This window comes from Thamnophis sirtalis, unplaced genomic scaffold (genome assembly GCF_051295495.1).
Source record: "Thamnophis sirtalis isolate CommonGarterSnake01/CBP01778 unplaced genomic scaffold, rThaSir2_p1.2 scaffold_13, whole genome shotgun sequence".
NCBI lineage: Eukaryota > Metazoa > Chordata > Lepidosauria > Squamata > Natricidae > Thamnophis > Thamnophis sirtalis.
In genome coordinates, this window is record NW_028261393.1 from 10,487,833 (window position 1) to 10,757,431 (window position 269,599).

General features: G+C 42.8%; 9 protein-coding genes and 1 long non-coding RNA gene across 15 annotated transcripts; 8 read left to right on the forward strand and 2 right to left on the reverse strand.

Moving 5' to 3' along the window:
- The first annotated feature begins 2,517 nt into the window (after positions 1–2,517).
- FXYD1 (FXYD domain containing ion transport regulator 1) lies at positions 2,518–20,168 on the forward strand. The gene is made up of 7 exons (XM_087727792.1): positions 2,518–2,572; positions 3,928–3,966; positions 6,207–6,281; positions 7,087–7,123; positions 9,952–10,001; positions 12,926–12,963; positions 15,272–20,168. Exons 1-6 carry the CDS (start codon positions 2,521–2,523, stop codon positions 12,946–12,948), a joined length of 276 nt encoding a protein of 91 aa, XP_087583918.1. The 5' UTR covers positions 2,518–2,520; the 3' UTR covers positions 12,949–12,963; positions 15,272–20,168.
- A 14,594-nt stretch (positions 20,169–34,762) lies between these two features.
- LOC148043044 (FXYD domain-containing ion transport regulator 7-like) lies at positions 34,763–64,384 on the forward strand. The gene is made up of 6 exons (XM_087727795.1): positions 34,763–34,989; positions 55,379–55,411; positions 56,482–56,556; positions 57,012–57,045; positions 57,902–57,936; positions 62,509–64,384. The coding sequence occupies exons 1-6, from the start codon at positions 34,965–34,967 to the stop codon at positions 62,526–62,528; spliced, it is 222 nt and encodes a 73-aa protein (XP_087583921.1). The 5' UTR covers positions 34,763–34,964; the 3' UTR covers positions 62,529–64,384.
- A 12,160-nt stretch (positions 64,385–76,544) lies between these two features.
- On the forward strand, positions 76,545–88,229 carry LOC106554019 (uncharacterized). 2 transcript variants are annotated; one of them, XM_087727780.1, is made up of 10 exons: positions 76,545–76,701; positions 78,719–78,776; positions 82,525–82,608; positions 83,999–84,067; positions 84,750–84,827; positions 84,987–85,034; positions 85,264–85,302; positions 86,762–86,836; positions 87,616–87,664; positions 87,801–88,229. In XM_087727780.1, exons 1-10 carry the CDS (start codon positions 76,654–76,656, stop codon positions 87,823–87,825), a joined length of 573 nt encoding a protein of 190 aa, XP_087583906.1. In that variant the 5' UTR covers positions 76,545–76,653; the 3' UTR covers positions 87,826–88,229. The 2 variants fall into 2 exon arrangements, with proteins under 2 accessions (XP_087583906.1, XP_087583905.1); XM_087727779.1 differs by lacking the exon at positions 76,545–76,701 and adding an exon at positions 76,878–77,015.
- Positions 88,230–91,599: 3,370 nt separating this feature from the next.
- Positions 91,600–104,026, forward strand: LOC148043045 (membrane-spanning 4-domains subfamily A member 4A-like). Of its 3 annotated transcripts, XM_087727781.1 has the most exons (7): positions 91,600–91,745; positions 92,516–92,684; positions 94,708–94,824; positions 96,230–96,286; positions 97,251–97,409; positions 98,988–99,107; positions 101,055–104,026. In XM_087727781.1, the coding sequence occupies exons 2-7, from the start codon at positions 92,577–92,579 to the stop codon at positions 101,139–101,141; spliced, it is 648 nt and encodes a 215-aa protein (XP_087583907.1). In that variant the 5' UTR covers positions 91,600–91,745; positions 92,516–92,576; the 3' UTR covers positions 101,142–104,026. The 3 variants fall into 3 exon arrangements, with proteins under 3 accessions (XP_087583907.1, XP_087583909.1, XP_087583908.1); XM_087727783.1 differs by lacking the exon at positions 94,708–94,824; XM_087727782.1 differs by lacking the exons at positions 98,988–99,107; positions 101,055–104,026 and adding an exon at positions 98,857–98,977 and having other exon boundaries at positions 97,251–97,408.
- A 2,222-nt stretch (positions 104,027–106,248) lies between these two features.
- Positions 106,249–137,033, forward strand: LOC106551915 (uncharacterized). Its single transcript, XM_087728012.1, has 13 exons — positions 106,249–106,361; positions 107,848–108,018; positions 110,213–110,329; positions 111,458–111,514; positions 115,301–115,456; positions 117,517–117,636; positions 118,648–118,721; positions 127,435–127,570; positions 127,891–128,007; positions 128,700–128,756; positions 129,924–130,082; positions 131,553–131,672; positions 133,280–137,033. Exons 2-13 carry the CDS (start codon positions 107,911–107,913, stop codon positions 133,364–133,366), a joined length of 1,308 nt encoding a protein of 435 aa, XP_087584138.1. The 5' UTR covers positions 106,249–106,361; positions 107,848–107,910; the 3' UTR covers positions 133,367–137,033.
- Positions 134,958–146,438, reverse strand: LOC106551914 (sushi, nidogen and EGF-like domain-containing protein 1). The gene is made up of 7 exons (XM_087727778.1): positions 146,281–146,438; positions 144,417–144,452; positions 142,224–142,354; positions 139,952–140,233; positions 136,895–137,032; positions 135,754–135,930; positions 134,958–135,167 (listed from the first exon to the last, which is right to left on the reverse strand). Exons 1-6 carry the CDS (start codon positions 146,315–146,317, stop codon positions 135,754–135,756), a joined length of 801 nt encoding a protein of 266 aa, XP_087583904.1. The 5' UTR covers positions 146,318–146,438; the 3' UTR covers positions 134,958–135,167.
- Positions 146,439–148,852: 2,414 nt separating this feature from the next.
- Positions 148,853–152,309, reverse strand: LOC148043046 (uncharacterized). Of its 3 annotated transcripts, none has more exons than XR_015698360.1 (4): positions 151,934–152,309; positions 150,280–150,326; positions 149,950–149,999; positions 148,853–149,086 (listed from the first exon to the last, which is right to left on the reverse strand). It is a non-coding gene; the product is annotated as an uncharacterized LOC148043046 (long non-coding RNA). The 3 variants fall into 3 exon arrangements; XR_015698359.1 differs by lacking the exon at positions 148,853–149,086 and adding an exon at positions 149,195–149,743; XR_015698358.1 differs by lacking the exons at positions 148,853–149,086; positions 150,280–150,326 and adding an exon at positions 149,195–149,743.
- Positions 152,310–156,637: 4,328 nt separating this feature from the next.
- Positions 156,638–181,589, forward strand: LOC106555751 (IgGFc-binding protein-like). Its single transcript, XM_087727776.1, has 10 exons — positions 156,638–156,805; positions 159,049–160,287; positions 162,976–163,601; positions 165,839–166,403; positions 170,102–170,697; positions 172,328–172,892; positions 174,611–174,810; positions 175,779–176,162; positions 177,703–177,985; positions 181,041–181,589. The coding sequence occupies exons 1-9, from the start codon at positions 156,703–156,705 to the stop codon at positions 177,979–177,981; spliced, it is 4,557 nt and encodes a 1,518-aa protein (XP_087583902.1). The 5' UTR covers positions 156,638–156,702; the 3' UTR covers positions 177,982–177,985; positions 181,041–181,589.
- A 29,303-nt stretch (positions 181,590–210,892) lies between these two features.
- Positions 210,893–234,885, forward strand: LOC106550099 (IgGFc-binding protein). Its single transcript, XM_087728013.1, has 13 exons — positions 210,893–211,874; positions 214,685–214,884; positions 216,066–216,207; positions 217,437–218,699; positions 219,830–220,029; positions 221,031–221,169; positions 226,143–226,744; positions 228,032–228,596; positions 229,897–230,492; positions 230,983–231,553; positions 232,408–232,607; positions 233,214–233,594; positions 234,539–234,885. Exons 1-13 carry the CDS (start codon positions 210,893–210,895, stop codon positions 234,830–234,832), a joined length of 6,135 nt encoding a protein of 2,044 aa, XP_087584139.1. The 3' UTR covers positions 234,833–234,885.
- A 3,629-nt stretch (positions 234,886–238,514) lies between these two features.
- LOC148043047 (IgGFc-binding protein-like) lies at positions 238,515–265,238 on the forward strand. Its single transcript, XM_087728014.1, has 11 exons — positions 238,515–238,518; positions 249,234–250,436; positions 251,128–251,327; positions 252,291–252,429; positions 256,107–256,708; positions 257,332–257,896; positions 259,369–259,964; positions 260,450–261,020; positions 262,170–262,369; positions 262,845–263,225; positions 264,171–265,238. The coding sequence occupies exons 1-11, from the start codon at positions 238,515–238,517 to the stop codon at positions 264,462–264,464; spliced, it is 4,755 nt and encodes a 1,584-aa protein (XP_087584140.1). The 3' UTR covers positions 264,465–265,238.
- The last annotated feature ends 4,361 nt before the right edge of the window (positions 265,239–269,599 follow it).

The window sequence follows — 269,599 nt, forward strand, 5'->3', positions numbered from 1 at the left end:
TAGACTTCAATTCCCAGATGTGCAGACTTCAATTCCCAGGATTCCCTGCTAACATGCTTGTTGCTAAGAATTCTGGGAACCGAGAAACACACATTTAGAACCAATGGGAAAGAATATCTATAGCTCAAGGTTGAGCTGTGAAGCTCTCTGTGCTCTGTAAGTTTGGTTGTATAAATATACTGCTTCACAGTGCTTTACAGCCCTCTCTAAGCAGTTTACAGAGTCAGCCTCTTGCCCCCAACAATCTGGCTCCTCATTTTACCCATCTCGGAAGGATGGAAGGCGGAGTCAACCTTGAGCCTGGTGGGATCTGAACTGCCAAATTGCAGGCAGCCGGCAGTCAGCAGAAGTAACCTGCAGTACTGCACTCTAACCACTGCGCCACCATGGCAGTGACTGGATGTAACTCAAGGATTACCTTATTGATTGCAGTGGTTGGGAATATGCAAGAAAAGAGCCACTTTGCATGCCATGGGGCTAGTACAGGAGTCCTCAACCTACGACCACAATTGAGCCCAATATTTCTGTTAGCAAGTGAGACAGTTGTTAAGTGAATTTTACTCCATTTTACGACCTTTCCTGGTGCGGTTGCTAAGTGAATCGCTGCACTGGTTACATTAGCAACAGGGTTGTTGAGTGAATCTGGCTCCTCCATTGATTTGGCTGGTCAGAAGATCGCAAAAGAGAGTCGCATGACCCCAATACAACCGTCATAAATGTGAGTCAGGGGCAGAACATCTGAATGTTGATCACGTGACTACGGGGAGGCCGCAAATGGTCATAAGAATGAAAAATGGTCATAAGTCACTTTTGTTATTAAATATTATGGACGTTTAACTAGAACAGGACATAAGGATTCAGTGTTATTGGAGGATTTTAGAAATATTAAATGAAATGCCAGTATGTGGTTATGTATTACATTTCGGTATGTTTTATGATGAAGGATGGTTAAATGATTATAGTCAAATATAAATGGAGGTACAAGGGTTACAAGTAACATGTATAAATATTTGAGTTAAAATACTTGAGTTAATATGAATTATGTTTGATGACTGTGGAAGAGATGCACAAAAATCTTTTGTAACCAACTGATACACTTTCCACAGTATGTAAGGAAGGAAGATTTTATGTGTTGTGTTTGTTTTGGAAAAAATATATTAAAAAATAAGTCACTTTTTTCACTGACATAACTTTGAACAGTCACTAAATGAACTGTTGTAAGTTGAGGACTACCTGCATAGTCTATTGATTGAGGCGTCAAGCTAGAAATCAGGACAGTTCAAGTCCTAGAAATATTCAACCTGGAAATCAGGAGAAATTTCCTGACAGTGAGAACAATCAACCCATGGAACAGAAGATGCCTTCGGAAGTTGTGGGAGCTTCATCACTGGAGGCTTTCAAGAAGTGACTGGACAGAAATGGTATAGGGTTTCCTGCTTGAGCAGAGGGTTGGACTAGATGACCTACAAGGTCCCTTCCAACTCTGTTCATCTGTTATAAGGATCCTGCCTTAGCCATGAAAGCCAGCTGGGTGACCTTGGGCCAGTCCCTCTCTCTTAGTCCAAGCCACCTCACAGGCGTGTTGTGGGGGAAAATAGGACAGGGAAGGTCTGGGATATGTTATTATTTGTAAAAATAATAAAGGAGGGATACCAATAAATAAGAAAAAGGAGGGGGCTAAATGAAGAGTGGAAGTGCTCCTGAAGAGGTCCATCCCAGCAGGAACATTGGCGGGAGAATTAGGGGTCGAAAGGAAAGATTTTTGACTTGCTTTTTAGAAAGGATGTTTCATGTGTCATATCTTTCATCCCCTTATCGTAGGCGTGGGTGAGATGTGAGGAACAGCTTCCCAGATGTCTTAGCCAAATATGACCAGATGGGAACTGTAGTTCAGCAACATCTGGCTCTCCACCCAGCCATAAGGATGGAACAATTTGCTATTTCCAAAGTGGGAATTTCCATTTCCTGGAAAGCAAAACCAAAAGCACAGAATGTCAGCGTTCCAAGTATCATGCAGAATAAAATCAAGGCAAAATGATCCTTTTTGTTCCAATTTAATAAGACAGACATCTTAGGCACATCTGTGTTAATCCCAATACTGGAAATGACATCAGAATTCCACCCAGTTAAACATTCATGATCTTGTCCCCATAGCCACAATCCATCACATGATCCAATCTTCTTCTTCCACGCTGGCATCCACACCCAGCTTCTTCCGGTCAGGTGTACTGGTGCGGAGACAAAGGATGACCTTGGCTTCTAGTAAAGAATGAAAATAATACATTCCACAATCCTACTCCTTCTATTCCCCCCTCCCATCGACTATACTAAAGAAACAGCATAATGAAATAAGAGAAAGTGTGGCAGGCCAAAATTCTAAAAGGAATATAGTTGCAGGCCTGACCCAGAAAATGGATTCAGTGTTTCACTGTTGGGTTACATGCTCCAACTTGACTGCTTTGTTCCATCCAGGAACCTGATTGTCCTTTTTGTATTTTTTTCTCCTCTCATCTTGCAGACATGTGGCTCCTCCTTCCTCTTTGTGGGATCTTCATAGCAAACTCAGCAGCAGGTAAGTTCAAGTCCAGCCTTCAAGGACCTATGACAGAAAGTAAGGACGCTGCCCTTCAGAAACACACATTTTTGTTGTTGTTGTTAGTTGCGAAGTTGTGTCTGACCCATCACGACCCCATGGACAACATTCCTCCAGGCCTTCCTGTCCTCTACCATCCTCTGGAGTCCATTTAAGTTCATGCCTACTGCTTCAGTGACTCCATTCAGCCACCTCATTCTCTGTCGTCCCTTTCTTCTTTTGCCCTCCATCGTTCCCAGCATTAAGCTCTTCTCCAGGGAGTCCTTCCTTCTCATTAGGTGGCCAAAGTACTTGAGTTTCCTCTTCAGTATCTGGCCTTCTAAAGAGCAGTCAGGGTTGAACTCCTCTAGGACTGACTGGTTTGATCACCTTGCGGTCCAAGGGACTCGCAGGAGCCTTCTCCAGCACCACAGCTCAAAGGCCTCCCTTCTTTGGTGCTCGGCCTTCCTTATGGTCCAACTTTCACAGCCATCCATTGCAACTGGGAAAGCCATAGCATCGACTATACGCCCTAGTTTTCCCATTGCTTTCCTCCCCAGGAGCGAGCATCTTTTAATTTTAATTTCTTGGCTGCACATATATACACACAAACAAGCTCAGCCCACTGTATCCTGCACAAAAACATTGAGGTATAAAATTGCCACAATCTAAGTCCTGGCTGAGGTCATGTCGGCCACATGACCACGGAGACGTCTTTGCACAGCGCTGGCTCTTTGGCTTTGAAACGGAGATGAGCACCACCCCCTGGAGTCGGGAATGACTAGTATGCATGCGTGAGGGGAACCTTTACCTTTATAGCTATACAACACTTTAAAACAGTGTTTCCCAATCTTGGCATCTTTAAGTTACCAGTAAGTGGACTTCAACTCCCAGAATACCCCAGCCACCCGGGATGGCTAGGGAATGCTAGGAGTTATAGTCCACATACCTTAAAGTTGCCAAGGGTTGGGAAACACTGATTTAAGAGATGAGGCATGCAAGGTCAACTCTCCTAGACTGGCAGTAGGAAAAGTTGAAGAACATAATCATTGGGTGGGTTTGTGTAGAAAAAAAAAAGTTTTAGTTCTTATAATAGTTGCACATGGTGGAAGCCTTAATACGTCCTGCTGGGTTTCAAAGGAGCTAAAACAAATAAACTTCTTACTCTTTCCCCCCCCCCTCTAATCAAGATTAGAGAAACCGATAAGATTACTGTCAATGTTTTTTTTTTGCTGGTTATTTTTCTCATCTTGATGACAGCTCCCTCGCCTTAACTGGTTAGGGAGCACAGTTAAGGCTACCTGGAGGGGGGAGGTCTTTCATAATTCACCTCCTGCTCTCTGTTCATCTTTCAGAGCCCCCCAAGGAGCAGCCCCATGACCCCTTCACTTACGGTAAGTTAATCATTCCTGAAAGCTTGTCTGGGGCCTTGGGAGCCAATGCAAATTGCTACAACCCTCAGAGTTAGGAAACAAAGCACAGGATGAAGAAAAAGAACAACACGGAAGGATTCCTCTGTTTTTATTTAATTTGGAAACAAACAGATCAGGGGTGGGTTTCAGCCGGTACAGCCCGGTACGGCTGTACTGGTAATAGTCGGGAACAGCAGCCACCGTATCGGTACGGTGGCTCATTTGGCCCACCCGCCCGCTTGCATTCCATACCTGTTTTTGAAGCAACCGGGCCAATCGCGCACACATGTACAGTGTGCGACACCAACGAGCAGCTGGGTGTCGCAGGGGCGGTGGAGTGCACATGCGTGCACAGCGCACATCCGGGGCATGCACAGCGCACATCCGGCGTGTGCATGAACAGACCACGAACAGCGTACCGGTAGCGATGGTAGGAGCAACCCGCTACTGAATCAGATGATTCTTTAGCCCCAATAATGCTTTAGAGAAGGATCCCTTTTCTTCAGGCTTTCTAGTATTATTTCCAAAGTATTTCTAGTATTAGCCAGTATTAGACCTTTGGATGCTAATGTAAGGAAATGCCTTTGTTGTCCTTTCCTCCCCAACTCACTGCTTTGCGAAGTTAATAGGGCAACAATCTAGATCAGTGTTTCTCAATCTTGGCAACTTGAAGATGTCCGGACTTCAATTTCCAGAATTCCCCAGCCAGCGAACGCTGGCTGGGGAATTCTGGGAGTTGAAGTCCGGACATCTTCAAGTTGCCAAGGTTGAGAAACACTGATCTAGAGGAAGATAAGTGGGGAAAGATGTCCAGAATAATTTGCTGATTTGGAACTGAAGAAGAACACCTCTGGCGTTCAGTTTTTTTAAAAAATTATCTCACCTTTGTTATTTTATAAATAATTCAAGGCAATGAACACACTCCTTGATACTCCTTCCTCCTCCTCCTATTTTTCACAAGGCAACAACCCTGCGAAGTGGGTTGGGTTGAGGGAGAGGGACCGTGCCCATCTGCCTTTCATGCCTAAGGTGGGACTGGAATTCTCAGCTTCCCGGTGATTGGCTCAAACTCACCCAGCTAGCTTTCATGCTGAAGATGGGACTAGAATACACTATGAATTCATTGGCGACATCCATTTCCTTCTACGAATTCATGGGGAATGAATCGTAACCCTAAGTAGATTCTCACCCCACCCCCAATGGGATTTCCCCAGGGGTGAAATGTTACCGGTTTGGACTGGTTCGCCGGAACCAGTAGTAAAAAAAATGCTACCTGTTCAGGTGAACCAGTAGTTCCAACAATCAGCTGTGCAACAATCAGCTGTGCCATGCAATTAGATTCACTAGAAAGCAGGGTTTCCTGCTTTCAAATATAAATAGCGTGCCACAGCTGATTTCACACAGCTGATTGTTGGAACTACCCATTTGCCTGAGCTGGTAGCATCTTTTAGTACCGGTTTGGGTGAACCTGGAGTTCTGACGATCATCTGTGCAACAATCAGCTGTGCCACAAGATTTAGATTTGCTAGAAAGCAGGAAATCCTGCTTTCTAGTGAATCTAAATCGCGCAGCACAGCTGTTCCCCCCCTTGCCGTTCTACTTACATTTGCAGACTCAGAAAAGGCTTCTTAATCCCCCCTTTTCAGCACTGCATGCATGAAGCAAACCGGTAGCAGAGCATTTCACCCCTGGATTTCCCCATGTATTTTACTATGAAATGTAGGTAGAGCAGCCTCAAAATGTAATCACTCTCCTAAGCATACCAATGTGCTATGGATCCAATGGCAACGTCCATTTTGCTCTCTGAATTCATGGAAACCTAACCGTAATCCTAAGGCTAAGGGCAGAGGGGGTATTCAGCCGGTTCGGACCGGTTTGCCTGAACCGGTGGTGGAAATTGTGGGTTTGCCCACACTCCCTGGCTCTATACCTTTGCGTGCAAGTGAAGTGAGCACACATACATGCATGCTCACATTTGCGAATCGGGAAGGAAAGTAAGTGATTACGACCCCTGGCCAAGGGTTTGGGCAAGAGCTCATAAAGCATGAAGGAGAGGGATCATTGATGGAGATGAAATCATTTTCTTCTGGCCCAGGGATGGGTGGACCGCACTTCTCTCCCTTCCGTGGGTGTTTAGGCCTATAGAAATAGGGCTCTTTGTTCTAATTCCAACCTACTTTCTATTCCTCGCATGACCAAGTCGTTTTTCTCCCCCACACCAGATTACTATTCGCTGAGAGTTGGAGGCTTGGTGTTTGCCGTTGTCCTTTTTCTGATGGGCATCATCATTATCTTTAGTGAGTAGCTACCATCCAGTAGTTGCCCGGGAAGGGGGCTTAGTGGGTTGGGATCAGGACACCCTTGAAGTATTGCCAAGTGTGTTCATACATCGTGGGAAGCACCGGTGTGGTTTGGTTGAGTCCGACTTCTCTCTTGTGTCTGAACCCAACTATCAGACTGTGGGATCCAAGACTTATGCCTGGGAAATAAAATGTGTCATAGATCAGGGGTCTCCAACCTTGGCAACTTTAAGACTTGTGGACTTCAACTCTCGGAGTTCCTCAGCCAGCAAGCAAGCGGCCAGCAAGCAAGCGAGCGAGAGAGAGAGAGAGAGAGAGAGAGGGAGAGAGATGTTGATTGTAAGCTCCTTGGGGCTGAGAAGAATTGCTGAAGTGGACTACTAAACAACTTAAAAAATGATCTAGTAAAAAGAAAAGTCAGCCAAAAGAGCAACATGGAAACAAAAGCAAATAAAACATTCCCAGGAGCAAAACAAACGAGAGTTTAATTTGTGTGCATTGTTTAATGGACTGCTAAATTGGCCACACCCACCCAGTCACATGCCCACCTAACCACACCCACCCAGCTGGTCCAGCTCCCCAACAGTCTGAGGGACCATGAATTGGCTCATTTTTTAAAAGTTTGAGGATCCCCGGTATAAGATCTCCTGCTTGAGCAGAGGGTTGGACTAGAAGACCTCCAAGGTCCCTTACAACTCTGTTATTCTGTGAAATAGTGCTTCTCACAAAAAAACCCTACTCATCCCTGCTCAGATTCTTTTGGGGTCCTTGCTCAACTCATCTTCCTCTCTTTCTCTCCTAGGCCGGCACTGTCGTTGCAAATTCAACCAGCAGCAAAGGTAAAAATCCTAGCATAAAGTTAATTTGGAGGGAAAGTGGAATGGCGGTTATCCGAGTTGTTTCAAATGGACAAAGAAGGACAGTATGAAAAAAAAGTGGGGGAAGCCAAATAGGATGTTTTGCGATATGGTTCAAATATCTTAATTATTTGGAGAGTTGAAACACCCTGCTTCTTCTTCTTTATTCTCTTTAATTTCCATTTTCTTTTATTATCTCCCTGCTGGGGAAGATTCTGGCCAGCACAATGATTCATTCTCTGAATTAGTCCATCTGCTGATAATTGCTTTCTTTCTGGAATGCCGAGATTGGGAGATGGGAGAGACCGGGCATTAAAAGGTTAACTTGTAAGCATGATGTTGATAATTACCCAATAAATGAGCTTTTAATTTTGACCTTTGTAGAAATATTCAGATGATTCACCATAACTTGGAGATTTGGAAGCTGGTGGGGTGCTACCAGCAAATAAGAGTTGTGAAAATTGGGAAGCAAAGAGTATCACAGATTGTTTAAAGAGAAAGACTGGTTAATCAACTCCCTATTAACTTCAGGAAACACGGTGGCTCAGTGGCTAAGATGCTGAGCTTGTCGATCAGAAAGGTCGGCAGTTCAGCAGTTTGAGTCCCTAACCGAGTGAGCTCCCGTTACTTGTCCCAGCTTCTGCCAACCTAGCAGTTCAAAAACACGTAAGAAATGCAAGTAGAAAAATAGGAACCACCTTTGGTGGGAAGCGTTCTGTGCGCCTTCAGCATTTAGTCATGCCGGCCACATGACCACGGAGATGTCTTCGGACAGCTCTGGCTCTTCGGCTTTGAAACGGAGATGAGCACTGCCCTCTGCATAGCATGATTTAATCTTCTGCAAAATGGGATGGCCAGTTTGCAGTTCTCCAATGGACGTTTCTCTTGTATGAATGAAGCACAAGAACAACCCGGAGGGAGGGAAGGCAAGAATTCCCACTGCGGCTTATTGTTGTACCCATGTGCACATTCATCTATCTATCTATCTATCTATCTATCTATCTATCTATCTATCTATCTATCTATCTATCTATCTATCTATCTATCTATCTAATCATCTATCTATCTATCTATCTATCTTTCTTTCTTTCTTTCTTTCTATCTTTCTATCTTTCTATCTTTATCTTTCTATCTTTCTATATCTATCTTTCTTCCTTTCTTCCTTTCTTCCTTTCTTCCTTTCTTCCTTTCTTCCTTTCTTCCTTTCTTCCTTTCTTCCTTTCTTTCTATCTATCTTTCTATCTTTATCTATCTATCTATCTATCTATCTATCTATCTATCTATCTATCTATCTATCTATCTATCTATCTATCTATCATCTATCTTTCTTTCTTTCTTTCTATCTTTCTATCTTTCTATCTTTCTATCTTTCTATCTTTCTATCTTTCTATCTTTCTATCTTTCTATCTTTCTATCTTTCTATCTTTCTATCTTTCTATCTTTCTATCTTTCTATCTTTCTATCTTTCTATCTTTCTATCTTTCTCTTTCTATCTTTCTATATCTATCTTTCTTCCTTCCTTCCTTCCTTCCTTCCTTCCTTCCTTCCTTCCTTCCTTCCTTCCTTCCTTCCTTCCTTCCTTCCTTCCTTCCTTTCTATCTATATCTATCTATCTATCTATCTATCTATCTATCTATCTATCTATCTATCTATCTATCTATCTATCTATCATCTATGTTTATCATTATCTTTTAGTAGGCTAAATCGGTATTCCTTTTGGATGTCAGCAGGGGGTGCTGTAGCATAGCTTTTATACAAAAAAAAATCCCCGCTTTCTTTCCCTGTGCAAGTCCCGCACCCAATGACATCATCCCTGAGCCGCCTGCATTGATAACTCTGCCTCTGGTTTCAGCCAGTACAATTCCCAGCACATTGCATTCCGATGATTTAGCAAGGCAATATTTTCAGCCTTACTCTGGCTGAATACATGGCACAACAGAACGCAGCACAAGAGAGGAAGAAATAAAGAACGCAACGTGCCCATTTCTAAAACTTTGATGATCCAAAGGTGCTTTTTTTTTTTTTTTCAAGAGGCAACTGGACTTACTGGCTTTTCTTTGAAGATGTTTCGCTTCTCAACCCAGAAGCTTTCAGAATTCTGCAATGGTTTACAACAGGGGGAGCCAATCTTGGCAACTTTTAAGACTGGTAGACTTCGACTACCAGTTGTGGTGGCTCAGTGGTTACGACTCTGAGCTTGTCAATCAGAGGGGTTGGCAGTTCGGTGGTTCGAACCCCTAGTGCCATGTAACAGAGTGAGCACCCATTACTTGTCCCAGCTTCTACCAACCTAGCAGTTCGAAAACACATAAAAAATGCAAGCAGAAAAATAGGAACCACCTTTGGTGGGAAGGTAACAGTGTTCCATGTGCCTTTAGTATTTAATCATGCTGGCTACATGACCACGGAGACATCTTCAGACAGCGCTGGCTCTTGGGCTTTGAAATGGAGATGAGCACTGCCCCCACTAGACTCGGGAACGACTAGCACATATGTGTGAGGGGAAACTTTACCATTACCTTTTAGACTTCAACACCCAGAATTCCTATCATACTGGCAGGGGAATTCTGGGAGTTGAAGTCCACAAATCTTACAGTTGCCAAGCTTGGACACCCGCCATTTTGCAATCAGCTGAAACAGTTCCTTAAAAGGGAAAAAAAAAATACTGTAAAATGTAGGAGCTACGGAGCTTGTAGGGGTTTGTGGCTTATGGGATATTTAGTGAATGCTCTAAACTTGTTCTGCATGGAAAGAATTTTCACTGGCTGCTATGATGAAGCTCCCGTGTGACGGTTTGGTTTTGTCCCCAGGACCGGAGAACCAGATGAAGAGGAAGGAACTCTGCGCAACTCAATCCGGCGTAAGAGCCAACCTGTGCCCGCATCCACCCTCTGTTTCCCTTTTCTTCTCGGGAGAACTTTTTCTAGGCCAGGGAACTTATTAAAAATAATTACTTTTTATATATTTATTTCAAAGGATTATAGCTGCGCAACTCTAACTTAAGCAAAGGGAACAAGAGAAAGAAAACTGAGCTTGCTTTTAGAAAAGAACAGAACAGGATATGTACGAAATAAGATGTGTAAAATATGGATATAAATATGGATATAGTTATATAAGATATATATGTAGTGATAAAGGAAACACAATGGAAATGTAAAAGATGTAAAATGTGCTGCAAGGTGATATTATTGTATAAATTGTGTGTGTGTGTGTGTGTGTGTGTGTTTTCGTAGATTTTCATGGGTGTAGGTATGCTGGTCTTGTTGTATTCAGGTCTTTTCCCATGTAAGATTGAGACTGTCTTGGCAACGTTTCGGCGAGGTCTCACTCGCCATCTTCAGGCTGCTGTTTTCAGCTTAAAGCGTGGTCGGAGCTGCCGTCTTTCTATACATTTTGGTGTGCATGTGTGTGTGTGGAGTACTGGCTTTGTTTCAGTAAGTGGATTGATTGGCTGTGTGGTTGCTTCATGATTGGTAGATTGGTGCTGGCTGTGGGTCCGTTGTTGTTTTGTGTTGTAACGGCCTGGAGCCCCACCCACCACCCAATCATGATACAACCACACAGCCAATCAATCCACTTACTGAAACAAAGCAAACCCTCCCCCCAAGATTTATAGAAAGACGGCAGCTCCGACCACGCTTTAAGCCAAAAACAGCAGCCTGAAGATGGTGAGTGAGACCTCGCCAAAATGTTGCCAAGACAATCTCAATCTTACAAGGGAAAAGACCCGAATACAACAAGACCAGCATAGATAGGTAGATAGGTAGGTAGGTAGGTAGGTAGGTAGGTAGGTAGGTAGGTGATAGATAGATAGATAGATAGATAGATAGATAGATAGATAGATAGATAGATAGATAGATAGATAGAGGTAGGTAGGTAGGTAGGTAGGTAGGTAGGTGATAGATAGATAGATAGATAGATAGATAGATAGATAGATAGATAGATAGATAGATAGATAGATAGAGGTAGGTAGGTAGGTAGGTAGGTGATAGATAGATAGATAGATAGATAGATAGATAGATAGATAGATAGATAGATAGATAGATAGATAGATAGATAGAGGTAGGTAGGTAGGTAGGTAGGTAGGTAGGTAGGTAGGTAGGTAGGTGATAGATAGATAGATAGATAGATAGATAGATAGATAGATGTAGGTAGGTAGGTAGGTAGGTAGGTAGGTAGGTAGGTGATAGATAGATAGATAGATAGATAGATAGATAGATAGATAGATAGATAGATAGATAGATAGATAGATAGATAGATAGATAGAGGTAGGTAGGTAGGTAGGTAGGTGATAGATAGATAGATAGATAGATAGAGGTAGGTAGGTAGGTAGGTAGGTAGGTAGGTAGGTAGGTGATAGATAGATAGATAGATAGATAGATAGATAGATAGATAGATAGATAGATGTAGGTAGGTAGGTAGGTAGGTAGGTAGGTAGGTGATAGATAGATAGATAGATAGATAGATAGATAGATAGATAGATAGAGGTAGGTAGGTAGGTAGGTAGGTAGGTAGGTAGGTGATAGATAGATAGATAGATAGATAGATAGATAGATAGATAGATAGATAGATAGAGGTAGGTAGGTAGGTAGGTAGGTAGGTAGGTAGGTAGGTAGGTAGGTAGATGATAGATAGATAGATAGATAGATAGATAGATAGATAGATAGATAGATAGATAGATAGATAGATAGAAATAATAGAAAGGAATAGAATAGAATGAGGAATAGAATAGAATAGAATAGATTAGAATAGAATAGAATAACAGAATTGGAAGGGACCTTGGAGGTCTTCTAGTCCAACCCCTTGATAAGCAGGAAACCCTATACCAGTGATTGCGAACCTTTTAGACACCGAGTGCCCAAACTCTGTGTGTGCACATACCCAAACGGAAAGGTGCACGGACATGCAAATGCACATGTGCGCTGACATGTGCACACGCATGCGCAACAAAGACCTGAAGGCCAGCTAGTTAGCGGCATCCCAACACCGGCAAGATCTATTTCTTTCGTGAGCTTCTCTTTCGTTGTTTGCAAGGAAACAAAAGCTCACGAAAGAAATGCCACTAAAATCTTGACCTGGGGCAATGGCACGCATGCCAGCAGAGAGCGCTGAGGTGGCGCAGTGGTTAGAGTGCAGTACTGCGGGCCACTTCAGCTGACTGCTATTTGCAGTTCAGCGGTTCTAATATCACCGGCTCAAGGTTGACTCAGCCTTCCATCCTTCCGAGGTGGGTAAAGTGAGGACCCGGATTGTTGTTGGGGGCGATATGCTGACTCTGTAAACCGCTTAGAGAGGGCTGAAAGCCCTATGAAGCGGTATATAAGTCTAACTGCTATTGCTATTGCTATAGAGGGCTCTGCCACAGGTTCGCCATCACAACCCTATGCCATTTCAGACAAATGGTTATCCAGTTCTCTTCTTAATATCATCATAGACCGGCATTAAGTTTGGTAAGATGTAAGGAAATATCTTAGATGTCCTTTAAAAGGATGATTAATTTGTGCAGTGCGCAGTTTCCAAACTAGGGGTACTTTTGGGGCAGCACAGAGCGGGGCAGTGAAAATTAGGAATCTTCTCCAGGGGATGAAATGGTCACTTCTCTATATTTGTTGCATCTGGCATTCTGAACCAAGATCCTTTTAAAAACTCTTTGTGTATATCATGCCATAGACACCGGAGGAAACTTAGCTTAAAGTGTGTTTGTTGAAGGAGAGAAAAAATCGCTTCAGGGAAAGGCCTTTTTTTAAAAAAAAACCTGAGTTTTTCTTTTTGAATTCTCACTAGGTTTATCTACAAGGATGAGATAGAAGACATGGGAACTGGTGAGTTGCTTGCAGATGAAATGAAAAATGACCCTTCTGATCTAACTTCAGTTTGATTCTCCCCACTCTTGTGGTTTTACCATCAATTGCCGCCTTCGTTGCTCTGTGCAAAATGCAACATTTAGTTCCCCTTTCTCTTCTGTAAGATCTAAACGGTCTCAAGAACGGAGAACTTGTTCATGTAGGTACTATAGCTATCTATCTATCTATATAAAAATGGCTGTGTGTGTGTGTATGTGTGCGTGTTCCAGCATAACTCTGGAAGGCCTCGAGCAATTTCAACCAAAACCTGGTACACAGATGACTTACTCTCTGGAGACAAATACGGTGGGGGTAAGACACCACTAACACCCCTCAGGGTGTGTGTTCTGTTACGATACAGCCTGTTGTGACTTCTACTGTACTGCGGTAAAATGGCGTCTACTGTACAGTGCAGTGGAGTTGCCGTGGTAACGGCTTCACAGTACTCCACAAGGGGGCTCCCTCTGGTAAGGGGGAAAATCCAACATTAGAAATTACATTGGTCCGGACATTTTCCCCCCTATAAATAAATATCAGGGCAAAGCCGGGTTATCAGCACTAGTTGATTCTAAAAGGAAAACTAACTTTGTTTGGGTTTAGTTTGTTATAAATAACTCATCTGTTTAAAAAAAGGAGGGGCATCTTGCTTTCTTGATAACATGGCATTTGGAGGTAGGCAAGACAGGTTTTTCTACCCCTGTCTAGACTTCCTATTTTGGGGGTAGAAAAGATTGTCTTGTCTTAATTTTCAAGATTATTTTCTTTTGGACCTCTGTGGTAGGTATGCCATTTGGTGATCTCAGCAATAATCAAGAAGAAATTAAGCATGCAATGGGATTGAAAGTCCAAGCCAGTGGTGGGATTCAATTTTTTTTACTATCGCTTCTATGGGTGTATCTTGGTGGGCGTGGCAGGAGAAGAATACTGCAAAATCCCCATTTCCTTCCAATCAGCTGGGACTTGGGAGCCAGCGAATAGATGGGGGCGGGGCCAGCCAGAGGTGGTATTTACCGGTTCTCCCAACTACTCATAATTTCCATTACCAGTTCTCCAGAACTGGTCAGAACCTGCTGAATGCCAACTCTGGTCAAAACCCCTCCGTTGACATTTGTGCCAAGGATTTAAACATGAAACACAATTGTGCCAAGGATTTAAACATGAAAAAACCCAGGATCCCGCTGCAACTGCTTGATTGCAGCAGCGATTCTCATTTTCAAAACTGGATGAGGAATGGTACAAAAGGATCTGTGTGAGATTTGGAGAACCAAGCCATCGTTTACCCGGTGGAGAACTGGCTCGTGTAGGTGACTCCATCTGGGGTCGCCTTTTTCAGCTGCAAACCACCAAACTTTAAATGGTGTGCGTGCACATCAGTGGTGGGTTTCAAAAACTGTTCGAACCTACTCCGTGGGTGTGGCGTACATTGTGGGAGTGGCTTGCTGCCCATGTGACCAGATGGGAGTGGCTTGCCGCCCATGTGACCGGATATGAAGATGCCGACGACACTTGTCAGAACCACCTTAAATTACCTCATGCACAGCACTGGCATGCATATGAATATGACTTGTTTTTTAAAAGGAATCTTTGGTTTGCGTTAAAACAACTTCAATACAGGCAATGTTCTGATTGCACCACAAACGCAGTAGTCATCCTTACCTTTCACACTGAGTTTTATAAATATGAGCATGATAGTGTATTATAATCATATCCAAGGACCAGTGGTGGGTTTCAAAAATTTTTGGAACCTCTTCTGTAGGTGTGGCCTGCTTTCCGGGTCCACTGGTGGAACCTCTTCTAACCGGTTTGGTAGATTTGACGAACCAGTTCTACTGAATAGGTGCGAACTGGTAGGAACCCACTCTGGTGCACATGCAAACCTGTGCAAAGTGACATTGTTTTTGTTCCACGTGGGTCGTGCAATGGAGGCCTCTTGTCGAAGAGCCAGCCAGTGGAGAGGGTTAAAAATAAATAAAAGCAGGTTTAAGGATGGATCGCAGCACTAAGCTATGCGTTGTTCTGGGTCTGAATTGTAACAGAGCCAAAGTTGAAGCAATATTCGGATCAGGAGTTTTAAGCTGAAAAAGGACCAGCAGCTGAGCTGTTTGGTGTTTTGAATAAATCTGGAAAACAAGTGAGGATAACTCCAACACAAGATGCATTCGTTGTCTGGCTGGAACGGGGGTCTCATCCTATATCACTTCGGGTCCTGAGATTCTTCCTTTTTTATTTGAATGTCAACTTTCTCTCCACTGTGCCTCATTTCTTTCCTTTTCTCTCCTCCTCCCAGGTAGCTGTATGTCATCCTCCTGGATCTGGAACGCCCCTTCCTTCGTTCTTCCTGGCCTTAGTTCTCCCAGCAAGGCCCCGTTGCTTGCCACCACTCCAGTGAATTCCAGAACTGGTTGCCTCCGGGGTCATCCCAACCCAATTGAGCCCCCTTACCAAGACCTTCCCCTCCTGTTTTGGCTTGCTTGCTTGAAGTCCACTGCTGCTTCTCGGAGAGGGAGGGCAGCCTCCTAACAGTTGGCCTTCAGCAGCGTTCGAGTGACCATGAAGGATTCCAACTCCTGAGCTCAGCTCAAGCTGCTTTTTACAGTAGGGCCCTGTCTGAGCTCTTCCCCTTTAAAAAAAAAAATCTCTCCTCGGGCTTCTGGATAAATAAATAATTCCTTGAGTCAAGTTCTTCTCCTGGTGGCTGCATCCGTGCAGTTCTCTCTGCAGCTTTAGAGCAGGGGTGAAATGCTACCAGTTCAGGCTGGTGTGCCCAAAACGGTCGTAAAAAATGCTACCGGTTCGCCTGAATCAGTAGTAAAAAAACTTTAGAAATTGTGCGGCACAGCTGATTGTGACACAGCTGGTCATCAGAACTTTTAAAAAACCTTTTTAAAGCATTTTCTTTTACTACCGGTTCGGGGAAATCCTGCTTTCTAGTGAATCCAAACTGTGCAGCACAGCTGTTTCCTCCCCCCTTGCTGTTCCACTTACTTTTGCCAGCTCAGAACCTTTCTTAATCCGGTGTGCATGTGCGCAAAACACGTGTTTGGTGCGCATGAGCGCACACAGCAAACCGTTAGCAGACTTCAGAGCATTTCACCTCTGCTTTAGAGAAACAGTTTACTTGTTGCTCAAGTTTTCAATCCACCATCCTCGGTTTCGCAGATGGTCCCCTCCCCGTTCAGAACTAACCAGAATTGCTACCACGAGATCAATTTGGGGCCCCCACCAAGGCAATCGTTCTAAAAACAACAGAGTTGAGAAATCCTGAATTCCCCCCCCCCTTATCGCCAAAGAAAAGCCCGCCTTGAGGTTGATCCGGCATAAGGCGCTATTTCATTGGTGTTCTCTATGGTTCGTAGTGGTGCCATTGAGATCGCACAGCCAATCTGGATTGCAATCCGAGAAGGGGATGAGAAACTTTCCAAAACCATATTTTTTGCCCTCTGTGTCTTTCCATAAAACTGTGTTTGACACCCCTAGGTCGGAGGCTGTATTCTGCCGGTTTGCCCCGGCTCAGGTGAACCAGTAGAGGTGGCAGGAGGCTCCACCCACCCACCCAGATGTCATCAAAGGCACACTGCATGCACAGAAGGTTATATGCATGCGCAGAAGCACCACTCGTGCGCGCTCCCTGTTCCGAACCATTAGCGAACATTATAGCATTTCGTGCCTGCCCTAGGTCAACTTCTAAATGGGTAGTTAGCAATATATATATCTGTGTGTGTTGCATTTGTGCTGATAAATAAATAAAAAGAGACTAGTATAGATCTATTTCAAGCTATTTAGCTCTCATCAGCTAGCCATACCCTTACTGGGAATTGAACCTGGGCTGTATTACATATCAGGCAGTTATATTACCCACTAAGCCACAGGCTCGCCTCCTTTATCAGCTAAGCCAGGGAAATAGGTATGTATTATGTCACAACCCCTGGTATGCCCAAATATGGGAGGGAGCATACTGCTTCCCTTTTCTGACTATCGGCTCACTCTGGGAGCCATCCAGGCAGAAAACCATTCTTTAATGTTTTTTTAATGTTATTTGTATTGCAATTGTGCTGATAAATAAATAAGAGACTAGTATAGATCTATTTCAAGCTATTTAGCTCTCATCAGCTAGCCATACCCATACTGGGAATTGAACTTGGGCTGTATTACATATCAGACAGTTATATTAGCCACAAAGCCACAGGCTCTCCTCCTTTATATATATCCATGTATAGAATCTTTTAAAGCCAGGATTGTCTGCAGCTCACCCTCTCAGACAGTTAATTTGCCTTTCCCATTTGCTGCTGCTGGAGAGCGACCCTGCCATCTTCGGCAGATCCTTTCTTGCGGGGATGGTGATCTCATCCACCGATTCACCCAGCTGATGAGCTCTAGGGATGAAGCTTTGCAATGTAAGAGGTTAAAAAGGCTGCTTTTTTGGGAGGGGGGGTTTAGAAATCTGCTGAGGAAGGGCAACTTCCCTCTGGGTCTCTTCCCCCCTCGCCGCCTCCGGTGGCCAGTTGAGGACAACAGTGTTTCCCACTGAGCGGAGACGAAAGGGAGGAAAGGTTCAAAGAGAAGAAGAGGTGGGGAGACAGAGGGAGGCTGGTCTCTTGGAAGTGATGATAAATAATGCAGTCTTAATAGGCTGACAGTGATTTTCAGAGTTCCCCAGGGGCCTGTGGTTTTTAATAGCTGGGACCAGGGTTGCAGTCAGAAATCTTCGTGTTCTGGTTGGATGCCGGATTGGAGAGTTTCTAGCATCCTCAAATGTATCCGAGGTATATAATGCAGAAGGATAACGGGGGCTTCTTAGAAGTAAGCAATATTCTTAACTGATGCAAGGGTCAGCTTGGGGGGGGGGGAAAGAATGTGAGCTTGGATTTGGGAGGTTTTTCTGGCTGCCTTTTTTCAACCATGCATTTGGTTCTGCCGTCTAAGAGGTATTACATTTGGGTGATCTACATGGGGCAGCCCTTGAAGAGCATTCGGAGACTTCAGCTTGTCCAGAATGCAGCCGCGCGAGCGATTGTGGGTGCACCCCGGTACACTCACGTCACACCTATCCTCCGCGAGCTACACTGGCTGCCTATTGGTCTTCGGATACGCTTCAAGGTGCTAGTCGTCACTTATAAAGCCCTTCATGGTATTGGACCTGGGTACTTGAGAGACCGCCTGCTGCCAATTACCTCCAATAGACCGATTAGATCCCACAGATTAGGCCTCCTCCGAATTCCATCTACTGGCCAATGCCGATTGGCGACTACCCGGAGGAGGGCCTTCTTTGTGGCTGCTCCGGCCCTCTGGAACGAGCTCCCTGTGGAGATTTGGACCCTCGCCACCCTTCAGGCTTTCCGCAAAGCCCTTAAAACCTGGCTGTTCCGACAGGCCTGGGGCTGACGGGTTCCCCGCCCCCGCTCGAATTGTGTGGTTGTTGAGTGTTTTTTGAATTGTTTGTAGTTGTTGTCCGTTGTTTTTCCTCCTGTTTGTATTCCCCCCCCCCTTACTTTGGTTTGTGAGCCGCCCTGAGTCCCTCTGGGAATAGGGCGGCATAGAAATGCAATAAATCAAATCAAATCAAGATCAACCAAACTGGAGCCCTCGCCATGGGGGAAGCTGGTGTACGCTGCTGCCCACGTATGCATTTGTGTATTGCACGGATGGGGAACCTGATTTGGCCCATGAAGGCCCCACCTTGATTACGGCACCCAGGCAGGTACTGGCTTCCTGGTTTCCTGAAGCTGTGACACCTCCTCTGACTTCAGTGGGTGGAGCTTCTGAGAAAGGGTGGAGCTTCAAAGGGCCTTTAGCCCTGACATCGTACCAAGGGGTGCCTTTCAACATCCTGACGAGTATCACTGTGCTACAAGCTCCACCCTTTTGGAACATGCTGGCGATGTCACGATGCATCGCAAAAGGGGTGGGGCTTAGGTTACGTTGCTTTCTCGCTCCCTTCACGGGTTGGATTCAAAAATTATAGTGACCAGTTCTCTACCCAGTGGCTGGGTGGGCATGGCCTACTTGGGCTCCTGCACCGGGGGGGGGGGGCGTTTTCACCCTCCCCAGGCTCTGGAGGCTTTTCTCAAGACTCTGGGAGGGTGAAAACGGCCTCCCCCAGGGTCTGGAGGCCCTCTGAAGGCTGGAAATGGGCCCGTTTTCAGACTCCCCGAACTTCCCGCGGGCCCTGCACTTACCTGGCATCCAAAATGGGCCAAGTAGAGATTCTTGAGAGGAGCTGAGCAGGGTCCAGGCCTTACAACTACCAGTTGGGTGAACCAGATGTAAAGTGAGTATTCAGTTCGCTCGAACCGGTCCAAAACGGCTGAATCCTACCCCTTTCCCCCCTCCAGAGATGCTACTGTAGCATACAAAAGTTAACCAAGCATATTTGGCTGGCTGAGTCAGGTGAGGAAATTATATCTTGATGGACCCCAGACTGAAAAAAATGGTTTTAATAGAGCTACGTAGAGGAATCTGGCCAGTTTTTTTTAAAAAAAATCCCCTTCTCCGCTTGCAATCCACTCCAGTCAAGAAGGCAGCTAATCAGTGAGGACAGCTCCAAGAGATTTCTGCTTGTGACGTGGACTCAAAATCGTTTACCTCTGCTTATAGCTCTTCTAAATCTGGCTAGGTTTAATTTAACAGCGATGACAGTGGAGCGAAAGGTTGAATGACTCACTCTGAGGAATCCTTGGTGATATTAAATCTTGGATCAGGGTTTCTCAACCTTGTGGCCGCTTGAAGATGTGTGGACTTGCAACTCCCAGAATTCCCCGGCTGGGGATCTCAAGATCATTAAATGGAATTTTTTTTCCCCATGGACAGTTTGTCTTCTCTCCAGTAGAGGGCAGCACCAACTAACATTCACCTGCCAAAATCCAGGAGGTTTAAGACTGTAGAACCATGTCAACCCAAGTACATCTATTAACATCCTTCATGCCAAAAAAAAGAAGCTTTTCTTGAATGAATCCTCATGGTTTATATGTTTGTACCTTAGATCTTTGGGGCAAGAGTGTTTTGTAAAATGAAAATGCTCTGTCGCAGGCTGATTTTGATCCGGTGTGACTCCCCAATCATAGTGCGCCAAGGAGGTATATGGTTGGACAAGGACACCTCATTTCAGCCATGTTTCCTCTCTGGGAGTCACCCCTGTTCTCTCTTACTCATTAAAAGATCAGTGAAATTAACTGATGTAAGGGGAAGGGTGTGTTTGTGTGTTGATGTTTCACCTCTGCTTTCATTCATGGTTTTCATCAGGTTCTGCGGATCATTTATTGGTAAATGTGAAATTTTGAGTGGTAGAGTGGCCTAGAGGTAGGGCTCCCACGTCAAAATCAGGAGGCTGTGAGTTTGATCCTAGGTAGAGACAGTTATTTCTTTGCACACTGTGAATAGCAATAGCAATAGCAGTTAGACTTATATACCGCTTCATAGGGCTTTCAGCCCTCTCTAAGCGGTTTACAGAGTCAGCATATTGCCCCCAACAACAATCTGGGTCCTCATTTTACCCACCTCGGAAGGATGGAAGGCTGAGTCAACCCTGAGCCGGTGAGATTTGAACAGCCGAACTGCAGAACTGCAGTCAGCTGAAGTGACCTGCAGTGCTGCATTTAACCACTGCGCCACCTCGGCTCTATAATAGATCTGCTGAACAAAACTCCGCATTGGCGACAGGAAGGGCATTGGGCCAGTAAATACTCAATGCTCCATTCAGTTGCCCAGACTCCACCCAGCAAGTAATTATGTGATCGTTAGAAGAGGATGACGACTTACTGTATTTTTCAGAGTATAAGATGCACCTTTCCCCCCCTAAAAGAGGGTGAAAATTTTGATGTGTCTTACACACTGAATGTAGCCCCCCCCCCGCCCCCACCCTTTGGCCTCTGCCTCACCAACAATTTACCTCCTTGCAGCAAATGGGGAAAATGGGACTTACGGAGCCGGCAATGGGCTATGGCAATCCCTGCAGCCTGAAACAGCTGATGATCGGGAAGTTGAAAGTGAAACTTGCTATTTGCTGCATGGAGGCAAATTGCTGGGAGGCAGAAGCAGATTGCCCCCCCTTGTTCCCCCCCCAAAAGCTAGGTGCGTCTTATACTTTGGACCGTCTTATACTCTGAAAAATACGGTAAATGTGAAATTTGGGGTTGTCCTTTGCATGGAAAAAAAGACCGTGCTTAGGAGGAATCTTTCTAGATTTCACTGTCCTCCTGACCAATTAAAGATCTTTCGTAATGTCACTTTTTCCCATGCCTGCAGTGTTATGACTAAACCAGTGGTAGTCAACCTGGTCCCTACCGCCCACTAGTGGGCGTTCTAGCTTTCATGGTGGGCGGTAGGGGTTTGCTGCAACTCTGCTTTATAAATTTTATAAAGTAAAGTTACTTCCCTACTTTATAAATCACCATTACTGTGGAACCGGTGGGCGGTAAGAAAATTTTACTAATAACAGAGGTACAAAAGTGGGCGGTAGGTATAAAAAGGTTGACTACCCCTGGACTAAACCATTAGCATTGTGGGCAGTTGCTACAATAAGAACAAATGCCTTGGAATTGCAAAGATGAACCACAATGATTGAATGGGAACTAATAAAACAACATGGAAAATGGGTGCAACCCCATAATAAATAAGACTTTTTAATCAGAAAGGGCATTGGGGACTCACTGAAGGAGCAGAAGATATTAGAAAGGGATTTTTTTTTGTTTTTATGCAGTCTGCTGTGTCATGCTTTCTAATTGCCCTTTTCAATCAATGAACTAATTTTCTTTAGCTCTGAATTATCTCTTAAAACAAGCGGGGGACATTAAAATAAGAGAGAACATTTGTGACATTCTTCATTATCTGTGGGCCTTTCCTTATGGGCTTTGAAATGGGGAATGCAGAGGTATTTTATAGCTTGTGGAGCACAGGGCGTTAGAAATTCTCTGTCTGGGTGATATTTCTCATTTCATTTTTTTAAAAGAGCGTATCATGTTTCGTTTGATAACTCCACCCCAAAGCTGCTTTCAGAAAGATAACCTCAAGAACATTAATCACAGAGTAAATACAGTACAGTGGCATCCATGTGAAGCTGCTAGGGCAGAATTAAAACGGGTTAAGAGTCTCTGGCAATTTAAATTGCCAAAGGAATTGGGGAAATATTTGATGGATGCTTTTAAGTGAGCATGAAACGCTCCCCAAAGAGAGGTTCACCCAAGGAATATACAAAGACCGCCCTCTTTCTCAATATCAGCAACTTTAAGATCCCCAGAATTACCCAGGCACATACTGGCTGGAGAATTCTGGGAGTTGGGAATCCAACCATTGTAACTTTCTCCAAACCTTGGAATGTGGCTGTCACTTTTAGCTTCCATTTGAAATGTGGAAATTGCATTTTGAATCTCGTTCCAAACTTTGGTTTGCTCAAGAAGCACTGTAAGAGGAGGGGGGCCCTTTTAATCTCTTCACTGCTGCATTTCAGATAAGCTGCAAGGGTCTCTTTTCAAATGCCTGTAGAGCGAATTTAGGTAGCTCAAATTTTGACTCACAACACATAGAATAACGGGGTTTGGAAGGGACCTTGAAGGTCTTCTAGTCCAACCTGAACCGTTGGGTTTCTTGGTGTTTGCTAAATTTGTTTGACTGGGGAATTCTGGGAATTGAAGTCCAGACATTTTCATATTGCCAAGGTAGAGAAACGCTGCTTTAGAGGTTCCATTCCCAGGCCAGGTAACATAATCAGTGCTGGGGAGAGTGGTCTTTGCAGACCTACCCAAGCAATGTCTGAAATGGTATAGGTCAAGAGTGTGAAACTCAAGGCTGGATCAGTAGTGGGTTTTGGCTCCCATTGCAACTGGCCCTCTGCAACGGGAGTTGGAGGTGCACCATGGACATGCACGTTGCGCACGCATGCGCATCCATGGCCTGTGATGCGCCAGCTGCTCGGCAGAGCATCGCGCAGGCGCTATACGCTGCACATGCATGCGCAGAGGACCCATTTCTTTCAAATACAGGTAAGGAACGAGGGCGGGTGGGCCCTCAATCACCGTTCCTGTATAATGGCTCTCCTAATCACCGTTCCTGTATGGCTGCTGCTTCTGGCAGGCACCGGTACATGTGTACCGGGGCGTACTGGCTGAAACCCACCACTGAACTGGATCCAGCCCACATGGTACTTAGATCTGGCCTGCAGGGCTGCTCTGGAAACAGCAAAGGACCGGCTCGTGGTGCCTCTGCCAGCAAAACTGGAGCTCCGTTTTTGCTGCCAGGAAGGAAGGAAGGAAGGAAGGAAGGAAGGAAGGAAGGAAGGAAGGAAGGAAGGAAGGAAGGAAAGAAGGAAGGAAGGAAGGAAGGAAGGAAGGAAGGAAGGAAGGATGGATATAATGAGAGCGAGGGAGGTTCTGAAGGGAGTCCTGCCTTAGCAGTTGGCCACCACAGGTGCTCCCGACACAAGTGACATTGAGGTGGCCATATCCACCCTGGCCATGCCCCAGCATGGATATCGCCTGTCGGCATTACTACTGGTTCGGCACGCAAACAATGTGCACCTTAAAAGGTCTGCACATGCGCACAAAATAAGAAAAGGGAAAAAAATACATTTTTCCAATGAAGTTTGTTCTGCACATTTGCAGAACAGAAAATCAAGATGGCGCCCATGAGTATAGAACCGGTTCGGATGCATGTCCGGCTGAGTTACTACCTACTCAGCTGAACCAGTCTGAACTGGTAGGAACCCACCTCTGCCATGCCTCCCCCCCCCCCCCAGGTCAAACACAACCCTGATGAAATTGAGTTTGACACCTTTTGTATAGGGTCTCCTGCTTGAGCAGGGGGTTGGATTAGAAGACCTCCAAGGTCCCTTCCAGCTCTATTCTGATTGATTGATTGATTGACTGATTGAATAAAACATTTGTAGGAAAACTTCAAACCCAGCAAACACCATGAACTACTTTCAAATTGGAGTCATCCTGCTGTAGGTATACCAAATTCTCTCCTTGGTATCTTTGCAGCTGAGATCACGTGGTGAAGAAGAGCACTCTGCAAAGATCACACTTTGCCAACAAATTCCACACTCCTGCGGTCCCAGATTTGCACACAGCTTAATTATCCCTGCAATTAACACTATTCGTTATAATAATCCTGTGAGTTTATTTTAAGCCCATTCCCTCCTGTTCATTGGCTGGTCTTCTTGGAACAGTTCCCGAAAGGGACGAATAAGCTCGGGCAACATATCATAAAGCAGGATATTTTAAAATCCCTCTTGATCGATATGAAAGCTGAAAAGTTGATAGGTATTAAAATCAGGGATAATGAAATGTTTCTGAAGTGCTTTCAAGTTATCTGCTCAGTGCTTATCTTTAGATAGATGTCTCACTTCTGGTTGGCTGTTCCTACCACTGAAGAATCGCTTTAAAAATAACTCTCTGGATTTATGTCATCTGGTAGTTTACTAAAAAGATACTTCAAAGTAATTCAAGGTAAAAGTTCCCCTTGCACATATGTGCTAGTCATTCCTGAGTCTAGGGGGCGGTGCTCATCTCCATTACAAAGCCGAAGAGCCAGCGCTGTCCGGAGACGTCTCCGTGGTCATGTGGCTGGCATGACTCAATGCTGAAGGCGCATGGAACGCTGCTACCTTCCCACCAAAGTGGTCCCTATCTTTCTACTTGCATTTTTACGTGCTTTCGAACTGCTAGGTTGGCAGAAGCTGAGACAAGTAATGGGAGCTCACTCCATTATGCAGGACTAGGGATTCGAACCGCTGAACTGCCGACCTTTCCGATCAACAAGGTTCAGTGTCTTAGCCACTGAGCCACCGCCTCCCATCAAAGCATTTACAACCCCCTAAAAACTGAATTCTGCTTTGCATCCCTCAGAGAATGTTTCTCTTAAAGGCATGTACACTAATGGTGTTTTTTAAAAAAATACTTTTTAATATGCATTTTTCCTTTATTCTATATCACATTTCCAGTTTTGCAACGACAATGTACTGGCTGTATCAAATCCTTTTTAAATATACATAGTGTTATACACCCTGATCATACCCATTATTCTCATGGTCATACAGCATAATCTCTTTTAAATACATAATTATTGTATGTCATAGTAATATATCCCATATTGTCATAGTTGTACAATAACACTATATATTTCACATTCTATACATTTTAATCAATAGTCATGTACAGTCCAATATTAACACTGCTTACAATACACACACACACACATATACACATACATACATACATACATACATACATATATATATATATATATATATATACATACATACATATGCATATACATATACATATAATACATATACATACACACACACACACACACATATATATGTTTTTTATTTGTGCTGATATATATTATATATATATATATAATTTCTGTATTTCTTGTTTGTTGATCTTCTTTCATTATTAAGTTTCTAATCTCTGCATCTGTTATTTAACCATTTATACCATAATTCCCATGTTGAATACTCTGTTTCCCCTTTATCTTTTAAGTTCCATTGTTAACCTGTCCACATTGGCACCTTTGAATAGAATAGAATAGAATAGAATAGAGTTAGGGTTAGGGTTAGGGTTAGGGTTAGGGCTAGGCTTGGGTTAGGGTTAGTCAGAGCTGACTTTTCGTAATATTTCTTATCCTCACAAATGGTTCCTTAACCTCAAGTTCAATCAGACAAACACACAGTCACATTCAGAATAGAATAGTATAAAGAATAGAATAGAAGAAGAGAAAAGAAGAGAAGAAGAGAAAAGAAAAGAATAGAAGAATAGAATAGAATATAAAATAAGGAATGGAATAGAATAGAATAGAATAGAATAGAATAGAATTCTTTATTGGCCAAGTGTGGTTGGACACCCAAGGAATTTTTCTTTGGTGCTTATGCTCTCAGTGGACATAAGGAGAATAAAATACATTCATCAAGAACAATAGAATAGAATGGAATGGAATGGAATAGGATAGGATAGGATAGAATTGAATTGAATTCTTTATTAGCCAAGTGTGATTAGACATGCAAGGAATTTGTCTTTGGTGCTTATGCTCTCAGTGTACATGAGAATAAAAATACATTCATCAAGAATAAAAAGATACAACAGTGATAGTCAAGGTTACTAATAAGCTATCAAATTGTATTAGGAAACAGGAAAAACAATATAAGTGAAAGATACAAGTAACATGGCTATAGTAATAAATTGAAAGAGATAAGTAAGAGAAGAATAATAGTAATACAGTCTTAGTAAATTATGTGACAGTTGTGGGGATTAGTTGTTTAGCAGAGTGAAGGGATTGGGGAAAAAACACTGTCCTTGTGTCTAGTTGTTCTGGTGTGCAGTACCATTTCATCTGTTTTTTTTTTAATTTTCCTTTTCCTTTTTTAAATATTGCGCTTTGCGTCTTGCACTTGGGCTCAGAGGACTCAGGCATTGCGTAGCTTCCTAAAGTTTTAAATAAATAGTCCCTCTGGGCTTTCTCGTTCAGCCCTCTCAAGCTGCGCCACGCAACTCTGGCTTGGATGGAAACATTGCGAAGACGTCAAAGGGGAGAGGGAAGGCCATTTTGTGCACCTTAAGTCCTGCACACTGGGACCGCCAACCTTGGATGTTGACTTCCTGTTATCTCTTGGCAGCCAAACAACGGGGCTGTGTGGAATGGAATCAGAGGGTGATGAAATGTGAAAAAAGATGAAAGGAGATTGTACTGTGTAGAGCTGAAGAGATAGCTTGGCAGGAGTCCTCCGCTGCCGGGTTTGTCATCAACATTGGTATTGGGGGTCAAGCTATTCTCTCCAAAGCACCTGAGGGCAGGACAAGAAGCAGTGGATGGAAATTAATCAAAGGAGAGAAGCAACCTAGAACTAAGGAGGCATTTCCTGACAGTTGGAACAATTCATCAGTGGAGCAGAAGTCGCCTCCAGAAGTTGTGAATGCCCCAACACTGCAAGTCTTTAAGAAGATGTTGGATAGCCAATTGTCTGAAACAGTATAGGGTTTCCAGTTACCTCCACTAGACCGATTAGATCCCACAGATTAGGCCTCCTCCGAATTCCATCCGCCGGCCAGTGTCGACTGGCGACTACCCGGAGGAGAGCCTTCTCTGTGGCTGCTCCGACCCTCTGGAACGAGCTCCCCGTGGAGATTCGAACCCTCACCACCCTCCAGGCCTTCCGCAAAGCCCTTAAAACCTGGCTGTTCCAACAGGCCTGGGGCTAAAGAACCGTTGCCCCCGTCTCGAATGGTATGACTGTTGTGTGTTTTAAACCATGCATTGTTTTGTGTCGTTTTTTAATTTTGTCTGTATCCCCCTTTCCCTGGTTTGAATTGTGAGCCGCCCTGAGTCCCCTTCGGGGGAAAAGGGCGGCATATAAATAAAATCAACATTCAACATTCAACATTCCTGCCTAGGCAGGGGGTTGGACTAGAAGACCTCCAAAGTCCCTTCTAACTCAGTTATTTTGTTTTGTTCTATCAACCAGCCATGAAACAGGACTTTTATTCTGTGGGAGCGTTGGAGGGCTTCACAGCTCTCCAATATCTCTTGACCTACTTAGGTGAAGATAAAGGTTCCCCTCGCACATATGTGCTAGTCGTTCCTGACTCTAGGGGGACGACGACGCTCATCTCCGTTTCAAAGTTGAAAAGCCAGCGTGGTCCAAAGACGTCTCCGTGGTCATGTGACTGGCTAATAAGTAGGTGGTCATTAGGGCCGCTCGGCTTAGTCCAACTTTCCCTTGGCTTCCTCAGCAGTGCTGAGAAATCTGGGAGTTGAAGTCCATCTCTCTGCAGGTTGCCAAGCAGGAGTGGGTTATTATTGCCAGTTCACTTGTGTGCGTGATGTGTGCATGCTTAATGCGTGCTGCACATGCTTGATGAGTGCTGCGCATGCTTGATGAGTGCTGCGCATGCTTGATGCGTGTTGCCTCAGCATGCACAATGGTTAAATGATTAAAATTGTTCTGCGAATGCACAGAAGCAAAAAACAAGATGGCAGCACTTACACTGCTGCTGGGAGGCCTAGGTCACTGCTGATTCCAGCAATAGCAATAGCAATAGCAGTTAGACTTATATACCGCTTCATAGGGCTTTCAGCCCTCTCTAAGCGGTTTACAGAGTCAGCGTATCGCCCCCACAGTCTGGGTCCTCATTTCACCCACCTCGGAAGGATGGAAGGCTGAGTCAACCTTGAGCCGGTGAGATTTGAACCGCTGAACTGCAGATAACAGTCAGCTGAAGTGGCCTTCAGTACTGCACCCCAACCACTGCGCCACCTCGGCAACCTAGGGCGCCAAACCACTACCAGTTTGGCCAAACTGGTAGGAAACCATCACTGGTGCCAAGGTTTGAGAAGGCCGGGGTAGGCCTCTGAATTTTCTCATGTCCTTGTCTGCATTGTGCACAAATGGGGAGAAGTAAAAATATCAAGAGAACAGCCATGATTAGTGGACAGCCAATTAAATATGAGTCAACAGTTTGCGGCGGCAGCCAAAAAAGCCAACGCAGTACTAAGTTGAATTAACGTAGGGATACAATCAAGATCAAGTACTAATAGCACTCTATAAAGCCCGAGTAAGACCACATCTAGAGTACTGCATTCAGTTTTAGTCACCAGTCTCTAAAAAAGATGTTGAACTCTAGACAGAGTGCAGAGAAGAGCAATCAAGATGATTAGGGGACTGGAGGCTAAAAAAATGTGAAGAACAGTTATAGGAACTAGGCAAGGCTAGTCTAATGAAGAAAAGGACCAGGGGAGACATGATAGCAGTCTTCCAATAATTTGAGGGGCTGCCACAGAGAGGAGGAAGGGGTCAAGCTATTTTCCAAAGCACCCGAAGGCCAGACAAGGAATAATGGTTAGAAAGGGAGAAATTTTCTGACAGGGAGAACAATCGACCAATGGAACAGAAGTTGTTGTCAGTGTTCCAAGTATCATGTAGAATTAAATCAGAGTCCAAGGCAAAACGATCCTTAAAGTTCCAATTTAATAAAGAAGACATCTTAGCACATCTGGGTTAATCCCAATTCTGGAAATGACATCAGAATTCCACCCAGTTAAAAGTTCACGATCTTGTCCCCACACCCACAATCCATCACATGGTCCAATCTTCTTCCACACTGGCATCCACACCCAGCTGCTTCTGGTCAGGTGTGAAAGTACGGAGACAAAAGATGACCTTGAGCTTATAGAAAAGAATGATAATAATACATTCCACAATCCTACTCCTGTCTATTCCCCCCTCCCATCAACTATACTAAAAAGAAAGCATAATGAAGTAAGAGAAAGTGTGGCAGGCCAAAATTCTAAAAGGAATATAATTGCAGGCCTGACAGTTGTCTTCAGAAGTTGTGGCAGCTTCATCACTGCAAGTTTTCAAGAGACCCAACTGCCAACTGTCAAAAATGGTGTAGGTTCTCCTGGGTGGGGGGTTTGGAATAGATGACCTAAAAGGTCCCTTCCAACTCTGTTAATCTGTAATGATTGGGGTCCTGAGACGTGCCCATTTTTTTTACCTGCAAAGTTGAGGCCTTGACTGCCCTGTTGTGGCTGCCACCTGGATCCCTCCCTCAATAACCACCTCCAGCCTTGTCTCTTGCTCCAGAGAATGCCAAGAATGGGCAGTTCAGTCTAGTGGTTAAGGCTAGTACAGCCAGAGGACGTGAGTTCACGTTTCATGCCTTAGTCATGAAAGTCAGCTGGTGACCTTGAATCCAGTCATTCCCTCTCCGCTTAATTTACCTTGGATTCTTGTGAGAAAATCAGAGGAGGAAAGTGTGTTGGATATGTTTGCCACCTTAAGTTATTTGTAAAATAATAATAATAAAGGGATATAAATAAACAAATAGACAAACAAAATATCCATCCCAAGGACAGAGAGGAAGCTTCCCCATTATTGGACAATTCCCCAAAATTGTCTGCTACAACGTCCTACCTGTCAATGACTTCTTCAGCTTCAACCTCAATAATACAATCGATACAAACTCAAGGTAAACTGCTCCAAACTCGATTGCAGAAAGTACGACTTCAGCAACAGAGGTCAATTCCTGGACTGCTCTACCTGACTCCGTTGTTACATCCTCAAACCCCCCACAGCTTCAACCTTAAACTGTCTACGTGGACCTCACCCCTTTCCTGAGAGGTCCGTAAAGGGGGCGTGCATAAGCGCAGAAAAAGCATCCCTACCATCCCTGTCCTACTGTCCCCATTTATTTGTACCCATTTCCTGTGTTTGTGTCCATGTTTATACTTACACCTGTTATCTCGTACATGTTTGACAAACTAACTAACTAAAAATGAATAAATAAATAAATTCGGAATGGCTGCACAGCCCAGATACTATCGGTTAGAAGAAATAATTCAGCTAAGGTAACCTCCGGCTGGGTCTTTTCATTGAGTCCATTGTTTGTTTGTTTTCCACCGATAACATGACTACGACTTTACTTGAACGATATAACCTCTGTTCCTGATCTTCTTGATCACCACATGGATTTTGGATAGCAAACAAGTTCTTGGCATGACTTTCAGCCACCGGCATGAGTTTAACATGAGAGGAGACCATTTCCCCTTATGTAACATTTGCCTCTGAAAATCAAAGGCAGGCTATAAAGCAATAGGGAAGTCCTGAAAATTTGGGGTTAACTTCTGAGATTACTTCAGAGGTGGGTTCCTACCAGTTCGCCACCTATTCGGTAGAACCGGTTCACCAAATCTACCGAACCGGTTAGAAGAGGTTCCACCAGTGGACCCGGAAAGCAGGCCACACCTACAGAAGAGGTTCAAAAATTTTTTGAAACCCACCACTGGATTACTTCATGATGTGTAATGTTCTTCTTAGTTCCCTTCTACTTTTAATTTATGTTGGAAGACAATGCCCATCACCCAGGGGTGAAATGCTACTGGTTTGGGCCGATCCACCCGAACTGGTAGTAAAAAAATGCCAGCGGTTCAGGCGAAGTGGTATTTCCGACGATCAGCTGTGACGTGTGATTTATATTAGGAAATCCTGCTTTCTAGCTAATCTAAATTGCGTGCCACAGTTGATTCCCCCCCCTCGCGCTATTCTACTTGATCTGACCCAGTCAGATCAAGGCGCGCGGGTTGCAGGCTCCGCCCACCCACCCGGATGTCATCACGTCCATTTTTGATGCTCTGTGCACGCGCGGAGGTGGTGCATGCGCTCACATTTACGAACCGGTAGCTAAGGTAAGTAGATTTCACCCCTCCATCACCCCTACTTCAGGTGACTAATGAATGATGGAGCTTGTAGTTCCACCCACCTGGAGAAGGCTGTGATGGAGAATAAAGGCTCCGTAGGACAATGTTTCTTAACCTTTAAGCATGGCTGAATGGGGAATTCTGGGAGTTGGAAATCTGCACCTCTTAAAATTGCCACGGTTGGGGAACATGGGATATAGGTTTAAACCTATTAATGGTTAGAAAAACATTCTGAAGGTATACAGGTACTCCTCGACGTACAATCACAAGGCAGCCCAGCGTTTCTGTTGTTAAGTGAGGCATTTGTTAAAGTGAGCTTCGCCGCATTTTACAACCTTTCTTGCCTTAGTTGTTAAGTGAATAACTGCAGGTGATAAGTTAGTAATCCAGTTGTTAAGAGAATCTGGCTTCCCCATTGAGTTTGCTCATCAAAGGGTCACAAAATGGGACCTTGTGATATAGCAACGACGCAACGTCGTAGGTATAAACCAGTGGCCAAGCCTCTGAATTCCGATCATGTGATGGCGGGAAATGCTACAAAGGTTGTAACTATGGAAAAATGGTCCTAAATCCCCTTTTTCAGTTGCCGTTGTAACTTGGAATGGTTGCTAAATAAACTGTTGCAAGTTGAGGACTACCTATAAACAGCAGCTTCCCAAATTGGGGAGGGGGGGGAAAATGCAACCCTCAGCTGCAGCTGTTTAGGTCGGAAGCGTAAAGATTCCATTGCGGAGCCCTGTGGCTCTAGTGCAGTGTTTCTCAACCTTGGCAACTTGAAGATGTCCGGACTTCAACTCCCAGAATTCCCCAGCCAGCGAATGCTGGCTGGGGAATTCTGGGAGTTGAAGTCCGGACATCTTCAAGTTGCCAAGGTTGAGAAACACTGCTCTAGTGGATTCGGGATCACCTGCATTATTAGCAAGGTGCCCAGGATTAAAAAGCAAAGGAGCCATTCATTTAGCACAGAGCCCTGTGTGTGTGTGTGTGTGTGTGTTTGTATGTGTGTGTGTGTGTGTGTGAGTGACACATCCCCACATTCAATTGCGGTTTAGTTCTTCCATCAAGCTGGAACAAAGGGTTTCTAAATCAGCCATTGTCTTTAGGATGAAAGGGTGAGTTTAAATTAACTTGACGCTCCAATAAATAGGCCTTTCGTTTCCACAGGAGATGAACGGCTAGGGAGGATTTCACGTTGTCTAGTGACAAGGACGGCTCATCTTTTTGTCATTGCATGCCAAAAGCACCCACAATGCAATGCACGTACGACCCCCTTCATGCCCCGTTTTAGGACTGGGAGGCCACTTGTACCAACCTGGAAGTTAAAATGGGGCGTGGGGGGTGTTTGATATTGCATTTCGGAGACTCACACAGCACTCGCGCGCCCCCCCGTTTTGGCTTCCAGGTTGGTGCGGGAGGCTTTCCAGGGGGTCCAGAACATCCCACCCCCTGTGCATGCGCGGAGAGACCCGAAGACCAGCTGGCTGGCGGGAGGCGTGTGCACATGGGAGGGGGAGCTAGGCTGGGGCAACGGCTGACATGCCCGCAGAGAGGGCTCTGTGTGCCACCTGTGGCATGCGTGCCATGGGTTCGCCATCACGGATCTAGGACATGTTGGCGGGTAGGTTATAAGGATTCAATAGAGTGTCCGGAAAGAGTAATGACCATTTTTCACACTTACGACTGTCGCAGATCCCCATGGCATGTGATTGGGATGCTTGGCAAGTGACTCATATTTATGACCGTTGCAATGTCCTGGGCTCATGGGATCCCCTTTTGCGACCTTCGGGCAAGCAGTCAACGAGGAAACAAGATTCGCTTAACAACCGTGTTACTTACTTAACAACTGCAGTGATTCACTGAACAACTGTGGCAAGAAAGGTGGTAAAATGGGCCAAAATTCACTTAGCCAATGTTTCACTTAACGGCATAAACTTTGGGCTCCCTTGTGATCGTAAGTCGAGGACAGCCTGTAAAATGTGCTTCATACAGGTGTTTTTCAACATCCGGAAAAAACTTTTAAGATGTATGGACTTCAACTCCCAGAATTCTGTAGCCAGCTGATAGGATACTGTATAGAATAGGGGTCTCCAACAGTGGCAAGTTTAAGACTTGTGGACTTCAACTCCCAGAGTTCCACTGGCTGAGGAATTCTGGGAGTTGAAGTCCACAAGTCTTAAACTTGCCACTGTTGGAGACCTCAGACATAGAATACTATATTTTATTGCTTGTGTTTTCCTGGCAATAAATGTTGGCTTACTAGGGTTGGGGGCAAATGGCTGTGTTCACACACCACAGTTTTACCGGGTCAGATCAAGACTCAGCAACTGTGAAGCCCACCAAATTCAGCTTAACCTTGTCTAGAGGATTGGTATGTGGTGAGAGTCCACCTCTTTTATCGCTCAGTGTATTGTGTGAAGCCAGAAAACCATTCAATGGTGGTCAGCTTACATCTGTCTGTTGTGCTCGGCAGCCGCTGAAGTTTTTGCAATTCCTTTGCGCACCATGGGTGCTCCTGAATGGCCCTGCCATTGTTTAGAATAGCATAGAATAACAGTGTTGGAAGGGACCTTAGAGGTCTTCTAGTCCAACCCCCTGCCTAGGCAGGAAACCCTACACCACTTCAGACAAATGATTATCCAATCTCTTCTTAAAAACTTCTGGTGTTGGAGCATTCACAACCTCTGGAGGCAAGTTGTTCCACTGATTAATTGTTCTTACTGTCAGGAAATTTCTCTTTAGTTTCAAGTTGCTTCTCTCCCTGATTAGTTTCCACCCGTTGTTTTTTGCCCTGTCCTCAAGTGCTTTGGAGAACAGCTTGACTCCCTCTTCTTTGTGGCAACCCGTGAGATATCGGAACTCCGCTATCATGTCTCCCCTAGTCCTTCTTTCTATTAAACTAGACATACCCAGTTCCTGCAACTGTTCTTCATATGTTTTAGCCTCCAATCCCCTAATCATCTTTGTTGCTCTTCTCTGCACTCTTTCTAGAGTCTCAACATCTTTAGTTGAGGACTAAAGCCATCCCATTGTTGGCAGATATTGCATAGGTAGGTGCAAGGAAGTGAAAAATGTACCCACTAAGTTTTGGGCATTGACAATGTTGCGAGCAAAAGCCCCCCCCCACGCCCCCCACCTCGATCTTCTGGCTGTCGTAACCCCAATACACCAAGATGGCTTTATTGGTTGGGTAAGGGGTGAGGGTGGGGTTCCATCCAGAATGACAAACGTCAGCCGCGGCCGCAAGTAGCCTAAGCAGAGGTAGACTGCTCCTGTGCCGGGAGGCTCCCCCCGAGATTTTCGGCCAAAGGAGAAAGCCAACCGCTGCGGATAGGTTCCCATCCTGATTTACTGCGGAGGGAGCGGTGTCCGATTCGGGGTGGGGGTGGGGGGCTGGACACACCAGAAGGGGGCCTTGGGAAGCAAGACCCCTCCCCGGGTGCCTTCTTAGCCAAGGGGGTCGCTTTGAGTTCTTGAGAAGCGGAGAGATCGGAAGCCAAAAGGTCTGAGATTGGCTGCTGCCCCCATCCCCCAAACTCCCCCACCCCGTGGAGACGATCCCTTTCCACTGGTCCTTCCTTTCCCACGTGAAGCGGAGAGAGAGAGAGACTGAGAGACGCGAGCGGCGGAGGAGAAGGGGGGCGAGCGACGGACGCGCTGGGAAAGGAAAGCCACCCCCACCCAATCCCGCATCTTCGCTCCCATCTTATTTCTCACCCGCCCAGCCTGGCCGTGCCGCAGTCGCTCTTTCGCTCCGGATCAAACCTCCTCGGGAGTTGCAGCATCCCCCCACCATGATCACCCCACCGCCGCATCAGGGTGAGCCGCCTCCCTCCCAGCCCCGCTCCCCGGGGAGGCAGACAAGGGATGTGGAAGGGGGGGGGCACACCGGGATTCCCTGGAGGGGGCATCCCCCACCACGCTCCGCCAGGCCAGTCATTCCTTGCGGAGGGGGGCTAGTGGGGGGGGGGGCTAGTGGGGAGAAAAGGGGGGCTGAAGCCTCATTTTTTGGGGTGGGGGGATTGGGATCACTCAACACCCGCGTTATAGGCGTCTTCCTCCCCAGAAACGAGGTGGGAAAAGAGAAGTGGCGTTTAGGCATCTCTGCGCGGTTAATCCGGAGGAAGGCTGGCGCTTTTCCCCCCGAACCGCCGGGATACTACTCCGAAGCCACTCCGGAATAGCGGAGCCGGCGAACAGCGCGGTTTTCCATTTGGGTGGGTGGTGGGTGGTATTGGGTTTGTTTGTTTGAAGACTGCCCCCCCCTGTGGTTTTTTCCCCCTTCAAATTCCTTCATTTCTTTTGGGTGAGGGCATTGGGGTGGGGGTTTCCTTCTCTTTTCCCGCAACTTTGCAGGATTTTTTTTAAAAAAAATAAAATCACTGCAACTTTCCCTTGGGTCCCCTTGGAATGGTGGGAAGGGTCTCTAGGGACCAGAGGGGCGGCTGTTGCAAAACTGGCTTAGGTTAGGCGTGGTTTGCCGACTAAGGCTCCCTGAATTGCCTCGGGGTATGTAGGGGGTCCGCTGTGGTGCAATGACCCATAACTGGGATTCCCCCCCCCCCAATTGGTTTGGGTGTGCTGGGCACAGGTCTGCTGCGGATTGGGGTGGGAGAAAGTGGTGCCTTCCCAGCGAAAAAAAAGCATCCCCCAGGAATGCAGTTCACACGACACATTTAACCAAGTCAGTTTAAAGACTTAACAGCTTTGTTCGTTTGTTTGTTTTGCTCACTGGTCTAAACTGGGTTAATTCCTTGGCGGCTTAGCTTCTGGCTTGTCAGAGGAATGGTTCCATGTTTTATGTAGGAAACAGACCAGGGGGTTCATTCAAAAACTGGGTGAGGGATGTTGTGGGCATGCAGACAAGTTGTGTGCAGAGAAGCAGGGCTTATGCAGTGGACACTGGCAGGTGTGGCTCAGTGTGTGTGTGTGTGCATGTGAGAATACATATAACTACTTGCTTAAATATATATATATCTGAGGATGGTAAGCTGTTTGTTTGCTCACAGGTAGCTGCAGTGGAGAGGAGGCAGGTGCTCAGTGGTAGCCTTCACTCTCCTCTGGCACCCTCCGGGGAATTGCTGCAGGGGCTGAGTTTGCTGGATGGGTTTGCAGGCACAAGCCGGTTCACTGCAGAACTGAACAGCCTGAAGTCATTTCTTCTGCAGCTGCTGTTTGACTGACAGGCCCAGGGATGCTGCCAAGAGAGGAGGCTGGAAGTGGGAGGGAGGGAGGGAGGTAGACACCTTGATGGCCCTTGGTTTGCAAAAAGAGGAGATGCCCCCCGCCTGCTTGGGCCAAGGATTTGGGCAGAGCCAGGGATATGGAGCTCAGCCTTCGTCTGTGTGGCCTGCTCACAAGCGCCATAGTTGTGGTTATGGCTTTTGCTGTGTGTGTGTGTGTGGGTGGGTGGGTGGGGGAGGTGGATGAGGGTTGAGGAGACCAGAGGCAGTTGCAAGCTGATGTGGTACAGAGATGAGCTATGCGCCTACGAGGAATGTACATAGGGCAGTAGGCACAGAGATGGGTTTCCAGCAGATCTCTTAGGAATCTGGCACGAGGGGCTGAACTGATCGGCTGAAGGATAAGATCAGATGAAGGCAAAGTCATGAAGGCAAGCCGCAAACAGAGGTTGCTGAGACATGTCTCTACCACATTTAGGTAAGGAAAGGCTTTGTGATAGTTAGCAATAGCAATAGCAGTTAGACTTATATACCGCTTCATAGGGATTTCAGCCCTCTCTAAGCGGTTTACAGAGTCAGATATCGCCCCCCACAGTCTGGGTCCTCATTTCACCCACCTCGGAAGGATGGAAGGCTGAGTCAATCTTGAGCCGGTGAGATTTGAACCGCTGAACTGCAGATAGCAATCAGCTGAAGTGGCCTGCAGTACTGCACTCTAACCACTGCACCACCTTGGCTCTTCTTGATGAGCTGTGGTGGCGCTGTGGTTAGAATGCAGCATTGCAGGCTAATTCTGCCAGCCGCCGACAGTTCGATCCTGACTGGCTCAACTTTGACTCAGCCTTCCATCCTTGTAAAACGAGATGGTTGTGGACAATCGGTTGACTCTACAAACCACTTAAGAGAGTTGCTGCAAAGCACTGTGAAGCGATATATAAGTCTAAGGGCTTCATCATGTTGAAGAGGGTTCTTTCAATAAAAATAAAGACATTCAGTTCACACACACACACAAAAAAGTCTAAGGGCTCTTGCTATCTTTTGCACTGACCAATGCACTGCAGAATTTCAGGGCAAAGAGGAAACTAAGTCCTGAGTGAGGGAGTTGGAAGCTGCCATGCTGTGACATCCAAATCAATAGCAATAGCAATAGCAGTTAGACTTATATACCGCTTCATAGGGCTCAAGGAATCCTCTTTTGCAAGCTAGGAGGCCACCCACAAAATGGGCTTGGAAACCTGGGCTGCCTGCAGTTGTGGTGCCTGCATCGATGAATGGAAGTCATTATTATTTTTGTCACTCTTCCTACTGGGGGGGAGCTGAACAGGGCCAGAAAAACCAAAGCTGTTAAATGGCTCTGAATCGCAGATGGGGTGGGTGGGTGGGTAGGTGGGACCCTAGGTGAGGAAAACTGTGATTGGCTGCATCTCCCACGTTTCACCCAACCAAACTCTTCCCCGTTCCTGTTCGGCTTTGGTGCAGTTGTCTCTGTGTGCACATATCCTGCTGTTTGTATGCGTCTGTGAATGGTCTTCCTGCTGGCTTGTCTTTTTTTCGTTGAGTGGGTGTTTGTGAAAGAATGAAGTCTGTGCTTCTCTCTGTGTATGTGTGTCAGTTTATAATACGACTTGCTGCGTATTTGGGGGCTGATCCAGCAGCTTCCCCAGGTTCTCTGGAGGGTTAGAGGGATACCCGTCAATCATCTAAATTCGTGGTTTAGCCCATAAGTTAAGACATTGCAGGGGAACATAAAGACAATTTCCCTCCTGCGCTTGCTTCTGTCCTGAAGGCACCGCACATCTCTTGAATGAGCCTCGGTGAGATGGCTGAACGCTTGATACCCCTGGGAGAAGATTTAATTCTCAAGGTTTGATTCTCTGGTCTGAGATGGAAAACATCAGAGATTGCTTTCTCACAATAGGCTATCCTATGACAACGATCTGCTTGCTTTTATTTCTTTCTTTATTTATTAATCGAATTGCTTACTTCCCACCATTGGGCACACAATAAACAAAACAGCCAATATATAACAGCTAAAAAAACAACAACAACCCTAAACCCCACAATTGTTTGTTGTTTGCTGCACAAATCTACCTCTTCTGCTTTGCAAACTGTAGTTAAGGCAGTGGTGGGTTGCTATCGGTTCGGAATGGTTCGGCCGAACCGGTAGCAGCTTTGTGGCCTGAGTCGCTGCCAGTTCCTGCCATGCTCCTGAATCGGTTTGGCACCTTGGCTTTTTTTGCCTTCTGCACATGTGTAGAACAATTTCCGTTGTACTGCCCGTGCGTGCAAAGTGTGCATGCGCACGGGCCGCATCCCTGAGCGAACCAGCAGTAGCGGCTGCCGGAACCCACCACTGAGTTAAGGGCATAGTTTGCTGTAGGAATCCAGTTAGTTGTGGTCTGTTCCCGAATCTGTGGGTTACAAAATTAGGGGCTTCATATGTGACCATTAAAGCCGGCGCTTTAATGAATGTCTGTTTTTCCTCAATTTTAGCCAAATCATGTATTCCCTCCCCCTCCCTCCAGTCTTTAAAAATAAGTTATGGTTGCATCCACATAACGTGTGGATCAGTTACAGACTAACAGTTACATACAAAGCAAGTAAAATGGATTAGAGTTGACATTCATTTCTTTCATGGCAGTTTAGGGTTGATATGGTATATAAACCATTTCATTAGTTTGTACTGCACAAACAGGGACAATGAACTAATTCAGGAACCAGGAAAATTGTTTTGGGGGAACAAGGTCTATCAGAAGAGTGAATGGCATCTTCTTCTTTTTTATCCCCATAATTAATATTTCAGGCATTATCTGTGAGCATTGATGTATACATTTTTCCCAAGTGATGCATGATTATGGAGGATATTGGGATTGTGCAAAGGCCATCCATTTTCACACTCACAAATTCACTAATTATTTGTTGGTGGGGCCATTGAGTTTATCAAACTTTAAAGCAATAGCACTAAAGATTTATATACCACTTCACAGTGCTTTTACAGCCCTCTTCTAAGCGGTTTACAGAGTCTGCCTATTGCCCTCAACACTCTGGGTCCTCCTTTTACTGATCTCGGAAGGATGGAAGGCTGAGTCAACCTTGAGCTGGCCAGGATCGAACCCGTGGCAGTGAGCAGTGAGTTAGCCTGCAATACTGCATTCTAACCACTATGCCACCATGGCTCTCTATGAAAGGATATGTTGTCTTTGACCTGTGTGATTCACAGTGGAAGGTCTTTGGAGTACATCTCTTCTGCTATAGGAGCCACTCAGCATGGCCCCCAGTTGTATCAGAAGACTTATTTCATTTATTCATGGAATTTTCATGCTGCCCTCCTCATTAAAGGGTTTAGTGGCCTACTAGGATACTAGTCACAGAGTGGATAAGTTGCAAGGGGACATATCTATTCGTGATAGAAGAATGGCTACATTTGCAAGTCACCCATAACTTGACTCCACCTGTTAACTTGCTTGCTGGCTTTGTTTACTACAATCCATAACCTAGCCAAGTTGACTGGTGTCATATAGCAAGCCCAGCCATAGAAATGTCTTCCTAGGACAAACTAACCAAGCTTGCTATGGTTGCAAGATGGTACCCACTAGTTCTTAACTATCCTGGCTAAAACATGACCAGTAAGGCAATGTTTCTCAATGTTTGGCATCTTGAAGATGTGTGGACTTCAATTCCCAGAATTCTGGGAGTCAACGGTCATGTGCAAACAGGATGTGAGAACTTCTTAAGCCAGCCTCCCTCAGCAACCAAGAAAGAAACCACTTAACTCCATTTCGCAGAATTAAGGGTACTTTTACTGGTTATGAAAAGATAGCAGCTAAGCAAAGCAAGATCTGAGGCAACAACGCGCAAAATCATAGATATCAATATGTGACCCAACCCCACTCCCCCTGGTAACCCCATCCCATAGTCCAATCTGCAAATCCCTCAGGTGTCACGTGAGTTCCATCTTCAAAAAGCATCATCAGGTTGGTATGCAGGACAGTTGGCCTTGGCGGGCCTATCCACTGTCCCAGCATGCGCAGTAGAAGGTGAGAACAAAACTCCCTTTTCACAATCTCTGCTGTACTTAAAACTTCCCTTCCCAAATACCATGCCTCCCCCTCCCCGTTTCAATGGCAGCCGAAAGCAAGAAGGGAAACAGAGGCTGACAGAACTAATATAAGATGTCAAACTAGGTACTCAAATCCTCCAGGTCAGGGGTGTCAAACTCAAGGCCCAGATTCGGCCTGCGGGGTACTTAGATCTGGCCCACATGGGTGCCCTGGAAACAGCAAAGGACCGGCCCGCAATGCTTCTGGCAGCGAAAATGGGCTCCTGAGCTCCGTTTTCAGCTGCCACAGCCTCCTGCAACCCTCTGCCAGTAAAAACTGAACTCTGGAGCCCATTTTCAGTGGCAGAGCGCTTGGGCTACCACAGATGCCCCCAACAGGAGTGATGTTTGTTTGTTTGTTTGTTTGTTTATTTATTAGACTTATATACCGCTTCATAGGGCTTTCAGCCCTCTCTAAGCGGTTTACAATTTTTTTAGCAAATTGAGTCAGCAACTTGCCCCCACAGTCCGGGTCCTCATTTCACCCACCTCAGAAGGATGGAAGGCTGAGTTGACCTTGAGCCGGTGAGATTTGAACCGCTGAACTGCAGATCACAGTCAGCTAAAGTGGCCTGCAGTACTGCACCCTCAAAGCTGGCCATGCCCCCACCCCGGTCAAACACAATTCTGATGCAGCCCTCAATGAAATCGAGTTTGACACCCTGCTCTACGTTAGCAATAGCAATAGCAATAGCAGTTAGACTTATATACCGCTTCATAGGGCTTTCAGCCCTCTCTAAGCGGTTTACAGAGTCAGCATATCGCCTCCACAGTCTGGGTCCTCATTTCACCCACCTCGGAAGGATGGAAGGCTGAGTCAACCTTGAGCCGGTGAGATTAGAACCGCTGAAGTGCAGATAACAGTCAGCTGAAGTGGCCTGCAGTACTGCACCCTAACCACTGCGCCACCTCGGCTCTTCTACGTTGATCTCAGTCATAGAGAACTGCTTCTTTTTGGCATCATGTCATTTCATACATTATGGGTCGAGGGGAACCTGGCTTGGTATCAAACCACAGGACTGCAGAACCTGGTTTCTGAAGTAACCCATTTTCGAGGCAGGGATGTTCATGAAATCATCGCCTAAGCAAAAGCTGAGATCTGAAGAAGCCTACCAAGCTAACCAAACTTCATATAATGTGTGAACGCATTGGCAGTCCAGTAACAGTTGTACAGCTTGGAGCATCACATCAAATAGTTTGACTCTTTTACCAAGACCGATAAATAATATATTTTAGATTTTTTTTCTCATTTTACCAGACCTGATCAACTAAAAAAAAATTCTAGCTACAATTATAAACGCTACAGTGAAATATCTCAAAATGATAAAAACAATAGCTAAAGTAACTCACAATTGTCAATCAAACCTCCTTGAAGATAGATGTCAGTAAAGTTTGATTAGGGTTTTACTAATCAAATAGCCAGCCAAGTAATTTAGAGCAGCATATTTCCCAGGGCTATAATCAAATTAACACAGATGCATAAAAATAAATGATCTAAAATGCAGTCAATGAGTCTGATTTTCTCTGCTTTGGCACCCATTGAATAATAGATGGAATTCCCCACAAAGAATGGGGGAAGTTTAAACTGCTTAATTTCTAGAATTTGCTATCTGCTGCACAGTTTTAAAGGTGGAGAGGAATAGAGTAGCTCCATTAGTATCCCCAGAATTAACTCTTTGCAAAGGATGAGCCCCATTTGAGAGGGGCCAAGGTGGCGCAGTGGTTAAATGCAGCACTGCAGGCTACTGCTAGATCAGCAGGTCAGCGGTTCAAATCTCACCGGCTCAGGGTTGACTCAGCCTTCCATCCTTCCGAGGTGGGTAAAATGAGGACCCAGATTGTTGGGGGCAATATGCTGACTCTCTGTAAACCGCTTAGAGAGGCCTGAAAGGCCTATGAAGCGGTATATAAGTCTACTGCTATTGCCATTTCAGAAAACAAAAAGGAATATTCAGCCTCTCCTTCAAGTGGTGCTTAAATTGAAATGCTAAATGCTTCTTTTAAAACAAAAATAAATCAGGAAAAAAAAAAGGTGAAGCTGTTTTCTTCCAACCTTATGGTGGGAGGAAGAAGCTCATTTCCGCGTCTTGATTGACAGGTTCTCCAAAGTTTCAGACAAGCCATTCCTCCTAGCGAGCAATCTTGTGATGTTCATTCTGCGGTGTTCCTAGGCATGGTGGCCCCGAAGACAGTTTGAGAAACGTATGTCCCTGCTGTGCGGGTTTGATGTGATAGACGCAGAGGCCTGGAGGGCACAGTCAAAAAAATGTCAAAGTGACAACTGCAGTGGTGTGATCAAAACCCTGCCTGCTTTTTCCTTTTTTTAAAAAAGAGAGAGTTTTGATTGCACCATCCGTTGACACTTGATTACCATATTCTGTGAACAGCTCTGGATATGAGAATTAGCGCTCACCTCACACCCTTTTCACGCATCCATGGAACATAGTTTCTTGCGGTATAAGGCGCTTGGCTTTTGTGTTTAGGAAATTTCCTTTCCTTTACTCCTTTTATGAAGCTGTGGTGGTGCAGTGGTGAGGATGCAGTACTGCAGGCTAATTCTGCTGGCTGCCGGCAGTTTGGCAGTTCGAGTCTCACCGGCTCAAGGTTGAGTCAGCCTTCCCTCCTTTCTGAAGTTGTTCATATGTGAGCCCAGATTGTTGGGGGCAAGAGGCTGACTCTGTAAACCGCTTAGAGAGGGCTGTAAAAGCACTGTGAAGCGGTATATAAGTCTAGGTGCTATTGCTATTGCAGTCTGACTCTGCCCACTGCTAGGAGTTCGATCCTGACCAGCTCAAGGTTGACTCAGCCTTCCATCCTTCTGAGGTGGGAAAAATGAGGACCCAGATTGTTGGGGGCAAGAGGCAGACTCTGTAAACCGCATAGAGAGGGCTGCAAAGTGGTATCTCTAAGTCTAAATGCTATGGCTATGAGTTGCAATACCTGGTGCTGATGTAGCAATAGCCATAACACTTAGGCTTATATACCACTTTACAGCCCTCTCTGAGTGGTTTACAGAGTCAGCCTTTTGCCCCCAACAATCTGGGTCCTCATTTTACCCACCTCGGAAAGATAGAAGTCAATCTTGACTTCTGGTGAGATTTGAACTGCTAAATTGCAGTCAGCCGGCAGTCAGCAGAAGTAGCCTGCAGTACTGCACTCTGACCACTGCACCACAGTGGCTCCTGTATGCCCATTGCCAGGGGTGCTGTAGAGTCACAAAAATTAAGGTGGCCATGCTGGTGTGACAGATATTATGCCCAGACACACCTATGTATTATCTTTCTCAAACAGATTCCTATAGACGCAATGGATCAATTTCTGTAATTCCTTATTAGCTAAAATAAACCCTAAATACAAGTTTACAAGAGCTCATTGTTCAAAGTTACAATGGCACTGAGAAAAAGTAACTTATGACTGTTTTCCACACTTGTGGCCACTGCAGCATTCAGAAGCTTGCAGTGAAGGTGGAAGTGTGTGTTTGATACCAATGCCAAAGTTTAGTACCTATACATTTGTGTATACCATAACAAATGGTCCTGTTTTTTCTTTTCTGACAAAAGAATTTTTATGATCATGGACCAGTCACATTCCTAATAATTTTCCAGCCTGCTCCAAAGTTTCCTGTAATGCTGTTGTAAGGAATAATATTAATTGCTTACAATATCTATCTTTAACGTCGTTGATAATCTTCATGGTATTTCTGAAATCATTTCGGAAGCCTAAATATCGCCAGAACTCTGGGTGATGTTTTGAACTATTTTTGACAGTCAAGGATTCAAATTTATTTATTTATTAGACTTATATACCGCTTCATAGGGCTTTCAGCCCTAAGCGGTTTACAATTTTTTTAGCAAATTGAGTCAGCAACTTGCCCTCACAGTCCGGGTCCTCAAATGTGTTTGTTGTGAAGTTCAAACTGATCCGTTCTTTTGCTTCTGATATGGCAGGACAATTCTCATTTGTCAGCGTGAAGATATTAAACATTCTTATCAAATCAATCTATTATTTGTATATTTTTTCCCCTCTTTTTCTTCCGTTCAGTGATGTCCGATTCTTAGAGGCTGCCTAGAAAAGTCCCTGCAGGTTTTTTTTTTTTTGGCAAGCTTTTTCAGAAGCGATTTGCCATTGCCTCCTTCCTAAGGCTAGAGAATGTGAGTGGCCCAGGTTTACACAGCTGGCGTCTTGTCTAAAGTAGGACTAGAACTCACAGACTCCCAGTTTTTAGCTTGGTGCCTTAACCATTAGCTCAGAAATTGGCTCTCATTTGTACCTTAAAAAAAAACTTCAAACCCTCACCTATTGGCAAAAAAAAATCAGATTAGGGAGTTTTGTGATGAAGAAGATGTGGGAATGATTCAACAAAAGTCCCTTTAGCACACTAATTTCTTTTAATCCTAATCTGGACTCAGCGCATCCTGAGGCCAATCCTGTCTCTAAGCAATTCATCACAGGGGCTAAATTTGAATATGAACTAATGGACTTTCAATGACAAAAAGTAAAGGGGATTATCAAGGAAATTAATAGGGAATTAATTTTTGTTAAAAAGGTAAAGGTTCTCCCGCACATGCGTGCTAGTCGTTTCCGGCTCTAGGGGGCGGTGCTCATATCTGTTTTTAAGCCAAAGAGCCAGCACTGTCTGAAGACGTCTCCGTGGTCATATGGCCGGCATGACTAAATGATGAAGGCGCATGGAGCGCTGTTACCTTCCCACCAAAGTTGGTTTCTATGTTTCTACTTGCATTTTTGACATATTTTCGAACTGCTAGGTTGGCAGAAGCTGGGACAGGTAACAGGAGCTCACTCCATTATGCGGTGGAAGGGTTTCGAACCGCTGAACTGCCGACCTTTCGATCGACAAGGTCAGCGTCTTAGCCACTGAGCCACCGCGTCCCCATAAGTTTTCTTAGGTGAAGCCAAATTATTTCAAGTGCTACACAGGTACTCCTTGACTTATAACCATTCATTTAGTGATTGCCTGAAGTTGAAGGGGCTGTTTTTCACACTTACGACTGCTGATAAAAATTCAGCTGCTTGGCAACTAGTTCATGCTTAAGGGCAGTTGTAGTGACGCAGGGTCATGTGATTATTTTTTTGTGACTTTCCCGCAAGCGAAGCCAATGGGAAAGCCGGATTCACTTAACGGTCGTGTTACTAACTTAACAACTTCAGGGTTTCATTTAACTGTGGCAAGGAAGGTCGTAAAATGGAGCTGAACTCACTTAACAACTGTCTGGCTTAGCATCAGAAATTTGGGGCTCAATAGCGGCCATCCATCAAGGATTACCTGTTCCATTATACCCTGTTTCCCTGAAAATAAGATCTTTCCGGATAACAAACCCAATTGGGCTTTTGAGCACATGTGCTAAAATAAGCCCTCCCCTGAAAATAAGCCCTCCCCTAAAATATTTACCTGCATGTGCAGCCGGTCCCAACCATTTCCTGGGGGGGGGGAGGAGGGAACATGCCCCTTGCACTTGCCATCCATGTTGAACAGCCTTGTAGAGTCCACTCCCGCAAACCCTAGCTACCGCATTGAAGAGCCGAGGTGGCGCAGTGGTTAGGGTGCAGTACTGCAGGCCACTTCAGCTGACTGTTATCTGCAGTTCGGCGGTTCAAATCTCACCGACTCAAGGTTGACTCAGCCTTCCATCCTTCCGAGGTGGGTGAAATGAGGACCCTGATTGTTGGGGGCAATATGTGACTCTATAAACCGCTTAGAGAGTGCTGAAAGCTCTATGAAGCGGTATATAAGTCTAACTGCTATTGCTATTGCTATTGCTATTATCTTAGTGGCGGATGCAAAAAGAGCAACGGGCCCAGTGACGCTAGGGCTGGCAAGAGTATGCCAGAAACAGAGGCAGAACTTTGCAGGCCGAGGTTAAGGGGCCTCCTGCACCTCAAAAATAATAAACGCCCTTGTATGATATACAAGGACAATAATGAACATAAGCATACTTGATGGTTGATGGGTGGAATTATACATAATTGAAAACAGTGGTATACAAATATGAATGGTTGGTAAATCTCTTTCACATTGGGATCTGTGATTATATAAAGGTATATTGTTATTGAACAGACAATCAACAATGTAAGGGAATTAGGTTTATTGGGAAAATAATATTAATATTAATTGTAATTGAATATACACTGTGCAATGCAAGTGAGGTATTTAGTTATATTAGATGAAAAATCTGTGATTGTAAATGTAATTGAGAATATGGATGCAAAAAGACTTGTAACCAAACGACATGCTGTATGTAATGGATGAAATCAGTTTTTTTAAAATATTGTTTTTTTATTTTATTTTTATGTTTAAAAAATAAAAAACAGTAAATAATGATGATGATGATGATGATGATGATGATGATGATGATGATGATGATGATGATGCATAATACACCAGACATCACACTGGTTGAGAAAAACAAGGTTACAATCATAGATATTGCAATACCAGGTGATAGCAGGGTCGATAAGAAGGAATATGAAAAAATCACAAAATACCAGGACTTAAAAATAGAAATTCAATGACTATGGCACAAACCAGCAGTGGTAATTCCAGTGGTAATCGGCCCACTGGGTGCTATTCCAAAAGCACTGGAATTACATTTAAAACAGTTAAAAATTGACAAAATCACCATCAGTCAAATGCAAAAAGCCGCACTGCTTGGATCTGCACGCATATTATGAAAATACGTTACGACGTCCTAGGCCCCTGGGTGGGGCCCGACTAGTAATCAATGCCAAATCCGGTGAAACAACTGGCCGCTGTGATACAATTGTATAATACCTAATAATAATAATAATAATAATAATAATAATAATAATAATAATAATAATAATAATAATAAGCACCCTGAAAATAAGGCCAAGCGCTTATTTCAGGGGTCAAAAGAAAATCAGACTCTGTCTTATTTTCGGGAAAATACGGTAGTATATAAGTGGCAGCCACATCTCTCTTGGTACCTATAAGCAGGTGTTACCCCTGAGAGTTGTTTTACCCCCAAGAGAAACTATCTTAAGTTGTTGTCAGATTCAAGATGCACATTTTCTGATTCCAAACATCTCCTGCTGCCTCGTGTTTGACCAGTCAGCATGCCAATCACAAAAAACAACCCCCAACCCATCAACAACTTTTCATTTTAAGGTCTTGGGATGGGCTGGGCTGGAGCCACCTCTGCCACATCCAGACTTCTGAACCTGGTTCACACCTAGCAAAAGGTGTGAAGCGTGTTGCAGCATTGCAGAGTATCCGGGTGTTTTTTTCCCCCCCTTGAGAGGCAGAGACGATCGAATGACGGTGTGTCACGATGTGGCATGGTGGAGAAATGAAATCCAGGGGGCAGATAATGCCACCGGGCTTTCCCTGGCCAGGCTTTTAACAGCAAAAATAAATAAATCTAATACTCTGCTCTGGGAAATGCCACTCCCTTTTCCCCTCTCTCTCTCTCTGCTGCATCAGACTGTCTGCAGAGTATTTCTCTGGCTGCCTTCCAGATCTTTCTTGTTTGGAAAGCTCAGCTGCTGAGTCTCTTAGGGAGAACTTGTCCCGCACCAAAATCCCAGCTGATGCCTGGATTTCTTGGAGACCGCAGATGACAGGAAGGAAGAAAAATCCCAGAAGGGTCTCTAAATGTTCCAGAGCACATCTCAAGACAACAGCGGGAGATTTTTTTGTGGGGGGAGAGGAGCAGGCTGAACCAAGGGCCAAGGTGGAATAAAACTGAGAGGGAATTGATGGATGGTGATTAGAAGGAGTAGGTGGCTCAGTGGCTAAGACACTAGGCTTGTCGATCAGAAAGGTCGGCAGTTTGGCGGTTCGAATCCCTAGGACAGGCCTCCTGCGTGAGCAAGGGGTTGGACTAGATGACCTCCAAGGCACCTTCCAACTCTGCTACTGTTTAGGACCCTAGATTTGGGGGTGAAGTTTTCTGCCAACAGTTTGCCTTGGAGGCAGCCCTGGGAAGAACTTCAGCATCCTGCTTTCTCCTGACTTTGCCTGTTCCTAACTCTGGCAGCGGATTTCAGGCGCTGCGCCGGCTTTATGCAGTATCCCGTCTCCATGGCAACTCCCCCCTCCCCACCATCCTCTGCATTGGAGTTTGCATTATTCAACCGCAGTCCCAAGCAGCTGCAGCTTGCCCTCAATCTTGTCTTTAGCACTTGGAGGTTTCTCCCGACTTTCTTATTTATTAATTATTCATTAATCAAATTCACAGAGCCGGCCCCTCTCATGAAAAGTGGGTGGAGTGCAATAATTATCTAGGCTGCAGTTAGTTTTGGAGACGGGACAGTGTCTCTGTCTCTCTCTGTCTCTGTCTCTGTCTCTGTCTCTGTCTCTGTCTCTGTCTCTCTCTGTCTCTCTGTCTCTGTCTCTGTCTCTCTCTCTCTTGAATGAAGCAAAGGCAGTGAAGCTCGGGTAGGGTTGAGAGGTTCTGGAAGGGGGTTGAGGGCAACTTTCTCTGCAAGAACAGTAAACCAGCATTGGTTAGTTGCGAAATCGTGTCCAACCCATCGTGACCCCATGGACAATGTTCCTCCAGGCCTTCCTGTCCTCTGCCATCCTCTGGAGTCCATTTAAACTCATGCCGACTGCTTTGGTGACTCCATCCAGCCACCTCATTCTCTGTCATCCCCTTCTTCTTTTGCCCTCCATCATTCCCAGCATCAGGCTCTTCTCCAGGGAGTCCTTCCTTCTCATTAGGTGGCCAAAGTCTTTGAGGTAGGGGGAGGGAAGTAAATATTTGTAAAAGGTTTTTTTTTTCAAAATTTTCAATTTTAAAAAAAAAAGATATCCCCAAAGAAAATAAGGCCCTGTTTTATTTTCGGGAAAACATAGTAGTAACATGGTTGTTAAGTGAATCTGGGTTCCCCATTGACTTGCTTGTCAGAAGATAGCAAAAGGGAATCACATAATCCTGGGACACACCAGTGGTCATTTTGTTGTTTATAATCATGGCTAAGGTGAAGATTTCCCCTAGTTTGGGTGAAAGGCCGGGGAGGGAAGCTGCCTTTGCTGCGAGATGCAAGAATTCTAAATGGGAGAAGAATTTTCATGGTTTAGCCTGAAATTAGGATTATGCCTGAGATGTTATGAATGGGGCAAGGGCAGCCCTGGTGGTGAGAAGACAGACGGGAAGCCCTTGGAGGCAAAGGCTGGATGCCTGGAGGGTGTTTTGGCCAAGGAGCTTTCTATTAAATGTCAAGAATGTTCTTTTCTATGCCCTTATATAGGGATGCAAGAAGAAATGTTGGCAAAAATAGGAATTCAGAGGAAAGAGGTGGCCGATGAAACTCCTTTGCCTGGGAAAAAAATTGGCTACAAGGAATAGGATGGATTGGGAGAACAGGGGAATCAGAGGAGGGCTGCTGATGTGTTGAAATGAATTCTGGGATTCCCCCCCCCCCCAACTTCCCCATTGGAAGGACATTCAGCCAAGGAAGAATAGCAATAGCAATAGCAGTTAGACTTATATACCGCTTCATAGGGCTTTCAGCCCTCTCTAAGCGGTTTACAGAGTCAGCATATTGTCCCCAACAACAATCCGGGTCCTCATTTTACCCACCTCGGAAGGATGGAAGGCTGAGTCAACCCTGAGCCGGTGAGATTTGAACAGCCGAACTGCAGAACTGCAGTCAGCTGAAGTAGCCTGCAGTGCTGCATTTAACCACTGTGCCACCTCGGCTCTTCCTGACTTTCCCATTAACAGGCAGGCGTGTAGAAAACAAGCTGTCCAAACAAGTAAGATTACAGATGGATGACAGATACCTTGGTTACGTCTGTGCAACCCACCAAGAGGGAACAATTAAAGACGTAGTAGCTGCATGGGACATAGCAAGCTATGTTTGGGTAGTTAGAAGAGGGGCCAGCATAGAATTCACTGAGATTATGGTGTAATCTCAGAAAAATGAGTTAATTCAAAAAATAGGCTAATTGCATGGTGAGGGTGCAAGGCACGTTATCTCCTCCCAACAGATACAGATGTCAGAATATGACTTTTAGATTAGAAATATTTATAGAAACCTCTGGTTTCCTTTCCTCAGTTTGGGTGCTTTGAAATGCATTACATAAAGATTGTGGGAAGTTGATTTGGGTGAAAAGGGCACCAAAAGGAGATTCTTGCATTTTGAGATAGATGGATGATAGATAGATAGATAGATATAAATGGATAGAGATAGATAGATAGATAGATAGATAGATAGATAGATAGATAGATAGGCAGACAGACAGACAGACAGACAGAGATGGATGGATGGATAGATAGATGGATGGATGGAGATAGATAGATAGATAGATAGATAGATAGATAGGGATAGAGATAAATAGATAAATGGATAGAGATAGAAAGATAGATAGATGGATAGATATAAATGGATAGAGATAGACAGACAGACAGACAGACGTAGACAGATAGATAGACAGAGATGGGTGGATGGATGGATGGATAGATAGAGATAAATGGATAGAGATAGATAGATAGATAGATAGACAGACAGACAGACAGACAGACAGACAGACAGACAGACAGACAGATACATACATACATACATACATACATACATACATACATACATACATACCATACATACATACATACATACATACATACAGTGGATACATAGATAGATGGATGGATGGATGGATGGATGGATGGATGGATAGATAGATAGATAGATATAAATGGATAGAGATAGATAGATAGATAGATAGATAGATAGATAGATAGATAGATAGATAGATAGATAGATAGATAGATACAGTAGATAGATGGATGGATGGATATATAGATATAAATGGATAGAGATAGATAGATAGACAGACAGACAGAGATAGACAGACAGACAGAGATGGATGGATGGATGGATAGATGGATGGATGGAGATAGATAGATATAGATGGTGATAGATAGATAGATAGATAGATAGATAGATAGATAGATAGATAGATAGATAGATAGATAGATAGATTTGGTTCTTCGTAGCAATAGCTGAAGCTGGATATTCCACTCAACAAATGATTTTAAATCCAGGACTGTCTGTACTGCTTCCATCAAAGCTCCCAGTCCTTCCAATTTAATTTTGTTCTCGTTTTAAGTTCAGTTCCATGATGTCCTAATTGGGTTTTCAGATGCCAGTCCTTGGGAGCCAGGCTGGCAGCGTTCATGCAAAGAACGGCCATCTTGGGAGAACCCCAAGGAGGGGGATGTCTATGTAAATGCCGCCCCCTCCCCTCTCCCACAACCACCGGCAATACAAAAAAAGATCATTTTGTTCTTTGATTGCCTGGTGCAAATAGGGTTAAAACTGCAGGAAATCTCAAGTGTAAAGATAGCTGAAGTGGGATGTCTAGAGTTAAGCAGAAATATTCTGCACTGTAACATTTTCTCAAAAGTCCCATTTCTCTAGGATGTTGGCCAACTGGTTCCTAACTTCATTGCAGATTTCCAAAAGCGGATTTTATTGGCTGGCCTCATCCAGCAAGTCATGTGCAAATGACATTTTAAGACTATACTAAGGGGAGGGGGGGGGGAACAACCTTCAACAAGATGAAAAATATCTACTGTAAGCTTACCAGCAGCCGCTAGATGTTTTAACTCACTTAATAGGAATAGCACTTAGATTTATATGCCCCTCCATTGTGCTTTAGAGCAATCTCTGAGCAGTTTATAGAGTCAGCCTATTGCCCCCCAACAATCTGGGTCCTTGTTTTACTGATCTGGGAAGGACGGAAGGCTGAGTCAACCTTGAGTGAACTTGTCAGGATCAAACTCGAGGTTGTGGGCAGTGTTAGCCTGCGATACTGCATTCTAACCACTGTACCACCATGGATCTTTTAAAATATATTGTGAGCAAAGTTTGATGTTAATGGTTTAAGGCAGTGTTTCTCAACCTTGTCAACTTGAAGATGTTTGGACTTCAACTCCCAGAATTCCCCAGCCAGCATTCGCTGGCTGGGGAATTCTGGGAGTTGAAGTCCAGACATCTTCAAGTTGACAAGGTTGAGAAACATTGGTTTAAGGCATCAAAGGAGAAACCAGGAAACCATGAATTCGAGTCCTGCATTAAGCATGAAGCTAGCTGGGTAACCTTGGGTTAGTTAGTCTCTCTTAGCCGTAGCAGTGATGGATTTCAAATTTTTTTAGAACCTCTTCTGTAGGTGTGGCCTGCTTTGTGGGAGTGGCTTGCCGGCCATGTGACTGGGTGGGAGTGGCTTGCCAGCCGCAATTGGATGGGTGTGGCCAACTTGTAAAATGTGGTGAAACTCACTTAACAATGCTCTTGCTTAGCAACCAAAATGTTGGCTCAGAAACTCTGGCATTGAAATGTGCAAGTCTTAAAACTGTCAAGTTATAAGACCCTTGCACCCCTAACTCTTTAGAAAAAAACCCAGGGGTGTTCAAAGTTGACAGCTTTAAGACTTGTGGACTTCAACTCCCAGAATTCCTCCTCTCGCTCTTCATCTTGATGATGTGCAGACAGGCGGGGGGAGGGAGCTGGAACCTGTTCTAAACGGCACTGTAGATTTGTGGAATCTCTTCTATAGAAGAGGTTAGAACTGGCAGGAACCCATCCCTGAGCCTTAGGAAGGAGGCAATGGCAGACCATTTCTGAAACTTTATCAAGGAAACTGTCTGGGCAGTCATCAGGAATTAAGACTGACTGGCAGGTATACACAAACATACACAAAAGTTAAATCTATTAGGTAAATGAAGCCATTGTATTTCAGTAACTGATCTTACATCCAGTCAAGAAAGCATTGCCAATATCAAGCCAAAGTAGAGAGCTACCAGCAGCTTTAGATCTTTTAAAGATAATTGTATATCTTTTGACTGGGGTGGTGCAGTGGCCTAGAGGCGGAGCTCTCGCCTCACAATCAGGAGACTGTGGGTTCGATTCTAGGTAGAGCCAGGTATTTCTCTCTCTGGACACACTGAGAATATATCCATTGAACAAAACTCCTCATTGGTGACAGGAAGAGTGTCCGGCCATTAAAATACTCTACTAGCACCATTCAGTTGCCCAGACTAGTGGGGTCATTTAAAAAAGATGATGACATATCTTTTGACTAGATATTGACTGGATCCTTGTATGGACGCGACAACAGCTATTAAAACAGAGAATAGCAAGACTGTGTTTTCTTAATGTAAGCTTGGGATTTGAAACAAAATTTCTCAACCTTGGCCACTTGAAGATGTGCAGACTTCAGCTCCTCGAATTCCCCAGCCAGTTTAATGTATTGTGTGAATCTACCCTGGTGAAATGAGAGAACTTAATTTTGAAACGTTGTACAGTAGTTCATATTTGGATGGATAACCAACATACCTGGGCTTCAACAGGTCGGTTGAAAAGCTAGGATTGATTTGCATGGTTTGCAAATCTTGATTAATTTGAACCTTGGGAAGATTTTACAGTGCCAGCCCAGTGTTCTTAATTAGCTTTTAATTCAATGATCAGCATGAATCTAGCAGAGGGGCCAATTCAGTAAATTAGTCAAAATTGTTATATGAACGCATTCATTAAATAGCCTTAATATTCTCGGGAAACGGAGAACTGCAGCAAGCAGCTCTGCCTTTATTTATTTATTAAACACATTTATTTTAACTCATGCACAGTGACACACACATCTCATACACACATGAGGTTAAACCTATTTTGGGATCTTATAGTTCGGCCTTTTATGCTCCCACTTTGGTGGGTGGTGAGAAAAACAGCTGTCGGTTTTTGACAATCACAGTCAGAAGCTTAGCCCGTGAGCTTCCTAAATTCAACAATACCATGGACCCAGCTCAGAGACTCCACCGTGAAAGCTCATTCAGCGCTTTTGATCAAGTGGGACTAACTTAAGGGGCATGGCAGAAGTGTTAAAAGAATTTGTTGCATTGTTTTATGCATTGCTTTTAGAAATTTATTTATTTATCGAATGGCCACCCATCCTATGAGAATGACTATCGTATATGTAAGACCAGTTTTGGGGACATGGCTGCTTTTGTATTTGCTCATTCTTTTTGTGTAGTGATTGTCCAGATTGTCCAGTTGAGAGGGAATTTTAGAACAGAATAACTTGGAGGTCTTCTAGTCCAACCCCCTGCTTAGGCAGGAAACCCTACACCACTTCAGACAAATGGTTATCCAATCTCTTCTTAAAAACCTCCAGTGTTGGAGCATTCACAACTTCTGCAAGCAAGTTGTTCCACTAATTAATTGTTCTCATTGTCAGGAAATTTCTCCTTGGTTCAAAGTTGCTTCTCTCCTTGATTATTTTCCACCCATTGCTTCTTGTCCTGCCTTCAAGTGCTTTGGAAAATATCTTGACCTCCTCTCTGTGGCAGCCCCTCAAATATTGGAACACTGCTATCATCTCTCCCCTGGTCCTTCTCTTCACTAAACTAGTCATACCCAGTTGCTGCAACCGTTCTTCATATATTTTAGCCTCCAGTCCCCTAATCCTCTTTGTTGCTCTTCTCTGAACTCTTTCTGGAGTCTCAACATCTTTTTTTACCTTGTGGCAATGGAGTAATGGAGCACTGCTGATAGATGAATGGATTGAATGATGAATGAGGTTAAACATTGCAATAGTGTTGCCCTAAGGGCAGAGCTGCGATTTGGATCTGTCGGCAGGTTAGGATTACGTGCTTTTGTTTACTTCTGGGAATCAAGAAAATTGAAGAGATGCGAGAAACTAATGAATCCAACCAGATATGATTAACTCCAGTGCCACCTAGCTTCCAAACGATGGTATGGCGTTATCCATGCAAAGCAGGTGAATGAACCCAGAAGAATGGTGTTTAAGCCAAAGTTTGTGGGATAAATACAAGGAACGACTTCACCCAATTGATACTCAACCCAAACAAAGTTATTGAAATAAAATATTCAGCGGCTTTGCTTGGTCACTGTATTTTGACTCTCTGCTCTCTTTACTCCCCAGAGACCAGCCAGCCTGTCGACCCCTTCAGTTATGGTGAGTGGTGTTAATTGAAAGGTTGCAGATATTGGTCCACATGGGTGAAAGGAGATTTGGAGCTTCTTTCTTCAAGAAATGAAGAAATATGGTATGGCTTGCGGTGATGGATGGACAATCCAAGATGTTCCTGATGGGAATACGCTGGAAGGGTCACGAACATCTGACTTTTTTTTTTAAAAAAAAGTTTTATTGGTTTTCTATTGTTTACATTTTGTTAGTGCTTAATAAACCTTGTGTTGTCTGGGTTATTTTATATGCTTTGACAAACAGATGACATTCTTATTCTCCACCTCCTTTTTCCCAAACTCTGGTAGAATAAGTTCCAGGTTTGATAATATTCTGCATCTTCTTCCTGTTCAATGTGAGTCTGCCCATTTCTGCACAATCCAGTATCTTGCTAATTATCTTTTCGTCTCGTGCTATTTCTTCATGTTTCTAGTATTGTGCAAGCATAATCCTCACTGCTATTAATACATGCAATATTAAATATATACAATATTTTGTTTATTGCATTTTTCTGGGGTAATACCAGTGGTGGGTTTCAAATTTTTTTAGAACCTCTTCTGTAGGTGTGGCCTGCTTTGTGGGAGTGGCTTGCTGGTCATGTGACTGGGTGGGCGTGGCCAACTTGTAAAATGTGGTGAAACTCACTTAACAATGCTCTTGCTTAGCAACCAAAATGTTGGCTCAGAAACTCTGGCATTTGAAGCATGCAAGTCTTAAAGCTGTCAAGTTACAAGCCCTTGCACCCCTAACCCTTTAGGAAAAAAACCCCAGAGGAGTTCAAACTTGACAGCTTTAAGACTTGTGGACTTCAACTCCCAGAATTCCTCCTCTCGCTCTTCATCTTGATGATGTGCGGACTGGCGGGGGGAGGGAGCTGGAACCGGTTCTAAACGGCACTGTAGATTTGTGGAACCTCTTCTATAGAAGAGGTTAGAACTGGCAGGAACCCACCCCTGTGTTATACCCCAATAGAAAAAAGTTCAGATTTAAAATCTACCTGTTTGTCCTAGCATCTTTTCACAAACACCTGACTTTTGAATCTCCCTATTATCCCCTTACAGACTACGATACATTGCGCTTGGTGGGGATGATCTTGGCCAGCATCCTGTTTGTGCTGGGAATCTTGATAGCACTGAGTGAGTCACCTTTTTTATTGATGCCTGCATTTTTTAATGCATGCTTGGATCTGACTTTGATTGGCCCCTGGAAATCCCATCCTAAGTTCTTCTCTTACTCCTAATTCCCGAATTCCTTGGGAAAAAAAAGGTCCTTTGTATATGTACGTATGGGTGTGTTCATGAGTAACGTTTGCAGGCTTGTTACTGAAATACAAAAATGTTCCCCATTGCAGAGTCCCTTTTTTGTGTTTCTTGTTAAAAGAATGCAAATGGGAAAAACAAATTTCTCAAAAATATATATTTTTTGCATTCTAAATCTTCTGGGGCCCCTCTCTTCCTCCCTGAATTCTGAAGATATGAGTGCACATGCTCCTGTCCACACACCCTATTTATATCCCCCATCCTGGACCTCCTGATTGCATTACCTGAGCCTTGTTTCTTCCTGTCTTACTTTACCCCTTTCTCTTTTGCAGGTAAAAAATTCAAATGCAATAAATCGGACCCTGGGTAAGTACTCCTTCCTTCCTTTTCCCTTTTCCTTCCTTCCTTCCTTCCTTCCTTCCTTCCTTCCTTCCTTCCTTCCTTCCTTCCTTCCTCCCTTCCTTCCTTCCTTTGTCCCCTTTTGCCTTCTTCCATCCTTCCTTTCCCCTTTTCCTTCTTCCTACATTCTTTTCCCTTTTCCTTCTTCCCTCCCTTCTTTTTTCCTTCCTTTCTTTTCCCTTTTCCCTTTTCCTTCCTTCCTTCCTTTTTCCCCTTTTTCCTTCTTCCATCCGTCCTTTTCCCTTTTACTTCTTCCTACCTTCTTTTCCCTTTTCCTTCTTCCCTCCCTTCTTTTTTCCTTCCTTTCTTTTCCCTTTTCCCTTTTCCTTCCTTCCTTCCTTTTTCCCCTTTTTCCTTCTTCCATCCGTCCTTTTCCCTTTTACTTCTTCCTACCTTCTTTTCCCTTTTCCTTCTTCCCTCCCTTCTTTTTTCCTTCCTTTCTTTTCCCTTTTCCCTTTTCCTTCCTTCTTTCCTTCCTTTTTCCCCTTTTTTCCTTCTTCCTTCCTTCCTTCCTTTTCCCTATTACTTCTTCCTCCCTTCTTTTCCCTTTTCCTTCTTCCCTCCCTTCTTTTTTCCTTCCTCTTCCTTCCTTCCTTCCTTCTTTTCCCTTTTCCTCCCTCCCTTTTCCCTCCCTTCCTTCTCTCTTCCTTCTTTTCCTTCTCCCTCCCTCCCCCTCCCTCCCTCCCTCCCTTCTTTTCCCTTTTCCTCCTTCCCTCCCTTCTTTTTTCCTCCCTCCCTCCCTCGACCCAATTCTGTTACCCCTGAAATGTTCTTCCCTTGGCCTATCTTCACTGATTTCCTTCATGTTTCTTCTCTTCTGCAGACTGTCAGATCCCAGGGCGACAGGGAAAACTACCAGTAAGTGTTGCAACACTGGAAGAGAGGAAGGCTCTGGAAAAGGCCCCCCTCACTGGCATGCTTGTATAACTCTGCATAGTTTTACCTGGGGGGGTGTTAACATTGCACGTTTAGCCTGGATTTGGACTTGGTGCAGAACTAACCACAGGGGAAGCATTCACACAGCATACCAGTTTAGCATCATGTAGAAATGGTAAAGCTGCAACCTGATTAAATGTGTTGAGTGGACATAGGAAGTAAGTAAGTGTTGTTATTGTTGCAAAGTTATTGTTGCAACCATAGGTCGTAACAGTGCAATACAGAATAAATAAGAGGGAAGTAATAAAGGGTTTTAGATACAAAGGGGTCAAAACGTGGTGAAACCAGGACTATGAATGAGGAATGGGAAATAAAATTCTGAATTTAAATGGCAACAAAAAGTGGCAAACTGATTGCTAACCTTTGGAAACATTCCTGCAAGAAGATGACGCAACTATTTGAAATCAGAACTGCTTAGTTCATTTCTCATCAATAATGTCATCCTAATCTCTTTATAAATGGAGAGGGGGGGGGGGGATGTAGTGAATAATGTTCTCCACTGGATTGGCACCACAAGGACCAAACGACCTTCCAACAGGATGCTCACAAAAAACCCCATTCAAGATATGCCGAAGCCGAAGGGAGGAGTAGAGGGATAGAAGAAAGAGGGGTAGAGAGGCTGGGAGAGAGGATGGGAGGGAGGGTGAGAAGGAAGGGAGGGAGTGTACTGGGAGAGAGGAGTGGTAGAGGGGGAGGGGAAGTAGGGTAGAGGGGAATGAAGGAGGGAAGATGGAAAGTTGGAGGGGGGGCGAAAGAAAGGGTGTATGGAGGGTCGAAGAGGTACATTGGGTTTCTATTTTGGGGGGTATTGTTGACAAGAGGAATGGCTGTGTTTATTGTTTATTGTTATATGGCCCCGGTTATGCACAGTATATATGTGACTGTACGAAATGAAAATGGAAAATAAAAACACATTTATTAAAAAAAAAAAAAAAGATATGCCGAAGCCACGGCCTTCAAGTAATTCTCAACTTATGGCCATGATCGTGCCCCAAATTTCTGTTGCTAAGCAAAGTAGTGGTTAAACGAATTATACCCCAATTTATTACCTTTTTTGGGGGGGGACGTGCTAAGCAAATTGTTCCTGTTAAATGAATCACAGTCCTTAAGCAATTCAGCATTCTCCCATTGTTGCAAGCAAATAGCAGTTACAAGAAACTACAACGTTTGTAAATACATGCCAGCTGCTGTGATAGCTGTACATGCGAGGAACAGCCCTCAGCCACATTTTCGGGTGCTATTCTAACTTTGAATGGTCACTAAGCGATTGGTTATAAGTTGAGGACTACCTGTAGGGCACTGGGTAATAGTAGCCAGTTACTGGGAGAGGTTTCCATGTCTTGTGGTGATGAAACCAAGGTGAACATTTGGGTGTTTGAGTGTATTAGCACTGTAGGAAGTAAGCACCCACGCCACCCCTCCTAGAAGAATGAAATATTCTGGGAAATATTAAAAAGGCAGGTTATTATATTTTCCTGGATAAGAAAAGGAGAAACATGTTTCTAAAGACAAAGTAGCTTCCTGCAGCTCCCTGCCTCTCATCTTCAGCTCCAGGGTGACGGGATTAAGACATGGCCCTCAGGCAGTGGTGGGATTCAAATAATTTAACAACCAGTTCTCTGCCCTAATGACTAGCTGGGTAGGCGGAGCTCGGTGGTCATGTGATCATGTGGGCATGGCCAAGTCAATGTCACTCAGGTCGATGGGCGCTTCGGTTAACTGGAGAGGCAGTTTCTGTAAGCAGGGCAATAAAGATCAGGCTAGAAACAACACCAGAATGTTTCCTTCCTGCCTTCCTTACATTAGCCCTGGAAAGTGGGAAAAAAACAAAAGATTTCTTCCAACAACCGGTTCTCCGAACTGCTTAGAAAGTTACCAACCGGTTCTCCCGAATAGGTGCGAACTGGCTGAATCCCACCACTGCCCTCAGGGCATGAGAGAATTAGCGCTTTTCCCATCTCACCACATGGCACCTGGAAAGATTACATCACCCAGCAAGGCTCAACCAAGCCTGGGACTCAGGACAGCCTATGGGGTTGTTCCTGCATGGCCCCGGGGGAGTCTGATAACCAATCAGAATACAAGCTCAAATTCAAAAGCCCAGACAGGGCATAAAACCCAGCGACTCTCAGCATCTCTGTCCTTTTTTTCCTTCACCCAACATCTTCAAGGCGTATGATCCTGTCCACCATTAAAACCTTCTTTCCAAGCAACTTCGTCTTTCCCCTACACTTTTCACTGAAACCAAATGGACCTTTGTTCAAACAGCACCATTATATATGACATCCCTTTAAAAAAATAAATGAATTCTGGTACTTTCTCAATTCCAAAAGCTGAGTTGCCCAAAACAGAGACTATGGAACAAATATTCACTTTTTACTCCTTAATAATTTTTGCTTAAAAGTAACCCAGGGATCCTACCTTAAACCAGCCTTTCTATTCCACAGAGATTAGGTTGGGTGTTCATGTTAATGTAAGGTTACCTGTTTATCATTCACTAAACTTTCTCCTTGCGGAGAAAGTCAGCCGTCGCCTGCGGCTCCCACACCTGAAGTCACCTCCCACCTACCCACCTGGGGTTACCATGGAGCTTCTTGACGTTGCCAGGAGAGCTGAAGGCTCTATGGTGATGATGATGTCGTGGCAACAAATAGCTCTCTTCCTTGGGGAGCTGAGAAGCCCTTGGGGAAGAGTTGTTTGCAAAGGCTTCCGAAGGGCAGGGCATCATTGTTCCTGCTTAAAAGATGAGAGGTTTTGGGGAGCAGGAAAGGTGGCATGGTAAAAGGTACAGAAAAGAATGGACTTTCACCCTGTACCCCAAGTCTAAATCATATGCATGAGATGGGCAGCTGCATAAAATTCAATACTGTATTTTTTGGAGTATAAGACGCACCCCTTTTCTTTCAAAAAAAGAGGCTGAAAATCTGGGTGCGTCTTATACACTGAATACAGCATTTATTTTGCCTCCAGAAACCCCGCCCTCTTCACCAAAATGGCCATGCATAGCCTCTAGGAGGCTTTCAGAGTGTTCCTGGGGGCTGGGGAGGACAGAAATGAGCAAAAAATGGACCGTTTTTTGCTTAATTTTGCCCCCCCAGCCCCCAGGAGCATTCTATAAGCCTCCTAAACGCTATGCATGCCATTTTTTTGAAAAAAAAAATAGGCCCATTTTGGTGAAAAATGGACCATTTTTTGCTCATTTTGGGGGGGGCACTCCCCAGGAGCACTCTACAAGCCTCCTAAAGGCTATTCATGCCCTTTTTTGGGGAAAAAAATGGGCCAGTTTTTGTGAAAAACGAGTCGTTTTGGGGAGGTCTGCAGAGTGCAAAACCTTTTTTTAAATTTGCCTCTTCAAAATCTTGGTGTGTCTTATACTCTGGTGCATCTTATACTCCAAAAAATATGGCCATTAAAGTTACATGCATGACCTTGAGTTGCATGTATGACCGGGGTGTGTGTGTGTATTACCTTCCCTACCAGTTTGCAGATGTAAGCATGCACACAGAGGTTTCTGTGCATGTGCTTTTGGTGAGAAATTGGCCTAAAGGGAGGCCCTAGAGGCAGATTGGGTGGGCAGGGCCACCCAGAATTTCCGCTACTAGTTCGGGCGGACTGGTCAGAACTGGTAGAATACCACCCCTGATGTATGAGTCGGCAATCATGCAGTACTGCAGGCTAATTCTGCTGACTGCCGTCTGCCATCAATTTGGGAGTTCAAATCCCACAAGGCTCAAGGTTGACTCAACCTTCTGAGGTGAAATGAGGCCTCAGATGGTTGGGGGTAATAGGCTGACTCTGTAAACCGCATAGAGAGAGCTGTAAAGCACTGTGAAGCAGTATAGAAGCCTAAGTGCTATTGCTATGAGATGAGCAGCTATGAATACAAATAATTAAAAAAGAAAGGAAAGAAAATGGAACCTGATTGGGAGAATTAAAACAAAAATCTTTTTTTCCCCTCTGTGGGTTTTCTCACAATTGAGCCTAGAATTTCTGTCGTTGAGCGGGGAGGTCATTAAGTAAGTCACACTGAGTTTCAGGAACCAAATTTTGATCTCATGACCATGGGGAAATGCTGCCACGGTTGTTAGTACGAGGACTGGTTGTCAGGCATTTTTTCCCAGTAATGTTGTGACCTCAAATGGCAAGTAAATGAAGGCTTGTAAGTTAAGGACTGCCTGTATTATACTAAGAGCCAAGGTGGTGGAGTGGTTAAAGTGCTGTACTGCAGCCACTTCAGCTGACTGTTATGTGCAGTTCGGCGGTTCAAATCTCACCGGCTCAGGGTTGACTCAGCCTTCCATCCTTCCGAGGTGGGTGAAATGAGGACCCAGACTGTGGGGGCGATATGCTGACTTTGTAAACCGCTTAGAGAGGGCTGAAAACCCTATGAAGCGGTATATAAGTCTAACTGCTATTGCTATTGCTATTACTATACCTTAAATGCTCATATTCCTCATTTTTTTCCCTTCCCTCCCTCTCTTTTCTCTTCCCCAGCTCCAGCTGGCACCGTGTAGGCTCCGTCCTGAAGATGTCCTGCTCCCGAGTGGCTGGCGATGAACCGCGCCCGGGACCTTTCTCCAGAGACCTTGGCACTGACTGCCCGGGTGGGGGAGGGTCTCTCCTGTCTAACCTCAAGGAGGGAGGGGCACTTTTATAACCAGTTAGCTCTTGCGCTTCCATTGCATGATGGGAGCAGGCCACCCGGGTAGGGTTGGGGGCATGGCACAGGCCACGGGGTGATGCAGCCCATCTGCCAGTCAGTGTCAGCTGATCCCCGACTCTACTGGGGGCTGGTCCTTATAATTCCCCCCCTCTCCTACACAGGGTCCCATTAAAATGCAATAATGCTGCCTGCTGCTGCTACTGCTGCTCTCTGGGAAAACAAATCACCAAAATGCTTCCTCGCCGCTGGGCATAATATAAACCTCCATTGCTATTGCTGCTGCTGCTTTGCTGTCTGAGCCTCTTGCTGTGCTGTGAACGCCATTAGCCACAAAGTGAAGTGGCGTAGTCCAAAGAGCCCCACCCCCCCTTGCCTTGTGGGAAACTAGCCCTTTCTTGGAGTGTGGGGGAGGGCACTGTAACGTATTCCAATCCCTTCTAATGGATCGGACTCCTAGAACTAGGATATAATATTACCGCTGACCACTAGAGGGCGGCAAAGCGAAGAATTTTTTTCTATAGCTTGTTGCTGCCATCTAGTGGTACAGTAAGGGTTTGCAGGCCTGATCTAGTACCGTAGTCGGAGTGATGGGCAAGCAAGCTAGGGAAGAATTGTTAGAAAGGGAAGGGTTGCTTTCTTGTCATACGGTCCTCTTCTGCCAAGGGACGCTGACCCCCAGCTTCTCCATGCAGTACCATCCACATCTCCATGTCGCACATGGAGAAAAAAATTGACCAATCAATAAAAATCATGGTGGTTTTTTTTTTAAAAAAAGGAATCTCATGACTTGGTGATTTATTTATTTTGACTCTGAAGAGTTTTCCCTATTCCTTAAATCCATAAGGTCGTAATTCTGTTAACATTTAGATATTTGCAAACCTGGTTTTTAATGGGAGGGAAGACATGGAGCAATGTAGCTCATACTACTGTTGTGCGGAGTAATTGGAGCTCTTAAAAGGCAGAAACCTTCTTCAGATATTTCCTCCCTGTAGGGATTGCACAGCCAACTTTGTGGCTGTAAAATTATGGACAGTTAGCTTTCTTCGTTACTCACCATAGCCTCTGTTACCCATTTTGGCCAATTCCCCCTCCTCCCCTACCAGTGGTGGGTTGCTCATCCCGTTCCAACCGGTATGGTTGGAACGGGGCCGGCGGCGTCCTCGTGCATGCGCGCAGTTCACGTGTGCGTCTTAGCACCTGCGCGATACTCCAGCTGCTCGTGGAGAATCGTGCAGGCGCTGTATGTTCCATGCACCTATGTGGGAGCGCAGAAGCCTTCAAAGACCGGTAAGGAGTGCGGGCGGGCGGGTACTTCGGCGTTCCCGGAAGTTACTTACCTCCGGGTTCGCCGACCAACCGGTCCGCGCGGACCGCTGCGGACCAGTTGAAACCCACCCCTGCCCCCTGCTCTCAAAAGTACCCATGAATACTGATTTATTTAGAATATTTTTTTTCTAACATTTAGCTATAAGAAGCCTGAACAAATGTCAGATAAATCAAATCGAAATACAACGCTTGAACACTTCATAAAATGGTGATGGGATGCTTCAAATAGCACATCACATTATAAACTCAGATCTAATGTGCTGTGAAAAACAGCTTTCTTCATTCAGCTTGTCTTTTTTAAAAAAAAAAATTCCTTCCTGCATTTGCCTGGTTTTTATTTGTGCCCCAATCGCACTATGGAAAATAAAGAACAAGGAGTGGGTAATATACAGTCAATTGTCTGTGTAATTTTCGGTGACGATAAAAGGGGGGGTGGGAAAGATGAAAGTCCCCAATAATGCGTGACATATTTTTCAACCAGATTGCGTGTTTCTCTGAAATATATGTTGCAATGCAAGCATAGTGCTTTGTCCTAGGGTGGGCCTCACCTTTTATAGTACCTTCAGGGGGGAGGGGGAGTCATGATTTATAGCAATAGCAATAGCAGTTAGACTTATATACTGCTTCACAGTGCTTTTATAGCCTTCTCTAAACGGTTTACGGAGTCAGCATATTGCCCCCAACAATCTGGGTCCTCATTTTACCCACCTCGGAAGGATGGAAGGCTGAGTCAACCTTGAGCCGGTGAGATTTGAACAGCCGAACTGCAGAACTGCAGTCAGCTGAAGTAGCCTGCAGTGCTGCACTCTAACCACTGCGCCACCTCGGCTTTATTTATATATTTATATATTGGATTTTTATCCCAGCTTTATTACTGTATAAGTAACTCGAGACGATCAATATACAGAAAGAATGAATGGGGCCATGTATCATGAGATTTTGAGTGCAAACCTCCTTCCATCAGCAAGGGCATTGAAGATGAAACGTGGCTGGGTCTTTCAGCATGACAATGATCCCAAAAACACCGCCTGGGCAATGAAGGCATGGCTTCGTAAGAAGCATTTCAAGGTCCTGGAGTGGCCTAGCCAGTCTCCAGATCTCAACCCCATAGAAAACCTTTGGAGGGAGTTGAAAGTCCATGTTGCCCAGCGACAGCCCCAAAACATCACTGCTCTAGAGGAGATCTGCATGGAGGAATGGGCCAACATACCAGCAACAGTGTGTGCCAACCTTGTGAAGACTTACAGACGTTTGACCTCTGTCATTGCCAACAAAGGATATATAACAAAGTACTGGGATGTACTTTTGATATTGACCAAATACTTATTTTCCACCATAATTCGCCAAAAAAAATTCTTTCCAAATCAGACAATGTGATTGTCTGGATTTGTTTTCTCATTTTGTCTCTCATAGTTGAGGTCTACTTATGATGTCAATTACAGGCCTCTCTCTCATCTTTTTAAGTGGGAGAACTTGCACAATTGGTGGCTGACTAAATACTTTTTTGCCCCACTGTACATAATACTTGCTTCCTCCTATTTTCCCCACAACGATCCTGTGGAGTAGTTTGGGCTGAGAGAGTAAGTAGCTGAAAAGTCACTTAACTTGCTTTCGCTTCTAAGGCAGAACTAGAACTCACTGTCTTCTGGTGATTGGCTCAAGGTCACCCAATCAACTTTCCTGCCCAACGAGGGGGGGGGGCTTGAACTCAGAGTCTCCTGGTTATCTAGGCCAGTGTTTCCCAACCTTGGCAACTTGAAGATGTCTGGACCTCAACTCCCAGAATTCCCCAGCCAGCATTCGCTGGCTGGGGAATTCTGGGAGTTGAAGTCCAGACATCTTCAAGTTGCCAAGGTTGGGAAACACTGATCTAGGCATCTTAACCACCGTACCAAACTTGCTGTACAGGTTGGTGCCATGCCATCTTGGATGGAAGGGGGTCAAGGTTTGAAAATGGGGAGTTTGGCTATGTTTTAAAAGAATATGATGGGACCCCTGGGGTACATTATTGTTTTGGTGTTTTTGTTTTAAAATGGAAGGGAACTACTGACAAATCATACTACAGTTTTATGAAGGATATTGACCAGACATCTGGAATAATAAATTAAACCTAATCAAATACAATAGGCAAACATCAGAAAACCTTTAATTTAAAATGTAAAAGTGAAGTCTTCACACCGAGGCACATTTAAAAGTCTACTTCTTGGTTTGGACATGGGTGACATGGATTTCAATGAGTTACTTAAGGCAAATCTAAGGATTTTCATGCCGTTTTCTTTCTTTCCTTGTTATGTATCTTTTCTCCTTAAATGGTACCTGTTAGGTAAGCTCCCCGTTGGGAGAGCGAGTACATTGAGCGAAGCGTTGTGAGAGTTGTGTTGGAGTACACACAAATCAGCATACAGAGACACTGCAGTGTAAATAGGCTTTTACTTACATGGAAATAGAGGTATCAGAGTCCATCAAACAGTCCAAGTCATACATGGATAAGACAGTCAGTCATCAATGTCTTTCAGTTAAGGGATAATCCAAATAACATAGTCCAGTATCATATAATCAGTTCAGAACCCAAAGTTTGCTAGCAGTTGCAAAACTTACAATAGCTCACGGCACTTTCTAACAGCCAGCTTCCAAAACACTCAGATCAGATCAGCCCAGCATCTAACGAACAGAGAACTAACAGTCTTTCTGGCTCCCTCTTATGGCTGATTGAGGAAAACAGCAACCAATCACATTTTACAGTATGATTTAAAGAAACAGGTACAACATTGTTACATGATTTATATATTGCCAACCCAACCATTATAATTATATTCCTAACAGTACCCAATAGATCATTAAAGTAGGAAATCATTTAGCTTAAGTTAGTACTCGGGCTTTCTTGTTCCTTCTTTCCTCCCATCCTTTTTCTCTTTTTGTGTTGTGTCTTTTAGATTTTAAGCTTTTAAATAAGGATTATCTCACTTCCCTGACTCATTGTGGAATATAAAGTTTTGGGAATAAGGTGCTCAGAATAAATTAACTAACTTTCCTCAAGCAGATGCCCTTCAGGTGTATAGAACTACAAATGTTATAACATCTGCAGCAAGACCAGTGGGAATGACATCACAACACATCTGCCAGATTTTAAAAAGCTGCCGAATTTAGTGAAATGACCATTAGAATTGGATACAGTGAAGGGAGGCTGAGGAATCCATAAACCCTTGTCACTCAAAATTTAATGCTTCTACATTTAGTGAATTATTATTCCAAGCTATTTTTTTTACTACAGTACTGCAAAATAAAATCTACAATTAAGTTCCAAAGGTAGATAAGGTTGAGGCTCCTTTGTGAAGCTCAAGTTACAATTAGGAGATTTATTGCTAGTTTTACTTACTTGTATCTCGCCTTTATTATTTTTACAAATGACTCAAGGTGGCAAACATATCCAGCACACCTTCCTGCTCCTATTTCCCCCCACAACAATGATAACCCCTGTGAGGTGGGTTGGGCTGAGAGAGAGAGTGACTTGCCCCAAAGTCTGACTTTCATGGCTAAGGCAGGACTTGAACTCACGGCCTCCAGCTTTCTAGCCTGGTGCCTTAACTACTAGAGCAAACTGGCCTCTGGATGACGGAGGAGGAGGAGGGACAGATCACAGGCCACACTAAGGACTTCACTTGAAATTTGTATGTGAAATGATCAGCTAAATAATTTCTCCTGGACCATATAGCAGTCCTTGACTTCCGACCAACGTTTCCATTTCTAAGCAAGGTGGTTGTTCAGTGAGCCATGTCTGATTTTTAAACTCTTTTTTTTTTTAACCGCAGTTCTTAAGTGAATCATTGCCACTGATAAATGAATTATGTGGTTAAGCAAATCTGCTTCTCAGAAGCCAGCTGGAAAGATTTCAGTTGACCACAGGAAGCTGCAATTATCTTAAATACATGCTGGTTGCCAAACTCCCTGAATTTCAATCAGGTGACTGTGAATGCTGTGACAGTTGTAAGTGTGAGCATGTTTTTATTTATTTTTATTTTTAATTTTCAAACATACAAAATATACAAAAACAAAACTTAGACATAAACTACACTTACACAATACATTGGGACTTCATGTTCCTTCTTATAGCAATTTCAAATCGATATAATTCTCTTTATGTTTATTTCACCTTCTAATATATTTCATTTGAGTTTCATCATTAAAACATATGACAACATATGAAGAACGGTTGCAGGAACTGGGTATGTCTAGTTTAATAGAAAGAAAGACTAGAGGAGACATGATAGCAGTCTTCCAATATCTCAGGGGTTGCCACAAAGAAGAGGGAGTCAAACTATTTTCCAAGACACCTGAGGGTAGAACAAGAAGCAATGGGTGGAAGCAACTTAAAACCGAGGAGAAATTTCCTGACAGTTAGAACAATTAATCAGTGGAACAACTTGCCTCCAGAAGTTGTGAATGCCCCAACACTGGAAGTCTTTAAGAAGATGTTGGATAGCCATTTGTCTGAAATGTTATAGGGTTTCCTGCCTAGGCAGGGGGTTGGACTAGAAGACCCTTCAAGGTCCCTTCCAACTCCGCTATTGTATTGTATTGTATTGTATTTTTAACCCTCTTATTTTACTTATCTATCTGATATATTGGGTGATTACCTCTAATAGGTTTAAACTCTCTTGAGTGCATGTATACATGGTAATCTTCTTTAACTTCTACTTTTGTAAGCATCAGTTTTATGTCATTTTTTTTAATGCTGTTGTAACTTCAGTTACTAAACAAATGATTATAAGTCAAAGGTTACCTGTATCATTCATACCTCGCTCTTTTGAAGTCTTAATGTACAGATTCAAACTCTTTTTTAAAACCGCAGTTCTTAAGTGAATCATTGCCACTGATAAATGAATTATGTGGTTAAGCAAATCTGCTTCTCAGAAGCCAGCTGGAAAGATTGCAATTGACCACAGGATGCTCCAATTATCTTAAATACATGCTGATTGCCAAACTCCCTGAATTTCAATCAGGTGACTGTGAATGCTGTGACTGTTATAAGTGTGAGGATCAGTCACTAAAAAAATGGTTATACGTATGTCAAAGATTACCTGTGTCATCATATTCATACCTCGCAAAAGCCCTTTTCAGGACTTAATGTACAGATTCAAGCTCTCCAGTTTGGCCTGCAAACCTGTGGATGGCCTCTAAATGGAATAGGGAAAAGCAAATATAGACTGCAAGTTACAGCCACAATTCAGCCCCAAATTTATGTTGCTAAGTGAGACATTTGCTGAGTAAGTTTTGTCCCATTTTATGACATTTCTTACCACATTTATGAAGTGAATCGCTATCATTGTTACATTAGTGTTGTGGCCCAGCAGGAGCTGTTGGAGCTGCAAACAGACTCCAACAACGAGGGGCCCTATGAGTCGGCTCTGGAAGATGTGGAGGACCCTGGACAGGGTTCCGACTCCGAGCAGGGATCAGAGAGGCTGGTTGGCCACCAGGAGGCGCCTGAGGCATGGAGCAGCGGTGAAAGCCAATGGGAATTTTCATCCTGATGTCAGGCCTTGGAGCAGTGGGAAGGAGACAAGGGACTTGGTCCTGGATGCCCGGCAACGGAGGGCAGATAGACGCAGAGAACAACTACGCAGATACAGAAGATAATTGGACCCAGGTGGTTGTAATTAGGCTCCTCTCAAGATAGTATATAAGGAGAGACTTTGTGAGGAGGCTGGTTGCAGGATTCAACTTAATTATCAATGCTGGAGAAGCTGTTATCTGTATCTGTCGGAGTCTGAGTTGCTGCCAAGGTTCTTTATCTGTTCATTCGTGTTTGGGCTTTCAGCCACCAAGATTTATAGTCCTGCTAATAAAGTGTTGTGGCCTTCCAGCTAAGCTTGTCTTGGCATTCGTTACTGGACGGAGGAGGGGGTCAGAACAGATTAGTAACCCAGTTGTTCAGTGAATCTGGCTTCCCCATTGACTTTGCAAGTCAATGCAAAGGGACTTTGCACTGGGAAACTGCAACCGTCATAAATATGAAGCAGTTGTCGTGCACCCAAATGTAAATCACATAAGTGTAAAAAATGGTCACGTCCTTTTTTTTCAGTGTTTAACTTTGAACAGTCACTAAGTGAGTCTTCTCTCCTGGTCGGCTTTGCAGACCGCTGGTCCTTTGCAGCCCAGATGATAGCTCAAATGCAACAGGCAGTGATTTTGCACACTTGAGTGCTGCTTGGATGCATTTTAGGAAACGTTTGCAGAGAGCTTGACCCATCCCTTCCACTGTACTCTCCCGAGGTAGTTTTTTTTCAAATTGCAACACTCTCTCCTGGCCATTTAATGTGATGCCAGCTTGCTGACTTTATTCCTTACTCATCAGAATGCGGACTTCCAATCTGAGTTGCTATTTGGCCACCTGGCTAAAATATTTAAAAGTAGAAAGAAACGATGCAAGGGAGTACTCTCCCTTACTAGAGTATATGCTAAACAAAGTAACCTTGTTGATAATAGGGCCATAAGCACAAACAGGGCATGTTCTGATCTGGAATTCTTTTCTTAAAAGGAAAGTGGGAAAAAATAACACATTCAATATTTGCACAATAAAATAAAGGGTTGCTTGGCAAGATTATATATAACATGGTGGGCAAGCAATACACAAAAGCACAGCAAAAGGGGCTTGACTTTTAGGTGGTGAGGACCCAACAACTACAGGGGCAATATGCTGCAAGAGAGGTGATCCCCACAAGCCCCCACCCTGTAAAGCCGGCTAATGGGACCTGTAGTCCAAACAAAGCATCTCCTATCCTCTGTGTGTGTGTGTGTGTGTGTGTGTGTGTAATTTATTTATTTATTAAAGTATCAGATTTAACCTGTTCAACTTCTTGCTCTCCGTTGCAAGTAGGGATGATCCCTAATAACATGCCCACTCTGGAGGTGGCTGATGGGACTTGCGATCCCTGGAGGTGGCTGATGGGACTTGTAATCCAAAGCATCGCGTTAAATATAAGACCAAGTCTCCCCCCACATCTCTCAGTCCTCAAAGCACTTCTACAAAGATTCAGATTAACAAAGTTTGACCTTACAGGCCATCTAGTCTAACCCCCGCTGAAGCAGGAGATCCCACACCGTTTCTGACAAATGGTGGTCCAATCTCTTCTTGAAGGTCTCAACTGATGAAGCTCCCACAACTTCCAAAGGCAACTTCTGTTCCATTGGTTGATTGTTCTCACTGTCAGAAAGTTCAGGCCAGTTGGAAATTTTGTTCGAAACAAATGAATCAAAGCCACTAGGGTATCCCCCGTTTGTGACATGCATTGGTCCAGTAGTGGGTTTCAAAAATTTTTGGAATCTCTTCTGTAGGTGTGGCCTGCTTTCCGGGTCCACTGGTGGAACCTCTTCTAACCGGTTTGGTAGATTTGATGAACCGGTTCTATCAAACCGGTGCGAACCGGTAGGAACCCACCTCTGCATTGGTCCCACCCAACCAACATGAGAAAATGAACAAGGGCTACCGGTTCTGGAGCAGGACCATTAAAGAACTTGCTCCAAACAAGCCAATAGCACTGTGCATTGGCACTCTCAATGTAGGATCACTGACTGGATGCTTCTGCAAATTATCTTCAAGTTTTCCTGCACTGAGTTGGGAGGTATTTCACAGTTCATGTAAAGTGTAGGGCGGTTGTAGCCGTTTTCCCACAGATGTTTTCAGACCCCATTGCTCTGTCCCACACCTTCCCAGTACCCGAGGCTGCTGCAATCCATTAAGGTAAGAGGCCCATCCCTTAGCGAGGGTACTGGCTGGCATTCAGTTGTCCCGCAGTGTGACTCAGCCAGGATTAAGTCTCCCTGGTTGAATTGGCCATGATCATATGGCCTGGGGTGGATGGGACCAGTGGCATGGGTGGAGCCCTGGCAGAGGGCCATCTGAGAATGAATATCCAAGCTAGGTTGGTTGCAATTGGGATGGGGTTGAAGTGGATGCGAAAATATTGCCATGATCAATTGTCCCATTCTTTTATTTACATTTACTTGCAGGTTGAACGACCAGCAGAGGGCGCAGTAGCACAACAAGATGTGTGAAGTGCCTTGTGCAGGGAAATGGATGAGAGTTCCTATTAAATCATCCTTTCTACGCGAGGAAAGCATTTGGCCTCATAATCCATTACTGTGCCGCCAGTGGATATTGTACTGATATCTATAAATAGACATGTTTTGCCAGTCACAGATACATCAGGAAGTTGGAGGCATTGGAGGCATTTCTGTGTATGCCGTTTTGTTTTAAAATGATGGATTTAAAAACATCATGTTTTCCATTCCTGTTTTTTTTCCCTTTCTACCAAGCAATCTTATTAAGAGCTTGGAAGGTCTTGTGACATGCAGGTAGTCTTGGTAAAGATATTATCCAATTGTTGATTCATTCTAGACTTGCTGCTGTAGAAGCATTTTTGATTATTTGCTGATAGCTGTGCCCTATGGGCAGTGGTGGGATTCAGCCGGTTCGCACCTATTCGGGAGAACTGGTTATTAACTTTCTAAGCAGTTTGTAGAACTGGTTGTTGGAAGAAATCTCCTTTTGTTTTTTCCCCCCACTTTACAGGGCTAATCCTGTAAGGAAGGCAGGCAGGAAACATTCTGGTGTTGTTTCTAGCCTAATATTTATTGCCCTGCTTACAAAAACTGTCTCTCTGGTTAACCCTCATTACATTGTAACAGCTAAGACAAAGCGCCCATCGACCTAAGTGATGTTGAGTTGGCTACGCCCACCCAGTCACATGACCACCGAGCCCCACCTACCTAAGTGGTCATTAGGGCAGAGAACCGGTTGTTAAATTATTTAAATCCCACCACTGCCTATGGGATATCTGATACCACCAGCACATCTGAGACAGATTCAAAAACATTGTATTGAATTGAATTGAATTGAATTTATTATATTTCTATGCCGCCCTTTTCCCCGAAGGGGACTCAGGGCGGCTCACAACCCAAGTCAAAGGGGAAGGGTACAAATAAGAAATAAAAAGACAGACAAAACAATACCATAGTTTAAAAGCACACAACAACCATACCATTCGAGGGGGGGACAAAACTCATTAGCCCCAGGCCTGTCGGAACAGCCAGGTTTTAAGGGCTTTGCGGAAGGCCTGGAGAGTGGTGAGGGTTCGAATCTCCACGGGGAGCTCATTCCAGAGGGTCGGAGCAGCCACAGAGAAGGCTCTCCTCCACGTAGTCGCCAGTCGGCATTGGCCAGCAGATGGAATTCGGAGGAGGCCTAATCTGTGGGATCTAATCGGTCTATTGGAGGTGATCGGCAGCAGGCGGTCTCTCAAGTACCCAGGTCCAATACCATGAAGGGCTTTATAAGTGACGACTAGCACCTTGAAGCGTATCCGAAGACCAATAGGCAGCCAGTGCAGCTCGCGGAGGATAGGTGTAACGTGGGTGAACCGAGGTGCACCCACAATCGCTCGCGCGGCTGCATTCTGGACAAGCTGAAGTCTCCGAATGCTCTTCAAGGGCTGCATGTTGTCATCCACAACACACAAGCAATTAATGACAAGTGCTGCCACGTTGCAGTTGCCACCAACCATGGGATGGTTTCAAAGAACTCTTAAAAGAATACTGTATTAGTGGCCAAAAGCCATGGTATTTAAATACAAACTAGGTCTGCAGGAGATAAATAACCTCTCGTTATTTTTTTTCCACATTTTAAAAAAAATTGCTGAGTGGTCTTGCTTTCTTTACCTCTTGTTCTTGCCCACTTTCAGTGCACAGTCAACTCATTCTGTGTGATGGATCCCACGTAAGTTATATACCCTTGAGATAGCCAATACTTGATCAGGGGAATCACCATGCGCCATAACTTTTAAATAAGCCATTGTCACCCGAATCACATATAATTCTATTCTCAAATGGATGATTCGTGGTTCTGAGCCTTATCACAGCTTAGCAGAATGGACAACAAACAACTGTAGGAAGTTATCACCCAGCCCTATCCCAGAAAAATGAAATATCCTAGGAAATATTGAAAAGGCAGAATATTTCTCTGGATGTGAAAAGAAAGAAACATGTTTTAAAAGAAATATAGCTGCCTGTAGCTTCCTGCCCATCTTGGTCAATGGGGCATTAAGAAGGCCAAGCTAGTCCCTTTACATAATAAAGACTTCTCCACTGCAGCTCCAAGGGGATGGGGTTAAAGTATGATAATATTGGCCCCAACTCACCACATGGCATCTGAGAACTCAACCAAACCTGGATTCAAAACACAGCCTAGAGAGTTGCCCCTGCATGGCCCCATGGGAGTCTGACAACCAATCAGAATACATTTCTTACACAGGAACAGGAAACAGAGAGGTGGGACTGAACAGGTTATAAAAAGCCTAGCAAGCCCCTCCCTCAGCCCTTCTCTTCTTCTCCACCAACATTGAAGCATGTGATCACCTTTTCTGTTCAGGGCTCAAGCCATGTGGTCCTGTCCAACAATAAACCATCTTTCCAAGCAGCCTCCGTGTCTCCAGTGTCTTTTTCCCCACTTGGAGCTAAACCCAGAAGGACATTTCTTTCATCACAACCATATTATCTAACTAACTCAGATATTTCCTTCACAAAAGCCATTTCTTAAGACAATAAAATTCGGGGCCTTTTTTTGAGCTGGTAGGAAAGAAAACACAATATTGGTTTCCTATAGCAAGACTCCATTTCTAAGTTCAGCCAGAAGCAAAGTGAACAGTGCCCAACAGTTTGGGGATGAAAGGAAGAAAGAAAAGACTCCAGCAACTTCCTTTCTACAGCCACAGAAGGAAAAACCGTATCAAACACAGAAAATTAAACTGAGATCTGCTTTTGTTTTTTTGGCCCTGTAATCTAAAATTTCTTACCTGAGGCAGTTCCTTCACTTTGCCTAATGGGAGGTTTTGGTCTGATCTGGTTTTTGCAAAACATTTGCAAATAGGATATGCAAAAATACATGCACCATTTGTTTCAGGTTGAAGGTTACACCGGCCAGGACAAGGGCATAGATAATTTTTTAAGACCAAACTAAACTCGATTAAATTTATATTAATGAAATATAGTTCTGATCATTATTTCTGGTATGTAGTCCTGGGGCCAGAATTTGAATGCCCTTGATTAAAATGTCTTAAAGCTCTCCTTTGGTGAGTCTGGACCCACCTGCCTTGAAACACTACACCTGTGAATTGGACCCTGCAGTATTACACTTTCCGACTCCTTCCGAGGTGGTGCAGTGGTTAAATGCAGCACTGCAGGCTACTTCAGCTGACTGCTAGTTCGGCAGTTCGGCGGTTCAAATCTCACCGGCTCAGGGTTGACTCAGCCTTCCATCCTTCCGAGGTGGGTAAAATGAGGACCCGGATTGTTGTTGGGGGCAATATGCTGACTCTGTAAACCGCTTAGAGAGGGCTGAAAGCCCTATGAAGCTGTATATAAGTCTAACTGCTATTGCTATTGCTATTACTTTCCAACAAAGCTTTCTATGCCCATTTTGGAAAAAAATCAAGAATTGACCAGTGGTGGGTTTCAAAAATTGTTCGAACCTACTCTGTGGGTGTGGCCTCCTTTGTGGGAGTGGCTTGCCACCCATGTGACCGGATGGGAGTGGCTTGCCGCCCATGTGACCGGATATGAAGATGCCGACGATACTTGTCAGAACCACCTTAAATTACCTCACACGCAGCACTGGCATGCAGAAGAATATGATGTAAACTTGTTTTTTAAAAGGCATCTTTGGTTTGCGTTAAAACAACTTCAACACACGCAATGTTCTTATTGCACCACAAATGCAGTAGTCATCCTTACCTTTCCCAGAGGCACTGAGTTTTATAAATATGAGCATGATAGTGTAGAATAATCATATCCAAGGACCAGTGGTGGGTTTCAAAATTTTTTGGAACCTCTTCTGTAGGTGTGGCCTGCTTTCCGGGTCCACTGGTGGAACCTCTTCTAACCGGTTCGGTAGATTTGACGAACCGAATAGGTGCGAACTGGTAGGATCCCACCTCTGGAATTGACGTTATAACACTGTCTTGAAGTCATAGATTTCTCTGTGTGCTTCAGACCGGATCAAGCGACTTGTCTGATTATTTTGTCACTGACATGGGGGGGTGGAGTTTTAAACGGTAGATTTTTTTTAACTGTGGATTTTTAATGTTATACCCTACCCCGAAGTCACTGCATGTGAGTTGGGAGGCTGTTAAAATTTGTTAAGTCCCACTTGGTTGTTCTGATCATCGGTTTAGTTAGTTCAGTTTGCCCTGCCAACTTGAAAAGAGTTTTCTCAATGTTCTTTCTCGGCGGCACAGTGCCCAACATTTGTAAGCCATCAATGTTGGGGAAGAGCCACGCCACTTTTCTGCCTCTCGCTCAGCCTTGCAGAGAAAGAGTGAAGCAAAACCCGGCTGCTGTTGTTCTCCTCTGATGAACAGCCTTAGATTGGGTTACTGTGAATTGTCCTGAACAGAGAATGCTTGTATTTCCGGCCAATGCACTGGTCCTTTCTGAAAGGCACATACTGTACATGTATGCTGCTGGTCTTTGTGTATACATACCCCACACACTTAGAAATGTTGGAGCACGTGTCTTGTGACTCACACACCCACTCTCTGGGGCCAGGAAGTGGCAAGAAGAGGAAATGATTGGTGCGGCCTTTCGTTCCCTTCCAGATGCTCGGCATGCCACACTCCAAGGGCTGTGAAGCAGCCGCCATGAAGGTGAGTGACCCCTATTCCCAGTTTCCTTTCTAACAATAACTACCAGTCCCCGTCTCTCAGTTTCCTGTCTCTGGGACAATGTGTTAGCTGGGGAATTCCTGGCTGGAAGTTAACCCTTTGGGTCGAAGGACCTGACTCTGGGTAAAAAGAGGTGGGGTGGGGTGGGGGTAGTGGCAGCGAATGAAAACCACATGTTCCACCAAGAAAGGCATGGGAAGAGATGGAAAATCAGCGGCAAGCAGAAAAGCAGGGTTGGAAACCAGAAGGCAGACGGAAAAACACCGAGAGATGCATTTCTCCCCACTTCTTTTTTGGTGAGCCCTGAAATGCTTTTTTTTAAACTATTTTCGGCTTGCTCACAGGAAGTTTTTTCATGGTACAAGAGACGAGAACTTTGTGTTATAGTTAATGATGGGTGGAGAGAGCATAATAGTTCAGCCGTAACGGCTGATTCCAAAAATTTTAGGCTTCAGAGTTAGAGCAGAACTTAGAACTTTAGAACCGGTGCTGCTGTTGTTGCTCTTGTGTGTGTATTTGTGTGCGTGTTTTGTGTATATGCAATTGAGGAAGCAAATATGAGCAGGGAAAAGTCATTTGCCTTCTCAGTTACAAAGCTAAAAAGCCAGGAAAGGGGATAGTTAATTTCAGGGATGTGTAGGCTACAGTAGATTGGCAGGAATCCCGTAGGAGAGGGTTAGCAAATCCACCCAGCCTTATGATGCAGAAGTGAGAGGCCACACTAGTTTTCTGTCAACCCAAACGGCCTTTGGTGATGAGGACTTTGGCTGGCTGACAACTTCAAACGGCCTTTGCAGATAGCAGCATTTTGGCACGCACGTTTCTAGGAGTTTTTCTCCAACAAACTGCAAAATCCTCAGCTGTCTCAGTGAAAGGAGGATCTGTTCCACCGGGTGGATATGACAGTATTTTTCCAGCTCGGGAGGCTTGGATCTACATGGAACGATGTACTTCGTCAGAGCTTTGGAACAAACCAGAAATGCCCGTTACGCTGTGAAGCGGTCACTTAAGACAGAACAACGGAACATGTAGGGTAGGAATTTTGTGAGTGTGTGTGAGCATAAGTGTATAAATGACATGCCCCCAAACCTGTTCTATTACTTGCTTTCCAAATGTCAGATTTATGTGATCAGGCATTAGGAAGTTTTTTCTCTTTGAATTAGCGAACTGCAACACAGTGCTAAAAAGGAGGGAGGAAATATTTGAATTCTCTGTATTCTGATGGGAAAATATTTTCTCTCATCCATGCGAGTCTATGTATTTATGGGTTTTGATAAACTTCTCGATTAAGATGTTTTTGTTAAGAAACCAAGGGTTTCTTCCTTTTTTTTCGTTGATGAGTGCCACGCTGGTGAGCATTCAGAAAGTTTTTTTTAAAATTTGTTGCTTAAAGTATGAATTTGAGTTTTGAAAAGACTGCTATTTAACTAGATAAGTTGAGACTTCGATTCTGTTGGTTCATTTACAGAAATGATACACAATCCAATTTTTGATTTCAGTTCTTCATATTGAAATTAGCAAATGTGAACAGAGAAAATAGGTTGGATTGCACATGGTTTAATAAAAGCTAATTTTAAAAATGACCGGTACGCTAATGGAATATGGGCCCATTTTGAAAATCTGGGAAACTTTCATAATGAAAAAAAAAAAGCTGTAACTTGCTTTAAACACAGAAATATCTGCAAATGTGGAACAAGACAGTGCTTTTCCACCACTCTAAAACCAATTAACATTCTGCATCTCTGCATCTGCTATTCTGAATTTGGACAAGCTAAAATGTATGAGTCCCATAAATTATCTCTAGTGAATCCTGTACTAAGGTAATTCCCTATTCTGTGGTATAGGTGGAATCTGCATTTGGTTTATAACTTTAACATGTTCCATGTTGGTTTTGATGATAAATCTATCTGGGTTGATTATGTTGTGATTCAGGGGTGGAATCATGGGACAGAGTTAGAAAGTACATCACAGTTGATTCATAATTCTGTTTTTTCTCCAGTTCATTTTTTTTGTCCTACTCGCCTTCCCATGTTTCACAGATCCCGTGGTAGGCCAAGGTAAGAGGCTAGCTATTTTTTTTGACATGATATGTATGTCCCCCAATGGTGGTTTCAAAATTTTTTAGAACCTCTTCTGTAGGTGTGGCAAGCTTTGTGGGAGTGGCGTGCTGGCCATGTGACCAGGTGGGAGTGGCTCACCAGCCATGTGACTGGGTGGGAGTGGTTTGGCAGTCATGTGACTGGGTGGGCATGGTCAACTTGTAAAATGTGGTGAAACTCACTTAACAACGCTCTTGCTTAGCAACCAAAATGTTGGCTCAGAAACTCTGGCATTTGAAGCACGCAAGTCTTAAAGCTGTCAAGTTACAAGACCCTTGCACCCCTAGCCCTTTAGAAAAAAACTCAGGGGTGTTCAAACTTGACAGCTTTAAGACTTGTGGACTTCAACTCCCAGAATTCCTCCTCTTGCTCTTCATCTTGATGATGGGCGGACGGGCAGGGGGAGGGAGCTGGAACCGATTATAAATGGCACTGTAGATTTGTGGAACCTCTTCTATAGAAGAGGTTAGAACTGGCAGGAACTCACCCCTGATGTCCCCTCATCTCCACAGTAGTAACAAGCAATGGGTTTGTTCATTTATTTCACTCAGTAATGAGATGAGTGGCATATAAATGTAATAAATAACGTTTCCCATGACTGTCAATCTTTCATGCTGTCTGATGCATGGGGATCTTTCAGGTTTACAGGAAAAACCTAGCAGCTTAAAACTTAGAACTTGAGAGGTGGATCACCTGGGAGATCCAAAGATCAGTTACTAATACTTTCTAAAGCCATTTTGTCTACACCCTGGCCTGGCAGGATTGACAAAATATCAAGCAGAGTATGGCTCTCCCGTCCCCCACAATGTAAGAAAAAGGTCTTATAGTATATTTTTCAAGAGTTCCCCGCCATCCAGTCAGAGCTGAAGAAGCTTCTTGGATGAGAAGCAAAACGTCTTCAAAGAAAAAACGAGAAGATCCAGTTGCCTCTTGAAAAAAAAAGCAACTTTGGGACAACTATGACTTGAAAAACTGAGAATCTCCATAGACATCCCATAGTATAATTGTGCATCTCTTATTTGGAATATTTGCTTACTAGCCTGACAACAATTAAATCCATATCTGTTCAGCTGTCTTATCTATATCAGAGATTCTAAAAGATCTTTTTTTAATTTATAGCAATAGCAATAGCAGTTAGACTTATATACCGCTTCATAGGGCTTTCAGCCCTCTCTAAGCGGTTTACAGAATCAGCATATTGCCCCCAACAATCTGGGTCCTCATTTTACCCACCTCGGAAGGATGGAAGGCTGAGTCAACCTTGAGCCGGTGAGATTTGAACAGCCGACTGCAGAACTGCAGTCAGCTGAAGTAGCCTGCAGTGCTGCATTTAACCACTGCGCCACCTCGGCTCTTTAATTGTAGTACTGGGCTTTTTTGTTGTGCTTTTCTTAAATTCATAGAGAAACGCTTACCTTGAAGTTACCGATTGATTTATGCTTGTTCTTAGTCAATGTAATTTGCAACCAGCATGGGAAATTTTTTGATGAAGGTGTCTTTAATTTATAAAGATGCATCCAGATAAATCAAGACGGGAGAGGAACAAGAAAGAAAACTATGCAGGGGACCCCCTTTAATCACCCCCCCCTTTTTCCTTTAATGCCCACAAGAGGTGGGAAGGAAGACATTTGGAGAACTGAGATAAAAAAAATATTATGATTAATTTTACCCTTAGGATGAAAATTAATTCTCTTTAAATAAGCCAAAACATATGCTGGCATTTTCCACATTTCTTTTTTTCAAAAGAATCTGTAGTGACAATTTCACATTTTTTTTCTGCCTGTGTTGCAAAGTCGAGAACCAGATTGTCTTTTTAAAAATTATTTTTAAATATTTACAAAAGGGCTGGCAGAAAGAAAGGTGAGGAAATGTAGCTAATTGGGATCTTAAACGTACTACAAAGGAGAAGAAAGAAGGAGAAGGAGTTTAGGACATGATATGGAGGAAGGATGACCATCCTGGCATCAAATAATTGTACAGGTAGTCCTTGACTTACAACCGAAATTGAGCCCAAAATTGTCTGTTACTAAGCAAGATAGTTGTTAAGTAAGTTTGCCCCATTTTACAGCAGTTTTTCTTGCCACAGTTGTTAAGTGAATCACTGCAGTTGATAAGTTAGTAACATGGTTATTAAGTGAAATTGGCTTCCCCGTTAACTTTGCTTGTCGGAAAGTCGCAAAGGGGATTACGTAACACTGGGACACTGCAACTGTCATAAATATGAGTCAGTTGTGAAGCATCTGAATTTTGATCACCCGACCATGGGGGGGACCATGGGGATGCTGCAATGGTCTGGTGAAAAATGGTCATGTCAGTTTGTTCAGTGCCTTTGTAACTTTGAACAGCACTAAATGAATCGTTGTAAGTCGAGGACTACCTATATACTTTCTTCTACTTTTGGAGTTCAGACCTGAATGCAATTATCTCTGTAGTGAAGTAGCTCACTCAACAGCAGCATTGTGGAGAAATCCAACATCTGCAAAATTACAGCTTCTGAAACCATTATGGGAGAGGGGACACAGCTTTGTGGGGGACCTCCCAAAAATGACCGAACATGACCCCTGGCCACAGAATGGTATCTGAGTGGAAAACTGGGAAGAGCCGAGGTGGTGCAGTGGTTAAATGCAGCACTGCAGGCTACTTCAGCTGACTGCAGTTCTGCAGTTCGGCTGTTCAAATCTCACCGGCTCAGGGTTGACTCAGCCTTCCATCCTTCCGAGGTGGGTAAAATGAGGACCCAGACTGTGGGGGCAATATGCTGACTCTGTAAACCGCTTAGAGAGGGCTGAAAGCTCTATGAAGCGGTATATAAGTCTAACTGCTATTGCTATTGCTACTGGAATGCTATGTGGAATTCTAATCCCTACACCAGTGGCAGTCAACCTGGTCCCTACCGCCCACTAGTGGGCGTTCCAGCTTTCATGGTGGGCGGTGGGGGTTTGCTGTAACTCTGCTTTGTAAATTTTATAAAATAAAGTTACTTCCCTACTTTATAAATCACCATTACTGTGGAACTGGTGGGCAGTTAGAAACTTTTACTACAAACAGAGATACAAAAGTGGGCAGTAGCAAGAGCAATAGCAACAGCAGTTAGACTTATATACCGCTTCATAGGGCTTTCAGCCCTCTCTAAGCGGTTTACAGAGTCAGCATATCGCCCCCACAGTCTGGGTCCTCATTTCACCCACCTCGGAAGGACGGAAGGCTCCGTCAACCTTGAGCCGGTGAGATTTGAACAGCCGAATGCAGAACTGCAGTCAGCTGAAGTAGCCCGCAGTGCTGCATTTAACCACTGCGCCACCTCGGCTCTCTCACTAGGTATAAAAAGGTTGACTACTCCTGCACTAAACTCTATACCTTCAATCTTACTTGTCACTCTTCCCTTTCCAGATGTGGTCCAAAATTTGAGACCTGCTACTCAGGTTGACCTCCAGCTTTGTTTATACACACTGATTTTCTGTTTGTAGTTTCCACTACTTGGCTTTGAACTACAGCAGGAGTGGTCCAACCTTGGCAACTTTAAGACTTGTGGACTGGAGTTGAAGACTATGTGTCTTAAAGTTGACAAAGTTTGAGAAACATTGCTCAAGGGTGTGGTAAGAATAAAATGGGAAGTTGCACTGTTCTGAGCAATTTGGGGAAAAGATGAAGATGAACACAAAAGAGACAGAAAAAAGGATATTAAGCCGTCTCCATTTTGATTCAGTTTCAGAAAGTTCAACTTCGACTGTTCAGAAGGAAGATTCCGAAGGCTTTCAAACCACAGCAGAATCTTTTGTCAGTACTGTCGGTGAGTCTCTTGCCAAAATAGTTGGCAATAGCCAATCTTATTCAACTCAGCTAGCATTCGTGTACTAATTAAGCATATATTTCCCATCCGTGGATTGTTTTGCTTCCCTGAAGATGTATTTTGAGAAGAGAACTAATTGGTTGGACAAAAGGGCTGATTTCCCTAGGATGCTGCTTCACTCCTTCAAAATTTTGCTAAAGTTAAATGAGCATTTAGTTTTTGCCATATAATGGACTCTGGAGTGGAGTTTGGAGTTGTTATTTAACCCTTTTTGAAAGGGTTAAGATTCTAGAGATAGAGAATTAACTTTAAACAGAAATGAATCTGATGTAAGGTGGTTCATCCTCTCCCCCTTTGTTTGTGACACAATTATTAAAGTCTCCAAACCATCTGAGTTGGTAAATGGATATACACATTGTCAACGGGACAATGCGGGCTGGCGACGCCTCAGAGTAGGGCCTTCTCTGTTGCCGCTCCGGCCCTATGGAATGAGCTGCCTCCAGAGATCCAGGCCCTACCCACTCTCTTGGCCTTCCGTAAAGCTATTAAAACCTGGCTTTTCTGGCAGGCCTGGGGCTGTTGACCTCTTGATTGAGGTCCAGCCCCCTTTGATTGGGTGTATGTTGTGCTTCTTTTTAACTTTGTTGTATCTTATTGTTTTAATTCTTTTTAATATTTTTCATTTCTGTAAGCCGCCCGGAGTCCTTCGGGATTGGGCGGCCTAGAAATTCAATAAATGAAATGAAATGTGGGATGGGGGAACTGTCTGGTTCTTGTGTGTGGAGAGGACATATTCCACTTTATTATTTAATACAATCTTTTCATAATTTAATAAAATACTTGGTGTTCTCTGAGTTTGGCTCTTTCCTGCAGATGTCTCACTATCGGGCTAGGTAATATCATGATAGAGAGCCAGTTTAGTATAGTGGTTAAGGCAGCAGACTAGAATCTGGGAGACTGTGAGTTCTAGGCCTATTTTAGGCATGAAGCTAGTTGGGTGCCATGGGCCAATCCCTCCTTCTCATCCCTAAGAAGCAAGCAATGGCAAACCAATTCCAGCAAATACATTTTCCCCATTGCACTGATGATGTTATCTAGCCTACTAATAAAATGTCTGCGGTAAGAGGAAAAAAAAGTCTTAGAGAACACCATGAACTGAACATTTCAATCCAGAGCTATAGTCTTTACTAGTCAGTGTTTAAAATGGTCACCTGTATTCATTCAAAACCCCTCCCTTTTTATGAACCTGTAATCTCAACTAAATGTAGCGTTGGGGTAACTGGATGAAGCTGCTGTTTAACTATCAGTTGAAAATGTAACCTTAGAGTGGGAGAGAGATTCACCTACTTAGTACCTTTTTCCTTCTCCATGCTTTGTTTTTCTATGACAGCGGTGTTAACAAATGAAATTCACAGTCCAGAAAGTATAACCTCTCTGGAAGAGAATGTATCAACAAGCGGTATGTAACTGTGGACATTGTTGGATGTTTAATGCATATAGTTCATTTGTTCCTATGGGCAGTTGTCCTCCAATTAAACCAGTCAAAGATAACAGTTTTGACTGATGTCCAAACTCAGCATAATAACACTTAACCCACAATTTGTGAGTTGACATAAAAATGTATTTGAATGTTGGAATTACGGTTAAGGATTTCCTTTTTCTGCTTAATGCTTAGTTGAAGAATCTGTGGAGGTTGATTTAAAAAAAAATCTATTTTCTATTCTTCGCTCTTTCTCCTTAGAGATAGGTGACATTATAATACTTTAAAGACTCATTGTTATTTGATAGATAATTATGGATTTAAGGAAATAAGGATTGTTACAAATGAAAGAATATTAATGGTAATTTGAACACATAATGCTCAATGACAGCGAAATATTCAGTTATGTTTAACGTAAACCAGTGATGTTAATCCTGAGCTTAAGAATTGATGCACAAAAACTTGTAACCAAATGACATGCTTGATGAAACGGAGGAAAGTTATTCTTTTTTTCTTCTCTTGCTTTGTTTTGTATGTGTTGTTTTGCTTAAAAAGAATAAAAATATATTTAAAAAAATAAAAAGAAATCAAATGGATAGGGAAAATCCACAAAGTAACATTTTTTTTTCTAAGGGCACACTCTTTTCTTGACTTGTTATAGAAGTGACAACAGTGACAACACCAGCTGAAGTGACAGCGGCTCTCAGCACAAGCATTGTGCAATTCAAGAACAAGCCAGGTGAGTCCAAAAAACACAAAGAATTTTGGAATGAATTCTGAAACACCCTGAAAATCAGACCAAAAACAATCCACAAAGCCTCTTTCACAGGGGAACAGAACTTTTAAGGATGTTTTTCTTGGCATAGTAAAATTTTCCCTCTGGCATTATCTTTTCCAGAAGATTCCACACCTCAACTACCGCCTGTTGACCCCCCCAAAAAATCAGGTATTTATTTAATTTATTTATGAAAGATTTAAAGATTTCTAAATTGTTTGCTATGCTGGGCAAAATTTTCCCAAGATGACACTTATCAACGTTAATGAATATCTGAGATAATATATTAACATCTACTGAACAATAAAATCTACAATCTTAACTCGAGTAAATTACTGACAAAATACGATTTTCAGTTCTGACATTTTCCCATCAATATGCTTTCTTCCTCTTTCCATAGATGCTCTGTTGAAAGAATATCATGATATTTTTGTTTATGGTGAGTTTCAAACTGGGTTAAACAAAGGAGAAATCTTGAAGGGAGATTTCCAAACGCCTGTAATCCTGTAAAAAGAAAAAAAATGGTTTGAGGGAGAAAATACTAACATAAAATATGGGTGTTGTTATCAATGTGTGAAATTAAGCATTTTATAGAATGTCTAGGAAATCTATTGAATGCCAAAAATGGGACATCAAAGTATGAAACACTTTATATTTCACACATTTCCTAGGCATTCTTTGTGATGCCAAATGGCAAACGGGCAAAGTATAAAATACTCCCACTAAAATGCCATTCTAGCCTTTCTTGTTGCAACAAGTAGGCCTATACTGGTCTTTTTCTCTTCTTTCTTTCAGTAAAAAAGTCCTGGACTTTGTTTTGCATTTCTTCTTTTATTTTCATATGGTTTTTTTCAGTAAAGAATTTAGGATAGGGTTAGTGTTGGGATTTTCATAACTCTTTTCATACTTTACTTAAATAGTTCTTGTCATTCAGCATCATGCCAGATACTCTATACAATGCCGAGGGAAAGTATATAGCATATTAAAAACAACAGACATTTCATACTTTGCCTAAAGATGTCACACATTTTATAGATTTTTCTAGGCATTCTATACATTCTGCCACCTTTTCAACACATTACTGGTAATATATACATGTGTTGGGATGAGGCACCTGAAGTCCTCCAAATATTGATGGCCAACAAAGAGATAGATTCTGGCACTTGTTTGACAACACTGGAAGGCTCACAAGTTCTGTGATGCCCATGTGCCAATGGTTGGATTCAAATAATTTAACAACCTGTTCTCTGATCTAATGACCATCTGGGTAGGTGGAGCTTGGTGGTCATGTGACTGGGTGGGCATGGCCAACTCAATGTCACTCAGGTCAATGGACACTTGGCCTTAGCTGTTACAATGCACTAAGGGTTAACCGGAGAGGCAGTTTCTGTAAGCAGGGCAATAAAGATTAGGCTAGAAACAACACTAGAATGTTTCCTTCCTGCTTTCCTTACAGGATCAGCCCTATAAAGTGGGGAAAAAAACAAAAGGAGATTTCTTCCAACAACAGGTTCTCCGAACTGCTTAGAAAGTTAACAACCGGTTCTCTCAAATAGGTGCGAACTGGCTGAATCCCACCACTGCCATGTGCCCAATGGTTATACCACTTGATATGCTGGAAACCTAGTGGCTATATCCACACAATATGTTAAGCTTTGGTCAGTGGGTTGTTTTTTAAAATTCATTTGAGGGCATTTTGGTAGCTTTGCGTGTTGTGCAAACCCAGTTTATTGGGTTTGTTCATGATTGAAAATATTAAAGTCAGGAAACATGAATGATTTGGGAAGCAGGTTAGATGCAGTGCCTTCCATCAAACATCAACAGATGCTCTTGAAACTGTCATCGCTTTTCAGTTCCAGATGTCCCAAATTAATGACTTCTCTCCGTTTGCCTTGCAGATTATTGGTCCTTGCGCAAGTGGGGTTTAGTAGCTGCTGCCATCCTTTTCATCTTGGGCATTCTCATTCTTACCTGTAAGCCTGAGAGACTGGAATGAATGAATGAATGAATGAATGAATGAATGAAGGAAGGAAGGAAGGAAGGAAGGAAGGAAGGAAGGAAATGTATCTTATTAACTGAGGGTGAAAAGAGAATGATGGAATAAAAGAACAGAACCATGTTTCGTATCATTGCCTTACAGTCCTAATTTAGTTTTAACAATTATAGTTAACATTAATCAGTTCATTATACTGGCTTTGCATGAGCTTTTTCAGCAATATTGTCTGCATCACTGAAAATGCTAGAATATAATATCACACCATTAACATCACCATTTGAAATCGGAAGTACTTCATCAAAAAAAAAGGCAATGTTTAGGTGGGAACACTTAACTTTGCTATCAGTTTGTACGGCTGCCTATCCATTCCAAAGAAAATCTGGATGGTGGATTTGAAATCAAAAGAGTTACATATTATTTAATGTTCAGGAAAGGCCCCTGGGAAGCACATGATTTAGGACATTGTTTTTTCCACCATGATTCCAGGAATGATACTTGGTGATCCAATACCTTGGTGGGTTTAAAGATGCTGCGTAGGCTGGCATTTTTTTTTAAACCATAAGACAAACTCTAGGGCAAAGTGATGGTGGTGGGGAGGTTCTGGCATTCCAGATGTGCTCAACCACAATACAAGCACCTTCGTGCACCCAAACCATTAGTGTAAGAAGCAGCTGGCATGCCATCTCTTCCCGTTCTGTTGTGAACTTTAGGAAAGAGCATTCCTCAAATACTTCGTTTGCTTCCTTTTCTCTTCAGGTGGCAAAAATGGGAAATTTCCACGATGCCGAGGGAAAAAGCAGGCAAGGTAAGTCTTCCAACTGTGTTGCCCGCTCTGTCCCCTTATCTTTGTGCATTTGATCGCGTGAAAATTGTGCTTGAGAAACATGTCTGATTCTCACTCATGACCAACCCTGATCCTGATTTTTATTTTATTTTTACAGAACATACGATGTGTCTCGGGCTTGAAGCCTCTTTGCCAGAAGCCTCTGAAGACTGCACTGGGAATGCTTTGGCACCACCAGGGGGCATCCTTATGGTGAAAAAAAATGTTTGGTGTTCTCCCAGAACCATCTTTCTTCTATCTGACCTTTCCATTTGTGCTTATTATGATCCTGCAACACAAGTCCATTTGTATTGCCCTCTCCCTAAATTATCTTTTTGTTACATTGGACTAGTTCCTTGGCACAATCACAAGGCCTGGAAATCCATTGTTCCTTTCTTTGCCTGCCTGAGGTCAGGGCAATGTGTATAGTGACTATTGTTCTTAGTTGCTTAGCAAAACTTGTCTATCCAAATTCTCTGCCAAGAAATCTCAAGTTCTGTTCTCTCAATAAATTTTTGGCGTGGTTTGTTGCTTCTAAATTTCCTGACATTGACTCTGTGCTGTTTTTGGCCTGGTGTGGGGTGTGGGTTATATTTACATATCCTCGTTCTGAAAGAAGCTATGATAGCAGAGCTATTATCCATTGGGATCTGGAAGTTGTCAGATTGGATGACAAGGTAGAAAGATTCAGAAAAGAAGGGAGGAGGTAGTTTTATTAAAAAAAAAACACATTCTGTGGGTTAACACCAGGGGTGGGTTCCTGCCAGTTCTAACCTCTTCTATAGAAGTGGTTCCACAAATCTACAGTGCCATTTAGAACCGGTTACAGCTGCCTTCCCCTGCCTATCTGCACATCATCAAGATGAAGAGCGAGAGGAGGAATTCTGGGAGTTGAAGTCCACAAGTCTTAAAGCTGTCAAGTTTGAACACCCCTGGGATTTTTTTCCCTAAAGGGTTAGGTAACTTGACAGCTTTAAGGGTTAGGGATACAAGGGTCTTGTAACTTGAAAGCTTTAAGACTTGCACACTTCAATGCCAGATTACCAACATTTTGATTGCTAAACAAGAGTGTTGTTAAGTGAGTTTCACCACATTTTACAAGTTGGCCACGCCCACCCGATCACATGGCCGGCAAGCCACTACCACAAAGCAGGCTACTCCTACCGAAGAGGTTCTAAAAGATTTTGAAACCCACCACTGGTTAACACATATTAAACCGTAATCTGGTCTATTTGATTTTGGTTCCTCATAATGGGTAAACTCAACCTTCCTACTTTGTAATCCATCTTGAATGACCCCAACTAATATTCCTTCCCGTAATATCAACAGACATTCAGCTTATCGCATTACAGCCTTCGGGAGTAAAGTTGGCCGTCGAATAACATAACTCCCATAATCAGTGACAAAGTGTTTGCTCCACGATGTTGAAGGACCAAATAATTTACATTGCATAAAAATGGAGAAGAAGCTGCAACAAATAAAACAAATGTTGTATTTCTGGTGGATGCAGTTTGTATTTAATGTTATTTGCTGTTGACAGAATCCAGACCTTATCTAGTCTGGCTTACATCTTTAAGTTATTTTTTGTTTCTATCCTAGCCTTTCCTCCAGCAGGCCTCCATCTCCTTCAGCTTCTGTCCAGATCAACCCTGGTTTTCAGATAATGACTAACACAAAGTCACCCAGTAAGATTTTGGAAATTTGTACTTGCCTCTCACAGTACTAGGGAGGTAGTTTGGTTTAGTGGCTCAGGCATCAGAGTAGAAACAGGAGACTCTGTGAGTTCTAGTCCCATTTTAGGCACAAAGCTGTATGAGTGACCTGGGGTCTGTCTCTCTCTCTCTTTCTCTCTCTCTCTCTGTCTCTCTCTCTGTCTCTCCCTCCCTCCCTCCCTCCCTCTCTCTCTTTCTCTCAAGCACACACAGAGTGTCCCAGGACTAATACTTTGTTAAAACTAATTTTTATTGTTGGGTGCATATATTTTATTTCATGTTACTTTGAGGGTTAGTCTGTCAAGTGGTTAGCACCATAACTGTGGTGCAAAACCTTTTCTAGATTTGTACTCAGTTTGTACCCAGCTTCACTTAAAAAAAAAAAATGAAAACAAAAACCTCCAAAACTTCAAGCAAAGTATCACCCTACAGATTGATCATATGTTCTAGGCCACTGTTTTTCAACCTTGGTAACTTTAAGACCTGTGGACTTCAACTCCCAGAATTCCCCAGTCATCCATATCGAAGTCTACACATCTTAAAATTGCCAAGGTTGAAAAACATTAATGTCGGTCCTACAACTATCCTTAAAAAAATAAAAACCTGAATTGCCAAAGCCCAACATTTTTCAACATTGTTGCCCCTGAACTGTTGAGATAAACTGAAGTTTTTGTTGTTGTTTTTTGAGGTGGAAATTACAGAAGTGATCCTGGTTAACCAAAGCAACAGGAAATGAAAATTCTAGATGATTTTGTATCCAATACACACACTATATGATTGGGCCTGTGTGTTTTTAAAATATTTGTGCAAGGGTTGAACTGAAAATATCCATCCATTTCAAGCACAAAACAAAACCAGCTGAAGCCTGCCCTCACATATGTCTTAAAAAATGTGCAGGAAAGTATAAACCAGAACTTGACTTTTCAAAATGAAAAGTTCTCTCTTAAAAGCAATAGCAATAGTTTCAGAGCCAGATTTAACATTCTTCCTTCAGCACTCCTCCAGGGCAGGTATAAGAGAACACCTATAGCAGAACAGGTTTGTATATGTGGTAAAGGAGAAGTGGAAGATAATTCACGTGTTCTATTACACTGCGAGCTATTACAGAGCTTCTAGGTCTGCACATATTCTCCCTTTATTAGAGAGATTGCCAGGGAGGGCAGACCATTTTTATCTAGGCTTTCTTTTCCAGGACACGAACCCGGTTACCACGTGTGCAGTGGCAAAGTTCTGTGCTGCTGCAATGTCCATAAGAAAAAAATTGGCTACAGAAGTATAGTACCATCTTGTACCAATTATCTGGACATACCTCTAACAATCTTTGGACCATTATGTTATTATCCACTTTTAATATCAATACTTTTTAATTATATTTTAATGTTAGTATTTTTTGACATAGTGAGGGGACTAATGTGTATTGCTGTCTTTGACCGTAATAAAGATTTTACTTACTTACTTACTTCTGTTAAAAGCAAGGGAACAAAAAGAAAGAAAGAAAGAAGTAAAACCATAGTTATGAGAAAAAAAGACCTTGGAAGATTTCAACCAGAAGGTGGCAGAAGAAAGTTTCTTTTTTGAGTTCCTATATTAAAAAGATGTCCAACCAGGCTGCTTTTAGAATTTGGGCTTTTTAAGTTAGAGTTCTATTCTTTCTTGAATTGTCTTTTTTAAAAAAAAAAACAGGTCGACCTCTACAAAGAAAGCATGCCAAATAGAGGCATATTGTGTTTTTACATACTAATGTTCCCCCCATTTCTCCCATCCATGCATCAAAAAATTTCAGTGGAGCGATCCTTAATTTTGCATTTAATAACTGCAGCAAGACTTTTGGTGGCGCAATACTGGAAGAAGGAAGATTTGCCTACTATTCAAGAATGGACAGATTGATAGATAGATTGATAGATAGATAGATAGAGATAGAGATAGAGATAGAGATAGAGATAGAGATAGAGAGATAGAGAGATAGAGAGAGAGAGAGAGAGAGAGAGAGAGAGAGAGAGAGAGAGAGAGAGAGAGATTGATATTCATTCATTCATTCATTCATTCATTCATTCATTCATTCATTCATTCATTCATTCATTCATTCATTCATTCATTCATTCTTAGGGTCTCCTTGATCCCACCCACCTTATCCATTGCCTTCCTGCTTCTTCCATCCACCTTGCAAAGTTTTTCTAGCTCATTCTCCACTAGGTGAGGTAATGTTCAGGAAGCAGAAAAGCTCCAGGTTGTAAACAGACCGCCTGGGTGAATCATCCCCTCCACCTCGACGGGCCTCGAATGACGCTGAGCCCCGCGATTGAGCCGCGGCCGGGACGGACGAAAAGACGGAGCGTCGCCGAGCCCAGCGGGTCAGCCTCGGTCCGAAGGGCGGGCAGGGAAGGAAGGAGGGAGGCAGGGAGGAAGGACGGCCAACTCGCTCCTCTTCGTCCTTTCGGAGTCGCGGCAGCGGTAGTCCGTGGGCAGGGAAAGGGGCTGCTACGCGGGGACGACGGCGCGAAGAGGCGCGCTGCTTCTGGATCCCATCTGCGCTTCCTTCGGCCAGATCGGAAGCGGCGGCTCCCTCGATCGGGGCCGCTTCTCCGCCGCGCATCACAAAGAATCCCGTTTCTTGCTTTCCCACGACCCGCGCGCCGGCAGCTGAGCAAATGGCTCCACGCGTGTTCGGGGCGGTAGATTGCGAGCCTCCGGGGTGGCTGTTGAGGGTTGAACCCAGAAACTTCATTCGGACGGTGTACTTAATCCTGTACATTTTAAGATGGGTTCGGGTTGTTGTTGTTGTTGTTGTTGTTGTTGTTGTTGTTTGCTATTTGCCGGGGAGGCGGGCTTGGCACCTGCCTGTTTCCACCCCCGAGGGTGGGCACGGATGATTGTGCCCCACCTGTGAATTACGTAAATGAAAATCCCTTAAATCTATGATAGAGGATGGATCGGGGCCTCTTTGAAATGCTGAGGCCAGGGGTGAAGAAACTCTTGGGAAGTTGCTAAAGGCGACCTAGCTAGCAAATTAGGGAAGCCTCTTGCCTTCCTGATGCAGAACTTCAATATTGAGGAATGGGTTATGAAAAGAAGGGGAGGGTGCCTTTCATACGTTCTCTGTCCCTTCCCCCTTTCTTTCTAGGGTCCCTCAGTGTTCCTGACTTGGCCGGCTTAAAGGAGTTTTCATTCTTGAAAAGCCCAGCATGGATTCTCCTGTGGTTGTGAGTAAAGGCTCCCAGTTTTCCTCCCCTGAGCCTGATCATCTGTTACCAGTGAAGAAGTTTTATCAGGGTGAACCTGTGGCCCTGGGGGTGAGTACAAAGACGAGTGGGGGATGATGGTTCGCCTCCTTTTGAATGATTCTTGGAAATCTAAGTGTGGTCATACCTGTATTCATCCTTGCACGACAGTTAAATCAGAGCAATGGACATCCCTGTTTAATTTTTGTCTTGAATGTCTTGCCATTTGGGAAAACATGGAGGGTCTTCCAGTTTACAGTTTATTAGGATTTGTATGCCGCCCACTCTCGAGAGACTCAGGGCGGCTTACAGATAAAGGCAGGAAAGGGGAACATATAAAAATTAAAAAGAACAGACATTAAAATTTCATAACATTCATATAGCTTAGAATGGGGCTGGATAAATCAACAGCCCCAGGCCTGCCGGAACAGCCAGGTCTTAATCGCCTTGCGGAAGGCTGGAAGAGTAGTAAGGGTCCGGATCTCCACGGGGAGATCGTTTGGAGCAGTTACAGAGAAGGCCCTCTCCCGGGGAGTCGCCAGCCGACATTGACCTTCCAGAGGTGAATACATGACTCCCAACAGCTGCAGTGAGTGGGACCAGTCCTGGAGGATGCTGGGAGTTGTATTTCTGGAGCGCCACCCATGCTCATTCCTGCCAAAGGCAAGAAAACAATTACGCAAACGATTGGAGAGAGACAGAAGGAGCTGATTCGTATGATGCAGGTCTCCAACCAATAGAGATAAGAATTGCATTCTCTGATTGGCTTTTTCCAGACCTAGTTTTATGTCTTTTCTTCAGGCTGGGCAAATATTCCCTTAAATATGCAGTATATGGAGACCACAATTGAATCATCATTGAGCATGGCTGAGTTTGAAATAGGATGGGTACAATGATGAACATGTAATTGCTAAAGTGTAAAAATATCAAAATTTGAAAGAGGAAAGAATGAGTGAAAGGATATTATAAAGTGTGCTATGTTGGGATTGAACATAAAAAATATCTATGCCTGTTGAATCCCAACAAGGAGGAAACTGATTGCATAGCGCCTCCTTCTAGCTAAGATTAGATGAAGAAAGAAATAGATGTAGATGTAGATAAATTTATTTATAGGCCGCCCTTTTCCCTGAGGGGACTCAGGGCGGCTTACAACGTATAGGGAAGGGAGTACACACAATGACATATAAAAACAGTACGTAATTAAAAATAGAAGCAACATTCATTCATCATTCGGGAGGGGATGGATTATAATCTTTAACCCCAGGCCTGACGGGATAGCCAGATCTTGAGGGCTGCGCGGAAGGTCTGGAGGGTGGTGAGGGTACGAATCTCCACGGGGAGATCGTTCCAGAGGGTCGGAGCTACTACTGAAAAGGCCCTCCTCCGCGTAGTTGCCAGTCGGCACTGACTGGCAGATGGAACTCGGAGGAGGCCTAATCTGTGTGATCTAATAGGTCGTAAGGAGGTAATTGGCAGGAGGCGGTCTCTCAAGATTTGGCAGAGGTTGGCACACTATAATTGATTTGATTTGATTTGATTTATTAGGTTTGTATGCCGCTCTATTCCCGAGAGACTCAGGGCGGCTCATAATAAGAAGGGGAGGGGATACAAAAATAAAATAAAAACAGCAATTTAAAATTCAACAACAGTCGTAACCTCGAATGGAGCTGGATAGTTCAACAGCCCCAGGCCTGCCGGAACAGCCAGGTCTTAGTTGCTTTGCGGAAGGCCGGAAGGGTAATAAGGGTTTGGATCTCAACGGGGAGATCGTTCCAGAGGGCCGGAGCAGCCACAGATAAGGATCCAAACCAGTGGCCAATGCCAACAGATGCTGGGAGTTATAGTTCAGTGACATCTGGAGTATTGTTGGTTTTCCACATTGTGGGAAGGTCGCATCTGCAGGGCGAATGGCATTTATAGTTAGATATCCCATTTTAAAATCTCGTATTATTTTATTAAAGTTTAAAGTTTTGGGAGGCGATGGGATAAAACGCAATCAGGCTTTGGCATGTCTCCCTGCCCTCCTGCTCTGGTTGTGGTGTGTGAGTTGAAAGTGACAACTGGAATTGAAATGATTACTTTCTCTTATTTACAGATCACTCAGATATTCATAGGAATCACTGGAATAGTTTTTGGGATCCTGGTCAACTTAATTGATAGTGGTTCGAGTGAGTTCCTGCTTATAAAGATACCCTACTGGGGTGGAATCTTGGTAATTTTTCCTGCTTATAAAGATACCCTACTGGGGTGGAATCTTGGTAATTTTTCCTGCTTATAAAGATACCCTATTGGGGTGGAATCTTGGTAATTTTACATGATGATATATTGAAACAATTGAACACGATAACTCAGGATCCAGATGTTGAACTGCCCATCACAGCAGCCTGACAGCAGCCTGGTCTTTGCTGATGGATGCTTGGAGCTGTAGTTTAGCCGCTTTTGGTTTCTCCAAATCTTTTTACAGACTATACTTCAGAAAAACAGGATTGCTTGGCTAGTTCCATTTTTGTCTTATGCCTGGTCTCCAAATTTCTAAACACTTCTGAATTTTACAAAAAAATAGAAGTAAATCTCCTTGGCTCTTATTGTATAGCGGGTTCTTACTTACCAACCACCACATTCAATGACTGAAGTTATAGTGCCGCTGAACCCAGAAGCTTCATTCGGACGGTGTATTTAATCCTGTACATTTTAAGAAGGGGACTGATGACCAGTCCTCAACCTTGTGGCCATTGCAGAGCCCCCATTGTCATAAGATCATGATTCAGACACCCAGCAACTGGTATGCATTATCCCGTGACACGTGATTGCCATGTGTGACTTTCACAGCCTGCTTCCGATAAGCAACATCACTGGGGAAGCCAGCGGGAAATTGCAAGACATGGGAACCATGAGACTTGAGAGTTCTTGTTTGCAGCATCTGGAGACCTTTGGTTTTTCTCGTAGAGACATGGGGAAAATACTGCTGAATATTACTGCTATGCTGTGTCATACAAAAGTCCTATGAATGTAGCTCCTGGCTGCGATGCCTTAAAGCAGCTGCATCTTCAGCTGGAATAAGGAAAATTGATTGAGGTTCACCACAAAAAAAATGTCATTACTTAATGACTAGTGAACATAGAGAGGGATTATAGGTGTGAACCATGAAGCTGGCCTCACAGAGGCCGTTTTCTGGGCTTCGGTGTTGCCACACCGGAGCTGAGGGGTCGAGAAGTGGGGAATAGAGATAGATGGGGTTTGTAGCCAAAACAAAATACTTTCCCCTGGGAACCAAGGACCTTCCCACAGGTGGTTGGAGAGAGGTGGAGTGACGTTACCAAGCAACCGGAAGACACACTGATTGGACCATGTGACTGGCTGACTGGGGAAGGGGGAAAACTTACTTTTAACTTGGTGAAAACCGCGGGGAACTTTAGAGTTGGTTTTCACCAGACTGTGCCAATATGATCTATCCAATAAAACTGTTCTTTGAGGAATCTACCTGCCTTGGAGAGTTCTACCTGTTATGGGTGTATTACCTGGAACCCTGACAATAGGCCTGGGATGGAAGAGAGACTTCTGTAAGTTTTGTTCTCTGGGGATGGAGCCAGGTTGATTTGCTTTTTCTTTTCTTTCAGCACATTATTTCTGGATCCTTAACTGTGGCAGCTGCTTGGAATCCCAAGATCCCTCTGGTAATTAACCTATGGGAGACCAGTGAAGGCCACGGCTTAAAAGCCTCTTATCCGAAGAGCTACAACTCATTGGGTTACCAGTCATGAGCTTGGTGGATTTCTGATGTTCCTGGACCATTAACCTCCAATGGAGCATCATGATGGTTGTGGATTCTTGTTTAAGAGCTTCTCCCCCAAATTCCCTTTTGGGAAGCTGCAGGTCCTTTGAGGATCTCTTTTTGCCACTTTTGGACAAAGACGTTCTGTGTCTTCCTCTCTGATTGAATATTTTAGTTAGTTGGAGCAGTTGCCTCTATGGAAGCAAACATTCTGAAGCTGACTCTCTTCCTTCATGGTGATCAGGTGGAGAGTCTGATATGCAAATATGTGTCCAAAAAGCACCATGGGAGAGGTGATTGAAGGAGTTGAGCCACCCTTCTTACAAGGGTATTAGGGACACAGTGGCTCATTGGCTAAAGTGCTCAGCTTGTCAGTCAGAAAGGTCAACAGTTCAGCAGTTCGAATCCCTAGCACTGTGTAATGGAGTGAGCTCCCGTTACTTCTCCAGCTTCTGCCAACCTAGCAGTTCGAAAGCACGTAAAAAATGCGAGTAGAAAAATAGGAACCATCTTTGGTGGGAAGGAAACAGCGTTCCCTGCGCCTTTGGTTTTTAATCATACCGGCCACATGACCACAGAGACGTTTTTGGACAGTGCTGGCTCTTTGGCTTTGAAATGGAGATGAGCACCCCCCCCTACAGTCGGGAACGACTAGCACATATGTGCGAGGGGAAACTTTACCTTTACTAGGGTGCAGAGCTTATCAACATCACCTTTTCTGGCTAAAGCAAATCCAAAACTGAAAGCCATTTTGAATTCTTTTTTTCTTTCTCCCATCGGGGAAATCTGGGTGGCCATAAAGTCGCTCTGTGTTTGCGCTTGTGTGAATTTATGTTTCTTAATTATTATTTTTTCATTCCTCCTAGGTGAAAGGCATGCTGGCAATGAATGTGATAAGTGCCATAACAGCTGGCCTTGGCATCGTATTCCTGTCTTTCTCAGTCAGCTCCCTCCTTCCATTTGACATCGGCGACACCTGCAACTATTATCGTTACGACACTAAGGAAAAATGTGATGAAACCCAGGTGTCCCTTTTTATATGTTTGTAACCTTCCAAAATCCATCAGTGGGAACTAGGTTGCAACAGGACAGAGAAGAAGAAGGGAGCTCCTGGTGTTCTCTAGGTGGAGACCAGGGGTGGGTTCCTGCCAGTTCTAACCTCTTCTATAGAAGAGGTTCCACAAATCTACAGTGCCGTTTAGAACCGGTTCCAGGCTCCCTCCCCCTGCCCGTCTGCACATCATCAAGATGAAGAGCGAGAGGAGGAATTCTGGGAGTTGAAGTCCACAAATCTTAAAGCTGTCAAGTTTGAACACCCCTGGGGTTTTTTTTCCTAAAGGGTTAGGGGTGCAAGGGTCTTGTAACTTGACAGCTTTAAGACTTGCGTGCTTCAAAGGCCAGAGTTTCTGAGCCAACATTTTGGTTGCTAAGCAAGAGCGTTGTTAAGTGAGTTTCACCACATTTTACAAGTTGGCCACTCCCAGCCAGTCACATGACTGCCAAGCCACTCCCACCCAGTCACATGGCTGGCAAGTCACTCCCACCCGGTCACATGGCTGGCAAGCCACTCCCACAAAGCAGGCCACAGCTACAGAAGAGGTTCTAAAAAAATTTGAAACCCACCACTGGTGGAGACGTAACACTTTGGAGTTCATGGTGTCAAAAATCTATCCCAAAGAGATTTAATCATAGAAAGGAATGGCAGGAAGGTTGTCTTTTGTCTCTTCTGGGTTCCCCCCCCCCTCCCAATCCTTTCAAAGCAGCTGTAACCAGCACATCTGCAGAATTCAAGGGGGCATAGTAAGAGAGTAATTAATGTTTTGCCAGAATTTTATTTGTGCATAGGAAAAAAAGAAACTAACTAGAGCCGAGGTGGCACAGTGGTTAAATGCAGCACTGCAGGCTACTTCAGCTGACTGCAGTTCTGCAGTTCGGCTGTTCAAATCTCACCGGCTCAGGGTTGACTCAGCCTTCCATCCTTCCGAGGTGGGTAAAATGAGGACCCGGATTGTTGTTGGGGGCGATATGCTGACTCTGTAAACCGCTTAGAGAGGGCTGAAAGCCCTATGAAGCGGTATATAAGTCTAACAGCTATTGCTATTGCTTTGAGGCTGGCATTTGACGGTTTGACCAAACCTTTTTTTTTTTTATTTACAAAACTAGGTTGCAGTTTTTGCTTTTGGATTGTGATCAGATTAGATATTTCACCCTTGACTATATACCCAGAAGGTATTTGTGAGTCTCACAAACTAGACCAGATTAGGAAATCAATTCTGCAGGAAGGCTGTAACTATTTTTTTTTTTTTTTTTTTACAAAAACTGGCTGTAGCAACAGAATCTTACAAGTCTGATTGGGCTGCCCCACTTCCTTCTTTGTATACTGCAGTGAATTAGGGAGGTGTCTGCCAGAGACACTTTTAAACAGTATTCCATTGCTCTCCATTTTTAAAAAAAATGCTTCATCCCCTTTTGGGCCAGACAAGACAAGAATCCTGCCTATCTCATCCAGTTCATCTTCCTTACTCCACAATTGGAGATATGCCGGTATGTGCCTTATCTGTATGAATAAAAATGGATATGTTACTTTTCTGTTTCATTGGTAGAATATCGGTAAGGGAATATTGGTTTTTCTTATCGTGGTCACCATCCTGGAGTTTTGCATCTCCATCTCAGTGGCGTCTTTTGGCTGTAAGATGCTTTGCCGAGATCCTTTCACTGAAACGGTAAGATTCCAGAGGAAGGTGGGTAAGTTAATCAAAGGGATTCAGAAATGTGGCTTTCTGATACTTTGTTGAATAATACAGACTAATAGGATTTAAGCAGTTAATGGTAGAATATAATAGTAGCCAATCAGCATACGATTCTAGTTTACATGCGTGGCCCGACAAAACCGTGCTCGTCAAAATAGCGGCGACAAAACCGCGTTGCTAAAGCTGCGATGTCATCACTGCGGCGACAACAGCGCAGTGACAGAAGGGCGCTTTAAAACAGCGCGGCGGCAGAAAGCCGATTTAAATTAAGGTAAGGGTTAGGATTAGGTTTAGGGGTTAGGTTTAGGGTTAGGGTTAGGGTTAGGGTGCTGAGTGCTTCGGAAGGCGCGGATTTGCCCTCTGCGGTTATGTCATCATGTTAGGGTCGCCTTTTTCCTTAGTGCTTCGGACGGCGCAGATTTGCCCTCCGCACTTATGTCGGCATGGATAAGGGCTTCGCGGTTTTGTCGGTGAACCGTTTACATGATGTACTAAGTGTGCTGCAGAACAAAGTAATCATTGGGTTTCACATCTCATCCATCCATCCATCCATCCATCCATTCCCACCTTTTATTATTTACAAATACCTCAAAGGCAGCGAATATATCCAATACACCTTTCTCCTCCTATTTTCCACACAACAACAATCCTGTAAGGTGGGTTGGGTTGAGAGAGTATAACTAGCCCAAAGTCACCCAGTTAGCTTTCAAGGCTAAGGTGAGACTTGAACTCACGGCCTCCCATTTTCTAGCCTAGTCCTTGACCAAACTGGCACCCTGCTATGTTGCAAATCAAGGATTCTGAATACTAGTGGAGATATTCTCATCTTGTAATAAACCTAAAGAAAGTAAATCAACTTTCTCAGCGAGCCCAGACTTCATCTCTGGGTGGCAGGGGAGGAGATAAGGTTGTCCCTGCCCAATTACCGTATTTTTCAGACTATAAGACGCAACGGAGTATAAGACGCACCAAGATTTTGAAGAGGTAAATTTTTTTAAAAAAAGGTTTTGCACTCCGCAGACCTCCCAAACCCTTTGTGCACCTCATTTTTGTGAAAAACGGGGCATGCAGAGAATTTAAGAGGTCTGCAATGTGCTTCTGGAGGCGGGGCGAGACAAATAAGAACAAAAAATGCCCCGTTTTTGCCAAAAAAAGAGGCATGTATAGCCTTTAGGAGGCTTGTAGAGTGCTCCTGGGGCCTGAGGGGGGAGTATGAGCAAAAAATGATGCATTTTTTGCTCGTTTATGCCCTCCCAACCCCCGGGAGCTCTTTGCAGGCCTCCCAAATCCTCTGCACATCCATTTTTGTGAAGGGGCCGGGGTTTCAGGAGGCCAAATGTGCTATATTTAATGTATAAGACGCACCTAGATTTTCACCCTCTTTTTGAGGGGAAAATGGTGCATCTTATACTCCGAAATATACAGTAAGTGCCACCACCTCATCTCCAAATGATACAGATAGCACTTCAAAGTGAATTTCAAAAATTGCTTTGGGATGTGTAGGAACTTGAACCCAGCAGCTGTGTTGGAGTCCTTAAAGCAGCTGGATCTTTTTTCTGGGACTTGGGAGGTAGCTCCAGGCATTCCAAACAGAAAAGGATGCAGCTGCTTTCAAGAGAGACAGTGCTATCTTTATTCACCAGCGAAAACCCACATTCCCCCTTCAGAATGGAATCAAGCCGCTTTATTTAAAACAAGGACAGATAGGAATAGCCAGTGGAGTGTTGGAAAGCTGAGGGCTTCTACTCTGAGCTATGGAAGGAGAAATATGTAGATAAAAGATTAATTTTATCTGTTTTATTTATTAAATTTGCATGCCATCCTCTCGCTATCCAAAGTGACTCGGGATGCCGTACAGTGCAATAAAAATAGAAGTACAAAACCAAACGGCCTTAAAACCTCAATTTCTCATTTGTTTAGATTGTGGTTGTTTATCAGAATGTGACACCTTCCAGTGCCAAGCAACACTCACCCTCCGACTGCAAACCGCCAGCAATTCGCCCCTGAATTACTTTTCTTTCACAGCAGCTCTTCCAGGGTGCATTTGGCCTCCTGCAAATGGAAGCGAGGAGAGCCGAGGTGGCGCAGTGGTTAGAGTGCAGTACTGCAGGCCACTTCAGCTGACTGTTATCTGCAATTCAGCGGTTCTAATCTCACCGGCTCAAGGTTAACTCAGCCTTCCATCCTTCTGAGGTGGGTGAAATGAGGACCCAGACTGTGGGGGCGATACGCTGACTCTGTAAACCGCTTAGAGAGGGCTGAAAGCCCTATGAAGCGGTATATAAGTCTAACTGCTATTGCTATAGCCTTAAACCTTTTAAAGGAAATGCACAGAACTTTTAAATCAGTGTGGATCATAAAGGATTCCATGGACTAAGCAGAGCACCCGTCCATAAGAGAGCTTGAGAATGTGAGAACTGGCTAAAGTATCACTTGTGAACTTGCAGGCGTTTGGTACCAAATTATGGTTGCTGTTCAGGGGTGGGTTCCTGCCAGTTCTAACCTCTTCTGTAGAAGAGGTTCCACAAATCTACAGTGCCGTTTAGAACCGGTTCCAGTCCTGCCCGTCCGCCCATCCGCCCATCATCAAGATGAAGAGCGAGAGGAGGAATTCTGGGAGTTGAAGTCCACAAGTCTTAAAGCTGTCAAGTTTGAACACTCATGGTTTTTTTTTCTAAAGGGTGCAAGGGTCTTGTAACTTGACAGCTTTAAGAGTTGCGTGCTTCAAATGCCAGAGTTTCTGAGCCAACATTTTGGTTGCTAAGCAAGAGCGTTGTTAAGTGAGTTTCACAACATTTTGCAAGTTGGTCATGCCCACCCGGTCACATGGCCAGCAAGCCACTCCCACCCAGTCACATGGCCAGCAAGCCACTCCCACAAAGCAGGCCACACCTACATAAAAAGTTCTAAATTTTTTTGAAACCCACCACTGTTGCTGTTGGAAAATATGCAGTTGGCTGGGTTTACGCAACATGTTACGTATAAACCAGTGGTGAAATTCATTTTTTTTACTACTGGTTCTGTGGGTATGGCTTGATAGGCATGGCAGGGAAAGGATACTGCATAATCTCCATTCCCACCTCACTCTGGAGCCAGCCAGAGGTGGTATTTGCCAGTCCTCTGAACTATTCAAAATTTCCAATACCAGTTCTCCAGAACCTGTCAGAACCTGCTGGATTTCACCTCTGGTATAAAGTATAATTTCTTGATCACAGTGGCTGTATCTCAGAGCAGGCTAAATCCATACAGCAACTGGTTAATTTTAACCTGGGTTTAGTATGTTTGTAGTGTATTTACTTCATGGTTCAATGCATTCTACTTAGGGTTAGGTGTTCTGACCCCCCTCTTCCCACACCAACGCACTCCGAGTCAAAGATACTTTCTGGAATTTATTAACAGACAGACAGGTCCTTGGCAGCAAGCCGGCACAGATAAACTGTGGCAGCAATCCAACACAGATAAATCTTGGCAGCAATCCAGCCTGCCAAGCTCACAATTTTATTCTCCAACATTAGTTCCTGCATTGACTTCTGCAAGAGGGGTGTGTGCACAAGCAGTCCTTTTTATAGTCTGGAGAAGAGCCTAATGACCACCAGCTGAGTGCAATTACCTCCTGTACTTGCGCAACTGTTCCTGACGCCTATTAGCTCTTCGGTGCCGGGCATCCAGGAACAACTCACTACTGAGATCTGGCTCACTCTCCCTTGTCTCCTCCCCACTGGTCCGAGGCTCAGGCATCTCCTGGTGGCCAGCCAATGCCCACCCAAAAGAGGCTGTGACATTTGATTGCAAAATTTACTCCATGGAAAGCAAATTGATCGCTTGCTTTAAAGTTGTCTAAGCTGTAAACATGGAGGATTAACTCAGATCCAGAAATAAATTAAGTGATCCTGGGGTTTTCTCGACTAGGGACAGATGTGCTTATCAAAAGGCTACTCCTGTTCACTCTTATCTGCTCTCCTCTGACCATCCAGGGGGGAGGCTGGTTCTGGAGAGGCGAAACATCACTGCTTTCAAAAACGCTTTACTGAAACACCATTCTGGGCCCCAGAAAACAATCCCATAATATTAAAAAATAGGAGAAGTCGCCAACTTGCTGAGCCAACTTCTCAGCTGGTTTACATCTATGTTTATGCTGGACTCCTGAATCTTTTTTTATTGTTTCTAGTGTCAGTTTAAAAAAAAAGCTTAAAAAGGCATAATTATTTCACAAGACACTGCAATTTGTACCGCTGTTGTTCTTAGAAGCATTTCTTTAAAAAAAAAAATCTCTTTTTTAATTCTTCAACTCACCCAGTCATTTTCCCCTTCTGCTTTTCGAAAGGGGAAGTGGGAATAACGTACACTGATTTCTGCCTAAATTTTGTTCTTTAAGCAGGAAATCCTGATTTTTTTTGTCATGCGAAGATAGCAAAACAGCACACGCACACACACACACACACACACAAAAAAATCAGTTTTGTGAGAATTTCTTGTTCTCTAAAACGATTGGCAAACTTTTAGATCAAGAGCTGGGAAAGAGGCTTGGAAAGATGGAGGCTCAACCCCAATAATACGCAGGCAAACAATTGATACAAACTTAAGGTAAACCACTCCAAACTCTTATTGCAGAAAATACAACCTCAGCAACAGAGTGGTCAACGCCTGGAATGCTCCTCCTGACTCCACTGTTACATCCTCAAACCCCCACAGCTTCAACCTTAAACTGTCTACTGTGGACCTCACCCCATTCCTAAGAGGTCTGTAAGGGGGGGTGCATAAGCGCACCAGCGTACCTAACATCCCTGTCCTACTGTCTCCTTGTGCTCATTTTCTTTGTTCATGTCCATGTCTATACTATACCTGTTATCTTGTACATGACTGACAAACTAAATAAAATAAAATAAAGTATATTTGGTCAGCTCGTCCCTTTATTTGCTTAGCTGTGCTCAGGAGGAAATGCTCACTTTCTGATAAATTTGTACAAGGGCCACTCTTGCCCACAGACATTCAAAGGAGACGAAGCAGATGATGGAAACATGGGAAAAGATTTGGGTAAGAAATGTAACATTTACGCAAGCTCAAAACTTGAGAGAGGATTTTTATAAGATGTTTTATAGATGGCTTTTAGATCCCAAAAGGTTAGCTTGTATGTATCCGAATTTACAGTCTAAATGCTGGAGATGTGATTGTGTTGACGCTACGTATTATCATATATGGTGGACTTGTAAAAAAGTCAAAGCATTTTGGATAAAAATATGGTGGATTATTCAAAATATTCTTAAAAAGAGGATAAAGTTCACTCCCCAGATGTTCTTGCTAGGTATATTTACAGACTACAGTTATAGAGACTAATTTGATTCTGAACTTAACAACTGCAGCAAGATTGTTGGTGGCAGAGTATTGGAAGAAGGAAGAATTACCTACTATTCAAGAATGGACGTTAAAAGTAGTAAACTTAGCAGAAATGACCAAAATCTCAGCATATTTGAAGGACTATTCAGATCAGAAATACAAGCTGGAATGGAGAAGATGGACTGATTATATTCAAAATAAATATTGGACTAAGAAATTTCAACTAGCTTATGAATGAATGAATAAGGAATGTTACAATTTATCTAAAGTTAGCTTAATAAAAGGGGAGTTAAAGTACAAGAGGGAGGTAGGATGCTATAGTTAGTTAGCTTATCTTAGTGTATGATTGTTAAATGTTTATACCCTGTATTTTGCTCTGGGAGGTTGGAGAGAGGGAGGGTTGGAGGGGGGTTAGGGTTGGGGTGGGGGGAGGGAAGGGGAAGGGAAAACATTTGTAAAATCTATTAAAATTCTTTAATAAAAAAAGGAGACGAAGCAGAAAAGTCTCCTTTTTTAAAACAAACAAACAAAAAAATTCAGATCAGACATAATTGCTTGGGAGACCTTAGGTTTTGCCCTCTTTCAAGATTTGATCTGACTTTTTTTTTTTACATGCGACAAAGTCCCCAACACGTTCCCTTGTTCTTTACAGCAAAACAAAAAGTTCGGATGGCTTAAAAAGATGCTGTGCCGAAATGGACAAACTAACTAAAGAAATCCAGGGAAAAGAAGAATCAGAATTCTACCAGATATGGGATAAATGGTATAGGTGGATGGAGGGAAGAAACAAGAATCAATGAAGGAATATAACGAAACTCAAAAAAATAATAGTTATGAGTAAAATAAGAGGGTTAAGAAGGGTGAAATCCAAATGAAATACAATAGAAGGGGAAATAATATAAGGTGAGCGGTATCGATTGATAATTGCTATTATAAAGAATAGGAAGTTCCTGTTCGTATTGTATTGTATAAATGTGGTGTACGTCTAAGTTTTTTGTTTGTGTATTTTACGTTTGTTAATAAAAATCTTTTAAAAATAAAAGATGCTCAGAAACTTAGTATGGAATTTATGGTACAAATATCTAGAGGAAAGATGCAAAGAATAAGACAGCATTAAAGGGAAAAAAGATTAAGAAATTAGAAAACAATCGTAAAATTGCATAATTAATAAGAGGGGGAAATATAAGATAGATCGTATATAAAACAGTACAGAATAATAGTTATGATATATATATATATGTATGTATGTATGTATGTATATGTATATGTATATGTATATGTATATGTATATGTATATGTATATGTATATGTATATGTATATGTATATGTATATGTATATGTATATGTATATGTATATGTATATGTATATGTATATGTATATGTATATGTACACAGAATGATATAAGATGTATAGAAATACCTTTAAAGAGTAATATGTATAGAAGAAATATAAGTAGAAATTACCATATGAGTAGATAGAAAATGTGTAAAAATATATAGATATAGATATGGATATAAAGGTATACATGTACGGATATGAAGAGTATAATGGAGGCTTACCGATGTGGAAATGTTTCAAAGATGATATTTGTGTTTTAAAAAATGGGGGGGAAACTGTTTAATAAAAACATTTAAAAAAGATGTTTAGAGGCGATGCGTCTTGGGGCTGCAAAGGTTAAACAAGTACGAGCCACGCGATTCCCTGAAAGGCTCCACTCTAAGGAAGCGAAAATGGGTTTTCGAAGAAGAGAAGAGGAAGGATAGAGACCTCTTTGAACTAGCGGCGTTAGAACCCGCTCCCTGCTTCCTCGCAACCCAGGAGTCGCTCGCCCGAGTCTTAAGGAAGGAGAAAGGGAGACGGGACACTACTCTTCCGACGCTACTCCGACTTGGGTGAGTTACTTTGGTCCTTCCCGGACGGGGCGAAGGGCAAAGCTGGGAGAATAAGAAGTTGGTCGATTGAATAGGTCAATCTCAGTCGGTTCGTTCCCCTTCTCCCTTCTCCTAGACTGCGGGGCTTCGGGATGGCTGTTCAGGCTTAGCCCAGCGGCTGAATCCAGGCCATGTAGCAACGTTCCTAAATCGTCCCCCCCCCGAGGAACGCTTTTTTTGCTTCCCTCCCCTCTTCCTCCGCTTAGAATCTGCGCGTTTCCAATTCCATTTCACGAAGAGATTGGACTGCCCTTTGTCAGAAATGGTGTAGGGTCTCCTGCTTGCGCGTGGGGTTGGACTAGATGACCTATAAGGTCCCATCCAACTCTCTTAATCTGTTAAATCCATTGGTTTTAGGTTCAATGGATTCTGCGCCCCAAAGCAGAAGAATGAAGTAACGGAGGGGTGTGTGTGTGTGTGTGTGTGTGTGTGTGTGTGTGTGTGTGTGTGTGTGTGTGTAGAATGCTTTGTCTAATCTTGTTGGAGGTTCAGACATGAACAGTTTTCTTGTCTGATGAAATTTGGCTTGGTCACCGGAACCAGAGATTTACTCTTCTGAGATTTCGGACTCCTGCTTAGAGCCCATCTTGTCATTTTTCTTGTCATATTTGAAAGATTCGTTTATTTATTGAATTTATATTGCCGCCTATTTGCCGATGGCAGCTCAAGGAGGCTTACAGAATGTAAAACCACATTTAAAAACAATAAAAACTAACCAAAGAATCAAATCAATTAATAAAAGTACAGTGTAACAAAAACCAGACCAAAGGTGGCTATTCTCCCTGAGCCAATTCTCCCCAAACCCAGAGCCACTCAGTCTTGCAAGGTTTTAATTTGGTGGCTCAGTGGATAAGACCCTGAGCCTTGTCAATCAGAAAGGTCAGCAGTTCGGCAGTTCGAATCCCTAGCGCCAAGTAACGGAAGGAGCTCCTCTTACTTCTCCCAGCTTCTGCCAACCTAGCAGTTCGAAAGGACGTAAAAATGCAAGTAGAAAAAAGAGGAACCACCTTTGGTGGGAAGGTAACAGCATTTCATGCGCCTTCGGCGTTTAGTCATGCCGGCCACATGACCACGGAGACGTCTTCGGACAGCGCTGGCTCTTCGGCTTTGAAACGGAGATGAGCAACGGAGAGTTGGGAACGATGTGCAAGGGGAACCTTTACCTTTAATTATCCTCTCTTTGCTCTTCTCCCAAAGATACGAGATTCTCCTTGCAGGCACAATTCCCAGAATAACTTTATTTTCACTCTAGGAATATGCAACCACTAATTCCATTGTCTGCTACGGCAGGTACCTGCAATTTAAGGATAAATTTAAGGGGGAAAAGGTGCCGTAAAGTGCGTTCCTTATAAGATTCCTGATGCAGAGCCTGAGGAATGGGAAATTAAAAGATGGGGATTGTGTCCTTTCTTTCTACATTCTCCCTCTTTTCCCTTCCTTTCTACAGTCCCCCCAGCATTGTTGGATTTGCTGGCCTGAAGGAGCCTCCTTTTTTTTTGTAAAGCCCAGCATGGATTCTCCTCTAGTTCTGGACCCAGGGTCCCTGTCTTCCACCACTCAGACTGATCTTCCAGTCCCACTGAAGAAGTTTTTTCAGGGTGAACCTCTGGCTCTGGGGGTGAGTATGGAGAGGAATAGTAGGATGGTCTTCATGTTTTGGAAATCCCCAGGTCCCTTATTCTGTTGCAATAGGACCATGAGGATTCTTTGTTATGTACATATGAACATTCTTCATCCATTTGTTTGATTGGCCAAAAGTGGTGTGGTGGCCTAGAGGTGGAGCTCTCGCCTCATAATCAGGAGGCTGTGAGTTCAATCCTAGGTAGAGCTAGATATTTCTCTCTCTGGGTACAATGAGAATATACCATATTTTTCGGAGTATAAGACGTACCTTTCCCCCCCTAAAAGAGGGCAATTTTTTGGGTGCGTCTTATACACCAAATGTAGCCCCACCCACCCATCATGGGCGCAGAGCCAAGGTGGCACAGTGGTTAAATGCAGCACTGCAGGCTACTTCAGCTGACTGCAGTTCTGCAGTTCGGCTGTTCAAATCTCACCGGCTCAGGGTTGACTCAGCCTTCCATCCTTCCGAGGTGGGTAAAATGAGGACCCGGATTGTTGTTGGGGGCAATATGCTGACTCTGTAAACCGCTTAGAGAGGGCTGAAAGCCCTATGAAGCGGTATATAAGTCTAACTGCTATTGCTATTGCTATCGTCCCCCACCCTTTGGCCTCTGCCTCCCAGCAATTTACCTCTTTGCGGCAAACGGAGAAAATGGAGCTTGTGGAGGCAGCAATAGGCTATGACAATCCCTGCAGCCTGAAACAGCTGATCATTGGGGGTCCCATGCTTAAACTGAAATTGAAAGTGAAACTTGCTGTTTGCTGCAAGGAGGCAAATTGCTGGGAGGCAGATTTTTTTTCTTCTAATCAGGCTAAACTGAAACAGGCTGTTTGCTGCAAGGAGGTATAATAACTATAAATGCCTATAGGAGGTTCAAATTATTAGACTTATTTTTTAAATACTGCTTTATTATTATTCTAGACAACTTAATAAAACGAAGAAGCTTTTTAAAATAAATGCTTGATCTGAAGAGGTCCAGTGCTATTGTATTTTCTTTTAAATAGCAGACAATTATGTAAACTTCCAGAAAGCCACATCCATTTTAACAGCATCTGTACAAGTATAGTCTGAAATGCAACACCACAAACAGTGTATATCGTCTGTACCATTTGCTGTTTGGTGCAAGGAGGCAAATTGCTGGGAGGCAGAGGCAGACTTTTTTTCTCTTGTTTTCCTCCCCAAAAGCTAGGTGCGTCTTATACTTTGGAGCGTCTTATACTCTGAAAAATACTGAAGGGCATCCGTCCATTAAAACACTCTGTTAATTCCATTAGGTTGCCCAGACTCTACCCCACAAGGGATTAGGGGGTTGTTAAATGATGATGATGATGATGATGATGATGATGATGATGATGATGATGATGATTTGTTTTATTGGCCAGCTAATGTAACAGCTAAGAACTATATAATCACCTCCCCCTTAAGGGAAGTTGATCTTGAGGGTTGTAGCATGAGGTCTGGGGGGTGCGGGAGGGGAATCCTTTCCTTAGCTTTTATCACCCTTTTTCAAAATCTTTTATTCATATATATATATATATATATATATATATATATATATATATATATATATATATATGAATATGAATATGAATATGAATATGAATATGAATATGAATATGAATATGAATATGAATATATATATATATGTAGGTCTCTAGTTGTTCGGGTTTTCTCCCGCGTAGAATTGGAGATGTCTTGGCGACGTTTCGACGAAGTCACATTCGTCATCTTCAGGCTGCTGCTCCTGGAAACACCAAACCTGAAATAGTCAGCAGCAGCCTGAAGATGACGAATGTGACTTCGTCGAAACGTCACCAAGACATCTCCAATTCTACGCGGGAGAAAACCCGAACAACTAGAGACCTACATACTAACACCCACGAAAACCTCAGAAAATACACACACACACACACACACACACACACACACATATATGGATTGAACGTAAAGATTCCTATGCCTGATGAGTGCCAACAAGGATGAAATTGATTGTGTAGTGCCTCCTACTGGCCAGTTGCTAAGATGAAATGAAGAAAGAAATAGGTTCTCCAGAGGCTGATGCACAATATTGATCTAAACCAGTGCCGAGAGATGCTGGGAATTGTAATTCAGTGACATTCAGAGTTTTGTTGGTTCCCCACTCCTGATCATCACTGATCTTGTGATTTCTTTTTCTCTCTCTTTCCAGATCACACAGATATTCATAGGAATTGTAGGGATTATTTTTGGGATCCTGTTCGATGTAACTGAAGATTATTTCGTGATATATAGTGCGATAAAGATGCCTTATTGGAGTGGAATCTTGGTAATTTTACATAGTGGTGTATTAAAAAAAAAGTCAAAAGCACAACCAGGGATATCCCAGTGCATATCATAGCAGCCTCAAGGCAAACTGGCCTCACCTGAAGGATGCTATGGTTTAATAGCTTGGCTTGTTCCATTTTGTGGCTAACGTCTGTTCTCCAAATTTCAGAACATTTCAGAAAACTGCTGAACATAAGAGATTACAAATATTAATGGGAGTAACTTCCTTGGCTCTCTTTCCTCATTCCCAGCTCATTCAGCAATTGTTCCAAACTACAATACGGGGGGGGGGGATGGGGAGGAGGGGGAGATGGACCAGTTTTCAAACATCTGGCCATCATAGTCACTCTAAGGCTCCCATGATCACGATTTGGTTGTTGGGCACCTGGCGTGCATTTTACAATGGCTGTAGCATCCTGTGGCTACGAGATCACCATTTGCACAATCAGCTTCCGACATGTTAAATCAATGGGGAAGCCAGCAGGAGATTGAAAGTCACATTCCTGTGAATTTGTGCTTCGAATGACTTATATGATTTGCTTCATTGCTGCACCTGGACCTCTCTTGGTATAAGTCAGCACAATCATGTCACATAACACTTAATAACTGCACCAAGTTGCCCATCTCAATTTTGATGGTTGAGGACTGTCCATATAATCATTCCGAGGATCAGTTGCCATTTATGGCTACCCTTCCTAGTGGTTTCCTTCAACTGGAATCCTGAGTTTGACAGTTGTTCACAGCATCTGGAGAGCTGTGTCCTTGCCACAACAAAATGGGGGAAATGCTGAATGGTAGTGCAGGGCTACACAAAAGGCCTGTGAATGTAGCTCCTTTCTTTAATGGCTTACAACAGCTGCATCTTCAGCTAGAACAGTGTTTCTCAACCTTGGCCACTTGAAGATGTCCGGACTTCAACTCCCAGAATTCCCCAGCCAGCGAATGGCCAAGGTTGAGAAACACTGAGCTAGAATATGGAGTGTTGATTGAGGTTCAACACAACAAATAATCAGAGAACAATAAGCAGTGACAGTAGGAAATAATTTAAGGTGGGGGAGAGATATGGGTCTATATATTATTCTCTGGGGATAGAGCCATAGTGGTTCACTTGCTTTTCCTTCTCTTCCAGTACATCATCTCTGGATCCTTAGCTGTGGCAGCTGCTCGGAATCCCAAGATCCCTCTGGTAACTAACCCATTTAACATAAGTGAATTACATGGCTTAATCGGAAACCCTCCATTTCTGGGATCCTGGCCATCAATGTTCCCTCTAATTTTTTTTCAGTGTGAGCGGAAAAGTATAGTGTTTGAGTGGCACAGTTTCATGCCTCAGCACCTAAGAGAGCCACAGTTTGAACTGCTGTCACGTCTGCTGGACATTTGCGCAACATACCAAGCGTCAAGCGCCGATTGCTAGCGAGGTTTCAGCCTGATGAATGCCAGGCATGAAAAGTGCCACTCAAAGACTATACGTTTCCGCTCACCCTGGAAAAAAAAAAGCTCTCTGCTCAGCTTTTAGATTGTTAGACTGGCTAGAGAGAGACATGGCACCAACAGGGTCCTGGGTCCTGGCATTTTGCAGGCAACCTGTCCTCTCACATTCCTTTGGAATGCAACCCATCACATGTGAATTAGATTTTGCCAATTATCCTATTAAAAGATAACACTATTATTCTAAAATACGACTAACTCGATATTAAAAACTGTAAATATGTAATGCTGATAAATAATAGCAGTAATTGTTATTTAGTATGATTAAAATCAGTATTGATATATCAATATAATATCTATCGAAATTGACAATATACACTAAAATAACAATACAAATATATAATGTGGAATATAAATGTAATAAATATAATATATAAATGCAACATAAAAAACTCTCCCCCTTTAAAGTAGTAAGATCAATTAAATAGTCTAGCAAGTTTGGACAATATGCTATATGTTATGTTACTTAAGAATATATATACCTCAGAATCAGATACAACATCCACATCATTTCCAACTGAGTCAATAAAATCATATGCCATGCCAAAACTATTTTAAATAAAGATATGAAATTAATCAAGTCTTGCATTTATTTTTCAAAATGAATGTACAATTTTTTTATTATTTAAGTTTTGTACCCTATCTTTTCTAACTAACGTTAACTTTAAAAAGATGTTACATCAGACTACAATACAAGTAATTAAATGAAGACTAAAATAAGTGTTTTGGCATATTGAGCTTTTTATATTTCTTTCTTATATTTCTTCCTTAGTTGAGAACTTGCTCCTCAGCTTACTTACCCATTAACTGTTTGTTGCTTTTATGGTTTATTCATTCACTGCTCCATCTTCAGTTTTTTTCACAGGGGGCAGGGCTTCCTTCCTCCCTCCCTTCCTCCCTTCCCTCCCTCCCTCCACTCCTTTGGCCACCAATTTTGATCCAATTCTCTCTCTCTCTCTCTCTCTCTCTCTCTCTCTCTCTCTCTCTCACACACACACACACACACACACACACACACACGTTCTTTGGGAGGGGTTTGAATTACTCCGCCTCACTGCGCAAAGTCGGCTCAGCATGTGTTCGGCCCCCACTTATGCCGAATCAAATCCGCGGCCGGCGGGACCAGGGGGTTGCATTTCAAAGCCGCCAGTCCTCTTGCTTCTTCTCCTTCACCAGCAAAGCTCCCGCAGCGGCGCCTCTCCCTCCACGCGGAGCACCTGAGCTGGCCCCCGCGTTATCCCTCCCCCTTCCTCCTCTGCCGTGCTTTTGAGGCCGCGGGAGCTAGTAGGAAAGCGGCGGAGGTGGAGGCGGCGGCAGGGGTAACCCAGAGCCCAGCTGAGGTGCTCCGAGTGGAGTCAGCTGGGCTCTGGGTTACCCCTGCCGTTGCCTCCACCTCCGCCGCTTTCCTACTACCTCCTGCGGCCTCAAAAGCACGGCAGAGGAGGAAGGGGGATGGATAACGCGGGAGCCAGCTCAGTTGCTCCGCGTGGAGGGAGAGGCACCACTGCCATGGGCCGGGAAGCCAGCGGGAGCTTTGCTGGTGAAGGAGAAGAAGCAAGAGGACTGGCGGCTCATCAAAACAAGACTGGGGAGGTCCTTTGCGGGAGGCCAGTTCTAGCCGCCCGCAAAGGACTTCCCCACGTTTGCTTTGGTAGAAATCTCTGCGCGGCAGTTAGAAACTGCTGCGCGGGGATTTCTTTCCATGTGCGCGGCCGCGCACGCGCGCACCTTAGAGGGAACAGTGCTGGCCATCTCCACCCTCTTCAGGAAAGGTTGAAAAAGCCTCTCATCTGAAGCTCTGGATTGCTGCAACCCACTGGGTGGCTAAATAGGAGCTTGGTGGATTTCTGATGTTCCTGGATCACTAACATCAAATGAAACAAAATCACGATGATTCTGGCTTGTTGTTTAAGAGCCTCTCCACTCCAAATTCTTGTCCTGTTCAGTTTTTGGAACCTGCAGGTGTTTTGTGGGGTTGTTTTATGCCAGTTTTTGGCAAAGAGGTTCTTTGTCTCAATCTCTGATTGGATATTCTGATTAGATGAGGCTGTAAGGATTTGCCTCTCCTCTTTCCTGAAGAAAGCAGAACTTTTTTTAATTGCGAGAAAGTGATAACATGGAAAGCAAGGCAGGATCTGAAGTTCCTCTTCAAAAGAGAAAGCGATAGCAAGTAAAGCAAGGCAGGATCTGAAGTTCCTGCTAAAAAAAACCTTAGATTAAACATTGCAGAAAACCCCTCCCCTATGTCCGGTCCGAAGTGTGCCACTCCAAAGGTGCCGACATTGTTGTGAAAACTCGATCTGAGAAGATGATAAGTTATTCTCAGATGTGGCTTCACCCGTTCCTTCAGAGCTGGGACAAAACAGATGGCCACAGGCCAATCCCTCCCCCTCCCTTTCCCAAGCAGGTACATCAAAGTGACAGGAAGATCAGATACATGAAAAAGGGTGTCAAAAAGCATCCAAGACCCACTCCCCTTCAGAATGGCAGCATCCTGATAGGGATCTTTAGGCACCTGACAGAGGCAGTTGGTTCCATGGTAGTTGGTTTTGTACTATTCAAGAAGAGCAAGAAGGAATCCAGCCACTCCCAAGGCCGTCAATGAAAGTTGCATTTGAACTCGGAGGCTGGGCGGGTGTGGCTGGGGTGGGCATGGCCAGGTCAACATCACTTGTGTCGTGGGTACCCTTCCCAGGCTAAGTGGGTTTTCCCCCCAATGGGATTTTCCCATGTATTTTACCAGGAAACGTGGATAAGGCAGGCAGAAAAAGCCAGTGCCTTCCTAAGCATACTGATGTGCTCTGAATCCGTTGACGATGTCCGTTTTGCTGTACGAGTTCATGGGGAGCTAACACCAACCCTAAGTGGGTTTCCCTTCCAATGGGGAAAGCTCCCAAGCTCCATTTTTGCTGACACAGTGCTGCAGGAGGCAGTCGCAGCCAAAAATGGAGCCTGGGGGTAGCAATAGCAATAGCAATAGCAGTTAGACTTATATACCGCTTCATAGGGCTTTCAGCCCTCTCTAAGCGGTTTACAGAGTCAGCATATTGCCCCCAACAACAATCCGGGTCCTCATTTCACCCACCTCGGAAGGATGGAAGGCTGAGTCAACCCTGAGCCGGTGAGATTTGAACAGCCGAACTGCAGAACTGCAGTCAGCTGAAGTAGCCTGCAGTGCTGCGTTTAACCACTGCGCCATCTCGGCTCCATGCGGTACCATGCATGGCACTCCTGAGCTCTGTTTTCGCTGTCAGAGGCACTGTAGGCTGGTCCTTTGCTGTTTCCAGGGTGTCTCCATGGGCCAGATCTAAGACCCCGTGGACCGGATTTGGCCTGCAGGCCTTGAGTTTGACACCCCTGGTGGAGAGAATAAAAGTCTCAACTTTTCTGTCTAAAGCACATTCAGAACTCAAAGCTAGCTGAATCTCTTGGTGTGTGTGCCTTTTTATATATATTTATTAATTTATTTTATCTCTCCTAGGTGCAAGGCGCGCTGGCAATGAATGTGATAAGTGCCGTAACTGCTGGTCTTGGCATCATATTCCTGGTTATTGCAATCACAACTCTCATGTATAATTTCATGTATTTTTGCCATAGAATTACAGAGCAACATGAGGAAATGTGTTTTGAAAATCTCGTAAGTCTGTGACCTTTCAGAATTCATCTAAAAAGTTGGCTTCAATAGGGCAGAGAAGGCAATTGGTGACCTCCAATTGGACATGCAAATCTTTGGAGGACGTGGTGGGGTCACAAATATCTCTCAAACAGATTTTAACCATGGAATCGAGAGGCAGAAATGTTGTCTTGGGGTTTCAAGAGTTTGGCCTGCTCTAATTTTTTTCGCCCAATCTTTTCGAAACAGCTTCAAGAGCAACTGTATCAGTACAGCCAAAGTTTGGTAAGATATTTATGCGGGACATAGGAAAATCTGACCACAGCTTTTATTGCATTTCATTGTTTTGACCAAATGCTTACTTTTTTTGTTCCACAAAAGTGTGGTTTTCAGTTTTTGTTGTGTAGACTGAGACCAAACTAGATGGTTGGAACTGGGTCCCATCTTGACCAGGTGCTAGCAATCAGAGGTGTTACTCTGCAGGTTCTGACCAGTTCTGGAGAACCGGGAGCAGAAATTTTGAGTAGTTCGGAGAACCGGTAAATGCCACCTCTGGCTGGCCCTGACCCAGGGGTGAGTTCCTGCCAGTTCTAACCTCTTCTATAGAAGAGGTTCCACAAATCTACAGTGCCGTTTAGAACCGGTTCCAGATCCCTCTCCCGCCCGTCTGCACATCAAGATGAAAAGCGAGAGGAGGAATTCTGGGAGTTGAAGTCCACAAGTCTTAAAGCTGTCAAGTTTGAACACCCCTGAGGTTTTTTTTTCTAAAGGGTTAGGTGTGCAAGGGTCTTGTAACTTGACAGCTTTAAGACTTGCGTGCTTCAAATGCCAGAGTTTCTGAGCCAACATTTTGGTTGCTAAGCAAGAGCGTTGTTAAGCGAGTTTCACCACATTTTACAAGTTGGCCACACCCACCCGGTCACATGACCGGCAAGCCATTCCCACCCAGACACAAAGCCGGCAAGCCACTCCCACAAAGCAGGCCACACCTACAGAAGAGGTTCTAAAAATTTTTGAAACCCACCACTGCCCTGCCCTCATTTATTCTCTGCCTCGAGTCCCAGCTGATCAGGAGGGAATGGGGATTTTGCAATATCCTTCCCCTGGAGTGTGGAGGGAATGGGGATTTTACAGTATCCTGCCCCTCCCACGCCCACCAATCCAGGCCCATCAATCCATGCCATGCCCACCGATTCTCTCTGATTCGGGCGAACCAGTAGTGGCAGCTGTGGGAGGCTTCGCCCACTCACCCCAATGTAATGCATGAGCACTGCGCATGCACAGAAGGTGGTGTGCATGCACAGATGTGGCCCGTGTGCTCACATTTGCGAACCGGTAGGGAAGGCAAGTGAATCCCACCTGCGAGGCATTAGGCAGCCCCGTCAGGTAGAATATACTAGGAAACCATCTGGGCAGAAAGCTACTACTCATTTTATTGAAATGGCTGTAATAATAGTCTTGCAACATTGACTGGGCTGCCCCTCCTCCCCCTTCTTATACTGCACTCAGTTAGGAAGGTGTTGGCCTGAGATATTTTTAAACATTATCTCACTGCTCTTGAGTTAAAAACAAAACAAAACTTCATCCTCCTTTTTGCCCAAGCAAGACAGGGCCTGCATATCAGTGGTGGGATTCAAATAATTTAACAACCGGTTCTTTGCCCTAATGGCCAGCTGGGTAGGCGGGGCTCAGTGGTCACGTGACTGGGTGGGTGTGGCCAATTTAACGTCACTCCCGTCGATGGGTGCTTTGCCTTAGCTCTTACAATGTAATCAGGGTTAACCAGAGAGACAGTTTCTATAAGCAGGTCAACAAGGATGAGGCTAGAAACAACAGCAGAATGTTTCCTTCCTGCCTTCCTTACAGGATTAGCCCTGTAAAGTGGGAAAAAGTGGGATTTCTTCCAACAACCGAACTGCCTGGAAAGTTACCAACCGGTTCTCCTGAATAGGTGCGAACCGGCTGAATCCCACCACTGCTGCATATCTAATCCAGGCCGTTTTCTTTACTGTAGAATTGGAGATAAATATGCTTCTATCTCGATGTATAAAAATGGATGTGTGACTTTTCTGCTTCCTTGATAGCATATCATTCAAGGAATTTTGGCTGTCCTTACTGTGTTCACCATCCTGGAGTTTTGCATCGCCATCTCTCTTGCGTCTTTTGGCTGTAAGATGCTTTGCCGAAATGCCTTCACTGAAACGGTAAGATTCCAAAGGAAGGTGGGTTAGTTCATCAAAGGAAACAAGATTCGGAAACACAGCTTGCCAACAAACCTAGATTCTTAGTTCATACATTGTACTAACTGTGCTGTAAAAGAAACAAAACAATAATTGGGCTTCCCACATTATGCTATCTTGCAAATCCTGAGTTATAAATAATGGTGATTGATTTTCATATTGTGATAAACCCAGGGGTGGGATTCAGCCAGTTTGGACCGGTTTGGGTGAACCAGTAGTTCTGTTGAGAATTTGGCCCTCCCTACCTGCCCCTGGGCTTTCCTGTCCTATATTTCCCTGTTTTTTTTAGCTCAGCTGATTCGTACAGCATAGTGGATTGTCGCATGTGAGTTGTTTTACTCACAGGCTCTGACATAGAAGGTAAGTTTTGAAGCTTGAAAAGCTTCTTTTTTTGAATGCTGCATGCATGTGCAAAGCATGCATAAGACACTCACTGAACCGGTTGTTAAACTGGTTGCATCCCACCACTGGATAAACCTAAAGGAAACAAACCACCTTACTCATCTCACTGAGCCCATCCTGTATCTTTAATTGGCAGAGGAGGAAGTAATGTCCTCACCACCCACTTAAGACATGCTCAGATTTGCCTCGAACCGCAAATGGTTTGATAATAATGATTTAAAAAATGACAATAGGTACCACCTAATCTACACATGGTCCAGGCAACACTTCAGGTAGAATCCCCAAACATGTGTGAGAGCGTATAAAGCATTTCTTTCTGGGACTTGGGAGGCCATGCAAAACCAGAAAAGGATGCAGCTGCTTTAAAGAGAGGCAGCAATGTCTTTATGCTCCTGTGAGAATCCAGATTCCTCTTGGGAATGGAATGAAAAATGATTCAGATCCTTATTTGAAACAAGGAGAGACAGAAGCATTTAACAGGCTGTTGGCAGGCTGAGAATTTCTATTCTGAGCTGTAGAGAGAAATGCATGCAAACAAATGGCTTAAAAAAATCTCACGATGTGTTTCTTTAGGTTGTGGTCATTTATCAGAATGCGACTCCTGCTAGTGCTGAGCATCCACCCATCGACTGCAAAGAGCCAGAATCCCTCTGAGTTGCTTTCCCTTCATAGCAGCTCTTCCAGACTGTATTGGCACCTGCAATATTGAAGCCTGAAGCTTTTTAAGGAATTGCATGGAACTTTTTACTCAGGGGAACATAAAAATCTTTAATGGGATAAGCAAGGCACCATGTTAAATGGAAATATGAATGTTCTTTGTTGCTGGTTAAAATATTTCTGTATATGATGGTTGGCACCTGTACCAAGTTTTGTTTTGCTGTTAGAAAATCACACAGTCGGTGGGTTTATGGAACATGTTACAGATAAACTCGAGTTTCCACAATACGATTGTTGTGTCCAGTGGTGGGTTTCAAAAATTGTTCGAACCTACTCTGGGGGTGTGGTCTCCTTTGTGGGAGTGGCTTGCCACCGATGTGACCGGATGGGAGTGGCTTGCCGGCCATGTGACCGGATATGAAGATGCTGACGACACTTGTCAAAACCACCTTAAATTACCTCACACACAGTTCTGGCATGCATAAGAATATGATGTAAACTTGTTTTTTAAAAGGCATCTTTGGTTTGCGTTAAAACAACTTCAACACACGCAATGTTCTGATTGCACCACAAATGCAGTAGTCATCCTTACCTTATCCAGAGGCACTGAGTTTTATAAATATGAGCATGATAGTGTAGAATAATCATATCCAAGGACCAGTGGTGGGTTTCAAAATTTTTTGGAACCTCTTCTGTAGGTGTGGCCTGCTTTCTGGGTCCACTGGCGGAACATCTTCTAACCAGTTCGGTAGATTTGACGAACTGGTTCTACCGAATAGGTGCGAACTGGTAGGAACCCACCTCTGGTTGTGTCACACACCAGGCAAACTCCAAAGCTCAGCTCAACAAAGGGTTCCACCACAAAAGCGCGTAGGACAAAATCGCGCTCGACAAAAGCGCGCTGTGACGTCATCACAGCGCGACGAAAAAGATCGAAAAATTGTAAAAATAAAGCGAAAACCTTACCCTAAGCCCCCCAAACCTAACCCTAAACCTAACCCTAAACCTAACTCTTAACCTAACCCTAAACCTAACCCAAAACCTAACCGTTAAAGTAACGAAAAACCTAACGCTAACCCTTATCCTAACCCTAACGCTAACGCTAACGCTCTAAAGCTAACCCTAACCCTTAACCTAACCCTAACCCTAACCCTAACCCTAACCCTTACCTTTATGCGAATCGGCTTGCTTTAATTTAATTTTTATTAATTTTTATTTGAATTTTTCGATCTTTTTCGTCGCGCTGTGATGACGTCAAAGGCGCGATTTTGTCGATCGCGCTTTTGCCGTCCGCGCTTTTGACGGGTCACGCAACAAAGCTTAGCCAGATGTTTTTTTCACCCAGTTACATTCATGTAACCAATTATGCTTATGGTTTATTTTAGCAATGGCTACCCCTCCACACCTTCTAGTAAACTGATGATCTTGTCACTTGCCATTTTGATTCTTCATCTGAATTGCACTGAAATAAAAGTGATGGAAGGACTCTAATTTGGGTTGGACATGTGTGGCACCAAATGAATTGTTGTCCTTGCCTTATGGAACATCGTGCCCTCTTCTGGCTTTTCAGAAGAGATTCATGATCTGCTTTTGTCAATTAGTAGAGAGATCCAAGAATGATAGGTCACTCTGGGAGTGATTGGTAGTTTGGGGGTAGTCCCTCTGTCTTTTTAACTTTGTCCTTTTAACTTTTTCTTTTAATGTTGTCCTTTTTGTATGATTTATAGTTTTTTAAAAATCTGTATATCACTGAAAGTCATTTCAATAGTGGAATGGATGGTGTATAAATGTGATTAATAAATCAAGAAAACATAACCCTTTAAAGCAGCTGTGTCTTTCCCCAGAATTGCACAATGATCCTGAGAAAAGACACTGCTGCTTTAAAGGCACCACATTAACATTCCTCACTTCAATAGTGGAATGGATGGTGTATAAATGTGATTAATAAATCAACAAAACATAGCCCTTTAAAGCAGCTGTGTCTTTTCCCAGAATTGCGCAATGCTCCTGAGAAAAGACACTGCTGCTTTAAAGGCACCACATTAACATTCCTCACTTCAATAGTGGAATGGATGGTGTATAAATGTGATTAATAAATCCATAAAACATAGCCCTTTAAAGCAGCTGTGTCTTTCCCCAGAATTGCACAATGATCCTGAGACAAGACATGGCTGCTTTAAAGGGCACCACATTAACATTCTCATGCATCCCAAAGCACTTTGGTTGCTTTAACATGGTTGTTAAGTGAATCTGGTCTCCCCGTAGGCTTTGCTTGTCAGAAAGTCGCAAAAGGGGATCCCATGACCCCAGGACCCTGCAACCGTCATAACTGTGAGGCACTTGCCAAGCATCTGAATTTTGGCTACAGGAGCGATGCCGCAATGTTTGTCAGTGTGACAAAGGGTCACATGTCCCCTTTTTTCAGCCCCGTTGTAACTTCGAACAGTCACTAAAACGAACTGTTGCAGGTCGAGGACTATCTCTATACAGAATCATTCTGCCCCCAGTCATTCAAAGGGGAAGAAGCAGAAAGGTCTCCATTGAGAAAAAGAAAAATTCAAATCAGATATTATTGTTTGGGATTCTCTCTCTTTTTGCTGACCCTTGTGCTTTGCAGCAAACTTGGGAGGCTTTAAAAGAGAGCCGGACACTGGGATGGGTCTTTAGATCCCAAGCAAGTCATGATATTTCCCTGTGAGGACATAATCCAAGTTGGGAGTTTTGAAGAAGCGAGAGAGGAACAATATCGGCTGCTATGAAACCTGGCGTTGAAGAGAAGATTCCGGGCTCTGCTTCCTGGCAGCACAGATCGCTGGCCCGACTCTCCCGGGAGAAAGGAAAGGAGGCGGAAAAGCCGGACTGTCAATGGCATTCATTCCGCCTGGGTGAATCGGCTCCTCCTTCCCGGGCGGGCCTCGGGCAACGCTCAGATCCGCGGTTAAGCAGCGGCTGGACCGGACGGGGGCTGCTAAGCCAAGCCAAGCTGGATCGGATAGGTCAGCTTCACTTCGAAGGGGAGAGAGGGAAGACGGCCTCCTCCTCCTCTTTTTCTTCCTCCTCCTCTCTCCCTCCTCTTCCTCCTCCCTCCTCCTCCGTCTCCTTCTTTCTCCTTTACCTCCTCCTCCTCTCCTTCCTCTTCCTCCTCTCCCCCTTCCCCTTCCTTCCTTCCTTCCTTCCTTCCTTCCTTCCTTCCTTCCTTCCTTCCTTCCTTCCTCCCTCCCTCCCTCCCTCCCTCCCTTCCTTCCTCCTCCTTCTCTCCCTGCTCTTCCTCCTCCTGCTGCGTCCTCCTCCTGCTCCTGCTCCTCCTCCTTCTCCTCCCTGATTTCGGAGCCACTGGGTGCGGTAGTCGGTGGGCAGGAAAGGGGCTTGTCGGGCGGGCAGGAGGTCGCAAGGAGGCGCCAGTTACTTGCGCTTCTTTCGGCCAGATCCGAGTGGCGCGCGTTTTTACGCGCGGGGGGCGCTTCTGGAGCGCGCCGTGGCTTTGTGGAGAAGCCCGTTTCCTCCTTTTCGCCCGACGGGCGGCTGAGCAACGGACCGGACCGCACTCAGGACGGTAGATAGCGGGGTGGCTGTTTAGGTTTTTCACCTGTTGGATCGAACGCCGCAGCAGCTGCTGCATTCGGGCGATGCTCTAAATCGGTTGAGTTTTTTTATATATATAAGCTGGATTACTGTTTTGTTTTCACGGGCGCGTTTCTGGGCCCCACCTCTGGCACGACTCAGCGTGTTTCGCAAGCAGGTGGATGAAATAAGATCATTGAAGGTGTTGCGTCAATCCACTTGAGGTCCCACCCACGCCAAAGTGTCGCGGAGGGTGGGTTGAGGAAGTTCAGCCTCTGAAGTGCTGCTGGAGACGCTCCTGGGAATCTAGATACAGATGCAGATTAACAGAGTTGGAAGGGACCTTGTAGGTCATCTAGTCCAACCCCTCCCCCCAAGCAGACCCTTCACCATTTTTGAAAGGTGACAGCCCAGTCTCTTCTTGAAAGCCTCCAGAGATGGAAGCTCCTACAACTTCTGAATGCAAGCTCTTCCCACTGGCGGATTAAGGCTCACTGGTGCCCTAACTCACTTGCCCCTATCTCGAATGGTATGATTGTTGCGTTTTAACTATGTTTTGTTTCTGTGTTGTTGTTAACTGTCTGTATCCCCCTTCCCTTGAGTTGTGAGCCGCCCTGAGTCCCTTCAGGGAAAAGGGCGGCATACAAATGAAATAAAACTCAAACTCAAACTTAACTGTTCACCAAGGCTGCATTACTATTACTATTAGTCTTCTCATCGTTCCTATCACCCATCTCCTCACACTTATGACTGCAGGACTGTAACTTTGTTGCTTGTATCCTTATGATATATTGATTCCTGATTGCTTATGACTATCATTAAGTGTTGTACCTTATGATTCCTGACAAATGGATCCTGTCTTTTTATGTATACTAAGAGCCTATGCACCAGAGACAAATTTCTTGTGTGTCCAATCACACTTGGCCAATAAAGAATTTATTCTATTCTATTCTATTCTATTCTATTCCATTCCATTCCATTCCATTCCATTGTTCTTGATGAATGTATTTTATTCTCCTTATGTACACTGAGAGCATAAGCACCAAAGACAAATTCCTTGTGTGTCCAATCACACTTGGCCAATAAAGAATTCTATTCTATTCTATTCTATTCTATTCTATTCTATTCTATTCTGTTCTGTTCTGTTCTGTTCTGTTCTGTTCTGTTCTATTCTATTCTAAGCACTGGGAAATCTTGGTGCCCCCCTCTTTTGTACATACTGTACAAATCTTCATTGTTGTTTTCTTCTTTCTCAACTTTGGGCCTGGTGTGCTTAGTTTGATTAATGGTTAATACACCACTGGCTGTTCCATTGGTTGATTGTTCTCTCATTGTCAGAAAATTTTCTCCTTATTTCCAGGTTGAATCTTTCCTTGTTCAGTTTCCATCTATTATTCCGTCTGGCCTTCGGGGACTTTGGGAAATAACCTGACCCACTCTTCGGCTTTAGGAAGCCTCTTAAGAGTATGAGAGTGATGTTTTCATTAAAGTTATCTATTGTTGCATCTTGGTTTTGACACATCCTTGAGATAAATCTGGCTGCGGTGGGGCATTCTTAATCCAATGCCCTGAATTGTTGGAGTCTCTCCATACCATTAATATGAATTTGGCGTGGATAGTAAGACTGGTATCCTAGCTTATTCTTCCTCTATATTGTTGTTGTTGTTTTGTTATCATTATTAATCATCACACAATCAACCAGGTGTTCAGACTGGGTTTGGCATTTTTGTCTACCTATTGAGTCCTTACCTGGGATGGGCAGATCAGGATTTGATAGTGTTTTTTTTTTACTAGAATGTGCAGAAATGAATAGATTGACACTGTCTATCAAAGAGAAAGAACCAACTGATTATTATACAATTCGGGAATCATTTTAGCAATGGTTAGAGAATAGACGTAAGAATTAATAGTAGAAGAAGTTGTGTAAAATATAGAAAATGTATTAATAGTTAACATAATTAATAGAGTTAAGTAAATCGTGATGAGGATTGTTATAGTATCAGACATTTAAGGCATTGAGAATTAAGCCGAGAATAGATTAACGAATGAATATGATTGTAAATTTTAATTGTTGGCACAAAATATTTGTACCCAGGTGACACATGGTTTAATGGAAAATGGATTGCTTATATGAAAATAAAAAAAAATTAAAAGCAAAAAAACAAAAGGATGTTTGATGGTGTTAACAGATGTCATCACAGGAGGGAAACTGTTCCAAGTAAAGCCACCTTCTGCAATTGACTGATGGCAAATTTGTCAATGCCAATTGTGCTGTCCCAACAGTATATAGCTAATTTAGGAATTAAGAGCTGTCTCCTTTAAGAAACTACCTCATGGGAAATGTTACCACCTTATGGGAAATGTAGTCCCATAACATGTGACCACATCTGTGCTCCCTGATTGGGCAGTGGGGTACTCTGCCCGGGAAATTGATTTATTACTGGGCACTCACTGAATTGCCATCGGCACTACCAGAAGCAGTTTTGCACCAACGGCATGGGTTAGAGGAATTAATGTCTTTTTATACTACGTGATGGGACAGATCATGGAAAGTCAGAAGAATCTTAACACTGAACTGTAAGTTTTGCTATTAAGGATGCCTGATAATAAACGTGATCTGAAAGATATTCCTAGGCATGGAGTTAACTGGCTGCGTGGTGATCCAGCTGTTTTGGGATTACACCAAATCGCCTTAGTTGCCACAGTCATTCTATTTCTGTTTCTAGGTCTTTGTATTTTGTTACCTTTTCCAGTTCTTTCTCATCTATTCTGCTATCTCCAGACTCTGTCACATCCATTATCCAGACTTTTTTGTCTGTCTTGTCAACAATTGTTAAGTCTGGAGCATTATGTGACAGGTGCCCATCTATTTGAATTCTAAAGTCCCAGAGCAATTGAACTTCTTCATTTTCAATGATTTTTCCCTGTTTTTATGGTCTCACCAGTTCTTGCTTATAGGCAAATGATATTTCTTGCGCCATTGTTGCTCCTTTTCATGCCACTGCTTGTAGTCAGTTGTTGTGGTTGTTATTATTATTATTGGTTGCACAGTCAGCCAGACTGGATTTAGCATTTTTAGCTAGCTATCCAGTCAGGACCTGGGACAGGCAAAAGTTGTTGTTTTGAAGGTATCGTTAGCAATAACAGTTAGCAATAGCAGTTAGACTTATATACCACTTCATAGGGCTTTCAGCCCCCTCTAATCGGTTTACAGAGTCAGCATATTGCCCCCAACAACAATCCGGGTCCTCATTTTACCCACCTCAGAAGGATGGAAGGCTGAGTCAACCCTGAGCCGGTGAGATTTGAACAGCCGAACTGCAGAACTGCAGTCAGCTGAAATAGCCTGCAGTGCTGCATTTAACCACTGCGCCACCTCGGCCACCTCATTGCAGATTGTAAGCTGTTTGCAGTAAAGTTGTTTTTCTATGCTTCCTGTACTTGCTCTCTTATGAAAGTAAGGCTCTCCTGCTATCAATTTGTTTGACTCTTGACGGAAGCTGCATTGAAGATGTTAATTAGATTCCTATCTATCATTATATATCTGTAGGCTATTGGGGAGTAAATTGGATGGCTATATAAATTTTCTTAATAAATAAGCAATGTGGTTTACGTCTGTGGAAGAAGCTGTCAGTCATGCTATCACCAAACCCTAAACTGAATCTAAACACAATTTGCAAATTGCAAAGATTCTGTTTGTGCAGCGAGTAAACCAAGCTGATCTTCAGAGCTGACTTTTCGTAATGTTTCTTATCCTCACAAATGGTTCCTTAACCTCAAGTTCAATCAGACAAACACACAATCGCATTCAGAATAGAATAGAATAAGGAATAGAAGAGAAGAGAAGAAGAGAAAAGAAGAGAAGAAGAGGAGAGAAGAGAAAAGAATAGAATAGAAGAAGAGAAAAGAAGAATAGAGAAGAGAAAAGAAAGAATAGAAGAATAGAATAGAAGAATAGAATAGAATATAAAATAAGGAATAGAATAGAAAATAAAATAAGGAATAGAATAGAATTATTTATTGGCCAAGTGTGGTTGGACACACAAGGAATTTGTCTTTGGTGCATATGCTCTCATGTACATAAAGAAAAATTAAATACATTCATCAAGAATCATAAGATACAACACTTAGTGATAGTCATAGGTTATTAATAAGCAATCAAATCGTACTAGGAAACAAATAAAACAATATAAATTTTAAAGATACAAGCAACATGGTTATAGTCATAAGTGGAAAGAGATGGGTCCTAGGAAGGATGAGAAGAATAATAGTAATACAGTCTTAGTAGATAATTTGACAGTGTTTTGGGCATTAGTTGTTAAGCAGAGTGATGGTATTCGGGAAAAAACTGTCCTTGTGTCTAATTGTTCTGGTGTGCAGAGCTCTATAGCATCGTTTTGAGGGTAGAAGTTGAAACAATTTATGTCCAGGATGTGAGGATTCTGTAGATATTTTCACAGAAGTTCATCTGTCTGATATTGTGAGAGGCTCAAACCAGAGGTGGGTTCCTACCAGTTCGCACCTATTCAGAAGAACCAGTTCGTCAAATCTACCGAACCGGTTAGAAGAGGTTCCACCAGTGGACCCAGAAAGCAGGCACACCTACAGAAGAGGTTCCAAAATTTTTGGAAACCCACCACTGGCTCAAACCCAAATGCCTTTTCATGCCATAGATGGACGGCTCTCTTTTTACTCTTCTCCCAAAGATCTGAGAGTCAAGCATTCCCAAAATAACTGTAGTTCCATCTTGGGAAAATGTAACCACTAGGCCCCTGTCTGCTACTCTAGAGGAAGGCAAACACCAGAAATGAAGGATAAAAGCAGTGGTGGGATTTAGCCAGTTCGCACCACTCCGGGAGAACCGGTTGTTAACTTTCTGAGCAGTTTGGTGAACTGGTTGTTGGAAGAAATCATTAGGGCAGCGAACTGGTTATTAAATTATTTGAACCCCACCACTGGATAAAAAGATACTGTGAAGTGCATTCCTTCTAAGACTCCTGATGCAAAACTTTAACTACTGAAGACTGGGAAATTAATAACGAGGATCATATGTTTTATATTTTGTAAGACTCTCTATTTTATTATCCCCTCTGTTTTCCTTCCTTTCTATAGTCCCCAGCCTTGCTGACAGATGGCCTAAAGGACTTCCCTACCTGTAAAGCCCAGCATGGATGCTCAGCCTGTGGTCCTGAGTGTGGGCTCTTCTCCTTACACCACTCAGAGTGATTTTCCAGTCCCGCTGAAAAAGTTTTATCAGGGTGAACCTTTGGCTCTGGGGGTGAGTATGGAGATGAGTGAAATGATAGCTTCTCTTGTTTGGAGGATCCCAATTGTCCCCTATTCTGTTGCAATAGGAGCACAATGATTCTTTGTTTAGATACTGTATATATGAAAATTCTTGGACCATTTGTTATTCTAACCGGCTAATGTAACATCTAAAAACTATATAACTATATATTCAAAGTTTTTTGGGGGAGGGAGGGGGGGAAAGGATATAAAATTTACATAGGTTTTGGCATGCATCTCGTTTCCCTCCTGCTCTGTTGCTCTGGTTTGTGGCCTGTGAGTGAAGGCGCTGTTTTTTCCCCCACTTTGCAGATCACACAGATATTCATAGGAATCATACAAATTATTTTTGGGATGCTGATCAACATAATTAATGAGCATGAGATTTTCTACCTTGTTGTATGGATGCCCTATTGGAGTGGAATCTTGGTAATTTTACACTTGGGGTGTCAAACTCAGTCTCATTGAGGGCTGTGGGTGGTGGTGGTGGTGATTGAGTGGGTGTGGCCTACTGGGTGGGTGTGGCCTGATGCCACTCACTGGGCGTGCCTGAGGGCCAGACAAGGAAGAATAGATGGAAACTGAACAAGAAGAGATTCAACCTGGAAATAAGGAGAAATTTTCTGACAGTGAGGACAATCAATCAATGGAATAGCTTGCCTTCAGAAGTTGTGGGAGCTTCATCATTTGAGACTTTCAAGAAGAGACAGGACTGCCATCTGTCAAAAATGGTGTAGGGTCTCCTGCTTTGGGGGGGGGGTTGGCTAGATGACCTACAAGGTCCCTCCCAATTCTATTAAACTATTAAATCTGTTAGTGCTGGGTTGCACAACAAATCAATGACTGTACCTCCTGGCTGTGACACCTTAAAGCAGCTGCATCTTCAACTAGAATAGGGAATGGTGGTTGGGTTTCAACACAAAAGAGGAGTCCTACGGGATTGGGCGGCATATAAATGTTATTAAATTCAAATTCAAAATTCACAAAAGATGACCAGAGAACAGCAGGCAGTGACAATAGGCAGAAGTTTAAGGTGGAGGAGAGATGATGGGTCTACACTCTAAATCCAGTTCTCTGGGGATAGAGATATAGGGGTTCACTTCCTTTTGTTTTTCTTCCAGTACATCATCTCCGGATCCTTAGCTGTGGTAGCTGCTCGGAATCCCAGGATGCCTCTGGTAACTAATCTATTGGAGCAAAAGTAACAGTCATGGCTTAATCCAGGGGTGTCCAAACTCGGGAACTTTAAGACTTGTGGACTTCAACTCCCAGAATTCCCCAGCTGGCTGCAGAATTCTGGGAATTGAAGTCCACAAGTCTTAAAGTTCCTGAGTTTGGACACCCCCTGGATTAATCAGAAACCCTCCACTTATGAGATCCCAGCAATGAAAGACTGAGAAAGCCTCTCCTCTGAAGCCCATGGAGAGCTACAATCCATTGGGTTACCAATCAGGAGCTTTGGTGGATTTCTGAAAATCCTGGACTGCATCACGATGGTTGTGATTTCTTGTTTAAGAGCCTCTCCCTCCCCCCAAATTCCTTTTTGGGAAGCTGCGGGCCTTTTGCGAATCTCTTTTTGCCTGATTTTGGCAAAGAGGTTTTGTGTCTCCATCTCTGGTTATGGAATAGTCTGGTTAGTTGAGGCACGTGTGGAAGTTGCCTCTGTTGAAGTTGTCTCAGTTCTTTCTCTCTTGTCTCTCTTGAAGTTGACTCTCTTCTTTCTCTCTTGTCTCTCTTGAAGTTGACCCTCTTCTTTCTTGTCTGTCTTGATGTTGACCCTCTTCTCTATTGTCTCTTGAAGTTGACTCTCTTCTTTCTCTCTCGTCTCTCTTGAAGTTGACCCTCTTCTCTCTTGTCTGTCTTGAAGTTGACTCTCTTCTTTCTCTCTTGTCTGTCTTGAAGTCGACCCTCTTCTCTCTTGTCTGTCCTGAAGTTGACCCTCTTCTCTCTTGTTTGTCTTGAAGTTGACTCTCTTCTCTCTTGTCTGTCTTGAAGTTGACTCTCTTCTTTCTCTCTCGTCTCTCTTGAAGTTGACTCTCTTCTCTCTTGTCTGTCTTGAAGTTGACTCTCTTCTTTCTCTTGTCTCTCTTGAAGTTGACTCTCTTCTTTCATGGTGGCTAATCTGCCACACAAAAGAGTCCCCATCCAACCTGCGCTACTCAAGAGGAGCAAGAAGGCTCAACGTTTCTGGCTGAAGCAAATCCAACACTGACACTCTCTTGTTCTCATCATTGTCTGAGAAATCTCAGTTGCATCATAGCCAGCCCTTGTGTGTGTGTGTGTGTGTGTGCACATTTGTGTGCATCTTTGTCTGTATGCTTATTACTTTATTTTGTCTCCCCTAGGTACAAAGCATGGTGGCCATGAATGTGTTAAGTACTGTAGCAGCTGGATTGGGCCTGGCGTCCCTGTTTGTCAGCTTCAGCGTACTCTTTCCATTCGATTTGTCTTGGTATTGCCACAACCTTGAAATAGAAATTCAGGAAAAGTGTAATTCAATCCGGGTACGCCCTTTTATATAATAAGTATGTGACCGTCCCAAATTCATCCAGATGAAGTTGATTTCAACAGGGGAGAGAAGGGAAAAGAAGTTAAAAGTGACCTCTAAGGGGGCATGTATCTCTTTGGAGGAGGTTCTAAAAATACTCCAAAATTTCCAAATAGAGTTTTAACCACAGAAAGCTTTTATTAACATTGGGATTTCTAGAATCGGGGTATTTTTCTTTTGCCAAGTCTTTCCAAAGGGATATATACCAGGGCTGTCCACAGGGATGGCCATGGTTTCAAGGTGGCAGCTCTAACAGTACAGTCAAAGCTTTGCTAGATATTTATGTGTGGCATAGAAAAAAGAACCTGGCCCAAAATAGTCTGATTGGACGGTACCTGTACATTGGGATGTACACTTGCTTGGGCTACTTCCCATGTTATCTCATTGCTTGGAATGCTAAGATGCCTCTGATAATTAAAGCATTGGAGAAAAAAAAATTGTAGGTCATGGCTGTAGCATCCCAAATGTTGGCCCATTGCCCACAATGTCTATGGGGCTGCCAGAAAGAAGAGGGGGTCAACCTACTACTGCAATGCGCTCTACATGGGGCAGCCCTTGAAGAGTATTCGGAGACTTCAACTCGTCCAGAACGCAGCCGCGCGAGCGATTGTGGGTGCACCTCGGTACACCCACGTTACACCTATCCTCCGCGAGCTGCACTGGTTACCGATCAGTCTCCGGATATGCTTCAAGGTGCTAGTCGTCACTTATATAGCCCTTCATGGTATTGGACCTGGGTACTTGAGAGACTGCCTGCTGCCAATTACCTCCCAAAGACCCACAGGGTTTGGCCTTCTCCGGGTGCCATCTACCAGCCAATGCCACCTGGCTATTACCCGAGAAGGGGAGGGCCTTCTCAGTGGCAGCTCCGGCCCTCTGGAATTAACTCCTCGCAGGGATTCGGACCCTCACCTCTCTCCAGGCCTTCCGAAAAGCTGTCAAAACCTGGCTTTGCCGGCAGGCCTGGGGGTGATGAGTTCCCTCCCCTCTCGACATGTATGGTTGTGCGACTGTTGTCTACTTTTATTATTTGTATTTTGTCTTTTTATGTTCCCCCTTTTTTCCCCCTTGATTGTTTGCCGCCCTGAGTCCTCCCGGAGAAGGGCGGCATACAAATAATACAATACAATACAATACAATACAACCTATTTTCCAAAGCGCCAGAAAGGCAGGAGGAGAAACAATGGATGGAGAGAAGCAACCTAGAACTAAGGAGGAATTTCCTGATAGTTAGAACAATCAATCAGTGGAACAGCTTGCCTCCAGAGGTTGTGGGTGTTCCCTTCAATCCTTCAATCCCCTTATAACCTAGGCAATAGATCTTCCCTATCACACCCAGGTCACCTTCCTTACTCTAGAATTGGAGATAAATATGCCTGTCTGGATATATAAAAGTGGATGTGTTACTTTTCTCTTTCATTGGTAGAATATTGGCAGAGGAATACTGATCGTTCTTACTCTGTTCACCGCCCTGGAGTTCTGTATCACCGTTTCAGTTGCGTCTTTTGGATGTAAGATGCTTTGCCGAGATACCTTCCCTGAAAAAGTAAGATTTCCAAAGGCAGATGGGGTAGTTCATCAAGGGAAGTGGATTGAGAAACATGGATTTCTGATATTTGGTTGAAGGAATAGTTGGATTGGAAGGCATTATGTTGGATGTTCTTGCCTGCTCTCCTCGGGCTAGTTTTCGTATACAATGGTACCTTGGTACTTGACATTAATTGGCTTCAGGTGGTACGATAGGTACTAAAAAGGATGAATCCTAAACAAACCATGTGACTTATCACCCTTTGTTTTGAACAGGAAGAGCTTTCTGTCTTTCCCTTTTTATATGTCAGTGACTTTCCCAGCATGGCCGACTTCCTGTCCGCTCTCTGTGGTTGTCCCCCTCCTTTTGCAGTGACCTTCCCAGCATGACCAACTTCCTGTCCGCCCTCTGTGGTTGTCCCCCTCCTTTTGCAGTGAACTTCCCAGCATGGCCAACCTCCTGTCCATCCTCTGTGGTTGTCCCCCTCCTTTTGCAGTGACCTTCCCAGCATGGCCAACCTCCTGTCCACCTTCTGTGGTTGTCCCCCTCCTTTTGCAGTGATCTTCCCAGCATGGCCAACCTCCTGTCCGTCCTTTGTGGTTGTCCCCCTCCTTTTGCAGTGGCCTTCCCAGCATGGCCAACCTCCTGTCCACCTTCTGTGGTTGTCCCCCTCCTTTTGCAGTGATCTTCCCAGCATGGCCAACCTCCTGTCCGTCCTTTGTGGTTGTCCCCCTCCTTTTGCAGTGGCCTTCCCAGCATGGCCAACCTCCTGTCCACCTTCTGTGGTTGTCCCCCTCCTTTTGCAGTGATCTTCCCATCATGGCCAATTTCCTGTCCGCCCTCTGTGGTTGTCCCCCTCCTTTTGCAGTGACCTTCCCAGCGTGGCCAACCTCCTGTCCGTCCTCTGTGGTTGTCCCCCTCCATTTGCAGTGACCTTCCCAGCAAAAGGAGGGGGACAACCACAGAAGGTGGACAGGAGGTTGGCCATGCTGGGAAGGCCACTGCAAAAGGAGGGGGACAACCACAAAGGACGGACAGGAGGTTGGCCATGCTGGGAAGATCACTGCAACGTCCTGTCCACCCTCTGTGGTTGTCCCCCTCCTTTTGCAGTGAACTTCCCAGCATGGCCAATCTCCTGTCTGTCCTCTGTGGTTGTCCCCCTCCTTTTGCAGTGATCTTCCCAGCATGGCCAACTTCCTGTCTGACCTCTGTGGTTGTCCCCCTCCTTTTGCAGTGACCTTCCCAGCATGGCCAACCTCCTGTCCACCCTCTGTGGTTGTCCCCCTCCTTTTGCAGCGGCCTTCCCAGCAAACATCTCACTAACATGCTTTCTAGCTCCGTTCTCCTTTCCAGGGCAAAAGAAGACTTGGGAGGCAGAGAATAGATGGGGGCAGGGCCAGCCAGAGGTGGTATTTACCGACTCTCTGAACTATTCAAAATTTCCACTACCGGTTGGCCAGAACTGTTCAGAACCAGCTCTGTGTAAAGTCTTACTGGAAGCAGATAGAATCAGCCCAAAGGCTGTTGGAAAGCTGAGGAGTTCTGTTTTGAGCTGTGAAATGAGAATGTATGTACCACAGACACACATAAAATGGTGCTAAAGCTTTTATTATTTGTTTCTTTAGATTGTGGTCGTTTATCAGAATGTGTCTCCTGCCAGGGCTGAACAATATCCTCCCCTCGACTGTAAACAGGAAGGAATTCAGTCCTGACTTGCTTTTCTTTCATAGCAGCCATCCTGGAGTGCATTCACCTCCTGCATCTTGAAGCCTTACATTTTTTTTTTTTTAAAGGACGTTTTCGATCAGGGGAACATAAAGGCTTTTAATGGACGAAGGAGGGGCAAAGGATCATCTGTAAAAGATCTTGTCAATGTTCTTTGTTGCTGGTTAAAATATCATTTTATGAGCGGGTCGGCTGAGCTGTGGTGGCGCAGTGTTTAGAGTGCAGCACTTCAGGCTACTTCTGCCGGCTGCCGGCTGCCTGCAATTTGGCAGTTCGAATCTCACCAATGGTGAATCACCTCTGAAATTGTTGCCAAGAAAATATCATAGACTTGTCCAGCCAATCCAAACTATCAAAATTGACTCAAAGACCCCACCGAAACAAAACAAAACAAAATAGCTAGGATTCTGGTTGACTTGGTAAGTTGATTTGGGGTTGGTGCCGTTGTTCCTAAATTGTAGGTGGCAGCGGGAATGGTATAAGACAGTGATGGCAACCCTTTTTCTTATGGCATGCCAAAATTGTCTGTGTGCCCACACCAATTTAATCCTCCCTGCCCACCTGCGCATGTGCACGTGACCTCCCCAGGCTCCGGAGGCTTTCTTGAAATTTGGGGAGGGTGAAAATGGCCTTCCCTGGGCCCTGGAGGCCCTCCGGAAGCCGGAAATGAATCATATCTGAATTTCCTGTTGGCCCGTTGGGGCTATTTCTCACCCTCCTCAGCTTCTGGAGGATTTCCTGAAGCCTGCGTTGGGAGAAAAGGGGCCTCTTTCGGCCCTCCGGGAGGCCAAAAATCAGCACATGCATGCCAACAAATATGACTCTGTGTGCCACCTGTGTCACGTGTGACAGAGGTTCGCCATCACGGGTTTAGGAGGAACAGTCACTATTGAGAGAACGGTTAACTAAAAGAGGACCAAGTCCAGGAAAGGAGTAAATGTTTTGGATGAGACCCCCCCCCCTTCTAGTTTGATGAAGACAAAGGGAGAGAAGGGGAAAACATTCAGTCTTGTTAGATTGTCACTAAGGCTTTACAATAAGAGTACTGACCTACGTGACATTGAATTCCCAGCCTGATCTTCCTAAGATGTGCCTGATCTCATTGCCTGAAGCAACCTTGGCAAATTTAAGACCCTTGGATGGGGAATTCTGGGAGCTGAAGTCCACGAATCTTAAAATGGCCAAGATTGGACACCTCTGGCATAAAGAATTGAATAGTCGATGTGTGTATGGAGACCCTGGAAGTTTCAACACTGGAAGTTTTTAAGAAGATGTTGGATAATCATTTGTCTGAAGTGGTGTAGGGCTTCCTGCCTAAGCAGGGGGCTGGACTAGAAGACCTCCAAGGTCCCTTCCAACTCTGTCATTCTATTCTATTCATATTGGTGTGGATACCCACATCACATTTTCCACGCTTTGGGATATTACATCTGCGCCCATCTCCCATGAAGGAAACCAACTTCATAGAGTGTTAGGCTCGTCAGTCCCCTTAAAAGCATCACACGAGCACACACGCACAAACACAGACACACACACACTTTATATATGCACAGGCTGATGTATTCACACATATAACAATTATGCATTTCTTTCCTGCACTCCACAATGGAGACACCACCTATGCGAGTGCAATCATTTATTGCTAAATCTACGGTCACTGGCAGCTCCAGAAAACTTTTTTCTTGTTGGAAGAGGGTAGCAGAGGGATTTGAGAAAGATGGCAGATGCTGTTCAACTTGTCCCAGCTGGCATGGAGAAGCAGATGGCCTGCATTGGAAGCGGTTTCACCTGATGAAAAGAGACAACAGCAAAATAAGTAAGGGGCCATGGATCTAGTAATTATTTACATGTCTATCATCATTATAGAGCCGAGGTGGCGCAGTGGTTAGAGTGCAGTACTGCAGCCACTTCAGCTGACTGCTAGCTGCAGTTCGGCGGTTCAAATCTCACCGGCTCAAGGTTGACTCAGCCTTCCATCCTTCCGAGGTAGGTGAAATGAGGACCCAGACTGTGGGGGTGATATGCTGACTCTGTAAACCGCTTAGAGAGGGCTGAAAGCCCTATGAAGCGGTATATAAGTCTAACTGCTATTGCTATTTCTTTTAATAATCCCTTTGCGAGGTGGAGTCTGGGCAACTTAATGAAACTAGCAGTGTTTTAATGGCCAGATTCCCTTCCTGTTGCCATAGCGGAGATTTGTTCAGCAGATCTATTCTCAGTGTGCCCAGAGAGAGAGAAATAACTGCCTCTACCTAGGATAGAACTCCCAGCCTCCTGATTGTGAGGCGACAGCACCACCTTTAGGCCACTGCATCACTCCAATTAGTCACATATCTATCCTACTAGCAAATAAAAGAGAAGGTCTGGCACTTACTTATTTAAACAAGCAATCACTTTTTGCCGTGGGAACTCCGGTAACTGTTGTATCCACTTGAAACACCCAGCGACCTTGTTCACCGACATTGGTTGTCTCTTTAATATTGAGAATTCCAGGAGTTCGGGAACCAGGGATGTTGTAGTAATTTTTTTGGTCCCCACTGTCAAAGCCAGCCTGGGGAAGAGGTAGAAAAGGGGAAAGAATGACATCTTTTCTAATTAACACCCTAACAAACTTTCTCATTGAATTCCATGTCTGGGTATCGACCATAGAATGTTATTTTAAATGTTATTGTTAATCTTAATTGGGTTTGTTTTTTTGGATACTCTATCTAATTTTTTAAAACTTTTGTAATATGTGTTGTTTTTTAATGTTGTACGCCGCCCTGAATCCTTGGGAGAAGGGCGGCATATAAATCCAATAAACGAACAATAAACAATGCAGCTTCTAAACGGGCAGAACTATTTTTGCGCTGTGTTAACGGGAGCATAGAATCTCTCTGCCACGATGTAAAAAAGATGTGGAGATACTAGAAAGAGTGCAGAGAAGAGCGACAAAGATAATTAGGGGACTGGAGGCTAAAACATTTGAAGAACGGTTGCAGGAACTGGGTATGTCTAATTTGATGAAAAGAAGGACTAGGGGAGACATGATAGCAGTGTCCCAATATCTCAGTGGTTGCCACAAAGAAGAGGGAGTCAAACTATTCTCCAAAGCACCTGAAGGTAGGACAAGAAGCAATGGATAGAAGGAAGCTAATCAAGAATAGAAGCAAACTAGAACTAAGGAGAAATTTCCTGACAGTTGAACAATTAATCAGTGGAACAACTTGCCTCCAGAAGTTGTGAATGCTCCAACACTGGAAGTGTTTAAGAAGAGACTGTCTCTTCCTTTTGTCTGAAGTAGTGTAGGGTTTCTGCTTAAGCAGGGGGTTGGATTAGAAGACCTCCAGGGTCCCTTCCAACTCTGTTATTCTATTATTCTATCACAGAAGGGAATTGTCCCACTCTACCCTGATTTGGTTTTGGAATTGAAGGTCACTTTTTGCAAGTGTCCATTTTGATTAAAGGAGGTTGCATTAACTGGGCAAACATCATCCTGCATTTCTTGTTGCGCCTTCAAGCTACCCCAAAGCTACCTGAGCGGGGAGTCCTCCAACTCCTGTGTGGATATCTCCACCATTTCCCGTTCCAGTGGTCCACTGAATATCAACAAAGTTCAGCATGATGAAAGATATTTCTCCATTCGTGGCCAAGATAGCTTGGAAAGTGTTGACCTGCAACAAAAAGGGGTGAAATGGTATCCTTTCTTACCAAAGCTGTTTCTAAAGGAAAGTCATCTTGGAGTTGAATTCAAGTCTTAGTGATTTAGAATAGAACAGAATAACAGAGTTATTCTGAGACTTAACTCTACTAGACTTTCTAGGTCTCCAAACTTGGCTATAACTTTTTTTTGCAGGATGATAGAGGTGCCATCTAGTGACAACTTTGAACACTACACGTTGAAGATTATTTAGATCAGGAGACCCCCCCAACCTCTGGGCCGTGACTCGCTACCAATCCTGGGCCCATTTGGAATCATATGCGTGCCCACTGTTCATGCAAATAGAGCTGTGCATGCTTGCACCTACCTCTCACACAAACTGACAGCCTGGGTTCGAGACCCGAGAACTGTGCAACGGGTGTGAGCTCCCATTTCTTGCCCCAGCTCCCATTCCTTGCCCCATATGCATGCTCACTGTTCATGCAAATAGAGCTGTGCGTGCTTGTGCATGCGCCTACCTCTCACACAAACGGACAGCCTGGGTTCAAGACCCAAGAACTGTGCAACGGGTGTGAGCTCCCATTCCTGCCCCAGACTGGGGCAGGTCTGACAGTATTGAGAGAGAAGGACAGTCTTAAAGTCATCCAGAGAGCCTCTATGGCTGAAGATGAACTTAAATCTGGGTCTTGGTGCTCCTTGTCCTACCCACCTAGAAGTTGGAAAGCATGCAAATGTGAGTAGATAAATAGGTACCACTTTGGTGGGAAAGTAACAGCGTCCGGGGCACCTTTGGCATATAGCCAAGCTGGCCATATGACCATGCTGGCTCCTTCAGCTAAGAAATGGAGATGGGCACCATGCCCTAGAGTGAGATACACCTGGACAGAGAAACCTTTACCTTTCATAATTTTAAACTTAAATAAAATAAGAAAGAATGGAAGGGATAAAGGACTCAAATTATGAGTGTGGTATAAGAAAAATAAAGGAGTTTATTCTGCTCATTTTACTTTCATTCCCTGGGTCCCATATACGTTTTTTGGTAGAAAAACCTACATGCCTATGAACTGGACATTCTTCCAGCCAGGTGTATATTTTCTTAAGTTTTTCCCCCCCATTAGATTTATATACTTCCCTCCTTAAATTTGTATCCTGCCTGTCTCCTTATCCTATATATGCTATAGTACTATAATCAGTGGTGGGATTCAAATAATTTAACAACCTGTTCTCTGCCCTAATGACCAACTGGGTAGGCGTGGCTCAGTGGTCATGTGACTGGGTGGGCGTGGCCAACTCAACATCACTCAGATCGATGGGCGCTTTGCCTTAGCTGTGACAATGTAATAAGGGTTAAATGGAAAGGCAGTTTCTGTAAGCAGGGCAATAAAGATGAGGCTAGAAACAACGCCAGAATGTTTCCTTTCTGCCTTCCTTACAGGATTAGCCCTGCAAAGTGGAAAAAACACAAAATGAGATTTCTTCCAACAACCGCTTCTCCAAACTGCTTAGAAAGTTAACAACTGGTTCTCCCGAATAGGTGTGAACTGGCTGAATCCCACCACTGATTATAATATACTATATATTCAGTGTCTGTAATGTAAGTGTCAAGTTTGCCATCTTCAGCTTGGCACATCCTCCCATCAAAGGCTATGGGGGAGAAGAAATGGATAATAAACCTGTATTAGTACACGGAACATATTACCATTTATGGTGGACCTGTGAGGAGGTTAAATTTTTTTGGAAAAGGATCAAAAATTGGGTGGAGGCAATAACAGTGATTAAAATAGTATGGAAACCTGAAGTTTTTAAAATTCGGAATAATGTCTGTGAAATACAAAAAAGAAATTCAGTATTTAATACTACATATAATTACGGTGGCAAGGATTACCTTTGCCCAGAAATGGAAAAACAAATTAACTCCAAGCGAAGATGAAATAATAAGAAAGGTTATGGACTGTGCTGAAATGGACAAACTAACTAAAGAAATCCAGGGAAAAGAAGAATCAGAATTCTACCAGATATGGGATAAATGGTATAGGTGGATGGAGGAAAGAAACAAGAATCAACGAAGGAATATAACAAAACTCAAAAAATAGTAGTTATGAGTAAAATAAGAGGGTTAAGAATGGTGAAGTCCAAATGAAATACAATAGAAGAGGAAATAATATAAGGTGAGCGGTATCAATTGATAATTGCTATTAGAAAGAACAGGAAGCTCCTGTTCGTACTGTATTGTGTAAATGTGGTGTACGTCTAAGTTTTGTACATGTTTGTTAATAAAAATAAAATAAAAGAACCAAAAAAAACCTGTATTAGTATGTGCTGAGAAATAGAGAGGAGGAAGCTTGCCTAAGAACAATGAAGCTCTGAACCAGTTTGTGCCAGCACTCAAGGCCATGCACCCTGGGAAGGAATGTGGATTATCCCAATGATCTCAGTGCTCTCAAAACACCAAGGAGGAGGGGGGGAGGAGGGGGGTCGGAAGGAGGGGGAAAATTTTGCATCCTTTTAGCGTGGGAGATTTAATTCCAGCCTGACCTTACTGCAGTCAGCGTCTTTTAGTAAAAGAACCTATCACTTCTACCAAATGGAGTCGAGGGTCTTTCTTTCCTAAGGGATCAGACTAGGGCAGGTCTGACAGTATTGAGAGAGAAGGACAGTCTTAAAGTCATCCAGAGATCCTCTATGGCTGAAGATGGACTTAAATCCGGGTCTTGGGGCTCCTTGTCCAACACTTTCAACCTCTACCTCCATGGCTCTTGGACTGAGAGGGAAGGATTGACCTAAAGTCATCCAGTGAGTTTCTGTGATGGGACATGTGGGAGGTTATAGTTCAGTACTTTTACCTATACGCCGCATTTACTTTCAATAAATAAGCAGCAGTCTTCTGGAAGAGGAGGAAAACTCCAGATTGCCATTATTGTGTGAGACCTACCTTATTTGAAGCAGATCCAAAGTAGCCTACTTTGTACCAGGTGGCAACAAACATCCACGTGGGTGTGAAAGAAATTTCAGGGTGATACCGACTGAGGTCCACAGCAAACCGACTAAGCAGCACTGGGTCTTCAGACTGTCTCGAGAAGATGCTCCCACTGACTCTATTGTCAACATCAGACCAAAAGGGAGCAACAAAGGGTATTCCATCTCGCAGAGGGAAAGCATTAGGAGTGTACTCTGAGATGTACTTTCCAAAAGAGATAACCCCATTGTTGTTGACCTGGAGAAATATAAAGCAAGGTGGTAAGCCATGTTCATTTGACAAGCTCAATATTTCATTTTTTTTTCCATTTATACTTTATTTGTATGCCGCCCTTTTCCCTGAGGGGACTCAGGGCGGCTCACAGTTGAAGGGGGGGGGGGGAAGACAGACAAATTACAAACATAGAGTCATACACCGTTAAAAACACAACAGTCACACCATTCGAGTGGGGTTACAAGTCGTTAGCCCCAGGCCTGTTGGAACAGCCAGCTTTTAAGGGCTACGCGGAAGGTCTGGAGGGTGGTGAGGGTATGAATCTCCACGGGGAGTTCGTTCCAGAGGGTTGGAGCAGCCACCGAGAAGGCTCTCCTCCGGGTAGTTGCCAGTCGACATTGGCTGGCTGATGGAATTCGGAGGAGGCTAATCTATGTGATCTTATTGGTCTAGAGGAGGTATTGCAATTGTATTTCCCAATATTATTATGAAAGTAGGCAATTTTATGGAATCTTCAAAGATATTAAGGTATAAACTAAGTAATCTGAGTTAACATAGAATGTTTTCTCTCTTTCTTTCTCTTCCATACACACTCTCTCTCATCTATCTATCTATCATCTATCTATCTATCTATCTATCTATCTATCTATCTATCTATCTATCTATCTATCTATCTATCTATCACCTTGAGCCAAGGTGGCGCAGTGGTTAAATGCAGCACTGCAGGCTACTGCTAGATCAGCAGGTCAGCGGTTCAAATCTCACCGGCTCAGGGTTGACTCAGCCTTCCATCCTTCCGAGGTGGGTAAAATGAGGACCCAGATTGTTGGGGGCAATATGCTGACTCTCTGTAAACCGCTTAGAGAGGCCTGTAAGGCCTATGAAGCGGTATATAAGTCTACTGCTATTGCTATTGCTATATCTATCATCTATCATCATTCATCTATCCACACAACTCTCTCTCTCTCTCTCTCTCTACACACACGCACCAAAGTTAACTAGATTTTTAGCAAACGAGGACAACAGAGAAATCGTGAAACTAGTATAAGTTAATATCAGAGACGAGGAACCCATGGGCTTCAAGATGCTGTAAAATTGTATTTCCCAACATTGTCACTTTCGGTTGGACCTATTGGGACGTGGAGGCCAACACTGGGAGCCCCATAACTTTCTCACACTGATTTCTACTGTGCCCATGATTGGGTTTCTGAATGGTGATTGTAGCAGAGGTGGTATTCAGCAGGTTCAGACCAGTTCTGGAGAACCGGTAGTGGACATTTTGAGTAGTTCAGAGAACTGATAAATACCACCTCTGGCTGGCCCTGCCCCCCATCTATTCTCTGCCTCCTGAGTCCCAGCTGATCGGGAGGAAATGGGGATTTTACAGTAACCTTTCCCTGCCACGCTCACAGAACCCGTAGTAAAAAAATTTGAATCCCACCACTGGAGTCTATAGATTGCTCATATCCCATCCATTCATTCTCATAAAGGCATATCGTGTTTTCCCCAAAATAAGACAGGTTCTTATTTTCTTTTGACCCCCGAAATAAAGCGCTTGGTCTTATTGTCAGGGAGGTCTTATTATTTTGGAGGTGCAGGAGACGGTGAGCGTGGTCACCTCATGGCTGCTGCTGTGTTGCAATATTTTCAGGGAGGGCTTATTTTCAGGGGAGGGCTTATTTGCAAGGAAGAGCTTATTTTAGCTTATTTTAGCGATTGGGCTTATTATCCAGGGAGGTCTTATTTTCAAGGAAACAGGGTATTAGTGGGAAAGTATTAGTTCGGCCTCTTATCTCCCCAGGAAGCTATTTTAGAAATGAAAGCCATGGGGAGTTTGGTCATTCCCAACTAACTCTGCAAATGCTCCCTCTCTTCCCTCTCCAGAGAGGCCTGCAGGAATTACACATTAAGGCCATATTGAGAGTCAGGGGGTGGGTGGACAAGCCGAGTTCTTAGCCCGTTTCTTAGCTTCTGTAAAGAAATACGAGGTTTACATCTGGCAGGTATTACATACGAAAAGGGAGTCGTATTTCTTGCCGTAGAAGGAGAATGGCTTTTGGATGGAGATCTCTGGAGAATTCCCATCATCAGCTATTGGGTTTTCTGAGTCACCTTGGGTTTTCCCATAAGGATAGAGCAACGATGCTAGAAAAAGGAAGAACATCACTGGTTCACAAAAGCAGTTATGTTGAGACCTTGGCATTTCTCCTCCCCTTCCAAACAGCTCTCTGGAACATCGATTTCTACAGATGTTGCTCATTCTAAATCCCCTTCGTGCCTCCACCTGGGTACGGATCCTGTTCTTCAAAACACCATCTTTGCTTTTGGGATTTTCAACCCTTAGCTGATTGTTCTGTTGATGGCCTACAGCAGGGATGACTAACTTTTTTTGTCATCATGTGCCAAAAGCGCTTGCGCGCGCATGAAACAATGGCCACTGCACACATGCAATGTGTGCATGCCCCCACATGCCCCCACCCTGTACACATGCATGTGCAACCCCCTACACTCCTTCTCTCCCCACCCACGCATGTGCACATGATGCCCTGTGCCCCTTTTTGGGCCTAGTAGGACTCTACGCATCACCTCTGCATGCCATAGATTCACCATCATGGGCTTATATAGTTTCCTACTTGAGCAGGGGGTTGGACTAGATGACCTCCAAGGTCCTTTCCAACTCTGTCACTCTGTTCAATGGGAACACAAAGTGAGCTTTTGCAATTCGCCACCCAAAACATTTAAAAAGCAATGTCATTCAGGTGTATTTATATTCTGTTTATATCTTTCAGGTTCTTATTTCCAATGGATATGACTTTAGTCTACTGGGTAGTATCTAACCACAGATTTCTATTCATGACTGGCTAGCTCATGATTGCTCTTGGCAGCAACTGGTGAATTGCTAGTTAAATTTGGGGAATGACCAATAGGGGCCAGTAGAAATTTGTTATTAGTATAAGAGCAGTAGGTCTCTAACATTTTGCACAGAACATTCTGTGATTTTCAAACATTTTTTTTTGCAATTTAAAGATTGATTACCAATATTCAACTGCAATCTCATCTGAGCTCTGCTTACAAAAGCACTGATGGAATTGATGGGAGTTTAGAATTTTGCCAGGTGATCCCATCACAAACCGACTATGATCATAAAGAAGGAGAAATTTCCAAACAGTGAGAACAATTCATCAGTGGAACAACTTGCCTCCAGGAGTTGTGAATGCGACAACACTGGACGTTTTTAAGAAGAGATTAGATAACCATTTGTCTGAAGTGGTGTAGGGTTTCCTGCCTAAGCAGGGGGCTGGACTAGAAGAACCCCAAGGCAGGGGTGGGTTGCTTAAGCTAATTTGTATTTTTTCCCTTTCAAATTTATTCATAGATATACATTCTTATAATTGCTATTTAACATTTATCTATTCATCATTAATCTCTCTCTCTCTCTCTCCTACCTTCTCTGCCTTCTTCTTTCTTCCTCTCCTTCCTCCTTTCTTCATCCCCTTTCTTTCCCCTCTCCTCCTCCCTTCTCCTCTTTCTTACTCTCTCTCCTACTCTTAATTCCCAACCCTTACTTTCTCTGCTTTACCCTTTCTTCTTTTATGGCAGTGGTGGTAAAAAACATGCCGACAACGGCATCACTGACCGGGAAACCAATTCAGGGACGTGGCCAGCCTGAGTCACTGCTGGTTCGGGCAACCAAGGCCAAAATACCACTACCGGTTCGCCTGAACCGGTGCAAACCTGTAGCAACCCACCTCTGCTCCAAGGTCCCTTCCAACTCTGTTATTCTGTTCTATCCTAAGTTTGTTCTTGTACTCAGATGGGTGTGAGAAGAATTCTCTTGAGACTTTGCCATCCAGTACAGCATCATTGGAAGAAACATCTAGGGCTAGGCATACACAGAGGTATAAGGCTGCCTTCTCTAACTTGAATGTCCTCTCGAGGTGTAAACTTCCAACTCATAGGATTCTCCCAACAGCATGGCTGCTGCTGTGAGACTTCTGGCAGGTGTAGTCCGAACACCTGGAGAACATGGTGGGGGCAAGGTTGATCTGGAACGTGGGAGACTATTTTTGGATGATGCTAACGGTGATCCTTGTCCTGGGATCAATGTCCACTCCACCATTTTACTATTTTGCTATTGTCTCAACATAGCATTGTCTTTGCCCCAGAAAACACCCCAATTAGATTGATGGATTCAACTAAAACTTACTCTTTGGGTTTGTAGCCAGACAAGGCAATGCTGATCCTAAAAGAAAAAAGAAAAAAAAAGAAACAAAAATGCAATCAGATCTGGAGTGTTTTTATTCATGTATGTAAACCCAGATACATGCATACATTCCTTAGTCAGTCATTTTAATTAAAATGAGAATGAAGATGACTGAAAAACCACTTAGGTTCAAAAGCAGAAGCTAGAAACACAGAGTCATTATTCCGGAGGTCTAAAGATCTGTTGTGCAATGTCAAAGGAGGAACTCAGAACACAGAAAGTGGAATAATTTTTAGATGAGCTTGTACATTTTTGACATGTGAGTTCCTCTTAGACATAATCTTCTTAAAAAGGATAGGAATTGTGCTGACTGCAGTACTTTCTATAACATTCCCATAGTCAGAAAGGAGAGCCATCAAGCCCACCCATCCTATATAGAGCTATGCCCTGATCTCTGCTAAAACCTCCTTGTAGTCACCAAACCTCAAGTAGCATCCTTCAGATGGAAATTGACCAAGGAGCGATTCAACCTAGAAATAAGGAGAAATTTTCTGACAGGGAGAACAATCAACCCATGGAAGTTGCCTTCAGAGGTTGTGGGAGCTTCATCACTGGAGTCTTTCAGGAAGAGATTGAACTGCTATTTGTCAGAATTTGTGTAGGGTCTCCTGCTTGGACTAGAGACCTACCAGTTCCCTTCCATCTCTGTAAACCCAACCCCAACCCCAACCCCAACCCCAACCCCAACCCCAAACCTAAACAATTTAAATCTAATGAATGCCTTCAGGTTTCCTTCTCCAAGTGACCTCCGGACATGTTATTATTCCCCAAATGAATAGCCAGCATGGCCAAGAAATGGCTGACAAATTCTCCAAAGCTGTCTAGAAAATGCCAGAAGGGCAGAAGGATACTTCAGAGGATAAAGTTGCTTGTCCTTTGCAATAAGAATAATCTACTTCTTTATGAGATCCGTAGGAATGTTAGGCTACACTAAAACTGAACTCAGCAATTGGTGGTCCAGGAAGTTATAAGAATTCAGCTTTTATCTTCACATGCTGGAGGGGGACCAGGTCATTATGTTATGACATCATATAGATCAGTAGTTCCCAACTTTTTTTGGGCCATGCCCCACCTAAGCATCTCTGAAATCCTGATGCCCCATCCCCCCCATGACATATAATTCTTACTTTGCTCAAAAGTGAACCCTACTCATGCGGGGGAAACCTAAAAGGCCATTAACTTAGTTTAAACAAGGTTCAAATTGCCCCCATTAAAAATCAAATTGCCCCCCCTGTGGGACGTGGACCCCAGATTGGGAACCACTGATATAGATTGTTGAAGCCTTGTCTGTTAAGATGGCCATAGTATTTTATAACTTAGGCTGAGTGTTAGCAACCTAATCACCTAGCCATATTTGTTCTTTCCATTTTATTGCGCTTCACTGTATTGAAACTTAAAAACAGTATTAAGTCTTGCATTCACTTATTAAGGTGGCTAGTCCAATTAAAAACACATTCTTATTTTTTTATTAACCATATCATATACAGTTGTCAATTTTTAACTCCTCTTCTTGTAGGTTAAAAGTCACTTAGGATCTCTTGGGTTTAAACTGAGATGCTTTCATTTTAAATATCTAGCTTTGATGAACATAACATACAAGGATGAACTGCCTTATACAGTATGAATTGGTAGATAGATGGAAGTTTTAACGTATGTGCAATGCTTTTTGCCTCTGTAAGGTAGCATGGCGGACTACTATTACACGCAACTTGTTCTGAAATCTAGCTTCCTTTTCAGGAATTGAAATTAGGCTGGATCTGCCATTTGCGGGAGAAAAACAACCCCAACTTTTAAGCTCTTCACTTACCTGCTGCTAGTAGTAGGAAAATATAAAGCCTCTCCATTGTGCTCCTTTTTTTGATTGAATGAATGTGTGCAAGGCTGTTGCAGTAACCAGTGATGCCTTCGTTTTCTGGTACGGTAAGAAAAGGCCAACGTGTCTTGTCTCTCTCTCTTTCTCTCTCTATATATATGTCTCCCCACACAAAGACCCACATATGTCTCTGCCACACCTAGGTTTACAAAGGCAACAAACGTTGGCCACAAAAGGGACCTTAAACCAACAAAAATGCTGTGGAACATTTCAACCCATTGTATGAATTTCCCCATCCTTTGTGAGAAGCAGTCAACACCAGGATTGAGGGACAGGCCAGCTTCCTGGGTTGTGTCATGGGAGGAGGAAGAAACGTTCACAGCTATTAAATATTGAAAGACAAATTTGTTCCAGGTATTGTTGGGCCCTGAATGACACAAGAAAGTGCACCTCAGTGGTCAATTTCAAAAAGATTAAGTCAGGGTCAGAGCTGACTTAATCCTTGAATGGAAGGCCACCAGAAAGTCCTAGGACTACAGGTTAAGGGGCAGGGGGGGGGGAGGAAAAATACAGGCTACCTTAGGAAATGTCTCATTCCAAGGCTATTGGTCTGCCCCACTTGCTCTGGTAAAAGGGGCATTCCGTGGACCCTGTTGGCCAAGGAAATTAGGGTGGCGGGGTACAGGAGGAGAGCTTTTTCTGGGGTGGCCTCCATCCTTTGAAATAACATGCCAGTCAAGGTGAGATTCACCCTCTCCCCAGCCTTCTGAAAGGGCCTGGAAAAATGGAAGAAGAATAATATACCAACAGAGGGGAATGTTAGAGTGAAAGTGTTATAGTGTGCGGAGATGGACAAATTTACAAAAGAAATAAAAGAAAAGGTGGAAACAGAATATTATATGGGATGGAACTAACTCTGCAAAGGCTCCCTTCTCTTCCCTCTCCAGAGGGGCATACAGAAATTACACATTAAGGCCATATTGAGAGTCAGGGGGTGGGTGGACAAGCTGAGTTGAGTAGCCCATTTCTTAGCTTCTGTAAAGAAATACGAGGTTTACATCTGACAGTATTACATACAAAAATGGAGTCGTATTTCTTGCCGTAGGAGGAGAATGGCTTTTGGATGGAGATCTCTGAAGAATTCCCATCATCAGCTACTGGGTTTTCTGAGTCACCTTGGGTTTTCCCATAAGGATAGAGCAAAGGGAGAACATCACTGGTTCACAAAAGCAGTTATGTTCAGACCTTGGCATTTCTCCTCCCCTTCCAAACAGCTCTATGGAACATCGATTTCTACAGAAGTTGCTCATTCTAAATTCCCTTTCTGCCTCCACCTTTCTCCCCAGCCTTCTGAAAGGGCCTGGAAAATTGGAAGAAGAAGAATATACCAACAGAGGGGAATGTTAGAGTGAAAGAGTGTGCGGAGATGGACACATTTACAAAAGAAATAAAAGAAAAGGTGGAAACAGAATATTATATGGTATGGAACAAGTGGTACAAATGGCTAGAGGATCGGTGTAAAGCTTAAGGAAAGACTAAATGAAGAAGGCACAGGAATTAGAAATTAGCAATGGATAGGCAGAGATGAACAAACGTTTATAAATGGAATGACGGATTGTAAATTAAGGAATGTATATAATAGTATCATACGTATAGACAAAGAGAAACTGAAATAAGGGGGAAGAAGTACATTTACAATGGATGGGTGTATACCGAGGTGGAAATGAGGTACAAAAGGAAATTGCAAAATATATTTTTTTTGTCTTTTTTTATTTTTAAAAAAACCTGTTTAATAGAAAGGGCCTGGAAACTTGGCTCTGCTGATTGGTTGGTAGCCCCGATGGGGTTGTCCCACTCTGGAGATGGTTAGTGGACTGTGAAGATTCCCAACTCCATCCCACTTGTGTATTGGTTCCTTATCTCGTTTTCTGTTACATTCTTTCGCATAAATGAAGCAGTGTGACTAGGTTATCGTGTGATCCAAGATCTTCCAACTACCAAATATAATCCACGTGGAATGATTACTGATCTGCAAATGCGGTGATGTAATGACATTATGGGCTGTGTTCTCTTCTCAACTCAGCATTATCTGTGTTTTTTTTAAAATCCTAAAATTAGTCATCCGTGTTTGTTTTACAAGAAAAGTAAACTTTCTTTCTTTCTTTATAAATCAAAAGGGAGACTGTTTGGCGTTCTGCTGGTTGACAGACATCAACCAGTAATGAAATATTTGCTTTAATGTCTCATTTGATGCCAAAGTCCCCATCTCCTGCTTTATCTTCAGGCCACTGGGTTATTTCTGTAATTTGAGAAATGCCTTCGAATTCTTTGCCCATGACTATAATAACAATTAGTAATTATTGATGCATAGATAAAATGGGTTCACCAACATTGAAGAACCACCTAGAACTAAGCAGAAATTCTTTGACATTGAGAACAATTAACCAGTGGAACAACTTGCCTCCAGAAGCTGTGGATGCTCCATCACTGGAGGCTTTTAAGAAGAGATTGGACAACCATGTGTCTGACATGACATAGGGATTCCTGCCTGAGCAGAGGGTTGGAAGACCTCCAAGCAAAAGGGTGATGGGAGTTGCAATCCAAGACCTCCCAGAAGACTTCTGTATGGCCATTGCCACCTTAAGGGTCATGGAAGGAGAGCTCTTCATTGGAGAACTAAAGGCTTCATCATTGGCCAGCTGATTGTGCTCCTACAAGGCTGTGTGTCAGGGGTGGGTTTCTCCAGGTTCGCACCAGTACGCCAGAACCGGTTCGTGAAATTTAGCGTACCTTTTGGAACCTGTTCAGGAAGGAAGGGAGGAAAGAAAGAAGGAAGAGAGATACACACAGGAAAGGAAGAGATACACACAAGAAAGGAAAGAAGGAAGGAAGGAATGGTGGGAGAATGAGAGAAAAGAGAGAGAGAGAGAAAGAGAAAGAAAAAAGAAAGAAAAAGGAAGTGGGAGAGAGAGAAGAAAGAAAGAGGTGGAGAGAGACAAAAGGAAGGAAGGAAGGAAAGAAAGTGTGTGTGTGTGTGTGTGTGAGAGAGAGAGAGACAGAGAGAGAGAAAGAAAGAAAGAAAGAAAGAAAGAAAGAAAGAAAGAAAAAGAAAGAGAACTTATGACCATAATTGAGCCCAAAATTTTGGTTGCTAAGCAAGAGCATTGTTAAGTGAGTTTCACCACATTTTCCAAGCTGGCCATGCCCACCCTGTCACATACCCACCAAGCCACGCCCCCCAGTCCCATGACCACCGAGCCACTCCCACAAAACAGGCCACACCTACAGAATAGGTTCTAAAAAATTTGAAACCCACCCCTGGTGTGTGTGTATGTGTGGAGTGAGGAGATAGAAGGGGCCATTTTGGGGAAGTCAGGATTTCTGGTTGAACAATATTGAAGAAGATTATGATTCTCCCACATCTGTAGTAGTACTTCCTTCATCCAGCAAATGAAACCTGCAATTGGGCTACACCAGATTTCTTTCTATAGGTTTGCAGTGAACTTACTTCTGGAAGCATTCCCCCCCTCCTCATAATATCTTCTCCAGCCCCATGCACACCCATTGTGGGACAAATCTGAATGAACTACTTGGAAATGACTTGAGAGTCAAAGCTCAAAGGACCGAGCTCTGGACCTAAACTACAATCAGGAGGCCACTCACTTCGGGTTCCAAATGGTTAAATAAGCCGGATGCTCGGCACACAGTGAGTTCTGTCAACAAAAAAAAGTAAGGAATAAAGTTAGAGCTGGGAGCCTCCACCTCCCAGAGCCCTATAAAGGCTGGAGCCGCCCCTCTCTGCTCCTGGAGCAGCTGACCATCCGGTAGGCCCAATCAGCTGATTGTCAGAATGCCGGCAGACTCGACCAGCTGCTGGTTTGCCAGCTTGCAGAGAACCATAATCAGCTGATCGTCAGCCAGCATGTATTCAGATGGGATTAGCTGTTTGTCAGCTCTGTGTTTCTCGCCGCTTGCAGCCTTCCCACCACCCACCTGCAGTCCAGGGGTTGACAGGTGGCTCCCCTCTACCAGGGCTGCACCTGTAAGACAGAATGAGCTCCCTGTCGAGATCCGGACCCTGACTACCCTCCCGGCCTTCCGCAAAGCCACCAAGTCCTGGCTGTTCCAGCAGGCCGGGGGGTCTGAGAAACATCTACCTCCACGGAAATTGTGAATGTTGGCTTTGTTTTTAATATGTTGTCTTTGTCTAGTTTCCCCCTTTCCCTTGTCATTTGTGAGCCGCCCGGAGTCCTCCGGGAGTGGGCGGCATACAAGACAAATAAATAATAATAATAAATAATAATAATAAAAGTAAGCACAAGCATCACGTTAGCAGACCATCACGCCTGTCCTCCCATATCCCTCCTGGGTTTGTGGGGATATTCCTTGTAGAATTTATTTATTAATCGTGTGACTCTAATATTCTTACTCACCACCCAGGAGGCTTCCGTTAATGGGTACCCTTTCCATTGTACCAGGTATTGCAGTCTTCCCCTATGTATCTGGGAATCCAACACCGGTTCAGGGTTTGACACAAACATACTTTGGATCAAATCGCATTCTCATGCGCAACAAGTACTCAAATAAATTGAGCGTCAGCAAAAGAGAAAGAGAGACAGGCAGAGTAAGGTAAATTGCTCAAACGTTGCCTTGCAAAAGACCTGACATGCTGAGCCAGCAAGATTCACCAAATAACCCGAAGCTGAAGGCTGTTATTAGCATCTGGGTGAAACTGTGCTAAAATGAGGTGAGGGAAATGGATATAAGATCCAGCCTGGGACTTCAGCAAGGAGAAGTGAGGGAAAATATCTGCCTCTCATATATTAATTTGATCTGGCCATTCAAATCTGTGGTTACAAATCTCCAAGCGTCCACAAGAGCGATTGCACAGTTGCCTAATAATGCAACTATCTCCTGGAACAGATGAGATACTTCTCTATAATGGCACAGGGCAACCGCATGGAACCTAAAGGGAAATCATTTCTCTCAAAGAAATTGCACATCGTTCCTTTCGCCAATATCCTTTTAACTGAACGATGCAGACACGGAAGGGGCAACAGGCCCACAGAATGTAATGCCTCTAGAAATCTGACAAAAAAAGGAGCTGAAATTCAAATAAATCCCACTGGATAGCAGCACTCACACGTTGCAAACTCACCATCAACCCGGGCAAAATAAAATAAAAGAAAAAAGCTCCTTTATCTATCCCTTCTACTTCCAGCTAAAGGTAAAGATTCCCCTCACGCATATGTGCTAGTCATTCCCGACTCTAGGGGCGGTGCTCATCTCCATTTCAAAGCCAAAGAGCCAGCACTGTCAAAAGATATCTCTGTGGTCATGTGGCCACCATGACTAAATGCCGAAGGCGCAGGGAGCGCTGTTACCTTCCCACCAAAGGTGGTTCCTATTTTTCTACTTGCATTTTTGGTTCACCGACAAAAGCACGCCCGACAAAAGTGCGCCCGACTAAACCACGGTGACAAAACCGCGAGTTCTGAACCGTGCTGACGAATGAGCGTTGAATCGCGTCGACAACAGCGCGTTGACAGAAGGGCACTGTAAACCTAACGCTAATGCTAACGCTAACCCTAACCCTAAACCTAAACCTAACCCTAAACCTAACCCTAACCCTAAACCTAACCCTTACCTTAACTTAAATTGCCCTTCTGCTGACGCACTGTTGTAAATCGCCCTTCTGTCGACGCACTGTTGTCGACGTGCTGTTGTTGGAGCGTTGATGATGTCACGGTTTTAGCGATGCGGTTTTGTCGGCATGCTTTTGTCGTGCGCGTTTTTGTAAAGAGACACAGAGAGACACAGAGAGACAGAGACAGAGAGACAAAGAAAGACCGAGAGATAGAGACTGAGAGATAGAGACAGAGAGACAGAGCGAGAGACAGAGAGACAGAGACCGAGAGACAAAGAGAGACAGAGAGATAGAGACAGAGAGAGGCAGAGAGACAAACACAAAGAGAGACAGAGAGAGACAGAGAGAGACAGAGATCGAGAGACAAAGAGAGACAGATAGAGACAGAGAGAGACAGAGAGACAGAGAGACAGAGAGAGAGAGACAGAGAGAGACAGAGAGACAAAGAGACAGAGAGAGAGACAGAGAGAGACACACACACACACAGAGAAAGACAGAGACAGAGAGAGAGACTCACGCTCACCTGGGAGCACACAACTAGACTTAGCAAGGTATTGCTTTGGAGAAATTAGGTTCAAATTCCTTTATTTGCTTGCTTAGCGTAATACAAAGACTTTGGGAAATATAAAACTTGTCCTGTCGCCGTGAATCAGCTGAGATTCTTGAAAAACCAGTAACTTCCTCCTTGTTCTCTCTCTTTTTTAATTTATCAGGACTTGTTGCAATTACCAGGACTTTCAGCTTACTCCCCTTGCTTCTCTCTGCGGTTTTTTTTACCCTGCATACATGCTGGCTCTGCTTTGAGCTCTCAGGGCAGAGAGTTCATAAATTTATAAAGGTAGCTCTGCTTTGGCCTCATGTAGGGCATTCACTCCTCCCCTTGGGATCAAACTAAGCTACATATGCCATAAAGGAGGTAAACGTTGCTCAACTTCAGCCCAGTGTCCTCACCACTCGAGCCACCGTGCTCCAATCTGCGGGTTGAAAATCCTTATAACCCAATCTACAGTTGGGAATTCTTATCCACCAAGGGCTTACAACAATTGCAGAAAGAGCCAGAAAGATACAATGTTTATTTATTTTTATTTTTTTTGCAGATATTTACATTACACTCATGTAGGATCAAAAGATTTGGGAAAAGCTAACATACCACTCATTCTATACTTCTTGGAAAGAAGAGTCTTTGAGATAAATCTGCTTCCAGTCAAATACAGCCAGAAAGGAAACTCTTCAACATAAAAAAAGTAATTCTTGCATAACCCCCTTCAGTTTCAAAGCAATCATAGATGATTAGACTTCTGTAAATAGTGGTAAACAATATCAGGTTGCCAAGGAGATCTGCTGCTTCAAGGACAAGTAAGATTCCTGGAACTTCCTTATCATAACAGAGTAGTTAAATAAACAAACTTCATTAGAGTATATAATTAAAGTGTAGAGGTCTACGTATTAAAAATATAAAGATAACTTCTCAACTTTACCCTCGGGGCTAAATAATTGCCTATGCTATTGGCTTTGAAACTGTACTGCACAAGTATTGAATCGTAGCTACTTGCAACTAACATATACTTACTCGGTCCCCTAAGACTAGATCCAGTGACTCACTACATTAAAAAAAACATATCGTGAAATGATTGATTGGATCCTTTCCTCAAACCCCATCCAAGTTTCTTGGATGCTGTTTCTACCACTGATCACTGTAAGACGGGGGACCCCAATCCCTGGTCTGCAACCCGGTGGAAGTGGTGGGCGAGTGGGCATGTGAAGCTGCCTCTGTGAAAGTGGTGCGTGTGCACCAGTGCTGGATTGCTAACTAGTTTACTACCAGTTTGCTCGTGCTTGTGCACAAGTGGAGAAGCATCCGGGTAGGTGGGTGGAGCCTCCCGCCACCGCCACTATTGGTTCGGCTGAACTGGGCCGAACCAGGAGCAACCCACCTCTGATGTGCATGCAAAACCATCCCCTCTAACTTCCCCTCACGCCGTCCGCTGCCCCCACCAATCTGCCGAGCCAGAAAGGTTTTATTTTATTATTTTATTTCATTTCATTTTATTTTATGGATAACAGGTATATACATGGTTATGAATACATCAGTGGTGGCTTTCAAAAATTGTTTGAACCTACTCTGTGGGTGTGGCCTCCTTTGTGGGAGTGGCTTGCTGCCCATGTGACCGGGTGGGAGTGGCTTGCCGCCCATGTGACCGGATATGAAGATGCCGACGACACTTGTCAGAACCATCTTAAATTACCTCACCCACAGCACTGGCATGCATAAGAATATGATGTAAACTTGTTTGTTAAAAGGCATCTTTGGTTTGCGTTAAAACAACTTCAACACACGCAATGTTCTGATTGCACCACAAACGCAGTAGTCATCCTTACCTTTCACAGAGGCACTGAGTTTTATAAATATGAGCATGATAGTGTAGAATAATCATATCCAAGGACCAGTGGTGGGTTTCAAAAAAATTTGGAACCTCTTCTGTAGGTGTGTCCTACTTTCCGGGTCCACTGGTGGAACCTCTTCTAACCGGTTCGGTAGATTTGACGAACCGGTTCTACCGAATAGGTGCGAACTGGTAGGAACCCACCTCTGGAATACATGAAGTATATTCAAATACAAAGGAACATTAGGACAGGGAGGGTAGGCACTCTGGTGCGCTTATGCACGCCCCTTACAGACCTCTTAGGAATGGGCTGAGGTCAACACATTTTAAGGTTAAAGTTATGCAGTTTGAGGAGGCAACAACAGAGTCAGGTAGTGCATTCCAGGCATTGACCAATCTGTTGCTGAAGTCATATTTTCTGCAATTGAGCTTGGAGTGGTTTACCTTGAGTTTGTATCTATTGTGTGCTCGGGTATCATTGCAGTTGAAGCTGAAGTCATCATTGACAGGTAGGACATTATTAGCGGATAATTTTATGTACTAAGCTTAGGTCGGATCGAAGATGGCAAAGTTCTAAGTTGTCTAAGCCCCAAATTTCAACCCTGGTGGCATAAGGGATTCTGTTGCGAGCAGATGGAGTGGAGGACTCTTCTCTTGAAATATCTCTGGACTCGCTTGATTGTATTAATGTCTGATATGCAGTGAGGGTTCCAGGCGGATGATATATTTAGTGCTGATTAATGATGGCAATAAATTTGACCTGATCACTTCTGGCATTTTTCTCCTCCTCCTCTACCAGTAACTGCAGCCATTTGGGTCTCTTCATTATATGTCTGGCAGCAACTATTGTTTTGACCTTGTGCGGGGTTTTCCCCTCTCGTTTCTTGCGAATTCTGCTCCCTATAAAAGAGGAAACAGCTGCAGGGAGGAAGAGGGTGAGCACAGAGAGTGCTCCTCTTCTTTCCTCAAACCCGGAGAAACCTCCTCAGTGGTGGAAGGTAAGAGTTGCGACAGACAAAAGCCCTGTGCATTTGTATTCTCCATCATGCAACATGTAGCTTTTTGTAATTGTAATTGTATGATGGGATGGCTGAGCTTCCGATATCTCAGGGGCTGCCGCAAAGAAGAGGGAGTCAAGCTATTCTCCAAAGCACCTGAGGGCAGGACAAGAAGCAATGGGTGGAAACTAATCAAGGAGAGAAGCAACTTGGAACTGAGGAGAAATTTCCTGACAGTGAGAACAATTAATCAGTGGAACAGAAGTTGCCTCCAGAAGTTGTGAATGCTCCCACACTGGTTGTTTTTAAGAAGAAGTTGGACAACCATTTGTCTGAAGTGGTGCAGGGTTTCCTGCCTAAGCAGGGGGTTGGACTAGAAGACCTCCAAGGTCCCTTCCAACTCTGTTATTCTTTTCTTTTCTATTCCTCTTTCAACGGGTAGCGAATCAACTATTCTGCTCCTCCTCCCCCTTCCCCGAGATCAATTACTTTTTGAAGAATAAACTGGTATTCTTCTCTTGCATCTTGTCAAACAGGTTTCATTAGATTGAGCTAAATACACAAATAAAGGCAAACGATTTTCCTTAAACTGAAATAATGCCTATTTTCAATCGCCTAAAGGAAATAGGCTGCCTGCCACAAGGAATTGAGTCAGACCTTGGCTCCTGTGCGTGGAGAGAAGTTTGCTTTGTTTACTTGCTTGGAGATTAATTTTTTTTTCTCGAATCGTACAGAAGAAATTGTCTATCTTTTCTTTAACAGTTTGGAAAGATCTGGAGAGAGAGATATCTATGTATGTGTATGTGTATGTGTATATATATAAATTATAATATATATTTATTTTGGGGCACTGGAGGAAGGGGAGGGGAAGATAACCCAACAAATGGGAAAGGCTTGTCCTGTTGACTTCTGCCTAATAAATCCATAGAAATGAGAACCGCTCATGAGAACTTGATTGCAGAAAATACGACTTCAGTAACAGAGTGGTCGATGCCTGGAATGCTCTCCCTGACGCTGTCTTTGCATCCTCTAATTCCCACAGCTTCAACCTTAGACTGTCTACTGTTGATCTCATCCCATTCCTCAGAGGTCTGTAAGGGGGTGTGCATAAGCGGACCAGCGTGCCTACTGTCCCTGTCTTACTGTCCATACTTATTCATATCCATTTCCTGTATTCATAAACGTGCTTATATCTGTTATCTTATACATGCTTGGCAAAATAAATAAAAAATAAATATATGGCTGGTCATAGAGGCTGCATGTCCAACCACGAAAGAAAGAAAGAAAGAAAGAAAGAAAGAAAGAAAGAAAGAAAGAAAGAAAGAAAGAAAGAAAGAAATGTAGCATTTTGTCAGGAAATCTCTATGCCAGTCAATGGTGTTAGTTTATGTTTACATCCTATTTAACATTCCTTCTTATATTCCTTTTGTGTCCTGTAGCAATGGGGCTGCTACCGCTGCTACTCCTTTTATCCTTAATGCTGCAAAATGGTGAGTAAACCCCAACACAATGGGGGAAGCTTGTTCCCAAATCCCAGTCTTGTCCATCCATGTTTGTCTGTCTGTCTGCCTGTCTGTCTGTCAGTTTTGTCTATCTGTCTTCTCTTTTTTCATGTCCAGACCCATGAGAACCAATGTGTCATTGTGCTGAAGGGGTCAGGACTGGGGCGATCCAGATTTTAAATGAATCATAATTGGCTAGACTTACCCGATATATGAAAGCCCACAATAAGATGTTAGACTTGGACTGGAGAGATTCTAAAAAGTCATTGTGCGATTTTGGATCGCTCTCTGCCCCCCCCCTCTACTCTTTGACGGAGTTGTGGTCACTGGGTAATCATAGACATCTCTCTCTCTCTCACTCTGTCTCTCCCTCTCTGTCTCTCTGTCTCTGTGTCTATGTCTGTGTCTGTCTGTCTCTCTCTGTATCTGTCTCTCTCTGTTCCTCTCTCAGTCTCACTCTCTCTGTGTCTCTGTGTCTCTCTGTCTCTGTCTCTCTCTGTGTATCTGTGTATCTGTGTCTCTGTCTCTGTCTCTGTCTCTGTCTCTGTGTCTGTGTCTCTCTCTCTGTCTCTCTCTGTCTCTCTCTCTGTCTCTCTCTGTGTCTCTGTGTCTCTCTGTCTCTGTCTCTCTCTGTGTATCTGTGTATCTGTGTCTCTGTCCCTCTCTGTGTATCTGTGTCTCTGTGTCTGTCTCTCTCTCTGTCTCTCTCTGTCTCTCTCTCTGTCTCTCTCTGTGTATCTGTCTCTCTCCCTGTCTCTCTCTTTGTCTCTGTCTCTCTTTCTCTGTCTCTCTTTGTCTCTCTGTCTCTGTCTTTCTCTCTGTGTGTCTCTCTCTCTGTGTCTCTCTGTGTCTCTGTCTTTCTGTCTCTCTCTGTCTCTACCTCTCTCTCTTTCACTGTCTCTCTTTGTCTCTCTGCCTCTGTCTCTCTCTGTGTATCAGTCTCTCTGTGTGTGCCTCTCTCTCTGTCTCTCTGTCTCTGTCTCTCTGTCTCTCTTTCTCTGTCTCTCTTTGTCTCTCTTTCTCTGTCTTTCTCTCTCTGTGTGTCTCTCTCTCTGTTTCTCTCTGTGTGTCTCTCTCTGTCTCTCTTTGTCTTTCTGTCTCTGTCTTTCTCTCTCTGTGTGTCTCTCTCTCTGTCTCTCTCTTTGTCTCTCTCTGTGTGTATCTGTCTCTCTCTGTCTCTGTCTCTCTCTGTCTCTCTGTGTGTCTGTCTCTCTCTGTCTCTCTTTCTCTGTCTCTTTTTGTCTCTCTGTCTGTCTTTCTCTCTCTGTGTCTGTCTCTCTGTGTGTCTCTGTCTCTCTCTTTTCTCTCTCTCTGTGTATCTGTCTCTCTCTGTCTCTCTGTCTCTCTCTGTCTCTCTCTGTCTCTCTCTGTCTCTCTTTCTCTGTCTCTTTTTGTCTCTCTGTCTCTGTCTTTCTCTCTCTGTGTGTGTCTCTCTCTGTGTCTCTCTCTGTCTCTCTCTTTGTCTCTCTCTCTCTGTCTCTCTGTCTCTACCTCTCTCTCTTTCTCTGTCTCTCTTTGTCTCTCTGTCTCTCTCTGTGTCTCTGTCTCTCTCTGTGTGTCTCTGTCTCTGTGTCTCTGTCTCTGTGTCTCTGTCTGTCTCTGTGTGTGTGTGTGTGTGTGTGTCTTTCTGTGTATCTGTCTCTCTCTGCCTCTGTCTCTCTCTGTCTCTCTGTCTCTCTCTGTCTCTCTGTCTCTCTCTGTCTCTCTTTGTCTCTGTCTCTGTCTTTCTCTCTGTGTGTGTATCTCTCTCTGTGTCTCTCTCTGTCTCTCTCTGTCTCTACCTCTCTCTCTTTCTCTGTCTCTCTGACTCTGTCTCTGACTCTGTCTCTCTCTGTGTATCTGTCTCTCTGTCTTTCTCTCTCTCTGTATGTGTCTCTCTCTCTCTGTATCTCTCTCTGTATCTCTCTTTCTCTCTCTCTCTCCCTCCCTCCCACCAAACTATCTTACAATATTTTTGTTGTGGGAAACACTATGCACTGCCTCGAATTCCTGAGGTGAAAGTGTGAATAATGTAAAGAATAATACAGTAAAATAAATTAAATATTATCTCTTCAAAAGTGATAAAGAAAGTGAAACATTAATTTATGTGCCTTTCACTTTGGCCCATAGCAGTTTCCAAAATGTCTCCCTTCTCCCCCACCCCCGCCCCTTCTACTTTCTTCTTTCTTGGGGTATTTTATTGTTCTTCTTTCCTGACCTCAGTTTTTCACCCCTTTCTATCTTTCTCTCAGGCCAAGCGTTCTCGAGCTCCCAGGGAAAGCAATTCATCACAGCTTTCATGGAGAATTTTGAGACCAACAGGCCATCTGAAACAAGCTTGAAGCTATTTCTCGTGGGCCACGGCAATGACACCAGGGTCTCCGTGACGGTGACCAGGTCTTCCTCCCGCCAAAGTTACTCTGTTGCAAGCGATGAAACGGTGCCTGTGGATCTCCCCGTGAGTTTGGAAATGAAGGGCAGTGGCATTTCCCCCCATTCCATTGTGATTGAGGCCGAGCACGACATTTCGGTGGTCTCATTTAACCGGAAATTGTATTCTGTCGGAAGCATGACCCTCTACCCGGTCCATGAGCTTGGCAATAGCTATTATGTCATCACACCTCCGGGCAACAAAGCGGACAGTTACAAGAAAGAATTTGCTGTCGTAGCTTGGCAGACTCCTACCCAAGTCACCGTTGAGCTGCAAGGCGGAGTCTACTTCAAGGGACGGTCGTACGCAGCAGGGACTACCCTCACGGTACGCCTCAAAGCTTTTGAAGTTCTTCAGTTGCAAAGTACGGAAGACTTGTCTGGCACCAGGGTTCAGTCCTCGGCTCCCGTGGCAGTCTTGAGTGGCCATGTCTGCGTCCAGGAAAACTATTACTGCGACCATGTCGCCGAGCAACTCCTGCCAGACTCCAAGTGGGGCAAGACTTTCATCGTTCCTCCCGTGCCTCTGCAGACGGGCTTCGATATTATCTATGTGGCGGCTAGTCAAAGCACGCGGGTTGTTTATCAGTCAGGACAGGAGAAAGGCTTCCAAGATATGGTGCCTGGAAAAATCGCTCAGTTTCAGCTCCAGTCCCCTCAAGCGCTTTACATCTCTGCTGATGCTGGGATCCAGGTTCTGATGTTTTTCACGGGGATCAAGATCAGGAACATAGGATACGATCCATTTCTCATCAACATCCCCGATGTCAACAGTTATGGCCTGGCCTACCGAATTCATGGTCTCAGAAAGTTTGACAACCATGTCCTCGTCGTGGCAAAAAGCTCCGAAACCCTGACCTGGGATGGATCTGTTGAAGCAGGCATTCAATGGCAATCGATCCCTGGCTCAGAATATTTCTGGGGAGAATATAACTTGCAAACTGATCTTAACCAACTTTCAGTTTTCCTTGAGAATCCTCAAACTCCCTTTGGTGTGCTGGCCTATGGAAACAAGAATTACGAAGGCTACGGATTTGCTCCATCACCTTTTGGCACGCTCGGTAACTAATTGCCTTTTGTCTAATAATCGCCACTCTCATAATTACCGTATTTTTCAGAGTATAAAACGCACCAAGATTTTGAAGAGGTAAATTTAAAAAAAAAAAGTTTTGCACTCTGCAGACCTCCCAAACCCTCTGCATACCTCATTTTTTTGTGAAAAACAGGGCATGCTGAGAGTTTGAGAGGCCTACAAAATGTTCCTAAGGGCTGGGGGGTGGGGGCAAAAACAAGCGAAAAAGGCCTATTTTTTTTTTGCAAAAACGGGCCCATTTTATGCACCAAAAAAGGGCACCCATAGCCTTTAGGAGGCTTGTAGAGTGCTCCTGGGGGCTGGGGGGGAGGGGGAAAGAGCAAAAAGGGCCATTTTCTCTCATTTTGCCCTCCCCCACTCCCAGGAGCACTTTGCAGGCCTCCCAAACCTCCTGCACGTCCATTTTTGTGAAGGGGGTGGGGTTTCAGGAGGCCAAAAATGCTGCATTCAGTGTATAAGACGCACTTAGATTTTCAGTCTCTTTTTTGTGGTGAAAAGGTGCGTCTTATACTCCGAAAAATACGGTATGTCTTTTGAGCTAGAAGAATTTCTCACATGATTGCTAATGCTGTGTCAATGACCTGCCCTCTAATTTCTTCTAAGTCAGGGGTGTCAAACTCGATTTAATTGAGGGCTGCATCAGCCTTGTATTTGACTTGAGGGGGGCATGGCCAGCTGGAAGTCACTCGTGTCGAGGGCACCTGTGGTGGTCTGGGTGCTTTGCCAGCAAAAACGGGTTCCCAAGCTCCGTTTTCAGCTGCGACGGCCTCCTGCAGTCCTCTGCCAGCAAAAATATAGCTCAGGAAGACTGCGTGGGGCCCTCCCATGATCTGTTTTCGCTGGCACAGGCACCACGGACCGGTCCTTTGCTGTTTCCAGGCCACCCTGGAAATATCAGATCTGGGCCCCGGGCCTTGAGTTTGACACCCCTGTTTTAAGTTTTCTGTCTGGGCATTTGCATTTTATTCTTGCCAAACGTGGCAAGAAAAATCGTAAAACGGGGCAAAACTCATTTAACAAATCTCTTACTTAGCAATATAAAATTTGTGCTCCATTGTGGTTATTACCCTAGTCAAAACTATATAGATTGGTCCAGAAAGTCACAAAAGCTTCAGTTTAAAGTCCTTTTTTTTTTTTTTTAGTACAGGAAGCCAAACTGGGTGGAATAGTCATCTGGCATGTATTGCTCAGGCGATTCTCAGTGTGAGATTTTTTTTTTTTTTGAATATTTAAGAATCATGCTGCAAAAGTGACAGGGATTTGCAGAACTTCCAGCAGGGGGAAAAAAAGCATTGTCCAAATCAACAAAAGTTGAAATCATTTCCCGAAAGTCAAATACAGCTTTCAGCACAGGCAAGCCCATTTCTCAAGCTGTACCACATCACTGTGAAGACTTATTTACTTAAACACACACACACACACACACACACACACACACACACACACACACACACACACACAGAGCTGTGCTTTCAGAATGATTCGTAGCAAAGAACTGATGGCCGCAATCTTTACTGATGTTATCAGTTTACTTTTCAGCCAAAGCACAAAGACCAAGATGATAGTTTGGTTCCTTAACCCAGTCTCAAGGCTGGACATTACTTAGTTACTCTGAGAAAATGGGAATGGTTTGGGGAAAATGTGTGAGGTTACAATGGGTTGGGTAGCTGGAGTTGGATCCTCTACTCTGCAGAGCCTTGGGTTCTGTGTCTTTTCCACTTGACATGTGGGACAATTTCTTATTTTGTTACTTGTTCGGTGGCAGTACCTGTATTTTAGCCCCCAGCTATGTCATTGAACCAATGTTTCTCTATCTCAACAATGTTAAGAGGTGTGGACTTCAACTCCCACAATTCCTCAGTCGATTCTGGGAATTGAAATCCACACATCTTAAAATTGCTGATGTTGAGGATTAAGGCAAAGGGGAGAGGTGCAGTGGTGGGATTCAGCCGGCTCGCACCTATTCGAGAGAACCGGTTGTTAACTTTCTAAGCAGTTCGGAGAACCGGTTGTTGGAAGAAATCTCCTTTTGTTTTTTTTCCACTTTACAGGGCTAATCCTGTAAGGAAGGCAGGAAGGAAACATTCTGGTGTTGTTTCTAGCCTCATCTTTATTGCCCTGCTTACAGAAACTGCCTCTCCGGTTAACCCTTATTACATTTTAACAGCTAAGATGAAACCCCCTTCGATGTGAGTGATGTTGAGTTGACCATGCCCAAACAGTCACATGACCACTGAGCCCCGCCTACCCAGCTGGTCATTAGGGCAGAGAACCGGTTGTTAAATTATTTGAATCTCACCACTGGCTGTGGGGAAACACCACCAAGTTGAGGGACGATTTGAATCTCAGTTCCTAAATATTTGTGTATTTGTGTCAATGCTCCAATATAATTTTAATATTGTGGTCTCCAGGACTGGAGAAAGAGCTAGTTCTCCACCACCTTCTGAAACTCCAGTTGAGTTTGAGCCACTCGGTTCTCTGGAGGGAAGCTATTCCATACAGGAAGCACCAGAACAAGGTCTAGTTTATGTTGACTCTGATTAGTCAATTGCAAATGAATGCTATCCATATATGTAACTTTCCTAAGGAAAGTTTCCTTGTTATCCCTAAGGTTGCTGATGTTCCCTCTGCCTCTTTTGATTGTTGTTTTGCTTAGCTCCAGTTCCAGACCTGGATCCTGTCCAGTTGACCTGCCCCGAGAACAGTCACTATCTCTCCTGTGGAAATGCCTGCCCAGCAACCTGTTCCGACCGAGAGGCTCCATCCAGATGTCAAAATACCTGTGCAGAAGTCTGCCAATGTGACCAAGGATACCTCTTCAGTGGAGAAAAATGCGTCCCCATGGAGAGCTGCAACTGTACTTACAACGGGGTGTCCTACAGAGCAGGAGAGGAGTTTTGGGCAGACGAAAATTGCCGGTCCCATTGCAGGTGTGATAACAGGTTAGGCAAAACGGTGTGCGTGAAGTCTTCTTGCAAAGCCAAGACAAAATGCATCGTGGTGAACGGGGTTCGTGGTTGTCATGCCACCACCTACAGTACCTGCGTCGCGTCTGGAGATCCACATTACCGTACCTTTGATGGAACCAAATACGATTTTATGGGAAGCTGTGTGTATAAGATGGTGGGCGTTTCCTCCAAGAACCCAGCTCTCACCCCATTTTCGGTCACAGTGGAGAACGACAACCGAGGCCACAAGGCTGTGTCTTTTACCAAATCGGTGACCTTGGAGGTCTACAACTTGACCATCAGCCTGAGCAAAAGTGCCCCACATCGGGCTGAGGTACAGTGGTTGAACATTGGAGAAGCATGGGGGTGGTGGTGAAAATTTGGTAATTAGGCCCTCTTAAAATGCTCTGCAGGGACATGGTGGCTCAGTGGTTAAGATGCTGAGCTTGTTGATCAGAAAGTCGAGAGTTCAGCAGTTTGAATCCCTAGTGCCACGTAACAGAGTGAGCTCCTGTTACTTGTCCCAGCTTCTGCCAACCTAGCAGTTCGAAAGCGTGTAAAAATGCAAGTAGAAAAATAGGACCCACCTTTGGTGGGAAGGTTACAGTGCTCTGTGTGCCTTTGTCATTTAGTCATGCTGGCCACATAACTACGGAGACGTCTTTGGACAGCGATGTCTCTTTGTCTTTCAAATGGAGATGAACACCGCCGCCTAGAGTCAGGAACGATTAGCACATATGTGCGAGGGAAACCTTTACCTTTACCCTAAGTGCCAATGAAATAGTTTTTATATGGCCAAATTAAAAGTTTACTTGGGATTCATTCATTCATTACATCATATGAGCCAAGGTGGCGCAGTGGTTAGAGTGCAGTACTGCAGGCTACTTCTGCTGACTGCCGGCTGACTGCAATTTGGGAGTTCAAATTTCACCAGGCTCAAGGTTGACTCAGCCTTCCGTCCTTCCGAGGTGGGTAAAATGAGGAGCCAGATTGTTGGGGGCAAGAGCCTGACTCTGTAAACCGCTTAGAGAGGCCTGTAAAGCACTATGAAGCAGTATAACAGTCTAAATGCTAGCACTATTGCCATCAGGGCCTCCCCTTCTATGTCCTTGAACCAGAAGGAGACAACCCTGCAGGTGCAGAGGTTGGTTCTTACCAGTTCGCACCTATTCGGTAGAACTGAGCTGGTTGGGATGGAAAATTTTCAGCACGTAGCGTGCTGAAAATTTTCCAGCCCAGCCAGCTCACTGATTGGCTGGAGTCCAGGCCAATCCAATCAGTGAGCGGCAGGCTGGGCTGGCTTAAATTTGTAGGATAGAACGGAATGATGAGCCAGCCCAGCGAGCTAGCAGCTGTTGGGCGGGGGAGCGAGGGAGCTGCGAGCGCCAAAAAAAGTGTGTGTTTTTAAGAACCGTGCGGGACGCGGGAAAATTTATGAAAAGGCGTGCCTGTCCCGCCAAATGCGGGACGTCTGGTCACCCTAGGTAGAACCGATTTGTCAAATCTACCAAACTGGTTAGAAGAGGTTCCACCAGTGGACCCGGAAAGCAGGCCACACCTACAGAAGAGGTTCCAAAAAAATTTGAAACCCACCACTGCCACACACACACACACACACACACACACAGACAGACAGACAGACAGACAGACAGACTGACACACAGAGAGAGAGAGAGAGAAAGAAAGGAAGAAATAAATAAATAAAAAAAGAAAAAGAAAAAGAGTGGGAGATGAAAGAAAAAAAGAAATAAGGGACAGAGAGACAAAAGGAAGAAAAGAGAGAGAGAGAGAGAGAGAAAGAAAGAAAGAAAGAAAGAAAGAAAGAAAGAAAGAAAGAAAGAAAGAAAGAAAGAAAACACATGGCCGGCAAGCCACTCCCACCAGGTCACATGGCTGGCAAGCCACTCCCAGAAAGGAGGCCACAACCACAGAGTAAGTTCCAAAATTTTTTGAAACCCACCACTGTGCAGGTCGCATACACAACCACGTCACAGAAATCTGCTGATGCTAGGCTTGGTCTGATAAAGAGCATAGTAAACAGTTAGCAGAATCCTACAAGCACTCAGCAAAAGATCAATCCTGGTTGGAGAGATTAATATCTGACAGTTTTCATACAATAATCGCCTTCCCTGTTAGGGTAGAGCAAAGGTGAGCAAAACCTAGAAGGCAAATTCATAAATTCAGCACTGGTTCCACAACTAATCTTAAGTCATTTCCCCTACAGCAACTTAAAGGATTTTCGTGAGACATTCAACTCTCATTGAATCAATATAAAAGGCTTTATATCACTTAAGTCAGTGATTCCCAAACTTGGCAACTTTAAGACTTGTGGACTTCAACTCCCAGAATTCTCCAGCCAGCAGAGCAGAGCTGGCTGGAGAATTCTGGGAGTTGAAGTCCACAAGTCTTAAAGTTGCCAAGTTTGGGAACCACTGACTTAAGTGGTGGTTTGGTGATGCCATAAAGACATTGTAAGTCACTAGTGAATGCGATGGCTTAAATCATCTCCGGACCCCATTTTTTTGAATTTGCTAAAACCCCTGAACGATGTGCCTCTTGTTTGTCTTTTAGGTCAATGGCGTTTTAGTGGATTTACCCTTTGCTTACGAAAATAAGCTAACTATCCACAAGAGTGGGGTCCATGGCTTCGTTAGAACTGATTTTGAGTTGACAATCACTTTTGACTGGAACAGCTACGCCAGGGTCATTCTTCCCAGCACATATGCCAATTCAGTCGCCGGACTCTGTGGCAATGCCAACCAGAATCCTTATGATGATTTCGACCTGCAGGATGGCAGTCCATCCAGTGACGTAACACAATTTGCAAACAGCTGGAAGGTGAAGGATGTCCCTGGGTGTTCTACGGGATGCACCGGTAAATGCCAAAGCTGCAGCGAGGCTGAGAAACGAACCTACCAGGCTGAACGTTACTGTGGGATCCTCACCAAAAGAAATGGGCCTTTTGCACCATGTCACGGGACAATTAGCCCAACAAACTTCTTGGAAGATTGTGTCTTTGACACCTGCACGTACAAGGGGCATCCAGATATTTTGTGTGCGGCCATCGCTGCTTATGCAACCACCTGCCAAGCTCAGAATATCCAAATTAAGCCGTGGAGATCCAACGCCTTTTGCAGTATGTATAATTTTATGAATTTTTCTATCTCATTAAGTCTTGGGGCGAATATGCCACTCTGCTCATGAGTACTTAATACCGCTCCATGTTTTATTATTCCAAAGCATAAAACACGAATCATGGTACATAAGTTACAGGAAGACAGAGTCTACCTACTGTCAGCGTTCCAAGTATCATGTAGAATTAAATCAGAGTCCAAGGCAAAACGATCCTTAAAGTTCCAATTTAATAAAGTAAACATCTTAGGCACATCTGTGTTAATCCCAATTCTGGAAATTACATCAGAATCCCAGCCAGTTAAAAGTTCATGATCTTGTCCCCACACCCACAATCCATCACATGGTCCAATCTTCTTCTTCCACGCTGGCATCCACACCCAGCTGCTTCCGGTCAGGTGTAAAAGTGCAGAGACAAAAGATGACCTTGATCTTCTAGAAAAGAATGAAAACAACACTTTCCACAATCCTACTCCTGTCTATTCCCCCCTCCCATCAACTATACTAATGAAACAGCATAATGAAATAAGAGAAAGTGTGGCAGGCCGAAATTCTAAAAGGAATATAATTGCAGGTCTGACACCTACATCTGTGGTGATGAACCTATGGTGTGGGGGCCACGGTGCTCACCTTGCATTCTGGGGCCTCATGCACTGCCCCCGCACTTCATTTTGGCTTCCAGGTTGGTGCAGGATGCCCTCCAGGCCCAAAATGGAGCACGCGGGAGGCGTGTGAGGCTCCCCATGCCCCATTTTGGCCCTGGAAAGCCTCCTCCATCAACCTGGAAGCAAAAAATGGGTGAGTGGAGCAGGGAAGCACAGGGTGGGGGTTGCATGCACATACATGGGGGTTTGTGTGGGGATTGCAGGGAGTTACGCACACATTGCATTATGGGTGCAGGCATAGGGGTGTGCTGTTGCATGTGTGTTTGCTCTTTCCGCACATGACGGTAAAAAAGGTTACCCATCCTTGACCTCCATTCTGTAATCTAGAGAGGCGCCTGAAATTGATGAGACTTTAGTAATGTTAATTCCCTTCTTCTTTCCATGGAGTCTCAAGTTTGGGGAGTTAAAAATATCCAAACCAGGTTAATTATCACTTTTTAAAACATGGCTGTTTAAACATAAAGCTGTGACTAGGTTGCTTAGATTTTCCATTATACGGGGATCTATTTAATAACCAGAACTTTGGAGAACATTTTTCGTTCTCCATAGTCTTATCTCTCATATTAAAAACCGGTAAATGGAAATAGTTGGTTATGTGTATATTTTAATGATTTAATTGAATCACTGAATTAGTTTATCCATAGCCCAGAGCTAAAATGAGTGAAGAAAGAGCATATTTAATGTTTTGATGCTATGCAAAAATGCCATAGGAAACAGCCTTTTTGAAAGACATTTCTTCTAGAATTAGGGATGAATCAGGGACCTGGTGGCTCAGTGGCTAAGACGCTGAGCTTGTCAATTCGAAAGGTTGGCAGTTCGGCGGTTTGAATCCCTAGTGCTGCATAACGGAGTGAGCTCCTGTTTCTTGTCCCAGCTTCTGCCAACCTAGCATGTAAAAATGCAAGCAGAAAAATAGGGATCATCTTTGGTGGGAAGGTACAGCGTTCACCTTTGGCATTTAGTCATGCCGGCCACATGACCACGGAGACATCTTCAGACAGTGCTGGCTCTTCGACTTTGTAACGGAGATGAGCATCGCCCCCTAGAGTCGGGAACGACTAGCACATATGTGCAAGAGAAAACCAGGGGTGAAGAGAAATACTTTTTTTCCTTAGACATTCCCAGTTGATCACATAGTCATCTCATTTGTACCGTTCCAGACACTTAAGGCTTCAATAGATCAGGCAGGAGACTGATCTATTATTAAGATGCAAGGGAGAAATTATGATTTTTTGCCGTAATTAGTACCGGAAGAGAAATTCCCTTCATTTGCAAGATGGATAGAGAGCTTTCTAAGCATAGGAAGTGCAGTGTGCCAGTAATGTTTGCTCTGCACATGGATTAGAAGGATTGCATAGACAGTTCTTATAAATATGTGCCAATAAAAAGGATAGCAATAGCAGTTAGACTTATATACCGCTTCATAGGGCTTTCAGCCCTCTCTAAGCGGTTTACAGAGTCAGCATATCGCCTCCCCACAGTCTGGGTCCTCATTTCACCCACCTCGGAAGGATGGAAGGCTGAGTCAACCTTGAGCCGGTGAGATTAGAACCGCTGAACTGCAGATAACAGTCAGCTGAAGTGGCCTGCAGTGCTGCACCCTAACCACTGCACCACTTCGGCTCTTAACACGACACCCCCCCCCCATAATAGAGGTTTCAAAATTCATGGAAATTTCATATATAGGTCAACTTTCCCCATTTTGAAATCCATACACAAGATACGGGGATGGGTGAGATAGGGAGCCATCTATTTATTCCTTTATTTTCATTTGATTATTTATATCCCACCATTATTGTCTGTACAAATAAGGCAGTGAACATATCCCCCACACCTTCCTCCTCTTGTTTCCCCAACAATCCAACCCTGTGATGGGGATTGGACTGGGAGGGAATTACTGCCACCCAGCCAGCTTTCATGGCTAACGTGGGACTGGAACTCATGGTCTCCTGGGGATTGACTCAAAGTCACCCAGCTGGCTTTCATGGCTAAGGCAGAGCTTGAACCCGTGGTCTTCTGCTGATTGGCTCAAAGTCACCCAGATGGCTTTCATGGCTAAGGCGGGACCTGAACACATGGTCTTCTGCTGATTGGCTCAAAGTCATCCAGATGGCTTTCATGGCTAAGGCGGGACCTGAACACATGGTCTTCTGCTGATTGGCTCAAAGTCACCCAGATGGCTTTCATGGCTAAGGCGGGACCTGAACACATGGTCTTCTGCTGATTGGCTCAAAGTCACCCAGATGGCTTTCATGGCTAAGGCAGGGTTTGAACCCGTGATCTTCTGCTGATTGGCTCAAAGTCACCCAGATGGCTTTCATGGCTAAGGCGGGACCTGAACACATGGTCTTCTGCTGATTGGCTCAAAGTCACCCAGATGGTTTTCATGGCTAAGGCGGGTCCTGAACACATGGTCTTCTGCTGATTGGCTCAAAGTCACCCAGATGGCTTTCATGGCTAAGGCGGGACCTGAACACATGGTCTTCTGCTGATTGGCTCAAAGTCACCCAGATGGCTTTCATGGCTAAGGCAGGACTTGAAACGCTCAGTCTCCTAGTGATTGGCTCAAAGTCACCTAGCTGTCTGTCATGGTTAAGGTGGGCCTTGAATTCATGGTCTCTAGAGCCAAGGTGGCGCAGTGGTTAAATGCAGCACTGCAGGCTACTTCAGCTGACTGCAGTTCTGCAGTTCAGCTGTTCAAATCTCACCGGCTCAGGGTTGACTCAGCCTTCTATCCTTCCGAGGTGGGTAAAATGAGGACCTGGATTGTTGTTGGGGGCAATATGCTGACTCTGTAAACCGCTTAGAGAGGGCTGAAAGCCCTATGAAGCGGTATATAAGTCTAACTGCTATTGCTATTGCTATCTTGCTTTCTAAGCTGGTGCCTTAACTTATTAGTGATAGGCCTCAAAATATTTGGAAACCCATACACCTGAGCAAAATATGGATGGGTCAACATTAATAGATCTTCAGGGCTCCTAAAGGCAATACTTGGAATGCTGTATTGACAGTCTATCTCATCATCCATCTCTTCCAGGTTTTTCCTGTCCACCTAATTCCCACTACGAATTGTGTGGAAATGGCTGCCCTTCCACCTGTCACAATCTTGCCACTTCCAGCTCTTGCGATGCTCCGTGCGTTGAAGGCTGCGTCTGCGACTCTGGATTCGTCCTCAATGGGGACGAGTGCGTCCCTACTACTGAGTGCGGCTGTGTGTACGAAGGCAGGTACTACAAAAAAGGAGCAGAATTCTACCCTACAAACGCTTGCCAGGAGAAGTGTCGTTGTGTGGACACTGCTGCTGTCGACTGCCATCAGTTTTCCTGTGGGAGTTACGAGGAGTGCAGGATGGAGAATGGCATCCAGGGCTGTTACCCTGTCGGTTATGGAACGGTGGTAACATCGGGTGGATCCCATTATACTACCTTTGATGGGAAGAGTTTTGATTTTCCTGGCTCCAGTTCTTACATCTTAGCTCAAATAATTGACCAAGACACTCAGCAGGGGACGTTTTCTGTGGTGGTGGAACATGATAAAGCTGATAATGGATCTTTAATTGACGTAACATCAGTTCTTATCAACCTACATGGACATACTATTTTCCTGGAGAGAGGGGGAAAATGGCAAGTTAAGGTAAGCGCCTATCTTATTAATACTTTCAGTGTTGCAAATAATGTACCCATGGAAAGCAGAACTCCGAGGCAGGTAGATTCCTAAAAGAACAGTTTATTGGATACATTATATTGGCACAACTGGTGAAAACCAACTCTGAAAGTTCCCGCAGTTTTTACTCTATTAAAAAGTGAAAGTTTCCCCCTTCCCTCAAATCATCAGTTATATTGTCCAATTGAAGTGCTGGGTGGTTCCTTGGCTACTTCACTCCTCCTCTCCCCAGCCACCAGTTAGAATGTCCTTGGTTCCCACAGGGAAACCTTTTGTTTTTACTATAAAACCCCCACTATCTGTTTCCCCCCTCCCTGTCCCTTCTTCTTCCTTGTGGCAACCTTGAAGCCTCCAAGATGGCCTCAGCCAGGTTCACTTCAGGTTTGACAAACACATGATAATATCTCTTTGTGAGCAACTATATGAAAAATAATGTGATCGGTGACAATAATTTCTCTGTATAGATACCTTTTATTTATTTATTTTTTAGTTTCCTGCTTGAGTAAGGGGGTTAGAAGACCTCCAAGGTCCCTTCCAACTCTGTTATTCTGTTATATATCAGCCTATGAAGATCTAAGGGATGCAGTGGCTCAGTGGCTAAGATGCTGAGCTTGTTGATCAGAAAGGTCAGCAGTTCAAATCCCTAGCGCCACGTAACTGAGTGAGCTCCTGTTACTTGTCCCAACTTCTGCCAACCTAGCAGTTCGAAAGCATGTACAAATACAAGTAGAAAAATAGGAACCATCTTTGGTGGGAAGGTAACAATGTTCCGTGCATCTTTGGCATTTAGTCATGCTGGCCACATGATCACAGAGACATCTTCGGACAGTCCTGGCTCTTCGGCTTTGAAATGGAGATGAGCACTGCCCCCTAGAGTCAGGAACAACTAGCACATATGTGTGAGGGGAATCTTTACCTTTATGAAGAAGATGATCCCTTCTGTGCAATTCCAGATCTAAGATCTTTTATATATTTTTTTCTCTGTGTGCACAATGGATGGTGATGTTGGATTTGAGAGAGAATGATTCATACATTACATACATTACATTACATAAGAGCCGAGGTGGCGCAGTGGTTAAATGCAGCACTGCAGGCTACTTCAGCTGACTGCAGTTCTGCAGTTCGGCTGTTCAAATCTCACCGGCTCAGGGTTGACTCAGCCTTCCATCCTTCCGAGGTGGGTAAAATGAGGACCCGGATTGTTGTTGGGGGCAATATGCTGACTCTGTAAACTGCTTAGAGAGGGCTGAAAGCCCTATGAAGCGGTATATAAGTCTAACTGCTATTGCTACATCCGTGTTTCTCAAACTTGGAAACTTTCAGATGCATGGACTTCAACTCCCAGAATTCATGCCGGCTTGGGATTTCTGGGAGATGAAGTCCACACATTTGAAAGTTGCCAAGGTTGAGAAACACTGCATTACACTATAGCGAAAAGCTGTATTTTGTGAAAGTTCTGCTTTCGTTGATTGAGTCCCATTCCTATAGGGCAATAGGTGGCACCTTCTATTAATTTCCAGGGGAATTCATGTTAATCTGCCATGCACCTGCAAAGTTATAGGCAAATAATTCATTCTTTATTCTTGTTTCCTTGTTCAAGGTCGAAGATGAGGTTTACAACCTACCATTTAGCGGAGGCGATGGCAAATTTTGGATAACTCAAGAAGGGAATAATATAATTTTTCAGTCACCTGAAGGTTTCAAAGTCATTTATGACACTGCCAACTATGTCGAAGTTTCTGTGCCTAGGAGTTACCAAGAGCAGACATCCGGACTGGGTGGCAACTTCAACGAAAACTTGGATGATGATTTCATGCTGGCTGATGGTACTCCCACCCCAAGTGTAGATGATTTTGGAATCTCATGGGAAGTCCCCACAACTGGGAGTGTTTGCTCTAAGAAATGTGTGCACGAGCTCCCTGCTTTTGACCAGGCCCAAACAATACCATATAAAGGTGACAGATTCTGTGGACTTCTCACTCTTGAGACAGGCCCATTCAAAGACTGTCACTCATTTGTGAGTCCTGAGATGTTCTTTCACAACTGCCTGTACGACATGCAGGTTTTCGGCGAGGGAGCTCTCTGTCAAAACCTTCAAGCTTACACCGCTAAATGTCAAGCAGCTGGATCTGAAATTGATGACTGGAGAACAGCTGTCTCTTGTCGTAAGTATATAAAGTCAGCTTCCCTTATCAAGGGAAATGCTATAATTCAAGTGTCCCCAACCTCAGGGCTACAGGCCATTTGTGGGCTATGAACTATTTGCAACCAGGCCCCAGAAACGGTGTGCGAGCTCATGCGTGCAAGCGCATGGGCATCCCCCACTTGGGTGAGCAATGGGCAATCATGTGCACGTACACTCCATTTGTGTGACTGCACTCTTGCCAGCCACTCATGCGGAACTATCCCCTCTACACCTCCCCCTCCCTCCCACCCACCCACCGGTCCACACAAACCTGGAAAGGTTGAGACACTGGGGGGGGGGGTGTTCCTATTTTTTCGACTTGCATTTTTACATGCTTTCCAACTGCTAGGTCGGCAGAAGCTGGGACAAGTAATAGCAATAGCAATAGCAGTAGACTTATATACCGCTTCATAGGGCTTTCAGCCCTCTCTAAGCGGTTTACAGAGAGTCAGCATATTGCCCCCAACAATCTGGGTCCTCATTTTACCCACCTCGGAAGGATGGAAGGTTGAGTCAACCCTGAGCCGGTGAGATTTGAACCGCTGAACTGCTGATCTAGCAGTAGCCTGCAGTGCTGCATTTAACCACTGCGCCACCTTGGCTCTTAACGGGAGCTCACTCTGTTACGCGGCGCTAGGGATTCGAACCACCGAAGTGCCGACCTTTCTGATCGTCAAGCTCAGCGTCTTAGCCACTGAGCCACCGCATCCCTGTTGTAATTTGAGCCAGGTTTAAATTATCCTGATTCCAAGGCTATGGTGGCAGGAGAAACAAACTTGACAGGATGCCTCTTATGGATACTTTAAGAAACTGCCAGCACAATTGAGATAAATTCCTCATATCTACTCTCCCTGGTTGATAATCCCCATCTGTTAGAATAATCTTTCTTGCCAGTTTTGCTTGTAAGAGATTCTCTTTTCTCCTACACAAGCCTTAATCCAATGCTACTTTCTTCCAAAGCTGGATTACAGAAAGCGTGAGAAAAGTAGCATTAAATGTAGATTATATTTCCAAATCCCTTTCCGAATGCTATATTTCGATAAACCCATTTCAGATTTATTCTGATATCGGGTTCTTTTTTTTAAAAAATGATTTTTTCCCCAGTTAATTATATTTCTTAGTGCTTAATAAACGTTGTGTTGTCTTGGCAATTTAATTTGCTGAACAATGCATATTACATTTTTAATTTCCACCCCTTTTTTCTCAACCGCTGATAAAACAGATTCCATGTTTGATAATGTTCCGTATCGTCTTTCTGCTGCCCTTTTAATGATCAGTCTGTCCATTTCTCCATACTCTAGTTCAGTGTTTCTCAACCTTGGTGACTTTAAGTCCTGTGGACTTCAACTCCCAGAATCCCCCAGCCAGCATAGCTGGCTGGGGAATTCTGGGAGTTGAAGTCCACAGGACTTCAAGTCGCCAAGGTTGAGAAACACTGCTCTAGTTAGTCCCTTCTTAGTTATTTTCTTCATCTCGTGGTGTTCGTTCATTTTTCTAGCTTTGATATCAGTTTCTTGTTGACTCTGCATTTGCAATTATTATACGAGAAAAGCTCCAGGAGATGCAGGGAAGCTGGGTAATCCTATTGTGATAAAGGAACAACCTTCTTCTGTGTTGCTATAGCTTCATCCTGCTTATATTTTATTCGCCGGCACAAGGAAAACATTTGGCAAACCTTTTCTCCTTTTACCTCTTCAGCTCTCCTCTGTCCAGCTAATAGCCACTATGAGACATGCATTAGAGCTTGCGATTCCAGCTGTGCCAGTTTCTTCACAACAGTGCAATGCCCTAAGATATGTTTTGAAGGTTGCCAATGTAATGAAGGCTACATGTTTGATGGGAACGCATGTGTACCTCTGGAAAAGTGTGGCTGTACACATAGTGGACTCTACTTGAAGGTAAGCTAGGCGATTTTTCAGGCGCCGAACCAGTAGTAATGCCAATAGGAACCGACCCCTGGTCATAAGTCACTTCTCTTGTTGCCATTGGAACTTCAAACAATTGCTAAATGAATGATTGTAAGTTAAGGACTATTTGTATATAGATCTGACTTTGCCTGATTTTGGGGAAAACCCATTTTTCCCATTTTGAACATATAGAGGTTGTTCCAAGAAGAATTGTAGAAGGATTGGCTGTTATATTGACTATTTGGAAAAACCCCAGACGGAATAAATGCTATGTAAATCAGACCAAGATGGGGTATCAATAGCAATAGCAATAGCAGTAGACTTATATACCGCTTCATAGGCCTTTCAGGCCTCTCTAAGCGGTTTACAGAGAGTCAGCATATTGCCCCCAACAATCTGGGTCCTCATTTTACCCACCTCGGAAGGATGGAAGGCTGAGTCAACCCTGAGCCGGTGAGATTTGAACCGCTGACCTGCTGATCTAGCAGTAGCCTGCAGTGCTGCTTTTAACCACTGCGCCACCTTGGCTCTTATCAATAGCACCAGCACCAGCACTTAGACTTATATACTATTTTTCAGTACTTTACAGCACCTTCTAAGTGATTTAGGTGCTCATTTTAATGATCAGAGAAGGATGGAAGGCTGAATCAATCTCGAGCCGGTCAGGATTGAACTTTTGGCTGTGAGCAGAGCCAGCCTGCAAAGGTTAGCCTGCGTTCTAACCACATCACCACCATGCCCCATCTTACCCATTGTACATGGAGACTTAATAGTATGTAACGTCCAAATTTCTTAGTGTTTTTCAACCTCAGCAGGTTTAATATCTGTGGGTTTCAGTTCCTAGAATTCCACAGACAGCAGAGACACCATTCTGATTAAAAGGCGTTGCCCTGTGTCAATCTAATAACTCTTCCTTGTTTTTCCCCATGTCTTCTGCAACTGGTGGATTGTCCTACTAGGCTGGAGAAAGCATCTTTTCAACCAACTGCACTGAGAAATGGACTTGTCAAGGTCTGGATCAAATCACCTTTGAGGAAACAGCATGCGGGGATGAAGAGATCTGTGTTCTTCAAGATGGCGTGCGTGGCTGTGAGCGCAGAGAAGGCCAGTGCAAAATTTCCCGGGAGGCCCAGCTGGTTTCTTTTGATGGAGCTTCAGCAAGATGGAACTTCTGCGGTGGGGTATATGATGTGTCCTCTGTGTGTGATGAGAGCGATGCCTCCTGGTTCAGGGTATCTGTCAACATCGGAAAAGAGTGTGAAGATAACCTGTCAGCGGTTAAGGCTGTTCATGTTTACTTTGGAGAGGCTGCCATTACTCTGAAACCTAACGACCGGATATGGGTAAGTGAGAAGGTCGGGAAGAGCCTCAAACATGTCTTAAGTCAGAAGTCTTCAAACTTGGCAACTTTTAAGACTTGTGGACTTCAACTCCCAGAATTCTCCAGCTAGCTCCCATAATTCTCCAGCTAGCTGGAGAATTCTGGGAGTTGAAGTCCACAAGTCTTAAAGTTGCTAAGTTTGGGGACCCCTGTCTTAAGTGAACCAGGAAATTGTACCCAGCATTCTTGAAAGCTGCTTTCCTTCTCTGCCTTCATCTTCTATCACCAAGTCTGGTCATTAGCTGAAATCTGCTCCATTTCTGTGTTCCAGTGTTTGTGTGTTATTCCATCCCTTTGACTGATTTTGTAATTTGTCCGACAACCCTAAAACAAACGTTAGAAAAAAGATTACATTCACGATCAACAATAGGCATAGTTTTGTATGTAAATTTTGCACTTTTCCAATATCTTGAAAAATATATCCTGCCACCCACCCAATAAGCATTTCTATGGGCATTTTATATCAATGATATCTTCCCTTGTATGGAGTTTTGGGAAAAGAATAACAGACTTGAACAAAAGCATTGTTGTTGTCATTCATAAGAACAGCTGCCATTGTATTTCATTGCCATGTAGATCGAACAGAACAGAACATAATACGTTAACAGAGTTGAAAGGGATCCTCTTGTCCAGAGGTCGTATTCTGTGGATTGTGAAAAGTTCTGGAAAACCAGCAGCGGAAATTTTGAGTAGTTTGGAGAACCAGTAAATACCACCTCTGACTGTCCCACTCCCATCTATTCTCTTCTTCCTGAGTCCCACCTGATCTGGAGGGAATGGGGATTTTGCAGTATCCTTCCCCTGGAGTGGGGCAGGGGAGGAGATTTTACAGTATCCTTCCCCTGCTACACTCACCAAGCCACACCCACAGAACCGATAGTAAAAAAATTTGAATCCCACCACTGTTCTCATCTGATGGGATCTCCTCACTCTTCCACTGTTGCACAAATACAATCCTAGCCACAGTCAGTACACATAAAATCAAATATTCAGTGTTTTCGTCATATTTTTTCAGTAGGATGCCTGTTGTGACTCAGCAGATGTCTGCTGTGAGTCTTTTCGGGATACAAGATTCATTATGCAGCTGGGGCTCATTAGGGGCAGGTTTGGAGATAAAAGGACGGATGCTGCCATGCCCTAGTCGCAGGAGTCAACGTTCCTTTGTGTGTACAACATTGCTTAATACACTTGGATAAGTGCTTTGGTGTTTCCTGTAACCCTGATTCAAGGCTGCACTTGGAGAAGTACATTGCTTATAAGAGTTGTTTTGTTTTCATTCTGCTATCCCGTTCGAGACTGTATTTATGTTATTTTTGGGCTCGAAGCCAGTTTGAACTGAGAACTGATAAAGAAAGTTCCTTTTAAGTTTATTTGTCTTGCCGTTTGTTAAGAGCCGTGAAGGGGGGACAGAACAGATGCCCAACCAAAATGTCTGTTGTATTCCTGATGGCTTCCTGGGATTGCTCCGAATTTTCAATGTCCCAATATTTTATGTTTCCTAGGTGAATGGACGGTCAGTAAACCTGCCGTACAAAGTCTCCAAACATCTGACTTTAAGAAAGGAGCAGAATGGGATTGTGATTGACCGGGCTTCGGATATAAAAGTCCAGTTTTCTCCTGATGGTGGGGTAACCGTGAAAGTCAAGCATATTCCTCCAGAGAAATTATGTGGACCATGTGGGAACTTCAATGGAGACCCCAGGGATGACCAGAAATTGCCAAATGGGGAATCTGCAGACACTGCTGAGGTTCTCTATGCTTGGAAGGCTAAAGACTTTTAAAGTGGTAAGGTATAATTTAGTTTAGTTTAGTTTAGTTTAGTTTAGTTTGTCATTGCACCTTATCCAACAAAATTAAATGGCATCTTCAGTGTACATTATAACCAGAGGTGGGTTCCTACCAGCTCGCACCTATTCGGTAGAACCGGTTCGTCAAATCTACTGAACTGATTAAAAGAGGTTCCACCAGTGGACCCAGAAAGCAGGCCACACCTACAGAAGAGATTCCAAAATTTTTTGAAACCCACCACTGATTATAACTATAAAAATAAAACACAAACACACATCCTTTGCATTCTCTGCAAATGAATTGAAAACCCCCTGATATTGCATTAATATTGCACTATACAGTAGAAGTCAAAATAGTTACTGCTCTGGGATAGAAGCTGTTTTTCAGCCTAGTTATCCTTGTTCTTATTTTATCCTGTACCGTCTGCCAGATGGTAATAGTTAAAAAGAAGGGTTCCCAGGATGAGGTGGATCTTTAAGAATGTTTTGAACTTTCTTAAGGCGGCGGGAGCTATAAAGCTCTTTTCAAAGAGGGGAGAGGGCAACCAATGATCCTCTGGGCAATGATATTGGAGTGCTGTCCTATTTGCCACTTGCAATTGGTAAACCATACACAGGGACAGTAAGTTAAAATACTCGGTATGGTGCAGCGGTAGAAGGTCACCAACAATTTTTTCATTCAGTTGCTGTTTTCTGACAGGTCTCAGGTAGTATAATCTCTGCTGGGCCCTTTTGACCATAATCCAGGCAGCAATCTTAGCAAATTTAAAAAGATTTTTTTTTTTTAAAAAAAAAGCAGCATTGGTGATATCAGGATATCCTAGGTTTGTAGGCTAAGCTAGGATTTGAAAAATTGCATCCGAGAAAGACATTAGCCAACCACTTTGGCAAAGTGGGCCAGCTGGTGTTGACTCTAGAGGGTCTTTAACTTTTATCCTTTCTAATAAAATAACTGAAAGCAGATTTGGGGGGGGGGAGACCCGTGAAAAAATGTGATGTGCAGTTTGCCTCTAAATTTACATAAAATAAAATATAGCTTTGAATCCTGAGTTAGTTGAAGGTCAGATTGGGAAGGGTGGAAAGTGCTTCCCCCCACCCCCAGATCTGCATAGCAAGAAGATTAAGTAGGGTAATCAACTCCTTCCTTGGTCACCCAGATATAATGGATGGATGTGAAATTTGTCAGTTCCCTAGTCAAATTTAAGATTGCTTCATCTGCTGCAGTGAGTTAAATAAGCCATTTCTTAATTAAGTTTCCCAACAGAGCAAAACCTGTTTTTATTTTGTAATGTCTTGTTTAATGAACCTTAAATTAACAGTCATTCAGCCAACAATTAAAAGGACTAATCAAATTAAGTGCTAGTTGCCACTTGATGAATAATCGACAATAATTATAAGTGGAATAATCGTGCCACACAAAATCATCATTTATAGGATTACATCAGTTTTCAGCTTTGTTTTTTTTTTTACTGTCCTATGAAATTGCTGAACCTTAGAATGTTAGTCTCCATTCTTAACTTTTTCTATAATTTCCCCCTATTGATAAAGTTTGGGCCGAGCAAGCCAGCCAAACTGAAAAGCCAAAATTTACAAGTTATTTAGCCCTCGAAAACTAATTGCTACTTTGGTGGTTCCCTTGTTGAATGTCTTCTCCAATGAGTTTCAACTCAGTGCTGCTGATTGATCTATTAAAGAAGGATCATTACTTCTAAATAGGGCCGTCACCACTGAGGAAATCTTAGCTGATTGTGAGTTCTAATTGATTTACTTGATTAAGGTGGGGCAATTTAATTGACTCTCAACCTAAATTTGCATATTTTGAATAATGCAAAAAGAAAAAAAAAGAAAACTTTGGGTTTTACATGATACACACTTCCTCATAAACAGAGGTGGGCTACTGCCGGTTTGGACTGGTTTGGGCGAGCTGGTAGTTCCAACTATCGGCTGGGCCCACCCCCCCTGCCCTGGCAGATCCCGTCCTATAGAAGAGCCGAGGTGGCCCAGTGGTTAGGGTGCAGTACTGCAGGCCACTTCAGCTGACTGTTATCTGTAGTTCAGCGGTTTTAATCTCACCTGCTCAAGGTTGACTCAGCCTTCCATCCTTCCGAGGTGGGTGAAATGGGGACCCAGACTGTGGGGGCGATATTCTGACTCTGTAAACCACTTAGAAAGGGCTGAAAGCCCTATGACGCGGTATATAAGTCTAACTGCTGTTGCTATTGCTATATATCTCACTCTCTGGCTCTCTTGCCCCGCCCATGCAGCCCAGCTGATTCCCTCACTTCGCCTGCTTTACTCACTGTGGCTGCCCGTGAAGGTGTGCTGGAAGCTGCGTTGAGGAAATTGCTGTGTTTTTGAAGACCCGCACGCACTCACATTTTCAGTTCTGCACTAGGCAATCCGGTTGTTAAATTATGTGAAGCCCACCTCTGCCCATAGACCAGCACAACCAGTCTCCTAACAAAACAAAGTCCAGATAGTTGTGTTAACATCAGTCTTCATTCTTGATTGACCATGCTGACTTTTAGGGCTACCATCAATTGAGTTCCAAAATCTATATACATTTTCATCAACGTATTAGATTTTTTTTAAAAAAAAGGTAATCCCAATGTAATCTAATGAATGGCTAATAAATGTCCACTTACTACTTGATGCCTTGCAGAAATGGGATGAATTACTCCCACTGAGTTTTATTGATGGGTTTATTGATTTATTTATTTTTTGGAATCGATTTTGCAATTTTGCAAAATAGCCTTGGAACCACTTCAGAATGGATATTCGCTGCTTTCCTTTTTCTAATCTATTTTAATATCCCAGCAACCAAGGATGAATTTCTAATGACAGAAATTGGAAGATGATAATCTTAAACCATCATGTGCAGAATGCAGCAGCGTGATACCTATCAAGGGCGGGAGCTATGAGTGCCACATCATAGCAATATACTCTACCAGTCAGTGTGCTGATTGCCAATATGCTTCAAAATGCAGTTCAAAGTGCTGTTTTTTAACCTCTGAAAACTCTTAAGATCTTGGTGCTTTTTTTAACCTATGTAGGATCACCTGCTTCCTGGAGGACCCATCTGTTCAGTGTGCTCAACCCAGAAGAGCCTATCACTCCAATTCAATGAGATCTGAAGAATGAGGGGAAGAACACATTGCATTTCCACCGATACTCCTCTCCTAAGGAACATCATGCTTCCGGAGAACTGGATGATACCCTCCATTGCATCTTCTGGAGCAGGGGATCTCAAACTTGTGGACTTTAACTCCCAGAATTCCTCAGTCAGCAAAGCAACGCTGGCTGAGGAATTCTGGGTGTTGAAGTCCACAAGTCTTAAAGTTGCCAAGGTTGGAGACCCCTGTTCTGGTGGCGGTCCAGATAAAGCTCTTTTGTGGTAGAACGTTTGCTTTTCGAAGACTTCTAGAGATGATCGGATGACAGGGTGTTTTTTTTTCTTTTTTCTGCGGTGGTGGTATGGTCTTTATTTTATGGATTTTGCCTATTGTAGACTTCTGGGGATGGATATAAATTTGACAGTGTCTAAGTATCACGATATAAATCAATAAATGGATGAATGAAGCCAGACAAGAGATAAAGCTCTCGTTTTTAAAACAATGTGGTATTTTTGCTGTAGGCTTTAAGAACAGTGGTCCTATAAAATGGTATCCTATAAAAACTTCTGGTCCCGCCACAGTGGCGATAGTTTATTCTCTTGTTTGGAGAGTGCTTATTTTATATGCTGGGATTATAGGATTTGGGGCTCTTCAGGTGATGCTAAAATGCAATTGCTAGCATCTTTTATCATCTACAATGCTAGCTAAGACTATTGGGAATTGTCATTCAACTACATTTAAGGCGGTGACCTCTATCATAAAATATTCTAGCTAATAAAAAGGGTTAGGGTGAGGGATGTCCAGGTTTTCATCGCAATGCATCGTTGTTAGCTTGCAAAAGTCTTTTTGCATTCTTTTCATTCCTTACTTATCTACCCACATAATTCCCATCAAGCTCTACGGGGAAAACCCGCCAGGCTTCAGATAATTCTAGTTTTCTCTTCAATGGGAATCGGTGAGCCCCTATTGCAAAAGAAGGTTGCGTCACCAGGACAGGTACTCCTAGAAGGGAGGGAATCAAATATTATTATCTGAACAGTGGAGCCACCAAATGCAAAAGTTCTTAGATGGACCTTGTGAGAAGTATAGTGTGGAAAATGATGTCCAAGGCTGCCACCCTGTGGAATATGAAACAGCTATAGCATCTAGCGATCTTCGGGGCATTCTCTTCAATGTTCCTAAGAGTTTAAATCCAAAGCTCTTGCATATACAGTACATGACTGCAGTTAGTAATCTCGGCATTCTCGTTTTGGGGAGAGGATTGAAATTGAAGATTCTTCTAAATATCAATCACAGGTCAGGTCTGGAGCTCCCTGGTGTGAAAACTGCCAGCTTATTACCAGCTGTATGGATTGCTGTTCGGCCAGAAATGATTTCCCTACTGACATTCTCTGACATTTTTGCAGATGAAGAATCCAATACGGCTCTGAATTGTTTACTTAAGGTCTAACAGCACACCTTAAGGAGCACGGTGGCTCACGTGGTAACGACACTCGGTAGGAAGTTAGCAAGCCTGCATTTGAGACTCAAGTGCTGCCGTGGGGCGAGGTTGAGCTCCGTTCCCATCCTTCACTCTAGCTGCTGCCAGAGATATGAAAGGAGGCCCCAGCTGGATGTCCTGCGGGCAACAACGATGCCACTCGCTAATCCTTTCAACTTGGAAGTGCCTCGGTGCTTCTGACACAAGTGCTTTGCCACAACACACCTCTTCTCACACACAACACTTGGGAATGATGATTGAGGACCATAGGTGGCATTCAGCAGGTTCTGACTGGTTCTGGAGAACCGGTAGCAGAAATTTTGAGTAGTTCGGAGAACTGGTAAATCTCACCTCTGGCTGGCCCTGCCCCCATCTATTCTCTGCCTCCCGAGTTCCAGCTGATTGGGAGGAAATGGAGATTTTGCAGTAACCTTCCCCTGCCATGCCCAGCAAGCCATGCCCACAAAACAGGTAGTAAAATTTTTTGAATCCCACCACTGTTGAGGACCATGGTCTTCCACAGTTAAGTCAACCAGGGGACAATGTGCATCGAACCAGAAGCTTCCTGTGGCACCAGGTGGACTTTGGTTTCTACTTGCTTCAATACTGGGGATAATTGCAGAGAAAAAGTCATGAGACAAAATTCATTACAGAGCATTATTTCTCCTTGAGGAAGACCTTAATACTCCAAGAAAGTAAAATAAGGAACGAATGCATATTAGAACAGCTAGCAAGTATTGATACCACACACCCATTTCTAAATTCTAAGCCTTAAATGTGATTGCTGGCTAGGGAATTCTGGGAGTTGATGCCTATACATCTTAAAGTTGCCAAGGTTGAGAAACACTGATCTAAAGGTACATATATTAATCAGTCAGAATAGAGCTGAAAGGGATCTTGGAGGTCTTCTAGTCCACCCCCCTGCTCAAGCAGGAGACCTTATACCATTCTAAACAAATCTGTTCTGTCCAGTCTCTTCTTAAAAACCTCCAGTGATGGAGAACCCACAATTTCTGAAGGCAAACTGTTTCCACTTGTTAATTGTTCTCACTGTTAGGAAGTTTCTCCTTAATTCCAGGTTGCTTCTCTCCTTGATTAGTGTCCATCAATTGTTTCTTGTCTTGTCTTTTATTATTAACTAGTTGATAACCTGGCATTGTCCGGGTATTTATTTATAGGGGGAAAATGTCCGGACCAAATGTAATTTTTAATGTTGGATTTTCCCCCTTACCAGAGGGAGCCCCCTTGTGGAGTACTGTGAAGCCGTTACCATGGCAACTCCACTGCGCTCTACAGTAGAAGCCATTTTATGGCAGTACAGTAGAAAACATTTGAAGGCACAACAGGCTGTATCATAACAGAGCACACACCCCAAGGGATGTTAGGGGTGTCTTACTCCAACATTATTTGTTTCCAGAGAGTAAGACATCTGTGTACCAAGTTTGATTGAAATTGCTTGAGGCGTCACAGACTTATGCTGCAACACACACACACACACACAGCCATTTTTATAGAGAGAGATATTAATATTTTTTTTATAAATAAGTAAAATACTTTTATTCTAAATATTGATTTTGGGAGAGAACAATACATTCTGTTAATCAAATGGGATCTTCTGAATTAGTGCTTCTCCAGACCTACCTGAGCTGGGATTCCTGGTTCACTGAATATCTGCAGAGTTGAACATGACAAACTATAGTTCTCCATCATTGGTTAAAACACCCTGGAAAGTATTGACCTGCAGCAAGAACAAAGGGGAGACCGTAGCTCTTTGCTTTTATAGAGGGCAATGAGTCTGCAGTATATTGGCACTTGTGTTCAGGAGATTGTACACAAACAAATGTTTCTTCCCCCAAGTAGCCTCAGTAAGGGAATCTCTTGGGTTTAATTTAAGAGATGGATCCTCAGCAATTTAGTTCTGGAGGTTCTTTTATAAGGCTACCACTTCGTTATGAAAAATGAAAATTGCACCTCTAAGCATAAAGTGGGTTTCATTTCTTGTTGCCAGTGAGAGAGAGGAAACTCGCTCAGATCGGTATCTGTTTCACTTGGAATCGATCTGCACTCTTTCCCATCCTAGCAAATCAGGAGAGCTCAGATATTTTTTTTCCAGGTCGAACTGAGAATCTCAGCAAAATAAACATTTTTATCTTGCCAGGTGTGTGCTTAGGCATATCATCCCTTCTCTTCTCTTTCTTTCCTGTGACACATGGAGAACCAGTTCCAAAGTATCTAGGACAGGGGTGTCAAACTGGATTTCTTTGAGGGCCAGATCAGCATTGTAGTTCTCCTCTGCGGGCTGGCTGGTGATGGTGGCGAAACGGGCATGGGGAGCTGTGTGCGCCACCCCCCCCATGCTCCATTTTCAGCTTGGACGGCATCCTACAGGACTTTGTCGGAAAGGGAGGACTCTGGGGGGGGGGTGTTACATTGAACCACAAACTAACTAAAGAGCCTTGATTCTCCCAATGGATTAAGTCATCAAAAAACTAACTAGCTATGGTTATAATTAACCAAATTCAGCATGTTGCGCAAATGCAGGTAAATCTTTCACTCACCTTGTTAAATATGCCAAGGCAATGAGACCTATCTCTTTTTTTTTGATCCGCAATAGGCCACATTAGGGATGTGGTGGCTCATGGCTAAGATGCTGAACTTGTTGATCAGAAAGGTCGGCAGTTTGGTGGTTCGAATCCCTAGCGCCGCATAATGGAGTGAGCTCCCATTACTCGTCCCCGCTTCTGCAAACCTAGCATTTCGAAAGCATGTAAAAATGCAAGTAGAAAAATAGGAACCACCTTTGGTGGGAAGGTAACAGTGTTTTGTGTGCCTTTGGCATTTAGTCATGCCGGCCACATGACCATGGAGATGTCTTCGGACAGCGCTGGCTCTTCGGCTTAGAAACAGAGATGAGCACCACCCCCCTAGAGTCAGGAACGACTAGCACATATGTGCGAGGGGAACCTTTACCTTTAAGCCATGTTGGCCCAAGTACCAATAAAGGCCCAGGTAGCAGTGAAAGGGATCTCAGGGATGGATGGATTGATGTTTTGCAAGTACAAAGTGTAAGAAGATTTGTTCCCCTGTAGGAGTACAGACCTCAAAATGGGGTAATAAGGGGTAATAAGGGGTCATCCATAAAAGATCAGGAATAAGTCCAAATTTGGAAAGTGTCATACCAAAGGAAATCACTCCATTATTGTCTGTCTGCCAGACGGACACACATAATATGTTCGTGTGATTATTTACTGTAGAATTCTTTTGAGAATATATATTAATTTACACCAGGAAATGTATGTGAAAAAATAAAAATGCTACAGGTGTTTTTTTATTAAAAGTTTTAAAAAGGTTTTACAAATATTTACCTCCGCTCCCCCACCCAAACCCACCTCCCCCCACCTCCCCCCCGATCTCCCCTCCCCCCCGACCTCCCAGAGCAAATACAGGGTATAAATCTTTAACAACTATATTCTAAAATAAACTAACAGACTTTAGCATCTTTCCTCACTTGTACTTTAACTCTCCTTTTGTTAAGCTAACTCTAAAAAGGTTATATCATTCCTTGCTGATTCAATCATAAGCTATCTGGAGTTTCTTAGTCCCATATTTATTTTGAATATAATCAATCCATCTAAAAAAAATGTTATAGGTGTTAATGTAATCTTGAATTATATGCTAAAGCTTCGGAATTTGACTTTATGAGCAATTGTGGTTGGATCAAACATTGCGAGTGGCAAAAATGAATTATATTAAGAAATTGGAAAAATGATATTATTTCAAATATCCAGGAATAGTTGTTAAAAATGTATGATGCATCTGCTTTGGAAAAGGCAGGCTTTCTACCAAAGGATACAGCAGTATGAATTATTATAGCAGATATTTTGTGATATCTCACAATAATAAAGTGTTTATATTATAGGAGTGAATTCATTGGTAAATAAGTGACTATTGATAAATATAAAATATTAGATAGGGTTCCCCCTACCCAGGCTCAGTTTGAGTCTTTAGTTTGTCCGTTTATTTTTTTAGATTCTTCATTTGAAGGTTAAATATTGTTTTGTTACACCAAATAAAGATATTAATTTAAAAAAGAAAAGGAAGCAGTTACGACTAGATGAAAAAAAAACTCAGAAGATAAGAGGTAGGTGAATTTAACAGAGGTGTTTTGAATCAGTTGGTAGCACTGTGTCTCTGAAAAAGCAGATTGAATTCAATTACTTAAGAATTTGACAATTTTTCTTGATCCCTACATAAAATTTGAATTAAACCCAAAACACCAGAATAAGTATTCTGGGGAAGATCTGAAGTGACCATAAACTATATTTTCTGTTATACCTTATAATGGAAAAATCGATACAATGATTGGATATTTTCCCTAAAAAATGAGACTATATGGTCTTTCCTGAAGGGTAAATGCACACTGCATTAAAAAGGCAAATGATGTCTAGATATCTAGACAGATAAATAGAGACAGAGAGAGAGACTCCTTTTTATTTAAGTTGCTCAGGTTATTTACTGGAATGCCAATAGAAAGAGAGTGTCATCTCCTCCCATCTTGCCAAAAGACAAATCTTACCACTTATATAAATCAATGACCACAGCATACTAGGGAGGGGAGTGTGTACAATCTAAAATGCCAGAGCTATGTAAGTTCCCCTATAAACTTGGGGTGTAGCCTCCGTAGCCTTTCCCAAGAGAGAGATGTCTTTAGGAAACAAAAGGAAAAAAATCTCTACATGACTGCTAAATAGTCACACAGCCTGGATTTAATTTATTTCGAAACCTATGTGCATTTCAATGAGATCTAATTTATGTTTTGTCCTGACCCTGTCCACTTTTTGTTGCTGTTGTTCTGGAACTGTCTATTTTGGGGAGTTGGTTTTAGCACAGTAGGAAGAAATACAGTCTACTCCTTAGTTCAAAAGTGGGTACAATCCTTGGAGAAAAAGGCAAGATATGTATGAAGCAGTGGTGGGTTGCCAATATTTTTACTACTGGTTCAGGCATGCTCCCACGTGCGCTTGCACAATGCTTATGAGCAGGCACAGAAGCACCTAGGTGGGTGGGTGGAGCCCAGTGGTGGGTTTCAAAAATTGTTGGAACCTACTCTGTGGGTGTGGCCTCCTTTGTGGGAGTGGCTTGCCACCCATGTGACCGGATAGGAGTGGCTTGCTGCACATGTGACCGGATGGGAGTGGCTTGCCACCCATGTGACCGGATATGAAATTATGAATTAGTACTTAGGTCGGTCCAAGTAGCTATTCAGAAGTTAGTGGTTAGAAGCAATCGTAAAGCAAGATATGGAATTAAAACCAGAAATATTTTGTTGGCTATTTGAAAGGGAGTATAATATATATTTAATTTTACACATGTTAGCAGCTGCTGGAATTGTGTTTGCACAACAGTGGAAAAACAGAGATATGTAAATGAATAAATATTATAATGTGCAGGAATAAATAAATTGACAATTAAAATCAAGAAGGCTTTGAATACTTTTTCACGTGGGATTGGTTTTAGCAATTGCCAACTAACGGAAATAAAAATTAGAAATCCAAAGTATGAAAGAAAACACCAATTATGTAATTATGTAAAATGTATAAGGAAATATTACTAGATCATTATTAATGCATAGATAACTGCGGAACATTACACACTCACCAGTGGTGGGTTTCAAAAATTTTTGGAACCTCTTCTGTAAGTGTGGCCTGCTTTCCGGGTCCACTGGTGGAACCTCTTCTAACTGGTTCGGTAGATTTGACGAACCGGTTCTACTGAATAGGTGCGAACTGGTAGGAACCCACCTCTGGTGGAGCCTCCCGCTATCGCTACTACTGGTTCGCCCGATCTGGGACGAACCGGGAGCAACCCACCTCTGGGCAGGCTGAAATCTATGCAAGTACCTCTTTGGAGAAGAAGTGTAGCAACTGCAGGAGATGACCAGGCTGGGCCTGGGGGAGGCATCAAACACATCATAGCAGTGGTGGGTTCTGGCCGGTACATCCCAGTACGGCTATACCAGTAGTAGTCGGGAGCAATGGCCACCGTACTGGTACGGTGGCTCATTTGGCCCGCCCGACTGCCCACGTGCCATACCTGTTTTTAAAGCAACCGGGCCAATTGCGAACGTGTGCACAGCATGCGGCGCCTGTGTGACCTCCAACGAGCAGCTGGGTGTCACAGGGGCAGTGGAGTATGCATGCATGCACAGCACATGTCCGGCGCATGCCCAAACAGACAATGAGCGGTGTACCAGTAGCGACAGTAAGAGCAACCCACCACTGCCACATAGGTTTATGTCCCAGGCAGCTGAACACATGGAATGGAGAGTGAGTGTTATTTATATTCTCTCTTGGGCTTTGAACTTGAGCTTCCTGTTCCTGTGGCAAGAGCAGGTGTTCTATTGGTTGCTGTAGGGGTCATGTGCAAATCTTAGGAGTTTGTCTGAGATAAATCTGTTTGAACTGTGCTGGGTGATGTATTATCACCAGGTGCCATGTGGTGAACTCTGCTGCTAGATGGGAAGAGGGCTAATATGTCCGGAGGGTCATATCTTAATCCCATCAGCCTGGAGCTGAAGATCTAATTATCTTGTAGATAGGCTGGCCCAGTCTTAATGTGCACCAAATTTCTGCTGGGGGAAGCGAGTTTTGTCTTTGTCTTTAAAAACCTGTTTCTCCTATTCTCATCCAGGGAAATATAATATTCTGCCTTTTTAATATTTCCTAAAATATTTCATTCTTCTAGGAGGGGTAGATGCTAACTTTCTTCACCAGGTTTTAGGATTTCGATGATCTGAGGCCTAAGACTAAACTTAATACATTAATACGAATTCTACAACACTTTCTAAAGCTTCTCGTTCATGGAAGAATGTTCTTTAACATTAAACAACAACCAATTGCCTAGAGAATTCTGGTATGGAGGCCCACATATCTTAATGTTGCTGAGGTTGAGAAACACTGTTCTAAGCGATAGGAGGAGCTGGGGGGAAATAAGTTTTTCCGCGAAAAAAGGGTTAGAAGACGTTCTGTCCTGTTACCGGATTCCTTTTTTATGAGCAGCTTCCAAAAAGCGATAAACCCACTATCTCAGAAAACTTGCCTGGTTAGAAAGAGATTCTCAGAAAATTAGGCTGTTGTTGGAAGGAGCATGGGGAATATAAATGTCCACTACAGTTGCGAGGGTGGGCGATCTAAAGGTTTGCTACAGCTAGCCTTAGCAGGTGACAGAAAAAAGATTGAGGAAATAAGCCCAACAGACAGGGAGGGAAAAGGAAGAAACCATTAGCAAAAAGTATAGATGACATCTTATCTAATGAAAGTGCCTAACCTATGTGCTGCATTGCCTTTCTCTGAGTGACAACTTTGCTCTCAAAATGAAGATGTTAACCTTCTTGCAGTAAATGAAGATTTTGACCTTCATGTAGAAATGAAGGGTTGGAATTATTCGTCAAATTAAATATACTAAGGACCTCTATTCTATCCAAAGAGTGGCTCTGTCTGTTTGTCTGTCTCCAGAAGAAACTGGATGATATAATATATCAGGAATCTATATTGTGAAGAATGGGAATTGAAGAATTCTTCCACTGCTGGGTTTTGTTTGTAAGCTAAGACAAGCAGATTCAGATTCAGATTCAGATTTAGTTTATTTGTATGCCGCCCTTCTCCGGGAGGGACTCAGGGCGGCGAACAACTCAAAAGGGGAGAGGCAACATAGAACACAATACACATGATTAAAATAAACAAGAATCATACAGCCATACAGGTTGAGAGGGGAGGGGAACTCATCAACCCCAGGCCTGCCGGCACAGCCAGGTTTTGACGGCTTTCCGGAAGGCCTGGAGAGAGGCGAGGGTCCGAATCTCCAAGGGGAGTTCGTTCCAAAGGGCCGGAGCTGCCACAGAGAAGGCCCTCCCCCGGGTGGTAGCCAGGTGGCATTGGCTGGTGGACGGAAGCCGGAGGAGACCGACCCTGTGTGATCTAATGGGTCTTTGGGAGGTAATTGGCAGCAGGCGGTCTCTCAAATACCCAGGTCCAATACCATGAAGGGCTTTATAAGTTACGACTAGCACCTTGAAGCGTATCTGGAGACTAATCGGTAGCCAGTGCAGCTCGCGGAGGATAGGTGTAACGTGGGTGTACTGAGGTGCACCCACAATCGCTCGCGCAGCTGCAGATAGGTAGGTTAGGATTTCTTGCACATTAAACGGAGCTATTTAACAGCAAGTTTTAGGATGCCATGAAGATTTTTTTAAAAAAATAGGCAATCCATTACTATATTAAAGCTTCCTATAAAAATGAAGGTTACATATTTCCTGCCTTGTATAATCCTGATCCAGAATTTTGTATTTGAAAGAAAAGTAAGAAATAGCAGTTAAAGTGAGAACATTGTGGATGAATGAAAGTATCGGCAGGAAAGGAATAGTGTTGTGGTCTATCAGCCACTGGCCTCCCTAGCAGTGAAATCAGAGGAGTAGGAGACGTGGGAATCAGGGTCAGCACCAAGGCATCCTGGGAACTCCGAGGGGGAAGAGGGAATAGAGCTGGCAGAAAGAGAGCCTGGGCTGTTTGTCACCCCTCAGAGGGAGATTTAACAGCCCCCAGGTCTGCAGGTGGCTGATGAGGAAGAGGAGGAACAGCTGGGTCCAGTGCATGATGCACAGATGCACAGAAGGCAGGGGAGAGGAGAACAGTGGAAATCTATGGGCCGGTCCTTGGGAAGGAAGAGCCACTGGTGCTAGCGAAGCCCCACCTTAGCTCTGGGGATAAAAGGCAGGGGTGGAGATGAATAGATGTGGCAGGCAACTATTCATCTCCCAGCCTGTTAACCTGTGGTGAGAGAGAAACTTTTCCCTGAGCTCCTAATAAAAGCATTTTTGAGTTAACTTCAGAGGGTTTGTCGTCTTTCAGGAGCTGGGTCAGAACAAATAGACAGAAAGAAATGGCCAAATTAAAACTTAATTGTGAACCACTCAACTTCTAATCTTTCACCTCAATAGATTTTATATTATAGATAGAGTATGAATCTTTACTGCAGGAACCAAAGAGCATAAATCCATGCCCATCCTGATACGAACTTCCAGCGATGAAAAGTCCAAAAGGATTTATAGGATGCTTTAGAGATAGACCCTTTCCTTCTGAACGGAAGAAATGTTCAGCCCAAGAACAGACTATTCAGAATTGATGTCTAGTAGATATTTTCAATGGCCCTTTTGCCTAATATTATCTGGTTTATCTCTGAAATACGATGACTGCACAAATATCCTTCTGATTCATCTTATAAATGTGATGCTGTCTACAGTAACTTGCAGGCTGGAATGTTGATAAGGAATGAATCACAGATTCTGTTTTTCTCTGGGGCTTCAGAAGCCAAAGAAAAGAGTTAAAGAAGCACCAGGGAACAACAACAGCTCCTAGATTTTAGCATCAGCAAAAATGTACAATGGCTCTGAATGTGTTAGGCAGGACAGGAAAAAAATTGCAGCTAAAAGAAATGGGGCTTTTCTTTGATCCCAGATTTATTATATATATATATATATATATATATATATATATATATATATATATATATATATATATATATATATATATATATATATATATATATATATATATATATATATATATATATATATATATATATATATATATATATACACACACACACACACTTAAAATCACAACCCCTGGTATGCCCAAGTATGGGAGGAAGGTCACACTTCCACTCTCTGTCATTAGGCTCGTCACAAGAGACCATCCAGACAGAAACCCAATATTTTTTACTGTTGCCTTTTTGTTACATTTGTTATATTTATGCTGATAAATAAATAAAGGGAGACTAGTATAGATCTATTTCAAGCTATTTAGCTCTCATCAGCTAGCCATACCCAACGCACAGGTTCGATTCCCAAACATGGGTATGGCTAGCTGATGAGAGCTAAATAGCTTGAAATAGATCTATACTAGTCTCCCTTTATTTATTTATCAGCATAAATATAACATATATGTGTGTGTGTGTGTGTGTGTGTGTGTGTGTGTGTGCGCGCGTGCATGTATGTATATGTGTATGTGTATATGTGTATATATACACACACACATACACACACATACACACACACACATATATATACACATACATATATACATATACACATACATTTATACATACACATATATACACATATATACACATATATAGACATATACAGACATATACACATATATACACACACACACACACACACACACACATATATATATATATATATATATATATATATATATATATATATATATATATACACACATACACACACACACACACACACACACACACACACACACACATATATATATATATATATATATATATATATATATATATATATATATATATACACACACACATACATACATACATAAATACATACATACATACATACATACATACATACATACATATTTATTTATTTAAAGTCACAACCCCTGGTATGCCCAAATATGGAAGTTCACACTTCCATTCTCTGTCCATCGGCTCGTCATAAGAGACTATATATACATATATATGGTTTTTTTATTTGTGCTGATCAGCACAAATAAAAAAACACAAATATAACAAAGGCAGCAGTAAAAATATTGGGTTTCTGTCGTGATGGACTCTTGTGACGAGCCGAAGGACAGATGATGGAAGCAGTTAGCTTCCCCCCATAATTGGGGCTTACCAGGGGTTGTAAAAAAATCTACACACACACACACACACACACACACACACACACACACACACACACACACTCGGGATGTAGCAACATGTGTCACCTCAACATTGAGATGGGACAATGAAGGTGCTTCCCCAGTGGAAAACTGGCAGGAGCCGCTCAAGCAACATGATCACAAGTTGTGAACTTTTTAGTTCAACTGCGTCCACTCAGGTCAGCTATAGATTTGGTCAATTCAATCTAGGTGCTTGAATAATCTGTGTTTTTGCAACTGGATTTCCTGGAAGGCCCTGAGATCTATAACAAATTTGCTTCTGCAGGGTAAACTTTCCCTTGACAGTCAGTGGTCCTTTTACTGTATCTGTCTGCCCTGTGCCAACTCAGTGAAGCGGTTGAAGTGATGTGTCAGTGCCTGGAGGTTGTCAGAGTCTGGATGGGTGTGAACAAGTTTGCACTCAATCCTGACAAGACCGAGTGGCTTGTGTTTTTCCCTCCCAAAGATTGGCCTTGTATTCCATCTCTCAGGCGGGGGGGGTGAAATTATACGCCCCTCAGACAGGGTTCGCAATTTGGGAGTCCTCCTGGACCCACAGCTGACTTTAGAACATCATCTGTCGGCTGTGACCAGGGGTACATTTGCCCAGGTTTGCCTGGTGCACCAATTGTGTCCCTACCTGAACCGGGACAGTCACTCACGCCCTTGTGACCTCAAGACTGGACTACTGTAATGCGCTCTACATGGGGCAGCCCTTGAAGAGCATTCGGAGACTTCAGCTTATCCAGAATGCAGCCGCGCGAGCGATTGTGGGTGCACCTCGGTACACCCACGTTACACCTATCCTCCGCGAGCTGCTCTGGCTGCCTGTTGGTCTCCGGACGCGCTTCAAGGTGCTAGTCGTTACTTTTAAAGCCCTACATGGTATTGGACCTGGGTACTTGAGAGACCGCCTCCTGCCAATTACTTCCCTACAACCAATTAGATCCCACAGATTCGGCCTCCTCCAAATACCATCCACTAGCCAATGTCGACTGTCGACCCCTTGGGGGAGGGCCTTCTCTGTGGCTGCTCCGGCCCTCTGGAACGATCTCCCCGTGGAGATCCAGACCCTCACCACCCTTCAGGCTTTCCGCAAAGCTATCAAGACCTGGCTGTTCCGGCAGGCCTGGGGCTGATGAGTTCCCAGCCCCACTTGAATTGTTGCGACTGTTGCGTTGTTTTTAAGCTGTTTTTTGTATTTGTTTTTGTCTTTGTTTGTTGTTGTATTCCCCCACCACCACCTTGTTTGTTAGCCGCCCTGAGTCCCTCAGGAATAGGGCAGAATACAAGTGTAATAAACATACAAACATACGTGGATGTCTACTTGAGTATTGATAGCAACAATAATGGGAGATCATCCACTGGGCGTTACCATTTAATACAACTGGCCCAGTTGGTGGGTTGATGACTGTTGCACCTGTTGAGTATTCTTTGTGGCTGTGAGAGCAAACTGAGATTTCTTTGTTAGCTCGGATTAGCGCTGTACCATCATAAACACCAGTCCCTGGCATTTCAATGGAGGCTGGGAGCTGAAATGATACTGTGTGTTCTTCAGGAGGGGAAATTATTATTATTTTTTTGAAGTTAAGCTCATTTACAGGCACTGTGGCTGCTTTTGCAGGGGGCTGCGCCCCGATAAGCAGCTTGAATTTTGCATTGGGTTGGCTGTCTCTGAGGTTGAACAGAAATGCTGTGAGGAATTTCTTCCCACAAATTTTCCCTGCAAAATAATAATAATAATAAATGAAGATTTTTAAAGGGGCTAAGAATTAGGAGAAGGCAAGTATCCATTTCAGAGATTCAATTTCAAGCTGAACTGAGTCTCAAACTGCATTTCAAACAGGGAGGTTAAATGACTAATAAGATCTGGTGAGGAAATCATACGCCCACAGATGCGGCTGAATTGCAACTTATCAGTATTTCTCCCTATCAGCTGTGGTTTCTAAGGCTGATGGAAGTTGAAGTTCAGCAAGGGCTGAAGGTAACGCAGTCCAGACTTTGCCAAACTTGAGAACATGTACTATTTACCTCCCATAGACCGATTAGATCTCACAGGTTAGGTCTCCTCTGGATTCCATCTGCCAGCCAATGTTGGCTGGCGACCCCCCGGGGGAGAACCTTCTCTGTTGCAGCTCCAGCCCTCTGGAATGACCTCCCCGTGGAGATCCGGACCCTTACTACCCTCCCGGCCTTCCGCAAAGCCATCAAGTCCTGGCTGCTCCAGCAGGCCGGGGGGCTTGTGAAACATCCAGCCCCACGGAAACTGTGAATGTTGCGTTTTTTAAAGTGTTGTCTTTGTCTATTTATCCCCCTTCCCTTGTCTATTGTGAGCTGCTCGGAGTCCTCCGGGAGTAGGCAGCATACAAGACAAATAAACTAAACTAAACTAAACTATTTTTTCTAGGTCTCCATTTGTTTATTTGATTTTTATCCCACCTTTTATTATTTTATAAGTAGCTCAAGGTGGCAAATATAAATAATACTCTTTCCTCTCCTATTTCCCCCACAACTTTAACCCTAGAATGGGTTGGGTTGGGAGAGAATGACTGGCCCAAGATTAGTCAATTGGCTTCCATATCTAAGGCAGGACCAGAACCAGGGTTGGGCAACTATGGGTTCGGTAGAATCCATAGATAACGTTATGGCTGGTTTGGAGAACCTCCAAATCTCACCCCTGGCTGGTTCCTCCCCTCCCTGCTCTTCCCACCCTGCCCCTTCCACCTTGCGCACCCTCTCCCAGGAGTCTCCATGTGGCCCGTTTTGGATGTGAGGCAAGTGCAGGGCCCATGCGGAGGCTCGGGGAGGGGGAAAAATGGGGCTCCTGGAAGTTCCAAAAGGCCAGAATTAGGGAGGCAGTTTTCACCCTCCCGGAGTCTTGAGGAAAGCCTCCAGGGCCTGGGGAAAGTGAAAACGACCCCCCTGCTGTGATGCAGGAGGCCAACTAGGCCACGCCCATCATGGCCACGCCCACCCAGCAACTGGGCAGAGAATCCGCTGCTGAAATTTTTGAAGCCCACCCCTGACTGCTGGAACTCATAGTCTCCTGGATTCCAGGTCAGGAGCTTAATTATTAGACCAAACTGGCTGAGCTTTTTCTTCATCCTGATCTATATTTACTTTCCTCAACCAACCTTCTTTCCTTCTTTCCTTCTTTCCTTCTTTCCTTCTTTCCTTCTTTCCTTCTTTCCTTCTTTCCTTCTTTCCTTCTTTCCTTCTTTCCTTCTTTCCTTCTTTCCTTCTTTCCTTCTTTCCCTACATGGCTTAGGACCAGCGTATTTGTGAGACCGCCTACTGCCACATACCTCCCAATGGCCGATAAGATCCCACAGGGTGGGCTTCCTTAGGACGCCGTCAGCCGGACAGTGTCGGCTGGCAGGGCCTCGGAGGAGAGCCTTCTCTGCAGCTGCTCCGACCCTGTGGAATCAGCTACCCCCAGAGGTCCGGACCTCACCCACCCTCATGGCCTTCAGAAAAGCTGTTAAGACCTGGCTGTTCTGGCAGGCCTGGGGCTCTTGACCTTATTATGTAGGGTCCAGCCCCAATCAGAATGTATGCATGTTGGAGAATTTTTAAATTTTGTATTTTTATTTTGTTTGTTTTCTTTTGTTCTCTGTAAGCCGCCTGGAGTCTTCCAGGATTGGGTGGCCTATAATTCTAATAAATTAAATTAAATTAAATTAAATTTCCTTCTTTCCTTCTTTCCTTCTTTCCTTCTTTCCTTCTTTCCTTCTTTCCTTCTTTCCTTCTCTCCTTCTCTCCTTTCCTTCTTTCCTTCTTTCCTTCTTTCCTTCCTTCCTTCCTTCCTTCCTTCCTTCCTTCCTTCCTTCCTTCCTTTTGATCTAATGATTAACTTACTTCCAGTAGGCTAGAAACATGGAGACGGTGAGTTCTTGTCCAGTGGTGGGATCCGGATCCCGTCGCAACTGGTACGCTGTGACAGGGCCGGGCGTCCACCTTGGGCATGCACGCTGAGCATGCATGTGCATGCCACTGCCCTGCAATGCCCCAGCTACTCGGTGGAGGTTGCACAGGTGCCGTACGATGTGCGCGTGTTTGCAATTGGCCCATTTCACTCAAAAAGAGATAAGGAACGAGGGTGGGCGGGTGGGGCGCAATGAGCCACCGCTGCTCCCAGCTGCCACCGGTACGCCCGTACCGGACTGTACCACCCGGAACCCATCACTGTTCTAGTCCCATTTAAGCCATAAAAGCCAGCTGGGTGACGTTGGGATAGATAATCACTCTCTCTCAATCTGCTTCACAGGGTTATTGTTGTGGGGGGAATAGCAAGAAGCAGGAGTATTAGATATGTCCGTTGTCTTGAGTTGTTTATAAAGAAAATAACAAAGGCTGGATTAAATATATATAAAATATAAATACATTCAGCCACAGATGCCTTTAACCAATTATTGAAATTATCCATCTGATTAGTAGCACAAACTATTTCCTAAATATCCTCTTACCTTCACCTTTCTATACAGCAGCCCTTCAAGGAATAAGTATAAGCAACCTGGTTAACTTCTTTTATCTCCCATCTGCTCCTTCTGCTTCTTTCTATAGAGAAAAGGAAAGCTCATTCATAGATAACATCCAAGGAAACTCATCCAGCCCCTGAAATGAGGACCCAGACAGTGTGGGCGATATGCTGACTCTGTAAACCACTTAGAGAGGGCTGAAAGGGTTCCACCACAAAACCGCGTTCGACTAAACCGCGCTCGACGAAACCGCGTAGCAGACGTCATCAACAGGGCGACAACAGCACAGAGACAGAAGCACGCTGTAAACGCTAAACCTAAAATTAACCCCTAAACGTAAACCTAACCACCCTAAACCTAATCCTAAACCTAACCCTAAACCTAACCCTTAACCTAACCCTAAACCTAACCCTAACCCTTAACCTAACCCTAAACCTAACCCTTACCTTAAGTTGAATCGGCTTGCTTTCAAAGTGCTATTTAAAGCGCCCTTCTTTCTCCGCACTGGCTGTTGTCGCCCTGTTGATGACATCAGCGACGCGGTTTAATCGCGTGCGACTTAGTCGAGCGCGGTTTTGACGGGTCACGGGCTGAAAGCCCTATGAAGCGGTATATAAGTCTAACTGCTATTGCTATTGCTAAAGATTAAAATTTGTTTAACCTCTTGGATTATTGGTTGGACAAAGGCAAAAGCCAAATTACACAAGATACAGCAAGAAGTCAGTTTGTCAAAACCCAGGGCATGATAAGTACATTCATTATTTACTCAGGTCACAGATGTTGGGCAATGTGATTCTTCAGAATTACAAAACAGAAATAAACTTGCGTTTGTTGCAACAGCATGACAAGTTGATTAATTCAGCCCTTCAAAAGAACCAAAAAACAGGAACTTTACATGCACCTAGCCAAGTACATTAGTTATCTCTTTCATAATCCCAGGACATATCAATTTCATAACATTTTAAAGCTTCCTCCCTGGTTATGACACAAGAGAGTCTGATTGTTTCAACCTGAATGGGGGCTATCACACCAAGGGGCCGCAGTGGGCTTGGAACAATGGGGTGTAAAGTCCAACACAGTGGAAAAAACACTAGGTTGGGGAAGGCTGTACTAAATGATAATGGTAGAGACGACTTTGGGAGGAAAGATGATTGGGGAAGTATTGGTTATGTTCAATTTTTGCAGCATGATTCCACCTCTCAGCCTGGCCCTTCTGAGGCAGAGTGAGCGAGCTGACTCAGGTGGCTCCGATGCCAATGAATACTGAATGTTCTCCATGCTTTGCTTGAATGGCACATCCTGGTTCCCATTTCGTTGAATTGCAGCACAGGTATGCAGACAGTGATGATCAGACAGAGCACTGACCAAGAAGGACTAGGATCTCTGCAGATGAACAGTCGGGAGACAAGGCGCAGGTGTCTGCAGAAGCTCTTTTCAGACAAAAGCAACATTGGTCCATTGCTCCACAAGTATCACTCGTGTGTGTGTGTGTGTGTGTGTGTGTTTGTCTGTGTGTGTGTGTGTGTGTGTGTGTGTGTGTGTGTGTGTGTGAGAGAGAGAGAGAGAGAGAGAGAGAGAGAGAGAGAGAGAGAGAGAGAGAGAGAGAGAGAGAGAGAGGAGAGAGAGAGAGAGATATGGATGATGCACATGCAAAAGAGGGTAGGGCTTGCAGAAGGATGGCTTGATAATGTTCTTATCAATCTGTCCCCTGTTAACTCCCCTTGCACATGCTGCGGGAGGCAGGTCTGCCTATGCTTACATATTACACATACGTACCTTTGTCCAATGAAAAATCACCTAGTAGAGAAAGAGAAGGAGAGAGGGTAGGAAGGGGAAGAGAGAGAGAGTAGGAGTAGGGGAGAGATAAGGGAAGAAGGAAGGGGAAGGAGAGGAGGAAGGAAGGAAGTAGAGAAGGAAGGGAGGGAGAAAAGAAAGGGAAAATAGGGTGGTGTTACAATAGGCGCTAGGGATGGTAAACAAAGCAAGAGCCGAGGTGGTAAACAAAGCAAGAGCCGAGGTGGCGCAGTGGGTAGAGTGCAGTACTGCAGGCCACTTCAGCTGACTGCTAGATCAGCAGTTCAGCGGTTCAAATCTCACCGGCTCAGGGTTGACTCATCCTTCCGAGGTGGGTAAAATGAGGACCCGGATTGTTGTTGGGGGCAATATGCTGACTCTGTAAACCGCTTAGAGAGGGCTGAAAGCCCTATGAAGCGGTATATAAAAATCTGCTATTGCTATTGCTATTAACCCAAACTGTACATTATAACCTTTTAAATGGAATAACAAAGGTATAAGAATGGCAAAGAAAAAGAATAACTATGTGAATGTATACCTATAATTGTATGTAAGAGAATAAATGATAATAAGAATATAAAGCATAATACAGGTAAACAATATTTTGTTATAAATAGCTAAGTATAAATAAATATAGAATAGTACATAAAAATGGATAACGAATAAGGGGACCATGAATGCAAGATAGAAATGTATAGGAGGGAAAACGCTAACTGTAAAGAAACCGATACGGAACTGCTGTAAGATATATGATGGGACTTATTGTTCCTATGCTGTTTTAAGTCATGTGTTTGTTTTTGTTGATGTGTTCATGTGTTTAAAATAAAATAAAAAAAGAAGAGAAAAATCACCTTGTCCCTCATAATAACGCTTCTGATCCAACTGCATCTATGGAATGAAGGTACTATATATGACAGCCAGCCAAAGCTCTTGGGTCTGCTTCATTTATTATGGGAACCCCAACCTTTTGCCGTTGAGGAAATATGATGGAGCCTACAAGTGGACAGAGAGGTGGTTATGGTCACAGCAGAAAGCTGGCCTTGCCTGGAATAAAACCATGGTTTTCATTTAAAAAAAACACCACTTATTCTCTTTCTGCTCCACCTCAAGCAGGTTTTCCTTCTTCCTACTCTCTCCAACTTCAACCACCCTTAAAATACTAGTTTAAGTTTTAACCTTGCATATCAAAACCTAGTAGTAAGTGAGGAGCAGACAGATGCTAATTAGAGTCACATAGTCACATATGCTGTCATATGGGCCAGTACTCAAAAGAAGAGCCTCCAGCAGAACCTGTGGAACGGCAGCCTCATGAGACACAAAGCCAAGAATCACCTGAGGTCGATCAAACATAGGGACCGCCTGGAACAACTGATGACAATGTCAGGTCTCCCATCCCCCAACCCCCATTGGACAAGTAGAGTGGAGAACAGAACAGAGATATTCTATAAAGCTCCTTGCCAAGCAAGGGAGTAAATCCCCTGATTAAAGGCATATGGCTGCAGCCTGGTTTAAGAGGAAGCCCTGAGCCATGATTCCTCATTGGAATCAACTGTGCAATTTCTGGATCATGTGTGAGGTTGTGTTTATTCTACTTGTAAAAGTTTGACCTCTGTGGACCAGCTGAGAACCCTGAGCTGGGTCTTGGAACTCTGGCCTGAATTGTGATTATTCTTCTGTGTGCTCTTATTAAAAGCAAAACCCTTCTTTTGTTGATTCTGTTTTGATTGGCATTCCTTGTCTGCTGTTACCATCTAGACCTTGAATAAATTGCTAATTGCCATAGCAACTCTCCATATGAATGTATAACTGTAATGAAACATCAGAGTCACTTGGTTGAGATGAACTGCTGTAGAAATTAAATAAATAATAAAGGAGGACACATGGTTTATATCCTTAACACAGATAACAGAGAATAGGATTAAATTGTAGCTATAAGTCTGCTTTGTTGATGAATTTAGGCATGGTGTCATGAAAGGTTTAACGTAAATTAGGAGGATACCCCAATGCATCAGAGAAGAAAATGGACACCCTCCAAATATTTTGGATTATAACTCCCATAATAGAGAAGCTGTAGGATTATGTAAACTGTAGCCTAAGCCTGCAAACTCTATCTTATCCATGGTTACCTTTATTCATGGCTTGTACCAGGTGGCTTGTACCAAGTTGAGGGAACTATCAGATACAAAATGGAAAATTGTACTTTTCCTGTTCAAAGATGCCAAAATCATAGGCACAAGTTATTGGGTACTTTCACAATATCAGAGCTTTGTCCCGAAGGGAGATTGCAAAGTTTGAGGAATTAGGTGTCAGTTACTTGCTTTTTCAAATAAAAAAAGCCACAAATATTTTCCTGTTCTTGGAACTCATTAATAAAATCTGCATGGGCAGCACTCCAAGGATTTCAAGTTTCCGTCCAAACAACTAGCAAATCCCAAAATTATTATCTTTCCTTTGAGAGTTTAGAAATAGCCACAATGACCTTTGCTTTATTTGGAATCAATCATAATCAAATATTCAATTAAAAAAACCCCAGACTGCAGCAGAAAAACATAGATTTAGCTAAATATTGGAAAAATGTGCTCAGGATTTCTTATTGGTTGATGATTTGAAAAAGTATAGATGAAAAATTAGCACCTTATAATTGACAGCTATTAAATACCATGAATTGACTTACAACCAAAATTGACCCCAAAATTTCTGTGGCTAAGTGAGGCAGTTATTAAGTGAGTTTAGCCCCACTTTATGATCAGAGTTGTTAAGTGAATTGCTGCAGTTGGTAACTTAGTAACATGGTTATAAAGTGAAACTGGCTTCCCTATCGACTTTGCTTTCAGAAGTCTGCAAAAGGTGATCACGTGACCTTGGGGCACTGCAAATGTCATAAATATGAGCCAAGACTGAATTTTGACCATGGGACCATGCGGACGTTACAGATGTGTAAAAAATGGTCACAAGTCAGTTTTTCAGTGACACTGTAACTTTGATCATTCACTAAATGAAAGTTTGTAAATCGAAGACTACCTGTATGTTAATTTCATAGAAGTAAACTTCTTTTTCCCACAATATTTTTTTATTATGCTTTTGTAAATGTTAATACAATGCAGTGATGTTCAATTGAAGCATATTCATACTCTATTATTTAGTTAACTTAGACCATTGGAAATAGAGAAAGGAAAATAGTATTTTATCAATATCAGTTATGATTTAGGATGTTACTATTGCAAGCATAAAATTATTTAGTTTTTTAAAAAAAATCTACAACTGAATATAATATTAAAAGAAAAATCCACTGCAGATTACATCAAAATATTTATTGTATAATATAAAATTCAATCTTGAGCTGTTTACTTAGTATTACGGTCCCCATTGTATTGTTAAGATTTTGTTTACATGTTAATAAAAGGGAAATGTAGATAACTAAAGCAAAGCAAATTAAATACCTCCCCTCCAAAGAAAGAAAAGAAAAATGAAAAACACTGAGTGTGTTTCCAACTTCTCCATTTTTATACACCTGCTGATTTACAGTGTTTGCAGATATTTAAATGCCATGCTTTAATTAATTATATTTGCCATGCTGCATGATGTATTGTGTATACTGGAATTTTTCTTATTTAAACTTGATTAAACCTCTGTTGTGAATATATATTGTTAATTTTGCCGTTGCTGCTTATTCTCCAGTTTTAAGTTCCCATATAGGATATTGTCAGAATTGCATCTTTCTTACATTGTTGGGCACAATTTAAGTTTACCTTTCTTTATTCTGTTGTGAATATATACTGTTAATTTTGCCATTGCTGCTTATTCTCCAAGTGTAAGTTCTCAATCTGATATTGTCAGAATTGCATCTTTCCCCCAGTGTTGGTTAAATTTTAAGTTTCCCCTTTCTTTAAAGACAGAAGCAAAAGCCACTGCTGCACATATTAAACCAAAGGTTAGTAGTTCACCCAAATTCTCAAAAATAGAAATGCTATTGGTCCAAAGATGAACTGTTAGACTCATCAAACATGTTGGCTAATCATAGCTGTTTCATTTCCCTTTGCTTGTTAATTGTAAAAAACAACCAGCCTAAGCGAGAGTTTATTCTTGGGAAATAGTAGCTGTTTCTTTTCTTTTTTTAATTTTTATTTTAAACACATAAACACATCAACAAAAACAAACGCATGACTTAAAATAACATAGGAACAAGAAGTTCCATCATATATCATACAGCAGTTCCGTATCGGTTTCTTTACAGTTAGTGTTTTCCCTTCTATACATTTCTATTTTGCATTCATGGTCTCCTTATTCGTTATCCATTTTTATGTACAATTCTATATTTATTTATACTTAGCTATTTATAACAAAATATTGTTTACCTATATTGTGTTTTATATTCTTACTCTCATTTATTCTCTTACATACAATTATAGGTATACATTAACATAGTTATTCTTTTTCTTTGCCATTCTTATGTTTTTGTTATTCCATTTAAAAGGTTATAATGTACAGTTTGAGTTGCTTTGTTTACCATCCCTAGCGCCTGTTGTAACACCATCTTAGTTGTTTCTAATACGTATTCAATCACAAAGCAAGGCCAACCTTAACTTTTTTTAAAAAAATAATTGGGATACGGTTAAGACCCTTCTCAAAACTGTCTACAAATACATGGAACTGTGAAGCCAGCTGATTTAGAATATGGAAGATGGGGCCTCTCCAAAATGGACATTGATTGGCATCCCAGAATTTGTCCCATCTCATTCTGTATCCTTATTCTCACACTGCAGACGTTGGAGAGAGATAGGTGAGTTTAAATGAACACAGTGATGTTCCAAAAACACACAACACATGTGCAGGATGCTTCATGTGCAAAAACAGTTGGAAGCACGATGTAGCTTTAATAGCAATAGTAATAGAATTTAGAATTACATAGCAATAGCACTCAGACTTATATACCACTTCACAGTGCTTTACAGCCCCCTGTAAGCGGTTTACAGAATATTGCTCCCAACAATCGGGGTCCTCATTTTACCCATCTCAGAAAGATGGAAGGCTGAGTCGGTGAGAATCAAACTGCTGGCAGTGAGAAGAATTAGCCTGCAATATTGCATTTTAACTTCTGAGCGAACAGGACAGATAGTCCTCAACTTATGACCACAATTGGGACCAGATTTTCCATTGGTAAGTCAGGCAGTTGTTAAATGAGTTTTACTGGAGATGCAAGCAGCTTGTGAGCCATGGCTGTACATGATATAAAATAGTCTTTCCCAACTCTGGCAGCTGGAAAGTGTGGGGAATTCTGGGAATTGAAATCCACACAACTGCAAGTGGCCAAAGGTCAGAAACATTGCTTTAACATATATAAAATTGATTAGATTTTGTCATCTATTGTCTTGTTGGGGGGATTGTTACTGGCTGGGAACAGAAACAAGAGAGGCAGGAAAGGATTATTAATACAATGGCAAAATTCATGATATAATTTTTGATCACCTTATGCATGAATTGATAACAACAAATCAATAGCCAATAACTCTCAGTCAGAATTCTCCAATAACTGGTAAGCTAATTTCATTCCTCACATCTCCGTAATGGAAGGCATTTATGGCTTCTCCCCACTTTTGTAGCTCTACTATCCAATCATTCTGTGAAAGGAACATTTTCAACCTTCTACAGATTCTGTTTTCTGCAAGGCTGCTGTTGATTCGAAGAAAGATTCACCAGGTATGGGTGAGTCAAACAATAATTGATGTCAATTTTATTTGCCTCCCTTGTAAATCAGATTCATTCAACTGCAAACTACTACATGTTTTCCTTCAATTTAATATTGATTTGAGCAAATATATCAGAAGCAATTCTGTGGATCAACTGTATAGTAGGTAATACCTAAATCTCATTAGCTTATGGTTATCTATCATGGTTCAGATGGTTGAATGATCCAACTCTCTTTTGTAGAGTTGCCTCTTAGATTACTAGCATTTTTATTTCTGATCACTTAGTTGGGAAAGTGCTAAGTGATTTCATTCAGATGTGTAATTGGATTGCCAAACAAATCAGCCAGTGTGTCATGGTTAAGGCCTCCGTTTTATTTTTCCAAGTAATAACCCTTGGGGCATGACTGATAATTCCACAGGAATTTATAGTTTTTATCTCTAATCTATAAAAAGGAGAAGGAACACTGATAAAAATAGAAGGAGAAGAATTCTCCCTTCTCTTCTTTCTCTGTCAGACCAAGACTGATTTCTTTGGCTGAAGGTAAGCAAATTTTTTTTACATTGAGCATTAAGTGATTTCTAAACTGCTCCAGCAAACTAAACAAGAAATGATACTTGAGTTTTCTCAATTAAGCTTCAGGTTTTTTCCTTTATCATCTTGCAGTTTTAAACAGTTCCTCTTTGAATCTAGAATTTTAGAAAAAAAATATTGGCAATGAAGAACAGGAGAACTCTTCACCTTATCAAATGAGGTTCTGCTCCAAGTTTTTCATCTATGCGTCTATTAAAGTATCTATATAGGAAAGGATGGAGCACTGAATCTGATCAGTTCAGGTTTTAGAAAATGGAAAATTCTATTCCAAAGGATTTGAAGACAAGTTGATGACATAAGTAAACTTTGTCGAAGCATAAAGAAGAACTCATTTCCTTCCACTTTTAACAATGCTGTCAGTCTAAGAAATATAGACTAGCCTAGAGTCGGTTCACCGACAAAAGGGCGAACGACAAAACCGTGCCCGACTAAACCGCGTCGCTATTGCTCTTGTGCATGCCTGACGTACATATTGAATTCATTCATCTCTTGAAACCGAAGCACAAATTTGAATTAGATACTAGCTGTTTTATAACCCCACAATGAATACTGTGTGGTTCTGAAAATTCAATACTATATGCAGTTTGAGGATTACTTTCCAACTTTGCTATTTACGCTATTTAAGCTTTTTTTAAAAAAAAAACAAACAAACCAGCTCACTGTTTTGTTTTTTATTTTTTTAAAAAGCATTTTGGGCCCAATAACACCCACCTATAAGCATCCACGAGGGCTATGATGTCATAACACATTTTGACCAAAACTCCAATTGCCAAGGATGCCCATGCACTCATCAGGGCAGCCATTTTGTGAGAGCACCTGCTACCTTTTTCTGCATATGAAATATACCCATGGGCTTTACTTATTTGGCCTTAAAGCACAGTCCTACACATATTTGCTCATAGATTAAAGCGGGCATTTTGTCAGCTTAATGCAGGCAGGAGTAGAGCCTAGAGAGCAACTTTTCCTTACTTCACCCAGCCTTACTCAGTGGTGGATCATTACATAATGTGTCCCCAACCACCATCATTAATAATATACTTGGGAGTGATATCTTCAATCTACTCATGACTCCTGATGAGTGGATTGTCACCCACGGCTTCAGGATTAATATAGAACTAGAACTCCCAGCCTCCCATTTCCTGAACTGGTAACATTTACTGCTACACCAAACTGGCTGTCAATCATGGTCCTCCTAATTATTATAGTTTCACCTTTTAATTTCATGCCCGTTACAACGATGTCTGCATAGTGACAGCTGGGCTTTGTTTCTGGGGGTGCAGGATTTGTTGGTGCAGGGGGGGAAATCCTTAATCTCTTCTCCTTTTGTAGGTATGGCACTGAGAAGACTTCTGCTCCTTTTGGCAGGTTTGGCCCAAATCTGTGGTGAGTAAACTGGACTGTTTGATGTATATTTCTGTTGTTTCAACTGTGTGTAAGGAATTTTGTGGTCTCTCTGTAGTTGCCGGCACATGGAGGGAAAGCTGAGCTTGGAACTATTTCTCCTCAAAATCATTTTAAAGTTACTCTCCTTCTAGCACAATGATAACGAACCTATGACACTCATGTCAAAGGTGACACATCGCGACATTTTGGGTGACACGCCAGTTCGCCAACCACATACTTTATTTGAATTAAGATAAAAAAGATAAGAAGGATTCTTCTTCTTCTTCTTCTTCTTCTTCTTCTTCTTCTTCTTCTTCTTCTTCTTCTTCTTCTTCTTCTTCTTCTTCTCCTCCTCCTCCTCCTCCTCCTCCTCCTCCTCCTCCTCCTCCTCCGCCTTCTCCTCCTCCTTCTTCTTCTTTACAAAAGAGACATCATAGAACAGAGAGTTCCATTTCTTTTTATATAGTTTGCATAACAAAGATACTTCAAAGCAAAACTTGATTGGATTAGGAAAAGACATCCATCCAGTTACAACAATAAAAATTAGACATCCAATAACATGTAAGTAGGATGGATATTGGTAAATTATGCATTCACAGAGCTTTCCCAACAACTTGCTTTGTGAGTTTAAGTTTGGGAACAGCAGAAAACAGAAGTATGTCTCAAATGTCTCAAACCATTCAGACAGTCCTAGTTTCTAAAAGAAAAGGCTTTTAAAAATGTTTTTTCTTGAAGGTTAAGCCTTATGACATATAATTAGCAATACATTTGAAAGGGAAAGATGAATGTAGCTAATTAAAATACAAGAAAACTGTATGTATTGGTATTTGGTATTTATTCGATTTGTAAGCTGCCCTATTCCCCGAAGGGACTCAGGGCGGCTGAACAAAAACCAGGGGAAGGGGAAAAACAAATACAGAAAGTAAGACAAACAGGACAGTGATACAACAATTTAAAAAAGCACAGCAAGCACAACAAATTCGAGTGGGGGGGGGAACTCAACCCCAGGCTTGCTGGGACAGCCAGGCCTTAACAGCTGTCCGAAAGGCCTGAAGGATGGCGAGGGTCCGAATCTCCATGGGGAGCTTGTTCCAAAGGGCCGGAGCAGCCACAGAGAAGGCCCTCCTCCGGCTGGTCGACAGCTGGCATTGGTCGGCAGATGGAATTCGGACCCATGTATGTATGTTTGTATGCATAAACAAATATCTGTCTATATCAATCTCTTTCTCTTGCAAGTATTACATATTTCATACCCCGTGGCTCTAATTTTCTGTCCAGAATTTCCTTTAAAATTAATAATAATCCAGGTTTTCATTTGTTGATCCATTTAGGGAGCAAAGCATGGTTTGAGTTCAGAGGTGGTATTCAGCAGGTTCTGACCAGTTCTGGAGATCCGGTGGTGGAAATTTGGAGCAGTTCAGAGCACCGATAAATACCATCTCTGACTGACCCTGCCCGCATCTATTCTCTGCCTCCTGAGTCCCAGCTGATTGGGCGGGAATGGAGATTTTACAGTATCCTTCCCCTGCCACGCCCACCAAGCCATGCCATGCCCGCCATGCCATGTGCACCAAGCCATGCCACCCCCACAGAACTGGTAGTAAAAGAAAATTGCATCCCACCACTGCTGGAGTTGAAGTAGGTTGAAGTTGACCCATGGGGGTTAGGATTAGGGTTAGGTAATCCTAATCTAGTTTTGTCTCTTTATAAAGCAAAATATCCTGCATTGTGGAGGATACCCTGCAAAATATCCTTCACAGCATTGTGAAGAGCTGTCTGAGGTTTACTTCTTCCTTGTAGGACCTCAAAAAAACCTGCTGTGCAAATATGCAATTCATCCAGACCTAAAATGTATTTTTTAAAATAACACTTGGTGCTTTAAAGGACTATCAGAATGCTTTAGAGCAGGGGTGTCAAACTTAATTTCATTGAGGGCCACATCAGGGTTATGTTTGACCTCGCTGGGATGTCAGAATGGCCAGGGTGGGCGTGGCCAGCCTGACATCACTCATGTCGGGGTTGGTGGCCCGAGTGCTCTGCTAGCTAAAAGTGGCTCACAAGTTTCATTTTTGGCTGCAACAGTCTCTTGCCAGCAAAAAAAAAGCTTGGGGAGCTGTGTGCAGCCCCCTGGGCTGCATTTTCAGCCTCCTGCTGCCCTCTGACAACAAAAATGGAGCTCGTGGAGGTGGGGCGCATGGCTCCCCCGAGCTCCATTTTTGCTGGCAGAGGCATTTGTGGGCCAGTCCTTTGCTGTTTCCAAGGTGGCCTTCCCAGGTCAGATCCAAGCAACCCATGGGCTGGAGTTGGCCCCCAGCCCTTGAGTTTGACACCCCTGCTTTAGAGCAGTAGATTAAAGAAAGAGTTGATAAATTGTTCCTCAAAGCAAACCATTTTTTATCATATCTCTGCCCCCCCCCCCAAAGCCGATGTTCATGTGGTCATTATGGTTAAGCTTTGCTTAAACTGAATCTTTATGATCAGTCTTTCTCCATCATCCTCATGTTGTCACCCCCTCAGGATCAGTCATCTGAGTTGGCCACATAGAAATGGTAAATTTAGCCCTGATTTTCAGTACCTTTCTTAATAATTACTATGAAAGCTGGTTCTCATCCAGTTACAAGCAAACAGAACAGCCTGATAGGAAAACAAGAGCTATTTGTATCTCCCCCACCCCCAAAGAGAATATTTTTTACTTCATGACATCACAGTTAGCAATTTTATGTCTGCTTTGAAAAGCTGCTTTTGTCACTTTGGATTTGGATTTTATTCAATTTGTAGGCCGGCCTATTCCCCGAAGGGACTCAGGGCGGCTGAACAAAGCCAAGGGAAGGGAAATTACAAAAAGTAAGACAAAGACAATCAGACAATACAAACAGTTTAAAAGCACAACAGACACAGCAGATTCGAGTAGGGGGGGGGGATTCAACCCCAGGCTTGCTGGGACAGCCAGTTCTTCACGGCCGTCCAGAAGGCCTGAATAGCAATAGCAATAGCAGTAGACTTATATACCGCTTCATAGGCCTTTCAGGCCTCTCTAAGCGGTTTACAGAGAGTCAGCCTCTTGCCCCCAACAATCTGGGTCCTCATTTTACCCACCTCGGAAGGATGGAAGGCTGAGTCAACCCTGAGCTGGTGAGATTTGAACCGCTGACCTGCTGATCTAGCAGTAGCCTGCAGTGCTGCATTTAACCACTGCGCCACCTTGGCTCTAAGGGTGGAGAGGGTGAAGGCTGAAGGGTGGAGAGGGTCCGAATCTCCACGGGGAGCTCGTTCCAACTTCTTTGTTCAACTGTTGGAGAGAAGGAAAAAAAACTGAAAATTCAATGGCCTCTTGAAAAAGCACCTTTGGGACGTTTGAGAGAAACGTGACCAAGATCTTTGTTTTCTCTTCTAGGCTCCCAAAGAGCAAGTCCTCGTGGAAAGAAGTTTGTCCTGGCTTTCATGCAAGATCACCAGAAATATCCATCTGACACTAAATACCATTTGCAAATCACTGGTCATCATCCCTCGACTGTTATCAAAGTGTCAGTAAGCAAGTATAAGTTCTGGAAAACACTTGTAATCAGCAAAGGAATCACAACAACAGTTAAACTCCCAAGCACATTTGGGATGAGTGGATCAAATTATTTCGATATGACTGTGTTCATTGAAGCTAACAAAGACATTTCAGTCTTTGCCCAGGGTCACAGAAGGTCTTCGGCTGGCACTACTCTTGTGCTCCCAGTCCACCAGCTAGATAGAGTGTATCATGTGGTAACTCCAAATGATAGCAACACAGATGGTGTCAAGGAATTTGCCATTGTAGCTCAGGAAGCTGCCACTCGTGTTGACGTTTCCCTAAAAGGAGATGTGCTACTCAACGGGCGGGCTTATCCTGCAGGGAGTAAACTTTCCGTTAATCTTGAGGCATTCCAAGCACTTCAGCTGCAAAGCTCAGAGGATTTATCCGGTACCAGAATCGAATCAAAAGAACCCGTGGCTGTCTTCAGCGGACACAGCTGTATTATGAAAGATAACGCCTGCAGCCAGGTTTTTGAACAGCTGCTGCCCAGTTCAAGCTGGGGCACCTTCTTCATTGTTCCTCTGCTCCCTTTCCAAAACAGGAGTGGCACACTGTATATAACCGCTTCCCAAAACACTATTGTCAAATACCAACATGGGGATGTGCTAAGCTCCCACACTCTAGAATCTGGAGAAGTCATGCAGCTAAAGAAATATTCTTCTGAGCCAGTTTCTATTTCCGCCAGTGCTAGAATCCAGGTGCTTTACTTCTCTACTGGTGGTGAAAGCCAAGACCAGGGGCCATTGCTACTCAATATTCCAGCGGTTACAAGCTTTTGCAGATCATATGATCTTCCTTATGTGAAGCAGTTGAATAAGTATGCAATCATCGTAGCTAAAACCTCTGATCCCAGTGGAATCAGAATACAGAGGAGGACCTTTGCAAAAAGCCAGTGGAAATCAGTCCCAGACACAGAATACCATTGGACTGAATACAGCTTGGCTAGAGGAATAGGTGTCCTTTCTTCAGAGGGTCTTCTTGTTCCACTTGGGGTCTTCATCATTGGATTTTCACAGTATGATGGCTTTGGCTCACAGGGTCATTGTACCTCCCGTAAGTACTGTCAAACTTAATACCATTAATTCTGTGAGTCTTTCTGATTGTGTGGGTTTGTGTTTGAAAGGAGCTCTTCCTGAAGGAAACTGTATATCACATTTGTTTTTGCTTGGACAAGAGCTCTTTATTCCATATGATTTGTAGTTCATTGAAGGATTAAGCCAGTTGAGTGAAATGCACATGGGAAAACTATCCTTAGAGCAGGGGGTGTCAAAGTTGCGTCATCACGGCTGTGTCACATGACATATCAGGGCTTTTTTACCACCTTTGCTAAACCGAGCCTACCTTGGAGACAGTATGATACTTAAGTACAGTTTTGTCAACCTTGAAAGCTTCAAGGTGTGTGGACTTCAACTCCCACAATTCCCCAGGCAGCCATATTGGTTGGGGAGTTCTGGGAGTTGAAGTCCACACATCTTAAAGGAACCAAGGTTGAGAAAGCCTGCTCTAGTATCATGCATCGTTATGGCTCACATCTATTTACTTCTCCGATAAGTATTTAAAAGCTTAATATTACTTTCAAGAAATAAGAGGGGATATGGAGTGCAAATATAAGTTTCTATATATATGTAAAATCAACATACAGCTAGTCCTTCATTAATAACTACTGATTCAGTGACCATTTAAAGTAACAATGGCACTGAATGAATGGTGGTTATGAACAGAGTCTTTGAAGTTCTGGCCTTCCCAGCATCCCTGAAGTGATGTGATTTGGTTGCTTGATTGTTTCCTAGTATGATTTGATTGTTTATTTGTACCCTATGACTATCATTAAGTGTTGTACCTTATGATTCGTGACAAATGTATGTTTTCTTTTGTGTACACTGAGAGCAGATGCACCAAAGACAAATTCCTTGTGTGTCCAATCACATTTGGCCAATAAAGAATTCTATTCTGTTCTGTTATATGCATTGAAGAAAGGATTTCAATATTTAATTCTCATTTTATGGTAATCAACTGACTAATCATTTTTAACCTTTTCTTAAAGCCCCTGAATCTGATAGCATCTAACAATAAGAAATGTGGGGTCTTGATGAGACTTTAAGCATGTTACAAATAAGAAAATAATCTGATCTAAAAAAGTTGGAACTTTTTTTCCCCAAGTTTATGTCTACTCAGCTTTGGGCGTTGCTGAGCTGATAACCAGATGTGATTGGAAATTAGAAAGCTAAAACTAACATTCTAGAAGGCATCTAGCTAGTAAAATTGTTGATATGGCTAAGGAAAAAATCCTATCAGTGACCTGTTCCTTTCGTCTATGGAGATACTCAGTTATCCAGGTCCTGGTTCTCCCAAAGGAGCGTTTTCAGGAGGCAACTGGACTGTCTTGTTTTTCTTTGAAGACATTTTGCTTCTCATCCAAGAAGCTTCTTCAGCTTTGTCCCTGAAAAAGAGCTGAAGAAGCTTCTGGGATGAGAAGTGAAATGTCTTCAGAAAAAACAAGAAAGTCCAGTTGCCTATTGAAAAAATATCTTTGGGACCTGTTCCTTTCCTTCCATGGATCTCGTTTTCTTCTCTCCTTACCAAGAGGTACGGAAGATTATCTGCCTTCTTTCTTCTCACCTTGATCAGGCAATTATGATTTTCTATGTCTCTTCTTTCCATTTGTTTAAAGTTAGTCTAGCAAGGAGGAGCTAAGTTCAATTTGAAGATGTTATCAATTTTCTACTCTTTTTCAAATATATTTTAGACTGTTTTTGTTAAAGATTTATACCGTGTATAAGTTCTGGGAAGTCAGGGGAGGGAAGGTTGGGGGTGAGTGGGGGGGAGGGTGGGAGGGAGGGAAGTATATTAGGCTTGAGGAGTGGTGTTAGGTTTTAAAATAATATGTTTGCACATGTATACTGTCTCCTATAATTTTTTCTTTAAAACTAAGATATGTTAAGTATATTGATATGGAAGTATAAATACCATCAACTCAGAATGGAGTTTGCTCAGAAGCTGAAATACACAAAATGAATGAGAGGAAGAGTGGGAAGCAGAGGTGAGAAGAAAGATAGGAAGAGAGGGATAGGAGAGAGGGCAAGGGGAGGAAGATGAGGAGAATAAGGAGGAGTGGAAAGAAGAGAGAGGAGAAGGAGAAAGGAAGGGGAAGTAGAGTAGAAAAGGATGATGGAGGGAAGAAAGGAGGTAAGGAGGGGGAGGAGAGAGGCAGAAGAAAGTGGTGTATGGAGAGCAGAAGAGCCAATAATTGGTTTCTATCTTTTTTAGTTGTTTTTTTTTCCGGGAGTTGATGGCAAGATGAACTGATGTAATTAGTAATTAATACAACATGATATTGGCTATGTAATAGTATACATGTGATTATATGTTATGAAAATGGGAAAAAAAAGATTGTAAATAAAAATAAAGAAGCTGAAGAAGCTTCTGGGATGAGAAGTGAAATGTCTTCAGAGAAAAACAAGAAAGTCCAGTTGTCTATTGAAAAATCAGCCGAGGTGGCGCAGTGGTTAAATGCAGCACTGCAGGCTACTTCAGCTGACTGCAGTTCAGCAGTTTGGCTGTTCAAATCCCATCAGGCTCAAGGTTGACTCAGCCTTCCATCCTTCCGAGGTGGGTAAAATGAGGACCCAGATTGTTGTTGGGGGCAATATGCTGACTCTGTAAACCGCTTAGAGAGGGCTGAAAGCCCTATGAAGCGGTATATAAGCCTAACTATTGAAAAATCATCTTTGGGACCTGTTCCTTTTCTTCCATGGATCTTGTTTTCTACTCTCCTTACCAAGGGGTACGGAAGATTATCTGCCTTCTTTCTTCTCACCTTGAGCAGGAAATTATGATTTCCTATGTCTCTTCTTTCCATTCAGCTATGACCTGTCCAGCCAACAGTCACTATGAACTTTGCACTGACACTTGCTCCAACCACTGTGCCAACGTCACAAATGCTGAGCCATGTCCAGAGACCTGCACGGAGGGCTGCCAGTGTGATGATGGGTTTTTATTTGATGGCGCTGTATGCATTCCCAAAGAAAAGTGTGGCTGTTTCAGCAACGGACGCTACTACCAAGTAACTAATGTTTTGGACTTACTTCTGTACTCTCTGTTGTTGTTGCCTATACTTACTAAATTTACTTATTAAATAATTTTAGATAGCCATCCAGCTATCCACAGGAACTCTGGGTGGCTCACCAAATAAAAACACAATGCAATAAAATGTTTAAAACATTAGTCCTTCTCAATGAATGATAGGAAAAATTTGGGGGTGGCTGGTGTTCAGAGTGTGTGGAATCATGACCCCCCCAATTAGAGAGCCGAGGTGGTGCAGTGGGTAGAGTGCAGTACTGCAGGCCGCTTCAGCTGACTGCTATCTGCAGCGCAGCGGTTCTAATCTCATCGGCTCAAGGTTGACTCAGCCTTCCATCCTTCCGAGGTGGGTGAAATGAGGACCCAGACTGTGGGGGCAATATGCTGACTCTGTAAACCGCTTAGAGAGGGCTGAAAGCCCTATGAAGCGGTATATAAGTCTAACTGCTATTGCTATTGCTAATTTCTCAACTTCATTGGATTGTGTTCTTTAAAATTTTATCATCTTCGAAATCTGAAAACGATGAAACTGCAAGGACTGGACTGCAAGAGATAAATATTTTTTTTACACATCTGAAGCTCAGGGTTTCCCCTCTAAATGTTGCCATCTGATTCTTCTTGACTTTGTACTTTGTGATCTCCCAACTGATAATTTTTCAGGGCTTTCACATTGCAATGGGAATTTGATGGGTGTATTCACTTAGATTATTTAGAGTCGCATCAAAGTGATGCAAAATGCTGTGCTTTTAGGAACGACAATTATTTCTTATAAAAGACTAAATAAAGAATAAATTCTTTATTGCCTTTTTGTTGAAAATGGAGAAAGATGAATGGGTGAACGTGAGGTATACTGATTAAAAGGAAAAAGTTCATGGGAAGAAGGAAACCGTGATATGTAGTTTGGGAGAGTGGAAATGATAATTGTAACCATGTTTGTAACTGCTGTAAGGAAGTTTGGAAATCACTTCTTTAGATATTTTTTCTCTTTCTTTTTCATGTTCTTCTTTTCTAATAGGGATATCTTAGATTTCTGTGAAAGTCGCACAGATACATCTATTCAGACCTTTTCGGTGAACAACATTTACAATTCAGATCTCTCATTGTTGTAGATCTGAAATCAGCTTTGATTGTGTTCTGTTTTTTGCCTTTCCATTTTGACTACAGCACAACGAGATGGTTCTGTTGAATGCTTGCACGAAGAAATGTACCTGCCTCCCAGGTGAGGGTCTGACCTGTTCTGACCACAGCTGTGCCGCTCAGGAGACCTGTGAGTCCCAAGAAGGAGTCATGAGATGTGTTCAGAAAGGTAACCAGAATCTCAGAATGGGGGCTGAAAGGGGTTCTTTTTTATTTTTTTATTTTATTTTATCAATTTCATATATACATTCACAATTATATGATCTCATAACTGTTATTAATAATATGTATTTATAACAATTTTTCCCTACTGTTGACAATATACTTGAAGATTGCTTTTTTAACATCCCATAGATCCATCTTATCTTACAACGGTCCTACTTCTTCTTCCCTCCCTCCCTCTTTCCTTCCCTCGTTTCTTCTCTCCTACTCCCCTTCCTTCCCTCCCTCCTTCCCCTTCCCTCCTTCTCTCCTTCCCTCCTTCCTTCCCTCCTTCCTTCCTTCCCTCCTTTCTTTTCTCCTTCTCTCCTTCCTTTCCCCCTTCCTTTCTTTCTTCCTTCCCCCCTTCCTTCTTTCCTACATTCCCTCCTTCCCTCCCTCCTTTCTTCTCTCCTTCTCTCCTTCCTTCCCTCCTTCCTTCCCTCCTTCCTTCCCTCCTTTCTTCTCTCCTTCTCTCCTTCCTTCCCTCCTTGCTTCCCTCCCTCCTTCCCTCCCTCCTTCCTACCCCCGAAAGGGGTTCTTAATGGTTCAGAGTTACCTTGAAATACAATTCTCGGGATATTTATCCACAGGGAAAGCAATCCAAACAAATGGAAAACAGATGAAATGTGCATATTGGCTTTAACCAAGGAGGCCAATCAGTAAAAGATAGTCAGGGGCCATACTGTGACATTTTGTCGTGTCCGAAGGCAATAGCAATAGCAGTAGACTTATATACCGCTTCATAGGCCTATCAGGCCTCTCTAAGCGGTTTACAGAGAGTCAGCATATTGCCCCCAACAATCTGGGTCCTCATTTTACCCACCTCGGAAGGATGGAAGGCTGAGTCAACCCTGAGCCGGTGAGATTTGAACCGCTGACCTGCTGATCTAGCAGTAGCCTGCAGTGCTGCATTTAACCACTGCGCCACCTTGGCCACAGGGACATGGAGGAAGGTGTAGCACCATCACTAAATTAGATGTGATTGATATATTTTTTAAATATAGAAAGTGGAATAGAAGGTGATGGAGTGATAAAAGGGTAAAATAGCTGACTGGGGGTAGGAATTCATTGGTTCTTATTTTCCCTGCTTTATTCTGGACTTTCTGACAACCAGAAACAAGAAGAACAGACAGGGAAGTATCCTAATTTAATGCACAAGCAGATCTATCCTCTCCTAAAAGTCCTTCTTTGTTTCAGGAACTTGTCATGTAAGTTTCTGGGGGAAGAGTTTTGTTACCGTCTTCATGCAGACTCACAATCCTGAGCAATCTGGTCAAAACCCTGAACTGTACATCTCTGGATATAAGTTTGCGACAAACATTACAGTGTCGACAAGCAATACTATACTACACAAAACCATCAATGAAGGAGAAGTCATTTTCATTGAATTCCCACAGTCGTTAGAAATGGTGGGGAGTGGTAAATTTAATAAGGCGGTGCTGATCGAAGCTGACCACGACATTTCTGTCATCTCCTACAACTACTTGCCTAACATAAGTGATGGAACAATGATTTATCCCATCCACCAGCTGGGGCAGTTATATTATGTGGTCACCCCCATAAGAAATAGCACAAACCAATTTGCTATCGTAGCCCATGAGGTTCTCACAAAAGTGACCATCCACCTGAAAGGCACTGTGACATACAAAAGCAAGGTTTATCCTGCTGGGTCCATCTTGATGACTGACCTCAAGGCCTTTGAAGCAATTCAGCTGCAAAGCCCAGAAGATTTATCAGGCACCAGGATTGAATCAACCAAACCTGTGGCTGTCTTGAGTGGACATAAGTGTGTTTCCAGGTTCACAGCCTGTGATCATGTTTTTGAGCAGCTCCTGCCAGTTCAGAACTGGGGAACCACCTTCATTGTCCCTCCTGCTCCTTTCCAGACAGAATATGATATTGCATATATTGTTTCTGCAGAGAACACTTTACTCAAATATCAATCGAGCTCCAAAACAGAATCCAGTACTCTGGTGGCTGGAGAAGTGGTTCAAATTAAGATCCAGGACTCTCAACCACTTTTTATCTCTGCTGATGCTAGAATCCAAGTCTTGTTTTTTTTCACTGGTGCTAAAAGAGGAGACGATTCCTATGACCCTTTCTTCATGAACATCCCTGCCATAACATGCTATTGCAATTCATACCACATTTATGGAATGAAGGACTTCCGAAATTATGCCATGATTATAGCCAAATCATCAGAATCTGGTGAAGATGAGACAATCAGGTGGGCAAAGATTATAGGCACTGAAAATTCATTGGCCAAATCATCAGAATCTGGTGAAGATGAGACAATCAGGTGGACAAAGATTCCAGGCACTGAATATTCATGGGCCACTCAAGATTTCGTGATATTAGATCATTCTCTGTCAGTGGAATACGAGGACCCTCCATTTGGACTTTTCATCTTTGGAGGTGGTATATCAGATGGCTATGGGACTGCTGCTCTTTGTTCTTCAGGTAAGTATCCTCATAAATTGATGAAGCTATTTAAGTTCTTATTAGATTTGGATGAACGCATAGGTTGGTCATCTATATATGAGGGGTCACTTTGGGCTCTATAACTCTGCCAATTTCTCTTGTCAGAGATCACTCTTACCCATTCAATATCTTCCCTCTAGCTATTATAAGAATGGAAGGACAACTGCTTAACACGAATACTGAGTAATGAAAATTCTTTACCTTTCACTGTCTATGGTGATTCTCAATTATCCAGGTCATGGTTGTCCCAGAGGTGCTTTTTCAAGAGACTTTCTGCTTTTTCTTTGACAGTGTTCTGCTTCTCATCCAAGAAGCTTCTTCAGCTCTGACTGGATGGTGGGGAATGGAAGGATTTATAGTCCTTGTGGACAATTGGCCATTTGCATTCTTTGAGAGAGTCATTGAGGCTACCTGGACCTTGTCTCATGAGGGTCACTTGAGTACTGAAAATGGATGTAGAGTCTTCATGGAATTGTTGAAAGGCTTGTGTTGTAGACTGGAGATAGATGATGTCATATCTCTCCCTCGGTTGAGAGACAGCTGTTCAATTTTGACATAGATGGCTCTTTGACTAACTTTACTTTAACTTTTAGTTTCCTAAAAAAGAGCATGAGATAAATCACTAAAGGCTCTCCTGTTCCCATTCACACGATGTGCATTATACTATGTGGGGTGTCTTGCTGAGAACTGGAATGACTGATTAGAAAGTGTGAGGGTGTTTCCAACCATAAATCAACTCAGCTTTCAAAGCCAGCTCAGCTCATAGGTCCAGAGCTGCTTCTAAGGCAGGACAAAGCTCATGTCTAACGACTCAATTGGAAACTGATATTGAAAGCCCCATTTCACAAAGCTTCTAAATAAAGACATAAATGTGTCTCAGATCCTTAAAGGAAATCCGAAAGGAGCACCAGAGCACTACAGGCATTCTGTTCCCTACTTGCAATTGTCCTCCCTACTAGCTTTGTGTGGGGTCTCCATACATATTATCTTCTACCACAGCTCCACTACCCTTAATTGATAGCTAGGTCCATCTTCATTCCATTTTCCTCTGCCTTGAGTAGCACCCAGGAAATTTCAACTAATATACATATGTCTATTTTCCCAATTAGTTGCAAGCTGCCCAGTCAACAGCCATTACAGGGTCTGTGCCAACCTGTGCCCCACTACTTGTGCCCAGATCAATAACCCTGATCCATGCCCAGAAACCTGCGTGAAAGGATGCCAGTGTGATGCCGGCTTCTTCTTTGATGGCCATTCCTGTGTTTCTGTGGAAAGCTGTGGCTGTTCCCAAGATGGGCACCACTACAAGGTTAGCATATATACATATAGTCCTCAACTTAGAGCCACAATTTCAGTGGCTAAGCAACTGCAGTTAAGTGACTGGTGCCCATTTTGCAACCTGTTTGGCCACATTTGTTAAGTGAATCACTTCAACTGTAAAGTGAACCATGCCGTCACTAGGAAAATCTGGCTTCCCCCATTGACTTTGCTTGTCAGATGTCAGCTGGGAAGGTAGCAAATGGTAATCAAGGAAGAAGCTTCTGCCATCTCAGTTGCCAAGGCTACAAGTTTTGATCAGGTGATCTTGGGGATGCTGCAACCATGAATATACTACAACAGTCGTAAGTGTGAAAACAGGTCAGGAGTCACTTTTATCTAATGCTGTTGTATATTTGAATAATTGCTAACAAATGGTTTTAAGTTGAGGACTACCTGCACGCTATATTCATCCAGTACAAGAAATATATGTGCATGTACAGCATGCGGAAACATGATTTTTCATGGTCAATTTTTAAAATTTTTCTTACTGATCAATTTCCGTTCAGTTTATTCTTTCAGTATTATGTTATGCAGTTGATGTTTTAAATTGAACAGAATGGCTTAAAACCACAAATGGTTCCATCAAACACTGAATAAGTACCTAAGCATTCTTTCTCTTGCTATACTACGGGTGATTATTTCCACAGATATTCCTTCTAAATTGACGGCATCTAAATGAATTTATTGGGAAATATGAAAATCAGACAGACATTTTTTTTCTATTGGGGATCTTTGACAAATATGTCACCGTTTAAAAATCTCAGGTCATAAATGAACTGAAAGAAAATAATAGTAAGAGAGGAATATCTGCTGCTAGGGTACTCAGGATCAAACTCAGAGCCTCCTGATTGTGAGAGAAGAACTCCAAGTCTAGGCCTCCATGCCACTCATAATAAAGTCAAATAAATAATACAATTAAATCAAATTTGTATCAGAAAGTCAATATATGCATATGTTGTAATTCAGAAAATCTCTGTTTCTTCCAATTAGCCCCATGAGACAGTTCTGTTGAATACCTGCCAGGAAAAATGTACTTGTGTCCCTGGTAAAGGGCTCCTATGTGAGGCCCACTCTTGTGCCGCTGATGAAACCTGCAGGCTTCAAGAAGGAGTCCTGACCTGTGTTAAGGGTAAGTATTCATTCCTTTATGTTCACTGGCTAAGTATCCTTGGGGAAAGACAGTTGTAGCTTCAGGACTATAGGCCAAGACAGTGTGGACTTCAACTCCCAGAATTCCTCAGCCAGCTATCTTGGAGAATGCATCTTGAAGTGGCCAAAGTTGAGAAACAGTGGAGCATATGACTGGCAGAGTGAGTCAGTTATGGGAACATTTGAGAAAATGAGCATATGTTATCCAGATTCTATCAGGCTGCTCTGAGGTGACTTCTACAATAGGGAAAGCCAACCAGTATACCAAACACTAATTACCAAGTAGAAAACAATTGAAGTTGCTTCCTGCTGTCTCTTCAAGCTATCTGCCATGTTGTTGCTTAAGATGATTAACGCGGATCCTACCAATCTCATTCAAAGTAAAAGTTAGGACAGGAAGTCGGACTTTACTTTCCAATTTGCCAATCCCATATTCATGCATTTTTTTTTTAAAAAAAATCAGAATATTTATGTAAGTGGGCTAAGAAACAACACGTGAACATTAATGAATATTCACCAGTACCTTGATGTCTGTGGCCTACAATATCTAGCCAAGATCATAATTCAAGTCAATGTTTCTCAATTTTGGTAACTTTAAGACATGTGGACTTCAACTTCCAAACTTCTGAGAGTTGATGTCTACATGTTTTAAAATTGCCAAGGTTGAGAAACACTGCTCCAAGTCAAGCAAATTCAATCTTCCTCAGATTGAGTCCCTGTATTGAATGTTTCATGGCACATTGTGGGCCTTATTTCATAATGGGTGAAACCAGAATATTATTTTCCCTGCACGGGGGCTCTAAAAGTGAACATGGAAGGAAAGTATATGGCTGAGTTCCCTCAAGGGCCCCTCAATGAAACTTGATTGAAATTCTCAGCGGTTGACACAACAGCTATATCTTTAGTGCAATTCTAGAAGAGTTTCCAATGCAATATTCAGCAGTTCCAGAGGCATTAAGAGAAATAGGTATTCCACAGTTTTTAAACTCTTTTTGGATCAAATCTGATATATTCTGGAAACCTCTCCCAACTAATGTATCCTTGCAAAAGTGGATTCATTGAAGAAAGGATTTCAATGTTTAATTCCAATTCTATAATTTGATTTTATGGCAATTTATCGATCATCGTATTCAGCATCACTTTCAATTTTGCATCTTATCCACATGCACAAGCAGATTTATCCTCTATTAAGAGTCCTTTTCCCTTTCAGGTACTTGCAATGTAAGTTCCCGGGGAAAGAAATTTCTTACCGCCTTCATGTACAATTATTACCATTACCAGAATAAAAAACTGGAGCTGTACGTCTCTGGATATCATCCTGCAACAAATATTACAGTGTCAACAAACAAAGGGAAAATACACAGGACCATTAATGAAGGAGAACTTGCTTCCATTGAATTGTCACTGTATTTAGAAATGATGGGGAGTGACATCTTTAATAAGGCAGTACTGATTGAAGCCGACAAAGACATTTCTGTCTCCTCTTATAGTGGTGTTGCTGCTTCAGTTGGTGGTACACTTATCTATCCCATTGACCAGCTGGGACAGTTATATTATGTGGTCACCCCAACAGAAGATTCATCTCTTAATTTAAAAGAGTTTGCTGCTGTAGCTCATGAGGATTTCACATCTGTGACCATTCACCTACAAGGCACTGTAACTTTCAAAAATAAAGTTTACCATGCTGGGTCCATCTTGATGACTGACCTCAAGGCCTTTGAAGCAATTCAGCTGCAAAGTACAGAAGATTTATCAGGCACCAGGATTGAATCGACCAAATCTGTGGCTGTCTTGAGTGGACATAGCTGTGTTACCAAGTTCACATTTTGTGATCATGTTGTTGAGCAGCTCCTGCCAGTTCAGAGCTGGGGAACCACCTTCATCGTCCCTCCTCTTTCTTTCCAGACAAAATTTGATATTGCGTATATTGTTTCTGCAGAGAACACTTTACTCAAATATCAATCCAGCTCCAGGAAAGAATCTCGTACTCTGGTGGCTGGAGAAGTGGTTCAACTTGAGATCCCGGCCTCTCAACCACTTTTTATCTCTGCTGATGCTAGAATCCAAGTCGTGTTTTTTTTCACTGGTGCCAAAAGAGGAGACGATTACTATGACCCTTTCCTCATGAACATCCCTGCCATAACATGCTATTGCAATTCATACCACATTTATGGAATGAAGGAAATCATAAATCATGCCATGATTATAGCCAAATCCTCAGAATCTGGTAGGGTCACAATGGAAGGCAGGACGATCCAGTGGACACAGATCCCTTACACCGAATATTCATGGGCTGAAGAAGATGTGGAGATAACAGATCGTGCCCTGTCAGTGGAACATGAGAACTCTCCATTTGGACTTTTTGTCTTCGGAGTTGATTATAATCGTGGCTACGGTACTGCTGCTCTTTGTTCTTCAGGTAAATATAATGATGATGGTGGTGATGATGACGATGGTGATATCTATCTTTTAAAGCTAGTTGTTATTAGAATATACATTCAAAATGTCTCATACTTTATTAGAAACATCAGGCTGTATTTGGGGCCACTTCCAATTCAATATCTCTTCCACCAAGTTCTCCATTCGGAAATCAAGCAAGTTGATCTAGACCCTCTTTGCAGCTAATCAGGAGGACAATGCAAAGACAATAAGCATGGTGTCTCCAGCCACTACACATCCTTAAGTATTAAAAAATTCCTTAATTTCCTCTCTAAAAAAAAAAAAGCACAAAGGGCACCTACAGTTACGTGCTCTCTCTTTCTCTTTCTCCCTCCCTCCTTCCCCTTTATCTGTTTATCTTTGTATTGCCATTTCCTGAGAAAACTGGCATGGGAGATTACAAGCTGTAAAGGTGCATCCCTCCATTAAATATAACATGCACAGTGTGCTTGAAAAATAGCAGGCCAGCATCCTTTGTTATCCAGTTCATGTCCCGGAGAGGGTAACCTTGGCTAAGGGACCCACTGGATTTTTCTTCTGAGCAGAAGTACTGAGATGCAAGTCAGTGAAGCTCAGAGAGGGAAGTAATGTAAATCTGAGATCCAGAAGGGAAGAGGATACAACAGGAAAAAATAAAGCAAGCAAGATCCTTATAAAACAGCAGAGCCCAAAACCAAACGGCATCAATATTGATGCAGTTGCAGATAAGATGATCATCGTGGGTAGGTTTTTTGCTTACAAGTGCATTCCTCCTGGGCAAGATTTCTTCAGCCTGGATGGCATGGATCCTCTTCCCAGGATTAAATCTCATGGAATGTACATGGGAGTAAATTTTGGCTTGCTAGGGCTGCAGAATTTCTTTAATTCTGTTTGTTAGTTCTGTTTAATTTATTTTTCATTGAAAAATAAACTAACAAATCAAATGTTTATAAGCAAGATTAAGCATTAGATCGATTTGCATTTCTCTTGCATTTGGATATGTATTTATTTTGGCTTTAAGTGCTGCTCTATGTCTAACACTGAGTCACTTCCAAAGCAGTAATCAAATAAAAAACTAAACCCAACAATATAACTGAGTCAGTGGTGGGTTTCAAATTTTTTTAGAACCTATTCTGAAGGTGTGGCCTGTTTTGTGGGAGTGGCTCAGTGGTCATGTGACCGGGCAGGCATGATTTGGTGGGCGTGTGACCGGGTGGGTGTGGCCAACTTAGAAAATATGGTGAAACTCACTTAACAATGCTCTTGCTTAGCAACCAAAATTTTGGGTTCAACTGTGGTCATAAATTCTCTTTCTTTTTCTTTCTTTCTTTCTTTCTTTCTTTCTTTCTTTCTTTCTTTCTTTCCTTCCTTCCTTCCTTCCTTCCTTCTTTCTCTCTCCCCTTCTTTCTTTCTTTCTTTCTTTTCCCTCTCTCTCCCACTTTCTTTTTCTTTCTTTTTCTTTTTTCTTTCTCTCTTTCTCTTTCTATCTGTCTCCCTCTTTTTTCTCTCACTCTCCCTCCATTCCTTCCTTCCTTCCTTTCTTGTTTATATCTCTCCCCATTCCTTCCTTCCTTCCTTTTGGAATGGGTTCCAAAAGGTACACTAAATTTCATGAACCGGTTCTGGCGTACTGGTGTGAACTGGGAGAAACCCACCCTTGAACTGAATCTAACAGTAGAAAGAAAGGTAGTAAGCCAAAGTCCAAAGGATCCATTCTTTCATTATTTCCCTACCAACGCACCCAACTTTAAAATGCAAAGTAATGCATTCAAACTTTAGGAATAGAAAAAATAAAAATAAAAGGATAAGCTTGTTTTATTTGTTTATGGTTCCCTATAATCTGTAATGTATTGTTAACTAGTAAATTAGAGATAGGGGATAAAAAGGGAAGTACTAATCTTTTCTTTTCTTGCTAAATGGGTAAGACAATGTTTCTCAACCTTGACAATTTGAAGTGCATGGCTGGCTTGGGAATTCGGGGAGTTGAAGTCCACATATCTTCAAATTGCCACGGTTGAGAAACATGGCATGTAAAAGTGTTTTCCTTCCTTCTTCCTCCCATCCAATTCCTCTATTAATTTTCAACTGCTTATTCAGCACTTTTCAGTAATTAAGCAGAACAAGTGCAGCTTAGTAGCATCTTCTTATCCAACTAACCAATTTTATTAAAAGATGTTGGCTTTTGTGGCTTTTTGCATCTAATGAAGGGTGTGCAGCTCACAAAAGCTTCTGCCTTTTAATAAAATGTGTTAGGTGTCTTCTGATTTTCTCTCTCTCATAAACTAACACAACTCTCCTCCCACAATGTAGAGTTTTCTGCATAAAGATGCTTTCCTCTCTCCCCGAAGCTTTGAAAGGACTTTCCTGTGCCTTCTTTTTCAAAATCCCACAAGGAAAGCCTGCTGCTCCTTTGATTATCCAGAACCGATGTGAATCTTTTTGTCATTTTGCATTAGACACGCAGGGTGTTTTCTCAGTAATGAAGTGCATGCCAATAGTCACTAATCTTGTTTTAACCGTGATTTCGTTAAATAGTCCGAATATCCTGCCCTGAGAACAGCCACTATGAAGTTTGTGGAAATGCCTGTCCAGCCACCTGCTCTGACCGTTCTGCTCCCAGCACCTGTAAAAACACCTGTGCGCAAATCTGCCAGTGTGACGAAGGCTTTGTCCGCAGCGGTGAGAAGTGCGTTCCGGTAGACACCTGCAATTGCATTTACCAAGGCGTGACCTATAAGGCAGGGGAAGAGTTCTGGGGAGATGAAGACTGCCAGAGTCATTGCAAGTGTGATGCCAAATTAGGCAAGGCTATATGCCAAAAGTCTTCTTGCAAGGGCAAGACAAAATGCAGCGTGGTCAATGGTGTCCGGGGATGCCATGCTGTCAGTTACAAGACCTGCATAGGAACCGGAGACCCTCACTATACAACCTTCGATGGGAAGAAATACAATTTCATGGGAACCTGCATTTACCAAATGGCCGGGCTCTGCTCCCAGGATCCTTCTCTGACCCCATTTTTGGTCACTGTGGAGAATAACCACCGAGGCAACAAGGCAGTGTCCTTCACCAAAGTGGTGACCCTGGAAATCTACAACTTTACCATCAGTATGAGCCAAGAGTTTCCCGAAAAGATCCAGGTACATAACCTAATCCAAGGAATGGCTTATTAATAATAAAAAAGAGTCATTGCAAGGTTCACATTCTCAGGCATAAGACTTTCATAGGTGTTAAGTTCTCAGTGTTTCTTAGTTCATGTTCCTCTATGGAGGTTTAGCTACGATTTCTCCAAACCAGGATGGGATGATAGTTGCAGATTGCACAGTATACATTTAAGGGGCCAGATATATGGGATTTGCACAGGCCAAAATGTTATCATCCCTAAGTTGATGCTCCCAATATAAATGTTGAAATAGTAAAATAATGTTCTGCACGGTAGAATCCCAAGTGATCCTCCAGGTTTTCAAGACTTATTAGTCTCACACAAAAATTTTCATGAGAAAAGCAACATTGCATATGCTTTCATGGAATGATCCCAAAAAACACAGTTTAAAAAGACTACTGGCTTTTGATTTAGGGAGCTAACTCCCAGCATATTTTCCTTGCTGCTGCTCTTCCAGAGACCTACTGAAGATATTAGTTAGGAATTATATTAGTGATGTATTTCATAATTAATACTACTGGTGTCAAGTATCTTACAATAGCTCATAATTCAAAACCTTAAAATAGGCAGGTATATTGGGAATAAAAGATGGAATGGAGTTAGCATACAGAATCCTGAACACTAGGAATGTATACAGAACTTTGATTCTTCTTTCTCAGTGAAGATATTAAAGGCAAGACTTCCATGTTGTTTTTGATCCAGTTCCCAATTTAATATTGCTTTAATAGGGAGAATGGAAGTCACTTATTTGATATCATAAAAATACCTATTTATATTCTGCAGTATCTTAGGAATGTCTATAGAATGTTTTTTCTTAGGCTCAGATACTTTCATGAGAATTAGTGAGGAAATTATTTCAGTTATCAATAAGCTAGTGTTTCAAATGTTTTGTGCAATATTTACAAATCATTTTATTTGTTATACTGTTTCATCTAATGCCAAATTTAAATTACACCTGCAATTTCCTATTTGGGTGTTTTGGCTATCTATCTATCTGTCTGTCTGTCTGTCTGTCTGTCTATCTATCTATCTATCTATCATCTATCCATCCATCCATCCATCCATCCATCCATCCATCAATCTATCTGTCTAAATTTATTTTTATTAAATAGTGATAGAATTCTCACTTTGCTTATTTGTCAAACAGCCCATCGAGTGGAATAGGGGAGATGATGAGTCTGAAATCTAATAAGACCAAATCTACTCTTTAGTTTAAAATAATTGTTAATGCCTTGACTATTTTTTTTTCTATATTTTAATTCAGGTCAATGGCATCTTTGTGGAACTGCCCTTCTCCTATGAAAATAAACTGAGCATCTACCAGAGTGGAGTTCACGGCTTCATCAAGACAGACTTTGATCTGCGTGTCAGCTTTGACTGGTACAGCTATGCCAGGGTCATCGTTCCCGACTCTTATGCCAATGCACTCTGTGGCCTTTGTGGTAATGCCAATGAAGATCAAAATGATGACTTTCTCATGAAAGATGGAACCCAAGCAGAGGATGAAAATCAATTTGCAAACAGCTGGAAGGTGAAACATATTCCTGGCTGCTCTTCTGGATGCACCAAAAATTGCCCAGTGTGCAGTGATGCTGATAAACAAACCTACCAAGGCCCATCCTACTGTGGGATTCTTACAAGAAAGAGTGGGCCTTTCAGGCAATGCCATGATGCCATTGATCCTCAGTCTTATCTTGATGATTGTGTCTATGATACCTGCGCATATCAAGGTCACCATGAGACCCTCTGTATTGCCATCAGCTCCTACGTGACAGCATGTCAAGCTCAAGGCATCCAAGTTGAGGAGTGGAGATCACCATCCTTCTGCAGTAAGTCTTCCCTCCTGCATTCAAAGTTTGGTCAGCATAAGAGATGAAAGAGAGCCTAAATCCAGTAATAGAAATGGGAGAGTCATTTTTTGAAGAGCCCCATTTATATCACAGTAGCCTTTCTCAACTTGGTGCCCCCCAGATGTGTTTGAAGCACAACACGTCTGAAATGGTGGCAGGTTCAGCAGGGTAATTTTCCAATGATCTGCGGATCTACGATCTGTGATAAACTGAAATCACTAGCCTGAATTAGAAATAGGAAATAGGACCAACATTAAAATATTAGAAATATTAAAATAAGAGCAATCCTTCCCCCAAATATATTAAGCTCCAGAGTGGTTGTGAATTAACAATGCAACCTGTATGCAATTTTACAGAACAGAAAACATTTATATTTAACAGAGTTTAAACCCAATATTAATCCTCCCACCCTATTTTTTTCTGTAATTACTGTAATAATAATTCTGTAATATACAGTATCTTGACCTGTTGTTCATGGATTTATTGCTTCAGTTCAATGCCTTAAGGATTTTTTTAAAGATGGATGCAACTATAGTTACTGTGGTTGTAATAAATATTGATTTCCTATAGCAAATTAATGGGACATAGGTGGAACAAGTTTAGTTTAGATTCAACCCTTATACAGAAGTATTAAATGGCTAGTATCAGAACCACTCCATCAACATAAAATACGTTGTCTTGTCCAATAAAAGTTTCTCTTTCCCTTTGGCTCTACCCTTTCAACGAATTCATTCCGAGGAATACATTTGCTTTAATATTCACAAACATTTTCCTGCATACTCCTCTCCATAGGTACTCCCTTTTGGCTGACTTTTCCTAGTGTGTACATTTTCTGAATAAAATATTTCATAGGAAGAGGTCACACTGCCTCAGTGTTGTAAAAGCTGGAATTTCAAGTCAGCATCACCAATGGATGTGTAGTTTAACCACATTTGAGAATGCAAGGATGAAGAATAAGAGTGTTGGGAGGGACATTGGATTCTTCTAGTCCAACCCTTTGCACAAACACAACACCCTATAATATTCTAGACAAGTGGCTGTCTAGTCTCTTCTTAAAAACCTCCAGTGATGGAGCATCTACAACTTCTGAAGGCAGGCCGTTCCACTGATTAATTGTACTCACTGTTAGAAAATTTCTCCTTAGTTCTACATTGATTCTCTCCTTGAATAGTTTCAATCCATTGTTTGCTATCTTGCCTTCTAGTGCTTTGGAAAACAGGTTAATTCCTCTTCTTTGTGATAATTTGATAAGAAATATTCTCGTTATTCTGTTCTTCAGGTATGTCTTGCCCACCTAATACCCACTATGAGCTCTGTGGTAGTGGTTGTCCAGCCACATGCAAGAGCCTCATCTCACCGCAGAAGTGTGATGTTCCATGCCTGGAAGGATGTTTTTGTGACTCTGGATCTATCCGCAGTGGGGATCAGTGTGTTTCAAATGCAAACTGTGGCTGTTTTGACCAAGGCCAATACTACAAACTGGGAGAAGAGTTTTATCCCACCACTTCCTGTGAGAAAAAGTGCATCTGCAAGGATAACGCAACCATAGAATGTCAAAAGTTCTCTTGTGGAGAATATGAGGTTTGCAAGATTGTAAAAGGCGTTCAAGGCTGCCATCCCTTAGGCTATGGAAAGGCCATTGTATTGGGGGAACCTCATTTCATTTCCTTTGATGGAAGGCATTTTGAACTCTACGGCTCCTGTACTTACACCTTAGCTCAAGTCTGCCAGCACAATCCTCAGCTCCAGAACTTCACTGTGTGGGTAGAGAATAAGAAGCTTGGTGATGGTCCTTTAATTCTAATCCGGAATCTGAAGGTCCTCATTCATGGTTCCACAATCACCCTTCAGAGGGGACTAAAGTGGCAGGCTACGGTAGGTGAAAGAGCTTATCACTAGGAAGTTTATTTTATGGGTTTTTATTATCATATTTGGGGAAAAGGCTTTGAATCCTAGAGCCAGCAAACTGTTTGGAGAATAGGGGCTACCCCCCCCCCCCACACATTTTATTTGGTCTTTGTATAACTTCAGGGAACATGGAAATATTGCAGGGATGGCTCCCAAATGACTGGAAACAGAAATCTCTGTCTTTTTCTTTTAATAAAACAGGTGCATTAAATTTATTAGGGGTTTAATGCAGCACAATCAAGCAGAAAAACTCAATTTTACATTCAGCAGTGACATTTTGGTCTTAATCTCAGAAGACTCAGGATTTCAAAAAAAGGGGGGGAGGGAGATTTGGGAGTTAAATGCATGCTTTCTACTTCTGATGATTTTCCTAATGCAAAAGCAATGTGAAATGAGCATTAAATTCTATGCATGTAAAACCAGAACTTATCCCCAATTTCGTTCTTTGTTGGTACAGGTGGATGGACAGTTGTATACCCTGCCATTGAATGCAGCTGATGGGAAATTCTGGATCACCCAAGAAGGGAACAACATCATTATCTCTACAACCTTTGGCCTCACAGTCCTCTATGATACTTCTTCATATATTCAGGTTTCTGTTCCCAGTACTTACGTAGATCATATGTGTGGCCTAGCTGGAAACTTCAATGGGTATAAGAAGGATGACTTCATGCTACCTAATGGAAAACTCACTGAAAATGTGGAAGAATTTGTGGCTTCTTGGAAGGTCCCAGTGAATGGTGTAATTTGTTCTGATGGCTGTGGGGACAGATGTCCCATCTGCAACAGAACCCAGAAAACAAAATATGAAGCTGAGAACTTCTGTGGAATGATCCCATCCAAGACAGGTCCATTCATAGGCTGCCATTCACTGGTGGACCCTGCAGAATATTTTGAACACTGTTTGAATGAGGCCTGCACAACCAATGAGGTTCAAGAGTCTGTTTGTCGAAGTCTTCAAGCTTATGTAGCTGCTTGCCAGGCATCTGGTGGCAACATTAGAGCATGGAGAAACTCTTCCTTCTGCCGTAAGTTTGTAGGAAATTACTTTCCATAAATAGCCAACTCTCTGCCTCAAATGTCTTCGTCTATCTTCCTGTGCCTTGCCTTACTATTCTTATTCATGGCTGAGTCTATCCAGTTCACAACCATTTAAATCCTAACATCCTCTAATGCTTAACCAACCATGGATGCATCCTGATTGAAAGAGAGTCCAGAGCTGTTTCAGCAATTACTGTGTTTCCCCAAAATAACACCTATCCCAAAAATAAGCCCTACCATGGTTTTTGCTACTGTGCACAATATAAGCCCTATCCCCAAAACAAGGCCTTCTTAAGCATATGCACAACTGCCCAGCTGCCCATTCCATCTGGTTGCTTGTGGTGTCATGGCCGCAAGACTTCCTGCCCTGCCACAACGAAGCAGAAGAAGTGGGCCTCCCATGTACTCTTCAAGTACATGGACAAAGAAAGAAGTAATTTCTCTCAAAATAAGACCTAGTTCTTATTTTGAAGCCCAAAGGAAATTAAGACTGGGTCTTATTTTTGAAAAAACATGGGTACTTGTTCCAAGAATCCTTAACTTTATTGCCCACTTGCTTATAATCTCTCAATATTGTACTTGGGTTCTTTGTTATGTCATTCGTCCCCAAGTGAAGGAGGAGGGAAGATTAGTAGTTTGTGGGCCTAAATGTTTTGGTTAGGTTCAGCCACATTTTGATTTTTGGCTCTAGGGAGACAACAATCCTCTCTAGATTGTACTTTCCACCCCTGGAAGATGTGATTGTTAGTCCTTAGCACTTCATTAGTGCAGTGTTTCTCAACTTGGGCAATTTTTGGAGATGTGAACTTCACTTCTGGGAATCTTCTTCTGCTTTGCACAGCTCTCACCTGTCCGGCCCACAGCCAGTATGAGCCATGTACCAGAACTTGTGATTCCACCTGTGCCGCCTTGTCTAGTCCAAGTCATTGTTCAGAGAACTGCTTTGAAGGCTGTCAGTGTGATGAGGACTATGTCTTTGATGGATCTCAGTGTGTAACCATGAAGCAATGTGGCTGCACATATCGCGGAGCCTACCTCAAGGTAATTTCTCTCTCCCTTGACGTGGCTGGGAGCAAAAAGGGGCTATTTCTCATGGGATGGAGAGTAGGAGTGATTCCTGACAGACTACAGACTTACAACAGTTCATTTAGTGACCATTCCCCATGGTCATGTGATCAAGACTCAGATATTTGACAACTGGTTCATATTTATGACGGTTGCAGTGTCCTGGGGTCACACGGTCTCTTTTTGCAACCTTTTGACAAGCCAAGTAAACGGGCAAGCCAGATTCATTTAACAACCGGGTTACTAACTTAACAACTGCAGTGATTCACTTAACAACTGTGACAAGAAATGTCATTAAATGGGGCAAAACTCACTTAACAAATGTCTCACTTATGGTTGTGTAAGCCCATGAACACCATATATTTTTATGTGGCAGTTATTTTATTATTTATTATGTTTTATTTGATTATTTTTTGAAGTCCTTCTATCTTCTTCGACCCCTCTGTTGATGCCCCTGGTTATGGGACCGGCAATATGAATTTATATCTACAATTACAGTAATTTAAAAATTGGAAGAATGGAGGGAGGGAGGGAATGCTTTTCTTTCCTTATTGTAACTGACTCTGGGACTTTGCTCAACAGATCGGCGAGCACATTTACTCAAAAGCCTGCACACAAAAATGCACCTGCCAGTCAGCAGGCCACCTCCAGTGCAACGAAAGCAGCTGCCAGCTTGGAGAGACCTGTGCCCTTCGGGAAGGCATGCGTGGCTGCGTGATGCTGGAAGCTCAATGCCAACTCACTGCCCAAGCGCGGTTCACTTCTTTCGATGGTGCCTCAGGGAGATATTCCTGCAGTGGAGTCTATGAAATAGCTTCTCTTTGTGACAAGAACTCTACCTCCTGGTTCAGGCTGTTAGTGAGCGTTGGAAAGGTGTATACGAAGGAGATGGTGGTTGGAAAATCTGTCTTCTTTTACTTTCGAGGTGGCTTCATTCAGATAATAAACCGAGAAAGGTTTTGGGTAAGTGAAAATCAAGAGCAAATCAAGAAGTTATGGAACACTTAGTAGCCTTCAACATACATTCTTCAAAGTCTCTCCACCCCCCCCCCCCTCCACCCCATCCCACCCCTAGAAGAATCCTTCATAAATTCTGGCTGGAGAATGCAGATGGGATAATTCATACTCTACCCTTACTCATCTTTACATATTTAAAGAATAATATTGCCTTTTAAATTTGGTAGTAGTAACTGAATAAAAGATAGTCTCCTTTGAGTCAAGCTAGATTCTGGTTGAATTAATGGACACTCCTCTGTTATACAGAAAATGTTGCTACTGCCATGTTCAGGAATGCTCTTTGATATTTCAGTAAAAGGGCAGTTGAAACATTTTATTATAGAATAAAATACAAAGACACAAAACAAATAGTAGGACTGTGGGGAGGAGGAGAAGGAGAAAGACAAATGAGGAGGGGAGAGAGAAAAAAATATTGACTTCCGACTCCCTCTATTGCAGTAGAATAAGGCATTAAACCTCAACTTTTAATGTTTCCATAATATTAGAAAATAGCCATTTCTATAACGATAAATCATTCTAATCAGCAAAACCCCAAATCAAAGTTTCATGTTTTTCCAACTCAAGGAAACCCCTTTCAATTGCTAACCAAGTTTCCATTGCTTACCTTCGAAATCTAGACTATAATAGTCAGGAGCAGGTATAAACGAATGAGTTGACACCTGATGAAAAAAGTATGCAGATGTTTTTGCAAAAAATGGGGTGATACCTAATATCTTCTTTTCTTTCTAATCAGCTATTGTCTGCAGGACATCTGATCTCTTGCAAAAGATTTTGAAATTAAGCTGAGGACTATTTGAGTAGATTCAAAGGAAGAAAACAAACATTTAAAAATGGATGCGGGGATGTTTTCAGGTTGCTAACTGTTTTCCTACCTCAATCATGTTTTCCAGGTAAACGGTCAGAATATAAAGCTGCCATATGAGAACAGCCCTGTGTCCATGAGGAAAATTGAAGATAAAATTGTTATTGACCATGATTCTGAAGTGCAAGTTTATCTCCATCCTGATGGGATGGTGACAATGGCAGCCAAGGAGAGCCTCAGAGGGAAGCTGTGTGCCGCCTGTGGAAACTTCAACAAGGACCATTTGGATGACTTGAAGCTGGCCAGTGGAGAGAGAACAAATAATTTTGATGAAGTGCTCAAGTCCTGGGAGGCGGAAGATTTTCTTGAAAATTGCTTCTAGATTGTTCCATCTGTGCTTGCGATCTGATGTAACTAGACTACAGCAAAGCACAAGGAAAGCCCAACATTTTGTGTAGGATATGGTCAAATACTTTTTTAGGAGAAACAGCATTCTTGATATCTCAGAGTTTCAGCTTCTCTTTGAAGGACATCCCAGAAACATCCCTCAAAAGTGACATTTCAGAATCTCTAAACCCACAAATAATGGAACAGACAACTTTGATTAATTTCTGCATTTGGGAGGAATTATTGTTAGCCTCACTAGGTAGATCAGACCAGAAAATCACAAGAAATCTGAAACCACTATTATTGAGACTGGCTGTAGTAGTAGAATCTTGCAAATCTGACTCTGTTCTACAGCCTCCTTATACTCCAGGGAATTAGAGAGATGTCTGCCTGAGATACTTTAGAATGTAATCTTCCTGCTAAGGACTTCATCTCCTTTTGCCTAGGTTAACAATTCCTGCATATCTCTGTCAAGATTATGACCTGTCAAGATGTTAAAGAAGAGATGGATAAAAGCCTTCTAATAGCATGGGAGGGAAATTTTGGCTATGAGATTGAAATGGGCAAATGGTGGGATCTATGGAGTAAGACTATTAAACTTACAATATCTACAGCGTTTAAAGAAAACATATACAAGATGGTTTATAGGTGGCACTTCCCCCCCCCCCAATGAGGTTAGCCAAAATGTTTCCAGGGTTATCTCCACTGTGTTGGAAATGTGGAAGAAAGGATGGCACATTGTACCATATTTGGTGGTCCTGTACTGAGGCCACGAAATACTGGAGAAGGATTCAAAACTGGCTAAAAGAGGTTACCGGGGCAAGCATGGAATGGAAACCCGAGACTTTTTTACTAAGCATAAAACCAGAAAACATGAGTAAATCTATATGGCATTTGAGCCTACATATAATTGTGGCCGCAAGAATAACCTATGCGCAATTTTGGAAATCTACTACCATACCATCGGAAGATGCCATAATTAAAAAGATTTATGAAAGTGCAGAAATGGACAGAATGACAGGTTGGCTGAGGGACAAGGAGAAACGGAACATTATCTTAGCTGGAACCTATGGTACATAGGTTTACATGTTAATAAAAGGGAAATGTAGATAACTAAAGCAAAGCAAATTAAATACCTCCCCTCCAAAGAAAGAAAAGAAAAATGAAAAACACTGAGTGTGTTTCCAACTTCTCCATTTTTATACACCTGCTGATTTACAGTGTTTGCAGATATTTAAATGCCATGCTTTAATTAATTATATTTGCCATGCTGCATGATGTATTGTGTATACTGGAATTTTTCTTATTTAAACTTGATTAAACCTCTGTTGTGAATATATATTGTTAATTTTGCCGTTGCTGCTTATTCTCCAATTTTAAGTTTGCATATAGGATATTGTCAGTATTGCATCTTTCTTACATTGTTGGGCACAATTTAAGTTTACCTTTCTTTATTCTGTTGTGAATATATACTGTTAATTTTGCCATTGCTGCTTATTCTCCAACTGTAAGTTCTCAATCTGATATTGTCAGAATTGCATCTTTCCCCCAGTGTTGGTCAAATTTTAAGTTTCCCCTTTCTTTAAAGACAGAAGCAAAAGCCACTGCTGCACATATTAGACCAAAGGTTAGTAGTTCACCCAAATTCTCAAAAATAGAAATGCTATTGGCCCAAAGATGAACTGTTAGACTCATCAAACATGTTGGCTAATCATAGCTGTTTCACTTCCCTTTCCTTGTTAACTGTGAAAAAAACCCAGCCTAGCGAGAGTTTATTCTTGGGAAATAGTAGCTGTTTCTAATATGTATTCAATCACAAAACAAGGCCAACCTTAACTTTTTTTTAAAAAAAATTGTGATACGGTTAAGACCCTTCTCACAACTGTCTACAAATACATGGAACTGTGAAGCCAGCTGATTTAGAATATGGAAGATGGGGCCTCTCCAAAATGGACATTGATTGGCATCCCAGAATTTGTCCCATCTCATTCTGTATTCTTATTCTCAAACTCCAGATGTTTGAGTTTGAGTTGAGTTTATTGGGATTTATAGGCCGCCCTTTTCCCTGAGGGGACTCAGGGCGGCTTACAACCACAAGGGAGGGGGGTGCAGTGTCAAAAAAACAAAACAAAATGTGAACAAGAAAAATAGTAAAAACACAACTTTCGTTCAGCAATCAAACACTCGGGCGGGTGAATTGGGAACCTATCCCCAGGCCTGCTGGGAGAGCCAGGTCTTGAGGGCTGCGCGGAAGGTCTAGATGTTGGAGAGAGATAGGTGAGTTTAAATGAACACAGTGATGTTCAAAAGACACACAACACATGTGCAGGATGCTTCATGTGCAAAAACAGTTGGAAGCACGATGTAGCTTTAATAGCAATAGTAATAGAATTTAGAATTACATAGCAATAGCACTCAGACTTATATACCACTTCACAGTGCTTTACAGCCCCCTGTAAGCGGTTTACAGAATATTGCTCCCAACAATCTGGGTCCTCATTTTACCCACCTCAGAAAGATGGAAGGCTGAGTCGGTGAGAATCAAACTGCTGGCAGTGAGAAGAATTAGCCTGCAATATTGCATTTTAACTTCTGGGCCAACAGGACTTCTTTAAGGACACAAAATCGTGGCAATCAACAGAGTAGCAACTGAAAGAAAGAATTTCCAATTAAATAAAAATTGTGAAGAGCTGAGTTTAGGCCATAGCTGTGTATAGGATGAAGCCTTATAGTGTTTCAATGCCTTTCTTCAGACATCACTACAAGCAGGATTGAAGGTGAACGTAAGGTCAGCAACGGCAGGAAAATGCAAAGGAAATATTTTTAAAATGTTGTAGTTCAATGTTGTTTTTATCTAGAAACTAAACATAACCAAAAGGGAAGGCCCCAAATCTCATTGAACTATGTCCTCTTGCTATAACACAAGGCTGGACAATTCCTACCCTGAAGCTACCATTCATGTAGTTCTGGAATATATTCAGGAACCAGCTGCTGAAAGTTTGGTGTGACCATTTTTTTTTCACATTATAAAGCCAAACAAAAGTGAAAACAGATGCATTAAGCCCCAATGCAGTCCTACAGATAGTCCTCAACTTATGACCACAATTGGGACCAGATTTTCCATTGGTAAGTCAGGCAGTTGTTAAATGAGTTTTACTGGAGATGCAAGCAGCTTGTGAGCCATGGCTGTACATGATATAAAATAGTCTTTCCCAACCCTGGCAGCTGGAAAGTGTGGGGAATTCTGGGAATTGAAATCCACACAGCTGCAAGTGGCCAAAGGTGAAAAACATTGCTGTAACATATATAAAATCGATTAGATTTTGTCATTTATTATCTTGCAAGGATGTTGGGGGGATAGTTACTGGCTGGGAACAGAAACAAGAGAGGCAGGACAGGACTTATTAATACAATGGCAACATTCATAGTGTAATTTCTGATCACCTCATGGATGAATTGATAACAACAAATCAATAGCCAATAACTCTCAGTCAGAATTCTCCAATAACTGGTAGGCTAATTTCATTCCTCACATCTCCGTAATGGGAGGCACTTATGGCTTCTCCCCACTTTTGTAGCTCTACTATCCAATCATGCTGTGAAAGGAACATTTTCAACCTTCTACAGATTCTGTTTTCTGCAAGGCTGCTGTTGATTCAAAGAAAGATTCACCAGGTATGGGTGAGTCAAACAATAATTGATGTCAATTTTATTTGCCTCCCTTGTAAATCAGATTCATTCAACTGCAAACTACTACATGTTTTCCTTCAATTTAATATTGATTTGAGCAAATATATCAGAAGCAATTCTGTGGACCAACTGTATCAGAGGTGGGTTCCTACCAGTTCGCACCTATTCGGTAGAACCGGTTCATCAAATCTACCGAACCGGTTAGAAGAGGTTCCACCAGTGGACCCGGAAAGCAGGCCACACCTACAGAAGAGGTTCCAAAATTTTTTGAAACCCACCACTGGTCCTTGGATATGATTATTCTACACTATCATGCTATATTTATAAAACTCAGGGCCTCTGTGAAAGGTAAGGATGACTACTGCGTTTGTGGTGCAATCAGAACATTGCGTGTGTTGAAGTTGTTTTAACGCAAACCAAAGATGCCTTTTAAAAACCAAGTTTACATCCTATTCTTATGCATGCCAGTGCTGTGTGTGAGGTAATTTAAGGTGGTTCTGACAAGTGTCGTTGGCATCTTCATATCCAGTCACATGGGCGGCAAGCCACTCCCATCCGGTCACATGGGTGGCAAGCCACTCCCACAAAAGAGGCCACACCCACAGAATAGGTTCGAACATTTTTTGAAACCCACCACTGAACTGTATAGTAGGTTGTTCTGATCCCCACCTTGTCCGTTCAGAAACGAAAGCCAAACAGAACGTTCAAAGGAATGTTTTTATCAGTCCCGGATCTTGCTGGCTGCGAGCCCAAAATAAACACAGATAAATGCTCTGGCAAAAGTCCTCACTCATAAACTACTACAAAACAGAATTATATAAATCAAGTCACTTATCCAAATGCTTTTCTCGATGGTTGCCCACGAACGGAGAACGTTGACTAGAACAGAAATGGAACGTTGACTTCTGCAACCAGGGCATGGCACCATCAGTCTTTTATCCGCATGAGGAGATCCTAACGAGTAACAGCTGCTTGTTATCATCTCCTGTGAGTCCTCAATTGTTCCTTACATGGTCAGCCCTTCTCCTGCGTGCATCCCGAAACAACTCACAGGAAGTTTCTGTGTCAGCCTCTCTCACTGATCCAAGGCTCAGTCATTACCTGGGGACCAACTAGCCTCTCTGAGCCCTGCTCGGAGTCAGAACCCTGTCCAGGGCCCTCCACCTCCTCCAGGTCTGACTCATAGGGCCCCTCGCTGTCAGAATCTGATAGCAGCTCCAAAGGCTCCTGCAGAGCCACAACAGTACGTAATATCCAAATCTCATTAACTTATGGTTATCTATCATGGTTCAGGTGGTTGAATGATCCAACTCTCTTTTGCAGAGTTGCCTCTTAGGTTACTAGCATTTTTATTTCTGATCACATAATTGGGAAAGAAAGTGCTAAGTGATTTCATTCAAATTTGTAATTGGATTGCCAAACAAATCAGCCAGTGTGTCATGGTTAAGGCTTCCCCTTTATTTTTCCAAGTAATAACCACAGTCTTCTTGGTATGACTGATAATTCCACAGAAATTCATTGTTTTTATCTCTGCATCTATAAAAAGGAGAAGAAACACTGATAAAAATAGAAGGAGAAGAATTTTCCCTTCTCTTCTTTCTCTGTCAGACCAAGGCTGATTTCTTGGGTTGAAGGTAAGCAAGATTTTTTTACATTGAGCATTAAGTGACTTCTAAACTGCTCCAGCAAACTAAACAAGAAATGATACTTGAGTTTTCTCAATTAAGCTTCAGGTTTTTCCCCTCTTTGAATCTAGAATTTTAGAAAAAAATATATTGGCAATGAAGAACAGGAGAACTCTTCACCTTATCAAATGAGGTTCTGCTCCAAGTTTTTCACCTATGCGTCTATTAAAGTATCTATATAGGAAAGGATGGAGCACTCAATCTGATCAGTTCAGGTTTTAGAAAATGGAAAATTCTATTCCAAAGGATTTGAAGACAAGTTGATGACATAAGTAAACTTTGTCGAAGCATAAAGAAGAACTCATTTCTTTCCACTTTTAACAATGCTGTCAGTCTAAGAAATATAGACCAGTCTAGAGTCATATTTTGAATTTTAAAGTTGTGGGCTGGTGGGAATCCTAACAATGAAGAAGGGTATATGGTAGGTATTTTTCCTGTAGTATATAAACTTCTACATCTGCTTCTTTGAACTGCTTCCATTAGCACGAATGTGTCATTCAACAGATTTGTTTGCTTTGTAATGCACTGTTTTTTTTCTAGGTTTTTAAAATTTTTGTGGGTGTGTGCTTGCATGGGTTCTTGTGCAAATGTTGGGGGTTGAGTTCAGTGTGTGTTTTTCTCTTAACATGTGTGATTTTCTTTCATGAAATCAATCAATATTACAGCTATGTGAAGCTTCTGTTTGAAGGTAATGCAACCAAATTGGCCCTTTGATTTAAATAGATGAACCAAATTGCTGGATCAATTCAATGCTTCAGATCAAATCAAATGCACTCAATTGAGTTCAAAAATTTCATGGACTTTTGTGCATGCCCGACGTACATATTGAATTGATTTATCTCTTGAAACCGAAGCACAAATTTGAATTAGATACTAGCTGTTTTATAACCCCAGAATGAATAGTGGATCTGAAAATTCAATACTGTATGCAGTTTGGGAATTACTTTCCAACTTTGCTATTTACGCTATTTAAGCTTTTTTTTTTTAAAAAAAAGCTCACTGATTTGTTTTTATTTTTAAAAAAGCATTTTGAGCCCAATAACACCCACCTATAAGCATCCATGAGAGCTATGATGTCATAACACATTTTGACCAAAACTCTAATTGCCAAGGATGCCCATGCACTCATCAGGGCAGCCATTTTGTGAGAGCACCTGCTACATTTTCTTACATATCAAATATACCCCTGGTTTTACTTATTTGGCCTTAAAGCACAGTCTTACACATATTTGCTCATAGATTAAAGGGGGCATTTTGTCAGCTTAATGCAGGCAGGAGTAGAGTCTAGAGAGCAATTTTTCCTTACTTCACCCACTCTTACTCAGATTCAAATTCTCTCAAAAGTCTCATAGCAATAGCAATAGCAGTTAGACTTATATACCGCTTCATAGGGCTTTCAGCACTCTCTAAGCAGTTTACAGAGTCAGCATATCGCCCCCACAATCTGGGTCCTCATTTTACCAGCCTCGGAGGGATGGAAGGCTGAGTCAACCCTGAGCCGGTGAGATTTGAACCGCTGAGCTGTAGAATTAGCAGTCAGCTGAAGTGGCTGCAGTACTGCACCCCAACTACTGCGCCACCTCGGCTCTCGTCCCCTAGTCATGAGGACTAGTTCTTTAACTAAAGCTGCAACACTGAGGCATTTGCATATATTTATTGGCTCTGACCAAAGATGAGTCATTTATTTCATATAGTGTGAATTATACCAAATAATCACACAAAGATGGGCGGGAACATTTAAAAAAAATTATTTCTGGTCAGAACTAATGCCTTAAAAAAAGTGCACCAAATCTCCTTACAACAGGTATTGTATGCAGTTCATATATTACATCGGCATTTCTGATTGGCTGCTTAAATTTACCTCACCAGCTACCTTATCTTTTGGCGGGCTTTTTAATCCCTGGATTGATTTGCCTAACACCCTCAAGGGGGCGCCTAATAACACACTATATGTAACCCTTTTCCCTTCTAGAAACTTCTAGCCTCCCTTGTGTTGCCCTCCCATTGATACCAGTGTCAACATATTGAACCAAATATTCAAAAAATAAAGAATATTTTGGGTGCCTTTAAATATCACTGACTGATTATTGATCTGCTATCAAATTGGTGCCATTTCTTAATGACCACTTTGATTTTCTCTGGTCTTTCACGGGTGTCCCATCGTCAGTATAAATGAGCTTATGCACTTTGCTGCTGGTCATCCTTTTCCCTTCCATCTTCCCCAGCAACACAGGCTCCTCCAGAGAGGTGGATCATTGCATAATGTGCCCCAACCATCATCATTAATAATAGTTATACTTGGGAGCGATATCTTCAATTTACCCGTGACTCCTGATGAGTGGATTGTCACCAACTGCTTCAGGACTATTATAGAGTTATAACTCCCAGCCAGGGCCACCGAGGGGATTATGAAGGGCTGGAAAAAGACTAATAGCCCCCCCATACACACACAACCTCCTACACATGGGCACAAAAATCAATAATGTCATAATTGTACGTTTATTCAAACATACTTGCAAATATATTAAAAAGAGGAACAGGCACTTCTGTAAAAGATAATAAAAACAATAAATGCACATTAGTATATAAACAATAATGAAACAAAATACATAAGCAATGCATTCAATAAAGGTTATGTCAAATAAGGCTGCAAGGCGGTTTTGCTGTGCACACAGAGTATAGAGTATGAAGTATCTATCCAACATTGTTTTTCTTTTAAAAAATTTGGCTTTGTAAAAATTTAAAAACAAATTTCCCTTTGAGCTCCATGGGCCCCGGAACAATGTACTGGTTGCACTCCCCTCTCCTCAGGCCTTTTCCCCACCTCCTGTTTCCTGGCCTTTTACTGCTACATCAAACTGGCTGTCAATCATGGTTTGACAAACTAATTATCATCATTTCTCCTTTTAATTTCATGCCAGTTATGATGATGTCTGCATGGTGACAGCTGGGCTTTGTTTCCCCAGTGGATCTGGGGGTGCAGGATGTGTCGGTGCAGGGAGAAAAAAAATCCTTAATCTCTTCTCCTTTTGTAGGTATGGCACTGAGAAGACTTCTCCTCCTTTTGGCAGGTTTGGCCCAAATCTGTGGTGAGTAAACTGGACTGTTTGATGTATATTTCTGTTATTTCAAATGCATGGAAGGAATTTTGGGGTGTCTCTGTATTTGCCCACACATGGAGGGAATGCTGAGCTTGGAACTATTTCTCCTCAAGATCGTTTTAAAGTAAGGTGACCAGATTTTCAGATTGGTAAAGAGGGACACCTTTGACCGGGGGGGGGGGGGCTTGATTAAAAATTTTATACAGAGCAACAAAAATTTTCATACAATGCAAAAATAGTATTGTAATATTTTTTTTATTTCAACATAACTACAATTTACAAATATAAATTGTAACTGTTGCCAAACATCAAAATTTTGATCACGTGACCATGAGGATGCTGCAACAGTAGCTAAGTGTGAAAATGATCACTAAGTGTGAAAAATGGTCATCAGTCACTTTTTTCAATGCTATTGTAACTTTGGTCACTATACCACCTTTCTTGCCACAGTTCTTAAGTGAATAACTGCAGCTGATAAGTTAGTAACATAAGTGAATCTGGTTTCCCCATTTGACTTTGTCAAAAGGTGATTATATGACACCAGAACACTGAAACCATCATAAATACGAATCTGTTGCCAAAATTTTGATCACGTGACCATGAGGATGCTGCAACGGTCACTAAGTGTGAAAATGGTCGCTAAGTGTGAAAAATGGTCATCAGTCACTTTTTTCAATGCCATTGTAACTTTAGTCACTATACCACCTTTCTTGCCACAGTTCTTAAGTGAATAACTGCAGCTGGTATTTTGTATTTTGGACAGAATCTTTTTTTAAGTAGTCTAAGACTATTTAAAAAAAGAATCCACACAGAATAAAACTATTTAAAAAAATCCTATGCACAATAAATAAAATATTATTTTAAAATACATTAAAAAAATAAAAGAAAAAAACCTAGCTCACTTACCAGCAGGCAAGCACATATAATGTTCAGACTGTAAAACTCCTAGGAATATTTTTTTAAACCTGAAATATTGCTTCACACACACCTACCAGAATTATCTAATTACCTAATTCTGGCAGGTTGACCAAAAGATCTTATCTATAATCAGTAGATTAGAATTAATGATAATAATTACAATAAGGATATAGTAAGCATCAGAAAAAAATGCTTTGGATCATGTGAAATGATAAATATAGCACCATCTGCAACTTTTTAAAGCAGATGCTTTCTAATTTTAAGGAAAAACATTTTTAGGGCAACAAAAATGTTATACAATAGAACCTCTAGTCACGAACGCTTCTGACCAAAATATTCACATTCCCCCCCGCCCCCCGGCTGATTTCCCCTTCTGCACCATTTTTTTTGTAAGCGCCAAATTTCCAAAATTAGGTTTAATTCATGACCAAATAAGTTTGCGACCAAAGTTATGGAACAAATTATTGTTGTGACCAGAGGTTCTACTGTATTCATGCCTTTACATACTCTATACCACCTCAAAATGTTGCACAGCCTTCATAAGTTTCTAATACAGGTCAAATTAAATACAACATCAAAACCATAAAAAAGTAAAATTAACCTGGCTGGAAAATCCTATGCCTGTCTTGCTATTATTACTGACACACTTGCTGCAGTATTTGATGGCTAAAAGAAAAAAAATATTGTTAAAGTGTGTATTATGTTCACTCCCATGTCTTGTCTGCTGCGTTGATTTTGAATTCATTAAAAGAGCTTATTTTACATCAAATCCCTCTCATATTATTCTCCTATGTTCAATAAACCCTAAGAGACAGCATACTATACATGAAATTCCTGTAACTGTATATTTAGTAAATTGTGGAGCTGAGTTTATCCAATTAACTCAGTTTTTGGACTTGAGTAACCACATACAATAAAGGAAATAAAACTATTTAGAATGAAATGTAGTTGGCTATTTGTGATTAAGGGTGTCGTGCAGAAACAATTATAGTTTTGATCAGGAAAATACCCTAATAAAACCCTTTTGTTCTTTCAGGGTTTTTTTTTAACCTTGCTTTGGGAACAAAAACCATTCTTGCTACTACAGCCTCAATTTAGTCCTGCATTCTGTCTCCAATAGCTACTAGGCAAATAGTCCAGGATATCTCATCATGTTGGCAAAATTAGGTGATAGTCATCTCTTTGTTGTTTGTTGCTAACATCTGGTAACCAGAAGTATACAATTGCTCCACAGGAAGGCTTCATATTTGCTTTCCTGGTAAATATCAATTCAATGATTTTTCCATGGCACATCATAGTGTTACACATATTGTTTTGAATAAAAAAACAGCAACTGCACATTTTTAAAAACCTACATTATTTTAAAATACATTAAAAAATAAAAGAAAAAAACCCAGCTCACTTACCAGTAGGCAGGAACTCCAAGTCAATCCAGAATGATATAGATGTTAATACAAAGAACTGAGCAAATTAAAATGGTGAAATAGTCCCAGGGAAATATTTTTCAAAGAAAAATGAGGAGCCACCATTTTTTCCCACACGAGCCGACCTCCAACCTCCGTGCCCCTCCCATACGGGAAATTCAGGAAGGAACAGTTGCTACTACTCTACCGAGACAGGAAGACCATTTAATTCATAATTTAGGATTATTATTATTATTATTATTATTATTATTATTATTATTATTATTATTATTATTATTGTACAATTGTATCACAGCGGCCAGTTGTTTCGCCGGATTTGGCATTGGTTACTAGTCGGGCCCCACCCAGGGGCCTAGGACGTCGTAACGTATTTTCGTAATATGCGTGCAGATCCAAGCAGTGCGGCTTTTTGCATTTGACTGATGGTGATTTTGTCAATTTTTAACTGTTTTAAATGTAATTCCAGTGCTTTTGGAATAGCACCCAGTGTGCCAATTACCACTGGAATTACCACTGCTGGTTTGTGCCATAGTTGTTGAATTTCGATTTTTAAGTCCTGGTATCTTGCGATTTTTTCATGTTCCTTCTCGGCGACCCTGCTATCACCTGGTATTGCGATGTCTATGATTGTGACCTTATTTTTCTCAACCAGTGTGATGTCTGGTGTATTATGCGCCAGTATTTTGTCGGTTTGTATACGGAAATCCCACAAGATCTTGACCATCTGATTTTCTGTGACTTTTTCAGGCTGATGTTCCCACCAGTTTGTTGCTGTTTTAATATTATAATTTTTGCACAAATTCCAATGGATCATTTGTGCTACTGAATTGTGCCGCAATTTATAATCAGTCTGCGCGATTTTTTTACAGCAGCTGAGTATGTGATCAACAGTTTCGTCAGCTTCTTTGCAAAGTCTGCATTTGGCATCACCAGAGGATTTTTCGATTTTGGCCTTAATGGCATTTGTGCGGATAGCTTGTTCTTGCGCAGCCAGGATTAGTGACTCTGTTTCTTTCTTTAATGTACCTGTTTTTAACCATAACCAAGTTTGTTTCCTGTCCACTTTATCTTTTATTTTTTCCAGAAATTGACCATGCAGTGCTTTGTTCTGCCAACTCTCCATTCTTGATTTTATCACATCTTTTCTGTATTCTTGTTTTGTCTGTTGGGCCTTCAGTAGATTTTTGTTCTTTACTTCGATTAATAGATGTTCTTGACTTTCTTTTAAATAATCAGCCAGTGCATGTTTTTCTTCTTCAACTGTTTGCTTCACTTGTAATAATCCTCTGCCACCTGATTTTCGGGGCAGGTACAGTCTATCAGTATCACCACGTGGATGTAGACTGTAGTGCATTGTCATTAGTTTCCTGGTTTTTCGGTCCAAAAGGTCCAAATCAGTTTGTGTCCAGTTAACTATGCCAGCTGTGTATCTTATAACTGGTATTGCCCAGGTATTTATGGCCTTGATTGTATTTCCACCATTCAATTTAGATTTCAAAATTTTCCTAACTCTGTTGGTGTACTCTCGTCTGACAATAGTTTTTACTTCTCCATGCTTGATGTTATCCAACTGCAGAATGCCTAAGTATTTGTAGGCTTCATTTTCTTTGCATTTAATTAGTTGGCCATTGGGCATTTCAATTCCCTCAGATGCAGTGATTTTGCCCCTTTTTATGGATACAGTGGCGCATTTTTCCATGCCAAACTGCATTGAAATATCGGTGCTGAATACTCGGACTGTATTTGTCAATGATTGGATTTCTATTTCTGACTTTCCATAGAGTTTCAAATCATCCATATATAGTAAATGCGAAATTTTTTCAGCTTTTTTGGCTGTTTGGTAGCCTAATTTCATTTTTTTTTAAGATTACTGATAGTGGGATCATTGCGATGATGAAGAGAAGAGGTGAAAGTGAATCACCCTGGAAAATTCCTCGCTTGATATTAACCATTCCGTAGCTCTCATTCCCTACTGCCAACTCAGTTCTCCATTGTTTCATTGCCTTTTCAGTAAAGGATGTAATATTTTTGCTAATGCCAGTTGTTTCTAAGCATTTTATGATCCAACTATGTGGCAGTGAGTCAAATGCCTTTTTGTAATCAATCCTGACCATATTCAAGTTCGTTTTTCTGTTCTTACAATTTTCTAATATCATTTTATCAATTAGAAGCTGATCTTTTGTGCCCCTGCTCCTTCTTTTGTTGCCTTTTTGCTCTACTGGCAAGATGTTGTTTGTTTCCAAATAATCCATCATGTTATCTGCAATAATGCCTGTGAGTAATTTGAAGGTTGTTGGCAAGCATGTTATTGGTCTATAGTTTTCAGGTGTTGTTCCTTTAGTTGGATCTTTCTGAATCAAGTATGTTTTTCCAGTTGTCAACCATTCATCAATTTGGCCCTTTTGTAAAATTTCATTCAGTTGCCTGGCCAATATTGCATGTAAACTGGTCAGATATTTGAGCCAGAAACCATGTAATTGGTCCTTTCCAGGTGATGTCCAATTCTTTACCTTTTTAACTCGATTTTTGACCATCTCAGTTGTTATTTCTAATACTTGCATTTGTTTGTTGCCAATGCTTTTCTCAAAGTCATGTATCCACTTTGCTTCCTTGTTGTAGTCCTTTGCATTTTCCCACAATTCTTTCCAGAATTCAACTGTGGCCTGTTTTTCTGGTTTTTCACTTTTGGTGTCACCATTCACATTATTATTATTATTATTATTATTATTATTATTATTATTATTATTATTATTATTATTATTGTACAATTGTATCACAGCGGCCAGTTGTTCCATTTTTATGTGCTTTCGAACTGCTAGGTTGCAGAAGCTGGGACAAGTAATGGGAGCTCACTCTGTTATGCGGCACTAGAGATTCAAACTGCCAAACTGTCAACCGTTCTGATTGACAAGCTCAGCGTATTAGCCACAACCACTGCATCCCATGCATGCATGCATGCATGCATACATACATACATACATACATACATACATACATACACACACACACACACACGCACACACACAAAATGGATTACAAATTTTATATCGAGTGGCCTTCATTTTCTATCCAGAATTTCATTTAAAAATAATAATAATCCAGGTTTAAATTTGTTGATCCATTTAGAAAGCACAGCATTGTGAAGAGGGATCTGAAGTTTACTTCTTCCTTGTGAGAACTCAGAAAAACTGCTGTCCAACTATGCAGTCCATTCAGACCAAAAATGTATTTTTTTTAAATAATACTTGCTCCTTTAAAGAACCACCAGGATGCTTTAGAGAAGTGGATGGGAGGAAGACTTGATAAATTGTTTCTACAAAAGCAAACCGTTTTTATTATACCAGTTTCCCAAAATAGGCTATGCTCATGTGGTAATTATGATTAAACTTTACTTAAGCCGAATCTTTATGATCAGTCTTTATCTATCATCCTCAAGTTGTTAGGATCAGTCGGTCATCTGAGGTGGGCACATAGAAATGGTAAGTTTAACAGAGCCAAATCCAAAGAGGAAAGTATCCTAATTTAATACAAAAGTAGATCTATCCACTCCTACAAGACCTTCTTTTTTTCTTTTTCAGGAACTTGTCATTTAAGTTCCCGGGGGAAGAGTTTTGTTACCGCCTTCATGCAAAATTACAATCCTGGACAAGCTACTCAAAAGCTTGAGCTGTACATCTCTGGATATAATTTTGTGACAAATATTACAGTGTCAACAAGCAATACAATACTACACAAAACCATCAATGAAGGAGAAGTCATTTCCATTCAATTACCACAGTCCTTAGCAATGGTGGGAAGTGACAAATTTAATAAGACGGTGCTGATCGAAGCTGACCAAGACATTTCTGTCATCTCCTACAATTACTTGCCTTTTACAAGTGAGGGAACAATCACCTATCCCATCCACCAGCTGGGACAGTTATATTATGTGGTCACCCCCACAGGAAATGGCATAAAAGAATTTGCTATCATAACCCATGAGGTTCTCACAAAAGTGACCATCCACCTGAAAGGCACTGTGACATACAAAAGTAAGGTTTATGGTCCTGGGTCCATCTTGATGACTGACCTCAAGGCCTTTGAAGCAATTCAGCTGCAAAGCACAGAAGATTTATCAGGCACCAGGATTGAATCGACCAAACCTGTGGCTGTCTTGAGTGGACATAAGTGTGTTTCCAAGTTCACAGCCTGTGATCATGTTGTTGAGCAGCTCCTGCCAGTTCAGAGCTGGGGAACCACCTTCATTGTCCCTCCTGCTCCTTTCCAGACACAATATGATATTGCGTATATTGTTTCTGCAGAGAACACTTTACTCAAATATCAATCAAGCTCCAAGAAGGAATCTCGTACTCTGGTGGCTGGAGAAGTGGTTCAACTTGAAATCCCGGCCTCTCAACCACTTTTTATCTCTGCTGATGCTAGAATCCAAGTCTTGTTTTTTTTCACTGGTGCTAAAAGAGGAGACGATTCCTATGACCCTTTCTTCATGAACATCCCTGCCATAACATGCTATTGCAATTCATACCGCATTTATGGAATGAAAAACTTCACACATTATGCCATGATTATAGCCAAATCCTCAGAATCTGGTAGGATCACAATGGAAGGCAGGACGGTAAGTTGGACACAGATCCCAGGTACCAAATATTCATGGGCTGAAGAAGATGTGGAGATAACAGATCGTGCCCTGTCAGTGGAACACGAGAACTCTCCATTTGGACTTTTCGTCTTTGGAGTTCGTAAATCTGATGGCTACGGTACTGCTGCTCTTTGTTCTTCAGGTAAGTATCCTCATAAATTGATGAAGCTGTTTACGTTGTTATTAGATTTGAATAGAAACACAGGTGGTTCATCTTTCTCAGGGATCACTTTGGGGTCTATAATTCCGCCTGCAAGTTTTTCTTCTCAAAGATCCCTCTCACCCATTCCACCCATTCCCTCTGGCTATTGTGAGAATGCAGGGACCATTGCTTCACATGAATACTCTGATCCCATTCCCCCCAGATCCTGAAGTAATGGAAAATTCTTTAACTTTCAGTCTACTAAAAAAGTGCATGAGATAAATCACTAAAGACTCTCCTCTTGCCATTCATATGAAGTACATTACACTATGTGGGGTTTCTTGCTGAGAACTGGAATGACTGATTGGAAAGTGTGAGGGTGTTTCCAACCATAAATCAACTCAGCTTTCAAAGCCAGCTCAGCTCATAGGTCCAGAGCTGCTCCTAAGCCGGGACAAAGCTCATGTCTGCTGACATTGAAAACTGATATTGAAATCTCAGTGTAAAAAAACCCTTCGTAATAAAAATATAAAATGTGTCTCAGATCCTTAAAGGGAATCCTATGGAGCATCTGAGCAGTACATTCAATGGGTAGCTACGTCCACTTCATTCCATTTTCCTCTGCCTTGAGTAACACCCAAGAAATGTCAACTAATATGAACCGTATCAATATTTATTTTTTCCAATGTAGTTCCAAGCTGCCCAGTCAATAGCCACTATCGGGTCTGTGCCAACCTGTGCCCCACTAGTTGTGCCAAGATCAATAACCCTGATCCATGCCCGGACACCTGTGCAAAAGGATGCCAGTGCGATGCCGGCTTCTTCTTTGATGGCCTTTCCTGTGTTTCTGTGGAAACCTGTGGCTGTTCCCAAGATGGACACGACTATGAGGTTAGCAAATATATAGATAGTCTTCACCTTACAAACACAATTTCTGCTGCTCAGTGATGACAGTTGTTAGGGGACTTGTGCCTATTTTGCAACCTCTTTGGCCACATTGGATAAGTGAAGCATGGCATCACTAGGAAAATCTGGCTTCCCCCATTGACTTTGCTTGTCAGCTTCCAGCTGGGAAGGTTACAAATGATAATCAAGGGAGAATGCTTCTTTTATACCAGTTGCTAAGGGCACAAATTTTGATAATGTGACCATGGGGATGCCGCAATTATGAATATGCTGCAACAGTCATAAGTTTGAAAACAGTTCAGGAGTCCCTTTTTTCTAATGCTATGGTATATTTGAATAATCACTAAGCAAATAGTTTTAAGTCGAGGACTACATGCAGGCTACCTTCATCCAGTACCAGAGATATATGTGCATGTATATGGAAACATATGATTTTTCATGATCATTATTTAAAAAAATCTTACTGGTGAACTTCCTTTCAGTATTATGTTACACAGTTGAGGTTTTAAATTGTACAGGCTGACTTAAAACCACAAATTTTTCCATCAAACACTGAATAAGTATCTAAAGCATTCTTTTTCTTGCTATACCACTGGTGATTATTTCCATGGATATTCCTTCTAAATTGACAATGTCTAAATGAATCTATTGGGAAATATGAAAATCTGACTAACATTCTATTGCGGATCTTTGCAAAGAGGTCACCTTTTTAGAATCTAAGGTCATAAATGAACTCAAAGAAAATAATAATACGAAAATAAGAGAGGAATATCTTCTGCTACCTAGAATTGAACTCAGAGCCTCCTGACTGTGAGGCAAGAACTCCACCTCTAGGCCACCATGGCATTCCATAAATTCAAATAAATAATATAATTAAATAAAATTTACATCCCAAAGTCAATATATGTCTATATTGTAATTCTGAAAATCTCTGTTTCTTCCTACCAGCCCCATGAGACAGTTCTGCTGAATACCTGCCAGGAAAAATGTACTTGTGTCCCCGGTAAAGGGCTCCTATGTGAGGCTCATTCTTGTGCTGCTGATGAAACCTGCCGCCTTCAAGAAGAAGTCCTGACCTGTGTTAAGGGTAAATATTCATTCCTTTATGTTCACTGGCTAAGTATCCTTGGCAAAAGATAATTGTAGCTTGAGAACTATAGCCCAAGACAGTGTGGACTTCAACTCCCAGAGTTCCTCAGTCAGCTGTTTTAGAACGGTGGCTGAAATGGGTTCTTAATGGTTCAGAGTTATCTCAAAATACGATTCTCGGGATATTTATCCACAGGGAAGACAATCCAAACAAAGGGGAAAAGGTGAAATGTGCATATTGTCTTAAACCAATGATACCAATCAGTAAAAGATGCTCATGGGCCATAGTGTGACATTTTGTCCTGTCTGAAGGTCACATGGGCATAGAGGGAGGTATTGCACTGTCACTATAGTAGATGTGATTGATCTATATATATAGAAGGGGGAGAAGCGGGTGATGGTGTGATAAAAGGGTAAAATTGTTACCTGAGTTAGATATCTGAAGTTGCCAATGGCTCTTATGTACCTGCTGTCATTCTTGACTTTTTGACAACCATAAACAAGAATAAAGATGGGGAAGTATCCTAATTTAATGTATAATGAGATCTATCCTCTCCTAAGAGTCCTTCTTTGTTTCAGAAACTTGTCATTTAAGTTCCCGGGGGAAGCATTTTGTTACTGCCTTCATGCAAAATTACAATCCTGGACAAGCTACTCAAAAGCTTGAGCTTTACATCTCTGGATATAATTTTGTGACAAATATTACAGTGTCAACAAGCAATACAATACTGCACAAAACCATCAATGAAGGAGAAGTCATTTCCATTCAATTACCACAGTCCTTAACAATGGTGGGAAGTGACAAATTTAATAAGGCGGTGCTGATCGAAGCTGACCAAGACATTTCTGTCATCTCCTACAATTACTTGCCTTTTTCAAGTGAGGGAACAATCACCTATCCCATCCACCAGCTGGGACATTTATATTATGTGGTCACCCCCACAGGAAGTGGCACAAAGGAATTTGCTATCATAGCCCATGAGGTTCTCACAAAAGTGACCATCCACCTGAAAGGCACTGTGAGATACAAAAGCAAGGTTTATGGTCCTGGGTCCATCTTGATGACTGACCTCAAGGCCTTTGAAGCAATTCAGCTGCAAAGCACAGAAGATTTATCAGGCACCAGGATTGAATCGACTAAACCTGTGGCTGTCTTGAGTGGACATACCTGTGTTTCCAAGTTCACAACCTGTGATCATGTTGTTGAGCAGCTCCTGCCAGTTCAGAGCTGGGGAACCACCTTCATCGTCCCTCCTCTTTCTTTCCAGACAAAATTTGATATTGCGTATATTTTTTCTGCAGAGAACACTTTACTCAAATATCAATCCAGCTCCAGGAAAGAATCTCTTCCTCTGGTGGCTGGAGAAGTCGTTCAAATTGAGATCCCGGCCTCTCAACCACTTTTTATCTCTGCTGATGCTAGAATCCAAGTCTTGTTTTTTTTTACTGGTGCTAAAAGAGGAGATGATTCCTATGACCCTTTCCTCATGAACATCCCTGCCATAACATGCTATTGCAAATCATACCGCATTTATGGAATGAAGAACTTCACAAATCATGCCATGATTATAGCCAAATCCTCAGAATCGGGTAGGATCACAATGGAAGGCAGGACGATCCAGTGGACACAGATCCCAGAAACAAAATATTCATGGGCTGAAGAAGACATGGAGATAACAGATCGTGCCCTGTCAGTGGAACACGAGAACACTCCATTTGGACTTTTTGTCTTTGGAGGTGGAAAATCTGATGGCTACGGCACTGCTGCTCTTTGTTCTTCAGGTAAGTATCCTCATAAATTGACAGTGATGGTAGTGGTGATGATGATGATGATTTCTGTCTTTTAAAGCTGGTTCTTATTAGAATATACGTTTAAATGTTTAAAGCTTTATTGGATACTCAGATTGCTCATATGGAACTGGGGCCACTTTCAATCCATTATATTTTCCACTGACTTCTCTATTCGGAAATCAAGCCGAGTTGATCTAGATTCTATTTGCAGCTAACCAGGAGGAGAATGCAAAGACAATAAGCATGGTGACTACAATCACTTCACATCCTTACATATTAAAATCTCCTTAATTTTCACTCTATGGAAAAAAGGAACAAAAGAATTACCCACAGCAGTAAACACTCTCTCTCACTCTCTCTCTTTCACTTTCTCCCCCTCCCTCCATCTCCTTTATCCGTTCATCTTTGTATTGCCATTTGCTGAGAAACTTGGCATGACAGATTACAAGATGTAAAGTGTATCCATTAAATATAACATGCAGTGTGTACTTTGAAAATAGCAGGATTGCATTCTTTGTCATCCAGGGCATGTTTTGGTGTGGGTAACCTTGGCTAAGGGAGCCAGTGGAAATTTCGTCTGAGCAAAAGCACTGAGATGCAAGTAAGTGAAGCTCAGAGGGGGGAGAGGAAAGAGTGATGCAAATCTGAGATCCAGAAGGGGAGATGATGCAGCACGAAATATAAAGCAAGCGAGATCCTTGTAAAACAGCAGAGCCCAAAACCAAACAGCATCAACATCGATGCAGATTGCAGATAATATGGTCATCCCATTTTGCTTACAAATGCATTCATTGTGGGCAAGATTTCTTTGGCCTGTGTGGTATGGATCCTCTTTCCATGATTAAATCTCATGAAATGTCCATGGGAGTAGATTTTGACTTGCTTGGACTGCAAGTCCGGATATTTCACTGAAAAATAAACTGACAATAAATCAAATGTTTATAAGCAAGATTAAATGTGAAATTGATTTGCATTTCTCTTGTATTTGAATATTTGTTTATTTTGACTTAAATGCTGCTCTAATCACTGAGTTGCTTCCAAAACAGAAATAAAATAAAAAACTAAATTCTTGAATATAACAGAATCTAATGGTAGAAACAAAGTCGTAAGCCAAAGTCCAAATGATCCATGGTTTCATTATTTCCCTACCAACCCACCCAACCTTAAAGTGTGAAGTAATACGTCTAAAACTTTAGGAATAGAAAAAAGAAATATTACAGGATAGGCTTGTTTTTTTCTTCCATGGTTCCCTGTACTCTGTAAATAATGTTTTGTTAACTGGCAAATAAGAGATGGGGGAGTAAATGGAAAGTACTAACTTTTTCTCCTCTTGCTATGTGGGTAAGACAATGTTTCTCAACTTTGGCGGTTTGAAGATGTGTGGACTTGGCTTGCTGGTGGATTCTGGGAGTTGAAGTCCACACATCTTCAAACTGCCAAGGTTAAGAAACACTAAGTGTAAAAGTATTTTTCTTCCTTCCACCCATTCCTGTATTACTTTTCCACTGCTTATTCATCATTTTTCAGTAATTAAGCCGAACAAGTGCAGTCCAGTAGCATCTTATCCAACCAACCAATTTTATTACAAGGTGTTGGCTTTTGTGGCTCTTTGCATCTGATGAAGGGTGTGCAGCTCACAAAGGCTTCTGCCTTTTAATAAAATAGGTTCCGTCTGATTTTTTTCCCTCTCATAAACTAACACAACTCTCCTCCCACAATGCAGAGTTTCCTGCATAAAGATGCTTTCCTCTCTTCCCAAAGCTTTAAAAGGACTTTCTTTTGCCTTCTCTTTCAAAATCCCACAAGGAAAGCCTGCTACTCCTTTGATTATCCAGAACCAATGTGAATCTTTTTCTTCTTTTGCATTAGACACACAGGGTGTAGTCCCAATATCCTGCCCTGAGAACAGCCACTATGAAACCTGTGGAAATGCCTGTCCAGCCACCTGCTCTGACCGTTCTGCTCCCAGCACCTGTAACAACACCTGTGCGCAAATCTGCCAGTGTGACGAAGGCTTTGTCCGCAGCGGTGAGAAGTGCATTCCGGTAGACACCTGCAATTGCATTTACCAAGGCGTGACCTATAAGGCAGGGGAAGAGTTCTGGGGAGATGAAGACTGCCAGAGTCATTGCAAGTGTGATGCCAAATTAGGCAAGGCTATATGCCAAAAGTCTTCTTGCAAGGGCAAGAGAAAATGCAGCGTGGTCAATGGTGTCCGGGGATGCCATGCTGTCAGTTACAAGACCTGCATAGGAACCGGAGACCCTCACTATACAACCTTTGATGGGAAGAAATACGATTTCATGGGAACCTGCATTTACCAAATGGCTGGGCTCTGCTCCCAGGATCCTTCTCTGACCCCATTTTTGGTCACCGTGGAGAATAACCACCGAGGCAACAAGGCAGTGTCCTACACCAAAGTGGTGACCCTGGAAATCTACAACTTTACCATCAGTATGAGCCAAGAGTTTCCCGAAAAGATCCAGGTATGTAAACTAATCCAAGGGGGTGTTCAAATGTCCTATTAATAAACAAAAAAAGAGTCATTGCAAGTTTCAGGTTCTCAGGCATAAGAGCTTCATAGGTGTTAAGTTCTCAATGTTTCTTAGTTGTTGTATGGAGGTTTAGCTATGATTCAAACCAGGATGGGATTATAGTTGCAGATTTAAGGGGTCAAATATATGGGACTTGCACAGGCCAAAATGTTATCATGCTTAATTTAATGCCCCAATATAAATGTTGAAATAGCAAAATAATCTTCTGCAAGGTGGAATCCCACGAAATCCTTTTCAAGACTTATTAGTCTCACACAAGAATTTTCATGAGAAAGGCAAAATTGCATATAATTTTTACAACTTATTTTATTTGTTATATTGTTTCATCTTCTAGGGCCAAATTTAAATTACATCTTTTCCATTTGTTTTTTTCCTATGTCTAAATTTATTGTTATTAAATAGTGATAGAATTCTTACTTTGCTTATTTGTCAAACAGCCCATGGAGTGGAATAGGGGAGATGATGAGTCTGAAATCTAATAAGACCAAATCTACTCTTTAATTTGAAATAATTATTAGTGGCTTGACTATTTTTTTTTCTATATTTTAATTCAGGTCAATGGCATCTTTGTGGAACTGCCCTTCTCCTATGAAAATAAACTGAGCATCTACCAGAGTGGAGTTCACGGCTTCATCAAGACAGACTTTGATCTGCGTGTCAGCTTTGACTGGTACAGCTATGCCAGGGTCATCGTTCCCGACTCTTACGCCAATGCACTCTGTGGCCTATGTGGTAATGCCAATGAAGATCAAAATGATGACTTTCTCATGAAAGATGGAACCCAAGCAGAGGATGAAATTCAATTTGCAAACAGCTGGAAGGTGGAAGATATTCCTGGCTGCTCTTCTGGATGCACCAAAAATTGCCCAGTGTGCAGTGACGCTGATAAACAAACCTACCAAGGCCCATCCTACTGTGGGATTCTTACAAGAAAGAGTGGGCCTTTCAGGCAATGCCATGATGCCATTGATCCTCAGTCTTATCTTGATGATTGTGTCTATGATACCTGCACATATCAAGGTCACCATGAGGCCCTCTGTATTGCCATCAGCTCCTATGTGACAGCATGTCAAGCTCAAGGCATCCAAGTTGAGGAGTGGAGATCACCATCCTTCTGCAGTAAGTCTTCCCTCCTGCATTCAAAGTTTACCGTGTTTTCTCCAAAATAAGACAGGGTCTTGTTTTCTTTTGAAACCCCCCCCCCGAAATAAGCACTTGGCCTTATTTTTGGGGAGGTCTTATTATTTTTGAGGTGCAGGAGGCAGTGAGTATGGTCACCTCATGACTGCTGCTGTTTTACAATATTTTCGGGGATGTCTTATTTTCGGGGAAACAAAATAGCTGGCATAAGAGATGAAAGAGAGCCTAAATCCAGTAATAGAAATGGGAGAGTCATTTGATGAAGAGCCCCATTTATATCACAGTAGCCTTTCTCAACTTGGTGCCCCCCAGATGTGTTTGAAGCACAACACGTCTGAAATAGTGGCAAGTTCAGCAAGGTAATGTTCCAATGATCTGCGGATCTACGATCTGTGATAAACTGAAATCACCAGCCTGAATTAGAAATAGGAAAGAAATATTAAAATAAGAGCAATCCTTCCCCCAAATATATTAAGCATCAGAGTGGTTGTGAATTAACAATGCAACCTGTATGCAATTTTACAGAACAGAAAACATTTATATTTAACAGAGTTTAAACCCAATATTAATCCTCCCACCCCATTTTTTTCTGTAATTATTGTAATAATAATTCTATAATATATTTTGAACTCTGACCCATTGTTCATTGATATATTGTTTCAGTTCAATGCCTTAAGGATTTTTTTTTAAGATGGATGCAACTATAGTTACTGTGGTTGTAATAAATATTGATTTCCTATAGCAAATTAATGGGACATAGGTGGAACAAGTTTAATTTAGATTCAACCCTTATACAGAAGTATTAAATGGCTAGTATCAGAACCACTCTATCAACATAAAATACCTTGTCTTGTCCAATAAAAGTTTCTCTTTCCCTTTGACTCTACCCTTTCAATGAATTCATTCCGAGGAATACGTTTGCTTTAATATTCACAGACATTTTCCTGCATAATCCTCTCCATAGGTACTCCCTTTTGGCTGACTTTTCCTAGCGTGCACATTTTCTGAATAAAATATTTCATAGGAAGAGGTCACACTGCCTCAGTGTTGTAAAAGCTGGAATTTCAAGCCAGCATCACCAATGGATGTGTAGTTTAACCACATTTGAGAATGCAAGGATGAAGAATAAGAGTGTTGGGAGGGACATTGGATTCTTCTAGTCCAACCCTTTGCACAAACACAACACCCTATAATATTCTAGACAAGTGGCTGTCTAGTCTCTTCTTAAAAACCTCCAGTGATGGAGCATCTACAACTTCTGAAGGCAGGCCGTTCCACTGATTAATTGTTCTCACTGTTAGAAAATTTCTCCTTAGTTCTACATTGATTCTCTCCTTGAATAGTTTCAATTAATTGTTTGCTATCTTGCCTTCTAGTGCTTTGGAAAACAGGTTAACCCCTCTTCTTTGTGATAATTTGATAAGAAATATTCTCTTTATTCTGTTCTTCAGGTATGTCTTGCCCACCTAACACCCACTATGAGCTCTGTGGCAGTGGTTGTCCAGCCACATGCAAGAGCCTCATCTCACCGCAGAAGTGTGATGTTCCATGCCTGGAAGGATGTTTTTGTGACTCTGGATATATCCGCAGTGGGGATCAGTGTGTTTCAAATGCAAACTGTGGCTGTTTTGACCAAGGCCGATACTACAAACTGGGAGAAGAGTTTTATCCCACCACTTCCTGTGAGAAAAAGTGCATCTGCAAGGATAACGCAACCATAGAATGTCAAAAGTTCTCTTGTGGAGAATATGAGGTTTGCAAGATTGTAAAAGGCGTTCAAGGCTGCCACCCCATAGGCTATGGAAAGGCCATTGTATTAGGGGAACCTCATTTCATTTCCTTTGATGGAAGGCATTTTGAACTCTACGGCTCCTGTACTTACACCTTAGCTCAAGTCTGCCAGCACAATCCTCAGCTCCAGAACTTCACTGTGTGGGTAGAGAATGAGAAGCTTGGTGATGGTCCTTTAATTCTAATCCGGAATCTGAAGGTCTTCATTCATGGTTCCACAATCACCCTTCAGAGGGGACTAAAGTGGCAGGCCACGGTAGGTGAAAGAGCTTATCACTAGGAAGTTTATTTTATGGGTTTTTATTATCATATTTGGGGAAAAGGCTTTGAATCCTAGAGCCAGCAAACTGTTTGGAGAATAGGGGCTACACCCCCACACAGACATTTTATTTGGTCTTTGTATAACTGCAGAGAACATGGAAATATTGCAGGGATGGCTCCCAAATGACTGGAAACAGAAATCTCTGTCTTTTTCTTTTAATAAAACAGGTGCATTAAATTTATTAGGGGTTTAATGCAGCACAATCAAGCAGAAAAACTCAGTTTTACATTCAGCAGTGACGTTGCTTCTTAATCTCAGAAGACTCAGGATTTCAAAAAAAGGGGGGAGGGAGATTTGGGAGGTAATGCATGCTTTGTATTTCTGATGATTTTCCTAATGCAAAAGCAATGTGAAATGAGCATTAAATTCTATGCATGTAAAACCAGAAATATCCTCAATTTCATTCTTTGTTGGTACAGGTGGATGGACAGTTGTATACCCTGCCAATGAATGCAGCTGATGGGAAATTCTGGATCACCCAAGAAGGGAACAACATCATTATCTCTACAACCTTTGGCCTCACAGTCCTATATGATACTTCTTCATATATTCAGGTTTCTGTGCCCAGTACTTACATGGGTCATATGTGTGGCCTAGCTGGCAACTTCAATGGGGATCCAAAGGATGACTTCATGCTACCTAATGGAAAACTCACTGAAAATGTGGAAGAATTTGTGGCTTCTTGGAAGGTCCCAGTGAATGGTGTAATTTGTTCTGATGGCTGTGGGGACAGATGTCCCGTCTGCAACAAAGCCCAGAAAACAAAATATGAAGCCGAGAATTTCTGTGGAATGATCCCCTCCAAGACAGGTCCATTCATAGGCTGCCATTCACTGGTGGACCCTGCAGAATATTTTGAGCACTGTTTGAATGAGGCCTGCACAACCAATGAGGCTCAAGAGTCCCTTTGTCGAAGTCTTCAAGCCTATGTAGCTGCTTGCCAGGCATCTGGTGCCAACATTAGAGCCTGGAGAAGCTCTTCCTTCTGCCGTAAGTTTGTAGGAAGTTACTTTCCATAAATAGCCAACTCTCTGCCTCAAATGTCTTCGTCTATCTTCCTGTGCCTTGCCTTACTATTCTTATTCATGGCTGAGTCTATCCAGTTCCCAACCATTTAAATCCTAACATCCTCTAGTGCTTAACCAACCATGGATGCATCCTGATTCAAAGAGATTCCAGAGTTGTTTAGGCAATTACTGTGTTTCCCCAAAAATAACACCTATCCCAAAAATAAGCCCTACCATGGTTTTTGCTACTGTGCACAATATAAGCCCTATCCCCAAAACAAGGCCTTCTTAAGCATCTGCACAACTGCCCAGCTGCCCATTCCATCTGGTTGTTTGTGGTGTCCTGGCCGCAAGACCTCCTGCCCTGCCACAATGAAGCAGAAGAAGTGGGCCTCCCATGTCCTCTTCAAGTACATGGACAAAGAAAGAAGTAATTTCCCTCAAAGTGAGACCTAGTTCTTATTTTGAAGCCCAAAAGATATTAAGAGTGGGTCTTATTTTTGAAAAAACATGGGCCTCGCATGTACTCTTCAAGTCATTCCCCCAAAATAAGACCTATTTTAGATTCAGGTTTAGGTTTATTGACATTTGTATGCTGCCCACTCCCTAGGGACTTTGGGCGGCTTACAGACAAGACAAAGGGACATATATAAAAATAAAAATACATTTTTTAAAATTACACATCATGCATACTGCTTAGAGTGGGGCTGGATACTAATCATCAGCCCCAGACCTGCCTTGGTTCTTATTTTGGAGCCCAAAAGAAATTAAGACTGGGTCTTATTTTTGAAAAAACATGGGTACTTGTTCCAAGAATCCTTAACTTTATTGCTTACTTGCTTATAATCTCTCAATATTTTACTCAGGTTCTTTGTTATGTCATTCGTGCCAAAGTGAAGGAGGATGGAAGAGGAATAATTTGTGGGCCTAATTGTTTTGGTTAGGTTCTTAGGCTCCAGGGAGACAAGATGCCTCTCTAGATTGTACTCTTCTCCCCTGGAAGATGTGATTGTTAGTCCTTAGCACTTTCTTAGTGCAGTATTTCTCATTTGGGCAATTTTAGGAGATGTGGACTTCACTTCCGGGAATTCCCTAGCCATTTTAATCTATTTGCTTCTTCTGCTTTCCACAGCTCTCACCTGTCCGGCCCACAGCCACTATGAGCCATGTACCAGAACTTGTGATTCCACCTGTGCCGCCTTGTCTAGTCCAAGTCAGTGTTCAGAGAACTGCTTTGAAGGCTGTCAGTGTGATGAGGACTATGTCTTTGATGGATCTCAGTGTGTAACCATGAAGCAATGTGGCTGCACATATCGCGGAGCCTACCTCAAGGTAATTTCTCTCTCCCTTGATGTGGCTGAGAGCAGAAAGGGGCTATTTCTCATGGGATGGAGACTAGGAGTGATTCCTGACAGACTACAGACTTACAACAGTTCATTTAGTGACCATTCAAAGTTACAACGACACTGAAAAAAGTGACTTTATGACTATCTGTCAAAGTTATGACCTTTGCATCATCCCCATGGTTGTGTGATCAAGACTCAGATGTTTGGCAACTGGTTCATATTTATGACGGTTGCAGTGTCCTGAGGTCACACAATCACTTTTTGCAACTTTTTGACAAGTCAAGTCAATGGACAAGCCAAATTCACTTAACAACCGGATTACTAACTTAACAACTTCAGTGATTCACTTAACAACTGTGACAAAATGTCATAAAATGGGGCAAAACTCAAAAATTGGAAGAACGGAGGGAGGGAGGGAATGCTTTCCTTATTGTAACTGACTCTGGGACTTTGCTCAACAGATCGGCGAGCACATTTACTCGAAAGGCTGCACAAAAAAATGCATCTGCCAGTCAGCAGGCCACCTCCAGTGCAACGAAAGCAGCTGCCAGCTTGGAGAGACCTGTGCCCTTCGGGAAGGCGTGCGTGGCTGCGTGACGCTGGAAACTCAATGCCAACTCACTGCCCAAGCGCGGTTCACTTCTTTTGATGGTGCCACGGGGAGATATTCCTGCAGTGGAGTCTACGAAATAGCTTCTCTTTGTGACCAGAACTCTGCCTCCTGGTTCAGGCTGTTAGTGAGCGTTGGAAAAGTATATACGAAGGAGATGGTGGTTGGAAAATCTGTCTTCTTTTACTTTCGAGGTGGCTTCATTCAGATAATAAACCGAGAAAGGTTTTGGGTAAGTGAAAATCAAGAGCAAATCAAGAAGTTATGGAAGACTTAGTAGCCTTCAACATACATTCTTCAAAGTCTCTCTACCCCCTACCCCCCATCTCCACCCCACCCTACCCCTAGAAGAATCCTTCATAAATTCTGGCTGGAGAATGCAGATGGGACAATTCATACTCTACCCTTAATCAGCTTTACATATTTAAACAATAATGTTGCCTTTTAAATTTGGTAGTAGTAACTGAATAAAAGATAGTCTCCTTTGAGTCAAGCTAGATTCTGGTTGAATTAATGGACACTCCTCTGTTATACAGAAAATGTTGCTACTGCCATGTTCAGGAATGCTCTTTGATATTTCAGTAAAGGGGCAGTTGAAACATTTTATTATAGAATAAAATACAAAGACACAAAACAAATAGTAGGACTGTGGGGAGGAGAAAGTGAAAGAAAAATGAGGAGGGGAGAGATAAAAAAATATTGACTTCCGACTCCCTCTATTGCAGTAGAATAAGGCATTAAACCTCAACTTTTTATGTTTCCATAATATTAGAAACTAGCCATTTCTATAACGATAAATCAATCTAATCAGTAAAACCCTAAATCAAAGTTTCATGTTTTTCCAACTCAAGGAAACCCCTTTCAATTACTAACCAAGTTTCCATTGCTTGCCTTCCAAATCTAGACTATAATAGTCAGGAACAGGTATAAACGAATGAGTTGACACCTGATGAAAAAAGTATGCAGATGTTTTTGCAAAAAATGGGGTGATACCTAATATCTTCTTTTCTTTCTAATCAGCTGTTGTCTGCAAGACATCTGATCTCTTGCAAAAGATTTTGTAATTAAGCTGAGGACTATTTGAGTAGATTCAAAGGAAGAAAACAAACATTTAAAAATGGATGCGGGGATGTTTTCAAGTTGCTAACTGTTTTCCTACCTCAATCATGTTTTCCAGGTAAACGGTCAGAATATAAAGCTGCCATATGAGAACAGCCCTGTGTCCATGAGGAAAATTCAAGATAAAATTGTTATTGACCATGATTCTGAAGTGCAAGTTTATCTCCATCCTGATGGGATGGTGACAATGGCAGCCAAGGAGAGCCTCAGAGGGAAGCTGTGTGCCGCCTGTGGAAACTTCAACAAGGACCATTTGGATGACTTGAAGCTGGCCAGTGGAGAGAGAACAAATAATTTCGATGAAGTACTCAAGTCCTGGGAGGCGGAAGATTTTCTTGAAAATTGCTTCTAGATTGTTCCATCTGTGCTTGCGATCTGATGTAACTAGACTACAGCAAAGCACAAGGAAAGCCCAACATTTTGTGTAGGATATGGTCAAATACTTTTTTAGGAGAAACAGCATTCTTGATATCCCAGAGTTTCAGCTTCTCTTTGAAGGACATCCCAGAAACATCCCTCAAAAGTGACATTTCAGAATCTCTAAACCCACAAATAATGGAACAGACAACTTTGATTAATTTCTGCATTTGGGAGGAATTATTGTTAGCCTCACTAGGTAGATCAGACCAGAAAATCACAAGAAATCTGAAACCACTATTATTGAGACTGGCTGTAGTAGTAGAATCTTGCAAATCTGACTCTGTTCTACAGCCTCCTTATACTCCAGGGAATTAGAGAGATGTCTGCCTGAGATACTTTAGAATGTAATCTTCCTGCTAAGGACTTCATCTCCTTTTGCCTAGGTTAACAATTCCTGCATATCTCTGTCAAGATTATGACCTGTCAAGATGTTAAAGAAGAGATGGATAAAAGCCTTCTAATAGCATGGGAGGGAAATTTTGGCTATGAGATTGAAATGGGCAAATGGTGGGATCTATGGAGTAAGACTATTAAACTTACAATATCTACAGCGTTTAAAGAAAACATATACAAGATGGTTTATAGGTGGCACTTCCCCCCAATGAGGTTAGCCAAAATGTTTCCAGGGTTATCTCCACTGTGTTGGAAATGTGGAAGAAAGGATGGCACATTGTACCATATTTGGTGGTCCTGTACTGAGGCCACGAAATACTGGAGAATGATTCAAAACTGGCTAAAAGAGGTTACCGGGGCAAGCATGGAATGGAAACCCGAGACTTTTTTACTAAGCATAAAACCAGAAAACATGAGTAAATCTATATGGCGCAGTGGTTAAATGCAGCACTGCAGGCTACTGCTAGATCAGCAGTTCAGTGGTTCAAATCTCACCGGCTCAGGGTTGACTCAGCCTTCCATCCTTCCGAGGTGGGTAAAATGAGGACCTAGATTGTTGGGGGCAATATGCTGACTCTCTGTAAACCGCTTAGAGAGGGCTAAAAGCCCTATGAAGCGGTATATAAGTCTACTGCTATTGCTATATGGCATTTGAGCCTACATATAATTGTGGCCGCAAGAATAACCTATGCGCAATTTTGGAAATCTACTACCATACCATCGGAAGATGCCAAAATTAAAAAGATTTATGAATGTGCAGAAATGGACAGAATGACAGGTTGGCTGAGGGACAAGGAGAAACGGAACATTATCTTAGCTGGAACCTATGGTACATAGGTTTACATGTTAATAAAAGGGAAATGTAGATAACTAAAGCAAAGCAAATTAAATACCTCCCCTCCAAAGAAAGAAAAGAAAAATGAAAAACACTGAGTGTGTTTCCAACTTCTCCATTTTTATACACCTGCTGATTTACAGTGTTTGCAGATATTTAAATGCCATGCTTTAATTAATTATATTTGCCATGCTGCATGATGTATTGTGTATACTGGAATTTTTCTTATTTAAACTTGATTAAACCTCTGTTGTGAATATATATTGTTAATTTTGCCGTTGCTGCTTATTCTCCAATTTTAATTTTGCATATAGGATATTGTCAGAATTGCATCTTTCTTACATTGTTGGGCACAATTTAAGTTTACCTTTCTTTATTCTGTTGTGAATATATACTGTTAATTTTGCCATTGCTGCTTATTCTCCAACTGTAAGTTCTCAATCTGATATTGTCAGAATTGCATCTTTCCCCCAGTGTTGGTCAAATTTTAAGTTTCCCCTTTCTTTAAAGACAGAAGCAAAAGCCACTGCTGCACATATTAGACCAAAGGTTAGTAGTTCACCCAAATTCTCAAAAATAGAAATGCTATTGGCCCAAAGATGAACTGTTAGACTCATCAAACATAGCTGTTTCATTCCCCTTTCCTTGTTAACTGTGAAAAACAACCAATCTAGAGAGAGTTTATTCTTGGGAAATAGTAGCTGGGGGGGGGGGTTGTATGTTTAAAGTTGTATTTGTATGTCTTATTTTTAAAAAAATGTATAACCAATAAAGATTATTGATTATTTGAAAAAAAAAGATTATCTTTCTTGCTCTCTATATCACGAGCCTTAGCTGCAAGAATGCATTTGTTTATGGTTGAATATATTGTGCAAATACAGAAAATGAAATAATCCAGTAAAGAAGTTAAATGTTTTATGCGAACTCCATTATCATTATGGCTTGAATGTGCCAGAGAACAAACTACCCAACTGCATTTTTAAGCTTAGACTACAGACATAGTGAAGTCGAACCAAGTTATACTCAATTCTACATCCAGCAAAGATTGGTGGGGAAACATTACTCACCACACTAGATAATCATAAAGTAGTTTAGGCAATTGCAGAGCTGCCTGCAAATTGCTCATAAGCTTTGTCCTCTCCTATGTTCCTCCCACTCAAAGTTTCGACCTAAAATGCAACTTTCCTTTTGTTTAATATTTAAAACCGCTTGCTTGTGCAGCACACATTACTCACGAAATATTACAGTAACACTGGGCACTAATTCATTCAGAGATTTAACTGAGGCAAATGTGAAGGAGAAACAACTAAGATATTGTTTACATTTCAAAATGTAATAAAGTTGGATTAGATAAATCGATGCTGCTTTCCACTATTTTTTAAAGCAATAAATATTGCTCATACACAGGGAAATGCTTCGATATTTGGTCGCTCACACTGACCACAAAATGAGTACATTAAAGTCCTATCTCATTGCAAATCAGTTGAGCTGGAGATCATTCATAATGTTTATACTAGTAAAACTCTCTAAAGGTTTGTTTGTGACCTTTAAGTGGGTGAAATGGTGCATCATAGGGCAGCCAACCTTTTTTGGCTCGCGTGCTATAAGTGGGGGGAGTGAAGTGGGGTAGTGCGGGGGCGTGCCACACCCATAATGCAATGTGTGACCCCCCCCCCCCAGTGTGCATGCACGCATGACAGAAAATCTCCCCATTTTTTACATGTTTTTTTCACCCTCCCCAGGCTCCAGAGGCTTCATAGGAGACTGGGGAGGGCAAAAGCAACCTCCCCCGCCCACCCGGAGGCCCTTCGGAGGCTTCAGGAGCTTCCCTGAAGCCTCCGGAGAGCAAAAAACCAGCCCTACCGGCAAACTGGAAGTTCGGGAACGGACTTCCGATTTGCTCATAGGGCCAGTTTAAGCCCTCCGTAGCATTCAGGGTCTTCTGGAGGCTTCCCTGAAGGTTCCAGAGGATGAAAAATGACCCTACGAACAAACCAGTAATCCATTCCCAAACTTTCGGTTTGCCAATAGGGCCGTTTTTTTGTGCTCCGGAGGCTTCAGGAAAGCTCTGAAGCCTCCGGAGAGCCTCTGGGGGGGAGGCTGTTTTTGCCCTCCCCAGGCTCCTATAAAGCCTCTGGAGCCTGTGAAGGGTGAAAAAGGGCCTAAAAAAAAAAGGCTCAAGTCAGCTGACAGGTCAACGCCTTGCGTGCTCTGATAAATGGCTCCGCGTGCCACCTGTGGCACGTGTGCCATAGATTTGCCATCCCGGTCATAGGGCAACAATTTTTAAACCACAATACCTCAAAAAGGCTAATCTACAGAATATGTTAATTCTGGAGCCAGAAGTAGAAGTTTTTCAAAGTTCTCATTGTTGACGTTACTGAGGAATCTGATAAGGAAATGTCTCTGAAAATATGATCCAACAGGTTGTGAGTGGTCTGCTATTTCTTATACTTTAACTAAAGTCACACTGTGTAAGTTAATTCATCAGGACAATAATTCTCCGCCACACTTAATCGGAGTATATAATAATACTCCATTTTTCAACAATAAATTCTATGACCCTAAGAATGGTCAACATTTTAAATAAAAGAACTGAAAAATTCAATATAAAAATTATCACAGAAAGACCTATAGGTGGAATAAGGCACTGCTAGGATTCTTAATTTCTATCAAAATTAAGAGTAAGAGATATTGAGCAGTTTTATGTGCTGGTATCTGTGTTTGTTTTACCTCCCAAATACCAGTTCAATTGCACAGACTTGGCCTTCTCTGGGTTCCGTCTGCCGGCCAATGCCAGCTGGCGACCCCCCCCCCCGGGGGAGAGCCTTCTCTGTTGCTGCTCTGGCCCTCTGGAACGAGCCCCCCGTGGAGATCCAGACCCTTACTACCCTCCCGGCCTTCCATAAAGCTACTCAATCCTGGCTGTTCCGGCAGGCTGGGGGCTGTTAAAGCACCCAGCCCCGTCTTAATTGTGACTGTTGTGGATTTTAAAATTGTTTGCATTGTCTTATTTATTCCCTCCCCTGTTTATTGTGAGCCGCCCGGAGTCCTTCGGGAGTGGGCGGCATACAAAACCAGTAAACCTAAACCAAACCTTGCCTGCATACCAGTGATGGGTTTCAAAAAGTTTTGGAATCTCTTCTGTAGGTATGGCCTGCTTTCCAGGTCCACTGGTGGAACCTCTTCTAATCGGTTCGGTAGATTTGACAAACTGGTTCTACCAAACTGGTGCGAACCGGTAGGAACCCACCTCTGGTGCATACATATACACTGTATAATTATTGATTGATCAATTGATACAGACAGAGTTTGTACAATATGGGTTACCATAGTACCGTTTACCAAAGCTACCTAGCCATTCTGAATTTTAACCACATCTATATTTTAACATGTCTGCAGTTATATCATCTACACCAGTGGTGGATTCAAATAATTTGAAAAACTCAGTGGTCATGTGACTGGGTGGGCGTGGCCAACTCAATGTCAATCAGGGCACTTTGCCTTAGTTGTTACAATGTAATAAGGGTTAACCGAGAGGCAGTTTCTGTAAGCAGGGCAATCAAGATTAGGCTAGAAACAACACCAGAATTTTTCCTTCCTGCCTTCCTTACAGGATTAGTCCTGTAAGGTGGAAAAAAACAAAAGGAGATTTCTTCCAACAACCGGTTCTCTGAACTGCTTAGAAAGTTAACAACCGGTTCTCCCGAATTGGTGCGAACTGGCTGAATCCCACCAATGTTCTACACCTGCAGCTTTATCGGTGTTCCACATAGCATTTATGATTTGTCTATTTTGTTTTTTTTAACTAACATGGCACTTAAGTCTATTTTGAGGAC

Coding starts and splice junctions, on each gene's coding strand:
- LOC148043045 (XM_087727781.1), top strand. CDS start 92,577: ATGGATTCTCCTGTGGTTGTGAGTAAAGGCTCCCAGTTTTCCTCCCCT. Junction 92,685..94,707: donor GTGAACCTGTGGCCCTGGGG/GTGAGTACAAAG, acceptor TCTTATTTACAG/ATCACTCAGATATTCATAGG. Junction 96,287..97,250: donor GGAATCCCAAGATCCCTCTG/GTAATTAACCTA, acceptor CATTCCTCCTAG/GTGAAAGGCATGCTGGCAAT.
- FXYD1 (XM_087727792.1), top strand. CDS start 2,521: ATGTGGCTCCTCCTTCCTCTTTGTGGGATCTTCATAGCAAACTCAGCA. Junction 6,282..7,086: donor GGGCATCATCATTATCTTTA/GTGAGTAGCTAC, acceptor TTTCTCTCCTAG/GCCGGCACTGTCGTTGCAAA. Junction 10,002..12,925: donor TCTGCGCAACTCAATCCGGC/GTAAGAGCCAAC, acceptor AATTCTCACTAG/GTTTATCTACAAGGATGAGA.
- LOC106551914 (XM_087727778.1), bottom strand. CDS start 146,317: ATGGAGAGGCTTTATATTTTCCTACTACTAGCAGCAG. Junction 144,453..146,280: donor TTTCCTACTACTAGCAGCAG/GTAAGTGAAGAG, acceptor TTTTTCTTTTAG/GATCAGCATTGCCTTGTCTG. Junction 137,033..139,951: donor TTGGATCTGCTTCAAATAAG/GTAGGTCTCACA, acceptor TTTTTGTTGCAG/GTCAACACTTTCCAAGCTAT.
- LOC106554019 (XM_087727779.1), top strand. CDS start 76,893: ATGTTCCACCAAGAAAGGCATGGGAAGAGATGGAAAATCAGCGGCAAG. Junction 84,828..84,986: donor GCAATTCAAGAACAAGCCAG/GTGAGTCCAAAA, acceptor TATCTTTTCCAG/AAGATTCCACACCTCAACTA. Junction 85,303..86,761: donor TCATGATATTTTTGTTTATG/GTGAGTTTCAAA, acceptor TTTGCCTTGCAG/ATTATTGGTCCTTGCGCAAG.
- LOC106555751 (XM_087727776.1), top strand. CDS start 156,703: ATGTTTACATCCTATTTAACATTCCTTCTTATATTCCTTTTGTGTCCT. Junction 156,806..159,048: donor ATCCTTAATGCTGCAAAATG/GTGAGTAAACCC, acceptor TCTTTCTCTCAG/GCCAAGCGTTCTCGAGCTCC. Junction 170,698..172,327: donor GGGGAAAATGGCAAGTTAAG/GTAAGCGCCTAT, acceptor TCCTTGTTCAAG/GTCGAAGATGAGGTTTACAA.
- LOC148043044 (XM_087727795.1), top strand. CDS start 34,965: ATGATCACCCCACCGCCGCATCAGG. Junction 34,990..55,378: donor CACCCCACCGCCGCATCAGG/GTGAGCCGCCTC, acceptor TTTACTCCCCAG/AGACCAGCCAGCCTGTCGAC. Junction 57,937..62,508: donor GGCGACAGGGAAAACTACCA/GTAAGTGTTGCA, acceptor TCTCTTCCCCAG/CTCCAGCTGGCACCGTGTAG.
- LOC106550099 (XM_087728013.1), top strand. CDS start 210,893: ATGACTGTGTTCATTGAAGCTAACAAAGACATTTCAGTCTTTGCCCAG. Junction 226,745..228,031: donor AGTTTCCCGAAAAGATCCAG/GTACATAACCTA, acceptor ATTTTAATTCAG/GTCAATGGCATCTTTGTGGA. Junction 228,597..229,896: donor GAGATCACCATCCTTCTGCA/GTAAGTCTTCCC, acceptor TCTGTTCTTCAG/GTATGTCTTGCCCACCTAAT.
- LOC148043047 (XM_087728014.1), top strand. Junction 251,328..252,290: donor AAGATGGACACGACTATGAG/GTTAGCAAATAT, acceptor TCTTCCTACCAG/CCCCATGAGACAGTTCTGCT. Junction 262,370..262,844: donor ATCGCGGAGCCTACCTCAAG/GTAATTTCTCTC, acceptor TTTGCTCAACAG/ATCGGCGAGCACATTTACTC.
- LOC106551915 (XM_087728012.1), top strand. CDS start 107,911: ATGGATTCTCCTCTAGTTCTGGACCCAGGGTCCCTGTCTTCCACCACT. Junction 110,330..111,457: donor CTTATTGGAGTGGAATCTTG/GTAATTTTACAT, acceptor CTTCTCTTCCAG/TACATCATCTCTGGATCCTT. Junction 127,571..127,890: donor GTGAACCTTTGGCTCTGGGG/GTGAGTATGGAG, acceptor CCCACTTTGCAG/ATCACACAGATATTCATAGG.